Raw genomic sequence first — 273,067 nt, forward strand, 5'->3', positions numbered from 1 at the left:
AACAGGCTGCTTAGTGAGAGATTTTGTCTTTAAAAGAAACAGGGTGAAAGGATGAATGAGCAACAGTAACATCCTAAAGCAGTAAGAGCTGTGTAATTTATTCATGCTTCTCTCTCCTGAGACATGGGTTCCGTGTTAGAAGCAAAGGCTGTCTGCCTGGGACGGAATTTTGAAGAATCAGGGCTTTGGAGAAATAATTCTTTTCCAAGCTCTGCGCACAAACCAAGATCTGCCCTGCCAGCGTATCACAGGTAGACTGGATTATCATGTTGAATGTGTGTTGCTGGCATTTTTAGGTCAATAAGGACCCAGTTAGCAATAATGACACTTTAAATTAGCAATGTACTTCAGTATTAGTACCACACTAACAGCACAATTAACATGGTGCTTTGATCTGGAGCACCAGCCTGTCTGCAGGCTCACCTACGCATTGCAGAGCTATCACCCTTAAAGATTATGGCTGTTCCTTCCTGTGCCGAAGAACTAATGACCCTCTGAAATGAAAGCTTTCCTGTTTACACCTTTTGGATAACTGTGTTGGCTCTGGGAACCTGGTCTTTACAAAGAACACTTCTTGCATGGAGTATGGTAGGTCCTATATGTGTAAAATATATATATTGCCGTAAAGGTCTAGTTAGCAATGAATCATTTGTACTAAAAACCTGTGTTGCCTTAAATGATCTTCCAAGTCGCATTCATGTGTGGATTTGTGCTACCATCTTTTATAAGGCATGTCAGTATACTTCTCCTGGGAGGGAAAGAGAGGAATATGTGCAGTGCCAGAGTGCCCTTAATGACTTGAGTGGCCTAGGTGGGAGGGTGTCCTTAACTCACAGCAAAAAAGCACAAAGATTATTTTGCAAGGGATTTTTTTATATAAACTCTGTGTGTGTATAAGGAGACATGACAGGAAAGCCTCAAGCGATAGTGCAAATTTCACAGTAAACATAGAAGGCTTTAAGGAAAGTAGCTTCTAAAGGGTCACAGAGCAAAATCACTGAGAATGGTATGAAAAATTATCACAATAACTTAATTTCTGCCTTGACAAGCAGGTAAATTTTTATGGAAAGAGCTGCATTTAATAGTAATTATCATACGGGATACTGTACAATATCCTGAATCCTTTATCAAAACTGGGCATCATTCGGGTTACTGCTAGCAGGCAGCTCTTGCTTTTGCTGAAGTAGTGCCAAACTCCTTAGTGCTAATGCTGTACTCATGTTAAGACTCATATGAAAAAGCTGCTTACAGCAGTTAACTCTGAACTTCTTTAGTATTATCTTTATGTTAACCTTAGGTCACAAATACTGAGTCCTGAATGGTTCTGAGTGCCTGTAATACAAATTGATTTAATTTAGGATTTGATTTTTATTTATTTATTTTGCAGTGGAAACTAGATCTGTGTGCTCAGCAGATGCTCAGCTTCTGTCAGGAACTGAACCCTAATTAATTCATGTTCCCTTTTTTGTATGTATGCTCTGAATGTTTTTCCAGTGTGGATGAAGCTCGTGAATTTAAAAACACTTCTAAGATCTGAAAATGTGCTTTTTAAAATTCAGTTGCTGTGTGAATCAGCACTAATCTCTGAAAATAAAATTAGATTTTTCAAGAAAAATGAGTCTGTGATCATTCACCAGATTTATGTTCTTTCACAAAGTCAGACAGAAAGCCAGACATTGATAGATTGGGTATAACACTACCTAAATCTAGTGTGGTGTTAGATAGGCAGTAAACACACATAAACTGTTCATAGAAAGCATGTTACTCTTCTGTTTTGACCTTAGATTAAAAAAATGGCTCGATTGCTTCAAACCTTCAGGCAAACTTATTGGAGAATATTAATACAGGAAACATGCTGGAATATCTCACTGTATTCTGTATAACGTACTTTAAACTGAAAGAGGGGAGATTTAGATTAGATGTAAGGAAGAAATTTTTCACTCAGAGGGTGGTGAGGCACTGGAGCGGGTTGCCCAGAGAAGTTGTGGATGCCCCATCCCTGGAAGTGTCCAAGGCCAGGTTGGATGAGGCTTTGGGCAACCTGGTGTACTGGAGAGTGTCCCTGCCCATGGCAGAGGGGTTGGAACTAGATGATTTTTGAGGTTCCTTCCAACCTTAACCGTTCTGTGATTCTTGGGGCCGAATTCTATCATGCAGCATAGCTGTGTCCTAGCTGTTACCCCTCCGAGATCAGCTGACTATAAATAACTGTAAAGAGTTTTGATCAAGGGCACAGATGCCCTTACCTAAAGCCCAAACAGATCAAAAAGTCTATCCAAGCCCCAAAGCACTCTGCAGTCAAAGGTGCTCAGTGCTACATCAGTGTAGTTTTGAGATCTGCTGTTCCTGTTTTCTTAACAGAGACTGTTCAAAAGAGTGAGATTCGGTTTTGGATTGATCAGTGTGGCCTGGCTAGGTGAAATACAGACTTTGTAAAATATTTAGCCATGGAAAATGTGACACTTGGCACCTCTTCCTAACTAAATGACACATGAAGTCGGATAAAATGAAGAGGTGGAAGGGACTTGTGCTATACTTGTGAATAAAAGCACAAGTGTAGTGGGAATGAACTGAAATTGTGAAAGTGGATCCTCTTAAAAATAGTTGTTTAAATGTCAAAAAAAAAATTGAAGGGTTGCAGCTTTTCTGATGGACTTCATTTGCTATCCTCTACTGGAGGAAAAACAACCAAATGAGGACAGGCTGTGGGGAAAACAGGCTAGCAAAGAGGGTGACGAATCTGCTTGCTGTGGTCTAATAACGTTGTTTCTGTCTTATTAAAGGTAATGAGCTGCTGTGAGAAATGAGCAACTGCCAGAGAAGGTTTTTGGCAGGGGATAGAAAGGAGAGTCCTCAGCCTGCCCTCCCGCTGCAGAGCTGGAGGAAGTACTGAATACTGCTTGCATTCTGAATTCAGAAGTCAACACAAGCCTCATCTTTTTGACTGAAGTGCTAAACAGGTCTCCACCATTTCTTATTTGACAAAGCACATTAATACACTGCTTCATTTCAGATGATGCAAATAGAATAATAAATGGTGGATTCAGTCAACTGACATGCTGATGTGAGAAAGGAGAGTGGCTGTATTATTTTGCAGTGCTGTGCAGTGATTTTCTGTGTTGCTGTAAAACAGGTCCCCTATATAATCCCCTACTAGTAATTAATTTATCTTTTTCACTTGAAAAGCAGATTGAAATAGCAAGAGAAGTGTGTATTCTGGACCATGAAAAATAAGTCAGTCAAAAGCTTTTAAAGCCACCATATTGGCAGTCATATTTTGAAGAGATGCTGCTGTTAGCTGTGGAGCTGTTCTTTTTTACAGGACTTAGCAGTCAACAAACGAAGCCAACTTTCTGTGACTGGCAGTAGTGGGGCCTCTAGAAATTAGTCTGACAAGCAGCTACCTACTGGTACTGGATGGGGGAATGGGGGCAATGCCATTAGGAAAATGGTGACAAAGAGGAAGCAAAATTCCCACCTAATTTCACTCTGTATTCCAATCTTTGCTAAACATATTAGGTACCAGCGCTGCACTTTTGGAAGGGTTAGACTTTGCAAACAATGAGCAGATAAATTCCTTTGACTGACAAATCCAAAGTAGAAAATAAACTGCAAACCACGTTTGCAGCAGTGGTAAATATTAAATTAGATATGGGAGCGTAAAAACATCTGAGCTTCACGTAGACCTTCAAACTGACCTGTTAGCTTAGAAAGCTTACTTATCTCGCTTTGTGTACTGAAATAATGAAAGCAGGAAATGTTTAGTATTCCATAGGAAGTCTGTCCGTTTACTTACAGAGAAAGTGATTTGCTCTAATGATTTCTTAGAGAAGAGCTTCTTACAATATTTCACTAAACTTAGTTTATTTGCAGCAGGCTAAGGAATTAACCTGTTTCTGATACAAATTTGTGTTGGGTTTGTGTGGTGGGGTTTTGGTAGCAGGGGAGGGGCTACAGGGATGGCTGCTGTGAGAAGCTGCTAGAAGCTTCCCTGGCTCCAAGTTGGACCTGCCTCTGGCCAGGGCTGAGCCCATCAGTGATGGTGATAGCACCTCTGGGATAACATATTTATGAAAGAAAAAAACAAACAAACAACAAACCTGTAGGGAGCCTGCCCTGGAGAGAGGGGGGAGGCATGAGCCTTGCCCCCAGCCTCTCGTGCAGGCGGCTGTCTGTGCTGGGCTGCTGCCCCTTGCCTGGCAGCAGGGCGGTGGCTGCAGTGGCATGGCTGGGGTGCCTCGCAGGCCTGTGTGTGGTCCTGGGCTGGGGAGTGATTTCCTGCAGCCTGTCAGCCCTGGGCCTTCATTCCCACTGAATGAAGACTCGGGAAGTGCTCCGAAGCTCCACACTCCTGGAGCAGCTGCTGGGCGCAGCTTGTCCCGCCATGGCCATGAGAGTTTGTTGGGTTGGTCAGGCCCAGTGGTGGTGGGGAGAGAGGTGTGAGATGTGAGAGAAACAACTCTGCAGACACCAAGGTCAGTGAAGGTGGAGGAGGAGGTGCGCTGGAGCAGAGATTCCCCTGCAGCCCATGGTGAGATGGCAGGCTGTCCTCCTGAAGCCTGTGGAGGTCTTTGGTGGAGCAGAGATCCACCTGCAGCCTATGGAGGACTCCACACCAGAGCAGGTGGCTGTGGCCAAAAGAGACTGTGACACTGTGGGAAGCCTGGGCTGGAGCAGGCTGTTCCTGAAGGACTGCAGCCCATCAGAGGGACCCATGCTGGAGCGGTTCATGAAGAACTGCAGCTTGTGAGAAGGACTCATGTCGGACAAGTTAATGGAGAACTGTCTCCTGTGGGAGGGATACCCCACTGGAGCAGGGGAAGAGTGTGAAGAATCCTCCCCCTGAGGAGGAAGGAGCAGCAGAAACAATGTGTGACAAACTGACTGCAACCCCTGTTCCCCGTCCTGCTGTGCCACTGAGGAGGAGGAAGAGAAAATTGGGAGCAAAGTTGAGCCCAGGAGGAAGGGAGGGGTGGGGGGGAAGGTGTTTTTAAGATTTGGTTTTATTTCTCATTACCCTACTCTGATTTGATTGGTAAGAAATTAAATCGATTTTTTCCTGTTTTGCCTGTGACCATAATGGGTGAGTGATACCTCCCTGTCCTTATCTTGACCCACAAGCCTTTTTTTATATTTTCTCCTCCCCATCCCACTGCACAGGGAGGAGTGAGCAAGCAGATGCGTAGTGCTGAGTTGCCAGCTGGGCCTAAACCATGACAAAAATTAAAAGCCTGGGCTCACCCAGCGAAGAAAAGTTTGATCAGTCGGAGAGACATTCTTGAAGTTCATAATTCAATACAGTATAAGCAGGGTTGGGGACAGGGAGGCCAATTACCATCATGGCATTAACTGCACTAAGGATTAAAATCAGAAGAGAGGGTTTAAAGTGATGCAGACATGAATGGACCATTGAAGACCAGCTGTGATCCAGAGCACATCCCAGTTTGGTGGGGTGGTCTGATCAGTAACAGTTACTGCAGGAGTGCAGGTGATGTCCTCCTCTCCCACTTAGTTCCATGTTGGCTGATGACCTGCACTATGATGGTTGGTATCCAGCTGTTGTCAGCAAGGTTTGCATTAAATGCTGAAAAAGAAATTTAAGTCTTAATTTAAAAAGCAAACAGTGTTTAAACTGGCCCCAATTTCCCTGAAATCAGCAGAAGTGTACCCCTCAAACTAAAGGCTTAGGCTAAATCCATAAAGGTACAAACAAGACTAAAATAATGCCTTCCCCCTTTGCCCCCCCCCCCCCCCCCCCCCTTTCAATTTCTCCCAGTGGTGTCTGGAAAGATGCTTTATATGGCAAATGTGTCTGGAAGAAAGGGCATGTTTTGTGTGTCCAGAAAGCAGGGAGATACTGGCATATGAGGAAGATGGTGCCATGGAACTTGTAGTGCTGGAGGTGAGGTGAGGCTCCCCTGCGCCCTGGCAGGACTCTGCGATGTTTGATCCATTGACAAAGTCTCCACTTCACTACAGTGACTGGACTGGTGGCTTGTGTGTTGTTTCCTGGAGTTGTTCTGGGTGTGATGCAAAGCTTGCTGTGAACTTGGCAGGGTGGCAAAACAGCTGTCACCTGCAAGAGTCTGTCAGTCCTAAATAACTAGAGGTATCTTTTGAAATTGCTTTTGTAATTGCCCTGTTGTTGCATTGAACAGATGTGCAGATTACAGCTACTGAGAAGTCTCTTAAATAAGGTCAATAAATGCACAACCAAAGAAATGGGTTTAAAACCACTGGGACACTCTTTAAAAACATGACAAAATTAGTTTTGAGCCTAATTCCTCACTGGTGTAGAGGCAGCGTTTTACTGATTTCAATGGAGCTGACCCAGTTTTCACTCCTACAAAACCAGAACTTGGTGTTTTAATGTAGCTTTGCTCTGAACCTTTCAGTAGCACGTCTGTGTATGCGTTTGCAGTGAGTGACGCGGTGGAGCCGTGCTGGGGACCGTAGCTACACTGGCAATCCAGGCTCTGCGCGTTCAAGCAGGATCAGGTCTATGTGCCTTTGTGGGAGATTTACTTACTTGAGGATTTGGAGTGGAATTTCTGTTGTTCTGAATAGAGACCTCTTACTTTTGAAGTAGAGAAGGAGGTGATTAGTGAAGCATTGAGTAAGGTTGGGTTTTAGGATGGTGTTCTACCTCCACCCTGTGTGGAAATACAGGCCAGGGTAGTGGTGATGGGAGTTAGTCAGCTGTGTTGCATCAGATCATCCAGCTCCTCAGAAAGAGAAAACATGTGAAAAGATTTTATATATTGAGCTTCAGTATATGCTTGCAGCATTGCACATTTTATAGTGTTCTTCCTCTAAACATATCCTCTAAAGATATTTATCTTCTACATGGGAAGACTACCACACAATCTGTTGTAAGACTATACATCTTTAAAGTGTCATAGTGCAATACGGGGTATAATACTATTTTTTTGGAACACCCTTTGCTATCCAAAATAGAAAAGCTAGCAGCTTGACAAAGAGAAGCTTTGAGGTTTCGGTTTTACAAACTCTCTGCCTGACACCTCACATGAAGCTGTTAATTTCTTTGGTCATAAAACAAAGACTGAGGTATAGAATGGTTTCTGGGCAGATGTTGTGTATAATGAAATCTTCGTTTAGGCATTCGTTCTCAGCTCAGTAGGCAAGGCTTGAGTCTGATTCCTTAGATGCGGGAAATGTTTGGTGTTCCTCTTAAGACCAGTGAAGGGGAACTTTCACATGACAGAGAATGCATTGGCTGTCCACTTGTTCCGTTCACAGTTTTGTTATTTTGTAAATGCATTCTTTTTTTCTAATTCCTGTTTCTTTGAAATCTATATCATGAAAATACATGACTTATTGTTTTTGATGCTTACTGTGCTCTGTAAACATTTGTGGGAGGTAGAGTAGATGTGACCTTTTCAGGCTGCTAAATAGCTCTGTATGTCTCAGTATCCTGGAAACTTCAAAATGCTTCTTAATTGTGAAGATCACAGCTCATTCACATCTCTAATGAGAGTGGGAGGTTTTCTGTCTTATTGTAATAGTTTTAGTCCTCAGCCTGCAAGCTGGGTTACAGCCTGTAGCTGAAACACAAGGAAACAGCCTGTGAAAATAAGCAGTGATCAATGATTCTCCTCGTAGATCTTGGCCCATTAGGAAACCACTGGCCCAAGGAATACAGCTCCCCCAAGTCATGCCACGCTGTGTTTGTGTTTTCTTGGGCTGCCCTTAGTTTGAGTGGGCTACAGCACTGCCTTTTCTTGGAGCCTCTAGCACGTTTCTGAATGCAATGCCAGTCTGTTATCACTTCTATGTGGAAGTGGCTCCTAGGATGAATGCCTCTTAGCCTGACTTTTCAGATGCTGCTTCTCCCAGCATCCATTTTCCAGTCCCATTGGGTTTGCAGTTCACCTCTCAAAGAGCAAAAGATGTTCAAATCATGCAGTATTTTTAAGGCATTATCCTAAACGCTCTGTCTGAGCAAACAAGTGGCACCCTTTGCTATCATATCAGCTGCGGTCTTGTCTTCTCATGAGACTTTCATCTTGATGTGGAGACCAAAGGGGACAGCAGACAACCAAACTCCGTATTGTGTCAAAGTGCAAATTCTGTCTTCATAGAGTCCCCACATGTTCACAGGCTACATGGGCAGATCCACAATTGGAAATGTGCCAAAAATATACATTCAAGGCACGCTTGGAGCTTTCAGTGGTCTGGAATTTGCTCTGCATCCAGCATCATAAAGAGAGGGCTTTGGAAGGAAAAGGGGGTAAAATGAAGGTGCCTTCAGAGACCCATTCCTAGGATCTGCTGGCAACTTTTACTTCTACTGACCAGGAGCCTTTTGAGCACAGAAATTGGTGCTGTCCAGAGTTTAGAATCGGTTTCCTTGCCCAGTCCTCCTTATGGCTTTAAATCTTTCATAAATGCAGTGTGCTATCAGAGTCCCAAACCAAGCAAATCCTCTGTGAGGAACTTTGGATCAGCAAGAGTAGTAGTCCCGTGTCTGTGGAGACATCTGAATTTCTGGGTACCTTCCAGTGCATTTCTGCAAATGGCTGATATTCAGCTTCAGAGCACATAAAAAATTTAAAGAATCACTAAACTCTAAGTAAAAAAAATATAATGGCATACTCTGCACTCAGTGAAATTATTGAAGCAATAAAGAATAATGCTTTTGCAGATGAGGCTCCAGACCAAGCAGTGCAGAGCAAATCAATAACGTCATACTTCTTGCCAGAATCAAAATACTTGTGGAAATAGCTGTGGAGTGAAAGGGGAAAAGGTTTGTTTCAATCAATCATTCTTGTTGTATAATGCAATATCACAGACCAAACTAACTCACTTGCTAGGGACTTCAAGAGCTTGAAAAGCATTTAATCAAAAATGTTGAGGCATTGTTTATCCTGAAGGCTCGTTACAAATGGAGTAAGCAGTGGATACAGGGAAGGCAGGTTGAACCAGCAAGGTTGCATCAGGTCCTTTCTTTGCACGTCCTCATGCATAAAGCAGGTTCCTAAAGCTGTGAGCCTGACTTTTTGTTCAGAGCAGCTCACTGCGTGTTCAGCCTGTGACTGCTGGTGAGACGGGGGGTAAAATGCCCTGTCGGGGTGCACTGGCTGGGAGGACCTTGCTTGGTATCTTAATGTTTGTAATTCGGTATTGCACTGGAGTCCAGCTGTGACTCGTTCCCCACTCTCTGCCAGCTGTTACTGGTACGCAGTGTTAGGTGATCCTGCTTTTGAGTAATTTACAGTTTAAGCAGTTAGTGTATGCTTACAGTACGTGAAAGCTCTAATGAAATTAAATTACCTGCTCAGGAAACTTGTAGTGGAACTGAGAGTTGATAACAGATCTCATGAATCCTAGTCCCATACCTTTATAGACAGCACAAGCTTATGCAGGCAAACAAATTTTGGATTAGAACTGCTCCCTGAACCTTGCTACCATTGAGAGCAGCTCAGGTTAATGTGTCCAGTGTCAGAAGAGCGTTACAAAGTGATAATTCAGGATACAATAATCAGAGGGAAATGCCTTGGCCACCCCTGTAGTATTGCCCCGGGTATGGTTCAGGAGAGGCCTTGCAGCTGCGTAGGAGCTCTTCAGATTTAGAGCATCAGACAATGCTCTGAGCTTAGGGGTGGTTTGTTTACATGATGCCTATTTTGAATGTGTCCGTGGGACCTCAGTTCACCAGGTGTGAGGTAAAACTATATTTTTTAGTTTTCCTGTTTAAAAAATTCTTTTTTTTTTTTTTTTTTTTAGAGCAACATGATCTTTGGCTTCTACTGTACAGAATAATGCAACAAAAAATATTGTTTCTGTAGTACATGCACTCTCTGGAACAACCTGTATTGATCAAGAGGAGGTGGAAATTTCCCTCTTTTTTGATGGCAGTATTTCATTGATGAAAGGCAGCAATTCCAATTTCAGCAGCTTTTCACATTTTGAAACATAAGTTAATTCTGCTGTGGAGCAATATGGACCCTTTTTTTTAATATAAATGTGGCATTGCCATAACTTATATTTCCAGGGTGAAAGTCCAGTTTTGTGTGAGACACCAAGATGCATGTGCTCTCTCGCTTGCCCTCTAACTCGCACTCAGAAGTTCATGTGCTTAGGTCATTTTCCATCCCAGATGTCTCTGACTTGGTCAGAACAGGGAATTGAACTGATATCTCCCTTCGTTCTACAAAACAGCCATCTAACTCTATTTTTTTTTAGAAGAAAAGTTTGAATTAATTCATTGCCATAAAATATTTGACAAAATAGCACACTTCTACAAGATCCAATAGAACCAGAAAAATTTTGATGTTGATAGTCAGACTATCTTGCAGTTCTCTTGAAGGTCATCTGAAGGCTTGAAGCACTTTGGGGTTTGGAACAAAAGCTGTTGTCTTCATTCATTTTGAGTAATAGTGGAAGGAACTAGAATTATAAATTGAGATTCAGTTCTTCCTCCTTCAGCTACTGAATCAAAAAAAAAAAAGTTTTATAAAATGAGATCCATCTTCTGATTACTCAGAACAGGATTTTCAGCCTCTCATAAGGCAGGTCAAACAATACCCAGAAAGTTTCCCATCCTTTCCTTAGACCATTAGAGAATTAAATTGATTGCATCATTTTCAGCATCATTTCACAACAGTCAATAGTCCATCTTCCAAATTGTATCAGTGTCTCATACCATAATACCCATCTGGAAAAAGGAGCAGCTGCCCCTTCATGATACACAAGGCATTTAAAATTCTCCTACAGAAAATTATTCAAACAAAACAGTAAAATGGCAGCAATTTACCAGCTCTTTTCTCCTGCAAATAGATTCTTCTGTAAGAATAAAATTATTTGCTGCTGTTCTTTTTTCTTGCCCTATCAAGTAGCCTAAATTCTCTGTTATGTAGAGAAGTTTAGATCAAAAGAGAATACACGTAGTAACTGTGCTGTAACAGGCATAGGCACTAACTGAATAAAGTGAAGTCAGGAAGCCAGCTGGAAGGCTGGGAGGAATCAATTCTGACCGTGCTGCTCTGTCATGTCTTCTTACCTGGAGGCTTATATAATGGTGGAAATGGGAAGGACCGCCAGCCTGGCTGCTCTGTGCCTTGGGAATGAAGCAGGAAAGGCAGTAGGAACTGGAATATAGTTTCATGGTTCTGGAGGGTTTTTTCCTCTCAAGTTACGGTGCATTTTTCATAACTGCTTAATGAAAAATACCCTGTCTCTGGCTGACTCTGTTACAGATGATCCTCCTCCTTAGTGGTGTAAAAAAAGAACTAATTGCAGCCTCCTCAAGACTACCCTGTAGATGTATTCTGCATCAGTAATAGGGTGCAGCTGTGGTCCAGAGCAAATATTAACTTTAACCTTCCTGCCCTTGATTCCCAGGTACGAACCAAAACGATTTATGTGTGTGTTTTTGTTGTTGGATAGGCTTGCACCAAACATAGCCCCGGTCTTCCTTTCAGCTCCCACCTGAGTGTTTTCCCAATCTCGTCAGCCACCGCCTGCGGCCGTAGGAAGCTGCTGCTGATGCCACTGCCTGAGCTAAAAGGGAGAGAAAGCACGTTGTTATGGGCAGCAACGGTTCATCAGTTACCGGCTCAGTGCTACTGCCCATGGGCCAGCAAAGATTGAACATCGAACTCGTAAATTGAATAATTTCTGCTTTTTTCCTGAGGCCCAGAGTTCCCAGAATATTAGAGTGGATTGAAGGCCATGGGATAGAAAGCGCATCTCTCTGCTGGCCTGACCTTTGTGTTAACTGAACAAGCTGGAATCTGGACCACAGGGCATTTCAATTGCTCGGCCCAAACTTCTGCAGCCTTGGAAGTGTTGGGCAACTTGGGGCAAACAGCTCAGAGTGACCCCCTTCTGCTGAGGTTTTTCTGCTTGCTTATGGCTTGAGGGACTCCTGAGCTGGGAATTTTCCTTTCCCAGTAGATCTACAGATCCACAGGATTTTCCAAAGCACTGCAAAAGCCAAATATTTGCTCACCTCTGTTGGCTCAAGACAGAAATGATCCCTATGGTAAGGGGAAGCTGCTAACAGTGTGTTTGTCTGCCGAGATGTGATTGATAGTATTTTAAGAAAAATTGAAAGAAAAATGCAGAAATTCACAATTTGTGGTTCTGCTTTCAGTAAGATATTTGTTCTATGTTTCCCTCTGTCTTGGTAGAGAAAAAGAAACAAACACTAGCGTTTCCGTTTGATTCCTTTCAGTTTGTTGTGTTTTTCCCCCAAACAGAAACGCTAGTGTTTGTTTCTTTTCCTCTAGCAAGACAGAGGGTGATAGTTGCATGAAAGAGCTTGGCAACTGTAGTTTATATTTTACTTTGATTTGCTGTCATGATATTGTTTGGAACAGCTAGGGAGGCATTTAAGAAATGTATTCAACATCACTAGTTTTGCTTGGAAATGTGACTCAGTGGTAGACTGGCTAGTGAGAAACAGTTCTCCTTTCTTTTTCACCCCAGCTGAAGAGGTATTGGAGCACCTGAGGACCATGTGTTTGTTCAGGTCTGAGGTATTCACACCTCCAACCCACCTGAGGCAATGGCTTGATCAGGTTGCTGCCTGAAGGAGAGAGTCTCCTGGTGCCTTGTGGTCAGTGTTCATAATTGCCACGTGGATAGATATTAGGAATGGAGTTCAAGTTCAAAACCAGAGCTGAACTTTTCCCCACTTCCATGCATCTCTCCATCCTCTGTCCTGCAAACCAGTCTCTCTGGAATCCCTCATCTAAAACTTCAGCGTTCTGCTTGTGTTTTGCCACTCTAACACCTTGTTGTCCTCAAGGGCTCTCTAGGAGTTTGCTTCTTGGATATTTATCAAGCTGTAAAGGGACTGCTTCCCCATTTTGCTGTGCTGAGGACAGTTGTTGCAGCTTCTGTAGCATAGACATTACAAGGGTGTCTTTGATCAGTGATCCTAAATGGGAGGAAGGCCATACCAGCAGTAATACCCACTTGCTATGTCCTGGAGACATCAACTCTATGCTGTAAGGATAAAGGCAAGCAAGCATTAATCCTCAGCATGGTCTTGTTGCAGGGAGGTCTTTGACAGGAACAGTTCTTGCATCCTGGTAAGTCTGGTGACCACTGCAGTGCTGCCAAGCAGTCTGGCTTGGAGAAGTGAGGAACCGATCCATCAGTGCTCCCACCTTGCAAACCACTAACTCACAGAGGCTCAAAACATGGGGAGTTAGAGTGTAATCAGCAGGGCTTAATCATTTCAGGCCTAGCACCATGCTAATGCCGTTATTTGGCTTCTGGTTTTGGCCTTTGGGTGGTGGCTGCTTGTTCAGACATCACTGCAGTGTACTTGGTTTGGGGTGTAGGTGCACCCTAAGTGTAACAGAGCTGGAGATAAACTGATGCTAATACTGCTGCTGGCCAGCACTGATCTATAGTGGCTTGTTTTATTTTGTTCTTGATCTCAGCCAATATTACCTCACCTGTATCCTACCCAAAATGCAAAATTTAGGCAGCACAGTAACATTCCCTCCAGTGACAGCAATGTGTAAGTGAAGTCCTCGCACTGCGGATACTGCTGGATATGCTGACTGAAATCCTCCCGCTACACCATCTGGCTGCAGTCATCACATTATTTTGATGCAGACCACTGTTAACAGGCTGGTAACAGAAAATCCCTTTTGGGACTGAGATTTGAATAAGGAAAAATGAAATCTCGATTTAGAAAAGTCCGATAGTTTATTAACCTGCCAGTTTAGGTGGTACCCACCTGACTGTGAATATAAACATCCTCTTAATGAGAGTGGAAGAACTGTCAAGGACCATTTTCTAAGTGAAAACAGCTGCTTCTGCAAGCACTATCACATGTTAAATTGTAGGATTACTCTTTAGGTGATACAGGAAGGGGAGGAGTCCTATGCTTGTCTAAGAAAGTCATCATTTCAGGTATGATGAGAGTTATTTCTGATAAGGCTGCTTGTAACAGTTCAAACCACGTAATTTCAGTCTTCTGGGAGTTAATACACAGCCAGAAAACAGCTCTCTAGGGTTTAAGTGGGAGATACAAAACGAGTGATCACATCCGTTTGCCTACAGCTACTCCACTTGTGCCCTCTCCTTTTCCCAGAGGCACATCTAGGCTCACAGGGAAGAAGTGTCTCTGTATCATCTGACTGAGACAAATCTGTCATTCCAGATTTTCCCTCACCTTAGATCAGTGGATGACATGTCCTCCCAGGAAACATCAGACTCTTTTCCTGCATGTTTGACTGAAGCTGACAGTGGCCATTCCCGTGGCTGTATTACGCATTTACCAGCAAGTGGAATATATCAAAGGCCAGATATGGGAAATGAGAGGTTAAATATAAATCTCTCCTCTCAGAGTCTGCAATAGTCTGATGTATAAGGTGCCTGGGAATGTGCTGTGTGCCTCTGATAACAGAGCTGCTCTGAGTGTCTGATGTTAATAGAACACTTGCATCTATAGAGTTTGCTCCAAAGACCTGCAGACTCCAACACAAGCTTTGCACAGCTGAGAGCAGCTGAGGAGGCAAACAAAACCGGGGTGGCGAGGGGGGCATTTGCTATACTTGTTCAAGGGATGGCTTGGAGGGAGCGTCCTTCGCTCTTAGAAAACCTGGAGATCACAGCTGTATACACTGTCACTGGGTGAAGGGATCAGTTCAGTTCCCTGATGTTCCCCATCCCACAAGTGCGAAGTTGTATATGGCTTGGAGGGATTTGTTTTCTTCTGCCCTGGGTGAGTTGTGGGCCAGAGGCAGGCCATGTTTGGAATGGAATAGCATAGCTGTATCTGTAGGCTTCTGTTTGACGCAACCAGCAGCCTGCATGCCTTGCTGGGCGCTGTTGGTGGTGGGCTGATACCGTGGCCTCCTGCTCCTAGGTCATTGTTTTATGTTTTAGAAGTGATCAGGACTGTATTCTGTGTGTTGCTGAGGTCTGGTTGTGGAGTGAGTCAGAAACAAATTGGAAAGTGCAAATGACTGCAGCTGTGAGGTGACATTCCGCAAAAACTGCTGTGACCACAACAAGGGTCTTCATGGCTCACCAGGTGAATTTATCTACTCCTCCAAAAAACAGTGCAAGATTGTGTCATGCTTAGCTTCCCTAAGAAGCAGGGAGAGGGATTATATTATGTGTCGCTATCAGCTGCATCATGCCCCCCTCATCTTTGCATCTTCTTGCTGTTATTATCAGCCTTTACTTTGGCATTAGAACTACCATTATTTTCCCCAAAATGTATTTGTATTGACCAGCAGAGACATCTACTATCAGCAGACCTACATATTCAAATATCATTTCTTGCATTTTGTTCCTCTACTCCAAACGAAACTTCCCTCTAACAGCGCTCCCACAGTCTCTTTCAGAAATGTAACGGCTGTAGCCTGCGTGCCCCAGGAGGTGATCTCTGTAAATTGGCAGCTTTGCCTCTCTGTAAATCTTCTGCCAACTCGCAGAGTTCATGTGGTTCATCCTTCAGGCTAACAGCTTCTTTATATTTAAGCGCACACATACACTTACCCTTGCAGTGAGTGTTTCATCTGAACTCAGAAAAGCATTGCAGCCTTCTTGCTGTTTCATTATACATTTAAATGGAAATTGGTACTCCCTTTTACAGTATAGCCACATTAGCTGTGCAGCCGCTGTGTTTGATCTTTTAGTGGGGAAAAGGAGGTTCTGGTTTTGGCCTTCTTTATGCTTATGCTGGGCTCTTTAGGAACGACAGTTAATGTAAATGATAGCTGGTGTGAGTAATATATATAATCACTGTTATGACTGTTAAAGAATACATTGTACTCAAGCTATGCCATAATCACATATGTAGCTTGTCTGTGCATCCCGCACCCTGAACTGTTCTTCTGGAAAACTTTACCAACCAAAAGGGGCAAAGCTAATACTGTTAAAGGACCAACAATAGATGCTCTTAATTAGACACAGACCTGTTGTATTCCTTGATCTTAGTGTTTTTCTTCCATGACTGTCGTCATGTATTGCTCTTGCTCCCTGGAGTCAGTTTTGGCAAGGAAATACTGACTGTACAGTGCTTACATTATATGTGTATATATATGCGTATGGCGAATGTTGCCAGTGCTTGGGAAGGTGACATTAAACATTTTGTTTTGGAAAAGGACAGGAATTAGATTTTTAAAAGTTCTTCTGAAACATAATGGATTTATGGATCCACTGCAAAATTCAGTAGCATGAATTTATGCTGAAGACATTGACCTGAACACCAGTTTGAATTTCTTCTTTATTTGCTCAGCTGCTCTTTATCCTTCACCCTTTGCCATAATGTAGCAGCTCCCTGGGGCCAAATGCTGTTTTAACTGTCGTCCTCCACCCCAAAGTCACAAGGGCTGTCACAGCTCGGGATAGAACCAAAGCTGGGTGTTTTGAGTGTGATGAAAAATTCACTTGCTTTCCCAAACCTGGAAAGGTTTCTGTCCCCCGTTGTCATGGTAACACCTCCCATCCACATTCCTTCATCACTGCTCACTATTACCTTGCTCTACTGCTGTCTTGAAGCAATCATTGTCTTTTCCTATAGCTGTGCTGAAGCAAGGAGAGAAATTACATCGAAACTGAAGGAAAGGCCATGAGCACACAAGGGCAGGTTCATTCTGGGTATAAAAACAGCAAAGCGATTAACCCTGAGGACAGGCTAGTCAGAGAATGAAGAACAAATTGTTGATTGGAAAGTGCAGCTCTGGTTCTCGTCAAGTAATTCACTGCATAACTTTTATATTGACAGTCACACTGATCATTCCCTGGCATTGCTGCTTTCACTTGTGCCCCTGAAATTCGGAATTGTTTAGGGAAGTGATTGCCTGGGATTTCTCTGCCTGGGTTATGGTTGGCCACCTGGCCAAGCTAAAGGGCGTGTGGTGAAGGGTTTGTCACAGAAAGCAGGATGGCTCAAGACCATAGAAACTTGTGACGAAGGTTAAGATGAAGGGCCTGCACTGCCAGTTCCCTGAGGCTTTATTTCCCAAAGTGATGCCCAATGAATTTGTTGAAATAGGCTTGACCCATGTGGTTGAAGCTTCAGTTATGTAGCTAGTGATCTTTGTAGAGTTTCTAGATCTTTCTACTAGAAAATGCTTGACAGCAGCCAGCCTGGCAAACTCTCCTTGTAGATACTACTTATGTCACCCAAGTTAACGTATGTGTGCTAGTTCTCTGAGTGAAATAGGTCATACAAGGGGAATGAGCCTCTTTGTATAGGTCTGTAGCTCTGCTTTTGGTATAGCTGGCTAGACGTGAAACGTCTTTGGTATGCTTTGAACCTGCATGGCTAAGCAACACAAAGGAGGAAGTGTGGGCCGTGTCTTATTTTGATGCAAAGGTTATCTCACGTAATTACAAAGTCCTGCACGGTTACCTACCTTTAATTAGAAACACTGATAATTATCTATTGCAAAGTGGATAATTATGGTACTTTAACAAAAATTCACTCGCTGGTGTCTTCTAGAATGTGAATGAGGGCTGTTCTCCCTCTCCTGAAACGGCAAGTGCCGTCATGGGATGTCCTAATCTCTCAGCTGTATCTGGTCTTTTTCCTGATAACACGGTAACTGATGTACTTGGGAAAATAGCCCAGCACAGCCTGGTGTAACACACCCACAGTGCATGCTGCGTGACTTTGATGGAAACCTCATGATCAGAAAATTTTCCGGGAACTGATTTTATATCATGTTGACAGCTTTCACTTTAGGTCTAGCTGGAATGTTCTGCACTGTCTGACACTCTTCTGGGGTTCAATAAAACTGCACTAAAACTGTTTCCTCAAAGTAGATAGAGGCTTTGTAAATCAAACCCAAATAATTCCATAGTGGAATCCAAAGGCTCTTCTTAGAAATGGGACAGGGAGACTTGTACTGATAGTTGGTCTTCTGTGGGTGAGGTGTCTTAGTTACGATATGGCTCTGTGTGTAGGACTGGGTGCAGGAGTAATCAGCAGCAGAGTTTCTCCCCTCTTATAAAACAAGTTCTTTTTTTTTTCTTCTTCAGTTCTTCATGCTTATATGTATCCCCTCTTATGCTCTTGTTTCGGCCTGTCCAACTTAACCATTTTTAGATTTTCTTCCTTAGGGAGTGTCATATTTAGTGGCTTGCTCTCCCACCAGTCCCAGGGTATCTCTTTAATTTCACAAATCTCCCTCACCTTTCTTGCACTCTGCGCTTCCCTATGTATATTTTGTGACACTAGAAGAACAGGGAAGGAAAGGAGGAATACAACATGCTGAAGATGAAAGATGTGTCCTTTGCTATCTACTTGATTATGGTGTAGTATACGTAGAAAAGTAGTATCTGCAGAAGGAATAACGTGCACAGAACACAGGTCTTCCATGTTGTCCTCTAAAAGATTCCTGCTGAGAAGCCATAAGATTGAAAGGATGGCAGAAATTTTAATCAAATTCATTCTCTTTTCTCTATAAGCAAATGGATTGATAGCATTAAGCTTTGAGAAATGCTGGATTCTCTTGAACAAGATGTTCACTGTGTCTTGCTCTGAAGCCTTATCCTACTCCTAATGTTATATTGTCTGCTAAATATAAATAATTTTTCTGATATTCAGACATGAAGAGAAGGTAATTAGTGGTGTTTGTGTACAGAAAAAGCTGATTTGTGCAGGGAAAACACAAACTCTGCCTCTCTCATTTCCATGACAGAGAGTGAGTGTAAAACTGTAACATACCCTTTTTTCCCTCTGGCCTTCTCAGAGAAAGGGAAAAGGAGAAGAAAACTGACTTCTTTAGTTAGAAATGTGCTCGGAGATATTGGAAGAGTTGATCCAACATAGCAACTTGACCAGCTTTTAACTGAGTATGTTTAGTAGCTGGTCATGTAATGACAAATGAAAATTAGGACAATATAAGTCAAATTAACTTTAAATAATGATTTGATCCTCAATGTGTATCAGTCAGCTTAGCTCTGTTAGTTGAAAAGTATGTGTCTGACCCTGTTGCTTTTGTCATCAAAGCTCTTCTGCAACGGGAACGTTAAAATCAGCAAAGCAGTAAGATTGAAAAGAACCAGCAGCAGGAACCCTTGCTGCTTCCAAAAGCTCCAAAAAGTCCAGAGATGTTTCCCATACACAGAGAAAACTGCAATTCTTGCACAAACTGAACCTCAATTTTTTGCATCTGCCTATTTTTCTTGGTAAGTTAACCCTGCCCTAGCACCTCTAGATGCTCCCTGGTGCTAGATGAGTATTCTGACTTTATTATTGCAAGAAGAGGTTGGTATGGAGTTGCATATACTGGTCTGGGAGCATAAGTATCCTGCTCTTCTGTTGTATATGTTGTATTTTCCCAGTGAGCAGCAGTTGGAGATGCTTATGCAGTAGCAGATCCATATTTGTATAACAGAGGTAACTCTGAAATGAGTAAACAAATGATCCAGTAATGTATAGACAGCTCCCAAATCAGTGACTGAAGGTACATAAAGGTACCAGGTACATATAGAAATGTCTTTCAGTGTGAGGAGAATCCATGTCGGGTCTATTGACTTGTGCTGGGAAATAGCCCTCTGTTGACCTTCATCAGGTGTAGACATTGCAGGTATGTGCTGAGGATTGGTGGTGTGGTCAGAGGCAGAAATGTAAATGCAGCCATGAACAGCCAGGCAGTTCAAAGTGTTTACCACCCTGTGGGCTGCGCCACGCTTCGTTCTCTGCCAGCCTCAGTTTTCAGTTCTGACTTTCTGAAGCAGTGAGGAACTCTGGAGGAATTCTTCTTCATGAAAGGTGGGTTGAGATCCACTGGGAAAATCCGTCTTTTGAAGAAGCTGTCTTTAATTCTTGGAACTTCCCTAGCAACATTAGTTACAGGCAAAAAGTTGCTCATAAATAACGAAGCTAATATTGCCAGCCTGCAGAGTGCTGATGCATACCCTTCAAGTAAGAAGTGTTATTCATTTGAGCTTGGTAGAAAGGTACTGCTTCTGCTCAGAGAGTCACTGGAATTATATTTTGTTGAAAATACAGACAAGGAATAGACAGCATTTTGAGTGCATGGCATTTCCCTTATACTTCCAGTCATTATTTGTCATAGCTCATATTTTACTATGTTATATCACCTTTTCATTTGACTGTATTTTTTAGGAGATTTTGAAATTACAAAATGCAGATCTTGTGAAATACAAGACTGAAGACACTTTTCCATGCTTTAAAACTCTCTTGGAATTGATTTAGGAGGGGAATTCCCCACAGTTCTACAGCTGTGGTGGCCAGAAAGTGAAGTGCATGAGAAACTCTGCAAGCTAAGGAAAATACAAACAGTGAGCATACAACAAACTTAATATTGTGTTTACAGAAACTCGTAAAGGTTTTATTTTTAATCAGTTCAAGCAAGTGTTTATTCAAATACTTGTTGAGTTATGCTGAGGGTACAATGGGTGTGTGTCAGCCTCCTTGACAGTTGTGTAAATGCCGTTTGGGTGTGACATTAACATGACAGTGGTGGTGATGGGAAGTCTCCAACCTGATATTGAATGAAGATGACGTTTCAACACTGTCAGTCAATCAGTTAATCAATTGGGAACAAATTCTTATATTTTTGACCTAGCTTTGAAAAGCACAGAGAGATCAAAAAAGTCACAAAAATGTTACTTTGCTGCCTGGACTTGATTTTTTTTCTCCACCTCCAAAGAGTTCCTTTTGTACAGCAGTGATCTTTGATCACCTGTAACATGCTCTACACTTGTGTCAGTACATCACTGTCTCTGAAAATCACCTTTCTGTTAGCACTAGTGCATAGTCCTTCAGAGACAACAGTTTTAGCCCCAGGAAGAAAGGAGAGAATAAAGTCTTGAGTGATCTGCATGAACAGAGAGAATTGAAGAAACTAGAGCCAGGATGCTAAATAAGTATTAGAAGAAATAATTATAATAACTGGGCAGATCTTGGAAATCATCCCAAATAGGAACATCTTGGAGGAATGAGCCAGTGGCATATTAAAAAGAGTGAAAATCAAGGCCGTGTATAATGGCTGGTTTAGTTGGATCAGGAAGCTATCTTGGGATATTACCCTTGCTGTGAATTTTTGTCAGGACCATGGTTCAGTATAGGTGACTGAACTCTATCTTCTCTGTAAACGTCACTAACACAGTTTTTTACATTTCCAGGGAGACATTCTTTAAATTGCAGTCTGGTCTCATGGTAGACGTAGCCATGCTGTGTTTGCAGCTTCTCAGTGCGTATTAACATGGTAGCTCTGTTGTGGTGATGTGTTTTCACATGAGGAGTTCAGTTCAACTAATGTTAGAATCAGTTGGCATATCCCATATAACACATTTTGATGTATTCTGTTTCAGTCAGTTGATTCAAATTTGTAGAATTGGGGAAAATATCTTGATACTCATGAAAAAAGACATTGCTGTGATTTCATGCATTGACATACAGTGATAACTTTGATACAGTAAGGCTTTGCACGGAGGCTGAGATATTTTCATTTTAACTTTCTAGGTTGAGTGTTTTTCTTGGTTTCAGAAATTTTGTACTTTTTTTTTTCTTGATGTTTTGCTTTGCAAAAAACTTCTGATCTGTCAGGCCAATTCCAACAGGCGAAAGTTACTCCTGTTCTGAATAGCTCGATGTCGGTGATAATTAACTTGAAGTCCCTGGTTAATTGCATGTATTTGAAAATGCACCTGCACTTATCTAATCTTTCTAGCAGCCCCAGGGCTTGGTGAGTGTGTTACACACAGGTATGGAGGATCTAGTAGATCTTCGTTCAACCATTATCTTTCATGAGGATGCACGGATCCTTAGGATCCCCATAGGCATTGGCCACGAGGTCTTTTCTCTCCCAAATATGATGTTCTTTGGCCCTGCTGGTGCTCTGTGTTTTGTCCCCGAGGTCAGTAAGTCTCCCAAGGAGCCAACACAGAGAATAAGATCTTTCCATTTACCAGCAGGTGGCAATACCGGAGCAGAGAGAGATGTGCTGTGGGCGTTGCTAATGGAAAAATTACCGGTACTGGCTTCTTGGGAGGCTTGGCTTATTCTTGTTACCTTTTTACTTGCCAGCTCATCGCCTTAGACTGTGCCTGGGTAGCTTTTCTGACACTCAAATCTTGTGCTGAATGATTGCCTTAAGTTTCTGTTGTTTACCACAGTGTGATTTTCCTAAGTCATATGGCCTTATTTCTCAGTGATCACTGAGTGTAGGATTGAAGTATGTTGTTGTACAAGGCTTGGATAAATCACTAGGAACAAGTTGTAGAAAAATAAACATATTTGGAAAAGTATTTTGTGTGCTGCCGATATGAATGAGAATTTATTTACTTCAAAACTGCAGTGGCTGTCAGTTGGAAGAGAGGATTTCGGGTTGCGAAATGATATTAATTTCAAAATGAAGGCATTCGTTTATCCAAATGGAAGATCTTTTCATGTATCGCAAACTATGTTCGCTTTCACCAATGACTGTTCAATAGAAAGCCATCTTCCTTGTCCTGTATGAGGTCTTCTGGTTGCTGCGGAAGCACATCCTTCGCATTTTCACATCAATGTGCTCTCTGAGGAAATCATCCAAAGAATTCTTATGCCAACCAACATCTTAGTGCAAGGGGTTCAAGTGGGAAAATACACAGATGAATTTACAGCAAAGATTGTTGATTAAGTGCACACTAAAAAGTGTCCAGTCTCCTCTTCATGGACACAAACAAGACGCAGTGGTTTACTTCCATCAGATAGAAGGCATGCTGCAATTCCTTGTTCCCAGAAGACTGAGACCAAACACCAAGAAGAAGGAAGAAAGAAAAAAAAAAATTATTAATACACTTTTAAGATGTTTACTATCAGAAATGTCCTGACTTCGCTGCTTAATCCGCCTCCCACTTGCCCGGAGGAGCCAGCCCAGACCTCACCTTGCAGAAGCTGCAGAGCAAAATGCAAAATCGTTTAGTGGAACCAGATTTAGGTTTTTGGCACGAATGAGGTGTCTTGATCCTCTCTGAAAAATTACTGGTTTGCCATCATCAAACTCAGAGCATAACAGAAGAATCTGGTAAGTGGAGTGGTTACGTTGCCGAGATAAGGCAAAGAAGGAGGACTGGAAACTGCAGACCTTGGGAAGCCAACGACTGTGTCTCACCGTCCACTTGACCCTTCACTGTGAGTCCCCGAGACATCTGCCAACATGGCCCTTCCCAAATAAACCTTGGAAGCAGCAGCAGTGGATCGGATGAGGTGAAACCCTGGTGCTGCCCAGCCGATGGTTAGTTCCTCTCTTCCTTCCTCCAAAGAAATCTCTGTGTCTGCTTTGCTTTCCCCATGACCTGCCTCGGGCCTTACCTCAGCTGTAGGACACGGCTGCGGTACAGGTCTGGGCTGGGCGAGTTCCCCTTGACTCAGCTCCTTGGGACTTCGAATCTAAAACAAATACATAAAAATTGATTTCCTGTTTCCATATCACTGGTGTGATAACCAGTCTCCAGTTTTGTCTCCAGAGAAAAGAATGGCCACAAACTTAGAGTTATGGGAGGATGACAGGATCACCATTCTATGAGCCTTCCTCTCAAAAGAAGAAGAAAAAAGAAACAAACACCCACCCTCTCCTCTAGAATGAACTGCTGTCCTGGAACTCGCTCTAAAACCAACAAGTGAGCTGGAACACAGTCTAGAACCAACAAGTGAGCTAGAACATGCTCTGGAACCAAATAGTGAGCTGCAATCCAAAACAAAACAACCGTCTTGACCCAACAAGTGAGCTGAAGTTCAAGACCATCTTCCTGAACATGAAATTGAATACATAACAACCAGGAACCAGTAAGCAAATTGAATCCCAAACTAGTTATATAACAATCAGGAACCAAACCAAACCCCAATCTAGAACCAACAAGCGACCTAGAACCAACAAGTGATCTAGAACCATGATCAGAGTTAGATCCCCGTCTAGGGCCAAAATTAAGCTCTGGAGTCCCAAACACAAGAAGGACATGGAGCTGCTGAAGTGAGTCCAGAGGAGGGCCACGAAGATGATCCGAGGGCTGGAGCACCTCTGCTATGAAGACAGGCTGAGAGAGTTGGGGTGGTTCAGCCTGGAGAAGAGAAAGCTCCAGGGAGACCTTCTAGCAGCCTTCCAGTACCTAAAGGGGCTACAAGAAAGCTGGAGAGAGGCTTCTGACAAGGCCATGTAGTGATAGGACAAGGGACAATGGCTTTAAACTGAAAGAGGGGAGATTTAGATGAGATCTAAGGAAGAAATTTTTTACAATGAGGGTGGTGAGGCACTGGAAGAGTGAGGCAGGCAGAGACCCAAAAGTGTCAAACTAAGTGGAGGGAAATGACACTTAACCAAGATTTACGAACCCTTCCATCCATTAGATGGTCTTAAAGAACTATTTTTTTGTGACAACCATAGATGACGTCACCTGGGATGAGGAGGCTGGAGGGAATGCTTTCCCAGGGTGCGGGTTTAGCTCAGGAGCAGCATCTGAGTCTGTTAGCATGTAGTGTGTGTGCTAAGAAATAACAGCACCTGCTCAAAAATGACAAGGCCAGAGAAGGGAAATTGAGGCAGAATTCCTGAATTATTTCAGTCTATTAAATACATGCTTTGAAAAGCTCAGGCTTCAGCAGTGATGCGTACACTTGTATGGTCCTTAGCCTCTGCTAATTATGATTCTACCTATGTTGTACTTGGCAAGCAGACAGAATTTGTTCAAGGGGGCTGTTGCCAGCTGTGCTGGTGAAAGTGCTTTTCAGTCACATTACAATTAAACGCTTTATTAATATTTATTATTTACTAGTTGCAGTTGTTGGTAACGTGCGTTTGCCAGACAGCTCGAATGAAATGCAGCAAGGTGTCACTTGCCGGGGGAGGAAGAAAATGATTCTTTAGTTGTTTGTGTTCCCTGCATGGTGTGTAAGTGCTGGTACGGATCCAGCGTGCGAATGGTGAGGGTGCCTGTTCGGCAAATTCCGCCCCCAGGATCCGGTGCAGTGTCACTGGCAGGCTCTGCTGAAAAGGCAGCCCCTGAATGTTTGTTCAGCAGCACGAGGGGGGGCAGCAGGGCTGGCACGGCTTGGGTTCTGTCAATGTTTTACATAAAGCAAATATTTCTAAAGGTGATTCTCAGAAACTGGAAACTGAGGGCACACTGGGCAACGCGTGTTCCTCTTGGTCCAGTACTGCACCATGAGAAACAGCAGCCTCCTCTGAGACTGATGAAAAGGCTGAATTTGGCCTGGCCTTTCTGGCATGGAAGTTCCGAAATGTAGTGAACCAAGTATGAAATGTGAGCAGTGAAATCCACCTGGAAGCCCTCTGAATTGGATGTGATCTTGAGTAACTGTCAAGTTTGTGTGGGACTCTTGATGCACAGACACAATAGCATGGCCACAAGCCCAGGGTACAGATGGGTTTAAAGCATTTCCCAAATCAAGGTTTTAAATGAACACAACCTTCTTCCCCCTGTCACAGTTGACTACACCAAGCATGGTTTTCAAACATCTAAGCGGAGTAATTTCCATCAGCCAAACTCCACTTGGGTTAACACAATAGTATGTTTTTATTAAAGTGTGAATTGTTCATTGTCATTAATATTTCTGTAGAAAATCGTTGTGGCCCCGGATCAAACTCCCCTCTTTGCTATCAGGAGTGAGCGTGAAAGAAAGGCAAAACAGAGTTAAAGGCTTCCTAATGTGTGAAGTTTGACAATCTAAGTTTTTGAATTAAATGCCTGAACCTCCCTCTGCCATCCCATCAGTCTTCAAGCATATAGCGCGTGTGTGTGTATATATATATATATGCACACACACCCCCCTCTCTCTACCAAAACCAAACTTCTGACCTGCAAGCCAAACGTTTTGATTTATACCAGTTATGCCCCTTCCGCACATCAGGGTTTCTTGAACAGTCAACGCATTCGTTGTGCATTTGTATTAATCTCTTTTAATGTATTGTGGTTCGGTTTCTGTTATTATGCTGATGCCAGCTGAGAGTAATTCCAGGGGAGTTAAGCTAGGATGAAGCTGCTGTAAAGATGAAAAGAATTATTGCATTTCTCTTTAGGATTGATTATTTTTCCTGTGCATCTGAGCGTTTATGAATGGTTGTCAATTCTGAACTGTGTTTTTCTTCCCCAGGATTTAAGAAAAGAGCTTAATGAGATGAACTGCTATCTGCAAGGTGCTCAAAGCTTGTATTTTAAGGCAGAATAGGCTGTCATTTCGTAAAAACCAAGTCAGCATTTATTGGGGATGGTTTAAGCTTACACCCTTTTTTGTATTAAACTTTGCTACACTTCACATCTTGTTTGTGAGTTCTTTTATAAATAAGATTCCTAGCTGGGCGCGTTTCTTCCACTTCTCCATACAGATAACCAAACCATCTTTACACTGCAGATTAAACCAGCTCCGCAGTTGGTGCACATTGATATCTCTTTACTTAGTCCTGTTGATCTTAATTGATAGGGCTTATTTATATGCTTGGGGAGATTTTTCATATGATTACAACCCAGTGATATTGGTGCATTCAAAATATTGGTATTCATGTACAGGAACAAATTTGACTAAAAACTTTTTTTCACATGGATTTAAATAATTTTTAGAATGTCTGAGCACAGTTACAATGATGTACTCTTTAAAATTAAATTATCCATTTCATGTTTAGACTAAAATAAAAGAAGTAGTGTTTGACTTAGCATAGCTTGAGGAAGTCATTCTGTTTCAGACATTTAGGGCTCAATTCTGCTTGTGGCAGCTGAGGAGCCACTACTGAGAGTGTTACAAGTTTTGTTTATTGAACTGACAGAAGTTGGCACGATAGGGGAAGTGAGTTGGTGGTGGGTTATTTGAATCTGGTTAAAACACTTTTAAATTTTTGTTCCAGGAAACCATTCTGGAACTGACTTCATTCAGAGGAAGAATGAGACGATGTGCAAGGCCAGTTGCCTGGCACAGGGGGCACGTCCTGCCATGGTTGAGGGCTGGAGGAACCCAACCCAACCCAGCCAGTAATGAGGCAGTTTCCACCACAGGAAGACTTGCCTTTCAGGCAGGCTTTACCAGATGCTTTATAAAGTAGATTTGCAACTCTAGTCATGCATCAGGGCATGGCATGTGAGTCTGCACTTGGCCCCTTGTCTTGACACAACATCTGAGAGTGGCTGGAATAGAAATGAGAACATCATTTGCCAAGATGGCACATGTTTTCATTAATATGTAATCTCGCACCTTGTAATAGGACAGATAGCAGTTTCAGCAGTGAGCCTCGTATACAGTGGGTAGGCGCAGTGAAAATTAATTTTTTTTCATTATCTTGAATGGTAAACCTATCTGTCAGATAGAGTGGTGCTGAACATTGCTTGCTCCATTTTTCTGAGGAGAAACTAATTAAAAGATTATAGCTTCTGTGTTTAATAGTTGTTCAAAATATATTGGTGACACTGCTTGCCATTCAAATTTCATCATGTTGTGAGCAGCAAAGGGAAAGCACACCGACACTTCCATCTCTTTGGGATTCAGTTCATCTCATTTGCTTTCTAATCTGATCTCCTGGGATATCAAACGAGGGCTTCTGTTTGTTAATGAATGCCCAATGTTAAATGAAAGTTAAATGAAACCCAACATTCAGCAGTGATCAGGTTTGCTTTGTGCAAGGCCCTTCTGGCAGTGTCTCAGAGAACTTTGTCTGATATCCAAAGGAGAATTGTCTTCTTCAGTTGTGTATAATAGCAACAGTTTTGGCATAACTTAGTGGTTGAATCGACAAGTCATTGTTTCTGTGTGATATTTGCAAATAAAGTCCTCTTAACAAAGGTGCTGAGAAACACCGTTAACTGCATCCCATGCTGTCCATCTGGAGTGGGAGTTTCCACCCACAGCAAACTTAGGCTGATCTCTTGAAAACCAGCACCCCGATATCTGGAATCACATGTTTTTTCCATTTTCCTCATGCCCCTAAGTGAGACTTTGATTTGACTTGCACTGTATTGCAGTTCTATCAAAAATTTGCTCAGTTAAAGAAACATGAGAATTAACTTTACTTGGCATCTTTAAAGAGGAATTCTGTTTTAAATAATAGCTCAGCTGTGGTTCACAATTACAAGTGGAGTGAGCTGCATCTCTCAGATCTGCCATCCTGACTTTTAAGCTACAGTTTCCCCATGTAGCTTTAAGCTCCTTTTCCCTTTGTAGGTGATGTTGCTGGGACAGAGGAGGGAACTGCAGATGGCAGAAACCTGAATATGTGGAGCCCATCTGGTCAGTGTTCTTCACCAATTTCACATAGTTTCTAGAGCAGTTTACTTAGACTAAGTCCAAGACCTACAAAACCCAGGTGGGCTGTATTAGGAATGGTGATATAGCACAGGACATGTGCCACAAGCAGCATATTAAGAGGATTTAATTGCAGTCCCAATGAACATTAGCATTATATGTAACTAAAATGCAAGTCATACCTGTGACTTTGTGTATTAGGTATGATGTTTTTCTTATTGGAATTAAATTATATCTTGATTTCTGCATTTTCTCCTGCTTGATAATTAAAAAAGCTCGAATTGCTCCTTGGTGCCCGTTTGGGCATAGCCTCTAGCTTCAATTACTTCTTTTGAAGATCGCTATAGAAATGCTCTTTGCAATGTTAGTCCCATCCTTCTAGGAGCAGTTAGTCTTTGAAAACAATAGGGCTGGTTTAGGGTAAATTGGAGAGCAACTGGTTGCAAACCTGTTACAGATTTTGTTCAGAAAGAATAGTTTTAGATCTCAATCTGTTTGCCATGGCACATATACCTTTCTAAATGAGAGCAGTTTTATCAATAATAAAGGCATTATTTAAGCAAAATTGACAATATTTTAAGAAGCCATGACAACTGATCCTGGTAAAACTGAGTTACAATGAATTCAGAAGAGAGGTCACCATAATGAGGCATTGATATTGAATTCTTTACTTTTATTTTTTTGATCCAGCTCTGTGTTCACTTGAGATGATTCATTCTTGCAGTGAGTTCCTTCCAGGAATGATTCCCCACAGTCCTCAGAATATTGCTCTTTCTCTATACTATTTAAGTTCTTCTTTCTCTGTTATTACAGTCTCTTTTTGGCTGAAGTTGTCTTTGATTCCTCCTCCTGAATGATCCTTTTAAAAAAGCAAATGCAAGAGCAAAGCTGCTTATTACTGATGTTCACAAAGAGAATTGCTTTAGTAATTCTTTACTTCCAAAAAAAATTTTAAGATTATATGAAATACAGATTTTCATCTTTTCAACTAAGAAACTTGAGGGTGTGTTGATGAGGTCAGAGGAAGTGCAGCTGTTACTAAAACATGTTGTGTTTTCAAACCTTTACACTGGTTTATGGCAAAGCTTAGATGAGGCTTTGTGTGAAGGTGAAGTTTAGTAAGAACTTGGAAAACCATGTTTGGTAAGCTGATGGGCATAAGACAGTCTTTCCTAAGGAATCTCAAAAGAAACTACCTTATTTATCTTGTTTGTGAATGCCCTGAGGTGAGGACCAAGAGTTGCTCCAACAGGGGACTTCACATTGAGCACTGTACTGCAAATGGTCTAAAACTGCAGTCTTCTGGGAAAATTTGGCAGGTGTTAGGTAAGGACAGAATGTGAACAGATGAGCAAATGCCAATTACTTACTTACTCCTTTTGCTACAGAGAGCGGTTTTTTTAATGGTGTTTCCTAAACTGGCTTTTTTACTTACTCTTTAATGTGAAATCAAGCATGAAGACGAGATGACAGAATATACGGTGAAAGACTGTGTGTAGAACTCAACAGATCTGCTTCAAACACATCACTAAAGAACATGCAACAGAGGCAGACATCAAACATAGGCTTTGGGTACTGGAAAACAGAAGTATGCAATGTTTGGGCAGGTGTCTGATCCTTCATTGCAGACTTCTGTGTCCCAATATTACTTAGTCATCTCTCTTCATCTGTAACCACCTATCTGAGTGGTGAACTCAGGGGCAAATCAAAGCCTCTGGTGGAAATAAGTGAAAACTCGCAACTGTTTCTCCACTCACAGACAGTTTCCCTTCTAGTTGAAAAGAGCATTAATTATAACTATTGCCACCCTGTGGATCTACTTCTTCACTTTCAGGCAGAACGGGCCCAGGATTGTTATACTGGATGGACGGTGTTTCCATCTATATGTTAGGTTTCTTCTGTTACTTGGAACTGTTTGTGTGGAGCTTGATCACATTGTTCACTTATAGTATGTCTTTTTGCAGTGAAGCATCTGGGATTAAATAAAAGGCTGATCTGGGACAGCTAATGCTTATCTGATCTGATTTACAGTGAAGGAGAACGGGTTGAGAAATCAGACAATATTCATAACCAGGTTGCCAAGAGAGAGGGCGTCTGCTTTCAGTTGTGCCCTTGCTTTATGAAGAAGAGAAGCCACAGTGAGTGTAGCAGGATGAGGTGGGCAATGGATATTTGAACCATTACAGCAATAGCTGACACTAACTTAGTTGGGACTTCTTTTTTCCAGCTAAAATCCTGACAAAGTTTTGCTTACACCTGTCGAGATGCAGGTTCCTTTCTGCCCTGCAGTACTACCAGAGTATTATCATAGTGACTCAGTGGTAACATGTGCAGTGGGAGAAGTTTTTGTGTGATGAAAACAAGGATGTGAGTGGGCATGTGCCAACCAGGCAGTGGTATATAACTGCAGCTAGTGTAGTCATGCCAAGCTAGGCAGCTGGAAACCAGCTAAAGGCTGGTACAAACTGCCGAAGCATTAATGTGAGCAGTGGCAGAAGCCCATACATGTGGCTGTGCTACAGCCAGTTCAGGTGTGTCTGTACAAGCCATGAACATGCCTCGGGTTGCACAGCAGATCAGTCAGTGTCTGGATCGATGCCTACCTTCTCTCCTGGTTCTGCTTTTGTCTTGCTTTGTGCTTCTGAGAATTCAGAAAATGCCTCCAAGGTATGCTCCCCAGCATAGGCCACCTCCTGAAAAGACTTTTAAGGTTAAGTATTTAACTCTGTACACAAAATGTTGGAAATAACAGCACAATCAGCTGGAGGGTTTCAGGTTTTCAGCCTGACCAAACTCTAGACTTTTGTGCTTAGTTTAGAAAGCGAGAGCAGAGGCACAGGAGGTTCCAATGTCATCCGAAACTCAAGTGTAAAGAAGAAATCAATGTATATCTCTAAGAAGAAAAGGATTTGTATAAAAACTGTAACCATTATTGTATATTATCAGTCTGGGATCCTGCCAACTACTGACATCAATGTCTTTTCTGTGTTTAACAATAAACAATTGCAAGATATTTTGAAGTGTCCAGCCATGATATTCAAAGCTGTCTAAAGATTTTGATGGAAATTCAGATTCTGAAAAAGTTTTAAAATACACAATCCAGAAGTACCAGCTGTTGCACAGCTTGAATGTTCAGTAAGAGCAGGAGGAAGAAGAGCAGTGACATTAATTTTCTTATACTTCACCTTAAGTTGGGGGCTTATAGAGGATTTTCTTTCTCAAAAGTTTAATGGAAGAAGCACTTCCAGTTTGGAGCTTTAAAATTCTTTGAGTAGGTCTAGGCACCATACTGTATTTTATAGATTTCCTCCCCCTCCGTGCCTTTGCTCTCTGGAAGTATAAAAGGATCTTGCATAAGCCTTTTAACAAAAATTTGTAGCTCATGTGCATGACATAGGGAATTGTCTGCTGTATCCGAGTATATTTAGAAGTAGACAGATGCCTATTCTCACTTGAGTTCAGCTGACTTACTCCCACTGAGACCAATAATGCTGCGTTACTTTACGCTAGTTGCTCTTATGGCTGATTTGCATTCAAAGGGCTGTAAACAAAACACCTCGGTTCTCTGCTGAATTCACTAAAAGCAAATGCAGATTTGATATCTCCATTCAGTAACGTATTCTCTTGTGATAAAAAGTGTGGCAACCTTGAAGTTATTTGTTTTAAGTTTGCAAGCTTAAGTTTCTTGAGAAAGATTATTTGATTCCTCTAGAGGCAATTAATATCTCAGATGAGTCTTGGTTTTTATTGACTCTGATGATGGCTGGAACAGCTATTTCTCAGCGCCCAAAAGCCTGTAAAGCCAGAGAAGAAGCTGATCCCTGCACTAGTTACTAAGGATGTATGTCAACACTTGTCGTTACAGTAATCAGTGTGTAAGAGTATGTAAATGTTATTTTTTCTCATTTAATCCATAGAAACAAATAGAATAATCTTAATATCCATCTGAAAGCCTGCATGTTTTTCTCCTAAATTTGGAGTGGATGACACAGTGGATGAGTTGTTCATCAGCTTCACAGATGGAGCTCAGATGATGCCTGGTCACTCCCTCCTCCATGTAATTCATCAGATTCACTCTCTTGTTCCTTCAGCTCTGGCTATAACTGTTACCCAACACAGCAGCATTTGGTGCTTTGGGAAGCTGGGCACATGCCTAAATGCCCAGCTATAGATCTAGGTCTCTTAGCTCATCCAGCTCCACTTAGCTCCAGTTAACCTAAAGTGGCTCCTGATTTTAAAATGTTGTCAGGCATCTAGTTTTTCATCCACTGAAAGTAAGAGGATAACTTGTCATTAACTTCAGGAAAAGCTGAACCTGTTCCTAAACAGTCTAAAGAGTGACAGTCCACTGGAAAGAAGACAGTTCATAGCCTGGAGACCTAGCAGATATTTCTGTTGGAGGGTAGTATCTGATACGATCTCATCAGGTGAGTGTTTGGAAGAGACTGCATAGGAATGTGTTCTGTCCGTGACTTTGCCTTTGAGGAGGTGTAAGGGTGTCTGTGGTGGTCAGAGAACATGATATTCCAGATCTAGAAAACAGCTTTGGGTCATGTTATGTTAGCTGCATTTCCTTTGGTTTATCAGGAGCAGGTTCAGACTTCTTTACATGCGTTTTGATGTGCTTTCTAGAATCTTCTAGTAGTTATTTCATCTTTAGAGTTCCTACTGCTTCTGCACTAGTGTTCAGTTCATCCTTAGTCCTTAAGCAGTGTGAAGGATCAGTAGAAGTAACTGGAAAGCTCATGCGTTTGTGTTTCTAACACTAGCAAAATACTGAAGGCTAGAGAAGATATCTATGTGAAATCAAGGTTGCATCAGGTGTTATTTGTTGGACTGTATGTATTTCCTGTTCCTCTTTTTCTTCATTCTGAACATACCAGTTTCTCTTTGGCTCCAAGTCCCTTCTATCATTCTTTTCATGGCCAGAATAAGGGAGTAGGGATTGTAAGTTTGGGGCAGTGCCCATGCAGTGAAAAACATAGTAGATATTCTGAGCCTTGGTGTGTTGTGATACTACATTTGTATTCTGTGCTCTGACTTCAGTTAACTTCTAGAAAGGAACAAGTATATGTGGGAGAATTCCCGCTGTAACTGCTGGCTGGGTGGGAAATGACGGAGAGCTGTTGCAGCGACTGTGGATTAGCAGTTTAAGTGCGTCTCGGATCATTTATAATGGTCTGTAGTGAGTAAAGGCGCCTGTGGGCAGCTGTTGATATGGTGCCATAAGAAAGAACACTTGGGTCTGTGAGACTGCAGACACCTGTGGGTCACCTGCGCTGGCAGCCGAGTACAAGTTAAAATCTCTAAAGTTGAGGGAGCTGACATAAAACCGTGATGCACAAGGAAGAACTTGAGATTTCAAATACTCTTTAATTTCAGGGCATATCTAAGTATGAAGCAATCCCTTAATAGTTAATGAAAGTTGCTACTGGTATTTTTTGGCAAACTGACATTTATTATGAGCATTTAATGGGTTTCTGCTTTTCTGCATAAAGACTAAACACAGTGTGAGTGTGCAAGACTGCAGCTCAATTCATTAGAAGCTGTGCATGCACATCTGAGAGGAAAATCTCTCCCTAAAAGATTAAATGAGGACATGGGCAAATGTCTTAGAATTTAATTTAAGTTTGAGACTACGAAGAAAAATGAAAAGCTTAGTAATGTCTTAATTATAACAGTATCTTTGAATTTAATTTTTTTTTGCTTCAGAGATATTTTCTTTTTAATTAGATTATCTACATAGATGGAGGAATGTAACTAATATTTTTCTTTGCCTCCTCTTTCAGCAGCGTTTTCTCATTATTGTATAACATAGTTGATGCATTAGGTAGCATATTCTAAAGATCATTGGTCTTGACAACAAATACTTATTCCCAATTGAGGCTCCAATACTGGAATGAAGTAAAATGACTGGCATAAGTGTATAGAAGAAAGTTTTGGGATTTGAGTTTTGTGAAAATGTAGAGGATACAACAAGAGTAGTACCAGCATTTTAGAAGCTATAGTCATACTTGCTCCAGAAACAACTGGCACAGGGTAGTTCGGAGACTGTATATGTCTTGTCATGGTTTGAAGTAAAAGTACTGCAATGATTAGGAGATATCTGTAAATTCGCTCCGAGTTGAGACTGTTGCTAGAACCCAACAGGCAGATTGGAGGTGTTAAAACAGGAGAATGTAAGGCTGTAAGGACTTGTAGGTCCAAGTTGGTAGATGATACATAGTCTCTTACCACAGCCTCGCACATAGGAGAAGATGATAGAAGGGTTTGTCCTCTAATTCAGGTTCTTGACAGCAATGAATCTAATGTTGAGTCAATAAGGACCAAAGCTTTCTCGCATAAAGGACTCCTTTCTTATTGTGACGTGTGTGTACACGCGCGCATGTGCACACACACACTCACACATATCCCCTAAGGTTACACCTCTGTCTCCACATTCTTCCCTGACAGTTTCTCACCTGGTAATCTAGTCCAGCAGGAAAGAGTCTGAAGAACAGATAGCTGTCTAATCCAACGGGCAGGATATCATTTGCTGACACATCTATCTTCGCAATGATTATGTCTTTGTGATTTTCATATTGCTCTCCTAGCTTATCCCAGATTGGCAGGAGTTTTCTGCAGTTGTAGGACCAAGGGGCATCTGCAGATTGAAAAACCAAAGTAGAAGGATACAGTTTTGCAGAAGATCATGGACTGGTGCAATCACTAGGACCCGTTTAGCCCTTAAAGATAACATAGTTTTGGATTTTGGTAATGGTCAGTTTCTACTTGAAACCGTCCGCCCTTCGTGAATTTCATGAGTTTTCATGTGGTGATAACTAGCTATTCCCTACTGCATTTCTGATAGCAGTGATGCTTTAGCTCTGTTTAGCTTTTATGACTACAACAAACATACAACACTTGTCATATGACACTGCTGGAGAGATGTGCCAGATAACCCAATGCAACTCAAGTAAGCCTTGCATCATTCCCATGGTGAAATACTTGCCAAAAGCACAAAATGCTTTCTACATGCTGAAATTAACTGCATTGAAACTTACAACTGAAAGGAGGAGTTTGAGGTATGGTGGTGTTTTGACTCAGACCACTGCATTCATGCAGGTTAGCCAAAAGGCAAACTGCTGAGAAGCCAGTATGTCCTTAAATAGCATACAACATGGTCACAGTCCTTCAGTCATGAGAACAGTGCTCATACTCAGTTTAAATGGAATTAAAATTTCTGGGGCACTTTCCTGAATACACTTCATCCCTTTTATTAGCCTTTCATTTCCAGAGGACTTGGTTCAATTCCTGCTGAGATCAGTTTGTTCATGATACTGAAATGTAGAAGTAACTTGTGTGAATGAAGTGGCTGCAGCCAACAAGGAGGATTGCAGGAGCATACTACCTTTAAAAATTTCTGGAATTCAGGTCAGTACAGCTAGTTGTCTATATTTATGTTAATGCTGCACATTTGCGGTACTGAAGTAACAAAGGCACAAACTAATCTCTGCAGGCTGGTACGGGGATAGGACGGTGGTTTCTTGCTGGGAAGGGTCAAGCAGGAAAGCCACTTCCCTTGCAGACAGAGGAGGAAAAAAGGAGTTACGACTTGCTAAACCACAGCTCCTCTCTGGGATTTAATCCCAGAGCATTATAACCAGGCAACCTCACTTAACTGCCCCTCTGTCCTTGGAAGACAGCTTGACTCATACAGTGCAGCACATTGTAATGTTCCGTTGTACAACATGACGTTCTAGTGTCGTTTTGTCTTTCAACACTGAGATTTGATACAGCCTTGACAAATATTTACTTAAGGGATCTAGTGTTATTCAGAGCAACCCTAAGTCAGCAAAGGTATCACAGTGTTTCCATAGATATGACACAAATTTTTCTTCAATGCTTTCATCAGACAACAAAAATTCATTAAGCTCAGCTTCTGTAAAGTGCAAAGATTAGTTTAGTATGTAAACAGGAGCTTTCATTTTTCACGTTGAAGCAACTTGAAATCTGAATACAACAATAACACTTACAAAACATAACAAACACTGTCATGGTCGTATTGAAGACAATCCTGTTGAAATCCTGTTTCTTCTCTGAAAGGGTTGTCAGCCACTGGAATAGGCTGCCCAGGGAGGTGGTTGAGTCCCCATCCCTGGATGTGTTTAAGAATAGGGTGGATGATCTACTTGGGAATATGGTTTAATAGGGATTAGGGATGGTTGGACTCAATGATCTCTAAGGTCTTTTCCAAACTAGAAATTTATGAATCTATGAAATTCTTCCCAACAAGCACTTTGACAGGCATCTTGTCCCATTCTTCTGGAATTTCTTCGCTAGAGCGATGCGGCTAAACAGAAACAGAAGCACTGCTGTGAAAGTGCAGGGAGCACTGAGAAGCTGTACTCCAGCTCAAGTTAACGTGAGCCAAATGGGATGGTTCTCTACCTAATGTGCACTATTCCTGTATGTTAAATCTCTACATCCTAGCCAGCCTTTGTGTGCTACCACCTTCTCTCCCTTCACTGGGGAGCTGGGGTCTCGCACTCCTGCATAGTTGGTAGTTGGAATTACTTGTCCCTCTCTTCTATACAGACTCCAGACTAGATTGTCCGAAAATGACCCTTTGAAATGCATTGACATTCACTGTCCTGAATTCTTGTTGCCCAGTGTTCAGAAGCTAGACTACTGAAAAGCTGACCTATTGTGGGCTCTCAAAAGTCATGTAAAACACACAAGAAGGTATGTGTTGCTGCTTAAATCTCTGCCTTCACCACCAATCACAGTCCTCACATGACTTCTACAATTTACAGTATATTAGCTGGCAATTTCTGTTCTTTTACACCACAGCACAGTAGTAGAAAGACACACATTCCCCACGGAAGCTGTTTGTGGTGGGAATGTGCCACTCAAGCAGATCTTGGTGGAGAAGAGGAAGCATCTCCACCTCTTCTGTCCTCCTGCCCCCCTCCAACATTGAAATAAGGATCTGCTACTTGAATCTCTTAAATTCTGCCTGCTGTCAGACTACTTTGTCATTTCTTCTCATGATGGAAACAAAAGTAAATCACCCTGAAGAGCACTGAATAAGCAAAACATTTCAATGTATTTTTCACGAGTGTGGAGAATGATGCCTCATTATGACAACAAATACTGTGTTTACCATTGGGAATGATCCTCCTGTGAAAATGCACTTTGCTAAACTCTCTTACAACAAACACCAAATCTTACTCCACTCTGAAACTGACAATTTTCTATTTACTGGACTTCTCTGTAACCTCAGAATCTGTTGCAATCATTGTTTGCATCTCTTCCAGCTAAGGGAGTGAAATATCTCCATTACAGTATTGGAAAGATTGAGACCTAAGGAGTTTTTAAGCCACTAAAATACATCAGCTGAAATCAACTAAAATCAGGCTATAAATGATTTATCCAGTTTTTACGTAGGAGGACTGGAGAACTTTGTAGTCCACCTCAGTTGTTAAATACAGAGGAATGCTCTGTCAACAGCTGTAGATGACTGCGTTAGAGTGAGAGTAAATTAATAAACCGATGATCAGAACAGCACACTGTTTTAATTAAAAAATGGATGTTTTGCAAATTTGTTAGTGTTTTAGCTGGTGTAGTAGAGAAGCGTCTCATTAGTATTGGAAATACCTTTGCTTTTCCATTTAGGTAGCTCTGGCAAAATTCTCTTATGTTCTCCACAGTCACCTCATCTGCAGACATTTTGTACTTTGCATCGCTTGTCAGATTTAGGATTCTCACGGCGGGAAGGTCAACCTCCCTGATGCGAAAATACTCAAAAATTCGTCCGTTCCTTGTTTCATTAGTATCCACCGAGACAAACATTATCTGATAATAAAGACAGAGTCATGCATCTGGTTGAGTCATCCAGCTTTGGTTTAGCCATTTTAGAGAAATGGACCATGGAGCTTGGCAATGAGTGAGGATCTAACCTTAAATGCAAGGAATTGTGTAGATCCATTTTTGGTCTCAGTCCGACAACCAGCAGCTCTCTGGACTGTATCATACCTTGATCCAAGTTAATAACAAATGCTAGAGCAGCCAGAGGGAATGAAGCTTTTCCCTCTGTCCTTTCACAGTGGTTTGCTATCACCTATTTTAGTAACACTTCTAAATTACTCCTCAAAGCTCTTACTGCTCTTCCTAATAAATCTTAACAGGATAAAAGAGCTGAAACACCTGTAATCCATGTGTCTTTACCAATACTAATGTGTGATATTTTATTACAAGATGACTTGCCGTTCTTCAGTATCTCATGTAAGAGCAGTGTCTTGGAGCAGGACTAACGCCACAGTGATTTACAATGGAAAACTGAAATGCTTCTTTGTATGACTGCCTATACCTGTTTGTGTACATGCCAACGTGTGCTGCAAGCAAGGCCATGCAGATGCCTTGCAATATTTCTCAGGTTTTGTAGCCGGTTCCATCTCTTGGTTCAGGCAGTGACATCCTCATGGTGGCAGAAGCTGCCAGAACCTTGCTAAAACTGTCTTTGGTTGGAGGTTGCTCCTGGAAGATAGTATTTGTAAAATCAGAGTTATTAGGAGCAGATGGAATTAGTGTTGATTTGTGTGATATTTGTGTTTTAAAGGATCATTTTCAAGTGAAGTTTATTTTTCAGCTTATGTCTTTAAGAAATTCAAAGAATAGTTACTGAAACTGTTTTTAAATGATTTTGTAGACTTAGAAGATGGACTGACAGCAGTGTACTTTTACCAGTAACATCAATGAGTGTTTTTCCATTGATCCTTTGTCATTCATATTTGGAAAGCAGGATTCGGCATTACAAACCTTTCCTCTAAATTCCATGGCAGCAGACTTGTAGTTTTCATGAATCTCATTGAACATCTCCGAGTTTGTTGGAGTGAACAGCAGGATGTGATTTTCAACAGGGACATCAAAAGTCTTCACAGATGTCTGGGAAACAAAAGACTCAACATCTGTTCCACTCTTTGTAAGCAGAACAGTGAATCAGAGGCTCAGAGTATCATTCAGTTCTGCTACTGCAAATTTTACTTTTAAGACTCAGTTCCCAATCATTTCCATAAGTTTGATTATTTTTTTTTCATTGTTTTAAAGAAAATAGGGAGAAGCATCAGCAGCTGCTGAGTGTTTTCTCTGTTCTAGGGAAAAATCTTCTTGTCTTTCATAGATTTTTAGTCAGAAGGGACTGTTATGATCTTCCAGTCTGACCTCCTGTATAAGACGCACTGAAGAATTAATGCTAAAGGTGTGCTGAAAGTAAAGGGCAGCGTTACCCAGGGAGGCCCAGCGGCAGGAGCTAGGCCTGGTTGAGGAACTTCCTTCACTTCTGGATGGCATCAGCAGCTTACATCTCCTTCCCTGCACAGAGCTGCCCTTTTTCTCATACCATTCCATGATTAGAGGCAATGGAGTGTCTCCCAGGAAAGCAAGTTATTTCCACGTCTTTCCCTTCCTTCCTGCACTACTAGCAGTTTTATTACTGGTTTCTTTCTTCCTTGTCTTGGTCCAGAGTACCCACTGCTGCATGGCAGTGGAACGGTTGGAGTCAGGATAGGGACTGACCTTCCAGCCTCTCATTCTGCCAGGTTGCTGTAGAAGCCTTTGTGTTGGCTCCATAAGAAGGAGGTGTTTGCATGTTCAGGCAAGTTCACTGTTTCGCCAGCTGTTCCCTGTTCCCATCTCCTCTAAGAAACAACATTGCCAGAGGAAAGCATCCTCTGGCCTGGATTAGACCAAGAGCCACCTGTTGGGTTCTGCTGATGTTTCTAGATGTGTTCAGGACTGGCCTAGTCAAACAAGCAAACAGAATTCTCAAATGCTAAGGAGCAGAGTATCTCCCTAGGTCTTTTTCTGCATGGGTTCCTGTCTTTCCTGTCTTTCTCTTGTGGCTTTTGTTAACATAGTGAAATACACATACCTCAAGATTATATTCAGTGACCAAATCCAAGGTAAAGGTTTTCATTAGCCTCGTTAGATCCAGTTTGTTCTGTCTGCCATCTTCAAGCACTTCATTATGCACTGGTTTTCCCTTGGACAGATAGTGAAGTTTGTGAGGTTGTTTGCCTTATCGACTATAAGAGCAGAGACTGTCTTTACTCTAAAATGCTCTTCTCAGCTTTGCTGTTTTATGATCCTCAGTAACTGAAATTCTGTAACTTGTAAAATAAACGTCACAGCTAGATTACAGAACAAGATTATAGCTAAAATTCAAGGTACAGCTGACAGTTTTAATTTGCGCAGTAGTCTTAAAATATTGAAAGGTATTTTCTGTATCTATACACACTGACTGTGACACATGCTCACTCAGAACGTCCTTGGTCTGACTAGTTTATAGCCTACATGTTGGTGCTACTTCTGTGTAGTTTTGTTCTTTTTGTTGGCCACTTCTGTTGTGGACTGGAAGAAAAGAAGATTCCTGGCCAAAAGCAACACAAAGGAAAAGAGATGAAGGTCTGCAAAACTCACTGAACCTGGCAGCATGTGTTGATTAGGACGTGGGCTGAAAAATAAAGACATTTATCCAGATCCTTAAGCATAAATTAGGAGCTTGAATGTAGGCAGCCAGATTGAAAATAGCAGTTGTCCAAAGGTTGCTGTTTGCCTCCTGCTTGTCTCTCTTGTCTGTAAATGTAATATTTTTTTGTGTTAAGCTGTCTGAATTTCAACTAGGAAATTATTCAATCTGAAAAATTCCTAAACTGCCATTTTCTAGCCCAAAGGTGCCATGGTAGCTCACTGCACCTTGCCTGCTAGGCTTGCACTCCTACCTTCTTAAACACAACAAGAGTGTTCTTTTGGATGCTGTAGTTAGCACAGATGTCCTTGCTGGCTGTCATCCCGAAAGACATTTCTGGCACATCTCTTGCTGTCTCACAGAAATCTTCCACACTGTCATTGTGAAGTTCCTAGTCCCAAAAAGAATATTTATTAAGACTGTGTCCTGCATCCTGTGAGGATGTGTAGGAGTGAGAGCTGCAGGTGAGGCAGGCCCCTAAAGGCTTGTGAGGTAGAGAGTGTAATTGTGAAGTGGGTATAGCTTTCTCTGGGAGATCTTCACAATAGAGTTGATCCTAGGAGTGCTGTGACGCCACTAGTGCATTCAACTTTCCAGCTAGTGTCAGCTGGCCTGGGTCAACTTGGATGGTGTATGGTCCCCTATGTCCTTCTTGCGCTCATCTCATCTGCCCTGCACTCCCTGGCATTTCCACACTCTGCAAAGAGTTCTGCAGATGGGGAAGGATCATGCCAAAAGCTGCTCCCCTGCCGCAGCTCATCTGCACAGCTGGCAGGATGTGATGGATTAGAGAGGAGGGCTCTCTGCTTGCAAGAGGACCTGACTGATGGTTTGGTGCTTTGACTGAGTGCTCTTCAAGGCAGGGACATTGACTCCTACATCTGTCAAACAGTCACTGTGCTGTCCACCCTCAAACTAATAGTAAATAAGGATGATGAAAGGCAACAGCACTTCCAGATTTGATTTAATCAGACAATTATTTCATGCTAGTTGAATAGTAATTTATATGCTGAGACTTCCCAGCGCATCCTGGCACTCACATTTGTGAGCAATCTGTGACTAATAAAAGGCCAGATACAGCTCTTTATTTACTTGGACACTGTTTTGTTGGCTCCCACCCATTAAGTTTCTGACCTAGCTCATGCTCATCTATTGTCATTTCAGCCCCTGAGTGAAATCATGGAGTCCAGTCAAACACACCCACAGGCAATATCTGCTATCAGTGTGATTCAGGGAACTCTCCAGCATCTCTGTGATAGCAAGGGCTTCCTAATCTGGCCCAGCACTGGAAAACTGCCTTCTTTCATAAGTGGTTGCAAGCAGATTACTGCAAAGCAAAATTCTGGGCACTGAGCATTTTCACAGTTTGTCCTATTATGCTATATGTGTTTGCCAGCTCTGTTAATATGGGGCGTTTTGGTAATGAATCCTGTTCTCCACATCCATAAAATTTGGACTATCCACTGTAGCCAGCATGTTTGGGACTTTATCGGTTTAGATATGAGTCCAAATGCTGTGCTTTTAACTGGGCAGAGAGATACCAGAATAAAAGTCTCTTTAGGTAGAGAAAATCCTTGACTGAATGTTCCAAATATTCAAGGGCACATTGAAAAAGCAGGGAAAAACTATTCCTGTTTTACTGACTTCTGACTGCATGCCTTGACAGCTAAAACTTATTTTGCACTGTGTGACTATTTTCTGTATCATTCAGCCCCAAATCATAAGAACCTTATTCTGCTCTGGAAACTAGTAGGAATTTGCTTGAGAAAGGACTACATGAGTTGAATCATATGCAGTGTAGTATGTTATGACTTCCCATCCATGCGCATTTCTTAGCTGGCAGGAGCTAAAAACCACAGTTAGCGTGATATTCATGGAGCTGTTCTCTGCCCACCTGAGTTTCACTGAAGTTGTTTAAATCATCAAATGGAAAGATGAAGAAAAGGCACTCCAGTATATTAGTCAATATTTACTGCTTTTTTATGAACTTAAGCAGGAAGGAAACATTCCTTCACCAAAACAGCCTGCAACTATTCATGTCTATGATTTTACACCATGTTTGAATAGAAATGCAGTGATCAAGTACCCCTAGATTTTTTATTCATAGATTCATAGATTTCTAGGTTGGAAAAGACCTTAGAGATCATCGAGTCCAACCATCCCTAATCCCCATTAAACCATATCCTCAAGTAGCTCATCCACCCTATTCTTAAACACATCCAGGGATGGGGACTCAACCACCTCCCTGGGCAGCTTATTCCAGTGGCTGACAACCCTTTCAGAGAAGAAATACTTCCTAACATCCAACCTGAATCTCCCCTGACTAAGCTTATGCCCATTTCCTCTTGTTCTATCTCCCATCACTAATGTAATGAGCCCTTCCCCTACCTCCCCACCATCTTTTCTCAAGTATTTATAGGCCGTAATCAGGTCTCCCCTCAGCCTCCTCTTCTCCAGGCTAAACAGCCCCAACTCCCTCAGCCGCTCCTCATAAGTTTTATTTTCCAGCCCCTTGACCAGTTTGGTCGCCCTTCTTTGGACTCGCTCCAGGAGCTCAATATCTCTCTTAAAGCGAGGGGCCCAAAACTGGACACAATATTCCAGGTGCGGCCTCACCAGTGCCGAGTACAGGGGCAGGATCACTTCCCTGCTCCTGCTGGTCACACTATTCTTGATACACGCCAGTATCCCATTGGCCTTTTTGGCCACCTGGGACACTGCTGGCTCATATCAAGCCGGTAGTCAACCAACACCCCCAGGTCCTTCTCCGCCAGGCAGCTCTCCAGCCACTCCTCCCCGAGCCTATAGCGATGCTTGGGGTTTTTATACCCCAAGTGAAGGACTCTGCACTTGGCCTTATTAAAGCTCATGCCATTGGCCTCAGCCCAACGATCCAGTCTGTTCAAATCCCTCTGAAGGGCCTCCCTACCCTCGAGCAGATCGACACAGCCTCCCAGCTTGGTGTCGTCCGCAAATTTACTGAGGGTACATTCAATCCCCTCATCCAGGTAGATGGATCCGTTTAGATCCGTTACAACTCTGGGCAGGGATTACAACTTTTTGCATTTGGAGACTCCAGTAGCAGTGTAACGCACACTAGCAGTGGGTTAAGTCTCTCCAAAGAAAAGGATGGAGTTAAGTAAGGATAGGTAGGTCAATAGCTCTGCCCTCTTCCCACCAGCCACCAAATTTGGGACGGTTTGGCAGAAGCCCTTTCTTGAGGATACAGGAAACCCTGTGACCGGGGCTGTGCAAACAGTGCTGTAGCATCATGCTCTCAGAAGCTGCTCTCAGAGTGGTAGGTCTCTGTGCCTGGGTACCTGTTCAGGAAAAGTGCTGTGTTGGGAGATGTTCTTATCTCTGCCTGGGTTGCTTATCTAGAAGTGCAAAAACGTAGATAGAAACAATTTAATTAAAAAAAAATAAAAAAAACCTACACAGAGAAAACTGAGGGCCTGGGTTTTTCAGGCAAGTTCTAGGTCTTTTGGATGTGTGGGATTTGGTGGCCATGACAAGCAGTATATCCCAAAGACAGAGTAGAAACCAGCCTTTTGAGTTTTCCAGTGAATTACCTTAAAAAAGCCAATCACTGCCAGATTGTCAGCATGTATGATGGCTTCAGCCTCATCAGTAGAGTTGATTAAAACAGTGCTAGGTCCTGTTCTTCTTTTCACCCATGTAATAAAGGCTGAAGCCTGTCTGACTCCTGAGGAAGGAAAAGAGAGTTAAAATGACCATAAAAATGAATGACAAATTTCTGTGCAATCAAGATAGAGGCAGTGGAGGTGCAGAAGGATGCTGAATACAAATGGACATGGGCTCCTTAGGACTGAGGTCACAGCTGATTCAAAATGGGCTTGGGGCATCCAATTTCAGCCTCAGGTTCTAGTCACCATTTAAACTATTGCTGACTCTAGAAGATCAATGATGAATTGGTACTGTTTTCTGGGACCTCTACAAACGGCTGTATGTCCAATTAACTGCTTAATCACAGATGGAGAACAGAGATGAGGAAATTCAGACAAGTAGAAAACCTGCTCTGCAAGATTTCATGTGTCCCAAAATCACAGTAAGCTATAAAGAGCTATCAGCCTGAGGCTTAATCCAAAATGACTTCAAACCAATTGCAGATTTTATTGAACTATCTGTTCAATTAAATTAGGTGTCAAAATTGTTCCTTTGGTGCTGCAGAAGGGATCTGATAGGCACAGAGACAGGTTAGAATTCCTCTGTGGTGCTGCGTCTTCACTTTTCAGTATAAACACAAGAAACCAAGCTGAAGTGTCGAAGTTGTCCTTTAATTCTGGATTGTTCCAGCTTTTGGGTTCCAATTACTACTGCCAGTTTTACTGAGATTACAGTCAATCTGTGTATTTGTTAAATTCTCTTTAAGCTTTCAGGAGTTTTAGGAATCTTGAGTCTCTTTAAATAATATATTTTCTAGCTATCAGGTTTTCAAAGGAATTGGAGCCACAAATTGAGACTCAGGAGATGAAAAGTAAAGGCTGTAAAGTAGCCCTTTCACTTCTGCAAGTATGTCATCCTTGTTGGACCAGAGGAAGAGTCCAGCAAAGAGTTAATGAAAATTATATATGTAAAAGAAAAACTCTATATGCCGTGAAGTGCCAGAGTCAAGATGTACAGTACAAGTGGATTATCGAAGATGCAAGTCCTGGTACTGTGCATTTTAGCAATATGACAAGATCAAAATTGAGTCAGACCATTTTACTGCCATCAAGTCATTTCGCAGCAGGCTGCGCTGCAACTAGTTTAAAATACTCTTTTCTTCAGGTGAAGCGGGCAGGCATCTGCTCTGGAGTGTACAGGCTGCAGAGCAATGCACAGAGCAGTATCTAGTGGCCACATAGCGCTTGACTTCTGCTGTCTAAATGCAGAATTGAGCTCTGGCAGCTTATTTCAGTGATACAGTCATAGATTCATAGATTTCATAGATTTCTAGGTTGGAAAAGACCTTAGAGATCATCGAGTCCAACCATCCCTAATCCCCATTAAACCATATCCTCAAGTAGCTCATCCACCCTATTCTTAAACACATCCAGGGATGGGGACTCAACCACCTCCCTGGGCAGCCTATCCCTCAGCATATTTTTTATGTGGTTAATCTTTTATTTGGTTGCTTTAAATTGCCTATGTAGCTTGTTTCTACTGGCCAAATTCTGGCCTTGGAGTTGCAAATGATGATTTTACAAAGCCTAGTACTTGGCTTTCATACTAAGTCCATTGCCAGAACAACCATTCAAAAGTCCCCTCTTCCATATTTGAGTTAATTTCTGAATTTAAGTGAGGTCTGCAGTTTCTTTTGTGGTATGAAGTATACCAAGTTCTGTATGAGAAGTCATTGGGTGGTCACTGCACATTTCCAGTTGCCAGTTCTCAATGGTTTTAGTCGTATGCGATAGGAGAGATTTTACTAGTTTTTATACATAAGCATTTACCAGTCAACAAAATGTAATTCGAGTCGTTATTGGTGGTACATGTGCTCTGAGTGGTTGATGCTATTTTGTACAAATCACAGAGCAGAAGCCAGTTTCCTAACATCTCGCTAGTAAGTGTGTCTTAAATAGCAGCTCTCTGCTGAAGGGTGACTACACGCATGTTGTGTTACGATACTCGGCGTTCACCGGTTCTCACAAGCATACCTGTCAAATAGGTTTACCAGTTGAAAAGAGGTTTTCTTGTCTGTGCTATGGATTTAATCAGAAACTGAAGGTAGGTGCTTTCACTCTCGTGTATCAGCACTTCTAATAAAAGTTCAGTGTGGCAAATCACGCTTTCAGTGGCATTTGTGCAGAAGCTGCTGTTTGCACAAGTCTAGATGATAGGAACTTGGTAAGAAATTCAATAGCAAGGAGGAACGAGTTACTAAAAATACTGAAGATCAGCTTTTAGCAGCAGCAGCCACAGGGGGCTCAGCAGTTAAAGACATCAGAGCACTCGCTTGTGTACAGGCTCAGGAGGTAAACTTTAGGTTCCTTTTTTTGTTTGTTTGTATTAAACTTGTGACTCAGCTGTATCTAATCAGAGTATGCTAACAGACACTTGGCCAAGTCATGCAGTTTTTGTCAACTCTGTAAAAGTTCATCATTTTAGGCAAAAAAAGAAGTAAATGTCTGTCTCATATATGCTTTCAGTGAAAGAGGAACTTTAATAAGGCCTGGATTTCCCAGAATTGCTCAAGTCAGTCCTATTCCAATATGTTGTCTTTGCTTAATAACTTTCCGTAAAAGATTTCAAATGATTCCATGTTTTTTTCTGAGCCACATATGAGCTCCCTCTGATGGCTAAATTGCAAATTTTTTTTGCTTGTTTTAGGAAGTATATCTGTATATTAAGCAACTTAGTGAATTCACGGTTCGTTGTTAGATGCACAGAGTATTGCTCCAGTCTGCTTCTGTAGGCATGCTACTCGTGGGAATTGCAGTGAACCAAAAAAAGTACAAATGGAGCAGGCTTGGGACCAAATTTTTGTTTGGTGTAACTTATTTGTGTTTATTGTGGGAAACGGGAGTAAGTCGTCTTGTTAGGGTGATTCTCTGTACTCAGTGGAATTACGCCAGCAATGAATTTGACTGCCTGAGCTAAACACAGAGAAGCACATTCAGTTATACACTTGGGAAATGAATTCCAATCCAAATTCTTGTATTGGAACAGAGGTAATTGTATATTTAAAACCAGTTTGCTACCTCGCATGTTCTTTATCTGAGCATCTATATTTTTCTTCTCAGTGGCATAATAGATAGATCCTGTCATTACATTTCATTACCTTGTCAGTGCATAAGACAGTTTACTTTTGCAGTCTATGGGATCTTTCCTGCTGCCATCCACAAAAAATTTCACAGTAGGAAGCTCTCCAATATTAAATTCTTTTCTCGAATCATATTGGTGTGTGACATCAATTTTGCCAAATAGTATTCTTGGAGCTTCTTTTTTAAGCTGTCGTGCAGCCTTAGCAAATTCTTCAGACAAAGTCTGAGATTGAGATGATTGAGATAAAGAAACATCTGGAAAGGGTCAATCAAAAGAGAACGGGTTACATAGGCTGCAGCTTGAAGCTTTCTAGTGGACGTTGTTGTGTCAGGTAGTAGCTGGAAAGGTTGAATAAGGTCTTTTATGACTCAAATAAATGAGAAATTATCTTTACTTTTTAATTCTTTGTGTTGATGCTGATTGTTCACCACTCCACATGTCCTTGGACCAGTCACAGTGAACAACTAGTAGGATTGCGATAGTCTGCTGTTGGGAAGAAATGACACAGAACTAAAAAGTGGTTTGGCTGAGTGTGGCGGGTATGAGTTAAAGGGAGATCAAGGACAGGCTTAGATATTACTCACATTAGGACTCTCTGATAAGATACCATTTTTGTAAGCACTTCACTGAGGCAAACCTTTGTAATGCAGAAACTACTTTTCCAGATAAGACATGGAGGAGGGAAGAAGAGCCTAACAGAGTATGGTCTTTTAGAGCTTGGAGGCTTGTTTCTGCAGGCCGTGCTGTGTGCCAGCCCTTCTCTGGCTGGAATGGCAGTTGTGTGTTTGGAGGAAGAGAAGGGCCACCCTAGTCTGGGCCCTAGAGCTGTAGGTTATATTAACATGAAAAAAGGGTAAGAGAAACAAACTAGTTAGACATTGGCTGCTCTGTATTCAAAGTCAAATAAGAGGTAAAGGCCTGAAGCTTTACTGTTTTTCAACTTGGATTGAAAAGAAAATGAATTTGTCTCCTTTTGATAAAATTGAGATACTTGATCTTCTTAAATTTATTATAAAGAGCAAAACCTTTTACTTTAGATTCTACACAGAAAATTTTTCCTTTCACCAATACACTTTTCAAATAGGAACAGATGAAAAACATCCAGTTAATCTTGGTTTCATCAATTTATGTGTGGTTTTGTGTGTATATATGTGTGCATGTATATACACACATTCAGATATATACTTACACAAGCAAGCACACGTAAGTGCCAAAGCATAAATCTAACAAAGTAACTGTCCTTTGTTCTTTCACAAAATTACAAATGCACTTCTCTACAGCCTACCTGGTGAGGACATTGCCCAACATAATTATAACCAAAAAGTGAATGCACACTTTTATGTGAGTTCTAATAAATGAAAGATAAAGCCAATAATCTAACTCAGTGCTGAGTTACATTTCTTGCATTATTCGTCATTATCCTGGGTCTGAATCCCAGCCATCAGTCATTTTCTTCCACCAAACTGCTACAGTGAGGAGTGTGAAGAGTAACATTGAATAATGCTATTTTCTCAAACATTAACATGGTAGCGCCTTCCAAATTCTCCCACATATAAACCCATCTTGACTTAGGCTCACAGAAACCCCAGCACTGCAACAGCTGCACCAGCTGCTAACATGCCAAAGGGCGTTCTTGTTAGTAGAACAAAACTTGGTGTCTTTTCAGGGGGCACTCACATACTATGGTGATGAATAGAAGGTGCTTCTTTAATAAAGTAAATGAGCCTTAAGGAGTCAGTCCAAAGCAAATTGTGTTTAATTGCCTGTAAAATTACTGTTTCATCAAATAAATTTATTTTGATTTTACAGAGAGATGTTCAAAGAGATTTTATCCTAACTTCAATTTCCTTTTTCCACATTGTAAAAATGGTCTTACTAAACTTTTTGCAATGAGTTTGTAATGTATTATCTCCTAGCACAAAAAAAAATGGAGTACTATCTCCAGTTGTATCTCAATATACTCTAGAGGTAACTGCAGAAAACCATGATACCTATTAGAAGTTCTGACCTGTCAACATAAGTAGTGTGTCTACCCTATAAAAATACTGCTGCCTCTAGGGATCCTGTGTTGAGCCTGTCTGAAATATCTGCTTAAAATTATTGCAAAGATATGTGGACTTTTGAATAAAACATGAGGTACCTGCTATGCAATTTTAAAGTGCTGATACACAATGATTGCACGCGGCAGGGTTAGCCCAGAACTGTTCGACCGAGTTACTGGGCTTTCCGAGAGGAAGGGTGTCTCACGCTGGACAGAGTGCTGTTGCAATAAGGAGCAGGAAGCCACGTAGCAAGTAGGGATCCAGCACCTTCTAGCTAATTCCGAGGCAATGTTTCACACCAGAGGCAATTTCAATATAATGACTTTTTCCTAATAATCTAAGGTTGCACAGCTATTTTACCACAACTGGAGGAGGGTGAAATGCTTATTGCACAATGAAATGGGACTCTCTTGGGAAGGGGCAGAAAAAATTGTTGAACTCCAGACAGAAGCTGAAGCCACATAGAGGCTTTCCAAATGTACAGGTAATAATAAGCTTTATAGACATAAGACATGTATGTAGATTGTCTGGCATTTTTTAGGATCCCTTTTTCTCTGAAATATTTCCATTCCAAAGTGATAAGACTAATCTCTTATCACTAAATAACCTGAATAGGCAGAGTTGCAGATAACTAGTAGTGTAATGAGCGTGCTTAGGTAATGAGAGTTGGTAGAGTTGTTGGCTCCTGACTGGAGGTGGGAAAAGTGCATGACTCCATCCCATAAAAAGTAATCTCTGCACTCAGAGACCAGGAGAAATCTGAGTGCTATTAACCTGATAACTGCGAGACAGAAGTTCAGCCTTCTTCAGCAGACAGATAAAAACTGTTTCCTTGACTACCCAGAAAACGTGTGGAAACATCCATCACGCACCTTTCCCCTGCTCTCCTGAGTGATTAGACTCCTCTTCAGCTTTCCATCAATTCCTTTTCATTCCACTCATTCTCTGTTTGCCTCCCAGGTGCTTTATTTTTCAAGTTGCTTGAGTGTTGCAGGAAATCATCACTCCTTTTATTTGGAGCCTTTTCTTGAGTTTTGTTTCGCTTCCTCTGTTTTAGATTTTTATTGACATCCATCGCTTCAGGCATTGGGGTGAGGAAGCAGCTGCTGAGGCTAACATGAGCATCACAGGCTTCAGACTCGAGGAGAGTTGAGCGCCAGTAGAGTATGAGGACAGACACAGATGAGAGGTAACAGAGTTGGAGGTAAGGTCACGAGGGAAGACATGCCTGGATGGTGGGACATCCGTGTAAACCAGTGTGCTGTACCGCAGCTGCCAGAAGCGGGAGGCCCTTCAAAGGCTGTCAGCTCAGGAACAGCGTTGTATTAACAATGGGAGAATGTCTTCATTATCAGAAGTTTTAGTGGTATTGTAAATAAAAAGAAGGATAATTCAGGGGTTTGTTGAGATTTTAAAATTTTTTTCCTAGATAGTGGGTTTGACCTCTCTTTTGGAAGTGTTACTGAATTCCCTCCCACCTTGGTCATTGCTGTTTTGTGAAGTGCCCTTTTCCAAAAAGATGTGAACCACCGAAGGAGCATCTTAATAGATTGCCACCATTTGATCATGGGTACAGAAGATCCTGAAAATAAATTATCCAGCATCTGATTTTTTATAGTTCAAACCGCTAGCAGTCTTGTTCTAGGCAATGTAAAACATTTTGTGAGAAATGTCCTGCCTCTCTGAAGAACTACAGCATGACTGTGTAAGGATCAAGAACAAGGTGGGGTATCATCATATGTCATCATCTCTGTCTTAGAAAGTCAGTGTATTTTGCCCAAAGCCACACCGGATGGATATGACAAAAGTGGGAAGAGAACCAGAAAACTTGTACTTTGAGAGATTCTTTCTCTTGAGCACATCAACAACCTGAGTAAGCTGCTACTTTTTTCTCAGAGCAGTCTACTGAACTAAAGTATATTGAAATGTGTACAGAGAAAATTTTTGATACTTGAATGTGTTTAATGACCCTAAAGCATTCCTGAAGTGAGTATACGTGACAGCATGAGTTCCTCCTTCTTTAGGTAATTGCTGGTGGCCTCCAGTTTTATTCTGCAGCCTACAGTCTAGTGATTGCTGCAGTCGTTGTGAATATGCCTGTTGTCCTGCTAAATACTGATTTCCTTGCTGTTAGTTTCTGTCATGGTCAAAAATTATTTTAGCGGTCCTACTTTTTATCTTCTGCGTAGGCTGCTTTTACAGTTTCACTACAGATACATCATTTTCTCTGTAGAAGACTTGAGATGAAGGATGGATTTGCATTTAACAGTCAGAGTGGAAGGATGTGGACCTTGCAGTTGCAAACTTTCGTGTGTGACCTTGGATTCTCTCATTCTCTTCTACAGTGAGATACAGCCCATAATGTCCTGTGTCAACCTCTGTACTTTTAAAAGGAGCTAATTGAATGTTTGCAGTTCACTTGAGATCTTCTGCTATGCAAACTTGGAGGATTATTCTACAATTTGGATCCTTGAGAATTATTCTACAGTTTGGATCCTTGAGAATTATTCTACAATTTGGATGCTTTTTCAAAGCGTTCAATAAAATGAGCTTGTGTAAGGGACACCTTACATAAGGGACCCATGCTAATCAGTAAGTCTCTGCAGCAGGCAACTGGAACATCATCTAGTGACCCTGGTACATGTCCCAACATCTATTTCCACTATCCTGTTCATTTTTATATGCATATTTCGCAAACAATTTAAGTGACTCTTTTCAGAAGATTTGCTCCTAAAAGACTGACACAGATTTCTGATGAAGCCTACAGGAACAAGGCACCCGTGTTCCACTATCTTCCACACCACGCTACGTTTCTGTAGGAAGCTTAGTTGTAAGAAATGCCTGTTCTGAACAGTTTCAAACTGTTTGCGTTCATCTCCTGTGGTGAGGAGACTCCTGCATGCTGAAATCAGTTCTTAGAACGGGAGTGAGTATGCTTTGGATGTTGGCTCCATGAGTGAGCTAACCATCTGATATACATAATTGATTTAAAATCAGTCATGTATTCCCTGCTTCCTAGAAATCCCCCTTTTTATGAACTGTATGTATACATAGGCAGCAATTTCTTGGTTTTTTTCAATAACATCACCTTCAGCTTTTGTGCCTTGGAAAGGAGATATTCGTCTTTAAGAGTAAGCCCCATCTTGCCTGTTAAATGTCATTATCTCAGCACAGATTGTCAGTCACAGGCTGCAGGAATCTTATGACTGACCCAGTGCCTCGCTGGTTATACAAATGCTCTGCTAGAAAAGGTAAACATCACTTCTTCGTAAATGAGATTGCACTTGGCACACAAAGCACCAGCGCAAGGTCAGCACCACTTACGTGCTCATCCTTAGGTTATCCTTGTGTTTCTCTAGGAGCTGAAAACTTTTCACTGGAAAGGACAGGAGCAGGCACTCTCAGAGATCTGGGGAGTCAAACATTCACTGGTGTCTGCGCCTTTTCCTGGATTCTTCTGATAGGTGGGAGAAAGTGATATTAGCATATGCCCTGCACCCGTTTTGTGTTTCCGAAATTATGCCAAAAGCCAAGTTAAAGGATTACAGAACTAGAGCTGTAAGGGACTTGGAGAGGTCATTGGTCTGGCTTAAGGCGAGTTAATCCATATTTGAACCAATCTTGATAGCTATTTGACTAATCTGGCTTTAAATATTGCCACAAAATAAGATACCAGAGCTACCCTAGGCATGTTCCTCCAGTGCATCATTAGCCTTCCAGCTAAACAATGATCCTTATCCCTGACTGTAATATATCTGCTGTGTTTAAACACATTATATTGCCAGTGAAAATAAAGAACAGTTTAACACCTCCTCCTTTGCAGAAACAGTGTAGTTGAGTACATTTAACAGTTGCAAGATGGTCAGTTGCTGATGTGGGCTGATGCACTTTTTTTCACCCCTGGGCTGGAGCATGTTGGGGGCTATTTCTGCCTCTCTGGCCTGAGAAAGCCTTAAATGTGAGTGGTCTTCACCGAGCTGCTTGGGAGATCTGAGGACTATTCTTGCACGGAGAAATATGAGACAGTTGTAAAGTCCTGTGAAAACCATTCTGACGACAGAAAGTTGGAAAGGTTCATGAAAGGCTTTTGAAGAGAAATTAAATAGGAGATGCATTTTACTGTGTTCGGGCAGTTTACTGTCCTTGGGAAAACTAGAGTAAGCTGATACATTACTTCAGCTGGTCACAGTTTGTGGTGGTGTGCAGCAGTGCTTGTAGTGTTTGTGCTTATAAGTGTATAAAGTTGATCCTCTCCATGGTGGGAATTTTTGTCAGAGTGTTTGGGATTTTTTGTTTTGTTTTTTTTTTTTTTTTCCAAAGCAACAATATTCTGCAATGAAAGTCAACACAGAGTCTTATATTCAGCTAACGTATAGTGTAAACAGTAAAACTCTGCCATGTAGGCAACACTGGTGTAAGATCTACCTTCTGCTGGTGGCGAGTGCTCTATATACCCTGTGCTCATAGTGATTTAAGTGATGTTTAGATCAGTTTAACATGGATGGGGAGATGCCACAGACTGCAGCAGAAGAGCCCTTTCATGTGAGCTTTGAGATCAGGTTCTCCTAGCTCATACTGAGCACGTGATTCAGCTGGGCAGGCAGCAGTGCTTGCGTCCATGGGAGAGTAGGCACATTTCTGTGTCCTGCTTAACAATGTTTTTAGACAGTGTTCTCAGTGCTTTTCCCAAAGCTGGAACTTCTCCTGTGTCTTTCCTCACCCTCATTATGCTGCCCCTTCAGTTATTTTCTTGTTGTGCAACACAGTTGGAATGAGGGCAGAAGAGCGCCGGATTTCTGGGTCATTACTCTGTTTGCATGCTGGGTACGTGCTCTGTGTACTTTGCTCAGCTCGCAAGGATAGCCTCATACTGCTTGGCAGAAAATCAACATATGTTTTTATAGTAAACCTTGCCTGAAAGAAAGCAGACCTGGGACATAGTGAGGGTGGAACTGAAGGGCATTAGGAGAATTTGGAAGTCACTGGGCAGAAGACATCAAAGCAGGCCTCTCTAGGTAAATATTGTGGGACTGGTAAGTAGATAATGGTATGCAACGGGGAAAATGTTGGGGTTTTCTCATGATAGATAGGCCTAAGGCAGAACCTAGAGCGTTGAATCAAAGTTTGGAGCTCAAACTTTTCCCCATGTTGGTACAGTAACAGAACAAATCCTGCTTTCTGGGAAGCATGGGATTCCTCCCCATTCTCTCACTTTATCTCATTGGTTGAGAATGGGTGAATAAGTGAAAGGTCTCAGGTCTTGCATTCATTCTGGATTTTTGAAGCTAATTCCTGGCAGCCTCACAGATTTCCGGAGTCATCTAAGGAGTATTGCTTTGTCTTTCGTTATCTAAGTTCCCTTAATAGTTTCATGTTCACATAAATTGTTTATTTAGGTAGCCTGTTTTAAGAAGTAGGACATAAAATATTAGGTTCTTTATGGCCTCTCTATGCAGGTGCATGTACACATCCCGTCTTTAGCCTTTTCGTGCTGTGGCAATGCAAATGATAATGGCAAATAAACCAGCTGTTTCAGCATTGTGGATTCAGGTTTCCTACGACGCGGGGCAGTGCCTCACTGCAGGACAGTTTTTCACTGCCCCAGAGGATGTTTAGTGGCATGTCTCCAAAGGGAGCTATTGGAGATTGAGGCCAGCGATTTCCAGAGAATGTATCTGGGCTGGGGAGCTTGACGCTTTTGTGAGTGATTTCATAATTCTCTGCAGGGACTGTAGATGCCTTTATAGTTTGTTGAGGGGAAAGGCAGTCTGTGAGTTTTCAGTAAGTCTTTCAGATAGATGCAGTGATCAATGAATCCAAACCAGAAGGCAGTGAGGATCATTGGAACAAGATGTGGCTGGGAAGTAGTGTTTTGTCTCTGACTTTTTTGGAAGATGTGACATGGAATAGAAGAGTGTGTTTGTGCTTCCCTTCTGAAGAATGCCAGTTGTGAAGGTGGTGGGATATTGAAGAGAGAGGTCTAAGACTCTGCTCTGAAGTGCAAGGCAGAAATCCTGATTTAGATCTCCCACATCCTTTGAGTGCCCAAGCCCCTGGGCTACTATATTCTGAACAATTCTTTCTTCATCTCTCATTTCTTTATGAAACTTTTCACATGTCTTTTTTCCATTTGGTATTAGGTTAAAGTCCTGAAGTGTGTTGCAATATTCTCATTGTTCATCAGCTCTGCCAGTACTAAGGAGGTTCGACTGCAAACTTTTCTCTGGCCTGGACATTTAGGTTCTATGCTTTGAATCTTACAAAGCTGGGAATAGAGCTTGACTAAAGTTTCTCTGATAATTTTTTGTTTTCATCAAAATAATGCATCCTCAGAGAGATCGAAACAGTTCACAACCGCAGACTGAATTTTGCAAATAGCTTTAGACCCTCCACAATTAAAAAATACAATCTTGCTGACTTTCAATACTTTCAAAAGTGTTTAAAAGTCTTAAACATTAAGTTTTAAAGACATTTTTAACACGATTGTTCTGAAAGTTTTAAAAATATTTAAAGTTTCATAACATTGTTTCAGAATTAATGAAATGTTTGGTATGATCCAAAGATTTTTAGTTTCATTAATCTATTAGTGTATTTTAGGCTTTGTTGTTGGAAAAATATGAGTGTTTTAATTTCAGATTAACCTACACCACTACTGTTACTTATTATTATTATCATCGTCATCATTCAGGTTTGGTAGCAAGGCAAAAGAGCAAATTACATGCACTTCTGCAAAGTTAGGATCTTGCCTTAATTTAAATATCCCTTCCAAATATGAAATATATTGGAGTTTCCAGCTTATGCCTGTTTCTAACGCCTGCCTTCGAAGGAGTGCTAGTTTGCAAGGTGTTTGTGTAATTTAAGGCTAAGTAGATGTGTCCATTGGGCTCAGTGAGTATGGCCCAGTGAAGCAAGGTAAGTATGGCCCCAAGCAACAGAGACAAAGCTTTTGCTGTCTTATCCAGATTGAAGAATTTCTGCTACCAGCAGGCTGCTAGGAAATACAGCTTCATGTTTGTGGAGAGGGAAATTTTGCGGCATTTTGAACCTTTAGATGGGTAACATCACGAGAATATACCATTTTGCTTTTGCAATTTACTTTCTGTAAGGCTCAAATGGCCAGATCTTCTAAAAAAGCTAGTTACTTAAAAGGCCCCACTAGTTTCCTCTCCATGAGGAATGAACATGAACCTAATAGAAAAACCACAAACCGGCCTCCATCTAATCAAGTGCCTATTTCAGGGAAAGAGTCCGATATAGTGCAGTTAGAGACATCAAAATGCAGTAACAAGACATTCCCTGAAGCCCAGACACAGAGGAGAGATGCCATCTGGCATAAACCTCATACAAAGTGCTGATGAAAATGGAAGAGGGAGAAAAAAACCCTCTGATTTTTTTTTTTTTTTTTTTTTTTTATTACCTAGAGTTTCACCCAGTACTGCTGTGAAATACATGCTTGCAAAATCAGGCGGTGGAAGCTGAGAATGACAACTCAGCACTCACTGTGTGTGAGGACCCATCGTACTCTCAGTATCCATCTTTTGTAGCAGACTGGTATTTGACAATGCCGAAAAGGAATACATTAGTGTAGTTATGGTCAGAAATAGATACACAGAACAAATGAGGACTACCAGAGGACAAAGCAACAACAGTAAAACAAACATACCTGAATGCCCCAGCATCAGTCATGCTCTGCAGAGCCATCAGGGTAAGAGAGAGTGGAAATTGATACTCACAGAACTCCACCAGCAGGTACTGAGTTTCCTTCAATGCTCTGTCAAAGTTGCTCTTTTTCAGCGAGAGTACATTTTTCTCCTTTTTTATTTTGGGAAGTTTGGCTTTCTTTGGCTTTTTGTCATTTGGGCTTATACTGTGTGCTGCTGGGAAGCCTGTGGGAAACAATAATGGCAGAAAGAAAAACTTATGTGTCTTCATCTTGCCCTGCCTTTATCCACTTACTGAAAACGAAAGAAGCAAAGGAGCACTAAGCAGCAGGGTTTGCTGCTCAAGTGGCTGCTGTTGTATCAGCCAAACTAAGAGGCTGATAAGGTTGATAACGGAGTCTACCATCAGTGGAGCCAACTGCACCTTTCCACGGGAATATTAATGTACTTAATTACTTCCCCATCTTTATCAGTGTTTGGGGAAAAAAAAAGTGTCTGTGAGGAGGGTGGGTTTTCTGTTTCTGTAAATAATCAGAACCCCGTGGAGAGGGGGAGAGAACACAGGAGGAAACGCCTGCAGAAACATCAGTCGATTCGTAGTGTGCTTCTCTAATTACACAGCCTGCTCTTGGTCACCGTTATCCAGTGCAGAGCTGCAGACAAAACAGTGAGTGAGGTGCCTGGGAAAGTATGTGAGTGCTGCTGCTCTGCTTAGTATTTGATTGTCTGTTGCACTTACAGAGCTACTTATCATGAATCTGATTCAGAACATGCTGAAGTCAGGGAAAAACTCTCACTGCTTTGCATATGTAATTTTAATGTCTGGTTTCTTCAGTGCCTTGTCTGTGAGGCTCCCATCTCTGCTTAAGTGCCACATTGTAGCTCAAGAAAGATAACTACTTTGTGGGTTAAACCAGAAAATTTTGCCATTGGTTTTCAGTGGTAGCACAATTTTGTGCAGGTAATATCTGTACAGTAAACTGAAGGATGAAACATTTGATCCCTTAGGATAGCTGTCAGCCGTGTCTGTGAACTATGAGCCCTCTCTAGCTAGTCTTTTCAGAACATGTTAAGAAATATCTTACAGAAAGATTAAGAAGGCGCCATTTACTAAGAAATGGTTGTTTCTGTAAATAACTGCCAGTCTGTAATTGTAGCAGAAATATCTTTGACCCTTAAACTGTGCTGAAATGCGTGAACCATACATGCAAAGCTGTGGCCTCTCTAGAGGGACCAGATATTCTGGTGGTTGTTTCATTGGCACAGGCAAGGACAGAGCTGACTTGAGGGCAGGTGGGTCTGGATTAGTAGGACCAAACTGACAGTTGAAGAAATTGCCTCCAATAATGCCTATTCTTTCCTCGAGGAACAGTAAGTTCTGCTTCGCTCCTTCATGTCCTTACACTAAAGGATGAAAAATCTGATATCAGAAGGGTGCTGTTAGAAGGAAGGCATGTTTGTAATGGTGGTTGACTTGGTAGCCTCAGTTTTCTTGTGGGTGAAGGATCTTGGGTGGCAGTTTACTTCAATTTAGGTTGTTTTCATGCCTGATGTGAGTGGGGCTGGGTTTCAAGTGAACTCTTCCCTATCAATCTCAAAGGCTTTGGGTTGTAATGCACCTTGAGACGTGTTCTATTAGCACTCAAACAGGGTGCCTAATGAAATCAGAGGGAGCTGTGTATTCAGGCTGCTTGCAAGATAAGATCATACGTAAATACAGATGTAACAATCAGGTACTAAAGGAAAAAAAAAGCAGAAAGATAAGAGTCTCCTGTTTGACTTTGTGATCTTTTCCTCCTCATGACAGGCTCTTTTCCAATGCTGTCTTTCAAGTAACATCCTAGGAGAGTAAAAAACATCTTTCAGAAGAACAGGGAAAAGATAGAAGGCCTGTTTGATCTGAACAGGCCATGTTGTAAGTTCAGAACACAGCCTGGGGCTCCCAGAGCACAGACAGGATGATAAAACCATTTGCCTAGAAAGCTGGTTTTCCCCTATCTGCCACTGAAACAAACAGTCAACTTAAATCCCTCCTGGAAACCTCCTAGTAGGGAATAGGTGCCATTTTGGAAAGGCTTCCAACCTCAATGTCCTGGAAGGAAACTGGAGTAAGAGAAGGATCGTACAGCAGTCAGTCCTGCTAGGATAGGTTTGCAATGGGGAAAAGAGTGAGATTAAGCAGAACTGAAAAAAAAAATTGAAACTGGTGGAGTACAATGTTTTCTCTTAGGCATACAGCAGATGAAGTCACGTTTCTGCACGTTTCTTCATCATCAGTGCTAACTAGTTCTGGCTCTTTCATTTTGCGCTTTACAGTTTAAGAGCTGTGAAAAATCTGCCTTTTGCAGAAATCACAGCCCAGTTAGCAGGAAACACTGGTTGCAGGATAAATACAATCCTTGGGCCTTCTGCTTTGTTACCACTCACACCCTGGAAATTGTTGTGTGGTCGAGAGCCATTGACACATGCCTCACATGTGAGTGCCTTCTGTTTGCATTTCTCTGTTTTGCCCCAGAAATACAGTGATTTTAGAGTGCTGTCAGTTACTATTATTTATTGGCATTGAGTGCTTTAAGCTGTCGCTACACCTATGCTCGCAATACATAATGCAAAGGTGAAAGTAACTGTGCAATACATAATGTAAAGGATCCCTGTGAGATAGGTACATACTGCCAGCAGTATGGAGAAACAAGGAGAAACTTGTGGTACAGAAAGATGTAAAAGCAAAGCTGGCTCTGCTTGATTGAGGGAAAGATTCTCTTAGATTTAATGTGGTAAGTAGGTTCTTAAGGACTTGATTACACTCAATTTTATCAGAAGACTCTGCATCTGTAAGTAAAGATCCAGTTTTCTTGGATTCCAAGGCTGGGCTTTAAATAACTGCAGTGTAATCTGTTCTATCTCTTCCACATCTACCTGCATGTTGTGTAGGAAAGACTAGGAGAAACTGGAAGTGCTGGAATTTTCTTTGCAAGTTTGTTTTACGACATGTATCTTTGTCAACGTTGCACACGTCAACTGAAGTGAAAAGCAAATGGAAGTCTTTGGCATTTCATCTTTGCTTGCCTAGTGTTTATTTTGTGTTTATTCCATGCCCCCAGTGAAAATAGAACTCACAAGGAAATAAATCAGAGATTCATCAGTTTATTGGTGCATAAGTTCAGTGTGAACTGCCATCTAGTGTATATTTAAGACATAGCATAATTACAGAGACTTTTAAATCAAGGTGATAAACAAAGTGTCCTTAAAATACTTTCTGACTAGTGGCATTTTATTTCTGTAAGCAGGCAAAGTAAAATACAAAATTTACAGGAATCAAGAGATAGATATTTATAAAAGGACTGGCAAGTGAAAGTTTAGAGATGAGATATGAGATTCATTCATCAGCTGACAAAGTAGAGGATGAAGATTATAATGAAAAAACAGTGCACAATCTCTTTGTCAGAAAAGGAAGAACACTTACTTTAAGAATTACATAAAATAAAGGGGAAAAACAGGGAGGCACACAACCAACCTATTTGTTTCAGCTGGTTTGCAATAATTTCTCCAACATCACAAACTAGACAGCATCCAATACCTGACTGGTTTTAAATATATTTTCTTTCCTTTTAGATGACTGATTCCTGTAGGCGTGCATCTAATTTTTTCCCAACTGTCTGATAAAACATCATTTATCATGAGAACATTTATTAAATCATGGATCCCTCAGCGTTTGTGGATTCTCAGGTCACCTTGCAGATTATTCCATGGATGCAACAGGCTTCTTACATCTCAAATTATTTCGTATTATGACTCTATAAACCAGTGTAAAAAGGAACTGCCGAAATATTTCAACTTTGCAAATGATGTCTTAGATGAGTGGTCGCAACTGGAAAAGGTAGTATTTTTCTTTTACTTAATAGATTTTGAAACAAATCTCAGATGATGCAAATCAATTTTCCTGATGAATGCTGAATAATACTAGCTGCAGAGTAGAATGCACTGTCTTATTTTCTTAGTCAGAAATTTAGGTATCACTTTAAGAGACTGGTTGCCAGAGTGATTTACTTAGTCTGGAATTATTTTGGATTGAAATTAAACCTTTTAAGGATTGTCTTCTTGTTTTAATATCTTCTGTTGCATTCTAGGATGGAAGACGACCGGCAAATCCAGCTTTTTGGTGGGTAAATGATGAGGGAGAGGAAGTGAAGTGGAGCTTTGAAGAACTGGGATTTCTGTCTAGGAAAGCAGCTAATATACTTTCTGAGGCATGTGGGTTGCAAAGAGGAGACAGAGTTATAGCAATTCTGCCTCGTGTTCCTGAATGGTGGCTACTGAATATAGCCTGTATACGAACAGGTGAGTAACCTTACTGATCTCTTGGCTGCAGAAAGAAAATAAATTGATACAAAAATATACTAAATTAATTTGAAAAAAATGTAAGCAGGAATATGCCGTTGTGCCATGTGCAATTCAGCTTTTGCATAGAGGAGAATTGGCAGCACCCACGCAGGAACCGAAGTGACTTTGTGCTAGGTGCTGAATAGACGTGGTCCTGTTAAACGGTGTCCTCAGTTGAAGCAGTGAAGGTTGAACGGTTACAATCCAAAGCCAAATTTGACCAGATACTGCATTAAAACTGTCTACACTGGTAATGTAAGTTGTATGACTGGACTGGTTAATAATTCAATACAGTATTTTTTTGCTCTATTGTTACAGTTTTGCAAATTCTTAGGAAGAGTTTGACCCATTGCATTTTTAGACTGCTAAACATCCATGATGGAACAATTCAGCATCAACAGGGACATGATCAAGTATTTTTGTCCCACTTTTAAGTTCTGTGATTCTTACAGGTTGTAAATGGGGCTAAGACTCAGGGAATCCAATTCTGTATCCAAGACTTTCTGGATTATGACATGGAAATATCATTCAGTGTCTCAGCACCTCAGTTTCCCCAATTGTAAAATTTGTTAGACACCTCTGAAGAGGCAAGAAGACTGAAATCAATCTGTGGGTCAAGTCTATTGAAATCCTTGGGAAAGGAGATATAGAAATGCACTAAATTAGTGCATAATTAAAATTAATTAAATCTCTATGCCCTAAAAATGTGATTTCAGTCATGTTGTACTCAATATCCAAACTTACACGTTACAAAATGAATCCAAGCTTGAGGGATATGTTGACTGAGCAATGTATGTAAGCTCTCTGACCTCAGTCTACTTATCCTGTATCAGAGGTGTTAATTCCTTATTGAAATGAAAAATGGCTTTATTCCAGATGTAAGTACAATCCAAATGCTGGCTTTATTCATATACTTAAGAGGATGATAATCTTAACACTTCCTTCCTGAGTCACGAATCATAAAGGAAGTTCTCAAAACCACTTTAAATCTAGATCTTAGTCATGATCTGATACCTTTAATATGGATGACACAAAACTCAACAGCAGTGTCGCAGTTTGGTGTTCTTTCAGAGCCAGATGATCCCAGGTTATTCATAGGCCACAAATTCACCCAAGCTTCGTGTTCAAACATGAGTTATACTTGACTGCTGTTTCTCAAAGAATAAGTTTTTGGCAAGTAGCTTAGCTTTTCTATGGCTGGGGTCATGTCCTGTGAAAATAATAAAGAAAAATGGTCAATTTTCTAAATTGCTTGTTGCTTTTTTCCAGGAATTGTCTTTATTCCAGGAACATCCCAATTAACAGCCAAAGACATCTTATACCGACTCCAGGCTTCGAAGGCCAAGTGCGTCATTACCAATGATACACTGGCACCTGCAGTGGAATCTGTCATGCCTGACTGCCAGTTCCTGAAAAGCAAACTAATTGTAGCCAAAGGGAGCAGAGATGGGTGGCTGAACCTCAAAGAACTCTTTGCGTGAGTGTCTAGCTGTTTTACTGTCATCCCTGTGAGGTGAAGGAAGCCATATCAGTCAGGTGACATTGCTGAGTTTTGGGATTAATTTCCAAAATACAAATGAGTTACCTTTTTGCATCCCTCTGCCAACTCACTGTAATCACTGCATTAAGTACAAATTCCTCCAACACACTTTTTGGGAGCTGTATTCAGGGCTTTCAGTTTCTCCTTACTCAGCAGCCTGCCAGCTTTTAAAAACTCTCTGCTTCTGCTGTGATCTCAAGACAAGCACACAGAGTACTAATCTTGCAGTTGTTTTGTGCTTGTCTTCTAGACCCCAACCTAATGCCTCTTGAATCTAATTAGAAGATACCCATTGCCAGCTCCTGGTGCTCAGCTAACATGGCATCAGTTATTTCTTCCCTTGACTGTCTTGGTAGCTCAATTATGAATTATTCATCAGTCTATTGAAGATAAATGGTGTAATACGTGTCTAAGACCACCACCTTACCTGGCATAATAGCCTAGATCTGGCCCCTATTGACTTCAGGCTGGGAGATGGTCTGTGTTCAGGCAGAAGTTGGTTTTGCATCTACCTGCTGTTCTGTAACAAGCACCTTGAGTGCCCTTGCCAAATAGATCTAGAGAAAGTCACTGAAATATACTGTAGGTGGTAACATTGTGAAAGTTATGGCATACAGAGCACACTTGTGACTTGAAAAATATGCTTTCTAACTCTTACCTGGTATCTGATAAAACTATTTATTTATAAATAAATATAGTTTTGAGCTGTTTCCCTGTTTATCACCTAAACCTTAAAAAATACTGCTTTCTATGTGAAAAACTACATGTAGTAACCGTCATATGCTGCTACTTCTGAAGGGTGACATCTGCTGACCATAAATGTGTCAAGACAAGGAGTCAAGACCCAATGCTGATCTATTTTACTAGTGGAAGCACAGGCTCTCCAAAAATGGTGGTGCAGTCCCACAGCAGTTATGGCATCGGATTTGCAACCAGTGGCAGGTATACCTTGCACGTGCTCCCAGTGTCCTGACCCAGTCGCATGATCACAATTAAATTGAAAATGTGACCATAAAAACTCCAGAAAATGTAGGCATTTTGTGAGTGTAGGATCTTGCTTCTTCCTCACCTTTGCCCTCCCATGGTGAATTCTCATTATTAAAAGCTTCTTGAAGACTCAGTTAAAATTGTCAAGCGCAATGTTCTGTCACCCAGAGGGCTGACTGCAGAGTAGCAATAGGGATAGCCTCCTTATAGCAAAACCAGATAAAGTTGAGTGCTTTAGTGTTACATAAACCTTCCTTGAGAACCAAAGCAACCTTGGACCATAGCATTATACCTTTAAAATTACAGTTCAGTTTGAATCTGTGGCTTGGTACTGATTGGTTTGCATTGAACATCTTTTATTGATGCTTCCCAAGGAGGGAGAAATTTCATGAAAATCAAAGGATACATTTCCCAAGGCATTCTGAGATGGAAGTTGGTGGTATAGAGTCCACAGAAGTAATTTGGTTAGTTTCCTAGAGAAATAAGATGTGATTTAGCTGATGTCTCTAATCCACGAGGTGAGGAAAGCCTACTCCAAATGATCTGTTTGTTTTTTGATCTAGATCCAGATTGTGCAACTCAAGCCAAGGATATTTTGCATTGTTCATGAGAAAAGCAAATGCTGGAAATTTAAACAGGAGGGAACAAAGGGAAATAAAAGAATGTTTAAGATTCTCTCCAAGTCTTACAAACTTTCTAAAGAGTCCCACTTACTGAAACTGCATCTTCTAATGAAAGCCCCTTGCCCTTTCCTTTAATTATGCTGTGAGCTGTGCCTGAGTCTCTCATACTCTACAAAGCATTTTTTTTTGTTTCTACTTTATCATCAGGTACTGGATGAACTTGACTCCTTCAGATATAATGTGGAATACCTCTGATACTGGCTGGGTAAAATCAGCTTGGAGCAGTGTTTTTGCACCGTGGATCTGTGGATCATGTGTCTTTGTACACAATATGCCACAGTTTAAACCGGCTGTTATTGCAGAGGTAATCATAACATTTTATACTGTGAGTTTTATGTCATTTTGCATAAATGAAGCAAATAAGCTGGGCTCCAGGGCATAGGTAACCACTGCTCTGTAGCAGCAGGCATAGTACTTCCCACATCCCAAGCAATCATCTCTCCCTTCGGTGCCCAGTAAGCTAGAGGAGCGAGTGTTTTCCCTCCTGGTTAGGCCATGTGACATGACTGCAGGGTAAAGATGTGGTGAAAGATGCAGGATAGAACTGAAGATCACTGCTGTCCTGTCCCATACTTAGCCTAACGCTCCCTTCAGGTATGGACTTCCAGCTACTTTGGGCTCAGGGCGAGCATGGGCCAGTAATCAGAGCATGGCATAGGCCCGAATCAGGGCCCTGTTATCCTCAATTTTCAGTGAGTTGTCAGAATGCCTGTTCCTCCTCTCTGCCACTTACAAAACCAGTTAGCTGGCCTGTTCTCCGCAATGTTGGCCTCTTGTGTAGACAGGAGACCCAGATTTCCCCAAGAATAAACTTGGAAAAGCTTTGGTGTGCTTCACTGTTGTCACTTAGCCTTGAGCCTGGGGCCCAATCGCCTTGGCAAAGAGAAAACAGTCTTAATTGGAACTACTGCTCTCAGTGGTCATTCATGTACATGAGTGATTTTTGTTGGACAGAAAGTACCTTATGCTCTTCAGCAGTGGGACTGACTGTCACAGCCATGTCACAGTCAGGATATCTCACTAATTCATAGTCATTCTCGGTGTTGAATGTTGAATGTATGGTGTGTCTTTATGGGTTTCATTTTGCAAACATTTGAGCACTTAAGTTGTGTTAATCACCTGCACTTTGACAAGATCAGACGCATCATTACATTTTCTTTTCAACAAAATAACTTCCTATTTTTCTAGACTCTTTCAAGATACCCCATCACTGCCTTTTGCACTGCTCCCACTGCCTACTGCATGATGGTCCAACATGATTTGAGCAGGTACTGCACATCTGTCTGTTGCAGGAGTAGCAGAGAGAGCTGGGATATAATGCTGTGACAGCTCTGGCTGTTTAGTTCCTTATGTTGCTCAATTTTTTTCAATTAAAGGAAATCTAATTAGCATAATTTACTCTCAGAAAAGAAGGCTATGTTCTGAAATATAAGAATAACTAGTCACACTTTAGACCCTTCAGGCTTCAGGAAAGAGTCTTTGAAAAGACAGCACAGAGGAAACAAATGAGATTTTTTAAGTTGTCGCTTCCTCTGAACTTATGGTTCACAATCAAATTTAAGTGAAGGTTTCAGGCAGCACTGGATCAGGGAATTACTGGAGTGCAGTGGAGTTGTTCCCATATACCTGAGAATGAAGTGAGCAGTTAGAGGATGTTCACATGCTGAGAGTTGTTTGGCAGCCGTTAGCACCGGTTAGTTACACTGTAAAGCACTCAGCTGATGTGAAGTAGTCAGTGTGATTTGTAAGGAGTTTTCACACCTTCAGTAAGATACTTACTCTTCTCATATAGGTCTTTCATCCTGACAAAAGCCCAGCCCTGGTTTATCAGAGAGCTCAGGCTCCATGTTTTCTATTCAGCTTTCCTTTTGCTTTAGAAAATTCTTAGTGTCTTATTTGATCTTGGATGTCAGCATATAACAGCTTTCAAACATCTGATGTGCTTGTTCAGATTTCTCCTTTCTTGACAGTTCTTCCAAGAAAACACCTTTGCTCTACTCTACTTCCACATTATCCTCAGTGGTAACACAAGCAATCTAGGAGTCCAATCCAGGACTGTGCAACAGGGTGATTATTGTCGTTTCCGAAGTAGCTTGTGAAGTTTTAGGTGTACTTACTTGGAAAGTTGAGGGCAGCTGCCCAGTTAAGACCCTTCACTGCTCTTTCAGAAGGTAAGAAAATTATTTCATTTGCTATTCCTCCTAAGCTACAAGTTCACGAGCCTGAAACACTGTGTATCTGGAGGGGAACCACTCAGTCCTGAAGTGATGGCAAAGTGGAAAATCCAGACAGGGCTGGATATCTATGAAGGTTATGGCCAGACTGAAACAGTACGTTTGCATTAATTCCTGCAGTATGCCTTCTCAAAGGTAAAAGTACTGGAGGCACAATGTGCTTGATAAATCAATAAAAAAGGTGAGAAAGATATAAATGAACTTTTTTAAAAAGAGGCTATATATAATTATGATTATAGAGTTCCAAAATCAACTAGCTGCATAATTTATAGGAAATACAATGACTACAGAGTTCAGCCACCTGCGAAAACCATGCCAGAGATTACCTCAGATCAAATAACTTGTAGTAGATCCCTCATCATCTTTACTTAAAGGGCAAATCTAAAAAAAAAAAAAAGGCTCTGGTATCAATGTGGCCTGTCCGAGGTTTTAATGAAAAATATTAAATCAGTTCACATCCCAGACTTCTCTGTAAGTGAAAATTAATGAAGCTATTATGAGTCAGATTTCAGGCATTCTCTCCTCTTACCCTTGATATGGTCCCAAATTAATTGCCCCATTATTAAAATTAGATCTGTAATAATTTCACATCTGCTGTCTTGCAAATTCAAGTGTTTGCAGAAGAACCCACTGGCTCAAACTGAGCACAACCAACCTCATTCCACAGAGCTGACATAAAATGACTCTCAACCCCTCTCCGATGTGCTGGAGAACTACAGCGCTTTAGTCCTGATTCAGTCCTTGTCATGACAAAGTCATGAAGAGGTGTCGTGTCTAATGCAAGCCAGTAATAAAGTCTACAAGATGTTGCACAATTTCTATTTTTTATTTTTAAATCTATTACACAGGTAACAATATGTGCCAATATGAAAGGAATGAAGATTAAACCTGGCTCTTTGGGAAAAGCTGTTCCCCCTTATGATGTGCAGGTATGTTGATACGTTACATCTGAGCTTAGCGGCAGTTGTGAGCACATGAGTAAGGGAACACTGTCTGTGTCTCTCTCTGTCTTTCGCTGCGCTATAACACAGAGATTTCACTGAGCCAATGAAACCAATAGTGCTAAGTCCTTTCTGCAGATCATAGATGACCACGGGGCTATTCTGCCTGCAAGAGAAGAAGGCAACATTGCTGTCCGAGTTCAACCTACGCGACCATTCTGTCTGTTCTCCGAGTACTTGGTAAGTTTGAGTTGCCCTGTCTGTGCATGCTGAGAAGCTCAAGACCCCGGGCAGAGTACTGTTGACATACTGAGGAGCATAATTTCATCCAGCATCTTTACAAGGTCCCTCTAGTTTGCTCGAGGGCTTTGAGCTTGAGCAGTACATTGTTCTGCTATTCCAGGAATAGACTGACAGGGTGTAACTTGTTCCAGACCTATACCTGGCAGTCAGCATGCGTTTTATGTTTAGTATATCACCCCTTCCATTCAATTCCTATCCTTGGTCACAGATCAATGATGGAAACCAATAAAGGCTGCTGTAATATACCATGAGCTCAAGGAGGCTTCCCAAAGAGCACGAGTATCTTATTCCCTCTTACCGCTGTCAGAGGTACCCACAAATTGAACCTTTCAATCTTTAAAAATCACACATTGCAGCATCCATGTATCACTGGTGTCAGAGAAGCCTTTTATACAGTTGCCTGTCACACAGACGATGTGCATGTGATCGACAGCATAAAAAACAAGCTACAGCACAAACCCCTAAAGTGTAGATGATCATATGGCTTTGTGGCAGTGCCATATGTAATCTAACATTCAAATGGGAATGCTCTACCCAATGAAAGCAGAATGGGCTTAAAAAACGTTTCAGAAGAATGGCCATTTTGGTTCACGTCAAAGGTCCATCTAAGCTAATATTCCATCTGTGGTAGTGCAGAGCTGTAGCACATACTTAAAACACTAGAATCAGGCAAATATATTCTCCACGGCATTTGAACAGTCATGTTGAAAAAGCTTTGGGGAACCTATCTGTGTGTTTAATTCTTTTCTGAATCCCCATAATATTTGGATATTTGTAGCATCCCCAAACTTGCACAAAGTAATTGCTCATGTGATAAAAAACTTCTTTTGTTCAGTACTGTTACTTGAGTTTTTCATTATGTCTTCTATTGTAAAGGTGTTTTTTCTGTGTGATCTAGACCCAACAGATCAATGTAGATAATGAAGTTTTTTCTGTAGGTCACCTCATTTATGTTTTTGGTCTTGAAAGTTAGGAGTGAAAAGTTTCCATTGACAGGAGGTTATTGTGGTCACCCCGTGCAATGATAAATCGTTTCTCTGAAAAGAGTGGGTTATACGTTTTAGTAATTTGCTGTGATGGATGAGCATTTTGATAGAGCACACCGTTTTTTCCCCTAGAACATGAATCCATATATACACCGATGCTCTTTTACACCTCTCTCATGTTTCCGCCACAAACCTGCTAATTAACGCAGCTCTGTTTTTTTTTTTTTAATTGAAGACATAAAATAGTATTGAACGTACTCCTTTTGAGAACAACTTAAAAAATTGCCTTGATCATTTTTAGCACTACTGCAAAGTAAATGCATTACATTTCACTAACAATCAGATATATTTTCTGTTTGATTGTTGTCAGAATAATCCAGAGAAAACTGCTGCCTCTGTATGTGGAAATTTTTATGTCACTGGGGACAGAGGGATTATGGATGAAGAAGGATATGTTTGGTTTGTTGGAAGAGCTGATGATATAATTAATTCTTCTGGGTAAGTCAGTTGCTTTTAGATTTGCCCACTTGCCTGTTAGTGATGCTCTGTTTTATTGCAAAATTCAATCTGGGAAAACCAATTGAATGGCTACCTTGCTACTGCTGTCATATTTGCATTTTCTCCTAGGTATCGTATTGGCCCATTTGAAGTCGAAAGTGCATTAATAGAACATCCTGCAGTCTCAGAGTCAGCTGTTGTCAGCAGTCCTGATCCAATTCGAGGGGAGGTAAAAAGAAAAAGAACAGATACAGAAAGAAACACATTTTATTCTAAGCATCAAGTTCCCTATATATACTAGGCTTCCTTGGAATTAAATGTGTTGCAGATTTTTTAAATTAAAATGGGATAATTTTTAAAAAAAAACATGTACTTTGACAGATCTTAGAATTTCAGAATTATTTCCCTGTTTACAGAGTTTGATGTGGAAAAAAGTTTGGCTCTTCAGATTTATTGTGGCACCTTTTTGTCTAAAAAATAGAATTTGGATTATTTCTCTTTTTGTCACATGGTGGCAATGATATCCAGAGTTTTTAATTTTTCTTTTTGTATTTTTCAACTTTGCAACATGTCTTTGAGCCCCAGGGTGAGATTTTCAGCTGTCTTGTTTTCTGTTCTGCAACTTTTTGAAAGTTTAGTAGCATTAAGAAGAAAAAGAAGTGGAAAAATAGCAAAAAGTCCTATGCTGCAGAATATATCCTTCATAACATTGCATTTTGTAACAAAATGCCAACGAAAAGGGAAATTAAAGAAAAAACTCAAATTTTTGCATTTCTGCATTTTTATACTCCGTTTTGGCAACAAATGTATCCCTTTATTCCCACAACTAGAAGTTCATGGAGGCCCTTAACTTTTGCCGCACAGGTAGTCAAAGCCTTCATTGTTTTGGCTCCTGCTTTTGTGTCACATGATCCAGAAAAATTAACTCATGAGCTGCAGCAACATGTCAAGAAGGTGACTGCACCTTACAAGTATCCAAGGAAGGTAAGTACACCAAAAAAAGACAAGTCTTCTAATCATTTCAAAAATTGAACACTTTTTGTCCTGCCTCAGCTTCTTTTCAACTGCATTCTGACCAACTCTCCAACCATAGTTAAATAAAATAAATGTAAATTGCAGGGTCTGTTGCAGCTATAGCCTTGGGTTCACATATGTGCTAGAAAGGACCTAAAGGGAGGAAGTATTAATGTCACTTATCTTTATCAGGGTCAAGTCTTCCTTTCATGAAATGCTAGGGTTTTCACAGCGACTCAAATGGACAAGGCGTTCAGCTCTTACCAGTTCCTCCCTTGAGCACTGTTCAGACTCTCAGCCAAAGCAAAGGGAGAATTCTTGCCAGCAACAAAGGAGTTGAAATCCATCCCTTAAATCCAGGAAGGACACCAGTAACTCTCTGTCCTGACAGCTGAAGCACTCATCTCTTCAGGATTGCAGTACTTACCTCTGCAAATACTGCCTGTGCAGTCAGCTAAGATGTATAGTAAAGAATTTCACTGTCCGGGCCCCAAGCTGGGCGGCTTCCTATCTTTTACCCCAACCATAATAAAAGCGTGTCTGTCTTTGCATCTGGAAGATTAATCAGAATGTATTTGGCTAAAAGTGAGCATTTTTGCCTTTCAGGTGGAGTTTGTTCAGGCTCTGCCAAAGACAGCTACTGGGAAAATCCAGAGAAAGGTTCTGAGGAACAAAGAGTGGGGAAGAGCATAACATGATCTGGAAACTGAGAAGAGAAAATTTTCATTATCCATACAAGCCATAGCACATCACACTTGGCATGTGATCATGACCCAGAGCACTAGGACAATATAGAGAAGAACAAGCTATGAAAAAAAAAAAAGATGATAACACTCATATGTCTTGAGGATATGTGGTATTTAGAACCACTTTTGCCGTTGAACTAAAATTTTCTGAAGGAAGAAGATGCAAGTAATTAAGAATGAGGAATGGAAGACAGAAGGGACAGATCTGATTTTTTCTTTTTTTTTTTTCTTTTTTTTTTAGTTTTTTTACTGGAATTGGTATAAACAGCAGCTTCCTTAAAAAAAAAAAAAAAAAAAAAAAAAAAAAAAAACAGCAAACAACAAAAGTCTTAACTACAACATTTTGATAATTACAAATAAATGAGAAACTAATAAAAATAATCTTTATCCTGTAGTGAGTATCAGCAGTGGAGTGATATTCTCTCTTCAAAAACTATCACTGTAACATTTCCAAATTCTTTCTGGGTAGAAGGAGAAAGATATATTCTAACTACTCTTTGTCTTGATGAATTTGCGTTCTACTTAAATGGTTAAAGTGGGAGAAAGGAGAAGATACAAAGTGCTTTAGGTTAAGGTGCAAATTATACACAATTAACAACAATGTAAATGATTACAAGAAAAAAGTTACTTCATAGAAAGAATTGTGCTGCCTGGTCTATTTTCTATGACATTCTGTTCTCATTACTTCAAAAGAAGCAAATGGTAAAGTAGAAAGGGCTTCACTTCGAATACTTTTGGATAGCATGTCCAGGTTTCACATCTCCAGATAAAAGCTAATCTTTACAGTGCCTTGTTTGGGAAACACGTGTTGTGAAAGCCGAATGAACCAGTGAAGAGGATCTACCTCAGCCAGCTCTCAATCTATACTGTCCACAGCAAACAGGTCAGGAAAACGTTGTTGTTTGTCTGAATTCCTAGTGTTGTTAATCATAGAGAAGAGGCAGGTGGCACTAAATCAGGAAAAATAATTTCTGATTCTTGCAGCACTTTAGAAGACTTTGCCATTACTGAGTCTTTTCTTCAATTTTCTTACTTTGTTTTCAGCTCTAAGTTTGCAGGTGAAAAAGTGCTAAAAACTGTCAAAGGCTCTCACAGCAAAACGTTGCAGACATTTTTGTAGACCACTAGGGAATCCTGGATTTAAAATGTTTTTCGTCTTGCCAGTCTTGAATACCCTTTCCAATCTTGAACACTGTTTCTGCATGTTCTTAGTCTGCTCTTTTCTTTTCAGGCTATTGTGTGGATTTTGTCATTGCAATGCTCTAGAATCTGTAGATTACAGCTAAATCATAGAATTAGAGCAGACTAAGAAATTAGAAATATCTTACTATGTTATTAAAAAGAATAATCAAAATGGGTAGGCTTTTCTGTTAAAGGAATGAAAGTGGATCCATTGTTTTTTAATATTAACAGTGGAGGTCACAACCTCAAAGAAAGGTTACATATAATGAAAAGCTTTGTATTTTTACTGACAATTGTTTCCTTGAGTAAGAAAAAACAATAAAAATGAATGTCTATCTCAGAATATGACTTAAAAACCCCTTTATTAACGTTGATTTTTAAGGTAGTGTTTAGGGAATGTTTAAAAGACCATTTTTCACCACTAAAACCTTTTTAGATTAATTTTTTCCACCAGATTCTGTTAATAGAGTTTCGATTTAAAATGTAAGTATCATCTATATAAGTTTCTGCTGTATAATCCTGGTACTGAAGTGGGTGGCATTTCAGGACATAATAACAATTTTATATCCATGTCCTATGATTCTTTCTCAGGAGCAAATGATATCCTATAGGATTATTTACAGCTGGTCAATATTTCTCTACTGCAATCTCCATGTAGCATGGCGAATACTGTGAATTACTGTTGTTTTTGACAAAGTATCTGTTCTGGGGGGAAAATCTGCATCCAGATTTTTTATGCTATCAGATAGCACTGAAAAATTTAAGTTGTGCAGGTTCTAGGTATTTGAGTTCATTCACCTGATAGGCAGATTAAATATGACCATAATAGCTCCTGTTAAGGAATAAGGAGATCATTCCACTGTTAAATAAGTTACTTTTTCTGGGGCAATAAAATTTGATCAAAACTGAGATCCGTGCATCAGAGATATAAGGATGTTATGGTTGAAGACATGGGAGAAGAGGTAAATGAATACAAAATGGACGTAGAAACCTGGGACAAAGGGCAAAACTTTGCAGCTTTGCTCAGGCCACAGAAATTCCACATGGAAAAGAACTTCAATTAATAATTCATCTATTCATAACTGAGTTGTCTTTGGATAATCTCAATATTATTTTCTTTGTTGTTGTTCTTGCAGGATTCATAACAATTCTGCTAATTTTCTTATACAGTCTACAGCGTCTACATACATCATCTTCTGCCATGAAGTTGTTTAAATTATGGACTCTAAAATCCTTGTGGACTCTGAAGCCTCCTAATAGGATTTTCCATGGACACCCCAGGCTGCTTGCCTCTGATGTATACTCACAGTATGAGTCCATCAGGCGGGGCGAACAGAAAATACCAAAGTACTTTAACTTTGCAAGTGATGTACTGGACAAATGGTCTGAGATTGAAAAGGTAGATGATCTTTTGTTGGGCAGATGAGATACTTTAATTCCTTTCAAGGAAGGGCTTTTTTTCTTTATTAAAAAAAATCAGTTGCCAAAACCAATTTGCAGTAGGAAATTATGCAGAACCTCATTCTTTCTTGCTTTATTTTCAAAGTGTCACTGATCCTTGGTGTTCCCTATGTAGGTAGAAAAAGTAATGATAAGTCCCTTTGACTTTGAAACCTCGGAATGTCTGTGCTTATTCCTTCTGCATACTAGAATATTAGATAGTCACATCAGAAAAATACAGATAACATAACAATAACATTGTGTGCCAGAGAAAATTCTCTCACAAACGTTTAATTGCCTTGCTCCAAAGTGGATTCTACATTTGTCCACATGCCCTGTAGTTAGAGACCACTGAACTCCCCTCTTCCTGAGCAATCAGACTAGGAGTCCTGGAATACCGCACTGTCGTGTTGTTTTATTTTGTCTTCTGCCTGTGCTGCTTCTGTTTAATAGTATTCCACAGCTCCATCCAGAGTATCAGGTGTATTATGTGACATATTTCACATTATCTGTTATTCTGTAGGAGCATTAATGCTCAGCATAAAGCTTAAACTGAAATAGGATCCAGACGAGGAGCTGAGTCTGGAGACATTTGGGCTGGTAAACGTTTCAGGTTCAGAAAAGGAGAATTTATTGGGAATATCTGAGCTTGATCCATTAAGCACAAGTGAAAAACAATAGTTTATGTGCCAGTTGTGAAATACTCAAATCTTCCATAACTTGCAGATATTTGTGCATTATAATTTCATGGTCTTTCAGAAGAACATGGTTTTGAATACGTATGTTTTGTAGGCTGGAAAGAGACCATCAAATCCTGCCTTTTGGTGGATAAATGGAAAAGGAAAAGAAGTGAAGTGGAGCTTTGAGGAGCTGGGGTTCCTGTCTCGGAAAGTGGCCAATGTGCTGACTAAAGTATGTGGACTGCAAAAGGGGGACAGAATTGTTGTGATCCTGCCACGAGTACCAGAATGGTGGCTGGTGAATGTGGCTTGCATGCGAGCAGGTCAGTGAGCGTATCTGATATTGGTAAAACTGCCTAATGCAAATCTGTTGAGAGGATCAAGAATTTATATGGTTTATAAAGGAAAAGTAGTGTAATAATCTAGTGAATGGCCTAGCTACCAATTACGCAGGCAGTCCTGAAGGATTTGCACTAGAGGCCTGTACGGCAGGCATGGAGATGACAGAAGGCAGAGAAGAGCCATGGATGTCACCAGACAGGTCCACGTTTCATTCCTTACAGGAGAGTGCAAGCATCTGCTGTATTCCACTATGACTGTTTGGCTTGGGAATGCCAGGGCAAATTCATCTCAGAGGTCATTTTGGGTATAGTTAATAGTTTAAGTTCTTAGAAAAGAATCAGATGTAAAAAGTGCCATCCCAAACTAACTTTATTGGTCTTCCAGGAATTGTCTTAATTCCAGGAACATCCCAGTTATCAGCCAAAGACATATTATATCGACTTCAGGCATCAAAGGCCGCGTGCATCATTACCGATGACACACTGGCTCCTGCCGTGGACGCAATAGCATCTGAGTGTCAATTTCTGAAAACCAAGGTCATCGTGTCCGAAGGCAGTAGGGAGGGATGGCTGAACTTCACTGACATGTACAAGTGAGTATGAGTTAGTGACACAGTGGTCATGGTGCAGAAAGCAGACTTGTTGTCCACAAGTGCTCATTTACAAGTATTCATTGACTACAAATACTCATCAGGTGCCAACATTAAGGTGTTAGTCCTGGCTGCTTGATTGCTGATCCACATCAGAGTTGTTTAGCAGCAATGATCTTGTTCTAGGAGGTTTCTATCCTGTTCTTCATAAGGAGAAGTCTGTCTTTGAGGAGGGTGTAGCTCCACAGTATTTTAGTCTAATTTGGTGAAAAGCTTCTGTGAAGCTTATTTGGAGTGGGAGTTCTGCAATATGCAATACTTCATTACATCCTGAAGCCTGTGTAAAGTCACAATTACATTCTCTGTTTTAAAGAAACCAATCTGCTGACCATTCCTGTGTCAAAACAAGGATTCAAGACTCAATGTGTATCTTCTTTACCAGTGGAACCACAGGTTCTCCAAAGATGGCTGAACATTCCCAGGGTAGTCTTGGTTTCAGACCCCTTTTAAGTGAAAGGTATGAAAGGTTTTGATCCTGTTTGAACGTGGGATAATTGAAGCTGCGTAGTAGAACTGATGAAAAATTACTAAATAAGAAATGTGAATATATGGCCCCAGTCCTTCTCCCTCTGAAATCAGATTAGAAACTCCAGCAGATTTCTAGGGGAGTAGGATCACCCCCAGTGTTTCCTTTTACAATAAATATCTCTTACGCTTTCTTTAGAGTGGTTCAAAGGACAGCCATCAGCTGGGAATACTTTAGCACAACGAACGAAGAGATACCATGCTTTTGAACTGCAGAAACCTTTGACACGTGTAGATAAGCGGAGGCAGAGTTTATGCTGGTTGCACAGATCATCCTGGTCCCTCAGCAGCCTTAGAACTGAAATACCTGGTGTCCAACACAGCATCCATGAATGCTGCTGTTTCGGCTCTGTCTTCCAACCTAGTGGAAAGTTAACTTTATTGAAATTCAGGCTTCTCTTTCCCTTACTCTATCCTATGTTATGACTGACATCATACATGTACGATATATATGTGTGTATATATATATATTTACGTAAACATAGGTGCCTTTTTATCTGAGAGCTAGCTTATAAAATAAACATATTCAGAGTGCCCAGCACCCATGTATCTTGTTAGAAATGGTGGGCTTGTTAGGGTTTTTTTGTTTTCTTTGTTTGTGGTTGTTTTTTTTAAGCAAAACTTTTTCATTATCTTTTCATTCATTTTTTTCTGCTCTGTCAGGTACTGGTTGGATTTGACTCCCTCAGACACGATATGGAACACATCAGACACAGGATGGATACTAGCTTCAGTGGCATCTGTTTTAGATCCCTGGGTGTTTGGATCATGCGTCTTTATACATAAGCTCCCACAGATTGAATCAGCAGCCATCCTAAATGTAAAGAAAAACTCAGAGATGTGTTAATCTGTAGAAAGGGCATAAAAATTCTCAACGGCATCCATAGATTTCATGAGGGTTGTGTTCAAGATGCTGTATCCATTGCGTAAAGCCCCTCTTTGCATTTTTAATGTACGCAGAAGGAGCCAAACCTACAGTTCATTAATGCCTTTTGCTCATAGCTGGTGAGCACGTGAATGAAAATCATCCAAAAGCAACACTAATTGCTTTCCTTTTGTTCTAGTGACTGTGAAAGTAATATCAGCCGGTATTAATGCAGACTGAAACCGAAGTGTTTTTCTGCCCACACTGGCCAAGATGAAAGTGAAAACCTCCCTAGAATGTAGAGACGGGCTCATTCTGCCCATACTCCAAGCTGCGTGGTCTAGGTGTTGTGTAGACATGTTAGCATAGGATTTTGTCCGATCAAATATATTGTGAATCTCTGTGTGTTACACCAACTGCAGGAGGGTTTCTTACCCAATAGAGAGTGTATGGTGCTTTCACACAGAAAGGAGAGCTACATTTGCCTCGTATATCACCTGTTTACTGTACATCCACAGGGCATTTTTATATCTGAGCTTCGTATGTCCATCTTGTTGTTTAACTAGACTCTCTGCAAATACCCCATTGACGCGCTGGTTGGTGTTCCAACAATGTTCCGCATGCTGGTACAAAATGATCTCTCCAGGTACATCAAGAAATTATTTACTAATGTTTAATTTACCTAACTAAACTTTAGTGATCTCCTAGATCTAGCTGCTTGACCCAAAATAAGATAGTAATTTAAAATATCCTTCGTGAAAAGACCATTATACAAAATCTGTGAGTTTTGCTGAGTTTTATGATCAAACATAAAGAAACTTTATTTTTTCCCTCAGAAATTTGAGACTTTCACTACTGAACTTGTGAGCAAATCACTGAGGATATGAAATGTCTGTTAAATTCTTTATCATAATTTTCAATTCCTACATTAATTGTCTGTGCTTTAGGAAGGACTGTCATTCTAGAAAGTCAGTGTCAACATAACTGTGAGGAAGTGACTTGTTGTGGCAGTTGTACATCATCCCGTGCTCCAGTTCTCACTGCCATCGCTCCTTCCTCCTCTCTTGCACTTTCTTACTTGGCTGTTGCAGAGGGTCAGCAATCAGGGCCTTGGCTCAACAAATTGCTCTGTGGTTAGTTATAGGCATGTCCTTAAATCCCAGCTGACTTCAGCAAAATTTTAACTTTGTTTTTCAAGTGTGTTTAACTCTGACTACTCCTATTCATATGCAGTGTTGAGCACAGACTGATATCCTTGCTTATCAGGAGCCAAAGGATCAGGAATCCTCTTGCCCAATAAATTTAAGTGCTGCCTCTCTTGTTTTTTAACTCCCTGTGAAGCTACAAATTCATGAAGCTGAAGCACTGCATGAGTGGAGGGGAGCCACTCAACCCAGAAGTCATGGAGCAGTGGAAAAGCAATACTGGGCTTGACATCCATGAAGTATATGGCCAGACTGAAACGGTACATCCGTAGGGTCAATATTCTATTAAATCATTGTAATTCCTTTTGCTTTATGATGTTTTTCTGTTTGTTTTCAAAGAACACAGCCTGTTTCTTCCTCCATGTTTCTGTGAGTGTTTCGGTAATCTCCCCTGATAACATCTGAAGGAACGCCCTTTCATGGCTCTCCTCACAGAACCTGCCAGAAAACATGGATTGTTGGGAGGAGATGTGTTCTAGTATTTCCATAATGTCCTTAAGCAAATTCTACCTGACAGTGACAGACAGGAGAGCAGAGTTTGAATCTAAGGAAGAAGACTGGTTAGCAGAGGGCATGAATTCTTCGCAGATAGCAGAACAGGATTCTTTCAGGGAGTTTATTGATTTTGCTTATCTGTACTATACAGCACTGACACATAAGATCCTATGAATCTTAATTCCTTTGGAATTATTCTAGAAAATGCATTTAATGAATTGAATGTGAATGTAGCAGTTTTCTATTGCAAGACTTTGTTTTGATTTTGATTTTTACAGGGAATAATCTGCTCTGTTTTTAAAGGAATGAAAATTAAACCTGGAGCAATGGGGAAGGCAGCTCCGCTTTTTGATGTTCAGGTTTGTTGGACGCTCTTTAGATTCTTTCATAGGGATTTTTTGTTTGGTTGATTTGGGCTTTGTTTTTTTTCTTTCCCTTTGGACTAAAATATGTGGTGTTTTTCATTCTAGATCGTAGACAAAAGTGCTAATGTTCTGCCTCCAGGACAACAGGGGGAAATTGCTGTCAGAACCAAACCTATAAGACCACTTGGTTTATTCTCTGAATATGTAGTAAGGACTTTATTTTATTCCTCACCACCACCAGTCTTCCCAAAATCTCTCCAGTTGCATAGTGATTCAAAAGGCTATATATTTTTCACCAGTTTATTAGTTATTACCAGAGTAATTTGTTTGGATTGGTGGAAAAGGGAAGAGAAGAATTTGCTCAAGACTGAGTTTGAATTTTTTTTAAAGAATCCAAAGATTTTTGGTTTTTAAACCTATTTTATTGTATTTATAGCAACGTCAGTACAATTCTTGAACATCCTTGACTGAAAAATTAAGTTCTAGTGCGTTTTAACATTATATGCGTTATAGCATAACATATAGCTAATGCATTTTCAAAATCTAAACTACTGTTTATAAACCACTTTGAGGATAACCCTAAGAAAACCGCAGAAAGTGAACGTGGAGATTTTTATGTCACGGGAGACAGAGGGACTATGGATGAAGATGGATATTTTCAGTTCATTGGAAGAGACGATGACATCATCATTTCTTCAGGGTAAGTTTGCATGCTTCCTTTCTAAATCTGCCATTGTATAGTCTTGTTGTGTTCCTGGTGAGCTTCTGACATGATAGTCCTGTCATGAATGTATTGACTTCTTGACTTAAGAATACTTGCTTTGATTACTAGCTTTTCATAGACCTGGTGTATCATCTTGGTGATGTCAGTGGCATCTCTGTATCCATTTCCCCTGCAACACCTCATCTGTTTCAACAGTGTGAAGACTTCCATTGGCAGAAGAGAGATTTTAGTCTAGGGTTTTTTTTGACTAAAATTGAAAGACATATCTATCGGAGTCAGAGCATTGAAACATTTTATTTTTAACATGTTGAAATGAAACAATTTGGTATTGTATGATGTGATACCATAACATGGCATCAGCTGGTACTGCTGACCCCATCTATCAGGGTGGGATGGAGCCACAAAGAAAGGGGAGAAATGGAGAGGTATCCACAGACCCAGCAGTCCTCTGCCACATGACTACCATGAAATGCTCCTACCTTCTAACACAGCCAGCTTTCACATTCTGCCTAAAGTTTCTATAACTGGTTGTTGATTTGTTTTCGTGTTTGTGTTTTTTTCTTCAATATGATAATTCAAAAACATTTTGTACTGGTTTTCCAGCTCATAAAACCAAATCCAGAATTTTTCTTTCGTTACCTAGATATCGCATTGGGCCATTTGAAGTAGAGAGTGCCTTGATAGAGCACCCAGCAGTAGCAGAAACAGCTGTTGTCAGCAGTCCAGATCCGCTCAGAGGAGAGGTAATGATGCTGAACAGTGGTGGGGGAAGCAACATATTTGTTTAAATATATAAATATCTAAAGCAGTTCCTGTTTTACTGAATAATGTACAGCCCTAATGCAGTCATATCATAATGGATAATCCTACTTGGGGTGACAGGCAAAATCCCTTCCCATTTACATGTCTTTGCTCTTCTTAGTTTCTTTTCATCTCAAGAGGATCTCCTCTGTGCAGAACATTACAGTGTTTATTTTCCCCTTGTCAGACCGTATTGTTGTTAAGCACTTGTCTATACAATGAAATTGTATTTTCTGGCTGTTGTGGTGTAGCCAAAGTTCTACTATAACTGCCCTAGCACTAGACTTGGGCTACACATATAGAGAAAGCACAGTCCTGTGCTGGGATTATATGGACCTACTGTCCTCAGCGTGAACTTCAGAGAGAAACAAAATGTCCCACAGCTTCAGGGAGAACTCTGCAGAGACACCTCTTATTATTGAAATGCTCTTGCTTTGTAATAGGGGCAGGAAAACTGTGCTTCCAACTTTTCCTTCTGCACATGCATATGCAGAAGCTGGGCACAACCGTTTCATATATTGCACTGGTTTCTCTGTTCCTTTCTTTTGCATGTCATGACTCTGAGCAGTACTGCTCACTGGTAACCTGTGTATCTACTCTTAAAAATGATGGTGTCAGATCACTTTTGTTGACCTTACCTTACAGGTTGTGAAAGCATTTGTGATCCTGTCCCCCACCTTTTCATCCAGTGACCTGGAGAGCTTAGCCCGTGACTTGCAGGAGCATGTCAAGAAAACTACTGCTCCATATAAATACCCTAGAAAGGTAAATGCTTTTGAGGAGAAACTTAAAACCAGAGCACCCTTCCATAAATCTCACAAGAATTACTATTTGGATTTTCATGATTAACCTGAAAGAGACAGTGGTAAAGATTCAGCTAGAGCACTGGTTCCAGAAAATCTTTCCTAAATAACATTAGTTTACATTGTTTTTCATGTATTTGAGTAAAGTGCTTGTTTAAATATTTCAAAAATTTCTAGGCTGTGTATGATATCCTAGTTAGATCTGCATGTTCTAAGTCAGGCTCACAATCATAATTTTCAATGTTTTATTTCATCTTCAACCAAGCACTCTCTGGTGACTTTAGGGTAGACCTGAGGGAATCTGAAAAAGTTTTTACCTACTGGTCCTCACAGTTAATGAGGAAAGCCCAGGAGGATATACTAGGTGTTTCTCAGTAATCCCAGCACTACAGGAAAAGAGGTATTAGTGCTTTAGTTCACTTGCGCAGAACTCATAGGAACTAAAGACCATTAAAGCCTTTGTGCCAATAACATCCTTTTTCTCTTCTTTTTGTCATTCATCTCTGACCTCTGATACCATTTCAGTATTCATCCTTCTGCTACAGTACTCGTGTTACACTACTCAGTTTGATTAGCTGGGAGGCAGCTACACAGATATTTAGCCATCTAGGCAGCCAAAGAAATTGTTTCGCAAGTGGCACAATGTGCTGCCTTGATTTGGCTTGAACTTGATCCTTTAGGCAAGCAGTTCTTGCTGATGGAAGTCCTCTTAGTTTTCCACGTATGCTGAGAGCCAGTCTTGGAAAACCAGCTCTGTAGAACATGCTACATTGTTTTCTGTCTTTTTTTATTTAGGTGGAATTTGTCCAAGAGCTGCCAAAGACAGTCACTGGGAAGATCAAGAGGAACGAATTAAGAAACAAAGAGTGGGGACGGATGTAGCATTGTTTGGAATTTAACAGAACTTCTTTCATTCCATTAACACTATATAAATTTGTCTCATATAACTCTTCTCCTTCTGATCTATTTTTGCTAAATGCCTGAGCATCAAAAACTATAGATAGCACCAAGATGTGATGTTCACACCTGCTTGCAAAGCTTCTAATATCAGTACCAGAATTTCTGTTCCTGAAACACTGCTGGGAAAGGCAACAAACCATACAACTCCGTTATAGTCCTAAATGTCTACAAGTTCACTAGAATTTGGCTGATGACCCATCTCTTTTAGATAGCATCCAAGATCAGTGAAGAGATACTGCTGATACCAATTGTCTAGCTCCAGGTGGCAGAAAAGGCAGCTATGGATTTGAGTGGTTCAAATGCTCTGTCCTTAAATGCAGGGTGTTTAAACTGAATGCAGCCCTCCTATAATTTATTGAAGATGGAAAGACTCCTCTCTATTGATCCCACCATATGACCTTCATAAACCTTTCTTGTGTAATGCGTGTGTTGATGACAAGCAATGCCAGCTTCTCCCGTGCTTTGTCCACGAATGATCTCATACAGTATAGCCCTCTGTTCTGATCTTCACACACAATCAACAAAACTCTTGTACCATTTCTGATCGTCTTTAAAATGAAGGTCGCTGTTGGGCAGGTGACCCACTTTGTAGAGCAGACCGTGGTTCTTTGCCATAGTACACTGGCCACACGACCAGTCTATTTCTGCATCCACTTAGAGGTGAAACCAATGAAAAACCTCCCTTGATCTGGTTTGGATGATCACACCTCCGTTTAACATTTGGCTCTTGGCTGTATGAAGAAGCATGTAGTATAGTTTACCCACCCTTACTCCTTACAGTTGTAGATGCAACAGTGGGCCAGACTTTAAGGCTATATCAGTTCTTAGCTGTTCATCCTCAGGTTTTTTTTTAATTTTGTGTACTCAAAGTTTAAGATTTCATTTTCTGGCATGAATTTTCATTAGTTGACAAAAACATCCCCAGCCTTGGGGGCCTCTTCTGTTTATTAACTAAGAAGAAATTACTGGAGAGCAATAGCATCTTTAGGCAAGAAAGAAGGTCTTTTGCAGCTGTGTCTCACTACCTGCAGCTATAAAGTGAGATTTGGAGAATTTTTATTTTGAGAAAGTAAAATATTTTATTTCTTGAAAGTGAACACTTTGTGTCAGTGAAACAATTTCTGTACTAGCAACTGCTGAAATGAAAGCAATTCTCAATAAATACATTTATTTCATTCTTTTCTGACAGTAGCTTATTTTTTGTAGTGCTCCTTAGTATTTCATAGAGATTTCAGAACACTTTTCACTGTTTCACTCCTAACGTTTCTAGGAGCATTAGATTACATGATTATAAAACTAATGATTAGTTTCTTGAATGCAGTTTTTTGGGCATGTCACTTGTCACTGCCTCAAGTTCTTTTCTGTACCCAGTTGAGTCCCTTTAAAAGCCATGTACTCCTGGTCCTTCCAGGAACTCTACATCTTCTAGATCTTTCTGCTTAGTTTCAAGCAAACAAGTGTTTAAAAACAACAAAAAGTGGAAAAAACAACAAAAAGTGGAATGATAAACAAGTGTACAAACTGGAGTTCAGAGCCCCTGGAAGCTAATCCTTGTCTCTGCAGTTAGCTGTTTGCGCAGTTAAACTCCAGTAATGTCTGAGGACTGGGAGGTTGATTCCTGCCCGCCCCACCCCCCTCCACCAAGTTTAAGGACCTAAAATGAAACAACTAAATTCAGAGTTGGGAAAGTTCAGAGCCTAAAATAACAAAAGGTCCAAATGAAACTACGACACTGAAGACAAGAGTTTTACCACTGATTTTAGTGTCCCCTTCTTTTGATGGCATGTCTCTGTCTTCCAGCCACTAGCAAGGAATGGAATTCTCAGTGCAAAGTTGGGAGTATTTGGTGTGTTTTTAACTGTGAGGAATGCTATTATGCATAGTATAAGACTCCTAAATTGCACAAGCAACGTGTATTTATACTGAAGACTACTTTGAAATAGTAAGGACTATGTTGAAATAGGCATGAACATAAGACTCCATCTGTTGCTTTAACAACCCCTCTGAGATAAATGAAATGAGAATTGAGATTATATTCAGTATGTGAGATATAATAGTTTCATCTATGGTACCATCACATATCATGAGAAACTAGTAAGTTGTAGAAATTCATAGTACATGCTTAATGTTGCATGTATACATATATACTCTGTGTGTGTATATATATATTATGTGTATGTATTTTGGCACATAAAATTGCTCTGCTTGCATTAGTAAGAAAGTTAATATTTAGTTTTATGTCTAGAAATCCTTAGTACATATCCAGAATGTGTTTGGAACTTGCCCTTGCAAATTTGCTGGATGGTGATTTTTGTGACACTGTGTGCGTTATTTTAGCCAGTCCATTGAGCAGGAGCATTTTATAAGTGATCTACAAATTCATCTCATTTCCCACAATGCAAAAAGTTGGAATAAAGCTGTACCAAAAGACAGGGCAGCCATTAGGTGAGTTTGGTTTTAGTTATTCATAAGGCTTTTCAGATTGTTGATATAAAACCAGTTATTATGCTAATTCTTGATCTAAGCTAATGCTTAATAGCCCCCTGTAAGAATAAAAAAGAACACAATTTATAAATGAAATGGATGTAAGCATATCTATGTAGGAAGGATTCATTATTGAAAGGATCTATTAGAGAAGGGGTAATCTGCCATGTTTGGACATCGCATTCAAGTATTGGCTGAAACAGCTACTGTCAGCAGCTCAGACCCCATCAGAGGAGACGTAAGGACATTGAAATTAGGAGCTACCTTAAAACATCTAATGTATGTGTATATAGAGAAATAGCTACACCTGTGAGGGAAATCTTGGCCTGTATTAACATTGTAAAGATGTAGGCTGGTGTTCCCAAATATATTTGAGGAGACAAAGAGGCATCTAACTTCCTTTTGATTTCAGAAAAATTAGGGGCACCTAGGCTAGTTTGGAACTCTGTCAATGGCTTCTCTGAATCCCAGTGAGATCCTATACCTTGAAGAAATGTCCCCTAGCTATTCTTCTTGGGAAGGTCATTAAGCAAATGTGGCCTACCTAAGTCACCTCTCTTCCTGAACACTGTGAGGACATGGCATGGCTGCCCAGACACCAAGGAAGAATTCCCGCCTACTGGGAACTCCACTATGCTTACTGTAAAACAGTTTTAAGGCCCCTTTGTGGAGCTCAGTAGGTGATAAAAACCAAAAAGTTGTCTGGCATCTGGCTCAAAAACTTGTATTTCCACTGGTTTGAAAGAAATTTGATTGTAGAAAATTGCATTATTCATCTTAGTTTTTCTATTGAACATTATTCATCAAGTTAGTGATTGCTGAGTGTTGCCTTACTGTAACTCTCTCTTTTAGGTGGTATAAAAGCTTTTATTGTTCTGTCTCCTGAATTTACATCTCATGATCCTGAAAAATTAATTCTTTAGCTGCAAGAGCATGTGAAGAAAAGCTTACTGCACCTTACAAATACCAGAGAAAGACAAGTATCACTGAGTCTGAATATACAAGTAGTTCTTGGTAATGTATCCTAAAATTAAAACTCCTCTAATCAAACCTAATAATCCGTTTAGAAATACAGTTGGGTTATGTTTTGGAATAGTAGAATTTTGCTTTTTTTCTCCTGGAACCTCTTTTAATCAGGTTTTGAAATGTAATATGGAAAATTTGACCTCATCCTTGCTACATAAGTAAACGCTGCTTTGCTGAACATCGTAGGCCTATCCTGATAGGATCTGATGATGTCTTCTTACATGGAGACTGCAGATGAATCTATATTAGATTTCACTGATTATGTACAGGGAAATGAAATGTTCCTTCACCTAATCAAATTGTGTCTATGAGCATAAATTTATCCTAATTATTTTAAACAAAAGAATCAAATACAGTTATAAAATATTAAATGTATTTCTAGACATTTTGAATCACTAACTGAACAGAGAAAGGTAGTGCTTGGATGTTACACTAACAGGGGATTTGAATACTATAGCATGGGCGAAAGCCTCAGCTGGCAGCAATCAATAGCCTGTCAAGTTCCTCAGCAGAGTTACACTTTGCACTGGTCGCAGATTATCAGGCTTAAAGTGTATGGCAGGTTTCAGGGAATCTCAACATGATTTTCACAGCTCATTACTGGTGGCAGTGGGCCATGCAGAAGTAAAGAGTCAAACAGCCTTTCTGGGTGAGGCAGGAGTCAAACTCCCCTAGCACAGTATCTAGAATGGTTGAAAAGAACCCCAGGGCATCCATGCTCAGAGTTAAACATGGATAGTTTGTCGGGAGTAGCAGGATAGGCCCCACCTGGCTAAGCAATGATGCACCAGCTCCCACCCACTGTCTGTCTCTGGCTTCCCTCAGTTTCTGCACAGGGTTCCAACAACAGCGATGCAGGAGTTTTCCCTTCTCTTTTCCCGAGTGACAGCTTTGTTCTGGGAGAACAATTTTTCTCTCTTTGATTCAGTCGGAAGAGAGGGAAAACGTTGGATATTTTAAATGTAATCCCATTTTTGGAGCAAAATAAGTAGAAATAGCATTAGATGTTTAAGTGCAATCATAAAAACATGTTGAAAAATGTAATCTGGTCACAGAGTAATCTGTGTGTAATGTGGTTGACAGAGTCCCTTGGGAGGCAGTCCTGAAGAGCAAAGGAGTCCAGGAAGGCTGGATGTCCTTCAGGAAGGAAATCCGAAAGGCGCAGGAGCAGACTGTCCCCACGTGCTGAAAGATGAGCCAATGGGGAAGTAGACTGCCCTGACGGAACAATACTAGTTTGGCTGGAACTCAGGAAAAAAAGGAGAATTTATGATTTCTGGAAGGAGGGCAGGCCACTCAGGAGGACTACAAGGATGTGGTGAGGTTATGCAGGGAGAAAATTAGAAGCTGAACTTGGCAAGGAAAAAAAAAACAAAGAAACAAACAGGTGAATCAAAACATTTCTGTTCAGTGTGTAGGCAGGAGTCCTACCTCTGCCTCATCAGCCAGGGTTTCATGCAACCAAATAAAGTCCCTTAGTTGCTCCCTTTGAAGTCCAAGTTGTGCTCAGATTCAGTGGCATGTGATTGTCCCGTGCTACTGATTTGAGGAATTACTGAGTCACCCAACTATGAGCTCTGCTTCTCTAAAACATAACTCGTTCTTTTTGTTGGGCAGAGGGATGATGTGCTGCCAGCCTGCTTCATACTCCGAAGAGCCTGTAGCTTCTACAATTGCAGGCTTGCCACAGAAAAGGAACACAGCTTGAAATCAAGCTGTGTCCGAGTGCTGAGTATTGTTATTATTTCTTTTTACGGATGAGTTGGAGTTCAACAACTACCAAAGATGATCTCTGGGAAAATCCAAAGGAGGAAACTAAGGAACAAAAAATGGGGAAGCGCTTAGCTTTGCTGCTGGGCTCCTGATCAGAAGATGTTCATCCTGGCCTGCTTTTCTGCCTTCTGGCATCCTGTTCCTTATCTGCCTTAAGAGGTGCTGAACAAGAGCAGAAAATACCAGTTTTTGTTCTGGTGCTTTGAGGTGTTTCTAAAGCAATATATTGCCTATAATTTAAAATGTATGTGGGAGAAACTGTTTTGAAAACAATTATAAAAAAGGGGAAATCGGACTTGCCTTTAGCTTTTACCTTGATTTTTGTATTTGGGTCGTTATCACTGAAAGCCACAAAGTATGCAACTGTGTCAAATGTTATTTTGTGATACTGTTTTAAGTAATTGTTAACGTTGATTGACTTCCAGCTTTAGCCAGTGCTGGGTCACATACAGTTTCAGGATTAAATGTAATCAAGGATTTCCTGGACTGAGTCGTCAGTTCAGACTGTGAGGTATTTCCATAACAGTCACGCACAGTTACGTGGGTGTGGGTGCAGCAGAGGTTTAGCTCATCCCTGTTAGGTCACATCTCACATTTCTCGTTACCCCTCTGTAGCACTTGCATCTCACATAGTGCTGCTACAGCACAGCTTGTGTACTTTTTATTCTTACTTCAGAAGATATAAGTAGTAGTTGAACATCATGACCAAGGCTGTATTTACTGAGAGCACAAAAACACCAGTGAACCAAAAAAACCCCAGGGTTATTTATCTCACAATTTCCTGGTTCTGCTGTAAACCCACTATGCAGTACCCATGAGCACATCTGCTGTTGTACCAAGAGCCTGAGAAAATAGCAAACGTGCTGTGTAGTAAAGCTGTTGATGACCTTTCAGGACAACTAATTGAATTATGAACTGCCAAACACACAAAAGTCCCAGGAGAGGCTGTGCCAGGAGGGTTCTGCAGGTGGATCTTGCCTCTTTCATACCCTTAAGCTCTGAAATGGATATTGCTTTGCTCTCCAGCTGCAAAGCACGTAATTGCCTGAGGTCAAAAGCAAAGAGAAAACAAATGCACAAAATGCTGCATCTGTGTAGATTACATCAATCGAAATGGATCTGAGTTTGCACTACCGAAACCAGGGATAATTGAAAATTTCTTTCTTTAGGAGCAGAATTAGACTTCAAATGAAAAATAAACCCCATTGTCTGGAGTATTTGCATGCTAAGAGTATTACATTTTTTAATGAATTACAAAAGTGACTGAAAGGAGGTGGTTATGGGTTTTTTTATTAATCAGTCCTTTGGAGACTCATTCCACAGAGGAGGTCTCTAGGCTGCCTCCTGTCCAAAGTATTGTACTTGAAGCAAGCAACAGACATGCCAGAGAGGAACGGCATCGTCTGCCTTGGGTGGTTCTCTGCTGCATTTGCATCAACACCTGCTCTGAATTCTACTTTCTGGGAGCAGGTAGTTACATTTTGGAGAGCAAATGAGAAACTTCTCTGGATTTCATTACTACTACCATGAAAATCACTGGTCAGCTGTTTTCCTCTGTGTGTGCTGGTGGAAGGCTGCTATAGTACACTGAGTGTTCGGGGGTTGTCATGCTTCTTATTTGTTTGTTCTAGGACTTTGGGGACAAGTTAGGCTGACCCATCTGCGTACACATCCCATCATTATTGCACTGAATAATGGTTAATGACATTTCCAAACAGTAGCAGCTGTGTTTTGTGTCTCAAAGTGTATTTACATGGCACAGGCAGCCAGGGGGATGTTGCTAGAGTTGCTGCTGTAAACCTCCAAGTGCTCTTAGGAATTTACCCTGTTTTACCCTGGAAAAGGGCCAAATGTCTCTCCACATAGTGTCAAAGACAGGCTTAGTCCCCCCTCATGTATGTATGCTAGAAACACCTTGAGTTCAGAATGGCACTTTGTGCGTGCGTATTACACAGCCTGAAAGCCACTTAACAGCCACAGTAAAGTGAAGAATGGAAGAAGTCATTTGCAACATGGGGAGAGCAGATGGAAGATTCTATGCCCTTTTACAGGGGCGTGAAGTTCTTCAAACCTGGACCCAAATGTTTTTGCTCATTATATGAGTAAAGTGTAAATTCAAAGAACTGAGCACTGCACTGTGTTTTTCACCAAGTTTCATTGGGAATTTCATGTGGTTATCATTGCCCTGTTCATTTTAATTTGTCTGAGTATATGGGCTTTCAGGCACCTTAAGACATAGTTATCCCTGCTCCCAATCTTGATCGAAAAATGGTAAGAGGAGAAATGGAACCAGTTAAATAGCAGTCGGATCAGAAAAATTGGATAATTCTCTTTTCAAATCACCTTAACATCAGTAAACAGTGTCACTTCAGACCATCTGCCATATGCCCTTTTTAAAAAGTGTTAAAATGAGAGACAGGTGGCCTATAATTACCTTAGCTTTGAGTGTCTGCTTTTTCAGAATATCATATGTGCTTTACCAAGCTGGGTAGGATCATCTTCTAACAATGAACTCTACAGCAGTAGATTGGGAGAGTTGTCTCTGAGTCCACGAGACACAAAAGACGGGGAGAGAGAGGTTATACATGACTTTTGCAAAGACACTGATGCCAAATTGGATAATTTCCAAGTAATTTCAAAGCTTGCATTGAGTTTGCAAAAGTCACTTGAAAGCTTTCAGATACCTCTAACACACAGCAATTCAGCAGTTTTCGTGGAAGATTAGCCATGCATTGATGCCTGGAGAGATTCCACACGTGGGCTCTAACAGCCTGGTTGTGCCTCTCCATAGTCTATTACTTCCATGGCTGCTCTCTGTGCTTGTTGTTTCTAGCAGCATCTCTGACTGTTTCCCGACTCTGATCCTTAATTATGCCCTTTTTTGCCTCTGTATAGAATCATTTAGGCTGGAAAAGACCTTTAAGATCATTGAGTCCAACCATAAGCCTTACACTGCCAAGTCCGCCACTAAACAGTGTCCCTAAGTGCCACATCTACATGTCTTTTAAATACCTACATTTATGTACAGTCTATATATATTATATAGTCTATGTGTATGCTTATGTATAGCCTTTATTTATCTAGGTCTTAGTTTAAAAATACTTTCCCCTTGCAGGGCTTGTTCCCTGCAGTAGCAATACTAGCAGACTGTACTGTGACTGTTGTAGATTCACCTAAACCAAGTGTCTCATAATTGAATAGCTGAAGCTCCTGCATCATGTTGCTGCCTTCCAGAGCATGGATTTTGTGTCTCATTCCTTTGTCGCTCTCTTTCATAGCAATGACTCTGTAGTTTGAGTTTTCATTGTTCTCCTCAGAGCTGATGGCCCATGTCTGGACTGCACGCGTTTTCTCCACAAAAGCATCCATCAGATATTACAGGTGATATTTGTTGGCACCAGGCTTATGAAAATCTTTGTGTCTTTATCATACCAATTCTCATAGTATGTTTAACTCCAAGATCTGAAAATAAAGCCCCACGGTTGCTATTTCCAAAGTCATTGGTGCTATAGCGTAGAGTTGTATATTAACGTATGGTGGATTATCCATTCTCCACAGGCAGTGAACCAGAAATGCAGTCATTCATACTCGGTGTTCTTTCCATCTTCTCTCAGCTTTTTCAGTGACTGTGCCTTTCTTCAGAAAGTAATTGGAGAAATGAAATCTATGCTTTCAGGAGGCAATAATCCCCACCATGGAATGTGATGTGTGATACTAATGAAGGGCTGCAATCGCTCAGAGAACTAGAGTGAGCAAGGAGGCGGCAATACTTGCCAGTAAGTACTAAGAAAGATACATGAGGAAGAGTTGAAAGAAGTCTCACCTGATCACGAATAACATCTCCAGGTAAGCACAACCTATTTAAACACCCTGATAAAAAATCAGTTTTTGTTTAGTAGTTGTTCAAATACTTAGTCTTCTCAAAAATGAAAGATGCTATCTGCTAGTTTTTTTTTCTAAAAGCTCTAATGCCATTTTATTCCTCTTTCTTCACATGATTCTCACTTTTATGAAGGAGAGTGGATTACCAGAGAGCAGTTATACTTTTCTGTTTTGTAGCAAGCAGACTCAAAAAGTAGCTTCTCTCTGCAAGAACATCTTCTAGGTCTGAGTCTGCAATCGCTGGCTCAGATCTAAGGGAAAAATAAACCAGCAGCCAATTCTACAAAGATTTCACTGATTAACCATGCGTTCTGGAATCAGAATTTAGAGTGACCTGTTAAGGACAGGGGTAAGAAGCAATATGTTATAAGTAGACTGTGAAAAAAGAAAAAGCCTCCATCTGTATCTTTTGGTCTCTGAAACTGAATGTATCCTGAGCACCATGTTCCCATACATATGGCTCTAATTCACCTCACTCTCTTGCATAGTGTTTTCAGGGTAATACAGAACTAGAAATAGCATTTTGTGAAACCAAATGCAGCTCTGTATATTTAAGGACAAATGCAGATGTGGCAAAAGCATTAGTCCAGTAAACAAATCAATAATAGAATGTGGAAAACCACCTCCGAGTCACTCATGATACTTTCCTGTCCAACTAATACAAGAAAAATGCCAGGAGGAGGAGGGGCCACAATCTTTTCTTTGGACAAAAAGAAGGCAGAGCAAATAGTGCAATGTGGAACATACTTCTCCTTTAGCAACAAAAGCAACAGTAAGGACATTTATCACATCTCTTCCATATTGGCTAAAGGCGCAGATCCCTTACCCCTGCTTGCTAGCGATTACCCTGGTCTTTGAGTAGTTGTGTGTGACGGTTATATTGTATATTCTGGGGCAAAAACCAGGAACAGAAGATGGAATCCACCCTGCAACCAAATCTGTGTTTGCCATTAGTAGCCTTGTAGGGCTGTAGGGCTGGGTGAGGCTGCTGTGGTGCTTAAAACATGGGAATAGTGGGTACAAGTCCTGACAAGTTCTTGGGGTTTTGTTTGTTTGTTTTTGAAACACCTAGCTGTTCACAGTTTCAGGCTCCTGCTTTGGTTGGGCAGAATAGGAATTGCAGCTCCACGGGGAGTTCTCTGAGAAACCTGTAGACAGATGAAAAAGCAGGACACTTAAAAGGGTTACCAGAGCTCTAGCTTACCCATAAGGAAAGATGGGATAAAATGTCATAAAGAGGTGGACTTGCTGCTCTGTATTCATCTGTTCCATTTGGAGGCAACAGCTCATCTGGGAATGTGCACATCATAATACCATTATTGATTTTTCTGTCTATTGTAGGAGGGACATAATCATTAAAAAGTAGTTCTGATGGTTATTGTCTCCAAAAGCCCCCATAGATCTTCTTTTGTGCCATGAAGATTTTACTTGAATTTCAAGTGTTGCGGTCCTCATGGAGTATCCAGACTCTCCATAGATTATTCCACCAGTATCACAAGACTTTTGCACCTTTGAATTTCTCAGATTATGAAGCTATCAGTCGTTGTCAACAGGAAGTACCCGAGTACCTTAATTTTGCAAGTGATGTGCTGGACAAATGGTCTCAAATAGAAAAGGTACCATTTCTGACCCTGTAGATTCACTGTTTTTAGTGAAACTGCCCCTACCCCTGAAGCCAAGTCCAAAACTGTCACTGGCTTCAGTGGGACCAGAATTTCCTTCCCTATTTGTGTTTTAACATAATGTTACATTGCAGAGAAAGGAGAGACAATTTGCTTTAGCATCAGAGGGACGTGGTGCTTTGTCCCTGTGAGTGATGCAGCAATGTGTGCAGTGCTGGGTTTGCAAATGCCTCAAGTAATTTATGAGCATTGCAAATCAGGTAGGTGTACACACCAGCTTATACGTGCCTTGGAAAAGGGCTCTTTTATACAAAACATGCTTAATATCCCTGACCTAGAATATGTTACACTATGAGATTCCACTGCCTGGAGCATCCCAACTTTGCAAGGAACTACAGGAGTCTCATAAGTAACCAGCATGCTATTTACCCTTGTGTTGTGGATAGGAAAAAAAAGGACCATCAAACCCAGCTCTTTGGTGGATAAATGGGAAAGGAGATGAAATGAAATGGAGCTTTGAAGAGCTGGGCTTCCTGTCCCCAAAAGTGGCCAATGTGCTCTCTGGCCCATGTGATCTGCAAAGAGGAGACAGAGTTTTGGTGATTCTATCCCAAATCCCAGAGCGGTGGCTGCTGAACGTGGCTTGTATGCGAACAGGTGAATTGTATCATTCCTAATGGTCTGTAGACCATTTGACTTTCTGTGCCAAAAGTTGATAAACAATTCATTTAACAATTAAATTTCTTTGTAGCTTCAGCGTTTGACAGTGGAAGGTGCTGACAGGGAATGATGGAATTACCTTCATATGGAATTACCTTCATAATTTTTCTTTCACTTTCTGTGGCTTGTGTCGATTGTGTTAAATCAATTTGATTTACCTTCAACAGACTTAAGTTAAAGCTGCTAGCCTTTACTGCCCCCAAGTTATACTTTCTACTTACATTGTGCCTGGAGCAAAGGTTCTCATAGAAACAGAAGATATTTTGTACTTCAGATCTGCACATCTGTATTCAAGTTCCGGAGTATAGGACTTCTTTTACCTTCTCCTCATTTCTGGATTGAACGATGCTGGTATGCAACAAATCAGGAGAAGCCACAAAGTGATAAGGACTGAGTGAAAAATACCAAATAAATTTTCCATTTTATTGCACTTGCAGGTGTTATCATCATCCCAGGGACAACACAACTGACAGCAGAAGACGTGCTATAGATTGCTGGCTTCCAAAGCTAAGTGCATTATTACGACTGATGTGCTTGCTCCTGCCGCGGACTCAGTTGCATCCAAGTGCCAGTTTCTGAAGACGAAGCTAATTGTATCTAAAAGCAGCAGAGCCAAGTGGCTGAACTTCAGTGATTTGCTCAAGTAAGTGCCTTCTACCTCAGCTCCATCATAGTTATCTCTAGTGGAAAAATTTTTAAATTTCCACTAATTTAAATTTAATTTTAAACTTGTGCACTTGTGTCTCATTAATGAACTAGATAGCTTTGAGGGGGTGGGAAAGAAGGCAATGAAGTCCCTTTTCTATGAAGAAAGGGAATATTTGGGAATAGCCAAATTGTTAATTAAAAAATACGTACAGTTTTTTGATCATACAATCATAGAATGGTTTGGGTTGGAAGGAACCTTAAAGATCATCCGAAATCTAGGTTTGTTATGTATGACTATGAAATAATATGGAAAAATGGATAGGAAAGGTTCTTTTATTGACAGCTGTGGCCTATTTGCCCTCTAAAGCTCGAACAAAAGTATTTTATACAAATTATTCCAATCCATATTCCTAAAACTTGATGATAATAAGACTAATGTGAATAACTTTTTACTGTGAAAGGCTGAAAAAGCACACTGTAAAATGAACCTAATGTGCTTAGGAATCAACCTGCCTCACTACTGAAAAGCTGCTACTAAAATGTCACCCAGCAGACAGCTCTGCCCTGCAGTGCATGGGACTGTAGGAGGGGTGGAGCAGCAGAGTAGGGAACTGAAGCAGTTCCTCTGCTGCAATCTGCTCAAGGCCCTACGCGTGATTTTACCAGCTGATACTCTGTTCAAAGCATCTGTGTAGCTAAAACCATTCTTTCAAGGTAGAATCCAAGCTCTTTGGTGACTTTAAGAGCTTTATAAGATGTACCATGTGTTCTCACAACCACAGGTGTCGGAACTAGCATTACCTGTGCAGCTCGCTGTACCGTCTCACTTTCCATCTGCTCCTTTGAACAATTGCTCACTTCAGTGTCACTAAATCAGCGGACAGAAGAAGCAGTAACACTGCATTCTCAAACCTCCTAGAGCCACTAAAGCATTGTCAAGTCAATTTGATGAATACTCTTTCATTCTATGGCCCTGTTCCATGGCAGAGGGTAAAATTGATTTGTAAAACCTAAATGTTGTCTGGAACTGCGTCAGTCATGCAGAGGCTGTCGCTGGCAGGCAGGCAGGTAGGCTGTCTGGTTTCCCCGGATGGCTCCCTTGCAAAGTGCTGGCTGTCTGGCTCCAGGGCTGCTCAGCTGTCAGGCTCCCAGTCTTCCCAGAGTGTTGGGCTGCTGTCCTGCCTGGCTCGTTGTCTCGCCAGATCACTGGCTGCCTGCCTACCTAGTGGGCTATTCGCCCAGCCTCCCCAGCTCCCCACGTCCCCCGCTGCCTCAGCTGGCTGCTAAACTGGCCAGGAGGCTGTGGGGCTCTGGACAGAGGGCTCCCGGGCAGCCTGCCTGCCTGCCAGCCAGCACAGGGAGACGGCTGGGCGGCCAGGCAGACTTCCCACACTCAGCCTTGCAGGCATGGGCAATGTTTATGTGCCAAGCCAAACATTTTTCAACATGAGTCCTGGCAGAGAAAAAGGAGTGGTTTTGCTTTCTCATCCTAATATGAGATGAGAAATATTTTCATCCCATGTGCCAGACGACCTAGAGTTTGAGCCTCCCCACGCTTCCCAAACATGGCAAGGATAATTAACTGGTGGGACCACCTATCAAAAGAAATGGTGGGTCCTCCCTCAGCTAATCACACTAAGGCTGGAAGATGTGCTTTCTGGAGGGCACTTTGGTCAAACGCAAGATGCTAGACCTCTTGGTGGTTGTTAAGGGAGGCAAATAAAAGCTAGCTGGTGTTTTTACTCTGAAGAAGGTGGATATGGAGAACAGTTAAACAGCAAGATCAGCAACACTTTAATACAGAACTAGCAGTGCAAGAGTGAGGAGATCTCAATAGTTTCTTAGCCCTCACTATACAATCAATCCTGCATGTGCTGGGCACAAAGGATCCAAGATAAGTACGCTGAATAACACCAGCCACTGTTTCATATAACCTTTCATTTTTATTAAAGTCTGCCCCTGCTGTCCATAACTGTGTGAAGACAAAAAGCCGGGATCCCATGGCAATCTATTTTACCAGTGGTGCCACAGGCTCCCCCAAAATGGTTGAACATTCCTATGGACGCTTTGGTCTGGGTTTTTTTCTCTGTGGAAGGTAAAGTATTCAGATTATTATGCCTTTACAGCTCTGAAATGTAAAGCAAATGGAAGAAATTTTGTATGTGATAAAATTATGATAGATTATGAGGCTCTCACAATACTGTACGTGTCATCTCTTTTGGTCTTCTCAGCTGTACCCAGGAAGCAAGGATCTTGTTCAATGTGGTATATGGCTCCATTTAGAAACTATTTCCCTGTTAATCCAGGCTAAATAACATATTTAAGTAGATGAGTTAGGATACCATTTGATTTTCTGTATCTTTGCCATCAATATAAAGGCTAGGCAAAAAGCATTTATTTGAGCTCTTGAGTTTTGGATCAAATCTACCTTGCCTTTCTAAGAAAAAAAAAAAAAACAAAACCAACAACCCTCACATATTTTAATATCCACCTGCAGACTCCCTTATATTGGCCACCTTTGTCTTCAACAGATACTCGATGAATTTGACTCCCTCAGATATCGTGTGGAACATGTCAGACACTGCTTGGGTAAAGGCAGCTATTGGGAGCATTTTTGGTCCGTGGTTCCAGGGCACGTGTGTTTTTGTACATGCCATGCCACAGTTTGATCCAAGAGCAAGCTTAAATGTAAGAACACCATGCTCACAATGAATGGTTACTCATATTTCATGTTGTTTTCCAGGCAGGCCACAAACTAAGCCTCTTAGGTTTATGGGATTAGTTGTTTTAAGATGGCATAACCACAAGGTGATTGTTCTTTGAATAGGAATATAACACAGGAAGGATTTTGCAGCATGACTCTCTTGGGTGCCGCATATTACCAGCTGCTTCCGATCAGTAGCAGTTACTGGTATTACTTAAACCTCTCCCCTACTGTATTTCACTATTGAAATGATAAATGGTCTGAATTACATGTAAATTAGTATTTTAGTTACGCTGCTGTGTGGCTGCACTGCCATCAGTCCTGCGCGTCTTTGCAGCTCACCACTTGGCAGCCCCTTTCCAGCCCCACTCCAGCGGGAGCTCTAGGCTTTCTCTCAACCCGAACCCTAACTCTGAGACCAGTGTGTCCTGAAGACATGGGGTTGGACATACGGATGTCAGGGAGAGCAGAATTTGTCCCTTTCTGTTCTCTGATGCTCAGCAATGTCCTCTGTCTATGAAGGTACGCATTCAAGACACTGAAGCACTGTTTGTCTGGAGGGGAACTACTCAACCCAGAAGTGATGGCACAGTGGAAAAAACAAACAGGACTGACAATCTATGACGGCTATGGCCAAACCGAAATTGTATGGTCAGCTTTTTTGTAAAGGGTTACAACTCAGCTATTAGTTAGAGGACTTAGATATCTTATTCCTCTTGATAAATATGGAACTTGGCCATATATATTTATTTGAGTTAAAAGATGGCATTAGAATACATGGCAATTGCCTACAAGAGGGTTTATTGTGTTGCTTAGAATTATGGCTTGGTTGTGATACTGCTTCCAAGACTACTTAAGCTGTAAAATATCTTGAACTTCTTGTCCAAGACTCTCAGTGAAGATCACAAATGTTTTGGCTTGCACAGATGGAAGATTTAGATCTTACACTAGCACAATAGTAGGCATAGTGCAAGAACAAGCGTAGCCTCAGGAATGACAGTGAAAAATGCCTGGGTTGGTTGGTTGTCTTTTCTAACAGAGAATGATACGTGCAAACATGAAAGGAATGAAAATTAAGCCAGACTCCTTGGGAAAGCCAGCTCCCCACTACGATGTTCAGGTATGGTGATCTCCTTTTCTGTTTGCTGTTGATTTCATGGGAAGTAAAACACAAGAGAGTACCACATACCGTACGCGTTTCGGTACCATACAGTGGTATTCAGGGCTGGCTGACTTTTTTGTTTGAGCTGTTGGCTGCTGGTTAGTTTTAGAACATGGCTCTCTTAAAATGGGAAGTTATCATCACCCATTTGCCTTACCTATTGCAGATTATAGATGAAGATGGCAGTGTTCCGCCTCCTGGGAAAGAAGGAGACATTGCTATCAAAATGGATGCCCAGTGGCCATTTTCTATTTTCACTCGATACCTGGTAAGCGAAAAGTGGATTTCTGGAGAGCCAGTTCAGGCCTGCAGCATGCTATGTATTTATACCAACAGAAGCAGGTGCAACACCAAAGAGCTGTGGCTCTTCTTGACCTGACTTGACAGTGTTCTGACTTAGAAAACTTCCATTCTCTCCTACTCTTCTGCAGACCTGCTGTGTGATCTTCAGTTCTCTGTCTGCCCTTCTGATCTGATTTCCCTTCTGGAAAAAGCAAGCACAAGCTCTTACATTCTTGAAACAGAAAACAAGCCATGGAAGATGCTATGGGTAGTGTCCAAAGAGGCAAAACTCATCTCCTAGCTTAAGACTTCTCAATGTTTAGAATATTTAATTGTTGCTTGTTCAACAGGATGATCCAGTGAAAACTGTTTCCACAATCCATGGGAGTTTCTCTATCACTGGAGACAGAGGGAGCACAGATGAAGATGGATACGTATGGTTTATGGGGAGATCTGATGATGTCATGATCTCTTCCGGGTTTGTAGATTTCAACTGAAATGCCAAGAAACGTCTGAAAAATAACCATATACCTTTCACTTACTAAGCATTTCATTTCTTTCTCCAAGGTACTGTATTGGACCATTTGACGTAGAGAGTGCCCTGATACAGCACCCAGCTGTCGTTGAGGCAGCTGTTGTCAGCAGCCCAGATCCCATCAGAGGAGAGGTGATTAGGTACAACTAGAAGTAAGTGGTTACCAGGTGAAGAAGCAGTGTCTTCACTCTTTGGGAACAGCTATTTAAGAAGCTTATTAATGAGGAATTCATGGTAGTATGTAATGAAGTTCCCAGAAATTACCATAGATCTTGCATGTATCCTAATTAAGCACCTTTCTTGTATCAATCTTGAAAGCCTCAAGATTTAGAAATTAATGTGTTAACAATGAATGTTCAATGAATGTGCAAATTATGAAAAATCAGAAGTAAAAGAACGCGGACATCTTTAAGACTGCCACATAGGCAGCATCTAAATGTCAAACATAGGCTTGACAAATGGATGGTAGCTATTCAGCAGTTCCTTCTGAAGACCTATAGGTCCTGTAGACACACAGATGAGTGAGAGATAGAAGGAAAAAAAAAAAACAACAAAAACAAAACAAACAAAACCACAAACTATCCACGAGTCTATCTTTGTCTTTAGTAAAATAAGTAGTCTGTCTTTAATCGTGATCATTGACATCAGCCACCAATAAACATTCACTGTTGGCCTTTGTGTCTGGTCCCAAATGGTTCTTTCCTGTGTGTGACCTAGACATTCCTGGTTTTAATCCACACACAGAAAGCTTTAAAATTTAAAGAAAACACCGATGGAGGTAAGAAAACAGAGTTTTAATAAATGGGTGGAAAGGGAGACAGGACTAGGGAAAAAAATCATCTTAATTTTCCAACTTCTAAACCAATTTTGAGAGAAGAGGAAAATATAAATTAAACACTGTTAGACACTTGAACACATGCTTTTCACTGAAACAAGACAAGTAACAAGTGGTGTTCTTCAAGATGAGTCTTTTCCCATTAGCAACCCACAGGCTTTTATGCTAGAAATGACATACTAAAGCTAGACAGTTGTACAGGAAGCATGCTCAAAACCCTACTGGAAAGCAGGTTATAGCTGCACTGGTTTTGGTTGTTTTAATTAAAAGTTGCTGGGATATCAAAAAAAGCTCCTGTAACAAAGGGACAACAGAAAGACTCACTAACATTACTTTCAATCTGAAACAAAATTAATACTGTAAAACTAAAACTGTACCAAAAATTAACTTCATTCCCCTTATCCAGTATGGTAGAATGGAGAGCTTCTTTCCTAAGTTTCTAAGCAGTATTTAAATTCAAATTTTGAGACCTAAGAAAAAAATAAAAACACAAAAGGCTTTATAAAACTCCCCATGGATTAAGTCTTTGGAAAGAGCAGCAAAAGGTTATTTGCAGGAAATTACTCAAAAAGATTCTGTTCAGTGGCTACAGCATTTCGTATAATCTAGTAACTGCTGTAAACACAGATAATGTAAACACACATGTAGTTTTGGCTAAAACCATCTGCAATGTCTGCACTGTACTTTCTACTGTTCCAGAACAGTCAAATCCATTACTCTAAATAATCTCAAAATATTCAAGTATTTTGCCCGTAGCAGTTCTTCCCATTCACTTTCAAGACTTAGCATATCCTTGAAGAGCAATATATATATATATATAAACCTCCATCATACAGGACATGATTGGTTTTAGCTTATTCTGTTGTTCACACAGAAAAACGTATGAGTTCTGCAGTCACACGAGTTGTCAGATCACTTCCTTAAAAACCCTCTGCAAGCAACTGTCTTTTTCAGATCTCTCACTTCTGTCAAAACTTCCTGATAGAGCTAATTCTGCACTGCCTTTTGATTTCTATAGCCATCAGATACAACAGAGGAGAGTCGATATATGTCAGGATGGCCACGTTTACATATGCATGCACACACCCCTGCTTTTTGTGCTAGGTAAAGGCAATGCAGAACAAAGCTGTAGAAGAATGACAGCAAGCTTCACCAGGAAGGTGATGAACTCTTGAGCACTCTTACATCTGCTGTAATGTCAGCTCCACCTGCAACAGGCATTAAAATTCTTACACGTGTGGATTTTAAAAACAAGATTTCAAAACAAAACCCACTCTCCTGTTTAAAATGCCCTTTCAGAACTCTAGGGCAACTTTTTTTAATTGCGATTGTGTTTATCTTTCCCTTCTACCACATTTTCTATACTGTCAGCGCATCACTCCCCTTGGGCTCAGCTTCTGTTTCACCTTGATTCCTGTTCTCTTGTTTCACTTCTTTTGAGCTCTTCTCCTCAGTTTCTGGTTTCACTATCTTCGAGTTCTGGTCTTCTATCAGACTTGATGGGTTTTTTTGTGTGTCGTCTTTGTTGCTCTTCACCACCTCCTGTAGATTGTATTTTCTGAACAGAACATAGTCTCTCACCACACTCAAGCAACAGACGTTTTTTATTATTTCCACCACAATTGTGTATTGTGGGTTATTAAGATCGACTTTGTTTTCTGGATTGAGGCTACCCACAATTCCTGTAAAACAAGACGTAGTTTAAAAGATGCTGGAAAAGCTGTTTTAGACATAAGCATACCCTATTGAAAGGGTAAGAGTTAAGAGAAAGAAGGCAACATCCCCCCTTAGTTGTAACCAATTACTCATTTTTGTAATTGCTTAAAGTAGCAGAACTCAGCGGTACTCTCGTAAGACAGTCCTACCACCAGTAGGACTGAAGTAATTGAAAAACTATTACACCAAGAAACAAAATACTCGAGTCAGGTGGAGCTATTTTCTGAGTCATCTACTCAATGGAAATAGTAACACGTTATTTCAGTGTAGCACCCAGAGAGAAAGCCTGACAGCAGTCGCTTCAAAGCACATATAACTGACACTCCAAATTACATTCAACACTGCACTCTTCTGTGCTTGTGGTCTCTTAAGACACCAACAAGGAATATTGATGTCAAGCTTTAAGTCTTAGAGAAGCTTTTGTAATTCAGCATACAGATTTTAAGCAACAAATACATATGCCCATTAAGGCCACTTTTAATAATCTGACCTACATTATGCATGCAGTTGTGGGCTGCTTATATACTTGTTCTTAGTTCTGTGTGAAATCCATACATACCTGCCAATTCCTTAATTACTTCTTCCCTACTCATATGACTGTTATTACGAGCTTTGTAAACAATCTGAAAAGTACCCTTATTAGGGGCCTTAAACCAGGGCTCAAAAAACGTTTCTGTGTATTTTTTCATATCCTCCATAAAAGCCTTGCAAGTTCCAGAAATGGGCAGCATACGCAGAATGACTCTCGTCTTCTTTTTTTTAGTGGCGTGCATGTCCTGTAATATATGGTGCACCAGGTTCTCAGGCTCTACAAGAAAAACAGCTAAGTATGAGAAACAAATTGAAGGCATTTTCTCCCTTCTTTTCCCCTCTAAATAATAAGCTGGGGAAACGCGTGCTTGGCTGCACTGCTGTCAGCCTCAAATCCTTTCCTATAAAGAGCTGGTTCACTATACCAAAACTGGATTATCACAGATTATTTTGGCAAAGCAGATTCCTCTACCTTTAGCGACTCCGCGACAAAATTCAGTGGCAATTCCAAAGGTAAGGGGAAACCCTGTATTTGTTTGGTATACGCGAGTTTCTTGGAAGTCCCGCTCTGCAGCCTGTCACTGACACCGTCAGAGCAGTTTATCCCCACAGCATTACAGAGCCTTGGCTGATGTCCCACCTATGCCCCGCGTTCTGATGAAGACCACATTGTTGGCACCGCTCTCCACCGACTGGAACCGCCGCAGCTTCTGCTCTGTGGAGGCACGGATCTGGCCAACCTCCTTCTTCAGGGCAGCCTCAACGTCGTCCTCATCCTCCTCCCTCTCGCTTCCAGACAGCTGCTCCTCGGGATCTGAAAACTTCACACAAGGTACGTCCCACAACTGAAAATCCGGCAGCAGCGCACCACCGCGCCCGGGGGCCGGAGGCGACGGGCAAAGGCTGTTTCTCCAGCCAACCCGCGGGGCTGCGCTGGGCTCTGCGGACTGAAACCAGCATTTTCGTGCGCGAGGCGAACACAAACACGTTGTTTTTACCTACAGAAAGGGCGAGGAGGCCTCAGGGCGCCGCTCTCCCCGCCTCGCCAGCGTCAGCGCTGCCCGGCTGCGGGCAAAGGGAGGCGGGAGCTGCGGGGGGCCGCCGATACCGCGCAGGGCCGCGCTCCCCGGCCTGAGGGCCGCCTCCCGCCCAGCTCCGACCGACAGGCCGGCCCGCACGCACCTGCTCGGGCCCGTAGAGCAGGTCCCCGTACTCGCCCAGGAGGCTGTAGGCCTCCCCCACGCACTTGCGCTCGTTCATGTTGCAGGTGATGAGGATGCCGCGCATGCCGGCCTCCAGCTGCCGCCCGCCGCCGCGGGGCCGCTTGGCCCGCCCCGCCGCGAAGTGCCCCTTGGGCCGCCGCTTCCGCGCCGCCGGCTCCGCCGCGGCCATCGACCGCCTCCCCCTGCCGCCGCCGCCGCGCACCGCGATGGCGTCAGCCCCGCGCCGCCCGCCGCGCCCCGCACAGCGCCGCCCCGCGGCCCGGCGCGGAGCCGCGCCCGGGCCCTCCCGGGAGCGCGCAGGGAACCGGCGGGCACCGGGCGCGGGCAGCGGCCGCCGCGCCCGGGCTCTGCTCGACTGCTCCGGCGAGGCCGAGCCCCAGCACCAGGTGGGGTCCCCAGCGAGACCCTTCGCCGGCTCCCAGGCTGCTCTCGTGGCCGGTGCTCCTGTAGGCAGAGCAGGGCCCTCGGAGGTAAAAAAATCACCAAAACAATGGAAAATTACAGTTCGCCTCAGACTTCAGACGCGCCGGGGGGAGGTCGAACATTCCCCCAGGCACAGTACTTTGGACTCGGCACGCTCGGCTGTGGCCAAACTCAGTCACTCGTGGCGTTTGGTGCTTTCTCTTCCCTCAAAATTGAATTCCAGCATTACGAGTTTGCATTAATGATTCCAGAATTCAGAGGAGCGCTGGGCCGGGAGAGGGCAGGGCTGACACTGGCTGAAGCGGGACAGGCAGACTCCAGCCCCGCTCCGCACCGATGCCCGGAACACACCAGGGCCGGGCTCCGGCTGCTTCCCCGGCTCCCTGTCCGCTCCCGAAGGTGTCGTGGCACAGAGGGACCAGCTGAAATAGAAACGCTTTATAGAGGTAATTTTGGGCCTGAGATAATAGAGGGCATGTGTCACAGAAAAAACATGGCCCATAGTGTAGTTTCTGAAAGAAGATGTCTCTGTCCGTAAGAGCCTCCTCTCCCTGCAGTAACTCTTGTGCTGCTTGGACAATTAAGGGCAGAAGAATTAAGTTCCTCAACATTTTGTGAAAATAGGTGGAGGAGACAGCTAAGGGGGCCTCACTAAGTGCAGGACTATCATATTATTTACATCCAGAGAATGCAATTGAGCTAAAGTAGGAAAAAAGGAAACGTCATGAATTGATGGAAGTATTGATCAGTTACAGCCACAGCAGGAGGGGGCGTTTACATCTTATCCGAAGCTTTGTTCCTGCAAAGCCTTTGAGACTCATACAATTCTATAGCAGTTGTTAGACATCGGTGGGATTATTGACCACACATAAATTAAAAGTCACTACATCTTTGCAGAGCTGGGGTTGTGTGAAAGACTCAAGAGTTCTGGTGAATTATAGTGGTAGTCTCTGGAAATGGGCATGTCAGGACATGTCTGAAACACCAGGAAGAATTTCTACAGGCAGCTGTGAGTGGTGCAGAGGATATGCAATTAACCACTGAGGATGTGACAAGGATACTTCGGTAGTGAAAAGGGCTGGTGACTTGGAAATACCCATCGGTGCTCTGGAAATGAGTTACGTGCCCTACCAAAAGAGAAGGTTACAAGTTAAGTCATTGTGGAAGATACAGTTTTCTTCCTAAACTGAAAACCTTCTTCCCCATATATTCCTAGCACACTCACTGACTTTATCACAAGCCATTCCTGTCGTTTTCTCTTAGCATTCATGCCTCCTCTGGGGTGATGTGATTTTCCTGGGTAGGGAATCCCTTTCAGGCTGTTCCTGCCTTTGCTCTGAGAGGATTTCATCACATGCATTTGAAAGAACTACTTAAAATGTCACTACCGAAGAGTGACTGTAGGTCTCCTTTTACCACTAGGCAGAGAGCAGCTTTGTTGTTTGGGGGAATCTGTTTTGGATCAGTTTCTGCTGCAGTGAACATTTCAGGGAGCTGGTTAACATCTCCTTTGAGTGTGCTGTTTACAGACGTGGCGAGAACCCGAGGAGGGAGTTCAGGCAAAACTACAGAACCTACATGCCAGGAAAGGCCGCAGCATCACCCTCACTGATCAGCACCCAGAGGACTGTTCTGCTCCTAAGATGTAGATGTGTGTTAGCAATCTCTCTGCTGTCCTCAGAGCCGTGATTTGAGGATAGAGATACAGCAGGAGCAATTCAGGGCTCTGACAGCCAAACTCTTATGCATCTTGATGCCTCGATGTAAGCTAAGACTGTCACTCGCTCCCCAGTGAGTGAAATCCTCCCAGGAGAGGGTGAAGGGAGAGGCACATGTCAATGGCACAGTCGTGCCCACAGTGATGCTGGGCTGTGGCCTGGATGGCAGAGGGGGTAGCACACATTCCCTCCACCCTCTCCCATAGAAGCAGAGCAGAGAAGGCGCCAATGTTGGAGCACCACATAACTGTATGTTCTCTGAACATGAGGCGGAGCTCTTACAAAAACCTCACAAGTTCCCAGGGATTAAGAAACCTGGTCTAGGCACCAGCTGCAGCATCCCAGGAATTGGTGCTCACTGTTGTTGTGGCTGAACTGCTGTGGTTACCTGAGGAGCCCCAAGCTACCTGCTGAGCGGTGTAGTTGCAAAGCCAGTCGCAAGACTGTTGCTCCTGTGTTGCTCCAGCCAGAGTGTAACAAATGTGATTTGGCTGTAGCAAGGTCTTATGACTGTGTTCCTTCAGGGGCTGGTCGGTGGGAAGAGAGGAGGAGAAGGAAACAGGAGAAATTTGAGACTCAAACTTTCTACCTCCACTCTGAGCTCTGCAGAAACCTGTCAGCAATTCTCACTGTGCTGGACTCAGCTGCCCTGTGTGTGAGTCCAAAGTACACGTAAGGAACACAGGAGTTGGTTGCTGGTCACAGTAATGGTGCAAGAGCAGGCGTGCGGCCAGGAGTCCGAGGTCTGTGTAAGGAGTCAAAGCCGTGGCACATCGCAGCACTGAGAGGGCTCCGCTTCGGTGCAAGGCGGAGCGGCAGTAAGTTGGGACTGTCAGCCTTCTGACCAGGTAGCTGACCCTCCACCCACCCCTGCAAACCGCTGGCCAGGATGCTGTCTGGCACTGGAGTAGTGCTGATTTGGCTCTTGTCTGTCCACATTCCCTCTTCTCCCTGTCCCTCTCTGTCTTTCATTTGGCTTGGTTTCTCTCCTGTGTTTGTCGTACACAGACTGAATGTTACAGATCTAAAAAACGTCCCTTTGCTTCACTGAATCACTAAAATCACATGATTTTACAGCTGGATAGTTATTAATTCCATGAGGAACTACCAGTGTTTATAGTATTTTGTAAATAAAGGACAGTTGACAATGCATGAAAATAATGACTTTGGAGCTTTCAGACCTCCCGCTAAGTTAACTCTTTTTGAGAAGTAAAGCTTTGCATTTTGGATCCTTTTTCAGGGAATCTTTTAAAGTTTCCCTGTCGCATAAAGTGGCACTTTTTGCTGACTACACATCAAAATAATGTTTAAAAAAATCAATACTTAGAATCTTTTCAGAGCTTTGCTATGTTCATTTCATTCCTGGCAACCAATATATCCCCAGTGCTGATAAACTAGAAAACCTGTCAATATCTTTGTACCAAGTGACACTGTGGTCAGCCAGTAATTAATGCATGATTGCTAGATTATCTGTGCAACATATTGGTCCACGCTGTTACTTCTATGTTGTGAGTCAGCAGCAAACATCGCATTTGCAGAAGTCAGGGTTGAAGTGCTTGGGTAGCATTCAGTGCCTCTCTGCTGAACCAGGCAACTAAAACATGATCTACAAGGTTAGTGGGGCTTGTGGGAAGGAAAGGAACGTGAATTACGGAAAACTGCCACAGTGACAGGGCTGAACGCTGCTGGTTGAATGCAGGGTCAGGATCTCAGCTGCATGATGGTCACTGGAGAAGAGGGGCCAGGCAATGGCCCAACTGGAACTGTCCTCAGCAGTTACTGCAATTAACAGTTGACATTGTTGTGCCAGTGTGTTCCACTGTGTAGTAGTAAAAGCTGTTCTGAAACTGCATGGCTAATACCAAGTTTGTATCTGTATCACTGTAGCATTTCTTGGAGAAATAATCAGTAAGGAATAACCTTGAAGAGACTGTTACGTCTCTTGCGGCTGCGCATTTTTTACTGAAGATCCCAAGTGCTATGTCCCTGCGGGCTCCCCTGAGAAGATCTCTCCAGCTTTGCAGCCGTTGCTACCCAGCTCATGCCACTTTGAGTTACGAAGCCATAAAACAACAGTATAGACCAGAGGTGCCAGAGTACTTCAACTTTGCAAGAGATGTGCTGGACAGATGGACCGAAGTGGAAAAGGTAAGAGTTACTTGGCTTCTCTGATGCTGAAGTATTTAATGCTGGTTGTTAATGCTGAGTATGTGACAAATCCAATAACCAAGACACTGAGATTATGTTCTGATTATAATCTGGTGATCATCTCATGCAGGTTGGACATGTAAATCCCTTAAACCACACGCTGTCCTGTCCATGAGTCTGAATTGTTCTTTCCTTTAATCAGTAACTCGAGTGAGATTGAGTGTGAGTAAATAGGTGCCTCATAAACAAGACTGTGAACTGAACCACTCTAAACCTTGCATCAATTCCCCTATCAGCCGTGACACGCAGCCTACCGGGATGTGCCAGGAAGTCACTTGGTCTCTGTGGGTTTCATTACCTGCCTGTAAAATGAATAATAAATACAATGTAATGTCAAACCTCACTCACCTATCCCAAATGTGAAAGCTTTTGCACCCAGGGACTTAGAATCTACAAAACTGAACAATTTTGAACCCCAAACCAGACATAAGCTCTTTGCAAGGAAAGGGAGTATAGAAAAAACATATGGAGTATAGGTCTGTCACCTCTCTTACTACATAGGTCTGATCTCTGTGGATGTAGGACTGGTTTTGCAGGCTCAGGTTGTTCATGACAAGAGGCTAAAGGCAGTTACGTTCAGCCTGGCAGCAAGGACAGAGCAGAGGTATCACTTGTCTGACACAATCGTTCCTTTTGCAGGAAAAACAGGTTTCAGCAGGCTGTAAGCAGAGCAAGGAACAGCCTCTGGAGAAGACGTTTTGCCCTCTGAAGTGCACAGATAAAATCTACTTCCCTGAAAATGAACCTTAGTGTTCTTGTACCTTCAAAAGATAATAAGGTGTTATATTCTTGCTGCCCCAGTGAATTTTTTCTCAGGAAGTGACTTACTACACTGCTACTGCTTAGCACACATTGTATACATACATTTCAAATCACACTTCACACATCAGTTAGGTGAGACATTGATTAAAGGTCCCACTGTGTGAGCTTACGCTTTTGAAACTTTGATTTAATTTTCAGAAGTACCAAAGAGGCCTAATTCCAGATGAAGTTGAAAATGAGCTCTGAGGGCTCAGGAAACTCTGCGGCACAACCCAGAAGTACCGACATTCATCAGCTGCTTTGTTGGTGTGACCTGAACCAAAAAGATTCTTCTTTCTCTGTGCTGATTACTGTAAACCTGTTCAGAATGTCAAATGAAGAGCTTAGGAAAGGAATTCAAGTTTAGTTTCCTAAATGATGTTTATAGGCTGTTCTTTCTAAGAGAGCGTTCTCTGCCTCATTTGGAATCAGCAGCAAATTTCTATTGCATCTCAGGTTTCTCCAGTGCTGAATAGGTGATGAACGCGTTTCTTCCTCAGACTTAAAGGCAATGTGTTTCTAAAATGAAGCATTTATACTGTACCCTGTTGTTCTATAGCAGGGAAAAAAGTCTAAAAACCCAGCATTTTGGTGGGTAGATGGTGCCGGAGAAGAGGTGAGGTGGAGCTTTGAGGAGCTGGGAGTGCTGTCCAGGAAAATGGCAAATGTACTCTCGGATGCCTGCGGTCTGCAACAGGGAGACAGAGTTATTCTGATTCTGCCCCGGATCCCGGAGTGGTGGCTGGTGAATGTGGCTTGCATGAGAACAGGTTAGTAAAAGCACAGAAATGGTATATAGGTACAGAAATTGTGGCTTAAACCAATCCTTGCTGTTTAATGCACTCAGAACTACCAACATATTAATGAGGATGAACTAGTGTCATGCTGGTCGAAAACATTCTTCATGCCAAGTTTTTTCTTCATGTTGCTTTTAAGACTTTTGCACATGCTCTAGCTGTTAGGGAAACCTTCTGTGATTCCATGTGCCTCTGTCATTCTCCTATTTCCAGCACTTGTGATCACAAGCGCACCTTCTTGCTAACTAGCGGTGAAATTAGCCCATGCTTAACTGTTTCACGTATTCCCCAGCGCAATCTGTTAAGTACTCAGCTTCCCAGTATTTACAACCCAGAATATCTTGGTGCCTCACAAGCACTATCAGTGTTCCTTGTGAGGCAACAGCTATGTTTACCAGTAAAGAAGTCAAGTCCAGAGAGATGGCATGCTCCAGGGCCAGTGTTTTCAGAAGGAAAGTTATTCTGGTGATTTTTTTTTTTGCTGTCCCATGATCAATGTGGTATTTGCTAACTAATAGCTGCAGTATTTCCATCAAAGAAATCAGTATATTTACAAATGTAGGGCCAAGTCTTGCTTTTAGTACAGTTCTGTCCACTCAAAAGAACAAAGTAAAGACAAAGTCTGCTTGTAGGCACAGGTGTTATTCGTAAACATTGAGACTGTTCTTCCATTCTGCTTCCTTCCCATTAGGAACTGTCTTGATTCCTGGCACACAGCAGTTGACAGCAAAAGACATTATTCATCGACTACAGAAATCCAAGGCAAAGTGTATCATCACTGATGATTCTGTGGCACCAGCTGTAGACTCAGTTGAGGCTGAATGCCAGTCCCTGAAATTGAAGTTGCTTGTGTCAGAGGGACACAGAGAAGGATGGCTGAACGTTAAAGATCTCCTGAAGTGAGTAACCACCACTATGAAAGTGCCACAGCAATAATGAAAGAAAGGCACCGTGGTTTGTTTTGAATAGGAAATGTTGACATACGCCGAAACATTTTCAGCTTTTAGAACTGTCCAGTGGAAAAATATCACTGTTTGTGACACTTTTGATTGCTACAGTTATTTTTGTTAAATATTTTCAAAAATGTGTAAGTCATACTTTAAAATCACTTTATTCATCGTTTTGCTTATTTTAAGAAATGCTTCTTCTGATCACCAATGTGTGACCACAAAGCGTCAAGATCCAATGGCCATCTATTTTACCAGTGGAACTACAGGATCTCCAAAAATGGCTGAACTTTCCCACTGTAGCTATGGTATTGGCCTCACAGTAAGTGGAAGGTACAGATCTCACTTTAAATCAGACATGCTTCTGTAGCTGATCACATAGCAGAAGGAAGAGAAACACAAGATTTTTACCTGAAACTTTTGTTTCGATAGTTTAAAAACAGCTGTTGTTTTACATCCCCAAAAGTGGGGCTTTTTTTCCATAAAACAAGGCAGTTTCAGACCAGCTGCCTTAGTGTATACAGAATGTAGCAGTCATATAGTCACTAGCTTATTTTTAACATTTTGTTTAACTTTTGGTGAGTTCTTCATTGTGTGTAGTTAGTAGATTGCCGGTGAACTGAACATCAGCACAAGTTTATGAAGTCTGTACCATAAAAAGGAAAAAAAACGTGGGTCTGTTAGGGATCTGAATTTATGTGTCTGGATTAGACACAGCTCCTGCAGGAACAAAGTGCTGATGGCTCAGAATCTTTGAACTTATAAAGCAATGTTGTTTATAAAATCGATAATGGCAATGCACTTCACTCTAACAGGCAAAGAATAACAAATCAGAAAATACCAAACTAGAAGTAAGTAAACAAGAGAAATATCCTCATGCCTAAAAATGAGTTCAGCAATCTCATACCTATTCATACAACATCATCTTCTGAGGTGGGGTTAGCTTGTCCATCAGTAAAATTTTGACCTTAGAAAAATGCAACATCAGTCTATCCTGATGACATCCTCACTATGCTGTGACTTACTCCTGCTGAGAAATTCAGCTATTTCTAATTGCCATTTACCCAAGACAACCAGTGATGGATTTGCTTCACTGGCGCATCTCTTGTTGATATTTTAATATTTGCCTTATTCCTGCCAAATAGAGACTGTGGACCGTTTCCTTGTGTTACCAGGTACTGGCTGGACTTGACCTCCTCAGATATATTTTGGAATACATCAGATACGGGCTGGGCAAAGTCAGCTTGGAGCAGTATTTTTTCACCATGGATTCAAGGGGCATGTGTGTTTGTACATAAGATGCCACACTTCGACCCAAGCATTGTCTTTGAGGTAGGTGAGGAAAGCCCAGCAACAAACAGCACTGTTCTCCCTGGCTGGTCTTTCCTGGGTTTTCCTTTCCCGTGGCGCTGCACAGGGGCAGCACCACAGCACAGTTAGAACTTTCACCAGGCAGTAAGCAACCAATTAATTAAGTAGTGAGTGCTGCAAATACATACCCCAAAACAAAAGCATATTGGATATCCGGAGAGTTTCATTTGGATTTGACTGCACAAATCTGCAAACATCCATTATTAGGCCTAAAAGCGAAGTACACAAGGAATTGTTCTGGGATTTGTGGAGCGCTTTGATGTTGTTATTAAAATAAGTGACAATAACAGATGAATGAGAATGTCAGTTGCCTGCACCATGTAATTCAAAGTTGAGGAGCGAAGAGGCAGCAAGGTTGAATTTCTTTAACAAAAGGCACAAACATTATATTCTCTTACATCTCCCACACACACCTCTTCATCATTTGAAAAAGACAACGATGTTTCCTTTTGCATTAAATTACTTTATCGTCATATCCATGTTAATTAGATGACTGGAAATTGCTGGTTAATATTAGGATATATTGAAGAATGCTATCAGTTGTACACTTACAGAGCATCTACAAAAGTAGCCTTATGGTTTCACTTGTTTTCTACTTAAAATGCAATTATTAAGACATTCTGCAGCAGAAACTGTAGAACTTTCAAGAGAAAAAAAACTTTGGTGTGTTGAACTAATTGTAAAATGGTGTAGATTCTGTTTTGAAGAAGAAACTAGTTAAGTGTAACTGCTGTACATTGGCAAGCACGGAACTAACTGCTTTTAGGACACTTCATGTTCTGTTTGAGTGTTTCGTGAGCTGGATGCAGAGATCGTTACGTTATCCCTTACAATGAAGATGGGACCTCACAGGTTTCAGTGTATTGGCAAAATTTACTTTTTCTTTGTTCTAAATTCTCTAGAGCCTGTCAAGATTTCCCATAACTGTCTTCTGTTCTCCTCCCACTGCCTATCGAATGTTTGTGCAACATAAACTGTCCAGGTAAGCAAAAGCAGAGTATCCTTGTCGGTGTATTTGATCAAAACAGTGGACCAAATGCTCGTATTTTATTCCAAATTTACAAAGGCGTAACAGTAACTCAGATCATGTATTTCTCAACATTTTGAAACTTACGTATTAGGAACAACATCAGAATAAAGATTTAGGGGTAGCTTAACCATTTTTTTTTTCAGGTTTGTTTTTGTTCAACACAATACAATTCAAATTGAATGAATAGGACCCAGTAAAAATTTTGTTCTCACGTAGAAAGGACCCCACAATACAGGAATACAGTAGTGAAATGGGCCTTAGCAGATAGATGACTGCCAATTATTTGTTTTCTCTTTCCCACTAAGTTCTACATTCAAAAGCCTGCGGCACTGCGTGAGTGCTGGTGAGCCAATCAACCCTGACGTGATGGAAGAATGGAAAGCTCAGACTGGGCTGGATATTCATGAAGGCTATGGACAGACAGAAACAGTATGTTCTGCTTTACAAATGTAGAAATGTATGCTTTACAGGTACAGCAATAAATTCTATTCAGATTGCCAAGAAAAAGTGATTCAAATTATTAAAATGATTATATGCAGTTAGGACTTGCAGGCAAAAAGTCAATTGCAGTAAGCAACACTGGAAAAACACAGTTTTTGTTAGTCAGGGAACAATCTTAACAGCTTCATCCAAAATCCAAGGACTGTTTTTCATCCCTGTGGGCTTTGGATCGGGCACTAACACAAAAGGGGTATATTCCTCATTACTGCATTCCAAATTCTGCTTTAAAATCTATCTTTAGACCAGTCACTGACATTATTTGGTACTGTGGGCATGATTCTGGGGGCATAGTTTATTTCTGGAAGTTTAATCATTGAATATATGATTATTATGAGGACAATTAGTGTTTCTCAGAAACACGATATTAGCTGAGTATTTTAAATCTAAGCTGAAGACTGAATATACCAGCTACGGTTTAATTTTTAAAAAACCCAAACCCAACACTTTTACAGGTGCTGATCTGTGGAAATTTTAAGGGAATGAAAATCAAACCTGGCTCTATGGGAAAGCCATCTCCAGGGTATGATGTCAAGGTATTGTACCTCTGGTGACTCAATCTCTCTCTCTTGCATAATCACTTCCCATTAAAGAGGTTTGAAAGCTCTAACACGGAGTTGTACCATGTACCATCGTTCAGCAGTGCATGAAAGAGTGAAGAAATGCATGCTACAGCCCCAAACTGAGCGTGCAAAATAAGCAATATGACTTCCCTGTTGCACCGTCTTCACCACCATAGATGACAACTGACTGCTGACTGACAGTCAGTCAAACGTTAAGGCAGGGATAGAAATTAAATTGCTGAGTTAAGGACGAGTGGAAGTGAATGTTGTTTCCTGGAGATAACAAAACTGCTGGAGCAGAGTCTAGCAACAGATCAATTTGCAATATGGGTTGATATTTTTAGTATCTTTCTTTCCGTTCTTAAGTTTTCCCACTCCGTTACGTGTGATCCTCCCTGGGGTCCTACTGACTTCATTACATGTTTGCGTAGTACTTGGCGTTCCTCAGATAAAAGACATAAAGCAAAGTACCGTGGATTAGTAATAATCTTCCACTTCAGTTGTCAGAGTAAGACCCCCTACTGCTCCAAATCATTTCCCAATAAAACAAGTACTTTGATTATGTGTTTTAAATGCGCACCAAGATTCTCTAATCTTAACTTAATGCTTTTTCATTTTGCTCCAAATTAATAAAACTGTGGTTTCTTATTTTTAGATTATAGATGAAAACAGTAATATTCTGCCTCCTGGAAAAGAAGGAGATATTGCCATCAGAGTAAAACCTACAAGATCGTTTTTTCTTTTCACTGGCTATGCTGTAAGAATATTTCTACATTTAAAGTAGATATTCTGTTAAATCTCTGTCACAAGGAATCTAATGCCCCATTTCATTTACATATACTCTGTTTACCAGTCTGAAAACCTATGGGGAGGAAAGAGGAATTTCCTTTTTTTTTTTTTTCTGCAGATGCTTGGTCTGCTTATACAAACAATTATGTGTTGGATGAGATTGTCCTGCCTAGCAAGTTAAAAACCACTTTCTTTTGGTTGCCATTTCCTTGATAGAAAGGGAAATGTTTGACAGACCCCCCAATCCCAAAATACTCTTTGGCCTAAGTGCTGGAACTCCCATCTGAGAAGTAGGACACTGTTCAAATAAATCCCTTCCCTCCAGATTTGAACTTCATGGAGTGTTTCACGCATGGCAAAGTTTTTCAACTTTTTTCAATGTTGGTTGGAATTTTCAGTCCCACAACCAGTAAAACAAACGCATAGTGCTTTCAGTTCTGACACCAGGAAACCGTATTTAATTTTATGGATAATTTCAGCCTAGAGTCAAGTCTTCTGAGTAGTACTGAGCATGTGGGAAAGGAACACCATGCATACTGCATAGAAAAATTCTTGCAGAAGTCAGTTGCATTTACTGGAGAAAGAGTACTTGTTAATCGTGCTGTGCTGAGCCAAAACTTTTCTGGGGTGAAAAAAAGATATCTCAGGTTAGATGCTAGAAATACAAAGGAAAAAGTCATTAAAGGATAATCACCTAAAAGCAAATTCTCAGTTCCATAAGCCTATATGTTTCTGCGACCTTCAGTGTTTCCTAAAGCCATGAGGCATAATATATTACAATTTCAAGTCAGTCACAAGTAGTGAAACTTCATTAATTTATTGCAAATTATGAATTTTATACCTAGTTTTGTATCTCAGTAATGAATTAGTAATTCTCTGTTATTAATATCCCACTTGAATCTGATGGACATGACCACAGTATGGACCAGTGTGAAAAGCTGAAATTTTTGAATATTTGACTGTACTATAATGTATATGATAAATAAGTTAGAATGCAATTTCATGTATTTTTCAGGTAGTTTTCATGTAAAATGCAATTCAATATTTCCTAGGATGATCCAGAGAAAACAGAGGCAACAATACGTGGGGATTTTTATGTCACTGGAGACAGGGGGATTATGGATGAGGATGGATACTTCTGGTTTGTTGGAAGAGCTGATGATGTCATTAATTCTGCTGGGTAATTTAAGACTGATTAACATAGATATAGAATAACACAGATCATTCCGATGTGGTTATGTTCAGGTGTTATCAAATACTACTAAAAGCCTTTTCCTCCATTTTAAAGATACCGTATTGGACCATTTGAAGTAGAAAGTGCCCTCGTAGAGCATCCTGCAGTGCTGGAATCAGCAGTTGTCAGCAGTCCAGACCCCATCAGAGGAGAGGTAAACAAGTTAAGCTTATATATTTAAATGGCTTTGTGCATACCAGAGCTAGTAAAGCCCAACTTCCAAGGGATTTATCTATCCAGGGATTTTTTTTTTTTTCTTCTTAAAATTAAAACTAAATAAATTCATGATGCCATTTCTACTCTATCAGACACCAGAGGATCCACACTGGAAAAAAAAAAAAAAACGACCAAGGCAATTGCCCCAGATCCAATATAACAAAAGCACCATTTGAAGCTTTCCCTGTCATTCAGATACTTACAGTTTTTCATCTTTATTAAATGTATGTAAACTGCCTGCACAGTCCAGACCAATAGCGAGTGCACACAGACCTTGGCAAAGCTTTCTGTACCTGCCCTATACATTGTTCTGCAGTTTGTCAACAAATGTTTGGTTAAAGTTTCAGACCTTAACTGTTGTGTAATGCTGTTTCATTGGCATTTAAACCATTGCTTCTGTCACTTCTTTAGGTCGTAAAAGCCTTTGTTGTTTTAACATCTGACTATGCTTCACATGATCCAGAAAAAATTATGAAAGAGCTGCAAGACCATGTTAAGAAAGTTACTGCTCCGTACAAGTATCCTCGGAAGGCGAGTGCTCACATACCCAAATACTTTTCACTACCATAACAGTGTTAACTGTTATGTGGCTTATAAGCCTATGCCGCCGAGGTTAAGAAAAAGGAAGAATTTAGGTAAACTGTATCTTACTTTGTATTGCAATTTCCTCCCTTTCCCAACAGATGGAGTTTGTTCAACAGTTGCCAAAAACTATTAGCGGGAAGATCAGAAGAAACGAACTGCGCCAGAAGGAGTGGAGAAAATATTAGAAGTACTTGTTGCTTTCTTACAGGATTTTTTACAAAGTAAGATATTTCAAATTTACACAGTAGAATATTGTCTTTTACTCTATGTTATGTCCTTCTTAGTTTAGGTTTGAATATGTTCTTACCTGATTCCCAGCATTTGACTGTCACAGGTGTGACACTAATAGCTAATAGTACAAAAGCAGGAAGACTGATACAAATGAAATGGGAAACTCATGTAGTCAAGAGTGCAATAGGTGATGTGTGTTAAATAAAAGTATTTAATGAAGTGTCACCAGCGTTTCGTCTTTATTGTTATTCAAAGTACAGAAAAACAGTAGGAGTTTAAGAGAGCACTGTTGCTTCAAGAATCACTTTTGATAAGGGTGACAACTTCAAAATACATTTTAAAAGTTAGTTATAATCATTATTATTTAGAAATAATAATAGAAAGTCTATTTAGGAAAAAAAAGTAAATAAAATCCATATCATTAAAATGTTCTTTAAGGACTAGACTAGTAAAGAATTTAAAGTACATGATAAAGCAGAAATTTAAGATTTGTAGCAACGGCTACTCATACTTTAATTTTAGCGCTTAATAGTTTGGTCTCTCACACTTCATTAACGAGATACTTTATGATATATTTATGTTTTTGTATGCTTGAGCAATTTCCATTTCTATCTATGTTAACCAAGCAGTGTCATTTTTGTCCAATTCTCAGAACATGTATCTGACATCATTTGACTGTCTTGATTATATTAAGCATGATCCAACTTACTGAGTTTAAGATTCAGACGTAAAAAATTATCAATTTTCAAGTTCTCATAGAGGGTCTAAGACACAAATATTTTTTGTTGGAAGAATTTCCTAAATTACTAGTGTAAGTTCCAAGAGAGGACAAAGCATCTGCATTCAGGGTGAGACCACTAGATTTCTCTTTTACAAGCACATGTTCCCACTTGAAGTATCCACAACCTTTCTTATTACCTTCGTGCTTGCCAACAGGACAGCAAAAAAATGCTTTGCCATGATTTGGACCAGTATTTGACACATACAGTTTTTTAGCTCTTCGACCACAGTTACACAGAGGGGGAGTTGGTTGTTTTCCATTTCTCACAGCTCTTACAGACTGATTCAAATTGACTGTGGAGTTCAGAATGGCAGGAGACACTTTGGGCAAATTTGAACTTCTTAAAGGTAAGGAATGATCAAAAGACGCAGTTTTCTCTTGATATACAGCAAAAGACTGTTTTTTTGCTGGTGGGAATGTTTTTGGACTAGTTGGTTTTCTTTTAGAAGCCTCTGAATGAGTAGAATAATTTCCAGGTAATGCTGATTGTGCTGAAATGGCATTTACCTTTGCAGATGGTAACTTAAAAGCTGAAAAATTTGAAGTCTGCCTTTGTACTGTTCCTACATTATAGATAGTAGTATCAGGACTTTTGTAAATGATAGATTTCAGAGGTTCCATGGGCACTACAGTTTTCTCCAAACTTTGATTATCTGAACTCATCACAGCCAACTGTTTTGAACTTGTTTTCTCTTCAAACACTGTTAAAATATCTGTATTTGAGTCATCTTTGAATTGAACGCCGTCTGAATTTTGTTCATACTGAGATTCTGGTATTAAAGCGACATCTTCCCAGTCAGTCAGCAGAGACAAGCAATCGGAACTAGTAGTGATATCCTCATTGGAGACGTTCACTGAGGAGATGGTAGTGGAGACAAGCACTAGTCCTGAGCTGTGTGCTGGGGGTCCATACCTGGCTGTACTCAGAGGCTGCCCGTTGGTCAGTCCTTGCTGAATGCCTGTTGACACAGTGCTGCGGGATTGCTGGTTCTGCTCAAGAGGAACAGGAAATCTGTCAGTGGATGCTCTTAAAGAGCTTTGGGCTTGAGCATGTAACTCAGTCCTTGAGCTGCTGCTAGGTACAATGTGGACATCTGCAGAAGAATCAGTGCAAGTTGTCTGTTGTTCTTTAGTTTGTACATTAGAATTTATCTTAACTCCAGCAATACTGTTGTGGTTTTTCTCAGCCAGAAAGTTTGTTTTGCGAGTTTCATCTCTAGATGTTTCAGGTCTGCTGTTACTTCCCAGTGGAGTTTTGTCAGTGAAGTTTATAGTCGGAGTTCTGGAAATTAAATTAGTCTTTGGTTGTGCCTAGGGAGTCCATAAACAAAAGAAAGTTTTATAAACTGAATACCCAGAAATTTTAGGAATCAATGCACAAAATTAATAAGCGCATCAGCCTAGGGATGTTCTGTTCAATTCATAGTCAAGATGATGGGTTTATTATTTGAATAGCTCACCTTTCATCTGCATTCCAGGCTACAGAGAAGTAGAAGAGAAGATACGAAGTAGTTACTAACCTTATCCAAAGATTTAGTAACCTTCAGCACACATCCGTCACAAATCAGCCTCCAAGCAAGCCGAGCAGTATTCCGAGAATCATCCAACCCTTCAAAAGTATGGTTATATTAATGTCTTTTTTTTTTTAAGCTACTACTGGGGATAGTTCTTATTAGAGGAAAAATGTAATCTTGGTAAGCTTTACACAAATGACAGGGATTCACAGAACCCTGACACATAGTTATCTAGTTCAAAAAAGGGAAGTGGAAGTGAAAAATTTAAAAAATTCCCTGTGCTGAAACATCTGAAGGACCAATCCATAGAACTGAATATATACCCACAGTTTTTAAAATCCTTGCTCTGTTTTATTAGTCCTAAAATAATCATACTGTGCTGGTATTCTCTTACACTATTATGCTCTTCAGAGGTATCAGGTAAAATCAAGGGGTTTTATGCTTCCTCCACCTCTTCTTTTGCACCCAAGCGATTCAGAGGTGGATCTTGTTGAACATGCACTCAGTAGCACTGGGAGAGATTTCAGAAATAAAGCGTGAGGTTCAAAATAACAAGCTCTGATTTTGAAGCATTTCTTGTTTTGATGTTTTTGTTGGAAAGAACATTGCATAACCTGAAAATAATAGTTATTATTTAAATTACTGACTAGCCATTAGTAGCTAGTTTAGTTTCGCTAGCTAAAGCTGAATAGTAGCTATTTAGCTTTGTAAAAATATATATATTAAAATGAGGATCATCATATCCCACTTACCAGAATGTTCCCGTCCTGCAAAAGCTATCCCCAAATCTTGCAAAGCACCACTTAGCCCATTAGGCTTCCTATTGTAGAAGGCCTAAGGAAAAAAACACGGGTGCTTAACATAAAGCATTTCAAAACCTCTTCATAGAGAAGTGAAAACCATTTCAGAAATACCACCTTATGAATAATAAATCTTACAAGACAATTGTGCAAGTCAGGTATCTTCATTTTACAGTTGGGATAAATAAGTGTAAGCAAACTACTTCCCCTGTAACAAATTGGAATGGAAAACACCATGAATCCCTTCTCTCGGTCTTAAATTAATCCATTCCATCCTCGCTCAGGAGTCATTCATTTGCACTTTCTGGCTTACATTGATGCAGGCCTTAACAGCGCAGCATGGAATACAATAACTATACATAATACCTCGAGATATTTAAACTGTTGCATATTGCAAAGGCATGGGCATTAATATTTTTGGCATAGATATAATAAATTATTTTTTAAATGAGAAAAAGTAAGTATTGCTACTCACTCCCAGTGTCTCATTTGATCACAAGAAAGGGGAAATATTCACACTGTGTGTCTTTAGAGAGCTAATTCTGGTCCCTAGGTTAAGACCCTAAACTCTTAAGTGTCAGGACAGGTAGACTCCTGGATCACCCTTTGAAAGTTTCCATGACTACGCAGGGTGCTGTTAGCCCCATAAGTTAAAACTCTACTGCAGTGTAAACTGTAATAAAAGACACATTCATTTTTTCAGTATTATTCATGCTGTTCAGAATACACTTTCTGGTCCAAGTACATCTCACGTGCTAGACCTTCAAGTACCTCTAAACAGATGGTGGTGACTATTTTCTACGCAGTGATGTAAGGCAGCAGTAAGAGCACACAAAACCAGGGAAGTTAGGGAGCAAGCAGAGCAAAAGATGTCAGGAAATGAAAGGAAAGGAAAGAGGAAAGGAAAGGAAAGAGGAAAGGAAAGGAAAGAGGAAAGGAAAGGAAAGAGGAAAGGAAAGGAAAGAGGAAAGGAAAGGAAAGAGGAAAGGAAAGGAAAGAGGAAAGGAAAGGAAAGAGGAAGGAAGGAAAGAGGAAAGGAAGGAAAGAGGAAAGGAAAGGAAAGAGGAAAGGAAAGGAAAGAGGAAAGGAAAGGAAAAAGGAGGAAAGGAAAGGAAAGAGGAAAGGAAAGGAAAGAGGAAGGAAAGGAAAGAGGAAGGAAAGGAAAGAGGAAAGGAAAGGAAAGAGGAAAAGGAAAGGAAAGAGGAAAGGAAAGGAAAGAGGAAAGGAAAGGAAGAGGAAAGGAAAGGAAAGAGGAAAGGAAAGGAAAGAGGAAAGGAAAGGAAAGAGGAAAGGAAAGGAAAGAGGAAAGGAAAGGAAAGAGGAAAGGAAGGAAAGAGGAAAGGAAAGGAAAAGAGGAAAGGAAAGGAAAGAGGAAAGGAAAGGAAAGAGGAAAGGAAAGGAAAGAGGAAAGGAAAGGAAAGAGGAAAGGAAAGGAAAGAGGAAAGGAAAGGAAAGAGGAAGGACAAGAAAAGAGGAAAGGAAAGGAAAGAGGAAAAGGAAAGGAAGAGGAAAGGAAAGGAAAGAGGAAAGGAAAGGAAAGAGGAAGGAAGGAAAGAGGAAAGGGAAAGGAAAGAGGAAGGAAAGGAAAGAGGAAAGGAAAGGAAAGAGGAAAGGAAGGAAAGAGGAAAGGAAAGGGGAAAGGAAAGAGGGAAAGGAAAGGAAAGGAAGAGGAAAGGAAAGGAAAGAGGAAAGGAAAGGAAAGAGGAAAGGAAAGGAAACGAGGAAAGGAAAGGAAAGAGGAAGGAAGGAAAGGAAAGAGGAAAGGAAAGGAAAGAGGAAAGGAAAGGGGAAAGGAAAGAGGAAAGGAAAGGAAAGGAAAGAGGAAAGGAAAGGAAAGAGGAAAGGAAAGGAAAGGAAAGAGGAAAGGAAAGGAAACGAAAGAGGAAAGGAAAGGAAACGAAAGAGGAAAGGAAAGGAAACGAAAGAGGAAAGGAAAGGAAACTAAAGAGGAAAGGAAAGGAAACTAAAGAGGAAAGGAAAGGAAACTAAAGAGGAAAGGAAAGGAAACTAAAGAGGAAAGGAAAGGAAACTAAAGAGGAAAGGAAAGGAAACTAAAGAGGAAAGGAAAGGAAACTAAAGAGGAAAGGAAAGGAAACTCGAAAAATACTCCTGGGATTATCATTCATTTATCAACAATAACACCGGGTTGTTTTCCTAGCATTCACGCAGTTCTAGGGCATGCAATTTGTTAATGAGCAATAACAACATGGAAAGAGAACAAATGGGTTGCTCTAGTCACTGGAACATACAATATTGTCTTGTAACCTCAGACACAGTTAGCCTTTGAGATAATGTGGGTATAAATTTTCACAGTCTATCTATCTTACCCTGTATGTTGCTTTGAGATCAATCCAGGAATTTAAAATGTCAGGTTTTCGCAGCTGCTTCCTTTTACACTCATACTGCAAACACACACCCAGGTCCCAGTCTGCAGAAAAAAAATACCACAAATAATCCATCACTGAAGAACTGTTCTAAAATCTACATAAACATGGCTTAAAATCTGCATAAAGGGACATACCATCAACATACAAGTAGTTTCCTGTACTGCTGGACAGGAAGCAGAGGCTAACAGGCTTCGTTAGCACAGGCTAATGAAGTCTTTCTACATGAAAAGCACTAGAGATGCTGCAACGGGACATCACGATACGTGAATGCCTGTTGGTAGTAAAGAATGACTTCACGACTGGTTGAGATCTTAATGACCTCATTAAATCATTGAGACTCATCAAGAATGGCGATGAAGTTCACTGTATGTAAAGCAGAAACATGTAATGATGTCAGACCCTGGAGACAAAGATGTAGTGAACACATCAGGATTCCATGGATTTCGTATTTTCAGTCTTATCCCATTTTTAATACCTAATAACAGGATTTTGGCTCTGTAGAAATGAAGACGCAATCCCACTAGCACCACCAAGTGTTTGGTTTTTATGTGTATTATTCCGCAGAACAGCAAATGAACGTTTTATTTACCTGTCCAGGTAACAAAGGTACATGGTTTTGCCTCTGAAGTAGAACAACTTCGAATATCTGAACCAAATATAATTTTCTTCTCCTTTTGTATCTTTTGAATCCATTTCAAAAACTGTGATAAACAAATGTTTAGAGGGACCCCTTCATCAACTTGAGCCTTTATGAAACAGAACAGTTTGTATTAGTATGTGCTGAAATTCTTTTGAGATGTGTTTCTCTTTAGCTCTTTAAAGGCATGTTTAAAAAAAAAAACACTGCTAAATAGCAATTATACCTGTGTTATGCCAGTCAGTTCTGTGCAAAATTCAGAGAGAATAGGATGTTCCTGGGGCTGGACATACGTGTGGAATTCCGATTCAATCTCTCCCGTCGAAGTGTTTAACAGGACTGCTGGAAATTCGACTGTGACAGAACAAACAAAAAAACCCCAAACGCAAAGCCAGGAAGGTTAAAGCTGTTCACGGAAATCATTCCGTTTGCCTCGAACCGGGGTTGAAACATCAGGAATTAGAAGGAACACAACGCAACGAAGACACAACGTTCAAAGCCGCCTCCCGTGACCGCCAGCCCGCCGGGCGCCCCGCCGCAGCCGCGCCCCCGCTGCCGCCCTCCCCGCCGCCGGCTCCGCGCCCGCGCAGCCGCGTCCCGCCGCGCTCACCGATCTCGGGGCCGCGCCGCCGCGCGTCCCGCCAGCACGTGGCCTCGAAGTCGACGACGATCAGGTACGCGAAGCGCTGCCCCGCCGCCGCCCGCGCGCTGCTCCGTGCCCGCGCGCTGCTCCGCGCCAGCCCCAGCTGCCTGCGGAAGGCAGCGGCACCGGCACTGCCTCAGCGTCCCCCGCGCTGAGCGGGCCGCCCTCCCCCTGCCCCTCCGCGCCTGGGCCGGGCGGACGCCCCCGCCCCGCAGCCGGTGCCCCCCGCCGGCGCCCCGGCCTCGCGCGGAGCCCCGCTCGCCCGGACACCCCCACCCCTCGGGGCCCTCAGTGGGAGGGACACCCCGCCCCCAGTGCCCGCCCCGCGGCCCGCACCTGGCCAGGCGCTTGGTAGCCATCTCCGCCCTCAGCCCCGGGCGGGCGGGCAGCCACCACCCCGGAGCGGCCTTGGCCCCGCGGCGGCCATTTCAAACCTCCCGCCGGCGGCGGCGGTAGCGGCAGCGGCCCCGCCCACATCCGCTCTCTCGGCGGATCGGCTGCTCTGGCCTTGCCCGCAGGCAGGCGCAGGCAGCCGCGTGCCGAGGCGGCGCGCTCGCCGGTGTGCGGACAGCCCGGCGCGGCTGAGGTACGATTCCGCGGCCAAGGTCCGTCCGCGGGGGACCAGGGGAGGCGGGGCGGCCGGGGCGCGGCCCCACGGTGTCGGGGCTGCGGGCGAACCCCCGCTGCCGATGGTGCCGGGGGAGCCCCGGCGGTGGGGCCTGGCCCGGAGGCGCCGCCGCCTGACCCCGGGGCTCTCGCCTAGGCCATGGCACAGGCGCTCTGCGTGAACGGACACAAACGGCCCGCCGCGGCCGAGGAGGGCGCCGGGGAAGGGCGCGCAGCTCGGAAGCGGAGGAAGACGGGTGGCGGCGGCCAGGCCCGGCAGGTGAGCAGCGGGGCGGGGGTCGTGAGGAGAACGCCGCGGGCTGTGGCCGCGCCTCGCTTACAGCTCCCTTTCGGCGGGTTCCGTTTGTCGCGCGTTAGGGTGCTGGCAACGCGGCAAAACCGTGTTTGGCTGGCAGTCTTGCTACAGGGCTGGCTAACGGTAATACCGACAGAAAACGGCTTCGTTTCTGCTCCAAGAAATACGGAAATGAACTCATTTGGAGTGTTAGGTGTTTACGTTTTAGGAATTTTGCTAGAAATGCGCTTTCCAGTATCATTGTTGCCTAAAGAAAGTAGATCTTGAAAGGAACGTTGTGTCTGCTCAGCACGTTCACTCCTGAAGGATGAGAATCAACCCAAAGTGTCACCCTCACGGTAACACCTTGCCCACCCAGCTTACAACTTAGGTAGTGCCCGGCGTGGGACACGAGTAAGCGTGTCTGACCTGTGAGATCAGCCTTGTTCGTACCCGATCAGAGGCTGCAGTTCCTGCGGCTGGCAGGTGGCCTTTGCTCGGTGAAATTAAACTTCTGCTGCTTGGTTGTGTTTTGTTTTGCAAAGCTCTAATGAGGCTGAATTGAAAGCAACAGTGTCATTACTCATTTGTCTAACTTAGCATGAGAGGTGAGGGACCAGCAATTACACCACCCGATGTTGTTATTACCAGATGTTTCTTAACCACTTGAACCTCAAAGGTGGTCACCTCTGTTTAGCTTGCTTACCCATGCACCAGCTCAATCCCATGTGGGCAGGCTCAGTCAAAGTTAATGAGCGCAAGGCTTGTTAGCATGGTGGGGGAAACACGACTTCTGGTAGTTGATTATCCTGTGGGATTTTATGCTTTGTAGTGTGCTGTGGAGTTTTTTCCCCCGTATGCTGTGACGTCTTTTCATCACATCAAAAAAAGAGTATCTTTCAGATTTTTACAGATCAAAGACGCTCCATTGGAACAGGCCACATGGTCAGTGGAGGTCTCCAAAATCCTGTGTTTACTTGCTGGCTTTTAGGAGGATTTGTGCATTTAGGCTTAAAGAACTGTTGTGTGAATGCATGGTATGGTCTCCACTGCATCTCATCTACTCGATGCTTTCTTCCTGCAGTTTCCTTGGATTTTACTGAAACATTTTCTTTTCCTGCAGGGGTCAGCAAACCCATCTGCCAAAACAAGATCACTTAACGTAAATGAAGTAAATGGGTTTCAGCAAACCCTTACATGAAGTGGCTGCATATAACACTTATAAAATTGCCCAAAGCTTTACAGCAGCAAGTGAGTGAATGGGTTGAGAGAGCAGAACGTTGTGTTTGGAAATCAAATATCTTTAAGTCTCCTTACTACATACATCTACTTACGTTAATCTTTTATTTAATAAATCTTTGACATTAGAGTACCTGGGTTACTGAAATGTCGATGGTAAATTTAATATTAAAGTGTGATCTGAAAGGAAACTTTTGCCTGTAATGAGTGGAAGAGTTATTTTAAATGCAATTGATTGTATCCAGATAGTAAATAGTTTCCTTTTACCATATAATTCACTTAATTTTCCGTGAACTTGTGTGATTACTTAAAACCTTTCTTCACCAGCGTTTCCCTTTTTACAGGAAAAGTCATCTCACTTGTCAGCAGATTTATTTGGTGAGGACTGCGAAATCAGCCATGATCAGCTATATGAGCTGTTAAAGTATGCAGCTTTGGGAAAATGCCACAATGCAGCACAACCCAGGTAGAACACACTCATATTTGAGAATCAGCTCTGCCTCATGTCCTCAAGTGTTGTGAAAACGTACCTAAAGGCGTATTGGCCATGCTGGTTTTGGAATTCCTGCACCGCAGTTACCCTAATGACAGCCTGTAGTATGTAGATACAGTTGTTGTTAGGCTTGGCCAGAGACCGGAATTCCTCTTCTGACAAAAATCCTACCATTTCATAGTTTTGTTTCATGCAGTTATCAAAAACTGAGGAATTTTGTGGAACAGAAGAAGCTTCACACACTGAGAAATGAAATACCATGTTGAAAATATTAAGACAACACAAAAAATATTAGCATGTTTCTTGTCAGATATAATTGAAGCAGGATATTCTAGAGTCTTTTGGGAACAACATTTTAATCACACTGCCCTTTTCCAGGGCAATTTCTCAGCAATGGAAGGGAAAGACTGAGGAGGGTATATAACCTTGGATGGCAAAAATATAATGAAATGTAATGAATCTTGACACGAAACTCAAGGCAAAAATGATCCCACTTGAGATTTTTAGTAGTGAATAGAAAATGATTTTGTGAAACTTTTTTTTGATGCATTAATTCACTAGGCTGCATCACTGCAGCTGAAGTTATTTGTGTATTCACATTTGGATGCATATAAATGAGATACAAATGTCTCGAAATGGTACTGCAGCAGAATTTTGCTATAACTCATTCTTTCTCTGTCACCCACGTTGTGTTGCTTCCAAGAATATGTGGCTTTTTGAGATAAACTAGAAAGTCTCTTCTCATTGAAATAATTTGGCACTTTGCCATTCACTGACTTAAAAGCTGGGCTGGTTCCAAGTTTGTTTTTAAGAGTGCTTGATAATTCTTTTGCTTTGATTTTTTTTTTTTTTTTTTTTTAAAAAAAACTGCAGCTGGTGCCGTATTTATCACCAAAGCCACCTGGCTGGGGTTCTGGTTGTTGTTCTACATGAAATGAGCCAACTCCATTTCTACAAATTCTATTTGCAGTTCAAACACCTCAGAAAAGTGTTCCGGCATGTAAGTCCCCAGACTGTATTGCTGTCTTCTAAACTTCTTCTAGTCCTGAAACCATCTTCCAAGGATTGATGGCTGCAGTGAAATTGTTGCCTTTTCCGATAGGAAGTGGCCATCTTTGACTCGCAGAACAAGCTAATGAGAAGATCTATTTGTAGCCTTTGTCAGCTCAGAACAAAGGCCAAGGCTTTGATATTAGAAACAGGTTTTCAAGACTTACGTCTTTGAAGCCTTACCAGGTGAAACGTGTATTGATGTTTCAGTCCGCTGACTGTTACGCTTCCCCCATCTTCAGGATGCCAGTGAGATTAAAAATATCTCAGTTCATCTGGAATTTACTCTGAGTGAAGAGACTCTAAATAGCGTTATGCTATTCCCACTCGTTGAAAAATCTCACTATTTGCACTTTATGTCAAGTTTCTCCTATTTCCCAAAGATACTATTAAAAGAATTATTTTAATTTTCTGAGTCACAAGCAGTATGTTTGAATATTGCTTTCTTTTGAAGAAAGAAAGAAGCACTTCGATTCAGACTTCTAGAGAATTCTCCCTGAACTGCAGCAAATGCAAATCACAACTTAACTGGAAAGTCTGGAACTTGTTTTAGTTTCTGTCAAAGAAAGTCTTGAGATTCTTGATCGTATCAGGCAAGGCAAAATCTGTCCTTTAGTGCAAAGAATCCTGTGTCATCTGACATTAAAACAGATTTGATTTGCATTGGGGTTTTTTCCCTTCCTTGGGAAAACACCAAACTCATTTCCACTACTTCTTTATCCATCCTCCTCTAAATTTGGCTAGTTTGGGGATCAAGAAACATCTTATTTGCTTGATATTACTGCTCCTGTTTCAAAGTCTCTAACACATCTCTCTTTTCAGAGATTCACATTAACGCCTTCCGCTACCTTCCTAGCCAGCCTGTATGGAGAAGGAGCAAACCTGAAACCTCGAAACACTGCACAAGGTATCTTGCCTGGTTTTGCGTCATCTTTCACACACAGTGATTCACTTTCAATAGAATTTTATGACTTTTCATCCTGAGCAATCCCAGCGTGCTGCTATGGTAAACTTGTTTACAAAGGAAAACACGCAGTGGCTTAAACCATGAGACTGGTTGCCTTGACTAGTTCAGTAACTCGCCGTTTGGCTTATTGTCACAAGTAAATGCAAAAAGCAGAGAGAAAGTTTTTAACATGTTTAATCCAAAATGCTGATGCTTTGTTACTCGTTTTGTGAGTATTTTATTCTAAGATGTATCTAATAAAAGATACAGAGATATAAATTCAAGCTAAGTAGTGATTCATTTCTTCTGACAAAGACCTGGTGTATTGACAACTGATTTCCTATTTTTGCGCTCTTTATAGAGGTGATTGTAATCCAACAGGCTTGTACAAAACCTGCAACCTGTGAACTTCTCTGAAATTGTTAGAAGTGTAACAGAGAATCTTGAATTCAAGTCTTAAACGGGAGAATGAACAGCCGTTACTTTCAGTGTATTGACAAAGTCCTCTAGCACCCTGAGTGTAAACCTACCGCAAAGTCACAGATCTGAGATGTCAGGTACATTTTGCTTTTAAGTGCAATCTGGAGAGAATCTCCTACGGGATAATTTAACTTTATATAGCTGTGGATTCTGGTATCAGTTCGGTGCCTGCTTCTTTGTGAGCCACACTTGGAGCACGTTTTCTCCTGATGACACTTACAGGAAAGAATTTCACAGAGAAGGGAGAAAAGAACTTCTTTTACAGATTACAGGAAGTAACAGATGATTACGTCGTCATGCTTGTGAGGCAAGTTTGTTCTCTACTTCTGAAAGGAATGTGCGACAGAGACTTGTGATGTGTGTACAGCAGTGTCAGTATCTGAACTGGGAGTAAGATTCAAGTATCCTGAATATCAAGTATATTGTAATATAGAGAGAGTATATACACTATATGTGTTATACATAGTATTGTGTGTATATAATTATGTATACATAATGTGTATATAGTGTGTATATGAATACACTATATGAGATACAAACTGGAGAGTGGGATATAAAAAAATAAACTGGAGATAGACAGATGGAGATACCTGTCTGTTTGTCTGTCTATCTGTATCTCCAGCTTATTGTTCCAGGTGGTTTTTTCCTTTGAAATGGTGTAGCCTCTTAGTGCGTATGCTAATGCAGAAAACTGACTGCAAGTAGAGAGTGCTACCTGAGCTCGACAGATGCTTCTGTATTTTACAGGTTTGACTTCTGCTACCAGTGAATGTATTCCTAAAAGCTCAGACTTGCAATGTGATCCCATCATTCGGAAATACGGAGAAAAAAAACGAGGCCTTACTAGCTATACTCTAACTTTAGAAGAGCAGAAAAAAAATGACTATCCCATAAAAGGTCAGTTTTTGAGGGCTTTTGTTTGGTTGTTTTGTTGTGGTGGTTTTGGTTGGTTTTTTAATGTTGACAGTTAGGGATATGTTTCATTATGTAAGATGTACGAGGAGTTTTAGAAGAGAGACGTCTGTTTCTTACTTGTGAGTATCTTTTCATTCTAGGCTCCCCTGGCTGTAAGGGCTACGTATATACAGAGTGTGATCAGCAAAGGACGGACAGCAGCCCCCTCTTTGGTCTGGATTGTGAAATGGTAAAAATAAATGTGTGTGGCCTTACAAAATAGTCAAGCAACCAAACTCCTACCAGCTATTCTAAAGTGACCCAAGCACCCTGTGTATTTGCTAAACCAGTTCTGATATATGAATATCTGCTGCCAGTCCCTTCATTGATGGTACCAGTGCTACTGCAGCCATGGGAAGGACTCGGGAAGTGGTTCTGGCATCGAGACAGAAATGTCATCTTGAGCAGCGCAGCAGAGAGCTCAGTCCTACATTGGCTGTCAGAGCAGCAGCTGAATCTGCCAGGCCCATCAGCAATGCTGCAGTAACCTCTGAGACTGCTGTGGAATTCCTCTTCTCAGCCCTCCCCAAGGTTTGGGAGAGGAAAGATACTTCCCTATCAGGCATCTTTCCTTTAGCCATCGCAGTTCTAGCAGTGTGCTGTGGTGAAGATTCCTCCTTTAGTGCAGTGTTGACCTTGCAGAGATGCCTCTTTGGCATCAGCATTGAGTAACTAACGAGACAACCTGTGCTCTGCTTTTAAATCTTTTCTGGTGAAGATGGTCTCAGTGACAGCTCTGCAGTGCAGAGCACAGACTGGATTCTGTGAAATTAGCACTTCTTTATAATGGTTTTCTTTGTGTTGTGCTTGCCTGTGTGTTTGCTGTACTCATGGAGGGCATTTAACAATTAAAATGGAGCATGCTACAGTATAAAACAACTAGCTAGGAGTGGTAGATCTCCAAGTTGAGTAACTCCTTAGTAGTGATGCTGGCTGCAGCCAAAGCACATGTGAGCTAAGGTTTTTGAGTGGCAGCATCATGCGGATTCAACAACTGCCTCTGCTTCTTCCTGACAGTGCCTGACTGCAAAAGGGAATGAAGTCACTCGTGTCTCCTTGGTGGATGCACAGGGTCAATGCCTCTTGAATGAACTAGTCAAACCTGAAAGCACTGTAGTGAACTACCGCACCAGGTGACTTGCACAGAAGTTTCTTACCTCTTTAGGGCTGCAACCCTTTCAAATTAAACCTGTTACACAGGACCTTTTAGAACACTTTGGTTTGCACAGATGTCTGCTGTATTTTACTCAGTATTAAGAACACAGTTCTTGCTACGTGATTAGAGTAACTGACATCTTCATGTGTACACTCTCTGCTCCATAGTGCCCATGTGGCTAGGCAGACGCATTATCATTCTGCAGCGTTCTAGGAAAAGTCCTGTTACAGATTAATGATACACACTACAAGTTACTCTACTGCTGGCTAGCTACAGGATAAGAGTAGAGGACTGCAGTCTGCTCTATAGCTAAGTTTGCTCGCCTGTAAAAGATGAATAGAGCAGTTCATCAGCTTTCGCACGCCTCTAGGGCTGGGCTCAGGATTTTAACAAAAGCAGGCAAAAGTCCTGTCTTTTCCAAAACTTTGCCCAGCTTTGTCCAGGAGGTGACATGCCAGTCCCCTCAGGTTACTTGGAAGCATCTCTTTCCACCATCAGTCTTGCAGTGTTTCCTTACCTGTGCTATCTGATGCTAACAACTGCATCACTGAAGAATAAGTTATAGTTGAGAGAGAGAAACTTTTGAAACAGATGTGGTAGAACTCGTAGCAGTTTAATTTACCTGCAGTATATCCTCTTATGCTGGAACAGAAAGCAGTAATAGCATTCTGTCATTAGTTACACTGAGTTCATTGTTCAGATGCCCTGCTTGTAATATTCTGCAGTAGGTGCTGTTGCTAATGTGTTGCTTTTACCTCATCCAACTTTTTTTTTTTAAGATTCTCAGGAATCACAAAGAAAATGCTTCTTCCAGTGAAAACAAGACTGCGAGACATCCAAACCAGACTGAAAAAAATGCTTCCCCGTGATGCAGTATTGGTGGGTCATTCTTTAAATGGTGATCTTCAGGCTTTGGAAGTGAGTATGCCTTTAAGAGTATTTTTCCCACTCCATTGATACTCATTTCAGATCTGATAACTCCAAAGAAGTCTTTTTTTTATTAGTGAACACTTGTTAATTGTTTTTTACTATCAATAGCTTTATGTCTGTAAGGATTTAAAAGAGAAAGACTCTCCTTATATCTATAAAAGAGAACCGAAAGGAAGGGAGGAGTCTGTCCATAGATATGGTTGCAACAGAAGGTTTACCTCTGCTTCAGCCAGGTGCTTTTGACAGCTGTGTCATGGGAAGAACTGAATCCTCTATTTAATTTAACCAACCTAAAATGCTTGAATCATAATTAATCTTTCTTAACCCAATCTAGGTCTCCCAGTAGACTGTTAGAAAGGAGAGTTGGGCTTGTGTCGTGAGTCCACCTTCTCTCTTGCTGTGGACCAGTTCTATCCATGAGAAACTGGCAACTGAAATGAAAAGACAGAGGCACAGATAACAATGGAGTTATTGCCCAATTCTATATGACTGCTGTTCTTAAATTAAACTGGTGATGTTTTCTCTCCTACAGATGATCCACCCCAGTGTTATTGATACTTCATTGCTTTTTGCCAGAAATGAAGGTCGAAGATTTAAGCTAAAATTCCTAGCTAAAGCTGTTTTAGGGTAAGATTATTAATGTACTGTCATGGGAAATATTAGAACCTGTCGGGCAAGGGGTCAGTGTCTTGCTCTTCCACTAGTAGCATCACTAAAATTCAAAAGAAAGGAGCACGCTGTGCAAAGAGACATGGTAGAGAAGAATTTACTGCCTGCTTGAAACATCAGGCAGCATAATAAATTGGCTTGCCTTTGAGCAAGCAGGGACGCAGTGACACAACCAGATTTGAGTCCTGGCAAAACTAACCTTTCTGCAGGTCTGTGGCAGTACCAACGTATTGAATTGTAGAGCAACAAAGACACTGGCTCACACAAATGAGATATGTTGCAGTTGGCAAGAAAGAAAGGCTAATGTATGGAAGTATGATTTGCTGACTTACATCATATTCCCCAGGGTGCTACTGGGGTAGTATCTCTTAGCGATACAGTTCTCACCATTCGCATACTGAACATTAATACTCTGCAGTGACAAACTTCACTGAGTTGGAGGTTGCCTCCCTGTCTGTGTGCAAATTGTGAGTTGGGTCATTGGTCAAGGAAGAAGTGAAATTAAAAACAGTCATGCCTCAGCGTACCAAGTACTAGCACTGCTTCTGTCAAACCTGGTAAACAGTGTTTCGCTCAACATTGCAAAAACATTTCTTGCAGTAACTTTTCGGAATATTTCACAAGAATGCTGCTGCACAGAACTGAAATCCCTTTTGGAGAGGGGAAAGCTATTTTGCCCGAAAAGGACCCAGTTTAGAAAAGACAGGATGTTGGTCAGTGTGGAAAAACAGATAACCTGCCTGTACACCTAATTTTGATGCCCTAGGAAGGAGATTCAGTGTGAAGAGAAGCTTGGGCATGATCCCGCAGAAGATGCTAGAGCTGCATTGGAATTGGCTCAATTCTTTATTGAGCAAGGACCAGCAAAGGTAGCTGTATCTATTTAATATTTCTGCCCTTAATCACAGTACCAGTTGTGCTTATGAAGGAAAAAACCCACATTCCTGCCCATCCTCTTGTTGATTTAAAAGAGAAAATGGAGCTATGATAGAGGCCTCAGTTTTGACAGCTTGTTACTTTCAGCATATATCCAGGTATCTTAATAACCTGGAGCATGACCAGTGTTTCAGTACTCAGACACTGATGTGAATCAGCATTGCTGCTGATTTTGAAGAGAGGCATTGGGTAAAAAAGGATTCAGACACTTCCAGGCCTGCAGGGCTGCCTGTCATTTTTCCAGATGAAAGAAGTGAGAGACCTTGTATGTTGTGGCAGTGATTCACCTGGTTTTATGTGTCTTTCGCTTGCGTTGTTGATTTCTGAGAGAAGTTTTTGGAGATGATTGCTGGTTGATGGTGTGAATGCTGTGTGCTTGAAAATGGCAACAGAAAATAATAAGGCAAGAAATCAATGCCTGTGTTTCTTCACTACTGTGGAGTGTGCCTGGGTGACTCATAGAGAAAGCACATGCTTTTTGTTAGTTACAATTAGCTGAGATGAAAGCCTTCTTCCTTCCCCAAGGTAGCAGAACTAAACTTGGAGATGCTTCTGACAACTGAAAAACTGGCTGAGGTCTCACAGAACAAAGCTGCGTTACAGCCACAAGGATTTAGGGTCCAGAAACAGCTGAATGAGACGTCACATTTATTCAAACCATGGTAATAAGATTCTCAAATATGCATGTTTTTCCTTCAGCTGAATCCTCAGTAAAATCAAAGTGTGTTATGTTTTTTCAAAAGCCATCAGGATCTTCAGAGAGACACAAATAATTGTAGGATAGCACTGAAGAACTTTCAGAAGTTGCATCTTAAATTTCACAAAGCGTTTTCTAGGCTTCTTTTGATGTTGAGGACAAGAATATTCTTTCAAATTTCTTTAATTAACTGTATTGTTTTTCTCTGACAAGCATTTCTTGAAAGCTTTTAATTCACCATATTGATAAGTGCTGTGATTCACAGCTTGCTTCTCTCTGCTAGTTTTTTAGACTACCTGCAGGTGATGGGCCAAAAACCCCTCCTTTTGGGCAGACAGGAACTAGACTCTTCTGGCCCGTGTCAGAGTAACACGAGCACTTCAAACAAACAGGTGAATGGACTTAGAGTGGGTCGGTCTAAGCAAGCATCAAAGTAGTTCAAAGTTGTTCTTGTTCTGGGGGTGGGTAGTGAGTCCTATTTTAAACAGCTGACTGACAGTACTGTTAGCAATAGTGTTAATACCAGGTCAGCTAAAATCCATTTTAACATTTCGGAAATAAGCTTTGATCCTCTACATCCTCTCATGACTCACTAAAGAAGAATTTCTGCCTGAAGGCTTCCTTGGACAATAATGAAAATTAAAGTTGGGAATTAAGTTCAATAGCTTTGTTTCTCCTTTGCAGTGCAATTGTCTTGTACTTTTTCGAGCCTGGTATACTCTTTTCCCTCCAGATTCTTCAGAGAGCCTTAGAAGATGTTCCCCTGTCCACATTCAGTATCATTCAGTTCAGTTTGGGTCCAGAGTACATTGCATCTCTCCTTCATGCTGGATTTTGTGAAAAGGTACTGTTTTTTTTATTTAGAAGTCTTCATTGCTCAGCTTGGAAAGAGATGATTTTTATCTAGTGGCACCAAGTAGTTAGTTCCTTTGCTTTGTGAAGTTCCTTCTGTAATCTGTGTTCCTACAGGTGAGAAGCAAGCTGACTGACATGCTGACAATTTACGCAGGTCCTTTCGAAGAAAGCTTTTGCCTCAAGTCTGTTAAAAAAGAATTTGGGAGGTGTGGACCAATCCAGTCTCTTACAGTGGTAAATGAAACATACCAGGTGAGGAGCACTCAAAGCATTAAGCTTCCTGACAGGCATGGAAGGCCTGAGTAATCTCTTGGAAAGATATGGATTAGAGCCACTGAAATACCAGTTATTCTGTTTGTTCTTTTTTTCCTGGTGATTTAGTCACTGGCTACAACAATTCAAGATATCTAAAAGCTGTTTCACACAATGACAAAAATAAACATAGCTCAGGTGGCTTAACTGCGCTGTTCAAGACTTTGAGCATTGGAGAAGCTGAAAGAACTGATATGCTAAGGCCTTTAATGGCAAAAAAAAATAGTTGTTATTAATTGACGAGCTAATTGAAGGTTGTTGTTTTTAACTGCTATGGTATATGGAGTGTTATATGTATTACCCTCTAAACCTTTTTATATTCTATTTTTAAAAGAAAACACAAGTTTATAGAGACCTGACTTTTAAAAAGGGAGAGCTAATATGTCATATTGATAAGCCTGAAGTCTCTTATCATTCTGTTTCAAGCCCTATGTCTGTATCCAATACGAAATGCTGGAAGCTGCCCAGCTTGCTGTGGAAAGCCTGAACGGAGCTGAGGTGGCAGGATCCTGCATTAAGGTAAACAATGCAAACAGCAAAAGCCTGAGTTATGATGTTGAGCACAGAAACAGCATCCAGTATGTCTCTTTTAACATCTACTCACAGCATAGTGTCTGGGCAAATACTGGCTGGTTGTGCTGTTACCATCTCCCTGTCCTTGCACAATTTAGGGCCACTGGCAGAAAGGAAATGGTTGTAGCCCTCTTTCTTCCTTTCTGCCTGTCAGCAGAAGGGGGTTAGAAAGCATTCTGACCTTCAACTGCAGCTTTAAAAGGAAGAGCCAAGTAACAGAGCATAAAAATGCCATATGCAAGTGTGGGGTTCTTAATTTTATAGTGTTTCTGCATTACAAACATGATCTCGCTTCCTTTTTCATAATTAAGTTAGCCTTCATTAGTCTTTATTTTTTTTTCAAGGGAGGGGAAAATAGCTTGTCAACTTTTGGTAATGGGAGAAAATAATTTAAAGTGGAAGCTCAGAACACCAAGCTGCTTGGGTTGATGTGCTGTGTTTGTTCCTGCTGAATCCACCCCAGGTTCAGAGACCTGTCACTGCAGCAATGCTGGACTGTGATGTTTTGATAAAGGAACTAGAGCTGGATGTAGAAAACGAAGGCATGATTTACGTGGCAGGTATAAAGAAGTCATTAACAGAGACAGACTTGCAAGAAGAATTCAGCCAGTTGAAAGACCTGGAAACACTGTTCCTGCCAAAGGATCTCCAGAGTGGAAAGCACAGGAACTGCTGTTTCCTTAGTAAGTAGCTTCACACACAGCCTACTTCTTTCCTTCAAATAAGCTCACTCAGCAGCCCTTGGGACTTTGCACAGACACAGCAAGAGCTACTGCAACTCATATGCTCAAAGTGATAGTATTTAAAATACTCCAGTGAAAGCAGGTATTGTTTGGACAAACAGTTTACAGCTAAATATTTAAAAGGGAAAAAAAAAAACCAAACCCATGCTTAAAAAAAAAAAAAGATCTTTACTTAGAATAAGTTCCAGGATAGTTCATTGGCTCTGGTACTTTGACATGAGGGCTGGCTACTGTGCAGCTTCACACAGACAAGTAATCACCTCTAAAAGGTGGAGAGAACAACTGGCTGAGTGCTGCTGCATTTCTGGCATTTCTGTAGTCTGATGTTTACCTGTAACAAGATGAGGATCTGCTTGCTGTAGTGATTTCAGTTTCTCATCTCCCTCCTGCTCCACACCTTTATCGCATCCCTCCAGGTACCAAGGAACAGAGCAGCAACATCACTGTCAAAGCGTGTTCCCTTTCTCTTTGTGTTTCAGAATTCCAGACATCACAGAGCGCGGTGGACGCTCTCGAAGTTATAAACGGATGGATTGTGAAGGGTAGCAAACTAAGAAGTAGGAATGCTCTTGCTTCAGGTCACCTCTGGAGATGGATTTGGCAGATGAATCACAGCAATGGGAAGCAAGGAGGAAACATCTTATACGAGAAAGTGGAGCAGCTGTCTGACTGTGTGAGTTTAAGGCTATGCTGGTGGTGGTGCAGTTGGTGAGGATGTTAGCCCTGGGAAGCAGGAGTGCTGATGTTGAGCAGACTGAGGTGTAGAGCTGCATCTAACAGAAGGGTCTCCTTGTGCTGGAGCAGAGACGCTGCCAACAATCAGTTCCCACAAGGCAGTTTGGAGAGGTAATACTACGTGAGATCATGTGATGTTTGCAGGATACTGTATAACCTTAAAAAAAACCCAACAACACAGCTGCTCAGGGCAGTGAGTGGTGCTACACAGGAACTGAAGCCTACCACTTGGGAGCACACAGAGCAGTGTACAAGTGTAGCAAGCAGTACCGGCATCTGGGAGAGAAGTGACTAGCTGTGTAGCCCTACAGGAAAGAACAGCTCTAGTTGCAGCTCTCATTTTTACTGGAGGAAGCTGTAATTTGAGTAGAGCATGTGGTTCTCCCTGCTGCTGAGCCGTTGCACTGCCAAATGCCAGCCAGTAACAGAATCACTTCTGTCCTCACCCTGACACTGCCCGAGGGTCAGTCTTGCCACATGCACTTTTAAGTGTGATTGCTACAGATGTGCAGATGAATTGAGGATTTTAATACTTCTATTCTGTTATGCAGGAGCAGGATCTAAGGAAAAAGGTGAAGAAGTTAGATCAGCATATCAAAAAGCTTTATAGAAGTCTGCAGAATAACACCCTGTGCATTGTCCTCTTTCCTGGAGTGAACAGGTAACTTGCCACCTATTTCGCGTAGAGCCAAGGAAAATACATAGTCAAGTATTGGTATCTTAACCTGTTAAAAATTAAAACCCTGCACAAGGAAGTTAAAGCCTGAGAGAAGGCCTGATGACGCTGTTGTACTTAGCCTGACTTTCATGCTAGTCCAGTAAAACCTAAACAGTAAGTTCTGCCCATAAGCTATGCCTGATCCAGAACAAGCACAAGTGCTGAAACCTCTGATGCACCTCATGGTCCAGATTAGCAAGGCTGAAGTACACAGTGTTGCTTAATTATACAGGTATTCTCAGTTCACTTACCTTCCCCTGTTGGATGTTTCATCCCTACTGACAGTAAGGTAAGTTTTATGTGCCCAGGAGAGAATCAAGCAGAGTTTCCACAGCAGCCAGTTTTTTGGGTGGTTTTGTTCATTTTTTTTTAAAACCACCTACCTGCTGCAGCCAAGGCACCACCTATCAGCTGTCTTGTGGTACCCTGATGTATGTGCTTCAGCCATAGATGATCAAAGAGGTGGTTCATACCTTCATTCTTATGTGGGGAAACGGTTGGAAAAAAAGAACACTTTCACCAAATCTTTAAGTTTTCATAGGAAAAGGCAAGTCCCAGAGGTGAGTTGGGCTTCAGCGCTAATATCAGAGATGCTTCCAGTTCGGGTGGGCTTCCTGCATTTCAGACCCTGGGGCCTGAACTGCCACAGTCATTCACTGCTTAATTATTAACCAGAAAGGTGAAATCTTTCCCAGGCAGGGCCCTAGTTACTGAGTACATATTTCAACAGTCTTCTTTCTGTTCTCTCACTGTGTCACTGTTCAGACAGTGAAATAGAGTCACATCTACCCTTGCTTTTCTTCACTTTCCCTTCAAGTGGAGGAGTACCATTCCTTGTGGAGACAGAAGGCATGCCCTGAAATAGAGGCAGGGAGAGAGCGCTGCTCGGCAGCATCTCTTCTGCCTGGCTAGGCAGCCAGGCCAGGTTCCCTGCTCTTACTTGCAAAGCTTCCTGAGAACAATCATGCTGCTGTATTATCCTCTGCAGCAAACAGCGTCTCTAGAAGGGAGATGCATCCTGAGCCAAGAGTATATGTAGGCTTAATGCCAGTGACAAACCATTTCAGCAAGGTTGCATGCCAAGGGCTGCTCTTGGCATGATCTGCTGTAATTGTTCAGTTCCTAGTAACTTTTTTTAAAAATAGTATTTTTAGAGCATTGTGTTTGGGGTTTTTTTAATAATTTGTTGTCTTAAGTAAAGCTCATTAAGCTGTTTTCCCTACATGCCAAAGAACAGCATAAAAAGTGAGACAGGTGCATTCAGGCATTTGGCTCCACAAGGTGCCTGTAGAAGCCCATAGAGTCTGGGCTCGTGTGTCAGGCTGCTGAATGGATTGGCAGGGAGCTCCATCCCAGGCTTGGAAGAGGTTTCTTGCCAAGTGAGGTTCCTGTATTAGCTTCCCAGAGGACTGACAGTCCAGAGGCGGCTTCCTGGTTAAAAAGAATGTCAAATAATTGTTGTGTGGAAAAAAAATTACAGTTTTTCCATCTACTGAGCCTGAGGGTTGCAGGCATCTCACTACTAGACCAGCAAGCTTATGTGCATCGTGGCTACCCTGAGCAGAAGTAACATACCTCCTGTTTGTGTTGCAGCATGCATGGATCACAGTCTGGCCTTGGTCTGATGGGAATAAAAGATGACGGAGGGAGGAGTGCTTGTTAAACTGCCAAGTTTTTAAGCGAAGTCTTTTGTTAAGATATTTTTAATTACTTTAAATATTGATGTCTTTGTAAAGATCTCTTACCGTAAGAACAATAGGTTTTCACTCTGTATCTTTTACAAAGTCTAAAAATAAAAGCTATTCAAAACATCTTAAAGCACAAAACCTTTTCCATTAACACTTCTTGCTCTGGCAGTTTTCCTGAGCCATGGGAAGTAGGCAAGTGCTTAGAAAGAGCTGGGGGCAAACCCAGGGGGCGTTGCATAAACGCTGATCAGTATTGGCCTGTAAGATGTAACTCAGCGAGTCGTTCCTGGCCAGAGACTGACATGCCAGCTGCGTTGCCTTCACTGAAACATTGCAGGCTGTAAACCACCAAGCCAAGTTCATGTAGTACCTGCAGCAGCTGCTCAGCAGTTAAAAGCTATTCTCAGGAATTGTGTGGATTTCTGGAAGCGTGTTGTGCCAGCTCTGAAGCAGAGTCCCTGCCTCCTTTCTGGGAAAGTACTGTACTTAGTCCATGGAAAGGAGGAATTGGTGATTCACACTTCTTGGACAATCTCCACTTTCTCCTCCCTCCCTGACCATCCTCCCCCCACACCCCTCACACACAAAAAAAGAAGAAAAAAAAGTGAAGTTACAGTGTGGCTGTGGGAGGGACAAGGGCCATTTTAAGGAAAGCACATGTCTGTGCAAGCTTCACACATGGCCTTCAGTAGGGAGCTGGAAGTGCAGAGTTGCAGTAACTCAGTGCACTACCAGCAGCAGGACGAGGTGATTTGCAACCTGACAACTTCCGTCCTGTGCTTCGCAGCCATTGCCACCGAATGTAAAGACTGCTTGAGCATCTCGTGTTAACACTGAACTTCCAGGCATCAGGATGCCTAGGAGAGCTTTTGGCACTCAAAAAAAAAAGAAAAGGAAACATTTGTTACAATGTTTGAACATGAGACTAAGGGTTTCTTCATATGAATTATATAAGGTGAGAGAAAGATGAGTTATTCTAGACATTATTAAACATAGCTGATAGAATATTTACATTCTCTTGCTTTTCAACCCCAAGGTCATTTCTCTGGTCTCTTGAGCAAACGGCAGCTTATGGAATAGAATTTGGGAGCTGCTGCATGGAGCAGCAGGCAGAAATAAAGGCAAGGAAGCGAAAGGCAAATGCAGCACTAGCCCAGAGGCAGCACTAATGAGCAGGTGGTAGATGCTCAAGTCACTGTCGTTTATACCTAAATTGAAAGCCTCCAAAACTCCTGAAATGAAATCTATTATTAAGCAAAATGGACGCAGCCTTTCTTTTAAAAAGTTACTTTATCCACTCCAAGTGAGCTTGGCATCCTTTGGCTGTAGCTATTGCAAACTTGGGTAAGCATCAACGTCAGTGCTAGTACAAAATGTGAAAGGGAGTCAGTCCCTCTGCCCAGTGCTGCCAGTTCCCTCTGCTGAGCCCAGCCCAGCAGAGACCACCACGGCGTCGGGCAGCTCAGTGGAAGGGGATGAATGACAGACTGACCTCAGCACTCGTCCCTCGGTACCAATACGCTCCTGTTAACACTGTTCACATCCAGCATCTCCTTGACACTTGCACTGCAAAGTTGAAAAAAAAAAAAACAGCTAGTTTTCATTCCCTGCACTTAAAAATTATGTGGTCGCCTCCCTGCAAGGACTGGGCAGGACTTAGTAAGCATCCAGGATTCCTGCTGAGAAACTCTGGAGATGACAAATAAAACTAGCAAGAGTCCTATTTATAGACATGAAAAAATAATTAATTTGTCCCTTTTTAATTGAAAAATGTAAAAAGGACTTAGGCTTTAAATAAGACATTTTGTACAAAGCTTGAGCACAAAAAAGTGAACACCGTGTCATCATGTAAACACCACAAATGTTACTCATTTGTTCAGTAATGCACAGAATAGTGTGCAAGTTCCCTTTCCAGTGGATTAGATTTCTGTAGCTGTTCCCCTCCCTCCCCTCAGACCTTACTGGAATACAGGAAACCCAGAAGCTTTGGAACATTTACAAAGCTACAGTAGTCAGGATACATTGTGACTAAAGGATTTTTTTTTTTTTCTTTAAGGAATTGGTCATTTAAATATACAGAAGTACAATAATCTCACAGGTAAATGAACGGCAGCTTGGATTAGAAAAAGCACCAAAATATTTAATATACATCTGGCACAAATTCCACAAGAAGTCAGTAATGGACAAACCAATGCTTTGCTTATAAGAAAAGTCTCAGACTGCACTTAATGCTCTTCTTCCAAAAGGGACACGACAAAAACATTGCACTCAGGATTGCTATCAAGTAAAGACAACCTTCTTATTACAACCTATTTGCATTGTGCCTTAGATTGCACATTCTGTAAGATGCTGTTTCCATTCTGTTCCAGACAACATCGGTGAGCAAAATTTGATATAAGAAAAGTAATTGTAGAAGTACAAACCAAAATGGGACTCAGTGATGCATCATCTTGAACTTCTCCCACTTTTCCTCTAGATCATTGTTTCAAATTTGGCCACATCCCTTTAAAAAAAAAACTACATGAAACAGAATTTACTCCAGCCATTTTCAAGCATTACATTTACACAGCACTTCTGATACTGCTGTCTGAAAAAAGGAAGCACGGGTCTGCTCCACAACACACAATACATTCATCTTTTCCCAGAGTGAGAAAATTGGATCATACATGGTTCTCTCTTGGGTAGGTCTGAAAAGGCAAAAAGCACTCCCGACACGAAGCATGGCAGGTTTGATCCCATCCACCCTTGCTGGTGTACTGAGGAACGGAGAGATTGAGCAGCTCGTTGTGTTCACCTGCGATTCAGTGAAAGCTGCACGAAGGTGCGCCCTCGTTATTTCCTTACTTCTCTGGGAGCAAACATACTACCAAAAATGCATTCCTTCCATAAAGGGCGGCTTGAAGCTAAATTGGGGCCGAGATCCACAAGCAAGTACTCCAAGAAATCCAGCTGCATCAACTAGCTCTCCCAGGCTGACCCTTCTCCTCCACGCAGCCTGTCAAGGACTTGCTGTTGCTTCATGCCCTCAAGACCAGCCAGTACAAACCCCAGTAGCGCTGGGTCAGGACCTAATCCTGCCAGTTGCATCCACGTCTCTTGGAACTCGAGTTACTCAACAACTAACAGCACGAGGCCCTCCAACCACTCCTGCCAGCCCATCTCCTTTTCAAAAACTGTTCTAAACTTACAGATAAGAAAGCAAGCATATTTTTAAGGTAACTGTTTAGCGTGACTTAAAAAGTCACACCTTCAAAACATTAAGCAGTGTTCTGTGAAGTCCTCTAACTGTAACACATATGGGAGCATAGAAACAGCAGCCAGCCTTCAGCTCCACTGATCCTCTGTGCAGGTTTGCCACCTCTGGTCACACAATCTCCCCTCTCATGGGCCCAGAGAAGAGCAAGAGTCAGCAGTTGTAACTGCATAAAATGGCAACATTCAAGTAAACACACTGATTCAACAGTAGGCAACCTTTAGTCCAAATATAATTTACAGGGACAAAAAAAACCCCAACCAAAATACATCTTTACAGCAAGAACATCAGAGACAGATTTTTTTTCTGCGTGTGAAATGACGCTACCCAAAAAGGGCTTATCTGAAGAGTGCAATTACACAAAGATAGAAGCTTTTTGAAAATAAAAAAAAAGTTGTATAACCTCCAGAACCTGTTGGATTTTAAAACCTAACTACAGAAAGACTGAGGATTGCAATAGTAGCAAGGAACCGCTGTAACGTCAGTGATTTAAGGCAAGCTGTTAGCAGGACTAGTACTTTCATGCTCCTTTTACTTATCATCTCACCCCCACCCTGTTCTCTTGAAATATGTGCCCATACAGATAGTGCAAGAGGTCACACCCCAAAAGCTGCCCTCGAACTGGAAGAATCATCTTGTAGCAACAGTTGCTTCAGCATAGCATCTATTTGGGATTTGCAACGACAGTAATCCTGTTGTAGTTTTTTTGGAGAGGAAAGCAAGGGACAGAGATGTGTTGCATGAAAACCAGACACCACCTAAATGCATTAATGAACACAACTGAGCACCAAAGCCACTCTGGCATCTGCGATACACTTAAGAATGCTCCAGTTTTGCTCAAGCATGAGAGTTTTATCCTGAGCAAGATTCTGACCTCAGGGAAGAAAAGGATGTGTGTAACCTTTACAGTTTGGCAGCTCCCATCTTTGCTGGGTATTACAGGTCCCATCCACCAAGGAACAAATCAGTATTTTTCATCAAAACTAAAATACACTCATGGCACTGCATCAGGTGGGTTCCTAAAGTTTTTTGAGGATAAATGAAAGGCTGATCGCTCCCTCTTGGGGAACAGCTGCTCCATCTCCAATTTATCGCCAGTACAGGCAGCCCAACTGCAGAAGGGGATGCGTGATGACAAAAGCCTCTGAGCCACATGTGATGTAGCTCCAGTCAGTCACTCTATTGCACTCCAAAACTAGCACCCAGGAGGACCGACACTTGCGTTTGCAGCTTGACTTGGCTCCCTTTCAAAGGGTCGACTGCATGCAGATTAAAAGCAGTATACCAAAAAGTATGGCAAATAGATAATACTTTGCTTGAGTCAATTAAAAAAAAATAGATTATTCATCCAGGCATAAAATCCTGGGAGAACAGGATGGTAACCTTAAACTATTCAAGTCTAAGAACAAGAGGTAGAGATACCTATGTACTTCATGGTGAAGGAGTTACAGGCCTCTGTCTTACAATCTCTTGTATTTCAATTCAGTTGACAATGTAAAACCAAAGATTCAATCTTCAATAGTCCAGAGAGAAAATTTTAACACTGGTGGTTTTGTTTGCACACTACAAAACTTAAGCAGACACTTCACTTTCAATACTTATTTGAAAATTTATGTTTTGCTGTATATTGAAACGCTGCCCTGAAGAACTTTGAGTTCCAGGTTAAACATCTTTCTTTTTAATACGAAAGGCTAAATTCACACGTACGCGTTTTGAGCAGAGTGAGCTCAGGGGAAGAACTGTGTGCCCAATTCACTGAGGATCTTCTAAAAAAGGATCACACTGCAGAACACAAGGCTGCAAGACCCAGAAACACAATGACTATTATTTTCCAATGAATGGGGATGATGTAACCTCAGCCAACGAATTACATCACGACTGAGGTGGCTATTAACTATGTGGTGTTTCTTCAACTTTGCTGGGATGTTTTTTTGAAAGAAAAAACTTGGAACTGTATGGAAGATACTTATTTTGACAGTGCCATGAGAATACTAAGGTCACTAGTCAGTGCATAGCCATGTCTGGGAACCACAGGTGACAGGCTAGTACCTGTCTGTCCCGGGATCCATGGGTTCTTCAGGCTCTGACGGACATGCAAGGAGTGAAATAAGTCACAGAGGCGAAGCTGCTGCCCCCCACAGCACTCGGAACCCCCTACCTGACAGCCATGCTGCCCTCAGGAAGAGGGGCCGCATCTGTTTGCAGCCAACTCTGAGTCACTCGCTCATCAGCAGAGCAGGGTGGACTCGTCTCATGCTCTTAAGCATGCCTGGCTGAAAAGCTGCAGTGGCTCAGAGGCTGATTCATGAGCAGATCTGCTGTGCCAGCCCGGGGAAGCCAGTGCTCGTCCTGGGGTGGACCGAACTGCCACAGGCTTCAGCCATCTGATTTTATGTCATCTGCCACACCTTCATTTGTTTTTCCTGTGGTTCTTTCATTATGATTGCACAGTATTAAAAAGCTATAATTCTCCATATAGAATAGCACCAGCAGCAAGTAAACTCACAATTCTGCGTTCAATTGCAATTAATTTCCTTAGTCATGTTTTATGGCCAGCTATGGGCAGAATCTTTCAAATCCTTACTTGAATCAATAGTCTTCAACCTCAGAAACGTGCCCACATAAGTAAGAATTAGCACAAGTGAGCCTCCAGCTGATCTGGGAGCCAAATTTTAAAGGTATTGCAAACTATAATATGGTGCAGGTGATCAGTGTTTCATTACTCAGGAGTAAAGTTTACAGGAGTTGTACTTCTTTGCATAAGGGAAGGCAATAAAATGCCACAGAGCGTGGATGTCAGATCAGTTTTCCAGTATATTACTAAAACTATCTATATAGTTATCTGTAGTTATTTATCCCAAGTTGCAGCAGACTGACTACATGCATCAAGTTTTCTAATGCATACTCTAATTAAAAAAAAAATTAAATAGTTGCAATGGTTTCAAAGATCACATCAGCATCACTGCTTACTACAGTCCTGTGCTCTACACAATAAAAATTAAAATTATATAAAAAATGCAGAGTGAATGTATTTGGCCTGTTCCACAGATATTCACAGTTTAACCATTAAACAAGCACATTTTGAGAGGCTCCAATATTGTTAAAGACTTCTCAGAAACATGTACAAAACCCCACTCCCCCACAGGTACCCCAGCATTACAGAGTACGGTCTATTCTCGTTCAGGATCATAAAAATCACCAGGCAATCCCAGGGAAGGTCTGACACCCTCTCTCACTTTCAGCACTGCCAAAGAGTTGCACCTTCAGCTGCTGGTTCAGGAGTTTAAAACTGATACAGGTCTGGCTTGCATTCTGTAAATGGTAATTAAAAAATTGAAGTTAGGCTAAAAATAAATGGTACTTTGCTAGATAGATCATTTGGCTACTTTTGCAAGTATTCTACCCAAGGGGTAGAGTTGCTTCTGCTAGGCTGGAAGCAGAACAAGAGCAAGGCTGTCCTCTCGTACTGAAAGCAAGGGACTTAAGCCACTGAGAATTTTATGTCCTTTCCCCAACAGGAACTAAGAATTCTCCCTTCCTGTATTTTCACCACCACCATCTTTAAAGAGAAGTTGTATTACATTTGATGCACTAAAATTGCTAAGCCTTGATGTGCCACGGATTGATTTCCTTACTGCAATCCACATTCAGACCTTAAAGAGCTCTATCCCCTCATCCTTCAGAGCTGCTGCAGTTTAGCATGTAAATCAGTAGCAGCAGCTGTCATGATTTTGCGTGCACGTGCATGCATGGGCTGTCCATTTCAAGAGTTAGTTTTCAGACTCTGGACATTTTAAATTCCCTTCAGGAAAAAAAAAAATGAAGTGATGAACAAAGCATTTAATAGCAGAATGAATGAGTAGTCCCAAACTTATAAAAACCGTCTTCATTTACTATCAAATCAGTCTCCCTTTGGAACTTTTGCTATCAAAGGAGCCTCTGTTGGCAAATTTTTTTTCTTTTTAAAAAAAAAAAAAATAACAGCACCAGCAAAAGTCTCACCATAAATTCAATTATACAAGCACAAGTGCTTTGGCCTGCTTTGCGCACCAAATCAGAATAAGGTTTTGCTGCCAAACAGTGCTTGTGCCATGGTAGCTTGGAAGGTTACAGTAGCAAGGACGAAGCTTGGGGTGTATTTACCTATAATACAGCAAGTTCAGGGCTCCCCTCCTCAGCTGCATCTGGAACAACTGCATTTGTTTTCCACAGCTTAACACGTCTCCCAGCAAGAGCTTGCAGAAGCAGCATGGACCAAACTCTTTATTAGATGAAAGAGATGCTATCTGTGGCTTGTGGGTTTGTTTTTAAACAGTGTTCAATACCCACATTTTGTTAGTGATTTATGAGCTCAGATCCTAGCTATTGCATAGGCTGCACACCAGCAAAGCCAGTGACAGAATTCAGGCAGATCCTCCTCCTCCTCTCTGCTAACCCCTCTGAGGCACAGCAGCTGTGCAAAGCATGCCATCCTGGATCCAGTGACAAGCTCGCCACTTAAGATCTGTTTCCCTTTAGCTTTAAAACCCTTATATCGCAAAAGTCATTCGATGCTATGGATGACTGTCCAGGTTTTTTTGGTTTGGTTTGTTTGTTTTTAATAGAAGCTGGTTTATGATCCTTAAATGCAGCTCTGAAAAATTAAAAGGTGTGTAATGCAAGTGTATCAAATTCAATAAGCCAGTACTTAGCTCTATAGAAGGCCTTGGCAATCATCCCTTTTACCAAAAGGCGTAAAAAGTTGACATACTAAAATTAAAAAAGGTAGCATCAATAACCAAAAAAAGTTTCAACCAGTGTTAATAAAACTCCCTTTAAGTCACAACAGTTTCAACAGGCAAATAGTCCCAATACAGGCATTGTAAAATAATAAATTGACTCCTATCCAAATATTATCAAACCAGTCTAAAAATGACTCATCTACACTGTTGTCATTAAGAACACATTAAGAATTCACTTTGTCATCAGATGCCGATATTGTTGCTCCAGAAAGTGTGGAGTACTAACTGCAATTTAGCAATTAAACAGAGGTCTTAAAAAATTGGTTCGTCAATATTAATGCAAAAGATAGTTCCTTACATAGAAGTACTGTGCTTGCCAGACAAGTAAGATAATACTCTAGGTATAAATCAAACAAATTAAAGCAGAATTATACCACAGTTTTCCTTGAAGACTTAGGGTTTGTGTGTTGCTTCTGTCAATGTTTAGCAAACTTAAGAAGCAGAACCTTTGGTTCTTTTAGTCAAGTAAAAATATTCTCATGTAACCACAAAAATACAACTTCCAGAGAAAAATGGAAGTCCATGAAGAAGTCCACTTTCAATAAAACTGAGGTAGTACTGCTCTTTTATTACGTGATGTGTAAGAGATTTAGATACAAATCGTCATCTACCACTCAGTTGACTGACAGGTACAGTAATTTTATAAAACAATCCCAACATTTAGTTTGAAACTCCAAAAAAAAGGAATGATCTGGATTCATTCGCTAAGAGTTAGCTTAAAATGGGAATTAGCCATATTACAAAAAGCTGTTGCTTACGTTGTTTTTTAGAGCCTTATTACCAGGGGGGATTAATGCATTTATAATTAACAGTTAACACTGCTGTTCATCTTGGTATAAAACCTTAAAATTATTACAGCCTAAAATTTCAACAATGTAAACAGCACTACACACAGTACAGACCTGCCCTGACAGATGTAGTATGAAAAACTTAATCTGGCACTGTATAATTTAGCAATGTTAATTTAACCTAACTAAAAAGATCTACATTGTGCAAGAAATATCAGACTTACTTATACTAATCTGAAGTCTTAAAAAAAAACAACCCCAAAATGCTTAACTTGTAGCCAGGGTCAAATATTTCAGGGCAAGAGTAAAAGGAATAACCAAAATTAAGAAAGTGCCTAAAACATGATACAGCATTTTAGAGCCCTTTCGAAGACAAGGCAGAAAAAGGTGTAAAGTAGAAAAATCTGGAGCCTCGGTAATTTCCAGAAACATCCAGAGTTTACATTTCATGAAGGGCAACAGGTTGCTTTCCTCACTGCTGCTTCGACGCCGCTAAGTCTGTTCCTCCGCACACAGGCTCTCTGTGTCCGAAGACGTAATACATTTGGTTTCCTCTTCCTTTTTCCTTCGCTCCATCTCCCACTCCACAAAGGTATCGAAGAGACTCGGCCACGCCTCGTCCTCGCTGTAGTTGCTAAGGTCCGGTCCGATCACCTGAGTAAAATTTAGAAACATGTTCCACGTGTCCCGGGAGATTCCCTTGATTCCTGAGGGGTTCTCGATTAGGAAGTGTAACCACTGGTCCAAAATGGGGGGCTTGTTTTGGGTAAAGACTAATTTCCAAAGGGCAATGGCTATTTCCCGATGTAGCGACCTCTGTCCTTCTTCAGAGTCCAGGCCGAACTGGAAGGTGAAACGATAGAGATCCTTGAATTTATCTTCTTGCTTGGCTTCATGTAAGAGGCTGGGGAACCTTGCACAAATGCCATCAATGCTGTCCGCGTTTATTGCTCTGCAGCCTTCAAAAAACTCCTTCCTATTAAGCAAGAGAAGAGAAATTAGCGCGACCGCTTCCCACTAACCTCAGGTGCTGAACGCTTCCCATCTCAGCAGAATCGGAAAAGGGGTATCTGGACAAGACAAGGCGTGCTTTCAGCCCAGGTGGCACAAAATCTTGGCAATGGGAGCTACTGGAAGGGGAGAAGTTTCCAAGAAATTTCTCATGGCTTGGGGAACCACAGACACTGCTCAGGTCTGCTGGGGCACTGCTAGCATTCGACAGATTTTGCTGTCTGACTTTATGGCTACTTGATAATACCACATCAGGTGCCTTTCGCAATAAAAAGTGAATAAAATTTACCACAGAAGAAATGTCAAACGTTTGAAAACACCACATGTACACACTGAAGCGCCATATATAACCAGCTCGAGTCACTATTGCTCGTATCTAAACACCCATGCTTTGGGCAAGCTGTTCTCAAGGGACAGAGCAGGTCACTGAAGGCTTTCCTGCGTTTTTTGGTTGCTCTTCCAGCCTGCAAAATAAAAAGGGTGCCAACAGTGACAGTCAGCAAGGCACCTGCTGAGAGAGTGGAAGAGAGCACGGCATCACACGGCACAGCCTACAATGCAACGTGGAAACACCGCTTGAAGCACCAGCCTAATTAGCCTGCTAATAATCTGGGCAAGTGGGCAGATCGTTAGCTCTGATTTCTCTAACACTCATGAGCAAGTGTTATAAGCAGCCAATATTAACCAAAGCCAGCAGACTCGGATGTGGGATGGGCTGGAGGGAAGACAGGAGACAGGGCAGCGCTCTGGAGAAGACCACATTGCTTTCCTTGATGGAAGAAATCAATCAGCACTTGTATCATCGAGCGAGACATTAAACAAAGGTAACCTCTCACTGCTAGATTTGCCCTCTTTCCAAGAAAATCAAAACAATGTTAATAAAACTCATGGTGGTTGTGCAAAATCACAGATGCTACTTGCAATTCCTTTACCACGTTAACAAACACCTGCACCGTCAGCCTCTAGTAAATCCACATTTGCATTCCAGAGTAACTCATCCATTTGACACACACCCACAGAGACTCTGAAGATGCTGGAAAAGCTATCTGTGTTCAGTGCACAGCAGAGGCTTGGTTCAAGGCTCAGAACACTAATTTTGAAAGTTATTAGCTGAGTAAAAATAGGTAGTATTACTCCTAATAAACCAATCTAGTCAGACTGAAAATAAAAAATTCATTCTCTCTGAGCAAGTCCTTGTAGGAAGTCTTTACTTGCTCTTACGAGGACATTGAGAATAAAGTTGGGGGGGCGGGGGGGGGGGGAGTGTGTTGTGGTTTTGTTGTGGTGTTTGGGGTTTTTTTCTGGTAAGTTTTAGTCATTCTATTACTTCCCGTAGCATCACACATGCCATAAGCCTGCTGACTGACTCCCTTGTCCAGAAGGACAGACAGCACTTCAAATACCAATCACTTGTCAGCCAGTATGAAACAGCTACCAGTGTCAAAAACCTTGTGTTTCCTTCCCTCTCTATGCTTTAGCAGGATTATTCTTGGAAAAACACATTAAGTGTAACACTGGTTAGGCAGGAACAATTTTTAGGAAGCAGCCTGTCATTTTTTCACAGAATAATAAACAGATTTGGCAGCAATTACTAAGGAATCTCACATTATTTTGAAGCAAAACTTAATTTCAGCATCCAGTCTCATCACCAAGATAATGCTGGGTACAGTAAAACCACTTTTGGTAAATGAAGAATAAGTGAATGTCTACAGAATCTCACTACACTGTTCATCATTAGCAGCATAATACCCAAAAAGGCATTTTCGGTTCTGAAACCCACTGTGAGGGGAAGGGGAAAAGAGGACAATACAGAGCTTACCTTCTGCAGTGGTAGGAATTAATTTGATCAAAATGCAAGTGTTAGAAGAAATAAGTGAAGCTAATGAGGCTCTCTCCAACATACAGACGACAGGATATACTTTAACAAATGAAAATAATTACAAGTTCTACAAGAACTAACCTTGTAAATTTGCACATGGTAGCAGCCTGGAATTTCCAAGCCAAAACTAGCACTTTAAATTCAGTGGGATCAACACAGAGGTCATTGCAAAATCGTTCCATTCCTTCTTCCAGTATGGCATCTTCCCGTTCATCCTTATACCTCCTAAATAACTCTCCGATCCTTTGGAGTGAAGATTCTTCTGCGCTGGAAACACAGTCTTTTTTGTATCTCCAGAAAACATTGGAGGCTGACTGGACTCTACAGCAGCATCTGTTTTCTTTGTCCCATTCACAAGTATATCTCCTGAAGACTTCCCGCAAGCTGAACCATGGTTGTCTTTGTGGACTGCACTTCTCTTACTATGTGATTTGCTGCCGGATTCCCTTTCCCCATTTTTGCTGCCAAGGGTAGAAGAAGGATTCTTGCACTTGGTGACACACTGGCCCATGATGTTGCAAGCCCAGCTTCTAGAGCAGTCCCCTTGCCGTCAGACACCCTCGCAGCTGCTCTTCAACACATCTCACCATGCCATTAGCGGCAGTCAGCTAACCTGAAAAACAGTTTGAGAGTCAAATTGCTGCTTTTCCACAAAGAATATCCTAACTAGTAAACGTGGGATAACATTCGCCAGCAAGAGACTGACTTCAAGACATTTAAGTTTTGTGTACTGAAAAGGAGTAGTGTACAGAAGCTTGGCATATGCCGTAAATTTCAGGCAATTTCAGGCTGTTTTACCTAGAAATCAATGCAGCTCACTCAGTGGCTGCAGTATACTAACGGGTCCTAATAAAGGAAATTCCTGGAATTCTTACTGTAACATAGGTTACAAAGAGGTTGATTCATGTACAGACTTCATCAAGACAGACTACTCTAACCCAGAAATATTTTAAAGGAAATGGTTTTTAAAAGTATACCCACATTTTTTATATAGAATATAAAACACTGAAACAAAGCAGGGGGCACAGGGGGGATGGACAGGACGGGACACTGATGGGACAACCTGGCAAAGACTTAAGCATTAGATTTAGACTGTACCTTCAGCAAATGGGCAAAAGGGTTTTGGTTTGGGTTTTGGTTGTGGTTTTTTTTTTTTCTTTTTTTTCTTTGAGAGGAGTATGTGTGTTTTGGTTTTGTTTTTTTTTTCAGGGGGGTTGGTTGGTTGGGTTTCATTTCTTTGGGGGGAGAGTTGTGGATTTGTTTTTAAACAGAGTTTGGAATCTAGAGTTTTGTTCTTAAAACATACACAGAGTGTGTTTGGAGAAAGGAGGAAGCATTCACTTTTCATGCAAGATTAGGAATTATTCATTGTTTCAAGTGGGCTCCTCCCTTCAGGTAACAAGACAGAGGGAGGGGCCCTTTTTAATGAACTTTTTCAGACACACACACATGCAGATAAGAAGTAGTAACTCCAGTAAAAAAAAAATCAAAATTAAAATGCCAAAATTATTTCATCATACTCTGTTTTCATATATCACAACGTTAAAGCCTTGCATGTTTATAAAGGATATTTTACCTACAGAAAAGGGTTCTTAAGTTTTCCCTATTAAAACCAGACTAACACTCTGACACTATCCTATCAGCATGCAGCCATGCTGTGGACAGTCTATTTCTCAGAAACATCAACTCCAAGAAAGTAATTGCTTATCATATTCCTCTTTTACCTACTTTTTTGCATGTAAACTCCGCTGTCAGTTAGGCAAAAGCCTCAAATATAAAAATTGGGTTTGCCTTGTCTTAGCTTACTGCTTCCAAGTTACAGAATTAGAACAAGAAAGAAAAGAGATAAAAATTAAAAATTAAGAAATAAAATAGATGTCATGTCAGTTTTCCTGTATTCTTTCTTGGGTAAAGCTCTTCTGAGACCGAATCCCTATTTTAAGCTGTAAACCAACTTGGAACAGCAGCACCAAGTGCAGATGAGTTCTCCAGAAATTAGGATTACAAACATAAAACTTCTCTCAGCCATTATATCTGTTTTGGCAAAACAGCACACATGCAGTTTCACGAGCAAAAAAATTCTTTTTGCCAGTACAACAACAGTCAAGATGCTGGTTCCAACTACCTGGCTTCTCTTCCCTTCCCCAATCCCTTTTCTTAAACCCATAACCCACAAGCAGAACTAACAAAACCTATTTTTAAGCAGAAGGAGGAACAAACATCTGGTACATGCTTTCATCAAACTGCTCTAAAGATTAACTTTGTAGCATCATTTCTGTAGGCAAGTAAAGTTCAGTTTCATGTATTCGAGAATAATTTCTTATTCATTTGTATTTAAAAGGATTCATTAAAATATGCATTTCCACATAAACAACCGAAAAGACAATTTCACTGGTCCTTAGTCCTTCACAGCCCTTTGTGAATTGCAGAGTACAGCCCGACACTGGCTCCTGTGCTGCCACACATCTGAGCAACATCACCTTCCCTAGTCTGCACCAGTCATTTTTTCATTACCCCAAAGCAAACAGGATATTATTAGGCAGTATAAATTACTGCTTAGTGATTAACTCCCAGATACCAGCCTTACTTTTCACCCCATGCTCCCTTTAAATTAATCAGAATTCAAATGCTGCATCTACACTAATTCTTATTCTTCTATCAGTTTCTCAAAGGCAGCTAGCACTACTTTGGCTAAGATTTTATTTAGAGACAAGCATGCAAGTAAAGGAACAGAATAAAAAAATCCTGAGTAAAAACTAGTATTAGAGTTTAAGGTAGAGCTTAGCTAGTTTATAAAACTTTCTGCTCAAACACATAACAGCAATTATTAGCTGTGAGGGATTCGAAACAGCTTTTCCCTATGGGCAGGTTAAAGAATAGCTGCCTATTAGTGAACGGTACTTTCCTCTGGAGTAGCTGGTAGCAGTCAAATCACACACAGCCAGAGATGAATCCAATTCACTTTAGGAATCCCAATTTAAAGTTTGGTTTGTTTTTTTTAAAAAAAAGATAGTTTGCAAGACTTACATACTCTGTCCGTAAATTTTCCTAACAGAAAGCAATTCATGCTGTCATGTTTCCTAAGCAACAGCTTGTACTAATGACAATAACAATCTAATATTCGAGTCTACAAAGTGACATCACCAGTACGATGAAACAGACGCAGTTTATTGTCATTTGCTGTCATGAAAAGACAGCATTACAACCCGTAGAAGGAAGGCCAGCCAGCATTACTAAACACCTGTATGTGAGGAAGTGTCCTGACAGACGTTTCTGAACACTGCTGAAGAGCACAGGAACATCACCCACAAAGCGCAAGTTACCCGTGTCCCCCGCAGCGTCCCCCTCTAACAGCCACGTTTTCTGTGTTCCAACCAACTTGCCTTACACAGAGCTGATGCTGCTCCTGAACAGCCACTGCCTGGGCTCTGCGAGCACCGCTCTTCCCTGCAGTACGAGTTCTTCCTTCCTCCTCCTTGCCAAGGTGGGTTTCAGAGCACAATCCTACTCCTTATGAACAAACACTAGAAGATACAGAAATACAGTTGCTGCAATTCCTCACTTTTCTACTACCTGAAACTTGATGCCACATGCCAGATACTTTGAAGCATTCTACCCCAAAAATAGCAAAATGAGCTTGGGAAAAAAAAAAAAAAAAGACTGCATCCGCTGGCAGTTTGTGCATGTATCTGGTTTTGTAAGAGACAAGTCTTTTGGCGCTCCATCAGTTACCCTCTTACAAAACGCCTTCACTGAGCTGGATCCACTTCACTTACTAGTCACCTCCGCTTCCTACATGACTCAGGTTTCAAGGCATGAAAGGAACAAGAGCCTCGGAAGGAGATAGAAACAAGTGGGAGAACTCAGCCCTTTTGTTAAGGGAGGCTGGAGAGAGGATCCAATTGCAGCATCAGGAGCTGCACTGAACTCAGTGTTCAAGGAGTATGAGAAAGCACTCTCGGGAAAGCAACCAGAGCTACTCATTTAACTAGAGAGCAAAGCAAGTGTCACGTCTAGGTCATGCTGGTTACAGTTAAGTGAGCACAAGGATATACAGAGATATTTCTCCCAGCTGGATCGGGAACAACAGGCATAAAGTTCTTGCATATCCAAAGGTTATACATGGCAAATCACCAGTTCCCAAAAGGATCAGTTCCCAAGAGCAAAATTACCGTCGCAGGCTTGTACAACACAACAGCGAGACACAAAAGGCAGCGCTGCCCGCGGGTTTTGCCCTTCTACTACGATCAAAATTCTGGGCTGAAGTGGGACCGTACTCAGCACTACAAGATCCAGTACTCCCAGAGACGTCTGATTACTCAGGCAAGAACTGAGCAATAACCTACAGTAACTATGAATCACCAAGATGCCCACGAGGCCATCTTCCACATAACAGGAACTGCAAAGCAGAGATCAACAATGATGCTCTGTGGTCCTTTCTAGAAAGGAGTAAGCAACTGGAAACACAAGAAGACTAGTGTGGTGACTACAGCCAGTTAAAGGAAAGGCATCCTCCGAGAACAAAGGATGTCTAGAACCATATTGCCCAACGCACTAAATGGAAAACCTAGAGAGGACTGGAAAACTTGCTATCGCTTGGTGGGGCTTTATGTTTTGTTTTGGGGTTTTTTGGTGGTGTTTTGTTGTTGGTTTGTTGTTTGGGTTTTTTTTTAGTGCTGTTGTAAGGGATTTAGTTTTTCTCCATTTTCAAGTGGCCAGATCACATTAACTCAAGATTTGAAAGGAACAAAACAAAGTGACTCAGTAATAATTCTCTGTCATAAAGCACACCATGGCACAACTGAAAACAGTAGCACTGAAGTCGGGGAGAGCTGGCAGGAGGAGAGAAGATGCAAAGGAGATACTTAAGTAACCCTGTATTTTTCTTTAATGACCCACGTTGTTGTAGTAATAGAAATTATTTGATACATCCAGAGAATAACAAAACACAGCCAAGCATTATGTCGTTTAAAGTGTTGCATCAGAAAGTATTTACAATGAGTTTCAAAACGCAGAAAGTATCCAGAGAGAAGAGGAAGAAACATTCTACGCATTCAAGAACACCTCGATGACAAATTTAGGAAATCTTGTAACAAAAGGGGACCCAGCTCGGCCAACCATTAAATCCTTCCTCAAGTAGTAGTTCACTAGCTAAGGCAAAGACAACATCGCTAGAGCTTAACTAAGCCTCAACTTTTTGCAAACACTTGAGCATAGTCTGTAAGAATTTTACAGAATTTCACTATGCATTATTTACCTTTCTGTGGACAGGGATATATAGCTTCTAAAATAGTTATTTTAGAGAGAGCAGGGAACAGTATCATGGGTGCCCCATCATTTTTCCAGCTCTGAACAGACACACACAGCTTTCCATCGGGGAGGCAGGAGGGGATCATTGCAAGTGCTGAACCAGAAGCAATCGCTGCTCTAACAACTGATGCTGGGCAAGTGATCTTGTAAGCAAACATCTAATACTTACATAGTTTCAGCTACACAGGGAATCATTCCACTAGCTTTCACAGCCTCCTTCAGGCTCTCTGGGTTCCACATGGAACGCTGTAAAACAAAAGACCACACAAGTCTTTACTTTTAGAAGAGGCTATGAAAAGCATAAAATGCACCACATCTCTCAGAAGTGACTATGCATTTAACAAAGCCCTTCGGAGCCAAAATCCATTTGTTGAAAGAGTCATTTTATAAAACTACTTCACTTTTTTTACTTACTAAGTAGCATTAACACCACTCACTCTGCATTGTCATATAAAGCATAGATCAGGTACTGAATACAACAGACCAGTTCAAATGTTTGTTAGGAGTAAACACACACTTCCGGATGATTTTATGGCTTTCAGCAGGGGAGAGTTAATTCCTCATTTCATGCACTGGAAGCAAAACAGAGGACATGCTATCATTGTCAATGCATGTTAGTTAAGCGGCTGTTTAATCTGTGAATGCCAGACAGCTGCTACCTAGCAAAGCGTAATTTCAGTCTAGAAAGTAATTCTCTTTTTTCATTCTCTAGCACATTCTTTTCCATGTTTGTTTTCCCATGTTCAGTTGAGCTGGCTCAACTTCACTTCTTTTAAATTCCCAGCTCTGCTGTATAACTACGAAGCTCTGAAGAGATGACGACAGACAAAGGTATGTCTGGTTTCTGTAGCAAGAGCTACAACTCTAGCACCTAGTCAACACCTCTGTATCTGATCTAGAAAAAAAAAACACAACAAGAAAACTCCGGCAAAGCTCCTCTGTTCCACCACACTAACAGAAACACTAAAACGTCTTGTTTTTACAGCTCTCAGTACATCTAGGGAGCAGACAGGTGATCAAAAGTTACCTTTCTGCATGCTTACTTTTTACATGAGACTTACTTCTTAGGAAACAAGTGGGAACATTAGCTTGTTCCGTGCTTTCTTCATTAGAAAGTAGGGAAGGGATGTAGAAAGACAACCATAAAACAAGTTCTTATCGCACATGCCAATCTCCACATAAATTGAGTTTTCCCCAAACTTGAGTCCTATACCTGGATTAAGACAAATAAAGCCTAGTTCAGATCAAAGTTTTCAAGGTGTTAGCCCAGGGAAACAGGCACCCGAAACACTTCAAAACTCCTAGAAACTGTGGAGTGATACTTTCACCCGCAATATACACATGGAGCAAAAACATATCTCCATTCCATCATTTTTAGACATTTACTTTTGAGATGGATAGTCCAAAAAGCCTCCTTCACTCTGGATCTATATCCTCCACTTCCAAAACTCATCTTCCACAGGAACAACCACCCTTTTGCCCCCACAACCACCTCACAGCCCTTTCAGCATACACTGAAAGGGCTGCCCCGTGCGGGGCACGGCCACCAGCGAGCTCAAACATGCACAGAACAGAGCAGCTCCTGCCTCTCGCAGTAGAAGCACTAACTTGGATTTCTTTGTATTTGACTATAGCGACCCGTGAATTTGAATAATTTAAGAAAGTGTAACATCTGGCACTTCTATGTTAATTTCTTTTGGCCCCCTGCAACTAAATAATTCCTTTTATAAATCATTGGGGGAGGAAAGAAGAGACGGGAGGGAGGGCACTGTGCTGCCTCATTCCCACAGGAGCCTGCTTAAATAGAGGAGAAGCAACATCTTAAGCTTCACATTTTAAAAACCATTGTCATGGCAACTTTATGCAACAAACTAACTACTTTTCAAACAGATTCGTATTTCTTTGGAAGAAATCTATGATCCACCAAATCTATATTTCCAGTTGACTACAGCATATACTGGAAACAAACACTTACTTCAAGTTCAAAATAAGCTGAATCTGATGGAGTTTGGCCCTACCTGGCAAGAGCCAAATGTTTTCAGGTTTTGAAGTAGTTTCCACCTTTTTTTAATTGTTAATGTAGTAGCAGGTCTAACCTTCTGTGACAACATAATTATGGGATGTAAAATAAAAAGTTAGTGTGGGTTAGCAGTTAAAAAACCAGGTTCCTCGAGTCTTCATTTAAAGGCTATCATAACGCAGCAACGCGCTGTGGCTGACTTCATCCTCAATCACGCAAGGTGACTGCGGCACGGGTGGAAAGAAGCATCGATGCTTTCATGGCACAGGTTTTAATTCGGTCCTTGGGTCAGGCTGGCAAGGTACAGGTGCAAGGTACTGCGGGCACCAAGCATGCCCCCTCGCTGGAGGAGTGTCACGCAACAGTAAGTCAGAAAACAGCCTGCATCACTCGTTAGCAATCCCACTCAGTGGCCCACTGGGAAAATAAGGAAGCAAATGGCGTACACCCTCAGGATTATGGAGACCTTTGTTTTGCTCACCTGCCTCTTTCTGCACTTGTGTCTGACTCCCCCCTGTGACTTTGGCTCTCCTGAGCACTGGTGCACAGAGGATCACACTGCAGAAACACTGCAGCACCAAAGCCACTATCGCCCTCGACACTTGTCCTCAGCTGCTCTTCTAGGGGTAAGAGCTGACAGTATTCCCGCAGAAAGCAACTTTCTTTGCTTTTCTGTGGGGAATCACTGAAGAATTACTGATATCGTTTCCCTTTTCACCTGGCAGAAATCAAGACAATCAACTCTGCATGTGGAAGATTTTACTGTGCAGTTAAGAGTTTTATACCACAGCACCAAAACACTTGGTGCATAAATGTTAAAGTGTAAATGAAGCTATGGAAACAGCTTATTTCAAGTCATAACCTGCAATGAAACTTTCTCAGCAAAAGCATTCCGACTCCAGCACAGTGGGCACAAAGACACCTGACCACATCCCTAACCAAGCACTGTGACAGCACCAGGCTGTCAGACAGATCTGCTCCGCACCCCTGCTGCAGAAATACATTTATGCAAAGTTACCTAAGAGGAAGTCTAAAAGCAGGAAAGTCCTGCTGCAATTAGTTAAAAATGAATTATTAGTTTGTCAGGCTTCCTGCATTTCAAGCACCTTCCAACGGACTAGAGCCAAGTTACGATTTTAGGGACGTACAGATGGGAACTTTGTCGATCTGTTCCACGTCAGGATAAGAAACTATTTCTGATTAACCTCACTTTGAGCTTTGGAAACAAACTGGAGCATTTAGAAATCTGATCAAACTGGGTAAAGTTTGTCTCTGCAGAACACACCTGTATCAGAGTAGAAGCTAGTTACACAGATGCAGGGGGGCTGGAACTAGATGATCTTTAAGGTCCCTTCCAACCCAAACCATTCTATGATTCTATGAAGAGGGACCCTGCAGACTTTTGGCTGCCACTTGGCAGAATGCTAAATGGCAATGGGAAAACCAAGGGGTTACTAGCCCAACAAAGTGTATGTCAGAAGCCTGAATACTTTGTCTCAAATGAGAGGTGGACTTGTTTGAGAAAGACCATACTGGGAAGGCTTAACTTGTTTTGAAGGGAAGAGAGGGGCAGGTACAAAAATATCTAAAAAAAAATCCAAGTAACAATAGATTCATGAACTGCTTCACCATGCCTACAGTCCATAATGTTGGGCCAGCTCTCAGTGCCAAGAACCAGAGCTATCACCAAAACTCTTCCTAGAAGCAGCCCCACAGTCGCCAGGAAGCAGGCAAAAATCTCTTAACAAACAACTGCATCTTGACGCGGTGTGCTGTCACTTCAAGCCCAAGGCTGGGACGTCAAAGAAGACTTTTTCATTCAAGACTCGGGCAGAAGAAACCAGCTTTCTGCACTCTTGAATAGCACCCTGCTAAGACACAGGGCATGACACCATGTTTTATGTTCAAACTGCAACAAGCAGTCTTTAAAAAAAAAAATGGAATAAACATTTTGGATCTGTAGTTCACTGTGTGCAGCTAATTATAAAAGGTTAGCTTAAGAAAAAATGAACAATAATGTGAAAAATGGTAGGGAAAGAGAGAGTAAAGGCACCGTACTACTATTTCCTCAAGGAAAACATTCCTCAAACAGCTTTTCCAGCAGACACACACACATCACCCTTGAATCCTTCCCTTTCTTTTACACTCTCTAACCACACAATACCTTATTTACCAATTACTTCTCATTGGTTTTCCACTTGGCCCCATTAAAGAGTTTTAAATCCTTTCCTATTATGTGCTTCATCCTACTTTATTAGGTGGGTGGAATGATTTGTTAGTATTATTGTATTTTCACAGAGCAAAACCAAGTCCAGTTAGCTAAATAACATACAATCTTAGAAGAGTGCCCGCAGGTGCTTCTGTAATGCAAATAAATTAATGAACTAATCACACAGCAGCAGTACTTGTTTTGAGAATCTATTTAGGCTCTGAGCAAGGCAACGGACAGAGGGGAAATCACAACAGCCAAATGACGTGGCTGTTCAAGATCACATCATCAATTTTCAGTAAAGCTGAAATCAGAACCCCAACCAGATTCCATCCAATTCCGTACCTCGTACATACTTAGACATGAACAAACTCGTTTACTTCACTGCACGTAACTCAAACCCTGGCTGAGTTTGAATCTACCACCTACAAAAAACAAGGATTCAGTCACTGAGCAATTCACCTCCACCTATTAAAAAACTACCAGTCTCACTCCTCTTCCCCAAGATCCTTGTCAAAGGCCATACAACCCAACGTCCACCATTTATAAAAAAAAAAGAAAATCATCATCTAACAAGAGTTTGTGAGTTTCTCCCCCCTTTAATGTGCAAAGGATTGTAAAAGAATAATCCTTCAGTGTTTTTCCAGGGTACACTGTAACTTTTGCACAGCATGATAGACCTTTAGCACCTTGGTTTGTATCATGAATAATTAAAAGCAGCACATGCCAGAGCCACTCTGTGCTCAGACACACGGTTCGCATCTCTACAGCAAAGCTACAGTTTATGGGACCAACAGAACCCAGGATCCTCACATATTTGACACAGACACAGCCTGCCGTAAGCATATGAAAGTAGCTGTGCTACAAATATTTATCTTACTCTGTCTCAGTCAATTCCGTAAATTAATCTACGGAAAACTGCAACTATCCTGGAGCCAAACCAGAATAACTTTGAAAAACCACCTTGGTCTACAATCCGCTCTGCAATGGAAAAAAACATTTACTTTTAAACTGAGCTAAGTGTGCACAGATTTTCTTTTCCACTGAGCTCAGTTAGCAGACTCCACCTTGAAGTGGCCCAGGCACCTTCACACACTATGTTCAGCTGAATAGAATTCAGGTAGATATCAAGTGATTCCTGTAACAATAAGTTATGCTTTAAAGTAATTGCAATAAGCGAATAACTTTATATTTCTCACTGCTCCCAACAACAGAGAACACCACTCAAATCACACAAAAGAAGAAAGTCCTCGCAGCAGCTCTAGTTAACAGCATCTCATCCCCAGCACGTTTCAAAGCAGCTGTGAGAACTGTGACCCACACCACTGCCTAACAGGGCAGCAAGGGGACAAGTCGAAAGACAAGAACCAGACCACCTCCTAAGATCACTTCTGGCAGCAGATGCTCCTAAGGAGTTTCCAGCAGGCCCGCGAGCCATCTCCACAGGTGTAACACAGTTCACAGGCTGCCAGCCTAAGGAATCACTCATTTCATGCAGTTGTGTAGCAACTTCATTACGAGCTGACCACGTGAATACTGGAATCATATTTATGCACCAAGAATTGGTTTAAGTGAAAGGACTGACATCTGAATGTGCTTTAAGAGCATATCCTTGGATTTTTAAACTGACTACGGATTTTAAAGCAGAAACTACACAAAGCCACCTGCAGAAACCCTAGTTCTGTCTACCGATTTAAGTCTCAACCTCCCTATGACAACAAACGACACCAACACTTTAACGCTGTGCAAAGGATGCTGCAGGATTTAGATGTCAACTGTATCAACAGCTTCAAAGGAGCTCCTCTGAGTACTTGAACTTAGGTCACCAGTTATAACAAAAACTCTCAGCTCTCCTTGAGAAATCTGCTGGCAGCTTCAATCAACGCACACATTTTGTTAGCAGGTTTTCATATAGCCTTGATTTCACTTGATGTCCTGTATCTCACAAGAGCCACAAGATGTGTAGGCATCGATCCTGTGCTTCATGAGACATAATCACTAACTCCAAGCACAGGTAACCATGCTTGAAGTTGGTACACATCAGACCTTCGGCATTTCCAGACCGCCCATTTATGTGCTGATCCAGAGTACTCGAGGCTTTCTGTGCAGACTCATCTGTAATGAAAATACTGAACAGTCAGCATATGACCAAAACCAAGTTCTAGGACATTTGTGTTTGTGAGTCTATTACTAAGCTACACACACCTCCCATAATCATAGGCATTAAGACTATTTTTCTCCTTCCTTTTTAATTTTAAAACAAAAGGATAAGACTGACTGCATTAGAAGTTTCAAAGTTGCAGAAGGAAAAGTATTACGCTAAAAAACTTCAGAGTAAGAACTAAAAACTGTCACTTTCTGCTACTATGTGGATGCACAAGTAAGACTGGTGTTTTTCAGGAACACATAATCCTTTTGGTTTTAAAAAAACACTTATGTTCACTAAACAGGAAAAGCAAGACAACAAATAACTGTGACTGTCATACTGTCTTTGGCAATCTGACTTTCTGGGAATAACGCACTGTGACAGGAGGTCAGTAACAGCATTCTCACATTTTGCTAAGGAAGTTTTGTCTTTCACAAAACAGATGTCACAGACAGAGCAGCATTTATAACTATTCTTTCTGAGACACCAGAAGATTATAGTAGCTCATTCTCTTTATTGGAACCCTGCCTCACCACCTATGCTTTTGTTGGTTTTTCTACAGTATTCTTGCTCCTATGAAAGAGTTCTTTAATACTTACAACTAAGTAGTCTCCTTGCCATCACTCTTCCAGTATCAAAACACTGCAATTGAACAACCTTTACCTAAAATCCACATTTTCTGCTTCCTTCAAGATGCAGACCATTGGACTGGAGAGCTGCCCCCCCAAGGCATACATAAAATGCAGGTGTAACAGTCTACATGGGTTAATTCTCAGATTATCTTTTAGGCAAGAAGTTTTCATTCATTTTCTCTTCCCGTATTTGCTCTGTTCTGGCTAACACTGAGATCAGAATGTAAAAGCATCACCAAACTGTCACACGAAAGCCACATGTCACAGGGGGGGCCTCCTTATGTCAACCACAAAGAATACTGGGACTTGTGCAAGGGAAAGCAGAGCTCTCCTTCAGTTTGCCAACCACCATTGCCTCTAGGGCTCTTGGACATGTTCACCTATGGCCAGTTACCGACAGCGGAGCAGTTCCACGAAACCTTTCCATGCAAGGGTGAAGACAAGGTATAACAGAACAATGGGATCATGTCTGCAAGGCTTGGCTTTTCTGATCACGCTCTGGGAAGGCTCCAACCCAGATCTGTAATTATTTGACTCAAACTAGAGTCAAAAGAAAAGGGGGGAGAGCAGGGGAGGGGGAATAAAAAAGAGATAGCTGAGTGTTTGAAACGACGCACTTCAGACTACTTACTGCATAGAAGACACCAACAAAACTAGCACAGACAGTTTACTTGTGTCATATGTTTACAGGGGGTAAATTGCAGGTGCCTTTTTACCAGAAGGCAACATTTGCCTTGAACATTTGCCACGAAATCACCATTGTTTCAAGTCAAGCTACTCTGTCATTACTGCTGAATAACTGAGTCAAGCATACAATTAATCCATGTCACGAACACAGACAATCTGCAAAACATTATAGCCATTTAATCTAGTATTTTTAAAAGGAGGAAGGGGAAAGAGACAAAAGAAATTATTAGACTTCCAGTAACCAGAAGACAAAGCCTATTAGTCAGAGGCAAATAAAGGAAAGGAAGCCAGCGAGATAAGATGCAGACCCCTAGGGAGAAGCAGCCAGAGCGAAGGAGCCCAGTCAGGGAATTCTGGTGAACACTGTTAAGGGGGTTCCCTCTTATCTTCTTGCGACTACCAAGTCCCTCAAGTGTTTACAGATTGTTCTTTCAGCCTCCAAGAATTCTGGCTACCAATCTTCAGCTCCTTTATTTTTAAGAACGAGGATGAAAGGACAGACTGTTTTTCTGACATCCCATGCCTTCACTTTTACAATGTCTTCTTACTCAGAGCACAGTTTTCCCCAGCACCAATAAAGAAAAGAGACTGCTGTAGTGTGAGACAGTTCTGAGCAGTACTGGAGTACTCACACTCCTGCCGACTTGCAGCTGTGCATCTCGATATCCAAACCACCTTTTTTCTGTCATGAGGAAACACAAGTTTAGAAAAGTCATCTCTATCCCCCATTCTTCCACCTCCTTTCCATCTACTTCATATTCCCCTGCCCCAGTACGCATACACACAACATACAGGACTTTTTTCCTGTTCCTTAAGCTGAACCAAAGAAAGCAGCAGAAGCAAGCCTCTTCCTCATCCACACACAAATTTGTCAGAACAAGTCCTTTTGTCTTAGAAGTCTGTAAAAAGGTCTGGCAGCCCCTCTTACTCAATATATACTTCTTTAATTTCAGTGACAGTCTTCCAAAAGAGCTGTTCTTGGTTTTCTTTCAAAGCCATCCCTTCAGTTCATCTGTTCACCTTTTTAAAATATAATTCGTGCTAAATAGAAGCAAGATGCAATCATCAATGAATTTCCAAGATCAACAAATTGTCAGCACTACTGACACAAATCAGTTAGAATTTGCTGTGAACACGACAATGTTCAACTCCAAAATACAGCAAGAAACTGCGCAGAGAAGTCACCTGAGCCAGACTTAAAAACCCAGGAGCAGATTACAGATCGTACTGCAGGCTATCAGTCTCAAGATGAAAGCAATTTCACAAGTATCACGCTGAGCAGCCAAGTGGTATCAAAGCTGTAGGTTCCTCCATTAATAGCTTTGTAAAATTACTTAAGGATTATGATCATTCATGTCTGCACATAAATTGCTATTAGGAAATAATCAGAATTTTAGAAACCATTACAAGAGCCGATATTTGCACTAAGTTTGAAAAGCCAGTTGTACTTTGTGAATCTGAACTAATTCAACACAGATCACAAGCTCTCCTTTTTCTGCTGATGTGCAGAAAATCTGTGCTTTAGCCTGCATGCTGCCTCTCATGTAAAACCTCTCTGAGGTTTTACACAGACCACTAATACACACCTGTGCAGAGCCAGTACGAGATTTTAAAGACAAACTACAGAACTGACAAGCACATGAAGTCAGATTTCTCTACTTCCACATGCAGCCTTAACCAAGGGACTATGTCTCCTTTTCTGAGGATTACCTTTTACCAGGGAAATACGCATAGACGTTCAGATGTGCTTCAGAAACATCAGTACTCAGACATTCTCTCTTCCCATTGCTTGGCCAAATAAAACACTAATACTATAGTTATACCTTAACTGTTTAATAAAGAGACTTTTAAACAATAAGAATGTATTTAGAAGCCTTTCGATCAACTGTTCTCCCAAAAAAAGACAGAACACAGAAAAACTGCAACTGCCAGCAAGGCCTGTTTGTAATTTTCAGAAAGGTAAGGCAGTTCCGTGCTTATTTGTACAGATATACCTCTTTTTTTCACAGCACTTAACCTATTACCCCTTTAAATTATGCGGCAGACATTACTATTCACAAAAAAGTTGCCAGCTGTGGATCAATGCTGTATTCCAATACTTGGCATCACTGTGCAGTTATCATGTAACATTTTGAAGGACAGCATATAAGCAGTGTTAACTATTTAAAAGATAATCAATGATTCTTTCCAGCAACCATAGTACTAATGGGAAAGGTGCATTCTGTCAACCAGCATTTGCTTGAAACACTAATTATGCAAGTTACAATTTAAGTTGTTACGAGCGGCTTATTAGCATCACCACAGCCCCAAAGAGTGAGTGATTAACGCAGACTGCAGCTTTCTAGGACGGGTAAACATACTCCGGAGAGGGAGAGAAAGCTAAAGCAGGAAGAAAACTGGCTGTGCAAAGGTGGCACAGTCAGATTACGAGAACTATCTTGGAAATAAACTGCTCTACGTTTTATCTCTCCGTCTTTTTCCTGAAAACGCTACGAACAGCCACCTTCCGGCACTACGAGCGCGAACGGTGGGCACGAAGAGTGTTCGAACAAAGCAGCTCATCTCAGCCCCGGAGGGGATGCGGTGCTGCGCGCAGGGAGGTGGCTCGTCAAGGAGCGTTTCAGGATCCTGCAGATGGCACACACCGAAATTCACATAATGGGGAAAAAATACCCGAAGCAGGGAGCCACCACCGTGACTCGGGGCACACCAGTCCGTGACGGACGGCTCTGCTCGGCGGCACGCAGCGCTGCCCCGGCCTGCGCGGAGCGACACGCAACAAACACCCACCGGACCCGCGCCCCGGACGGGACCGCCCCGCGCCGCCGCACCGGGGGAGGCTCCGGCTCCCGGCCGCGCACGCCGGGTCCGGCGGGGCCGCCAGCCCCGGGGGGCCGGGCGGGTTACCGCTCCCGGGGGGCCCCGCCGTGAGGGGGAAGCGCCAGCGGCGCGGGGCGCCCAGCGCCTCGCCGGCCCTGGCGGGGCTGAGGGGCAGAGCGGCGGCCACCACCGGGGCTGCCGGCCGAGCCCCGCAACCCGCGCCGCCGGCCGGGCCGAGCCGGGCCGGACCGAGCCCCGCGCCGCTCCCGCCGCCGCCGCCCTCCCCGCCCGCGGCTCCCGCAGCCCGGCGCGGACGGGAAGAGACGCGGTCCAATTCACTCACCGCCGCGGCTCCCTGCGAGACTGCCTCCCCCTCCCTGCATCACTTCCGGGGGTGAGCCGTCAGCTGGCGGCGGCGCTGTGACGCAGCGTGACGCAAGACGACGTGCCCGACGCCGCACGCACGGGGAGAGCGGCGGGTCGCCGCCTCCTTCGCCCACCGAAGCGGGGAGAGGGGCTCGGCGGGGCGGAGCCGCCGCACGGAGGCGGGAAGCGGCGTCCCGAAGGTAAAGCGAGGGAGCAGCGGCCGGACAGGCCGACCCGCGGGGAAGCGGGAGGGGAGAGAGGGGGCGGCGGTTTGGGGATTGGCCCTTCCCCCTCCCGCTCCGCTCATTGGTGCCGCCCGGCTGCGGGGGCAGAGTGGCGCCCGCGCCTGCAGCGCCCCCCGGCGGCCGGGCGGCTCCGAGCACGGGCGGGGGTCGGCGCCGCGCAGCCGTCCCGCCCGCCCCCGGTGCCACAGCCCGCCCCGTGCGGCGTTTGAGTCCCGTTCACATCCGGGCCTTTGCTGAAGGCTCGCACAGCATCTGCCCCAGACTCTCCCGAATGGCGTGCGGATCAGGTTTTGGGGCCAAAAAATGAACCTTTTTTTCAAAATGCGTCCAGCCGTAGTTCTCAAATTGGGACTAAAAATCGTATCTGTCAATGTCCTGGGAATGAACGAAGCATTTAGAAACTGAAGCAGAGGGTTCATGGGAGGACTTTTATGAAACGACCCCCAGAACGAAGTAAGAAAGAGCGCAGGGAGGATGGTTTCTCTGCTAGCATTAACGTTTACACCTCTTGTTGAGTTCGGGAGGGGTTCCAGTGCTGGGAAATACGTCTGTTCGTGCCTTCAGTTGCATTTGGCTTGAAGCCAAGGTGTGAATAAGGTGCATAAATCCATACTGGGTTTTGTGTCCATGTTGCGATATTTCTGTATGCTTTTATATTATATAAGTAAGGCCATCCAAGGACAGCTGAGACTTCGTTTTCCCTGCTAAATTGGCTGCACTGCATTAAAACCTCTTGTGACTAACAGACAACTAAACACAGTGGAGGAGAAAATGGTTCTAAATGTATGACAGCATGAGCGACACGGTTGCACAAGACTAGAGAGAAGTTCATATTGCTTTAGAGTCTACCTGGACACAGCGTGCTTTCCAGGAGAAAGCTAAGAAATATGTAAAGCAATTTTTTTGTTCCTTTCCTCCTCTCCCTCTCCACTGTGTAAGTCAGCATTTCTGTTCTTCCTGAGGCTACTATGGCACAGGAGGCACTCCCAGAGCAAGAGTCTGTGTGTCCTACTAAAACCAGGTAATGCCTTGACCACCTCAGACTAAGAAAATAAAAAATCTGTGATCAAAAAAGACTAGTTAAAGGTTTCCACGTACATTTAAATTGAGAGTGTTGTAGAATCATAATTTTCTGCAATTTCACTTATTTGAAATTACATAGCAAAACATAAAACCCAAGTCCTTGCTTTTACTACTTTATTATATTCTCTTTGCATGCAGTTTCCTTTTTCTGATCAAAAGACCACTCCATATGTAAGAGAAAGCTTAAAAGAGATCCAAGTTCAGTCAGAAATCTGAGGTGCGACTAGAATGGCAGAGTTCTCATCCCAGCTGATGAACAGTTTAAGTACAAAGACTTAGAGAGGCTGGTTCAGAGGTGTCGATCGGTGTTTCAGATGAGGGTTTCAGATCACTTCAATTTGCCAGCAGAAAGATACTGGCATGACAAAATATAAAACCAAGTGAAAGTCACCTTACTTTCAGATATCGTTACTGAATAACTTGGTTGAGTAACTTGGTTCTTTTTCACCAAATCTGCATGGATTTATGATTGCAGTGTGTAGAGGGAAACAGTGAGAAATACTTGGAGTCAAATTAATCCTTGATGGAAATGTCTTGAAGTGTACAGGCTTGCGTCATAGGTAGAAATGAGGATGTAACACCGTCATGGAAGAATACAATCTTTCCTTTTAGTTTGTTTTTCACCATGTGGAGATGGAATATTTTAGCTGTGATTGAAGTTTTGCTATGATTTGGTTTTGGATGAATCTTAAGGGAAAAAAAGGTACGGATGGTCAATCAAGAACAAAAACCAAACAAAGTTTCCACTTTGTTAGGCACATACTGCAGCCACATGTGGTCGAGGTTCGCAGGGTACTGGCTGTCACAGGCCACAAAGTCATTGATTTGAGTAACAGAAGATAAAATTACTTTTGTGGAAACTGGATTTTGACATTTAGTATCACTGGAAGGCATGTGACCTGCCCAGCTTTCACAGGAATCTTCTCTTCTCCCGGTGCTACAGGAACTCATTGTTTCAGTTGTTGTCCCTCAAGGCAATGATAGGCCAAATTCCTTGCTGCTTTAAGAACCACAGACTCATTTTGGCAGACTTGCACGAAAGATGAATATGGATTACTGACCTCTAGTTGCTGTGGACAGCTGTGAAAGGAATGATTGATTATCTGCTGCATTAGCAGCAGGAAAGAGACTGCAGGTCACTCTTTAGCTAAGTAGTACAATTTAGCTCTTAAAAAAAAACAAGCCAGATATGTGCAGTTTTTTACATCTCTTTAAAGAAGCGTTAGCCAAAGAGTGCATTTGAAAATACGAGATACAGGTTGTCACACAGGCTGAAGCTGGTGGTGTTCCTTACTATAATGTTGATACGCTACGCTTTTGAATTATATAATTTATTTCCATAACAGAAATGTGATCGTAGCTTGATTTGGAAGGCAATCAGCCCAGCAGTTTGTCACTGCGTCTTTAGGACTCCTTGCCAGTAGCAAACCAGCTGTCAAATCAAAGTTGTGTTTCTCCTAAATAAAACATTTTACATCTGAGAAGTTCAAAGCTGCTTTTTCAAATTATTTCACACAGAGTTCCATTCCTCACCATCTCTTCCCCTGAGCAAATACGGTTTCAACATTAGCAGTAAGTGTGTGTTACTAATGTGTGCCCTAGTTAGCTGGGATGTAAAAGAAGAGATCTATTGTTTTAAAATATCTTTTTTTTTTTTCCCCAAGGGGTATTACTTTCACCCTTTGTATCCTAAAATCCTCTGTGTACTCGCTGCTGGCAGATTTTATGTTTAAAGTGAGTAGCTAATGCCTAACTTGAAAATAAAGGATGAAATAAAATAGACTTGCAACTTCAGCAAAGGAGCTATGCAGATAGGAGGAGAGTGCTGGACACGCGTTCTTAGCCAAGCATCCTGTGCTGGGAAGCTGCTGTAATTTAGATGCTCATACGTAAGTAGTCAGTCTCCGGGCAGCTTGTCCTCTGTCCTAACTTCGCTTTGACTGCACTATTGGGGTCACTTTACAGTGCAGTTGACTGATTTCGTTCCTTATTTTTATATAAACTTTAAATTTAAATTCTAAACAAATCTGCAAATAGCAAAAGACGACTGGTGTTTCACCAGTTATTCAGATTATTGAACTTTTGGGTCAACCATCTAAAAATCCAAAGGAATGTGTATTTGTTTCCTGAAAGAAAAACTTGTTATTACATTTTATAGTCTAAAAGATTATTTGTTTTAATTAACAATGAAAAAAGTTTATGTCTTCATCATGCAGTAACTTGTTAACTACTCGAGCCTCCTTTGCAAGTTTGGATACAATGGGATGTTTCATGGTCTCGATCTGCATGTCGATAACAGGGGTTTGCATGTAGATCAAAAGAACGATACAGCCCTGCGTTGTCAGAACTCCGCCACAGCATCCAGCAAACGCTTATTTGGAAGGCAACGCTTGGCTTCCCTCCAAAGGCTTAATTCTAACAATCAGCTCAAAACCAGCCTACCACCTACCACTTTTCCCATTAATACGTTTGCGCGAACAGAGCTACCTTTGACCTCTCCCAATTTGTTTTGTTGCAGTAAACACCTGAAATTTGCTCAGCTAATACAATAGCCCTGTACTTTTTGACAAAAACGCCTGTGGTTAACCTCTGTGGGCTGCATTCTGCAATGAAATGAAGGGTAGTAGAAGTTAAACAATGGGTGTGACTACCACAAGATGAGTGTTAGTGGGAAAGTGGTGTAACATCCACTTAGCATTCCAGAGATGTGAAATGTAATTATGATTTAAATGCCAAAGATGTAAGTTGCAAGATGAGTAACTACAAGGACATGAAAGCCTCCCTTATCTTCCTTTCTGTCCCACTCAGAATCATTTTGCACACCCACAAAACTAATACAAGTAGTGTCACTTGATGAAATCGCACCTGATACGTGACTTGTACTGTCACTTACATTTCTGTTGGTGTGGGCTCTGTTTATACCAAAGAAAAAAATTCCAATCTCATTTACAACATTGTAAGTTAGAAGTAATTTTGCTCTCTGTGGAATTATTCCCTATTTACACTCCCACTGAGATGAGAATCTGACCCAGGCTTTGATTTTTGTCCTACTTGCTGTCATCTTTTCCCGTGATAGAGGGGGGGTCCTCTATTTGTGAAGGGCTCCTCGCACCTTCATTACCTATCTTGCCAAAATTGTTTATGAGCAGGTCTGTAATGTTAGAAATAATTGACTAAAATGAGCCACGGGACCAGCTGGTTGCTGAGTATATATGAAAAGCTGCTTAATGCCTTTTACATCATCTAGCATATGTGGGAAGGAGAGCAAAAAGTGCAGCCCGTACCTAGATGAGAGGCTACACAGTTCTGTATCAATTCCAACGCTAAGAAATTAAAGAAAAAATAAGTTCTAGGTGGGGAAAAATAATTGTTGGTTCTAAACTTTTAAACAAAATCTTTATAAACAGATTCTTAGTATGTTTCAAATCCAGAAGCTACAGGTGTGATTACAGCTCTGAGCGAAGGGCGTGCATTGTCCCACATTGTGGCCTTGGAAATTGTCTGATGCATAGATCAAATTTTAAAGCTGTATTTCAAAGATTTTTTCCTCCAACATTATTCCTCTTATTTTCTTTATGGATTACCTGAAAACCCAAGTTGAAAGTTTCTAGTGCAGTACTACCTTTTATTAGCTGTCAGCAGGGAACAGAGAGCATTACCAGCTCCACCCAAGGTGACACCTTCAAATAAAAGCCGAGGGGTGAGGCCAGGAGGGGCTCTAGGTGAGGACGTGATTTGGAACTCAGCTTGTGCTAGGTCAGCCCTTGTAATTGAACTGTTTATTTTCTGTACAAAATACGCACTCGACAGAGGGAAGCAGTGATTTTTCAGAGACACATACATGCGTAGCTTTGTGTATGACTGATTTTCTTGCCTGAAATGGAGCTGTAGAGTGGATGAAGTGAAGCATTTATTCCAAAGTGTTTAACGAGCTGCAACTACCTAGCTGTTTTATGGTGGATATTTGTTTCCTAGAAATACCATAAACCTTTACTAGAAATATTTTCTGCTAGGTAGGACGAATCATTTTCCTATCTGGGGGAGAAATATATGATTGGTTAAACGTTTTAAAATACAAATAGCAAAATAAAAATGTACTCTCAAGGATCAAAGAAAAAACGTTGTATGTGTACTTCTTAAGATCCCTGAGTTTATGAAAGAACAAAAAGTCTTTAGATCATAGCGACGCTTAAGACAAAAAAGGTTTCGGACTTTTTAGCAAAAAGAACTATGGGCCAAACGCTGTCTTGAGGTTAGCATCTGTAACTGACTTTGGAGAGGAAGAAACGCTGTGACTGAAGCCACGGGAGGACCCTACTGAAACATTAGTGGAGGTCAGCTGCTGTGGTTGAGGCAGCCACTTGAGAACTGGATGGCCTGAGAAGACTTTGGTTCAAAACCCTCTTCTACTCTCCACAATAACAGGAATTGCCACAGACAGCAAGGAGATGAGCCACACTGCCAAACATTCCGCAGTAATTTGGGTGCGTGTGTTAGGAAGCAGCTTTTCCTCTGCACCGAGGGAAAGAGTGCTCCCTCCCGAGGGCACTTCGGGCTGCCTGCATTACCCTGCTCCAAATTGTCCTCCGGAGGAGCTATTCCCAGCGCACAGGTCTGATTTCAGGGCAGATTCAGCCACAGTAACTAGAGCTCCAGGTTGGCAAGCGGAGCCTGAGACAGATGATGTCCTGACCCTGACACTTGTTCCTCACTGCATCCATGTACTTCACAGTGCTGCTGCAGCTTCCCTTCGGACAATAAGGTACCTTTGACAGTTGGGGCGTCCCTAAAGCAGAAGTCATTTCTGCATATCTAATCCATGTCAGAAATGATGTAATTCCAGCAGTGGATTTGTCTGAGGGATATTTGTGGTCTTGGATGAAAATACTCATTTACACAGAATAAGAATAGGATTTCATTCTTGATTTCTGACAAAGCTGGGGGCTGAGTCAGTGGGCTCAGCAGGTACACAGCGCTCTGAAATATCAAGACATTCAAGACTTTCCTAAATCCACAGTTAGTCTGCCTCTCCTGCAGTGCTCAGATAAAATAGCTTTCATCACCTCTTCATCACCTCAAATCCAGCCGAATCATTACTACATACTGTAGTGATATCACAAATAAGCTTCTCAGCCTCTGAAACCTACACTGGTTTTCAGCAAGATCGCAGTGGTTTTATCATGTATTTTATTCACAGATTTCAAGATGCTTTGCAAAGATAGGGTCAGCATTAGTACAACAATTTCACAGGAAGGGGGATGCTCACAGTTTCGGTGTCTTGCCTAATGTCTGTTGCAAAATAGCAGCAAAACACAACCTGGGCATTCTTGTACCAGGCTTGTGATTCAGCAAAGCACTAAAACAGGTGCTTAACTTCGAGCAAGAGCTCAAGCTGTTTGAATGGAGACGGATTTAAGTATCAGTTTCATTACTTCGCTGGACTGAGTCTTCAGCTTTCAACAGCTAATTATTGTTTACAGCTATTTCAGTTCTTTTCGTATAGCTCAGCATATCTTTAGATGGTGGAAATATTTTAAAACTAATTCAATTGTGTGAAAAACTGTACCGCTTGCTGGCCTTTTAGCAACTCAAATGTTCATGCGTATGTCTGGGGTTTGTGTTGGTTTTTTAGATGACACCAGTTACTCGACAAGAAGTTCTTGGCCTTTACCGCAAGATATTCCGAATAGCCAAAAAATGGCAATCGGCATCAGGACAGATAGAAGAAACTATTAAAGAGAAAGAGTACATTAAAAATGAGGCCAAAACATTATTCCGAAAAAACAAAAACGTAAGTGGGTGTCCTTACAGTTTTGAATTTCTGAATGATTCTCCTCTTGCTCTTTGCATTGTCACAGTGATTGGATGCTAAGATATGAGAGTTGATTTCCCAGAATTTCATTCACCTTAAATGCTAGTGTATTCGGGTTATAGTTTAATTTTTGCCTCTGAAATAGTAAGGAAAACTCAAACCATTTCAGCTTATCATTAACTAGCGTAGAAGTCTAAAAGGTCTAGAGCTTTCACTAAAAAAATGCCAAGAAAAAATTAAATTCCAAAGATACCGCCTATGTAATTGAAGCAGCTTTTGATCTTTTAGAAAGCTCGCTAAGTGTATCATTACCCATGCAATGCCAAAGAGCTACTTTTTTTTTTTTTCTTTTCAAAGCAACACTTTGGCACTTCTTTTAAAAGAAACACTTTAATTTTTTTCTTAAGGAGGAAATTTCAAACCCCTTTTGAAAGGAATGATACAGACCCCACAGTAATCAAAGGTCCTTCTTGTAATTGAAGATCACAGTACTTACTTATATCCCTTTTTGGTCTGGGACTAAATTCAGGTAATGCAAAAATAAAAAAAATAATTTAAATCAAAATTTGCACCACATTTCTGACTTCAAAGGAAGTTTCTGGATAAGATGATAACAGAATGTAGACCAAAGAGTCTCTTCTCTTTTCCTCTAGCTACCTTGAAGAGTGATGAATGGGTGAGCATGTTTTTTTCGTGGATATTAGTAGTTTACACATGTATTGTCTTTTTACAGAGAAAATACCATATTTGGGTAAAAACCTCCTTGTATAGCCTCCGTCATGACAGTCTCTGGGCCTTAATATCCAGCGCCATCAAGCCCAGAACTCTTGAGTCAAGGCAACTACCAATGTTACCTTTTATGGATGTGAAAAATACAATCATTGTATCCTTGGGATTGCGAAAAAAAACCCCGAAAGTCATGTGGTTGTGCATCATTTATGCTTGAGCTTCCAATTGCTAACTGCTGTACTTGCACAAAACATTTGTTTTTATAACCATAGGTAATGGATCCAAAGTTGATTAAGCAGTGTATAGAAGAATGTGAGGCAAGAATAGAAATTGGACTTCACTATAACATCCCCTACCCAAGACCTGTGAGTGTAAATCTAGTCACAAAGTTTTCAGCTGTATCCACTTAGCTCTCACTGGACAATAAAACCATGAATTCATATCACTGTCACCTTACTGCATTTTTAGATAAGCCAATAGTATTTAATTGCTATGCTAAATCAGAGCCAAATAAGCCAAATGTATATTGAAATGTTCTCCATCTATCTTACTTCACTGTAAATTGGCTAATTTCTTCTTAAAATAAGGAGTAAAAGCCTAAATGGAGTTGCATGAGCTAAAGTCTCAAGGCCTATGAATATTTAGGCAGTCTTGACTGACCAATGAATCATACTATGTAGAAAAAGACAGTCATGGAATCAAATCTATTAATCTTTTCACATAATAAAAGAGAAAGAGAGAATAAAAATACTTAATTACATCTGTCATAGATAATAAAATTTTCTTAGCCTACATTACTGTGACTGTTCTCCCGGTCATAAATCAGGTCTTACAAAACATCTGCCCATGCTGCTGCTTCTTTTCCCCTGTTCCTAGAGAAATAAATGCCCAAGATTACTGAAGTGCTGGAGTTCGCAGCAATGTCTTCTGTTGCACCATTCAATACAGTTTCCTCACTGCCCAGTCACTTCTGTCTGTAGTACTTTATGCTGCCTCCCATAGGGACTTCCTCTTGACTACTATTGATTAGTTTACATTTTCACATCTATAGTTTCCTTATCAAGGCAGTCATGGTCAAAATTAAATTGTATATTCATCACATGCTTGCCTAGAATATAGTCACTGTTAGCATCTGTTTCACACATAGCTTTTTCTTTTCCTCCCGTATACAGAATAAAAATGCACATCTGGCAAACAACGTTCCTAGAAATGAGCTTAAAAATGTATGCTCTGCAGTGGCTTCGAAATCCCAAAGGATCAGTCCTAGATCAGCTCTCTCTCACAAACTGGATGATCGTTATTTTTCAGATTCTAGAAATCTCTACTGCTGCTTTAATCAGTGCTTATACTACTATTTGCACCTAAACAGCTATGTCACAGGATGACAGCCTCAGCAACAATAACATCTGACTGCTAACACCTACATTTTTCAGTCACTTAGGGGGGATATAGCTACATGACTCCCGCTAACAGTCTTATGAAATATAAAGACTTTGTCAAGAGCTTGTCACCTACTGCTCCTTCTTCTTGTGGAGTCAATTACATTGATTGTGCATTTTAATAGGGTATGTATAATCATGACAATAAGAAGGCAGTCTTTCAGTACATACAGTTTGAAATTATTTTGCGACTTGCTAGCTAGGTTAAGCACACAATGTTTTAAGACATCTACTCAGGAATTTTAGGGTTTTCTAGGTCTCACTGTTCTGGAACATTGTCAGCAGTCCTATTTCAACAAGTATTTTCTCATTACAGTCTGATATCAAGCTACAAAATAAGGTTCCTAAAGCCTGAAATACACAGGATTTTAATAAACACAACATTTAGGGCCTGAAAGTTACACCACTAATCACTCCACAGACAGCACTCCTCCTAGAAACCTAATACCACTCCAAAGTGTGAAGAAATTGTTAAAACTCAGTGAAACCTATTCTGTATATATGCCTTCTTTTTCTTGTAGCTTCTCCCTTTGCATCTAACTGGTGGGATTTTCTTTTCCAGATCCATCTGCCTCCTATGGGTCTTGCCCATAAACAAGGCCGTATGTTGCGACACCAAGAAAAGCTAAGGAAGATTTCTAAGCCAATATACTTGAAATCCCATGATGAAGTTTCATAACCTGTCATTTAAGCTGTGGACTGTCATCCAGGTGATTTGTGTGCACAACTGTGAATGAAGCTGGTTTGGTCACTAGCTCACACATTTCATGAGGCCAGAAAGCTGATTGATACATTGCAGATGATGGATAAGGTTGGTCTACTATTTATTACATTTGAACCACTGAGTCATCAATAAAAGTAACACTTTTCAAGGAGTGAGGTGTGATATGAAGATTAATTTGACATCAGGACAAATTACAGCAGGTTTTCAAACTCTGTACATCTATAGCAGGGTTCTCCAGTGGTTTGAGGATTATATATACTCAGTTGTGACACAAGGCAGTGCCTTGTGTAAGGGTCAGCAAAAAAATCAAGGAAGTCCAGGAAAATCAAGCAGATACAGTACCTCCAGAGCTTCTGAATGCAAGTAGGAATACAGTGACTGCATCATGCAGCTGCACTCCTTCCTCTCTTGTCCCTGCTCTGCCTGTTGTTCCTGAAAAAACAATCGTTTCATAGTATCCTTATGGTGAAGTATTGTTTCTAAACGGACAGTAGCAAAGAGAGAGCAGAAATGCCACCACCCCTGCTTTTTCCTTTTTCCAGACTGCAGAGGAGTGGCCTACAGCCTCTATGTCAGCTTTTTTTCCCCTTCCTTTGGAAAGGGTGTGGATGTGAAATGCAAAGTTTGGAATTCCATTACAACTCAGGGTAAAACATTCCAGTGTTGGTTCCTCAGGTTCTCAAGCATGGACTGACTGAAAACTGCCCCTTCAGGGTATCATTATGGGAGCAAGCTTAGGATGCTTTGAGTGTCTTCACCCATTTTTACATAATCATTACATGTGCATTTTTACATAATCAGCACACTGGCTTTCTCAGGAATTATTTTAGTGTTAGGTTTTAACTTGTACATTATGGACAGAATCCCAACTTTATTAAAAAATAGTATCTACAACTGTCTCTTCAGTCTCTTAAGTTCAAGGGGTATTTCTGTTTTGCAGGTGCCTCATGAATAGAAGTGAAATTAAATCAGTTTCCCCTCACTGGCCACCAAATCTTTTAGTTTCTTTTGAGTCCTCTGGCCTTACCAGGCTGGTCACAAAATGTCTTCAGGAAAGTTAGTGGAGTCTTCTGTCTTTCAAGGTAGAAGTACCATTGAGACCAAGCTGTCAACAAGAGCCACACCGTACTGGGAGACTACCTAAGTATAGCTCACAGCTGCTTTAGGTACAGAGTGTGTAAGCAGTGACCTATTCCAGCCAAAGGTTACTGGTGACAAAAAAGCAAATTTGAAAAATGCAGTGTACGTTACTTCCTATTAAAGTGGGCAAAACCAATGAAATCTCATTTTCCGAGCTCTTCCACTCATCCTAAACTCATCCTCTAAGCCCATAGACAATGGCAAAGAAATATTCTCATCTACCTTAAAAATAAGTTAAAACTGGTCATGTTCAGAACAGAATGACAGTTCCTCCTCCAAGAATGTACTTGTAAAAGTGAAAAAAATACAAGTGGATGAGAAAGTACAAGGAAATAATGAGATAAGCGAGTCAGCATGACAGGTGCTGGCTAGCCCATTTTCTCACTACCCTTTATGGCTCCAGTCCACAAAGGTATCTATTCCCATATAATTATTTCCTGGGAATGCCTCATGTGGGAAGTAACATCTAAAATGCCATTGTTCTGCCTGTCAGTGGGAGCTTTGCACATGTACTGCTGCGAGAAAGACACAAAACAAAACTCCTTTAGCCTAGGAAAAGGAGGATGGAATAAAGACAGTGAAAAATAACATGATTATACACACTGCTTATCCTTCATTGAAAGAAGTCCAAATTCAGTCTTTTCTATCCTCATTCAGATACAGCAGTGTAGAGATGTGTCAACTGAGCCAAACCAAAATGTGCAGAGACCAGGGTTTTGAAGGGAAGCTTAGGCTTATTCTTCATCACTAAACTATCATTTGAAGATTTTTAATTGTTAAAATTCATGCGGCTAATGAAGGTACTGATGCTGTGACTCAACTGGTGAATAAACAGCTATGTAAATGAGCAGTCTAAATTTATTGTCTTTATTATAGTCATAACTCTTTCTTGAGTACGTACCGTAAGATGTATATTATTTCAGAAGAACATCCCTAAAATTCCAGATTTACACAAATTGAAATAGCCATGAATGTGAGTTTATTTCTGAAGGAAAATAAAAATATGCAGTTTTAAAAAGGCTCAAGTAGCCTTAAGTAACTAACTCAGATAAGTATCCACCTACTTAACTGAAAAGTCAGTGCGTTGAACTGCAGTAACAGCATCATATTATTTGAGATGCTTTAAACGCCCATTAATTTTTCAAAATAAGTGTTTGAGAAATTATTAACTACTGCCTGATGATTACTTTCTAGCACCAGAAGGCAAATACTAACGTTTGTTAAAACCTCTGGCTGTTCAGCTAAAGAAAGGATTAGATCAGTTTGTTTGTCAAGTCTGGAGAGCAAAACCCTTTCACAAGTTAAATTCTGTATGGAAAAGAGAATCTACCTTAAATAGTGTCCTTTGTTTTTGGAGGTCAAACTGGCAAACTACCATTCTGAGGGAGTTTCATAAAAAAATTTCATCTGCAACTCAGTCCAGCGGGTAGGCAGATGTCTCAACTGGTACTCATTGTATTAAATTCCAAGGACCGTATAACTTCCATCAAGGAGTATCCCAATGATGGTGCAGTATGTCATTCCTACACATTAATTTTACTTGAAAAAAGATGTTGTCCTAAAATGCTTCTGAGTTCTCAAGAGTTTGTAATACACTGGATTCAACCAGTCGGTGTACACTCTGTCCTGTACTTCCTTAACTTTCTTTTACTCCCCTTCCAGTAAATACTGTCTCTTTCCAATTTATCACACTAGTCAGGGGATTCTTAGAATAAATTAGAATAAAAAGATTACATTAATTTTATATTCTTTAGAAATAAAAATCCTGAGTCAGTTGCACGAACTCTCCTGCAAGCTAACCAGTAGGCAAAGCAGTAGTAATTTGTTGACATGATACCTGGCTTTGAGTATCTAAATAACACCTCCTGTCTGGAAATTCTGTCCCTAACTCCATCATTAGTAAGGTTGTAATATATGAAGCCATGCGCTTGTCAAACCAAATTTAACACTACCATTAGCGAGCACGCAATCATTTAAGAAGATGGACTCAGCTCCTGCTTACTGAGTGTACCCCCCCAAAGTACTGTCTCAATGTCAGTAACATCCGTCTTTTATCTATAGACAGAAAGGTCACTTATTTGATCATACCTATAAATTCATTTTCAAGAATGCTAATTACAGGAGAGACCTGAACCTTTTGCTAATTTTTCTAATCCTATTAGGCAAAACATTCTAGCTTATAGGAACTCATAAATAGAAGAACGCGGGGCCTTTGTATTATCTTTTGGTTTTCATTGTGTATTTTTCCCTTTAACAGCCCAATAATGTTAAAATCAGAGGTAGTACCTTCTGCTTCTGAAATTGATTTTTGTACACATGAGATAAGAGAAAGGTTTCACTCTCCTAAGAAAATGTACTAACCCTGTGTCTCTTACAGTATCCCTAGCTAAAAATCTGTCTCTGCTATTTCTAAGGCAAAAATATCTCTTGCTCTGTAATGTCTGTATGCTGCATTTTTTTTCCCCATCTGCTTTGAGTTATTGGCAAGGCTGTGAATCTATAATTTGCAGTAATTACAGATGCTTTTTGTTGTTTGTTTAATGAGATCTTCTAATTAAGAAATGGAAATAGCCTGTAAAGCCAAGAATTCTAATACTACTATTACAAGGCACTTGATTTGTCAAAAATTTCTTCACATTTTTATCATGTCCAATTAACAGCTGAGTTGCCTTTTTCTTTTTTTTTAATGTGTCTCAGCCTAGACAGTTGGTGAATTCTAATGTTTAGCCAGCTTATCATTCTTCGGGAAGGTCTAGAGAACGCTCAGGAAATAAGGTTGGGAAGCTCATTTCAAAGAACCACAGAAAAATATCTCAGAGACGGATATCCCTCAACAGTAAATCCCATTACTTTTTCTCGTACAGTAAGGGCAGCCCAGGAAATCACATACCTCAGTAATCATCAACTAAAGCAACTCAGCCATACCTGATCCCTGGGGAAGGGAGACATAGCAACTGGCAGGTGCACAACCTCTCTTTTATAGATTTTTCTCTTATCCATATATTTTGGTCACATCTACAAAAGCTTGAAATACATCTTTAATTACATTTTAAGAGATGCCTTCATGTCAAATCTAAATATTAACATAAAAGTATACAAAATCACCACAGTGACAAGGACATTGCACACAATGTAGTAGCAAAGCCACTATATATTCACCAGAACCACAACTCTGTCATTTAATAAACTATCCATTAGTGTTTTTGCACAAGAAGGCATTAACAAGAAACCCACACATGCTATCCCACAGTATTTTCCACAGTATTTAAAAGTAATGTATCTCCATAAAATGTAATTTAGCTAGCATATACTAGTGAATCTGGCTTTTAATTTAAAATGGCTTAATTTAGAGGACTGTGTTTGCAAGACTAGCATTATCTGAAGAAGGATGGAGAAACTCAATCCTCAAATTTCAACTTCTCTTCATTTTAGCGTTTTAAGAATTATTACTCTATTGTTGCTCCAGCTTCCCTTTCAGCAGTGCCTCAGCAGCAACAGGTAAGCTGTCACCAGCCACTTAAATGCAGACGCTCAAATCTAAATAGAAAGATCCTTTTGAGAGCAGTGACTGAACCCATCAATCCGTAGGGAAGGATCTGATAGCCAGGTCCAGCCTCTGTGGCCTGCATGCAAAGCGCCTGTAAGAGGAGGCTCATGACTGGTTTGTTATCTCTGATGCCACAGTGACCTAATTAGACCTGAACTGTTGATATGATAAACCACAATAATTAGACGCAGCCATTCAAAAATGGTAATTACCGCAATGGTTTTTTAAATATGTACTAAATTTCAGTTAATTTTAATGATATGAAAAGTAGACATTATCTGTGTTACTCTTAGGAAGCCTAAGAAAAGTGTTTTTAAAGGACCAATTTTAATTACTCTTTATTTATTTATTTATAGATCTTCTCAAACATGATTCTCTTCTCAAAAATTGTTGTCAATTTGGGTGACTGTGCTGTAACATTCATAAACGAGTTTATTTTTGCTATAAGTGCCAAATATAATTTAGTCTAAATTGTTAAGAGTAGTTTCTTCCTATCGATAAGTCGAAATACCCACACACTTCTGTCCTCTTAATTAAAACAAATATCCATTAAGTGTCCTGGCCTGACGTCTTTGCCCTAGTCACCACATAACAATAATGACACACCAAATGCCTGCATACTGTACTGTCTGAGGCACTGAATATGGTACATGAAGATACTGTACTAATTACCTAGAAGTATCTTTGTGCAGAGCTGCACTGTACAACATACCTGTAACGCTTCTTGCTTACCATTCTTAAAAGTCACTATTTTATGAACATCTGTATAAAACAAACTAGTGGTTAGTAAAACAATAATGAACACTGTTTTCATCCGTAACAGCTAAGCACAACACAACAGATGAATTCCTATGACAAGAACCATATCTTTTAATGAGCTACAGCAGCATCACTTAATGACTGCAGCAGGATACTGAGAACTGGTGAATTATAGCTGCATCTCTGACTTTGTGAGGCCTCAAGCAAGTCATTAAAATGCTGCAATTTAGGCAATGAAAAAAAAAATACAGGACCCCAAATTGGTGGATGTTTATGCAGTGGGGGGAGGTTAAATGTTCACCTTGATCTTTGTGCTTCTCTTGTACTGTGTACACAAGTCTAATGATCCATCTTTAGTACCTTCTTGGCATGCTGTAGGGATTACTTCATGACTGCACAGCTCTTTGAAGATGTTCAGGCTTTTTTATTTTTAATTGATGTTTGCAAGCTACTTTGAGCTTCTCTGATGAAAGGGCTTAAACAAATACAAAATTTCAGGTGGTTATTAGTCCAACATGGAAGAGGGCAAGACAAGGAAGTAAAATGAGACTATGGGAGAAGAGAAACAGCTCCATTTATCAGGCACCTGGGATATGTAGGTAAATAATACTGAAACAAAAAGAGTTAAAAAATTACAGGACAAGCATACTGCTCTGAGAAATGGCAGGCACCCAAAGCATGTGTTGTCTAGAAGCTTTCCACAGAAATTCTGAGGGACATATTCAAGGAGCATCAGTTACTACAGTTTTATAATACAGCTCTGGCCGTTCATTCTAACTGAGGATTGGTTTTACGTGTTGACAACAGACTATTGTCACCTCCTCCCTCCCTCCTTGCCCTACATACCCATGGGACACAGAAGTGGTAGGCAAACCCAGAGAGTCTTATTTGCAAGAGTTGTGGATTAGATTTCCATTAAAATCAGCAGCAAAACTCTTTGGGCCCAATTTCATTTAAAAAGGAAAAAAAAAGCCTTATGATAGCAGCTAGGTGGTTATATTAGGATTTCACGAGATTTGTGATGATGTGGGTGGCACACAGTTTGATGGGAGTTCATGCTGATCTATTGCAAGATAAAGCTCAGGCCTTTGTTTGTAGTGTTCTATTTTCACTCACTCTTGCTCAGTGGTTGATAATGGCTATAAACCAAAGGAAACTGGGAGCTGCTTTGAAGTCGGCAGGAAATCCTGATATAAAAAAAAAAAAAAAAGCAGCCATTGGGGTGTAAAGTATATCTTTTAATAACAAAATGTGAGTGTTTTGACTTGCATATTCTCAGTCATCTAACTGACATAGTGCTGCCACACCTCGATTTATCCAGTGTTTCTGGGGCTTGTCTGAAGGGAGTTCAATGGAGAGAACATAGTTGGTTGAGTGGCCAGTAGTGGATAAGACACCTCTTCTTGCAGTTGTCTTGTACACAGGGCACGCATAGATGTTCGTATGAAGAAATCTGGAACTTTCTCCAGGTTTTAGCCAAATTATGGGCAAAGAATCATAAAGGATTTTTGGAAGTGATTCTCCAATTACCAAGGATTCTCTATCCCACCGTGCACCTTCCAAAAAAAGGCCTCTCACATAAGCCCCATCTTCTGGCATTTTCTCCATCGTGTGCTCCTGTTTCATCACCTAGAATGATTAAATCATTGCTTGATTTTATTTGGAGTATATTAAATCCTGTAAGTGAGAGTCTGAAATTACTTCTTTAAATAAAATTTCTTTCCATTTGAAAGCTCTATTCCTTACTGCCCCAAAACATGTTTCAAGCTGTTCAAGAAAAACAAAATTCCTCTGCATTTTCTTACCTCAAATTCAAATCCAATATGGTCAATCGGGATGGTGTATTTTCTGGCATAGTTTTGTAAAACACCGGTCAAAAAAGACTGAGTGAAGAAGAATCCTGAGAGCCAAAAGACTGTGGGTGGCCCATTGATGACCCAATCCTGAATATGGAGAGAAAAAGCAAATGTAAGAAAAAAATCCACATTTTATGGCTTTACTGTGCCAATTCACCAGAAAAGGGACATCTTTTCAGATACACTTGAACAGCACAATGAAATCTAAACTTTGATCCTCTGGATACTACCATTAGTTCTATATTTTTCAGAGATGCAGAAGTCAGTTATTGACAACAAAAATAATCATGCATTCTCAAACAACCAGAACTTAGTGCTACTGAGAAGGAAATTTCAGAAAGTAGCACACGCATATTTTGGTAAGTGCAGATACTAGCCAGCAAAAAAAAAAAAAAAAAAAAAAAAAAAAAAATTAGACACTTTTATCAATATACCCTCTTTTACAGTCTTGTAAACACCAATCACCTAACATGAAAAAAATTTTCTTACATAGTATCTTCACTGATCACTGTGAGGGCAGTCACTACAGCCAACACATCAGATCCTAGTAGAGGAAACCATTCCAGTACAAAGATGCCAGACAAGGAGATCTTGGGCCAGTATCTTTGTTGGATATCACAAAGGCAGTAAGAAGAACAAAGCAAGGGCAGAATGTCCTCACACTACTTTAAGCCATTTGGAGTCAAAAGAAGCCCATATGGTACTCTGATACAGAAAACAGGAAACTGCCACTTAATACAAATCTTTCAGATACAACTTAGGCCAGGTTGGATGAGGTGTTGAACAACCTGGTGTAGTGAAGGGTGTCCCTGCCCATGGCAGGGGGGTGGGTACTAGATGATCTTTGAGGTTCCTTCCAACCCTAACCATTCTGTGATTCTACGATTCTTTCTAGCTTTCTCCTCCTCTGACTTGTATAGGGTTTCAGTACCTCAGCTATTTAAGGTACATCTGAAATTTTAATTTAAAGAGAATGTTAAGAATGTAAGGGAAATACTGGAAGGGTGAGTAAAGAATAAAACAGCTTGTTCAAAAAATGTGTGGAAGTAAACTTGAAAAAGAGTTGCAGTCACATATACAAAATTTAATAGTGCCTGCTATCCACTGTTTCTAAAACATTCTCACAGCTGGTTCAGTGTCCTTTGAGCAGGGAAGTCATTAAGACATCAATGCAAGTAAAAATGCATCTTCTAGAAATAGAAAAATGGAAACTACCAAATGCAGCACCAGATTAGCACCAAAGGATTATACTCCCAACTCACCCTGCTGAGCAATTGCCCATCTAATTCCAATGCTGTTAATGCAGCATATATTTGGTCATGAGTATGCACAAGTAGTTTACAATCTGGAGCTATAAGGGTACTGCTCAGTGAGGCCAGTACTGATACACATTCTACCCATTCAGCTTTCAACTACCGAATCCTTAGACAGTCTCAGTTAAGAATACCTGGAAGAAGACCAAACGACAAAGGAGATCGGACACATAACTTCCCAGAGGCTTCAGTGATGGATAGGATTTAGCAGCCCACATCGATGGTACTTTTCCCATTAGCATGCTGTTGAAAACATCTTCAAGTTCAGATGACATCAACACTTGGCCTTTAATGGCTTTGCCTAAATTAATGAGGCTGCTCCTAACAACTTCAGTGAGCCTTAGGATAAAAAAAGAAATTGTCATCTCATTATATACTTCTTACCTGGCTAAAGACCTCTGAGTCCAATGTGAATGAAGGGCTCATCAAAGCTAGTAAATGTCCTGTCAGAAATTCCTTATCTCATCTGTAGTTATCAAAATTCTTATTTCAGAAAAGAAAACAAAGAAAAACACACACAGAGAAATGAAAGATAGTGAAAATTCCCATTCTAGACAAGGAAAATAAGTGACAGGAGCTTTAAAGATTGTAACACAAATTAGCATAGTGTGCTGTGAATACTGGGGCCTGGCTATGACTTAAAAAGAATAAAGTAGGCTGCCCTACCTCAATACGACAAACTCAAATCTTATTTAAGTTCATACTCCAAGAATATAGGTACTATTTCTATGTTCAGGTAGTCAGCTGCAGCTTTCAAGTCTTTTTAAAAGGTTCACCCAAAGCAGAATCTATCACGGTAAGAATAGTGTATTGAAAAAGGCTTATAACTGTTTAAGGCTTGCGAGTGGCTGGCACTGATGAACACAGGCATATTTCAGTATTAGTAGTGCTACACAAAACACTGAGCCATACCTGTTAAATCGAATTAGTTCTTGCCTAAGAACTGTATTCATGGACTCTTCATAAAGTACTGGGTATACCTTCATAACCTCTTCAATATCAAAGCCACTTGGTAATTTGGTTAGGATGTCCTGCGCCAAATCTTCAACAGTTCCCTGAAATCACAAGTTTGCAGTGAATGAGCAATTTCCCTTTTTTCCACCTATTTTTATTTAATAAATTCCACAAAACAGTATAGATTTTATATTTTTTCTGTATAACCACATAAGTATTTTAGTTTATTTTCCTAAATAACTAATGCTTACATGCTCTTACTCTGTTTGTGCATCATCCTGTCTCTGCATGTGCCTGCTTGCTCCTTTTCCCTTCTCAATAATTTTAAATTTGTTAGTAATTTTAGTTTAATTTGCAAAAAGGTTTTAGGCAGCTTCTAAGGAAACAGGCAGCAGAGCAGTCAAACATAATCTTACTACTACCACAATGACAGAAAATACAAAGTATGGGGCAAATGATGGGCAGACCATATGAATATTCCAGCAACAAGAGCAGCTTTCCTCACAGAGTTAGACATCAGAGAATACAATCACTAGGCAACCCTGCAGGAAATGAGGCTCCATCGATTCCACTTTTCAAGAATCCAATTGTGTATAAAATACAGGATGTCAAACCTGAGGGGCTTGAAAGGTCATTTATTTATGCCTCAAACGGGGATGGATTTGGCCTGAGTAACCTGAGCTGCTAGGACAGCATGAAGGACAGAAATTCCCAGCATCTTCACAACCAGGTCCCATGGAGGAGCAGATGAGAGCGAGGTCCATGTCCAAGTGATTCCATTCTGCCAAACTGCCTCCTTTCTTTGTGTTCACAAGTCACAAACATAGTTACACGTTTGGGACTGTAGAAATCGAAGCAGCCAAGTGGAAGCAAAAAATTGTATCTCAAACCCCAAGTATTCAATAAGTAGTAACATAGACCGGAAGTGCGATTATAGCACAGAATTCACCAGGCAGACTTTTGCCTCTAATGGGCTTATATTGCTTGCCTGATGGTTGAATGACTTGAAATCATTTCCTGACACTTTGGAGTCTATGCCCTAGTAAGAATGGCAGGAATGGTCATACAACCACTGCTGAATTAAGTCAGACCAGTGCATGAACCTCCATCATTGGAATTTGTGGACTGGAATTGAATGTCATACTTTAAGATTGCCTAGAGATGTTAACTGTGGTCTAACTACAATTCATGATCAAAGTGAAGCACTTCACCGTTATTTTAAAACATGAAATATGAAAGAAACATTCCTATTCAAACTGCATGTTCTACTCAAACAGGTGGGGTTGTGTGGTATTGATCTATTTGAATTCAGAGTCATTAGGGTATCTTCCATCTTCAAAGGTTCTTCTACGCCAAATCTGTCTGCTTCTCTACAGGGATGTTCAAATCTACTTCCAACACCATATGATGAAAGGTGTTGGATTACTCTGAGACTTAGGGCATGACAGGAAAGGTCACCTTTCCAAAGTGTAAGTTGATCTTTCTTCCCCAGTTACCTGAGGGGACTTGCCACCTCCCCCTGCTTCTCTAGGCAAAGTCAGGAGCACTCCACTGAAAAGCTGGTTAGTCTCCTGGTTATCCTTGGTGATGTCTGCATTTTCATGAAGTCCAAACACTTCAGGATGTGTTGTAATTGGTAAACTTTGTAGGTATTCAATGTAAGACTGTAAAACAAACATTTAGATATCACAAATCATGCAATGATATATTCATAAATGATCAGTAAACTCAACTTGGACAGAACCTTCCCATTTACAAACACATAAGTTCCCAGTTAAAAGCATCCAGGAATTGACTTATTCACTCCACAAAGATAAATACAAAAGTTTTGAATGGTTCTAAGACTCACTGAGGAGCTGTTCTTACCACCCTCATGTAAGGAGAAAGCAAGAGCAAGCAAGAGCAAGCAAGAGAAAGCAATGTACGTTAGAAATACATACAGAGCACTGGCAAGAGTCACAGGAGAGGGTAGGATGCCGTATCTATCACCCCTATAACTGCAGGCTACACAAATAGGTGGGATTTGACCACATTCGTTATCTCTGTTTAGCTGGTAGAAGGGAAAAAGGGAATGAAGATTTATATACCTGCCACTCCACCTCCTCATCCTGATCACTGCTTTCAAGAAAAAAGTGGTTGCAAGAAGGTGCAGAATCCTGTAAATTCCTGAAGCCTGACTCCTATTAGCTTTTTAGAACTGTACTGGAAACCTGCATGGGGTGGCTCTTTGCATCAACAAACATCAGAATATTGGATGGTCACTATATCTCCATTGGGGTGTGTTAAAGTACCAGATTCTTATTTCACACATAAGATATATGCTGCCATGGCTTTGTGATCTTACCTTTTTTACTTTCTATTTGTTGTATTCAGCATTATCAGAGTACAGCGCAGATAAAGTTTTTCCTAATAACTCAGAGAGAATTTACATCTGTTATCTTCTCACCTCGTATGGACCATGTGGTGGTATGTAGTAGTCATCTCCAGGTGCAAGCATATACTTGTTCTGCTCTATATCCTTGCTATAGACTATGGAAATAAGGGACAGGAGAAGACGCCTGTCTTTATCATCTGTTACTCTGCCTCCATAGTTACATTCCCCTGGGAAAGAACAAAGAAAACCAGGATGAAAAACTGAAAGTTAATGAACAACTGAAAATTGTTTTGCAGTAACGTATAGCTCCAGGAAGCTGATGTTCCAAAGCTCCATATCCTCAAAAGTTTTTAGGCCCTATACTTCAGTTGATTCAATGGAATTAGGAACTTTAACACCTTTGGAACTATGGGCCCAATTTGTGTGTCTTGATGATGAAAGCTTTAAGGAACACTATGAGTTGGTCTGAGAAACTGCTACTCATGCCACAACAGTAAATAATCTCATGTTTTAAATGACAGCTCTTTTGCTTGAAACTCTCATTAGTAAGAGTTTTTAGAACTGTCAAAATCTGAATGGTGCTATATAGCTGATCTTTGTCTTGTTCCTTTCATGCAGACTTAACCTGATTATGTATGTATTCAGTAGAAAACAAGGGATCACAAACATGCAATACCCCTGTACAGAAGGGGTTTGAGAGATTTAAGTAATAGGCAAGCAGTGAGGAGAGGTTTACACTGATATAAAGTACAAAACCAGCTAAAAGCTCACAGTTACTACTGTAATCTTGACTCCTGAAATTCTTTTCATAAAGCTAATCATAATATTAGCAAAAATCAGGAATGATCTTTATAAGGTTGACAAAGGAGTTGCCAAAAAGCAGCTATCTGAGAAAGAGAACTGAATAGCCACAGCAACCGGGTTATTTACACAGGTCAACATCTCCTGCTTTAAACTGCTGAGTATTATCACATCCTCTGGTAAACTGCCAACGCTTCCTGTGTCAGGATCATATTGATCAGCTAAAGTGAAACAGAGGCCATTGACATTTTTATTTTACATATATGAAACAAAGACCAGCAGTTCTGCTGGATCATTAGTACTTCTAGCTACATATGAGCCAATAGAGCAACGACATCTGAGGGTTTGGGATCCAACTTGTCTGTACGTGGAAGGCCAAGAATGTAAAGCTGAATTGAATCCACTTAATTTGTCAAGAACTCATCAGTTTACCATCATACCAGCTGAAAGTGCCTAGTAAAGTCAACACACGTTAGAGAGTGCAATACCTGTACCTGTTAGGTATGTCAGAGCTTCAAATGGGATTTCCTCATATTCGTTCAGAAACATCTGGATCTGTCGTATACTGATTCTGAGGTCAGATTCATTGAACTCATACGGAATATTCCAACCTATTCAATTTAGAAAAGATATACAGGGCAATGGTGCACTGCACTAATAACCATGCTCAGGAAATGATGGTATGGGTACTATACTGCTACTACAGAGCTTAAGATAACAGCTGCCAGACAGCACCTAGAAGGAGCCCTGGCATTTACCAGGCTGTTCATTGCACAAAGCAGAATATGACTCCGTAACAATATTGTATCCTAAGGCACTATTACCATCATTCTCTTTAATTAAAACATAAGCACAGACAGTTTGGCATCACACACTCCTGAAAAATTATATTTTACCTCAAGCAGAACACAGATCTGCTCCGTACTTTCAGCTAATCTGTTGCTATCTGGAGATGATGAGAACGGGAGTTTTAATTCATTGACCAATTTTAATTTTTAATCAATTTACCCATCTATTAATGCTGTTTGTATCTGACATTCAACAGTACAATAAAAAAAAAAAACACACAAAACAAAATGCATAGAAGTATATTCCAAATAAGGGAATTCTTCAGAAAACCTATCCTCCTAGCACAAACCAAGAAATAGCACTATTGCTGCAACTATCCTTCTTCCTCCAGACAGCTGGCCACATTAAGCAGTAGATGATGCTTTTGAAAATGACCTCTTTGTCACTTACTTACAAAAATTTTATTTTTACTTCAAAGGAATAAATGAATCTCTTCACACTGGCAGTCTAGTGTTTATTTAAACAACTACCTATCAAAATAAGGACAGTGGTTTTCAGTGAAAATACAACTTTTCATAACAGTAACCTGCCATGATTAAGACAGACTCAGCCAGAATGGAAGGCTGAGAACTTCATGTACACCAGTGGAGAGTGTAAGCTTTATATAGCTATAAAAATGTAATCTATAATTCCATACATTTGTACATTTTATGTATAAATTCTATATAGTTTTCTAAATATTTCAGGATTATAGAAAAAGCTGAAGCATAAATCTTACTAATACATATCTTTTCATAGCTGTGTTATGAACAACACACTGCAGCTACATAAATTTCACACCAAGTAAATACATGCTCTAGCTTTGATAAAACAAAATATACACATAAACAGCAAAAGCAGAATTGAAGAAGACACATCTTAAATTACTAGAATTTAAAATGGATCTGGATTTGATGGTTAGTTAATAAGAATTACAGTAATAAATTCATAATTTAGTAAGCTGTGTTTTAATGTAACTACTATACATTTACTTGAAAAAATGGTACTTTCTAGTCCTCCTCCAGGATAATACTTTTAGTAGCTTCAGAAGTAGCTTTGCCTGAGTAAGAATCTCTGCAAATAACAGCTTTTAAACTCTATTCTGTGCAATATGGATTGCATTTTTGTAATACTGATAACGATACTGCCTTTTTACAGAGAGGCTCCAATAATGCATTTGAAAACTCATCTTTTTGAAACAACCTGCAAAATAATTTAAACCTTACCCAGCGGGCCAAAGTTTCTCCTTTCCTGCACAATAGCATGAAAAAAGCAAAGGCCAAACAGCAGTTTTTGCCACATTTCTGGCTTTTGGCAACTGCTAAAGAACACAGGGTCGGAGACAGGGTCATTAAGGTATGATCGAAGAAGGTTTGCTTTAAGTCCTTTTGGAGGCTCATTCGTCATTTTGATGCCATTCTGGAGGATACTAACAGGAAACTTTTCTGATGGGTAACTAGTTAACCACAACCTGAAAAGAATTTTTAAAAGCACATTATCAAAAAATCATCAATATGGACAAATCCTCAATATTGATCTGCAGAAGACTAAGTTTTATTACTTGCTTAACTCTAATGTTAACATCTAAATTTGTCTTAAAATACAGGCCTAAAGGAGATTATATTGGTAAGGTAGAAAAATTACATCGTAATTGGGTATCTTTATCACTGCACATAAATGAGATGAATGTTATGCTTAGTTGTTCACACAAAACAAGTTTAATTTATTTTTACCAGTGAGCAAACAAGAAATACTCCCACTAAAAAGAGCAAAATATTAAAACTCTTACCTGAACTTATCGTTGGTATTCTCAGGCACTATAACTTCCTCACAGATTTTTTCCAAAGTAGGCATCCAGCTACTTGCAAGGTGGCAGTTCTGTAACACGACCCAGGTTCCATCAGAAATAGCCTGATAAATCACTTTTGCTGCTATTGGGCCCTGGCCCTGTCCAAGCGAAATAGTTTGAATGCTTGCGCCTCCCATGCCAACGTCTTCAGCAAATTTTAGCAAACCTGGGATGGCAAACGTCACACATGCGAAGACAAAGTCTATTAGAACATAGCATGTTATATTTATTATTTTTAAAACATTAAAAGAAGTAATTAAAGGGGCAAAAGTCAACAAATATTTTACTCAATTGAAAAAAAAAACAACGTCTCAATAACTCAGAAGGAGTATCAAATGCTGTATCAGTTATCGTGTTTCTGAGGCATATGCTAAAACTTAGGTGTATAAAGTAACACAAAGAAATAAAAAATACTAGAGAGGTTAAATGCCTGTTCTCTCCTTTAGCCCCGAGTGCTCAGTTCCAGCCTGCACTACAGCTCTCTACTCTCTGTTGTATGGGTACAATAGTTTATGGAGGTTGAGCTGTAAATTGGATCTTTAGATCTGGTTAAAAATAACCCTCCAGCTTTGTGATCAAGACCAGTACCTCCTGGCAATACATCCTTATGGTACGGCTCCATATGACAATTCTTTTGGCAGAAAACCAGGTTTAAAAATAATCTGGGTAGTTATTTTTTAAAGGACATTTAACAGATGTGTTTTTAAGTGTGGTCATATACATCATTTGATTAGTAACTGAGAGGGAGGAAACTTTCTGGAGGAGAGGTTGTAACAAAGACTAGGACAACTCCCAAACACCCACTGAAGGAATTGTAATGCAATTATAAATTATAAACTGGTCTGGATGTTACAAGCTGGTAGATCCTTAAATTGCTGCTCAGACCTAGACATTTCATCACCACTACCTTCACTCCATCCTCTAGCAATTTTACTATCATTGTATATATATGGGCAGATGCAAATGTTTGAGATTCCATCATTGCTATATTGTACTGTAAAGCTATTTTGAAGATCAAATGAAAGGGCCTATACTATTATCAGTTTCGTCACACTCAGTGACATTTAACCAGATACAAAAATATTTTTAATACCAATCTCACCTGCCATAGGATCAGCACCTGGTGATAATACAAAAATCAAAGGGGCGCAACAATTTGAATCACTGTAGCTTCTTCCAAGATCAAAAGTGGGTGGTTCAATAAATGGTCTTCCCATATTTTCCACAATGAACTCCTGCACTGCCGGAATAATTTTGTCAGGTCTCAAACATCTGAGAACAACCATGCGATCTAACCCCATCAGTGTGCTCCACGCATCTGGAAAGGCTTCTTCATGGGGTCTTACAGAGTCATATATTAGTTTCCACTTTGAAAGATTCTCTCTTACGTGTTCCATTAGTCCGTGGAGGTTTGTCAGGCTAGATGCACGTACAAGTTCAGCCCATGATTTGTCAGATAGCCAATCTGGAGCTGGATTGAGGTGAGGATTATCAAGAGCAACACCTCCTGTCAGTAGGAAACGCCAAACCTCATCATCTATTTGGTCTTTTCCCTTCATAATGCCTACTGTCAGAAGGAAGGAGAATAACAGCTTATCCTTTTCAAACAGTGAACGACAGACATTATTATAGATGCTTACTGTGAAATGCTCGATTATATTTTTAATTCTCTCTTCTAGATCTTCACTCTTTTTGCTCTTAGCAATAGATTGAACATACAAGTTAACAAACCAAACCAACGAATACTGGTACATAGGTTCAATGTTTGCCATATCAGAGATGCAGAAGAAGACAATAGCTGAATGAACAGCAACTGGCTTATACCCCATTCGAGTAGAATCTATTTGCATCTCAGTTACAGAGGCAACTTTTTGCTTTTCAGAGATTTCTTCAGATAATTCTTTGGATGAAGACAAAACATTAATTGCTGTTTCATCTTCCAAGATGTTTCCTTCTGAACTGGAAAGGATCTCCAGGATTTTATCTTCTATGTCCTTTAGTTGTTTCTTGTTGGCTGCACTTTCTATAATCAGTTTATTTTTCTTTTCTTCTAGCTCAGGCTTTTCCTCTGCAGCTACAATTCCAAGAAGTTGGTCCTGAAGACCCAAAGGTGTAATCATGAAGTTGACTAGACAAACTTTCACAGCCACTTCAGGAAGATAATGAGGATTTCTTAAGCGGGTTGTTATGTAAAACCTGAAGTCTCTTGAATATTCAATTACGTTTTCCCCTAATTTCATGTATTCCACTCCTTGTTGTTTGAATGTTAGTTTTAATAAAATAGGTTCTATGACAGCATCTAGTTCCTCACCAATATTTTCTAGCAAGACTGGTGTTCCAAGCTGAATAGCATTTTCTAATGTCCTCACATAATGTGCATCAGATAATTTGATAACTGACAACCTGTTAGTTTTCTCCATATTTTTTACCCACTTGTTAGCTTGCCTTTGAGGATCTATCATTAAAGCCCATCTTCTCGAGTTAGAAACAATTATGCCATTGTCAGTGGAAAAAGAATCAACTGGCAATCCAGAAACCTGCCATGCACGGATTTTGACTGGATCCCCTAACGTATTATTTAAGCTAAAATCACGGGAGCACGGTATGTTCTTTTCATCACACAGGACCTGCCATTGCTTTTGACATTTTAGACGATAATCTACAGTAAAGGCTCCCAAATAAGCCACAGTTCCTGACGATAACAACACATCTCCTATAAGGTCTATGTATCGGATTCCTAATAATCGTGCAGCTTCTGTCCACCTATCTTTCTCTCCACCAAGACCATTAATGAGCTGTTCAGCTCTCACAAGCTTTTGTGAACAGAGTTCAATATTAGTTTCCAATTCTCTCTTTCGGTCATTCATTTTGTCAAACTCATCATTCAAAGCTTGGAGGCGATCAACTACCTCTTTAAGTTCTGCTTGTTTTGTTTTTAGCTTCTGCATTTGAGTGTCCAGTAATCCTTCTGCAGCTCTCAAACGTTCGCGCTTTGGGGCAACCACTTTTGCAACACGGTCGTATACCTCCATGGCTCGCACCCACTTGCATAGTCCTTCACAGGCAGAGGAGACATTTTTTATGACAGCTGGCTGAAAATCTGGGTGATCAATAAACCTCTCTCTAATTCTTTTCATTATAGCAGGAGGAATATTATCCTTGTCATATGTCTTTAAGCTCTCAAGGAATTTCAGATCTCCAAGGATTCTTCTAGATGGCCCCCAGTAGTCTTCTATCATTTTACCTATAGTGCAAATAATACTACAATCAGACTTAAAACATGCCTGTTCAAACTGAAAAAAATACTTGAAACATAATATGAGGAATTAATATAAATGATTTTGCAATAGAACTTTACTATGCAACCACTGTTAACTAGTTTGAGAAAATCATTACCTAAAGACAGGAACTTTAACATCACTAACCTATGTCATACTTATTAATTACACATTAATTACAAATCAATCAAGCAAAATAAGGGAAACAAATTACTGTACAGTCTTTCTTGGCATAATTTATTAGATAAATCAGAAACTATGTGAAAGCATTCCTTCTTAATCTAGGTAAGACAGTTTTAGATGAAAGACATTTATAGAATTCTTATTTTCAATTATGAAGGGTTGAACTGTGGGGGCATAAGGTAGAAGAAAAGTGAAAGGAAAAAGGTATCTTTCCTTTCCTACCTTGCAAGTCCTGTGCAATCCCACAATAACAACACAATCCACACAGAAAGAGCTTGACAGAGTAATCACCTATGTCAGGAGTATAGATAGAATTCTGTCTCCCATTATAACTGATAAGAGTTTGGTTGCAATGATTAGAGTGGAAAATACAGGTGAATGGTGCACAGCACATCTCTGGCTCCCAGAGTTCCTCAAGGCAATGCAAATCTCAAGACTGGGTTAAAGCAAGTTGAAGAGATGACTTTGTGCTGATGACTGGGATCATATTTACAAAGCTTGTACAACAGTGTCAAGCAAGTGCAATATGTTACAATGGCAAAAGCAGCTCTTGGCTATTCAGTGTAGTTACAAGTCATTGCTAGCAAAATGCACTTTTAGTGCACATGGCTACATTCACGCCAGAAGCACTTCACTAGTACAACACAGCAGTACCCCGAGCATTCCTAGGGCAGGGATAACAAATACTGCATCATTACCACTGCCACTTGGATCAGGCTTTCTGTCTGGTTTCGTTCCCTTCATGACACACATACTCTCCATGACAAGCTTAACAGGACCAGGTGGATTCTGCATGGATTTCACAAGAGAGATGTCTGAAGGATTCAGGGTATCAAGCGCTGCAAGTGCTGCCTCCAAAGCTGGCATGGCCTCAGCAAGGTCTCCTTCACATTCATCCTGTTAAGACATTGGGCAGAAGCCTGTAAACCTTCACACAACATCAGGTCTGCAACCTGATTACCCCACTCCAGCAGAGCCTCAGAGAACCCACTCTGCTCGTCAGTGCCTAACAAAAACTCTGCACAACATTGTGTTTCTTGAAGAGAAAGCTACTTTCACCGTTTGTCTGTGCAGTTTAAAGAGGGAAGGTTTGTAGAGAAATCATTAACTTCCATAAGCTGAACTGACAGCTGAAAAAGGCAGACAAGCTTTCAAGCTCAAAGTCTCTCTGGTCTGACAAGAAGAATTAAAGTACAGGTTAGATACAGTTGTTCTTAGTTAAATCTTACAGTGCTGATCAGGTAAAAATATTTACTGTGTAGCTTAAATTCTTTATCACGTACTCAGATCGCAGTAATTATCTATCACTGACATTTCCAACTAGTTACAAAAAAAAATATTGAGGAACTCTGCAGCTTCCCATGGGAAATTCTGTGCTACAGACATCTGTCTACTGCAATATCTCTTAGGTTATGCCTAACAGGGCTCCATGCAGCGCTATGCCAAATTACCTCAGCTAACTCTAAACGAGCTGTCTTTGGGCCTGGAAGCAATATCATCCCATTACTCAATCTGTTGAAAAGGAGAATGTATTAGCACAGAAATAAGAGCTGTACAGCTTTTGGGATGTGAACTAGAAAGGGAAGCTATGCAGTACTGTGACATACGGTCATACTCCAAACAGCCAAAATTTACCTTGTTTATATTAGGAACATCTCATTCATCATCTCTTGCAACTTTGTTACTTTAAGAGCTTGGATCATACCATTAACGCATCATCACAACTCCCATTTACTTGGAAGACTTGGAACCCATCATGCTCCAGGCTCAAGCCCTTGTACACTACCTTAATAGCTTTAGCAACAGCTGCTGCTTCATTAGCCTCTTTTTCATCTGCTGACACTAATTCCTTCTTTGCATCTACTTCAGTTGTTTCCTTTTCAATCTGGATCATCATTTTGTCCGTTTCTGCGGAAGTTTGAATCAGCTCAGGCTGAAGGGCAGTCAGTTCCTTCTGCATCTCTGCAACCTGATGAACACAACAAGAAATCAAGAAGAAATTTGTGTAAACATGCATGCGTTTCACATCTCCATGTCTTAGGAAGAAAGATCAGCATTATATTAGTACAATTATATATTAATACAATCTAAAAAGGGACATTTGATCTAAAAAATTATTAAAATAGTTCTCTAGCCTATTTTTACTAAAAGCTGTTTTATTGAACTGATTTTTAAAAAGGATTTTTTTTATCATCCATGTAATATGCTTGCTTTTTTATGATCCAATTAATTTCAATAATGAGAAATAAATTGATTAACTGTATTTTCCTCACAGTCAGTTTCAGTTTATGGACCACAAATAATCCTTTATTGCACATGTGGAAAACAAAATCCAAAAGAAACAGAAGGAAACACAGAATTAGTGACAGCAACAGCTGCAAACTGCATGTTCTTCTTCACTTTGCATCTTGGAAAGATCAATCCTTGGATCACATGGGTTGAAAAGGAGGGGTTATTTACCTGGAACTTGATCAATATCCTACTGGGAATCTACTCAGGAACTAACGTTTATTATTGTCTCACAGCATTCTTCAACTTCTGCCCTATTTTGAAAATGGCAATAGGTACTAGGATGCTGAGGTATGGATTCTCCATATAAGGTTTTGAGAAAATAATTAAATTTGTAAGGTTTATTCTTTCAACATTTAATGAGTATCATCAACTCAATTTAGCTTTCTATTAAGTGCTATAATCTGAATTTACATACTACAACTTCTTAAAATGGCTAAGCAGTAATCTAATTTTTCATCATTAGTATCATGAATACAGTGAAGAAGGAATTTAATAAGTTTTATTTTTATAACTTTCAATCAGCTTATACAGACCCCATACTAAAGTATGCACATGACACATATTCAGTGTTTTCATTTGAAACTTACTTGTGAAGATGCGAAGTCAAGTTTTTGAAGTCCCATAAGATAACGAGTTCTCATCATGTCCACTTCTTGCCTTTTGCTATTCAGCAGAGTCTTAAAGGTAAGAATCAATTCTAAGTATGAAGTTGGTGTCACATAGTTGTGTCTTCGCAGTGTAGTGTAATAGCTGACGGAGAGCTCTCTCACACTTTCTTGGAAATATTTGCACATTGACACAACCCTAGAGAAAATTTTTCCACGTTACTATGAAAGTAAAATCTGTCTCTATGTTAATCATGAGGAAATTACTCTGAGCTTATGAAATTATTTTAGTGTTAGTGAAGGCAGAACTGTTTTTTCCCCCATTATAAGAAATACTTTAGACTCCCTTCAAAGAGTGGCCTGATTTTCAGAAACATCAGACACATAAATCTAGGTATCTTTGACTTGCACTGAAATCCCAGAGTTGACTTAGCTTTGTCCATTTATAAAGACAGTTTTCTGATCAAGTATGTTGGAGGCGCGAGGGGGAGGAAAATGAACATTTGCTTCATATATTTCTTGACAGATAAACTCATACTCTTTTCTAATGTCATCTTCAAGTTCAACATCCTCTAAAAACTTGTTAGCAACCATTTCCAAAGCATCTGTAGGCCAGGTTTGGAACCAATCAATGGTGCAACAGTTTATCAGTGAAGGGAACATCCGTAATCGATTCCGAAATGCATCTCCAATTGGACTCATGGCTAGAAAAAAACCAAAACAAAACCACGATTGTTACCTAAGTTTGTTTGCAGTTAGCAAGTAGAAAAAACTAAGCCTAAGAAAAAACATTCTAACAAATAACACATTGTATACAGACCTAAGACAATATGCAAATTTTTCTTCACCCTTTCAGTAAAGAAGTTGTACATAGCAAAGGGAGTGGCTTCAGTTTTCCTGTTTTCCATTCTTGCTGCACTTTGCATTTTCTCAACAATTTCAGCTTTCTCATCTGTTGCAAAGATATTAGGCACATCACCCGTATTTAAAAGCATGTTGATATCTTCTACAAATGCTTCATCCTTTATTTGATTATCACAGAACAAAAAGGACACGCTCTTGTTACCAACACCTGCTTTCAGCATGACTCGTTTAACATCTTCTTTCCATTCATTGATTCCATAGGACTTCGTAATTTCTATTTGAAACAGTTCAAAGTTATTCATGTAGGTGGCTAGCTTGGTAGCGCTTTGTCGGCCACTCCCACCAACCCCGACCAACAGTAGATGTCCATTATGTTGTTTCAATACCCTGCATATCCTTGAGATATGCTCAATAGCAAACTTGAACATGACTAAGGACATTGGTGTTTTGCTGATATTGTTGTATTCCTCAAGGTAGTATTCCATCACAGTTGTCAGTTGCTTTAAGTCTGTGATTTCATCATAAGCTTTTACATTACTGTCCAGCTTCAAATAGTCTCCAAAGAACAGGTTGCGAATATTATCATCAGAGATTTTTCCAGTAGGTGAGAGATGACTCAGTACCTAGAGAAAAGACAAAAATCAACAGAAAATTCAAACTATTAAAGAATTATTTTCCTTAAAGTCATAATCATTCTTATCTACATAGTAATAATACTGTGGGAAGCACTGTTTTCCAGCTATTCTAGTTATTAGTCTGGGAAAAAAAAAAAAAAAAAAACACAAACCAACACAAAAAAACCCACCTAAATGTGGAATATGCTGTAGGTTGACATGCAAGTTTCCACATATGCATACCTCACAGGGAGATTTTGCTGTTGTGCTGTCAAACATAGGACAAGTTCACAAAAGGCTTCTTAGAAAAGTACCCAGTACTCCCATTGGCTCATCCAAATATTAACTTAAGCAAAAGCACCAATAAATATTGTGTAAGACATTTATTCCAGATAGCCCTTTGTACCAACACAGAATCATTTAGAAGTTATGAATCCTTCTGATACGAAGTAATGTGTATTAACCTAAGAATATGTATAATACTCAATACTGAAGAGAACATCCATACTTTTTAAATGCACTGATCGAAATAATTCAGAATGTGTCCAATACTAATGTAAGCTCAATGTCTAAGTATTTCTGAAAATGCATCAGTCTCATTCTTAGCCCCAGCCCGTTACCCAAAATACCTTATTTAAGCTCTGCTTGAAGCTATTTGATGTTGTCTCTTGTACCATCTGAAAGAATACCTTCCTGTCCTCCTCATCAACTAAGCGATCATAGAAAACTCGGTAAACTTCATGAATCCAAAGTCTGATCAGTTTATCTCCATCCTGAAAATTAAATACAAGAAAACAGGTAAATAAAGCTCGGGCAAGATTTGTTCAAAATCAAAAGGATAGAAATGTCCATCTGGACCCTGCTATATCTTGTACCAAACTCAGTGGGAGTCTTTCAACTCCAAGCCATTCAGCGCATGGCTCAGCATCTGCTAACTTAACTGGCTTCCTCACCTAGTTACCCATCTTGTCCTTCCTGCCAATACAAACTGGGACTCTTCTATCAAAGCATATTTCTCTACTGTATCAAATATTCCCACCCTTCCAACACAAAGTAAAGAATAAATCTTTCAAAGATATGGCTCATGGGCTCTAACCCAAGCCCTGCCCAAAACTGTTGCTGGCTATTCCACTGAATAGCTTGTAGCTGTTTTGTTCTGTTTCTGCACCAAAAATATTAATCCAACAGAAACAGAACTTTTAATATTCCTTTATCATGACATTTTCCTGACAATGGGTGAAAAAAGGAGGATGAAAATCATATACATCTATCAGTGTTCATTTGTAGTTTGTGACAACAGGCAAACTTGGGGCTAAATTATTCTGTCTTGTTCACTGACGAGCTTGCCATTTGTAAAAGAGAGATAACGAGTCTTTTCCCATGTTTGTTTCTTTTGTAAATTTAGTTCGCAAATTCAAGAGAAGGGACTGTCTGACTTGATGCACAGGCCTTAACTGATGGGCCCACCTGTAACACATGTAAAAAACATTAACAAAAATGACAACTGCCTCCTTCAGAGACAGACAGAAAATATATAGCAAGGTATTCAGGGACTATTCTGATTTTAAACCTTGTAAATCTATTGAAGTCACAGTTCATGTACTTTGAGATGTTTACTTACTGATATTATAAAAATAATTTACTTTTTCCATTGCTCTTTCTTACAGTATATAATTAAACTACAGCTTACTTGCAAATGAGTGTGTGGACAGAGCAGCACTCCTTTAATAACCCTGGAAAAATCCCGTAGATTAAAGACATAGTGGGATTTTGAAGGAGTTGGGAGAAAATTATCAACCGCCATCTTATAAATCACCATTGTTGCTTGGACCATCATCTTACCCAGCCTTAAGAAGGAAAAGAGATACAATTTTAATTTCTGCAGGCAAATCACAGTAGAAAAGACAACACAGGTGTTACAAGAAATATATCACATTATAGAATCATAGAATGTTAAATTCTATGATTTATTGATTTATTCCATTTATATTTTTCACTCTGAGGGTGATGAGGGTTTCCCTGCCCATGGCAGGGGGGTTGGAACTAGATGATCTTTGAAGTCTCTTCCAACCTAAACTATTCCATGATTCTATGTTTTAGGTTGGAAGGGACCTCAAAGATCATCTAGTTTCAATCCCCCTGCCATAAACAGGGACATCTTCCACTAGATCAGGTTGCTCAAAGCCTCATCCAACCTGGTCTTGAACACTTTCAGGGATGGAGCAGCCACAACTTCTCTGGGCAACCTGTTCCAGTGCCTCACCACCCTCAATGTAAAAAATTTCTTCCTTGGATCTAATCTAAATCTCCCCTCTTTCAGTTTAAAGCCATTGCCCCGTGTCCTATCACTACGCTCCCTTGCAAAAAGTTCCTCTCCAGCTTTCCTGTAGGCCCCTTTAGGTACTGGAAGGCTGCTGTAAGATCTCCCTGGAGCCTTCTCTTCTCCAGGCTGAACAACCCCAACTCTCTCAGCCTGTCTGCACAGGAGAGGTGCTCCAGCCCTCGGATCATCTTTGTGGCCCTCCTCTGGACCCGCTCCAACAGATCCATGTCCTTCTTATGCTGGGGACCCCAGAACTGAACATAGTATTCTAGGTGGGGTTTCACAAGAGCAGAGCAGAGGGGCAGAATCACCTCCTTGGACACGTTGGCCACACTTCTTTGGAGGCAGCCCAGGATACAGTTAGCTTTCTGGGCTGCCAGCGCACCTTGCTGGCTCATGTTGAGCTTCTCATCAATCAACACCCCCAAGCCCTTCTCCTCAGGGCTGCTCTCAACTCATTCTCTGCCCAGCCTGTACTTGTGCTTGGGATTGCCCCAACCCATCTGCAGGACCTTGCACTTGGCCTTGTTGAACTTCATGAGGTTCGCACAGGCCCACCTCTCCAGCCTGTCCAGGTCCCTCTGGATGGCACCCCTTCCCTCCAGCTTGCTGACCACATGACACAGCTTGGTGTCATCAACAAACATGCTGAGGGTGCACTCGACCCCACTGTCCATGTCGCCAAAGATGTTCAAGGTAAGATTACCTTAGAAACACAGGCTCAAAGCCTTTGCTGAAGTGCCAATCAGCAACTGCAGTAAAAATCTTGGTTAATATGTCATCATCAAAAGAACGTATAGATACAATATTTAAGTGTCGTGTGAACCGTCCTGTAATACACACAAAAAGATGCAGAAAGATTTAGGAATGTCCAAACACTTTTCCACCTTTCAGCTAGCATATTCTGGGATTGATTGTCACTCAAACAACAATATGTGAATCTGGCTCCAGCTCCATGATTTTGTTACTGGCAACTTTCTGCCCAGCAATGGTGCAAAAGAAATTTAAACTGGTTTACATTTCATATCAGTATTTCACTTAGAATAACTGGTTTTAATTTGAAAATCATGAATCTCCATTACAACAAGGTCACTATTACCCAGATTTAAATTTCAGCTCACATTAGCTCTCTTGATTGTGGTATGACAACAAAACTTTACAAAATCAAGTATCTTATTATCAGGTTTCATCTAAAAAAATTGGTCTATACACTAGTAAATTTTACAAGTTTAGCTGTTATAGTTATTCTAATAAAACCTCCTCAGAACATACACAGTTATATCTGTATTAGAGCATTTATATGAAGCGAAGTAGCATGAAGTGCCTTATAACGGTGCAACTGTAGCTACATTAGGGCTTTTACTGACATAACTTTTTAATGAGAAAATATAACCTCCCTTATGGTGATATGACAGGAATAATGGACTTGCAGGCAATGTGCTTTTAAGTAAATGCAGGCAGCCTATCTTAGCAGCAGAAGATACAATTTCAGAAGACAATTGCCAGAAAGACTGAGCAAGAAGATGCATTCCCTCCCTTTTCCAAAGAATGGAAAATTGAAAAAGTGTCTAATTCTCTAATTTTAGAATTATTTCCATCATTCATAGTTTAATCAACATTAAAAACGTTGTTTCTAATGTTGATTAAACTCCCCCTGGAAACGGTACAGATTTGACCTCGAGCATACAGCCTTCTATTTGGAATGACCCAGTCAGAGAACGTATTTGTAGGTTTACAAGTAATAGATAAATGCAGAATTTGTCACCAGCAAAACTGAACCTGCCTCAGTCAGTTAGATAACTACTTGCCATAGTAACATATTTCCTACCTGTAATATCATTCCTGCCTCCTCCAGGTGGACCCATAGCTGAAACAAGCAGCACATCTATGATACTAATCTTGGATGTATCTTTCTTGTCATACCAGTGACCATGATCAATCCACTGTCTGAGAAGCTCAATGGGTGGCTGAGCTCCATACACTTCCTTGGCAGGCATGTTTAGGTCATCTATGGTGAACGTAGACATTGAATAAAAAGAACCTCAGTGTTTAGGAATTATAGTTTTCTTTCAAAGCTAAGAAGAAAAATAACTGAATTGGAGGTAGAAAAAGGTTGTGTCTTGTTATTTTTTGCTTCCCATTAAACTAACCAGAATCAAATGACATTCTACTTCGCAGGCACACTTAGAGGTGATGATTTAACTTAGTGTGGTTGGTGACTTTGGTTTATTTTATTTCGTGTCACACTGCAACACTATGAACTATTCTGAAGACAAACATCTCTTAAACAGTCGGAAACCTTTCAGCAGGGGGCAGTGCTAATCCTTCTTCGAACGCTTGTAAAAAGCCAAAGAGCACTAAGGCAGTCCAAAATTACTAGTCTCAGTGAATCACTTCCTTTGCCTAAAGCCAGAATTAAAATGACATGAAAACCCCGAAAAAATTGTCTTACCCACAAATATTATAGCTTTTTTCCCCGAAGGAGGTCCAAATAATCCTTTTCTTCTTCTATCCAGCTTGGACATAATAATATCCTGGGTTTGGTTAGCAGAGGTTCTTGCAGAGAAGTTGATGAAGCTTGGGATGTATTTTTGCTTTGGAAGCTGTAGCAGAAAATTGCTTGTTACAGCTGATTTTCCAGTGCCCGTGGGGCCCACAAAAAGCAAAGGGACTTCATGTTCCACATATGTTTTAAGAAAAAACATTTGTCTGGCAGTTTCCATTGTTGGAATGATCAGCTCAGATACCTGTTACAGAGGAAAGTAAAATAGCACATGAAAATCAAACATCTAACACCTTAATGAACATGAATATTTGCAAGCAACTACAGGAAGCCTGTAGCACAAATGCATCTTAAAAACATTCTTTTCTCTGAAAACCTAGGCTATAACAAGGTTCTGGTAGATAGTATGGCCCCACTTCTTGTTCAGTGTTTATACAGTAAACAGCACAATGAGTATTATTTATGTTGTGGTTCATAGACACTATATAAAGCCTGGAAGGAGAACTGCAGGGTTAAGTATCGTTTAATTCTGTTCCTCTACTGTGCAAGGAGAAAGGAACAGCACTATGGAAATTTTTTTCTCTTCGTCATCTTCCACTTATCATTAGCAGCTGTGGACTAGATCTTAAGAAAAGATTTTAGACAGCAGAATTTTGAAATGTAATCTTACATCTCTCAGGCACTTAATGGACAAGACAGTTGCAACTACAATGAAATGAGAAGCTGAACAAATATCACTTAAGTTATCTTGAAATTTCATCTGCAGAATAGGTACTTTTTGCAGACCTCTCCTGTGCTACACTTCCCTTGAGTTCACAGCTGCCACTCAAAAGGTGAGTGCCCCTGTTTGAAAACGGAGGGGATCCAGGACTCTCAGTACTGCTTTTCATATCCCAAAGAAGTAGTAAGTCTCTTTGCTTGCTTTCTCTGATTGACTCGTACTGTAATATCATGATATCAACACAGAAAACAAAAATGAAGGAACAGAAATTCAGGCTTTGGCTTTTTCCTACCATGATTTTCTCAACATCAGATGCTATTACAGAGACAAAAGCAGAACCAAAAATCTTAACCATCAGCCAACCTCAGGGCTCCATGTTCACCTGCAGTGCTGAACTTTCAATATTGATTGCACCAGAATTAAGATATAAGCATGAAAAGGACCCTACAGAGATTAATGAAGTGTTGCTGATCAAACATTAAACAGCCTTATATAGTAGAATCAAAGCTAGCTAAGGTAGTTGATTTACACCTCTAAATCATTTAATCAAATAATTATTTTCTGTAATGAAAGATATCAATGTGAACCTTAGCTTCTGGGGCGATAACTTGCTCTTCTTTTGGGACGTACTCTGTCCACATGTTCCACTGCCCACTGCCATGCTTGTAAAAATAGAAGTCATAAACACTCCCTGTTAATTGAAAAACACAACATAGAAAAACCCACTGATTAAAGAATAAAAATAAACTTTAATCATTTTAGGGTTAGACATCCAACACAGAGATAATGAAGGCTTTCTAGTACACAAGAGATTGTCCCGTCCCCTCATGCCATTATCATCACCAAAACATTTTCGGTCAGATTCAGCTACATTGTTTGAGTACAACATGAGGCATATGCTACTCATGGTTAAAAGAGCCAGGAAAGAGCACCCAACTGTGCAGCCCAAGGCTTGGCAGATGGTGGCTCTGCTGCAGACTTAACATCTGCCAGGCACTCTATTCTCCCTTAAAGTGCCAAGTTTTCCTATTGCTTCATAAAAGGCCAGGCAAGTACAGTTATGAAGAACCACCTTTTTCTGGGAAGATATTGTTTCTGGTAAGCTTCACACTTTTAGGGCGTGGGTTTTCATCATTCATTCCCATTAGCAAATTGCGGTAAAACAAATCAAATTTCTTTCTGCTGTCTGCATCGATGATCCCACCAACTGTCCAAACCAAAGAAAAAAGGAAGAGCCCCTGCAGCCACAAGATGATCTGCTGACTAGACATGCTTTCCTTCTCCTCTTCCTCAGATTGCTTTATTTCATCTAAAACACATATTTCAAATTTTAGTTAAGAGGCAGTAATAACCCTAAATCGCAATTCAAAATGCGTTTTTGCAAAAGCATTCTGAAACAAACTTAGAGCATTGTCTTCAGTGGAACAAAGCCAAACTACAGAGTGTAGATCTTGTCTGTGTAAAATACTGTTTACAAAAAAAATAAATGAGAAGAAAAGATATTTACAAAGGGTCCAAATTCTTTTCTTCAGATGCTAGCAAACAGAACATATGGAATACACTCATAAGATCATGTTTAGTTTTGTAATGACACTAGTGTCCAAACGTGGAAGCTCTGTATGCTAGTCATAGACTATTATTAATACTGATCAGTGAGAAAGGACTTGTGCTGTATGATCTCAACAGTAAGGAATTCCTTTGGTATTTCCTTGCATCTGATAACCTGCATCTTTTCACGGGACACAGCAACTAAAAAAGAAAAATTGAAATAAAAAGAATAAGGCTTAGGGTACTTACCAAGCAGACAAGTATAGAGTTTCATCAAGCTATAACTCAGATGAATAGAGGACGTTTGCACAATGGCTTTGCAATGAAGGTTAATAAACTCTAGACAGGGCTGGACTAGCCACATAAACAAGTCATTGATCTAACAGGAGAAAAGGAAATGACTTTAAAACAACGCAGGAGTTGCCACATTTCTCACTGTCCCTCAATTCTCTCTCAATAAAATATAAGACATCAGAAATTCTCCAAGCTGGCAGAGGGAAAAGTCAGGAAAGGATCTGTTTGAGACAGTACTTAAGTGATCACATCACAATCTGATGGTGAAAACAAGTTGCTTCTAACACAGAGAAGTCTTCAGCAGGAATTTTGTTACCTAGTTACTAACCCAGACAACAGAGCAGTAGCTCAGCCTAGGGAGACTGCTGCTTTGCTTAGGCAACAACAAAATTATTTCAACAGAAACAAAGATAAGGGCTTCATCCTCCCTTAAAAAGGACAGGCCCCTACTGAGGACCCAGCACAGATACTATGCCACAGCAGAAATTCCAGAAAGCTAGAACTGACTGGTACCTGCAGGAGTGCCACAGGGACCTTCTAAATCATGAAAGTGCTTCAAAAAGTTTTGATTTTGCGTGCCTGCCTTCAAGTGGGAAAACTGTGAACATCACCTTAAAGATAATCTTCTATTTGAGATCTGCTTAAAAAAATTAAGTCTCGCACCAGCTCTCGGTGTTCCTCCTGCAGGTTTGGAGGCAGTGTTTTCATGTAAGAATCCTTCAGTGGCTTCCAACCTAACTGTTGTGGGTCCATATAGATCATACCACACCTGGGAAGAACAAACAACGATGGTACAGGAACAGATGTGCAAGGTGGGACAGTTCAAGTTTGAATGCTTTCATGTTACCTGCTGACAGTTGCTGGAGATGCCTCCTCTAAGTCTGCTGGCTCAAAGATTAAACTCATTTTTGAATTCATCTGAATTATTTCACCACTCATTAAGCATAGCTAGAAGAAGAGCATCATGTAAACATGATCTAGTCATGTCAGTGCTGATCATCCAGTCAAAGCAATGCCTGTCATAAAATCACTGAATGTTCTACTTAGCGTCACTCCTCATTCACTCATCCGTATTCTCACAACACATGATATTTTCTGACCTTGTCTCAACTTTTCCACATGTTACTGTAATGGCTTGCAGAGACAGAGAACAATGCTATATCTTTAAATAACTCTGCAAGGAAGAGCATTTATGACCTGCAGTTTTTTTTTAGTTAATTTATTCACTAAGTAATTTAAGCAAGTTCAGTTTTCAGTTGCAGAACTGAGTTTATGTATTTCAGTTTCCTAAGAAGGGTCAATAAAAAAGCCTCAGGGAGTAACCTCATTTCAATAAAGTAGAAGCAAGACAAGGCTTCTAGGGAGAAGTAACAGCTTAATATCATCTACTAAACCCATTCATATAATTGGGGAAAAAAGCAATGCTTTCAAGCACATCGGCCTTTCTTGAGTCTCACACCTCTTTTGACTAACATGGTAACAATACTACTACTAAGATAAAATACGTATATTCAAGGACGAGGCTACTAGCAAAAATTAGGCTACCTTTTTATTATCATCCAGCACAGTGTTCATATTCTCTATCCAAACTGCATCCACTGGGCCATCAAAAATAATCCACTTCCGATCATCTGTGGTAGAAGCTGCTTGCTCCCTGAAGGCATTTGCAAGAACTCCATCTGTCCACTCATGGCTTACAGGATCAAAACTGCCATACAACTGTCCCATAGTAATTGCTTTGGGATTAATAACTTTGTATTCAACAGCAAATTCGTCCATGGATTTTGCTGTGTAAAAAGACAGATAGATGACCTTGAGAATTTGGTAGGTTAGTTTCATTCAACAATTGAAGGACAGAACAAGAAGATTCCTGAGGATCCTACTTTTACGGCCCAAAGGAAAAGAAAACCAGATATTTGGCAGCTAGGTAGCAGTAAATAAGAAAATCCATTACTTGTACAAGGAAAGTACAAAGTCCTATGTGCAAAAGCACATGAAAAAAAGAAAAAGCAGAGCAGAACAGTTTTATCTGTTTATGAGAGCTTTCGATCTTCCTTGCAGAGCTAGTTTTTACAAGAGTATTACGCACAAATACAACGCTTAACAAAATGCATAAAAGCATAAACATATTAGTATGTTTTAATATTCCAGTAAATGCGGACAAAAATACTTCCAGACAAAAATAGTTCAATGAATACCAACTTTCCAGCGGAGAAAGCTGAATATAGGACAATTAACAACCTGTGTATATCTCTGCAAAGGGAAAACATTAGTCATAGAATTAACTTCATTAAATCAGAAATTTGCAGCTGAACAATGTTACCTGCACACAAATCACCAAGGGCTCCAGCTAGCACTTTGTACGCACAGGTCTTCCCACTCAAAGGATCTCCAACAATCATGAAACCATGGCGAACCAGCATCATTTCGTATATCTGTATCAATGACAAGAGATTTAATCTTTAACATAGCACAAAAGCAAGCATTATATGTGTAAAATCAAAGGTATCTCTCCTGCACCTAGACAGGACAGGACGAAATTCTCACTGATATAATTTAAGAAATCATTGCCCCTGACATCCTCCCTTTTTCCTAGCTAAATGTCATCCCTCAGCTGTCATAGCATCATTGTACACGGTGTGAGTGCACTAACCAGACGCTGCAGATCACAGCCCAGTGTAAAAGCCTAAACTGAAATCAATGATTACCAAAGAAGCTGACAAAAAGGGATTGAAACCACAGTTGTGAGGATCTGTCATATTACTGGTCCCACAGAGGATGACTTTGGACCTCAAGAGTGGTAACTTCTTCAGTCACCCCACGAAACCTTGCCAAACGCAGCACAGATTCTGTTGAATTTTCTATCCTGAACCATAAGACCTATGCTGTGGCTGCACACATTAGCTTTTTCACAGGCTGACTGAATTTAAAAAATCACTATGAGCAAAGCAGGCTTTTACTCCATAATTTTTTCTCAGTAAAAATATGCTGTTTGCAATAATTTATTAATTGATGATTTATTAGCTATTAATTCATGACACAGACACTGGATGTAGAGTGTTTCTCTTCTCCCAGTTTTCTTCCCCAGAGGTATCTGAAAATAAACCTGAATAATTTTTCCAATGAACCATGTTACTGGTTGAAGATTCATTTTTTTTATATTTTCAGTTAGTGCCTTGACAAACAGGTCATAGTCTGGTGTAGGAAGAATCACTCCAGGAAACAGGTCAGATATGATGCCCTGTTAAGAAAAGACAGAATAGAACACTATCTAAACACAGATTACAATAAAGGAAAATTTCCAAAGCATAAAAATCTGCAAGTAAAACAATATTCATACAGATAACAGGAGCTTAAGAGGAAATGTCCTCAGCTGGACAAAACTAACTTCTAGACAAACTGTAGACACGAAAGTATTCTGTATGTATGAGACAGAAATGAGTGCCTGCATTTTTCACACACACACACTTGTATTGTAAAAGGAAGCTCAACCTTCTGCAAATTTGGCCCAAATAGTATTACAGAAAAGGATGTGAAAGTGGTTGAAAGAATTTCAGTGATTAAATAGAAGGGTATGTGGTCTGAAATTTCAGAGCAATGACTCTGTGCTGGCACCCTAGCTTTTAGGTCTTTAATACTGAGTGCTTTGCAGCTTAACATAGTCTTTATCTTCTATTAAAGCAGCATGCAAATAGAAATTTCATCGTTTTCACTCTGACTTCAAATTTCTAATTGACTTTAATTCAGTTGTCCGCATCTCTTTTGCGGCACAAAGCCAGAATGTAAACTTCAAACAATGGTTTCCACGAATGAAACAGCACAAAGGGACTTTTAGCAAGACCTCTTATAAAACGTTTCATAGAATAACTTAAAAGGCAGCGCTGAAAGTTTGCTTTTCAAAATAATACTAACAGAACCAACAAGAGCATCCAGATCAGCGGACTGAAGTAACTGTACACTAATATGGCAGCATCTAGATCAAACTGTTCTAAATTAAGGTAATGACCTGTTTCTGTAGGTTCTTATAATGGACCTCATCATCACAACACTTAAACACACTGGCCTGATAGCTTACCTGAAACAACGGCACATCCTGTGCCAAGAATTTGGCCAAGTTAACATCCAGCAAAGCCCGAAGTAACAACACGCTTTCATTTTCAGTTGGGTACTTCAGTTTTAAGTTTCCTGCTGCTGTCAGGACAGATTTAACAGCACGCATTCCATAATCATAGTGATGCTGAGATGACAGCTGCTCAGAGCACAAACGGTAAGTGGCAACAATTTTCTGGGCAAGACTGTGGATATTAAAATATCACATGTAGATTGAAAATATCTGACCATGCAAGGAAAATAATTTAAGTACCTATATACACAAAGTAACTGCAGTGATTACCAGACATATCAGCTGACAAGATGGCCCAAAACACCTAGGAAGCAAAACTGTCGATTGTGCCAGAGAATGTGTGTACCATTTAGGAAGTCTTTTAATATTATGATACATTTTCCAAATGATCCTGTGTAGGGGTGCATATCCGTCAACATGAGGTGGTGAGAATTCATGACAAAGCAGGAGACTAAAAAGTACTTTCTGGAGAAACAAAACATGGGCAGCCTTCCAGAATTATATGCCTCAAACACACATATATGCCTTATAGAGGAATGAGGTATATCAGAATCAACTGAGGTGGAAAATTCAGCATGTCTTACCTCCGAGAGTCCAGAAATCCCATTGAATAAAGTGAAATTTCTCCAATCAAAGCATAATCTGGAACCATCATGGCAACTGTTCGGAACAGTGCCTGTAAGAAAAAGTAAAATATAAGCTCAGACTATGGAATATGGTAATAACTTGTGCCTGTTTTGGAAGAATAGTATCTCTCCATAAATCCATGAACTTCTATACTCTGTATTCTATTTTCATGACTTCAGGAATCATCTGAAATCTGTGAGATTGCATTAGAATTCTATTCTATTCTATTCTGATATTATCAAGAGGTTCAAGGGGGTCTGTGCTAAGTACTGTAGGAAGAAATGTTTAGAAACAGTCACAATCCTAAAGAACTATTAACAGACAAAAAGGGAGGTGTCATTCATATCCTTCTTATAATAGACGACCTAGCACATGGCATGGTTAATATCTTGTACAAGGTCATGCAAAAAATTGTGGCAAAGCTAGGAAAAGAACTAGGACCATATCAGTCTCTGCATTGTCTCAGCAACTTGCAAAGTTATGATAAATTTAAATTGGGATTTGGATTACTAAGTCATTGTAAACTAGGAGAATTTCCACTTAGAGAAAGCACAGTTAAAGCTGTGAACCGGTATCAGTATGATTGGACTGAGACCTTTCACCTGTGCATTTTGCACAATCCTAAACACTTACTAAAGCTTAGCAAAAAGCATAGCAGAATACACTTGAATTGGTTATCAGTGCATTACTCGATTGCTGCCTCCCTTTTCTTATTACAATAGACGAGAAGTTGCAAGTTCTGTTTAATTGCTACAAGAAATCAGGATTCCAGATTTACCTTCAGGTTATCAGGCAGCTCTGCCCGCCCAGCATACCCAGGATTCATCGTGATAAACACAGCACATGCAGGATTAAGAGAGATCTCTGTCCCTTCAAAGATGAATGTTTTGAGTTCATGAATAATAGCTTGCTGGATGCTAAGTATTTGTTGGGCAACTACAGATAATACTTCAACCTAATACAGACAGTACAGATTGGAAAACATAAGACACTTGGAGACAATATAAAATGTTTTTATTTATATATTTTGATGTCTATATTTGCATTTCTCTAGGTGAAAATCACTCTGTGTCTGGTAAACAAGCCTAAGTATTAGCTGTCTGTTGAAGGGATACTCTGAAAGCCGGTGCCACCATGCCCTACTCAGCCAATGTAGACAGATCAGCAGAGGCTTCTAAAAGCCTCCAAAAGGGAAATACCATCTGTCTGAATGTAGACATCTAAATTAGGTGGACAGGAACTCCCTCTGGAAGCCTCCAAAAGCACTTTCCTTTCACCTCAGATAATTCAGGCTCTTCAGAAAAACTGATTCAGTCAATGCCCCAAATTGAGGTAAATGTAAAGAATGCATAAGGCAGCCGAGGGCTGATCCTAAGTGCTTTAAAGTATCAAGGTAACAGAATATTGGAAAATGAGAATGCTAACACTTAAATTCATTAAAAAATAAGTTGCAGCAGACAAATGGAAAAATTAAAGTGTTAAGGATACTAAAACATACACAATAGATCTTCATGGAATTTCCACATTTACTAGTATTTACTTAAATCTAACTCCACCAAAGTAACAATAAAATTTATCCAAAGTCAGTGAACAATTTTAAAAAATAAAAATAAAAAAAATCAGAGTAAGACCAAGGAGGAGATTAGATGTGCCTGGTTACTCAGCTAGTTAACCAGGTCACTCAGTGACACTCGGCTAGTCATCACAGGAATCCCTCCACTGGGATTTGTCTGCCTTGTGCTGAACATAGATAAAGGCAACGTCACAGCGGTAGCTTGGTTTCTCAAGGAGAAGAGAAGGACAGTTCTTTCCCAACAAACGAATGTTGCATATAATAGAGGAAATTGCACAGGAGCACTTTTTCCAGCCAAAATAACCCAGGATACAAGACTTCTGCAACACGGTACAGGTAGGCATGTGCTCCTACAGCAGGCAGCTGAGTGCCTATTTCTGTGTCAGTGATTACTGAAACAAAGAGGCTATATCACAAATAAAAGTAGAAAATTGGCAACAATGCTGTCATGTCTAAATCTAAAGCTTCTTGTGTCTTAAATTAAAGCTTTATTATTTCATTTATCTGAGCTAAAGCATTACCTCAATTCTATTGAACTCGTCAAAGCAGGACCATGCACCAGATTGTGCCAGCCCCTTAAAGAACTTGCCCATTGCCTTGTAATCAAGACCATCGGAGCAATTGAAGACCACACACTACAAAACAACAAAAACATGCAGAGAACATCTCTCAGTATTAACACAAAGTCCACTATCAAATTCTTAGCATCTAAAATGAGAAGGGATTATTATCACTAATTGCAGGTTACACCACCAGGATGCCATATAAACACAGTCCTAAATTTGTGCTTCTCACTATTTCTGTAAATAAAGAATAGGCACAGAACAAGCAGTACTTGCTTAAGAATGGCATTTCAAGAAATATGTACATAAACAATGGAAAGAAAAAAGTTTGTATTTTGGTACCTGCTTAGCTAGTGCTTTTGCTAGATCTTTTACTGTTTCTGTTTTGCCAGTCCCAGCAGGTCCTTCTGGAGCACCACCAAGATTTAATTTTAAGGCACTCATTAATGTCCTACATAAACAAGAACATAGGCATTAGAAACCATAATCTCTAATGACAGATTGTTTCTGGAGAGATGGATAAGTATTTCCTATACAGGTTCCCCTGGAAACAATTTACTTTTTCCCTACTGACTTCACAGCTTGCCCTGTATAAAAACAGTATTGTCTCATAACTGATTCCCAGTTGTGGAAGTTTACATTCACCCACTTGGCCTACAACAAATGTCAAGGCTTTTTATTACATGCATCTACCCTGTATATCCTCAATTACACAAACAAATGCACAGTGTCGTAAACAAAATGACAGAGTTTGCAAAAACACACATTTTCATCAAGTGGCACTCCTCATGACGAGAACTTGAAGCTGGCTTTACGAATCATTAGAAATGGCTGAGAAAGCATAGAGGATGTTTCATAAACCTGGGAATCATATTCCTCTCCAAGTAATTTTCATACTAAAGATGAGATCCCTGTTAACACTGGAGTGATCTGATTATTTTACAAAAACCTCATTCAAAGGCTTTGCCACCAAAAGTAGCTTTTAAGTTGTGCTGAATGGAGTCTGCTTGCTCACGTCTTGCACTGAAACTACATCTGGCATAGCTGCCTGCTATGTTTAGACTTAGTTTAGACTGAGCTAATCATAATGACAACAACCCCAGTTTACAGCTAATGCACTAGGCACATGGCTCTTTCAACACTACTGGGAATGCCAAAAGATTAAGCATTTGCCAGCATAGGCACTAACACAGGCACTTTACTACAAGTGCCTTCTACATGATGTTGAGTTCACAGCTCAGTGCTGAAGTAAAATCTTTACATCCTCACCATGTATTTGCCTGGAGATACCATACAGAAAGTTCTTTAAACCTTCAACCTAAAATTACCTGCTGAGATGATCTGTATCTCCAGGGCTCACCAGAAGGGAAACACTAAATGCCCTTGAATATTTCAACCTTGGGGGATGAAGTATTTCCAGTTCAACCTCTTGCAAGCAAGCAGAGGAACAGGAAGCTAACTGCATTCAAACAGCTGTGAAGGGCTCTATAATTACCTCATTTATTTTACAAGCAGGCATGATCTACCTATATGTCTTATTTCAAATAAATTAATTGACCAGTGCTGCTGTAGAATTCTTTACAGTTCCAGTATCATGAGCTGCCAGCTATTCTCAGAAGCACATTCTTGGATACAACAGAGACTATTACTCTACTGGTGTAGAAACCTATACACTGTAAATATTTTACCATATTTGGGCAAAGAAGATATGTATGATTTGCCTCCAAAACCTACAGGAATATCTTAGCTGCTAAGGTTCTTGCTATTAACTATAATAAAAATAAATATATATCAATCGAAAAAAAAGAAGATATTATTCATAGACAACATGGCTTTACCTGTAACATCGATCTGTTAGTGGAGTTATAACCAGACGTAGAGAATTACCCAAGTACTCATAACCATATTTGGCTTCTGTTGTAATCATTCGCACTACTACATCCTTCTCTTCCCAGTAGTATCTCAGCTGAGAAATCCACTGGAAGTCATTCAGATCTGTGATTCTGTCTTCAACCAATTTTGCAACCACATCACGAGCTGCAGAGTAACAGATAGATTGTTCGAAAAATCTAAACACTCCTACTATTTACTTCTACATTTACTTACAGCTATGTAAGAGTAAATCAACATTCACAGTAGTAGGTTGGTTTTCATGTTAGAAAGGAATCTGCATGTGTTTTGCATAGGGAATCAGCTTAATTTCATCTAGATTCCGGTGCCAGTTCTAAGTAGATGGGAGATAGTTGTGCAGGACTGAGCCATTTCCATCTGCCCACAGACAGTGTGCAGTAACTCTGTAAAGGTTGTTTAACATTAAAGAAAGCCTTTTAGCTGCCTCTTTCAAATAATTCACCCAACTAACGACAGCAGCACTGCCCCAGATGTAACAAGAGTACAAAACTGCACATTTACCATGCACGTCAATGACAGTGAGAGCTCCAAGTGTCAGCCGGGCTCCACTGGACAGCTTTCCTCTCACTAACTCAACAATGTCACCAATTTGTAGATTGCTCTTCTCCAAGAAATCCTGATACAGAAACAGAACACAGGCATTAACGTAATGCTGCAGCTAGCAGTTTCTGCAACCCCATGGATGCAGTCACTGGAGACAGTCCTTTCAAAAAAACAGTCATGGAAGTCTTGGAACTACACAAACGTTTAACATTATTTTGATATACTGGCATTTTATTTTACTATGACCACTTCAACAAAGTTTATGGCCTGAAAATAGTGTAAGCAGAAGTCTTATCTTTTCTTCTAATAGAAATGCCAAAATTCTATGATAGGAGATGAGCAGATTCTCTCTGTTGAGTAAATTGGGATTAGATTTCATCTGTAAATTAGTAGTAAGTAGTAAATTAATAAAATTAACAGAAATCTAAGATTCTCCTAACTTTATAGTAAACATTTTAAATTATTTTCTCATTATTGAATGAGAAAGTTTAATGAAATGAAAGATTATTCAAGTTTTCATTAGTGACCTAGACAACAGGACAGCATGTCTGCAAATGGTACGAAACTGGGAGGAGCGGCTGGTAAACCAGATGGGTATGCTGCCATTCAGAGAGGTCTCAACAGACTGGAGAAATAGGCAGACAGGAACCTTGTGAAGTTCATTAAAGGGGAAAGTCCTGTATCTGGAAGGAATAATCCCAGGTACCAGTACACGCTTGTGGCCAAACAGCTGAAAACCAGCTCTGCAAAACAGGATCTGGATGCTGGTGGACACTAAGTCGAAGATCAGTCATCAATGTGCCCTTGAGGGAAAGAAGAGCAGCAGCGTCCTTGGCTGCATTAGGAAGAACATTACCAGCAGGTCAAGGGAGGTGATCTTTCCCCTCTAGTCAGCACTGCTGACACTACATTTGGAGTGCTCTGTCAGTTTGCAGCTTCCCCACAGAAGACTGGCACGGGCACACTGGAGCAAGTCCACTAGCAACCTGGTTTTGTTGGCCCTGTTTTAAAGAGGGGTTGGACTACATGATGCCCAAAGGTCCCTTATATTCTGTGGTTCACTGTTCTGTTATTCCTTCTCATTTTTCTCAGCCTATGAATTGTTCAGGGTATTTTCTTTAAAAGCAATATGTATTTTCAGTTCTGACTGCTCTGACTGGATATGTGGAATAAGATCTTCAACTGGTATTAAACAACATAGGCAAGTAAGGATACAGAAACAGAGCCAACATGAAAATTTAATATTTGTTGTAAAGTTTTAATAAACCTTACTATTTCCACATTTAAAAAGCAGCCCAAACACTCTGTTGACAGAATTAACCCCCAAATAAATCCTCATCCACCTACAAAACAAAAGGAAGCTACAAACACGTAAGGAAAGTCTCTTGTATGAAATAACAAAATCGGCTGCTGCACCTTTATCACCAGGAGAATCTAACAATAACCAGACAATATAACTTCACCATTCTGTAAAGAGAGATTTCTGTCTGCATGTTTCCCTGGGGCTTCACATGTAAGGATAGGAGTTAGAGATGAAAATACATAGTGTTTTAACAACAGCCTATCACTTTTTTTTTTTTCACTAATATCACCTGTAAAAAAAAAAAAGTAATAAAATTTCCTTCAGTGGGACTTCTCCTGATATTTTACATCAAAGTAAAGGAGAACAAGCCCCTGCTAAGACTCAAGAAAAAAGGAAACAGAAAATAAAGCATACTGCATAAGTAAACCACAGTGTGCTGTTAACTGTGGATCTTCTTTGCTAGAAGATTTTTATTACTAAGAACTAAATTCTGATTAATTAAGAGAAAGGTAGAAGAAAATCTTACTAGTAAAGTTCCTTTCCTTATAGCCTCACAGACTTCTTCTGTCCAGTAAATGGATGAAACGCAAATAACCACCTGTCCAGGCCATTGAAGTACCCACGTTTTTCGAGGAACCTTAAACAAAAAGATCCATTCCAGACACAGAAAGTCATATAAACACATTAGATTATGGCACTGATAACAATTACTTTCCCCAGATTTCTTTTGTCTCATGCTGTAAATAAATGAACACACCAGCATGGAAAGCTTTGATATTTTTTCTTCAAGAAATTCAGAGTTAAAAATTCAGACTGGTACTACTGGACAAGGAGAGTTGGATTCCACTTAGCCTCAAACATGTTCTCCTGGTTAAGAATTTGAGCAACCTGTTCACGTACAGTTGCTTGTGAAATCTATTTTGCACTACAATTCAGGAACAATCACCTTGATATATCCTCTTATGCCGTCTTGAAGAACTTGTCTTACACTGGCCAGCATCATTTCCTCTACTTGCAAAAGCCATTTTTCTACCATGCCCTTCAAAAAAGAAAAAGTTAAGAGTCAATACGTATTTCCTGATTATATTCCTGTTAAAGGACAAATTCTTTGAAACGTGTTAGGATTCAATATGCTTTCTTCTGATCCGAGTGTGGTATATAGGAGGAAGAAAGGTTGAAATTTCTCAAATTCTGACAGGCAATATTGCAGTTTAACTATCTGAAGGCAGGTAAATCAAACTAACTCTAAAGACAATTCAGCTGAAGAAACAGCTGGATGTGTTTCATACAAGTATAAACAAAAAACACAGATCACAGCTTGCTTGGTGAGTTAAGCTTGGTCATTTTAACGCCGGGCATGTTTTGTTCCTGGAGGATTAAGGGGAAAAGGGTAACTCACATGCCCTATCTTTCATCTCTTTTTGGTTACCATACAGCAATTCAGCTCCATATTGCCACATTGAGGACAGCAGAAAAAGCTGGAACTGATGTACTTTTCAAAACTTATAATGCTATTATTTCTATTCACATCCCTTTTGAACTAATGCTCTGATTCTTCACTGTCAGCCATTCACCATTTCCTTTATTCCTCTCTGTTTCAGCCATGCTGGGCAATGTTACATACATATGTATATTGAGAGCTCGGTTTATTTTTATATATATATATATAAATAAATAAAATCTATCTACTTATCTACATTTTAAAAGTAGTAAGTGCGTAAAGCTGCAGAAAAGCGCCTAGTGGAATTTACCCCAAAACTGGTATGTCTTACTCCTTTATGCAGGAAATCCTTTTTGTTCTAGAATATCAGTCTGCACTCATTTCCTAAACACCTTTCATGATCTGATCCTAAATGCTTTAAAGCTCATTTCCCTCAAAACATACAGTTTAGGCAAAGTATTAATTTAATATCATATAGTGAAAAAAAAATTACTTTTGATTTCACTGGACAGATTTTATCTACAAAAGGAACGACTTCTTTCTCTGAACTGATCATGCCTAAGACCTCCAGATCTTCTGTGAAATCCAGTTTAGCAATTCCTTCAAAACACTTCTTTAAATGTGGTTGTACTCGAAGGGGATCCTTTGTTTCAGACAATATTTCAAGCAGCTCTTCATTAGACAGGAAAAAGAACCTGTCAGAAAAATACGATTAATGAACAGCACTTTCCAATAATGAAAATTGTAATTAATAATCTATTAATTCAAGATAGATGGAATTGGTTTTATTGTTGCTTAGGTCACTAGTGTAATAGAGAGGAAATTATTATCTCAAATCCTTTTTCTTAAGAAATTTTTAACGTTCTAAAACTCATCACACCTGTTTTTTTTCAGAATTTAAATATGATCATCCGTTTATGTAGAGGAAGAAACAAAGGTTCTCAAACTCACATAGGAAATACCAGATATATCTATGCAGCCAACAAATACCTTGTAAAAATAGAGGATCCTGTTCCTCATAATCATACATAACTCCTACGTATCACACAGCTCTGCACAACTAAAGAGGGCAGGGCAGAGACATAACTGCAAACCAAACATGAGAAGGCAGCAAGCTCTTTCAAAAACGCCCTGTAAGTAATAATGTCTTTCTGATCATAAGTTTACGCTGTGCTAGACAGATTTTGCCTCCCCACCTCTGCTTGTTCCTGGCATTGCAAATTTAACTGGAGCTGAGGAAAATGAACAATGTCTGGAGAAAAGAACAGGTTTTCATTTTTTGTTGCATGTGACTGTGTCCCACGTGTTTATAAAATGAGACTTTTCAGTTCAGTAGAATTGGTTTGAAAGAGATTATGGCTTTTTGTCTTTTAACTTCGGCCTGTTTATTTAACTTACCTTGGGAAAAATAATCTTTTCTTCTCCAAGTAAGTATTCAATCGCTTTTGAATGTCTTCTAAGAGAGTATTTGCTTCCTGAAGTCTGTCTAACATCATGGGTTGTTCAGTTGCTACAAGTACCTTTGTGTCTTTTGCCTTTGTAAAAACAAATACACAGCAGAAACAGCTAAAAGTCGCAATAAGTTTGTACATTAAAATTGTTATCATCAATCACATACGTTGCAGAGGGCTAAAAAGCTATATATTCTTCTCTGTAGTGTGCCTTTATGTTATTAAATATGTATGCACTATTTGACAGTTTTGCTTTTCAGACTGTCAGTTTTACCACCAATCTGAACTTTACAGACAATAATGCAAGAAGGAAACATCCACAGGAATTAAAATCTTTGGCACTTGCTCCTGTGCCTTGAGCTCACTACATTTTCTTCCATTCACAAATAAGTTCTGTCAAACAGAGCCAGAGTACATGGCAATTATTCTCGGTTCTTGCCATCTAGGTCGCGTTTTCCTGTCTAATAACACTCCTCTTAACTTGAAAGGATAGACCTATTTCAGAACAGGCTTCATCGTCCATAGAGGCTGAGCTGTTAGACAGGTCTCAACTTCTATTTAGTTATCCTGATTATTTCAACACCTTTATCACACAATCACACACTCCCAATGTTTTTGACAAACATCTCAGCTCACATTACCACTAAATATCTGGCCTCTTACCCAACTTCTTAGTTACAAGGAACTGAACAGGATACTCAATTGCACTTGTTATCTCCATTATCTTACCCTGCACACTACCATCTCCGTACGTATTCATCAAAGTTTTGAGTAACCATGCCATCACATATTAGACAACAATTATATGCAAAAAAAATCCATTTAGTTGCTCTGATAATGTGTACTCCTTAAAAGCCTAATGCAAAAATCTAATTATATCCAGAGAAGACTTTGTACGGATTGTCAGTGAACTCTGAAGCAGATACTGAAAGCACAAATCATTCATCTTTTTACCTAATTCCAATCATTTAACCATACAAAAGTCGGAAAATTTAGAATTAAATTGTTACTTGAACTCTAATTCATCTTGCAATATTCAGACTTTATAGAAAACTCAATGCAATAATGATATAATCTACCACTTTTATTGCAAGACTAGGTTTTGGTGGACTTTAGTAAAGGATTTTCCACTCTTTATTATACCTTCTTGTGACTTAAATACAAATATCTAACTCCAGAAAAGCTAGTATATCTTCATTATAGTAATAATCATGTTACCAGACGTGCATAAAAATACATGACTTATTAAATGCAAGCACTTACCACTTGTGCCATAATGTCCTTCCAGTATGAATCCACAATCCCAAACTTTCTGCCCTCTTCAGGCATTTGAGCTACAATGTCTTCTGAACTAAAAATTGGTTCCAAATACAACCATGTTGCCTGGCATTTTAACCAGCTATCTAGAATATCTTGCATTAAACACAGCTTATCTTCCCAAGCCTGTAATGAAAGCATTTAATATTTAAGCAAAATTATATCAAGAACTAATCTACACTGAGGAATGAAAGAGCATGAGTTGCTCGGCTATAAAGAAAAAATATCACAAACAATTGAACAATTTTAAAAGAGGGATAAAATTTATTTTAAAAAAAACACACACTAATAAACACCTGAATGTTTCTTATAAACAATAGACACATTCTTTCACTAGCATTTTCTACAGCAAGTTGTGAGACAACTGCCTTAGAAGCTGAACAAGGTATTCAGCAGACTGAGTAAATTCACAGGCCCTATATACAGTGGGTTCAATCTTTGACCCCAAAAAAACCCTATTTTATGCAATTCTAGTGGTACAAATCAGTTTTCAAACCAGACAGATACTCTTTTGGAATAAAGAATTTTAGATAGTATTCGTTTTGTGACTTCAACAGTCTACAGTGTAAGGGATATGCAAGGGAATGCATTGCAAGGAGAAAACACAGACAGGCTGTATTTTTCATTATTCTGCAAGAAGTACAAGACGATTGTTAAGATAGCTCTATATTAATGGTTCCCTTTCATTTCACCAGCTCTACTGGAAAGCAGAACTGAGCTTTACCTATGATTTGGCTAAAGTTCACAGGAAAGGATAGAATTTAGGTCTTAAAATTGCTTACAAATCATCACTATTAGGCCAGAAAAAGTGATAATAAATACAGAGGAGAAAGAAGTCTCTGCTTTCTCCATAATCTTCCTATTACGAATTCATCACCTTTAACAAAGATCACATCTTTACAAAACAGTAGGACAGTTAACAAAAAACTTTTGAAAACCTTTTGTATCATGCCAATATCAGAGGATTACAAATAAATTATGGCTCACAACTGACAGATCTATGTCTTTTTGCACAATGCAGCAGAATTTGTTTAAATCAGCTGACCCATTCCCAAGACGTTCAACTAAAACCCCATGCTTATGATTACTAGATTAGCAATGCAATTACAATTTCTTCAGCTGTAAAACAAGCTTTGCATGCTTTTGTCTGGAAACCATTAATTCAAAGCTCTTGAAGAAAAAGATGAATGTGTATTGTTAGAAATAGTTAAAAACTATTTAACTTCTTATTATGCCAAAATACCTTAAAGCACTTAAAGAAGGCAAATTACAAGACATGCAAGCTCAGTCAAACCAGCTTTTCCTTACCCGGCATTCAGCTTCTATCGGTTTGATGAAGGGAGAGCCACACATTGTCTGCGTCTTAACAATGTGATCATCCAGCAAAAGCTGGATGTCATCAACTGCTGACAGGATGCTGGTGTTCTGTGAATACATCATATTTTGATAAGACAAATTGCAGTTGCTTTATTTCACCACTCTTCAAGCTCACCCTTGTTCAGCTGCCTGTTTCCCCCTTCTCTATGATACTTGAAGGTAAAGTAGCAAGGCATTGAGGAAGCCTGCAACATGTTTGAAGATATGAAATGGTACCTCCACTGTACATCTCTGTTTCAAAGGTCAAGAGATAGATTGGTTTGTGAACGGGAAGCTAGCCAGGGATGCTAGTGACTTCAGACTCCATGTTTCAGACTGCCTGTGATTTCTTGTTTCTTCTGGGCAAGTTAAAATCGCATTACTGTCCAGCTTTCCATATAAAACTGCAGAAGCTCTCAGGCTTACAGATTTGTTAGGATGAATATGTTGAGATCACAAGTTATCCAGATCCTAAGGTCCAAATATAAGGATGTATAGTAATGGAGACACCTGCCCAGGCTCTATGATATGATACCACTTTCAATCACGCCATAATGAATCAGCAGTAGCTTCCCTGTAATATTTCTTAACTATTATTCAGAATCAAAGTAATTCTTTTCAACAATTTATATATTGATTTGGTGTTTACTCACAGTATCCCTGTATTTCACCAGACTGAACTGCATGTTGACCCATTCTAATTTCATTTTCTCTATTGATTTCTCTAAGGAATACTCCTTACTTGCAATTGCTCCAACAGGTTCCAACCTAAATTGAAATGAAACATATCTTTGAAGTGTTTTTGCAACATAGCTGAAGAGTTTAAAAAAAAAAAAAAGTTGTAGGTAGAGTTGTGTATCAGACTACCTTTCATATGGATTTGTTAATAATATCATAGACTTTTCTTTCAGGGAATATTTTTGCAATTTCAGGCTCACCAAGTTAGAGATACTAACATTAATTTGGACATAAATACAGACAGAAAATTCTGAATGTGCAAATTAAGTGGTTTAGGAATATGACTTTTTTTGGTGCCTTTGTGCTACAAGAACAACTGACAGTTCCATCTGTAGCTTGATGAAATGCAGCTGATTTTACAGCAGGGTCTAACAGCACACAAAAACCCTCAAACAAACTAATAGTTGGTATCTGACATATGAAATACAGTGATTGTCCGAAAAAAAAGAGAATAGAGTCAGCTTCTTACTGATCAATATATTTTGAGAGTCCAAATTCCACTATCTCTTTAAGAGTAGTAGTTTCATCAGGTCTGATCTCACATCCTACAATTTCACTAATCTGAAAATAAAGTAAGAAATAAAATCTATTGTCAAGATGTAAGGTTTTAACAGACTTCTCAAACAACAAGAAATAAATGCTAAAGAAGTATTAATGCAACCCCCCAATTTGCTTTTCTGCCATAAAGTATTAATTCAAAGAAGCTCCTGCTTGTACTACTAGAAATTTCAAAACTGGATCTATCCCGTGACAGGATAAAGGATCATCTTATTTCTTCTTATTGTGAAATACAGAATTATTACTGTATTTCACAGTATGTAATATATAGAGTAGTATATTGAACTGTCAGTTTCTGTGGTAGAATACTCCCACAGCTAAAGCAGAATTTAAAGTACCTGCTCCCAATGTCTCTTCTTCATTCCATGATTGCAGGCAATTGACAGGACAGGAAGATGCTGTTTAAATTTATCAAGCTTATATTTCATACGTTCTGCTAAGCGCCTAGGTCCAGCCAAATCTGGAAAACTCTTACTGATCTTGTACATAGTCCTCCACATACTTCCAATTTCTTCAGTAATTTCATCAGCATTCAACTTCTGGAGAGATCCTGAATGCAACAGTATAAAAAATGCAAAGCAGGCACATCAGCATTAGGAGATTGCCAGGATGGTTTATTTACAGGTATTTATAATCATTCTCCTTTAACTGAACATCTATTCTGTTAATAAAGAGTATCTTAATGCAAAATCCAAGTCAATAACTGTATTTCACACTGCTTAACAGAATTTTTTTCTTCAAATTATTTTTCTTACAACTAATCAACACTTTCAGCTTCTAGTTAAATAACCGAACATGAAACATTTCACCAAAAGAACACCAAAGCCTCACCATTCATCCACTCCTCAGATTTGGTATGGAAATTATATGCTGTTACCCAAAGTTGCTCAAAGCGTTGTTTGTTTGCAGTTATAGTTTGCAGTAGAGGAAACTGACTCTTCTCCCGCTCAAGTAACTCCTCTTCTTTATTAATAGACTTTAAGGAAAAAAAAAAAAAAAAAATCTTATTTCCATCCAAAATTCCTATTGTTGTTTAAACTTTTAATATTGGATACAATTTTTTTACATGCCATAAAGCCAGTCAGATTTGCAGATTTAGGCCTGTAGATTTTAATAAATAAGGTAACTGTGTTCTTGAAAATTCCCCTAGTTGTTTGTTGGTATCTTTAACTATGCAAATAATTTTAAAAATCTGTTATCTATTTTAGAAATAGATAACACGCCATGACATTCAGTGAAACCAAGGCTCACAAGTTACCAATCCACTTTGAAACCTGAATGTAAGCTTCTCAGTCTCATAGGCTTATTGGATTTTTTTTCACTTGTGATCACTTTTTTTTATTACAGAAATATCTGGAAGCTCCAGCCAAAATAGATATTAATTGCTGTGCTTATTCATGGTAAGATATTGTCTTTTTCCAAAAGACCTTACACTATAAACCAATGTGCAAAGATTTAGATTTCAAAAAAGTATTGCCTTCTTCATTTTACAGGTAGGGAGGTGAAGCACAGAGAAATGCTGTCTGAAGTGCAGACACTGAATTCAGACTGAGTCCCAAGCCTGTACTTTTACAATGCTGACAGACCTTTCATAAAACTTTTAATCTTTCTATGTGAGATGCAGGCAGACAAACTTTAAGATCCACATTCCAAGATAATTTTTAACTTCATGTATTCACTAAACTGATTGTCACATCATTTAAATTGTGTGGATACACCCCTGATTGTGATCATGTATTAAGAAACTTAAGCTTAATTACTATTCTGATCTACCTAAAACATACCAGTGCTGTTAACTCACACTAAGTGTACTAGATGCCTTTGAATTAGAGTAAGAGTGTTCATACGTAGGACTAGTGATATATCTAAATCCTAAACTCATTTAATTGGTTCAATTTTATCTTTTGAGTGGGACTTAATTAAAATCTTTATCCTTAAGGCCCCATAAATGCAGAAATCTCATCGTCTCGCTGTGACTTAGAAGATTAATTAAGCCTCACAATGCCTGTGAGATCTCTCAAAGGTAACCATGCTCATTTCCCAGCAAAGGCCTGATGAAGACAAACTATTCAACCTAAAACACGTAGTACACTGGACAGAGAGCCCTGAATAGAATCTACGAATCTCAGCCTTCAGTTTCCTTGTAGTATCTAAAACTTCCCTTTCTGTGATATAACACATATTTAATGCCTATAGGCAACTTCTGGAAATGATATAAAACTAAATGTTTTTCAACTATTTGATTAGAGGACAAGCAGAGGGACCGAAAACACAGCTCCAGCAGAAGAAACCACAGTTCAGGGAAAGTGCCACCTCCCTATTATTTTGCTCCTGCCAACTCTGCCAGAATAACTGTTTTCTGTGGATAGCATCCTGCTACTACTGACTGCTTGGAAACACTGAAATGCAGTATCTCAATTTAAAAACCTCCCTAAACTTTTTTCAAAAAAAAAGAGATGCTCTTCAACTCAGTAGTAGGGACAACTCAGCGTACAAGGACAAGAAGATATTTGACACATGTTTGTAAAATTTGAAAACTTTAAAGCCATCTTGACAATACAGGGCCAAAACCCTGAAAAAACAGGGACAGGAATCAAACTTTTGCTCATCCAGCACACTGCAACCCACTCCCTCCTTGACTAATAAATACTAACCTCCAATTCTGTTAGTGCATTATCTAGATTCTTATTTAACTCTTTAAATTTCTCAGCGTTGTTCTTCATTTCTTCCATGGTCATGACATCCCGTTTTTTGTAGCTTTCTACTTCTCTATTATAACCTTCAAGAGTTTCCTCAAACTGAGAACACCTGAGGTAAAGATAACTAAGGTAATATGATGTTCTGTTTCATTCCTTTTCAGGTTTCAATTATTTTATTAATTATAACAGGCACTGTCAAATGAAATCTGATCTCAACAGTAGTGTAAAGGAAACACAGATGTCAGTGTAAACCCATTTATCAGTCACATCTAACTATGGAGTTCACAGGATTAGAATTCAAGGTTCATTTTCAAACCTCCTAATTGATTTAGTTCACTTACATTTGCTACCTTTACTACCTGAAGGAAAAAAATAAAGAGCAAAAACAATGTAACGAAAGTATGTGTAATGCTGTACTAAGCAAAATAACAAGATAAAATTATGAATATTCTAGCACTATCCTTCATTCCTCCTTTCAGATCCATTTAAGCATAGAAATATTCTAATCCACCCTCATCAACAGTATTTTTTTCTGAAATCTCTATAATACTAAACTAAGTTGCTTCCTTACTTTCTCAGCTCCCTTCCAAGTTTTCCTTCTTTGAAATTATCTCCTTCTTACTGATAATGAGATTTTTCTTTTCTTTAAAAATACTCAGTGATAGAAAATGTCTTAACATCATACCTTTCAAGCAAAACCATCTCTGCGTGATTCCTCCTGCTACACAACTGATCTCTACTGTTTTCAAAGATTACCTCAATCTGACCAGGCCAATGGAAAACTGTGCTATTCAGGTTTATGTCATCATCTGAAATAAAAAAATATATAGACATCGTTAAGAAAATAGCTTTCAACCAATGATCTAACAGAATGGCTGCTGTGAAGAGTAAGCAAAATAGTTAAAACTACATTTAGGAATAAGCTGTCTAAGAAGCTATGTATTTCAAGCTGCTGGCTGAATTGTCTTCACTACAAAGAGAACTGTTCCCTAAAACAAGTTAGATTGATAGCAAAACTCTAAGATCAAGTTAAGAATGTGAAATTCTCTGAAGAAGAACTTGGCTAGGCAGAGAAAACTAGTAACAACAGCTATTCCAGAATATCAGTTCCATTCAACTACACACAGAGACGGACCACTGCTAACTAAATATATATAACATACTTACGTAAGGTGGATAAAAGTAAAGTTTAAACTATTTTTAGTCCACAACGTATAAATGCCGAATTATTCGCAAAAACTTGAGCACAGTAACTACAATGAGCAGACATCTCCATCTTCATAGTTGTCTATTTGTTCAGTGCACTTGGCTCATTACAATTAACTGCAGGACAGATGCTTATAAACCCAGCTACAAAGAATGTGTAATTATGAAATACTGTGCATGCAAACACTCCATTCCAAAACGTAACAGAAAAATGTCCTGGCTTCCATAGGCATCCTAATTTTTATCAGAAATAAATTCTAATAAACATGGCATATCCTAGTTATTTCTATCACTGTCTGATCTGAGAGTGTATTCTGCTTAAGGAGAAAGGATCATCCTGCCACCAAAATGCGTATGCATTCATAAAACTGCTCTTTCTTTATATGGAGGCAAATAACATAGTTTCTGTGAATGGCATGTTTTTGCTCTGAATAGAAGTGCAAACTAAAATCAACTTCTACAGATGTTTCTTCCATTGTGGAGAACAGCCTTTATATTAACTAAGAAGAACAAAAAATAAAAAGCCTCCACTGATCTAATACTCAACTGCAGAGATGCAAGTTCTCACACTTTTCAAAAGCTGTCATAGAGCCTGTGAGACATTGCTTTTTAGATGGTTTTTCATTGAATAACATAGAAGTGTAACACCATTTGGCTAGATTACATGATGTTAATCTGATAATACCTAAGACATTCTCTAAAGCACAGAAAAAAGCACTGTCTGGGCTGTATGTCATTTCTCTAACCATTCCTTCCTGCATTGGTACCTCTTGGCCTCTACTAAATTATTTTTATTTCCTTTCTGTCTCTTTTAGAGCTTTCTATTAGCATTCTAGAAGATATAACATTTATGCATGCAAAGCCCAATATTTATATATAAATATTTTCATATAGAGACTTCTATATTCTGTAATTGAGACATACCAGAAAGATCAGCATAGTCCATGAGGAATTCCAGTCTGTGTGCTGCTTCAGTGACCTCCTGTCTCAGTTTAAAAACAGTAACTTCACTGGATTCCTTTAAGTATGCCTCAAATTCCACTAGCTCTTCAGTGTTCAGAGGCAGCTCACTCAATCTCTTTGCAATTAAGTTATATTCATTGCAAATTCTACAACAAAAAGAAAACAGACATATCACTGGGATCATAAATGAAGAGAGATGCAAGATCTTGTTAATGAAGTTTGTCTATTAAACAAGAATATTAAATTTCTATATAAGAAGGAAAAAAAGAAAAAAGGAAAAAAGAACAAAATGGGAGGAAAAAAAGAAGGGAAAAAGAAGAAAAAAGAAAAAAAAAGAAAAAGAAAAAAAAGTACATTCTTCATTTTGCTTTAGCTGGACATCAGCAGAGGAAGCAAGGACTTCAACCCAAATCCTAGAAGGTCAGTAAAGGAGGAAATAAAAATGGCGTATTTACAGTCTAATCTTTATGTACACCCTATACAGACTAAGTTAGATATTTATTTACAAATATTTCTGTTCCTGTTTACTTTAAATACCCACTTTGGTGTCCTGGCACGTATCTGGTCAGCACTAGAAAACCCAGCAAATTAATAAAGTTCTCTCATCCACAGATACACAGCATCAGTCCATGCAGACAGCAAGAACTACACATGCTAACAGCATGTACCTTTTATTTAACTCTCTGTTTTCCATCACTTCAAATACAATCAATCTATCTTTAAGATTTTGGGTCCGATTGCAGAGTTCCTCGTTCAGTTGTACAGCATCCAGACAGAACATGGCCAGAGGGACAGTGACATGCATGGAAGCAATCTCTGTTTTCAGTTTTGTTAACCTGTCAATCTTCTACAAATGGAAAACAATACATATGTTATTTTTATTTAAAGTCCGTAGATGAAAAATCATAGAATCATAGAATGGTTTGGGTTGGAAAGCCCCTTAAAAACCATCTAGTTCCAACCCCTCTGCCAAGGGCAGTGACATCTTCCACTAGATCAGGTTGCTCTCAAAGCCTCATCCAACTTGGCCTTGAACACTAAACAACAACTAATTAGTTCCCATCAGCAAATGGATAATATATTCCAAATAGAAGAAGGAACAATTATTTTTAATCTTTCCAGAGCTCAACTCCTATCCACAGATTCCAGAGTTGAAAGCTGTGCACAGTTATATGCCATACTAAGGAACATCATAAGTTGCCTAAAGTATATAGCTATAGGCTAACTCAGGAATGCAGAGGGAAAAGTAGACGGGGCTGGCTAAGGACAAGACAGTCAAAAGACCAGCAAGCTGCAGATTCACCAAATACTCTGGGCAGCCTTCCACTGGACTTCTACTAAGACCCAACAAAACTCAGAGAAGGCAGCCTACCATTTGCACAGCAGCCCTACAGTAAGGGGCGACATAAATTGAGATGGCTTCCCGAGTATTCCCAAGGCTAAAACAAGGGATTTGAATGGGAGTTCTTTAGGCAATATGTTAGGAAGTCACATGTGATGTGTTAGTTGCTGTATGAACATGTAGCAGTTGTTAGTTACATATTACCTCTCTTAAAGCTTCTAAAGAATGATCTTCCTTCAAGAAATCTGTGACATCTTGCTGAGCATTGGTGTTCAAAAGATTGCTGTATTTCCTGTATGCGTCTAAATACCTTAAACACAGAGGATCACAAAAACAAACATAAGATTACAATGTGAAGATTCTCTCTAATAAGAAATAAATCAACTCAAACTGTTTGTTTGAGTAAAATGGATAGGATGGGCAACGGAGTTAACAGCCAAAACTTACTTCTGTGGACCAAGTATGTTGCTCTCAAATATCTTTTCAAGTTTGTTCACATACTCTGAAAACAATGATTCATCTGGTTTGACTGTACTGAGAGTGAGATCATCTCTCTTTAATTCTGGAAATAGAAATCTTTCTACCTAAAGGGAACCATTGTAAATACTATATTAAAACATACATTAGAGCAAATAAGGTATTCTATTACCGATTCACCCACCATTTAAAAAAAAAGTATTATTTGGTAAAAACACTGCAATGTAAAAAGGCTCTGAATCGTAATTAACACTTGGTTACACACAGTTACCTTGCAAAAACTGTATGAAAATCAAACTAGGGCTTTAATATAACTTGAATCTGCAAAAGAAAAATTCCTGTGATATCTTCTCTAGCCACCAAAGTTGACACAGTTTGTGATACACAACCCTTTATCTTCTATTTGTCAGTTTTCTGCCTCATTCATAACTTTTTATATCATAGATAGTTTTTATTCATATTGTATTTCATATGCAGCTAGAATCTATCCAGTACCTTTGGAAGTTCTTCAGCACTTTGCAAGATCTCCCTGAAGCAACGACTGATTAAATTCCAACAGTCTTTCAAAGGTGGCTCAAAGACAATCTTGGGTTCTTCCACACTGAGTTTGACTGTTAGTATCTGAGGTACAAAGAACTCCATTTCTTGATAGGGTTCTGTAAAATCACTTCCATCCTTAGGGAAAAGAATGCAAATTGATCATGCCAAAGAAATCAGCCATAACAATAATAATTTTTAAAAGATTCAGACTTCCCCGAATCTCTTAACCACACAACACCAATGGGATCTTCATCCCTGATTTTTAGTCAAAACACTGGTGCTCCAATACACGAGATTTTAAGGTGCCAACTCCTAACTGAATCTATAAAAGCTGGAATTAAGAAACTGGATTTAAGCCTAATTGCCTTGATTATCCCTTAAGTAACAGAAGTAAAGCACTAATTACCATACAGAACAAAAGCTCTGAAGAAAATATCCATAAAGTCTATCACAAATAAAATCTAGAATCAAATACAATATCCTGGATTTTTTTAATTGCCTTGTATGGTTAGTGAGAGCTGCCCTACCCTCAAATTGCCTTTACAGTAATGGAGTCCTAATCCAGACTCGTAATGTAGATGCTATAAAGATTTAAAAAAAAAAAAAAAAAAAACAAACCACATAAAAAAACCACAAGAACAAACACACAAAAACCCCTCAAACCCAAACAAACCAACAAGACAAAATCAACCTAAAAAAAAACCCCAGCCATCAGCAACATCATCACCACCCAGATGCAAGGCTTAAGTTTGACAGCATATTGTATTAAGCGTGATCCTCGGGCTGAAATGCAGTATTTAATCTGCCACATTTATTCTGTTTAAATACGTTTCATTTTGTCTTATCATGGTAAATCCTGGGTGATCTGATATTTAACAAACTCATTTCCACTAAGAGGCAACTTGATCATAGCCAAAACAGGGGTAAAAACTCTCGCAGTGTAATGCTTATTATAATTATGTGTATTACATGAAACAATCCAGGGCACTCATATGGTATACACAGGGATCCAGCATACATAAATTGCCTCTGCAAAGGATTACATGCATGACTATGCACACTTTTGACTTCAGAGGGAATTATTCATATGCTTTCAGAAAAAACACATTTAAGTGTTTTGCCTGGTTAAGGCCAAGAAAAATAAAACTAACAAAAAAATAAATAAAAACGCACACTCACTCAAGACGGAGTTGAAAACTCCTATAAACTGCTAGTTGTAACCCTAGGCCTGCAAAATGATTATTCAAGTGAGTAGTTCTTGACCATGCAAAGAAAATTCCACTGAGTATGCACAACTGCTTGAAGGATCCAGTCATGTTTTATGGATGCAGGAAATATCTGGGATATTTTAGCCTTCAAAGAGCATTACGTTTTATGGCTATATGAATCTCTATGTGACACTGAAAACTATAGATATAATTCAGAGCATGTACCTTGTGGATCATAAAAAATGCAAGAAGATCTTCTAAGGAGTTAACAACCATCTCACGTAATTGTAATGACATTAGAGTTGCCACCGAACGAAAATAGCTTTCAACTCGCTGAGAGGAATCACAGTCCTTTTCAGGAGCAAAATGAAGCCATTTCCTTTTTTGTTCAAGGAAAATGGATGCACAAGTTGGGATCCACCTACAATGAAATAATATGGAGACAAAGTCTTTAAGAGCTTATTAGTATTATTTTGCTCATTGCAATGAAATCTGTGCTCAGAAGTTACCCAAAGAATGAGCAAAATTCAAAGGGCTAGCAGACAATTGTTAACTAGATGTCAAACAAAACTGTACCTACCAGGCCTCAGAGGAAACCAGAGCTTTTAAGCTAAGGATTCTTTTTATAATCGGCTCCTACTATTAGTTTAAATTAATAGACAAATATACTAGTGACAATATTAAGTTATTAGCATTAAATGGGAAACTTGAGACTGGAAGAGATCTCGGGTGGCAGAACGCAGTCACCTAATCTCATGGGCTATTACCTTACATAATCTCTTTCTTAAATTGATCAATTTCCATTACTTAAAAAGTTAGGATTTCTGTCATCATTTTTATAGATTTAGACTCCATTCCTCTCATGGTTAGAAACCTTCTAATTTCCAGTCTACACTTATTCACAGTCAGTTTATTCCCATTTGCTCTTGTACAAGCATTCATGCAGTTTCAATAGCTCTTTCAGCATCCCGATGTTTATGCCTCTCCTCTCCACGATTTTCCCCTTTGTTTTGGCAGCCTTGTGGTTGGGACTAGAGTCATCTCAGTCTAAGATCTGTTTTAAAAAGGGAGCTTCATGTAAATCAGACCCTAAGATACTCTATTTATCTACTGTTACTACAGTTGGCACTGACTTGTTCTGCAGAATATCATGAGCTTCCACACAGTGTCTTCGAATAACCTCCTCAAATTCAGTAGGCAACAGTGGCAGGTCTCTACAAAGCATTTCTTCGGTGCGAACAAACCTCAGATGACTATAACTATGGAAGTAAAACAAACAGTAGATATTTTATGCAATTCTCCTTAAAAAAAGCCAAACATGAAACACAGACAGGAAGTTCTCATAGGTAGTTATAAACACTATCATTGATGCATATCGCTTCATTGCTAAGCTGTCCAACAAGTGCACTTCTAATGTTTTTTTTTTTTGCTATTAGCAAACATAAAAAGCTTCACAAATTTCACTTTGTACTTGGTATATTTAAAATTGTGGGTTTTTTTGCTAAAATGGTCAGAATAATTTCTTGTCCTTTTCCTAGATACATTAGTGTATCCAGACATAGTTAACATACAGAATGACACCTACTGCTTCTATTCTGTATTAATAGTAATAAGTACCTATCCTGGCTACTCTGTGGGGAAAAAAAAACAAAATTTCATCAGCATGGCATATATCACAGTCTGTAACATACAAGAGCTTAAATTCCGGCAAACATTACTTAAATGTAAAAACATATTACTACTATATTTAACTTCATAAGAAAACATATCTCAATTTTCAAAAGTCTCCACAACAACTTCAAACTACAGACATTTGAAAAAGACTCAATTTTAACAGTTCATTTTGTTAATTTCAGGAATCAAGATGAGAATTCCAAATCACTATTTACTTGAGCATTGAATCTTAATTTATGGATAACATCTTTTAACAAAGGGGATGATCTTTTCATATCAAGGTTATCCATTCTTGTCAAACACATTTGTGATTGCATTCAGAGTCTGTGGGAAACAATCATTTTATGTTGAGATTCTTCTAAAAATTCTTTAGAAAACAACAGATCTTGCCACTTTCTCTCTACTGGCTCTCCCAGCATCTCCACAGCATATGCAGAGAAGTCAGCAGAGGCACCTTCTGAACAAGCCATAAAATAAAAACATTCTGAATTGAATTAAGATCCTATGAACAAGACATCTTACTCAGAAAGCCAGAGCTGTTGCAAAGTGGGCATCAATGGATTCACTATGAATAGATTCCTTTCATTCCAGCTTTTCACTTCTTTGTAAGAGCTATGCCATGGGACTGGTGCACGGATAACTCTCTGGGGAAAAGGGCGTGGAATACTTCCAATAAACAGTCTCTCTCGCTCAGCTGGATCCATCAAGATGTAATCAACTAGAACAAACCACATATATCATGGTGAGACTGCGTATATGGTCAAAACCTACATATGAGAAAACAGTACCTCCATAGTTTAGGAAGTCATAGAATTCTGCACGTTTAAAACTTATACACTGTCATATAGGTACTCACATTTTTAGGATGAAATACAGCACAATAATCATACTACCAATATAATTATAAAATTATTTCAGAAAAGAAGACAAGAATTGGTCCTGGTTCTAAAAATGGGAGGCAGGAGAAACAGCTTTTTGTTCTGTCTTTCCAGTTGAAGCACATTTATTTCGTGCTTCAATTCCTCAGCCATAAACCAGGGGTGGAAGTATCCCCCTTTCAAGGATGATTTTCAGAAGGTTTATTAAATGTTTGTGAAACACAGAAGTCTCATGAATCATATGTTGCATGTAGGAAGGACATGACCTTCAAAGGGCTGATCTGTGATCTGCTAAGTGCCAAAACTCATGTGCTACCACTTCCAATCGATGGCCTGTTACATTGATCCTGTCTCCTGTTACAAGAGATTAACAAAAGCTGGGAAACAGACTCACTATCCCTTCTTGATATCAGCATTACCACAAAAAGGAACCACAAACGCTAAAATTGTGATATTGATAAAGGCAAATTAAAAGGTACTTAGAAAGATACCAGAGAGTATAGAAGGCAGAGTGAAAAGTGTTCAACCTCTCCTTTTTATGCTGTCATGAATGAGAAGCCACACCTACTTACTGGTCAAGATATTTAAGAAAATTGAAAGGAATTATTTAAAGTGTGGAAAACCCAAGAAAACTGTAAGACTACTGGAAAGCAATAAAAAAATCTCATGTTCTACAGAACTGTCTCTTTCTCATGATGAGCATTCTGAATTTCAAGGATTATGACATTCTTTTGTTTTTAAATGATGACCTTCTATTTGTTTGAACATGAGCAGTGTAGTCATGCACATCAATGTATCATCTAATTTTCCTTAATCCTGTAATGTCTTAAATGAAATTCTTTGAACTTGTGGAATGATCTCAGTGTAACATCTGACTTCACCAGAGTTACAAGACAGATGAATTTGGCTGTTAATGGGTATCACTCACTCATTGCAGAATAACAAAAGCATTAGTCTGGGAAATATCTGTTAAAATAGACTAGTTTACCCTCCCCCCACATCAGGATCAAATATACTTAGACTGCTGTTGACAGATACATGTGTCTATCATGCACTTCAAAGCCTCCATCAATAAATAATCTGCTGCAGTGTGAATGTGATTTGGATTTGAATTAGGAATGGGAAACTGTAAGTACAGACAAAACAATTCTATGCTTTCAAAGTGCAATAAATGTCTACATACTCTGAATTGCTAAAAGATTTTGAGTCTTACCAATGGCTTTCATGAGGCTGATACAATAGTCTGCCTTAATCTCTTCTTTTAAACTTGCAAGCAAATTCTCCAGGTGTGGGTTAGCAAGAATGTGAGTTGGAATGTGCTTTAAAATTACATTCATCACTTCCTTATCCTGGGGTGCCAGCATGTCTTCTTGCACTCCATTATAAATGTAGTAACAGTACCGCTAAAAAATAATGTTAAAAATATTATGCTTATTGTATAAATATTCTGACAGATAATGAACCACTACAAAATATTTTTAGCTTTTCTATCACTTGAATCTTTCCCGCAACTGAAGGGTGCTTGAATATAATGGATTTTGGCTATCTATCTCTTGATTCTTTTTAAAGCACTGCCAATGCCTCACATTTTTACACCATCTCCATCTGTTTTGATGCAAGCATGTATACCAATAGAGTTGAGTGCAGCATATTAAATTACTGATCTCTGAAGTACTAGCCAACAATGTGAGAGATTGAGAATTTGGGAAGATAATTCTACTTGCAAAACCATTAGAACAAAAATTAGACTGAGTAGCTAGAAAGAGAAACAAAAAGGAAAGGAGTTGACAATATTTAACAGCAGTTTGCTATATGGAATATTAATATCTTCTAAACCTCATGTACTACCTTTTTTTCTCAACTACTTTTAAGTAAATAGTTTACAGACTATATTGCAGATGATTACTGCTTCTACATTTATCTTAAAAAGAAATTATATAAATACCTCTATATCACTTCTTGAAGGTGGCTTTTCTTGCTTGCTTATCTCCTGCTCATGTAAGTGCATGATGACAAATTGTTCTTCTGGGGTTAATGGTTGGTTGTCTGTATAATGTATGACACGTAATTCTGGCACCGGAGCAGGTGCAGACAGTGAAATGGGATCCAAACTGTTTAACAAAGTTGGTGCACTTCTGAAGAAAAAGAATACAAGTTTAGTGAATAAAGAAGCAACAATGAATTCTTAAATCATAATGGACAATTCTACAATCTGCATCTCTATTAACTAAACTCTGGATTCTCAAGTCAGTAATCATGAAAGGAAGACCTTTTTTTTAAAACGAAATCTGTCCTGACACAAAGCAGCAGTTAAATGTACTCACTTAGCACACCATGGAATTTCAGTCTTGATGCACACACATTTTTTTGTAGAGAATTAACACTTCATGCTTGGATGCTTAACATAGCTCCAAGTAAAAAGAAATATTAAATCACAACTCAAATATCTAGACTGATTGTAATAAACTGCATCTTTATATCATTACTGTACATTACCTATCAGAATTCCATTGACTTCTTTGTGTAAGTTTGAGCATTTTCCTAGAAGGATCAAATTCTTTTGAAGCTTTAAGCATCAGTTAAGAGAAATCACACAGAGGAACATTTCTCAAATAAGATATTATTCCAGATTGGTGAAAAACAGAGCTAAGTCAATTAATCAGATAATGAAACAACAGAAAACTACAACATCACAAAAAAAGCCTTTAGTTTTGACTTAGCATTTAGCAAGACCTTAAAATCATATGTTAAATAATCCTGCTGATTCTGGCACTATAAACTGGCTTCAGGAAAGCATTCAGCTCATGCTTAAGACTTCAGTGCTTATCTCCCTGCGCAAACCATATTTTCTGCACTAGGACTTTCTATTTTGAATATAAAAGCACTCCTATAAGAAGTTTATTATGGAGAAGTTATTTTTCCAGGGATGATGCTTTAACAGATAAGCCATTAGAGATAAAAATGTATAGAACAAGCAAGGCTAAACTTATAAACACATTCAAATATGGATACACGGTGAGGCTGTTCTCTGCTCTGTTGAACCCAATGATGTCCTTGTCATTGAAGAGGACTTTAATTTGTGCAAATTTTTCAATTTTAAATCCTGTGCAGTAAAAGTATAGTTATTGGCTATGGAGTCACTTAGGCTTCGGTAGGAACTCTGTTCTTTGAACGGAGCTGCCAAAGTCCATGATGCTCGTTGCATCAAAGGAGGATAACGGTTGCTCTTAAGAACATGCTGAAATTGGAAAAAAAAAGCAATAGTTTTACACAGCACAGTAATTTAAAGAGTCTTCTTATAGCTAGAACAGGGTTAAAGACCAATTAGTATAAAGAGAAAACACGTCTGATAGTCACTTGACCACCAATCTAATTTTAGATCCTGATGTTCCACATACATATAATAATAATCTTAAACAACGCTTCAGTAGGAGCACTTGTGCATTTTTTTCATAATCAAGGTCTTTTTATAAATAAGAGAAGCCATTAGTACATTACCTAGTACTCTCTACTCCCCCACATCTCCATCTTGCTTCTTTTCTTCTTCTCCTTACATTTGCTTGAATTCAGAAATTTCTAATTCCTCAAGCCTTTGTTAACAACCTGTCTACTTTTAACACTCAATCCTTGTAATAGCTGCACAATAATACAAGTTAATATATGCAGCTCTCATCTTTCTCCCTCTCCCACATCAATACAGGATTTGTAATAGGTTTCTTCTATCTGTTCATTCCATGTTTTCTCAGGTCACTTGCTATCTATTGATTGGCTTGTCATCAGTTCTGGTGTCTAAGCATTAATGAGATAGCTCACAGGGACATGGGATTAAGAAGTATATTTCTTATCAAGATATTGTACATAAGATAGAATCATGAAGGTACTTCATACCATGGTTCCTAAAGCTCTGAGTCTAAATTCATATTGAGCTTGTTTCCATATTACATCTTGTTTAATGATTTTTTACTTCATTGGAGTAACACAACCATATCCCTGTTACCCATTTCTTCCTCTTTACAATGCAGCATTACCATCATCAGTTTTAGATCATTCTTAAAAAAAGCTTCTAAATATGTTCATGACATCCCATCTTTGGTTCCTTCATTTCTCTTGCCTTTCCCTCACGAGCTGCAGTTAAGCTCATCTTCTCAGCATTTTATGACCTCTGAGAGGACAGCATACTAAAGCATAAAACAGCTTCTTTTAATTTAACCTATAGATGCAGCCATGAGTTTTTTTTTTTAGTCTCTCATGAGCTTTAGTGAGAACAACAATACAATTTGTCAATTTGAAAAACACGTTAAGGCAAGACTATTACATCTGCCTTGCATTTTTCTTTTGATTGACAGGACCAATCTTATCGGCAAAGAAAAAGGCATTCACACTACTGCTGCAATCATACTCCTTAAATTACCTTCTGAAAGTTCATAGAGTCTTTTCAGTTCAATTTCTTCCACTGCACAGCCTAGACAGGTGCGTAGGTCCTTGAATTACAGTTTTGGGAGATGAACTGATATATGTGTATATCAGTATATATGATTTAATGTATGCCCTGATACAAGATGACAGAGCACATACCTGATACAATTCCGAAGGTGCAGCTGACACAGAAGCAGGTAGGGGTGGTGACTCCGGTAACTGTTCTGCATGACTCTAGGGAGAAATTAAAACCAACTTCAAAGACATTTATGAAATACACTGTTTCAAAAAAGATTATTTCAGAAAGAACAGAGACTTCCAGTTTTCATTGCAAATGATGTATTGCAACTTTTCTAATTTCAAGGAAATGGACGTTCTGTGGAGTAGAATCCTCAGCAAAACAGGTTTTCACTGTTCTTTGTCGTCATTTGATAAAGCTTCTAATCACCAATAAATATCAGATAAAAAAAACACAACATTTTTATGTCACTGAAAACAAATTGTTTTAAATCTTTTTAGTTATACTAAACACTCCACGTTGTGTGAAGTTTGTAATTGTATAAACACTGGATGTTAAAATATTAAAGCCTACCAAACTGCCAAATTAGCACTAAAACAGTCCAAGTTGTGTCAATTGCAGAACAGAAATGCACAGCATTACTGGGGAGAAAAAAAAACATTAGATTTTTTCATGTTTATAATGACTCAGTTCCAGAAGAAGCTGTATTGCCAGGATGCCCCTGGAAGAACAGATTGCTCACAAGCACTCTGCAAAGTGTTTTAATACAAATGTCAGAATACCTAATATGTCTTAGGACAACGTTCCACCTCCTCAAGGCGACAATACTTTGAGGTGGCCTTCCAGGACTCCATACGAAGTTCTCTGAGGATATTTTCTCAGAATTATATAGTGTCACAGTGTTTTTGAACGACAGCTTTCCTTAGTATAGGCCAAAACCTCACCCCTAATCTGGTCTGAGTTTCCTAAACCAAATTTGCTTAGGAGATTCATGAGGAACAAATTCCCAAATACATAGTGACACTATCAGAAAAACGAGGTGGAAGTATGTGGTATCTGAAGGCCAGTGAATTAAATTATCATGAAAGAGGAAGTTATTACCCAATACAATTATATTTGAATAATGTATAATAATTTTTACATAATTTTTAATACCTTTTTAGCAAGTGGTTATTGCTTTCTAATATATGACTGGAAAACTAGGCTGCTCAAACCTAGTTTTCCAGCAGACAAAGCTATGCCCTCCTCAGTATCAAAGTAGAGCCCATTTAGAAATAAAATTTGTGAAAGGATGATCTGATTTACCTCCTTAGTATTCCCCAGTGTATCTGCACACAGATACATAGAAATCAAGACATTATCACTGCCAGGCGTATTTCACTAAAGACAGCATGAATTGTTCTTGACTAATGACTAAAAGACTGGGCCTTAGGGTACTTTAAAAATGAATAAACCATGCCATTTATTAGGAGATTTGGTGATTCTTAAAGGTACAGAGTTATTAAGAAAGTCATTGTTCATTCTAAAGCAACTCTTGTTTAACTCTTAAGTGGTTAAGCAACCACTTAATCTTTCAAAAAGTTAAATACTTGAGCAAAGGAATTCTTAATACAAAGTATATTATAAAGGCTTAGGTCCAAAGAGTGTTCTACAAGAACACATGCCTTCAAGTAAGAGTTCTTCCAATGACAAACCACTAACCACCAGTAATGGCCAATGTCATCCAGAGCTTTGAAAAAGTTATCCATCTTTCACAGTCACTGCAGAAAGAACTTACCCCAGGAAGTCGCGGGCTCTGTGTTGGCTTCATTTCGCTTGGTTTTTTGTTTGGTTAGAAGTTTTTGGTCCTCCCCCTCAATACAAGCACCCTTGTCATTACATGCTCTGGAAAAGAATTAGAGACTCATTTCAGGTACTAGACAAGGTGCCAAAACAATCAGTTTCCCATCCCAACTGCCAGAAAGAAGAAAAATTTTTCCCGCAGCTCTCTTCTTCCTTGTTTACAACACTAAGCTTTCCGCTCCTCCAAACCGCACACTCTTTTTCTCCATCCCTCTTCAAGCTCGCTTTTCACCCGAATCTTTCTAACTCTTTCCAGACATCTTTCAAGCAAGATTTTTTCTACCCTGCTCTTTACACTTTCTCCAAAACCAGCTTCCTCCCCACTGCCTGTTCTCTTCTAATGCCCCAGAGACTCTGGGTTCTTAATTGTGGTTTACAGCCGATGCAGCCACAAATTAATTGCCATGAGAAAGAAGCACACGTCAAAAGGAATGGGAAAAGAGAAAGAGAGAGAGATGACCAGCATGCCTTACACATCCAGAGTGTACAAGTGAGCAGGGTAAGAGCAGGTACTACCTGCAGACGCCCTTGTTACCAGTCTTCTCTGCCTGTTCTGGCTTGGTGAAATTCTCCGACACTCTGTCTTTCAGTCCTCAGCTTCGTTGCCCCAGTTACAGCATAGCTGGTGCTTGGAGACAGGAATTCCCTCCTCCCTCCCTACCCCAAGCAGAGAGAAAAGAGCCCCTTTCAGTGCAGTGTTGTGCCAAGCTGTGGCCAGGGAGATACAGTTCCAGAACAAATCAACAACTGTACAGGTTCATTTTACCTCCAAAAGCTACTATAAACGTAGTCCTAAGACATCTGAGATATTCTGACATTTGTACGTGTCCTGGTTTCAGCTGAGATAGAGCTAATTTTCTTCTTAGTAGCTAGAAAAGTGCTGTGTTCTGGATTTAGTATGAGAAGAATGTTGATAATATACTGCTGGGTTTAGCTGTTGCTAAGAAATCAAGGACTTTTCAACTTCCCATGCTTTGCTAGTGTGCAGGTGCACAAGAAGCTGGAAGGCAGCATAGCTGACCCAAACTGGCCAAAGGGATATTCCATACCATATGACGTTATGCTCAGCATATAAAGCTGGAGGAAGAAGAAGGAAGAGGGAGACATTGAGTTATGGCATTTTGTCTTCCCAACTGTTACGTGTGAAGGAGCCCTGCTTTCCTGGAGACAGCTGAACATCTGCCTGCCGATGGGAAGTAGCAAATGAAATCCTTGTTGTGCTTTGCTTGCATGTGCAGCTTTTGCTTTATCTATTAAATTGTCTTTATCTCAACCCACGAGTTTTCTCACTTTTACTCTTCTGATTCTCTTCTCCAACCCATCACGGGGGGAGTGAGCAAGTGGCTGGGTGGGGCTCAGTTGCCAGCTGGAGTTAAACCACAACAGTATGAAAAGACTGCACACAGCATGGGAACTCCCAGAACAATAAAAGCAACATAAGCCCAAATTCTCTTATGAAGAACTGGGAAAAAAATAATTACAGATTCAAAATCTTGAACCCAAATGTCTCCACCACTTTTCCACCATTCAGAATCAAACTGTCTGAAGATCTGAAGACAGCAGGTGGGATGCTTGTACTCTGAATTCCTGTAAGTCTGCTTGTAGGCGTTTGCCTTCCAGTCACAGTTGTCACTATGCCCTGAGAGAGTCCTCCTTCAAATTTCTTCACAAATGAGAGTTGTTACTATCCAACATGAAATCTAGCGGCCTCCTTATACTGACCCTCAAGAGAGGCCTTGTACATGTTCTGCCAACACAGCAAGCCTTCCATTTTAACTTAAACTCTTTCCCAACATCTTTGGATGCTACTTTTCATCCTGTTTTCTCTAAACTGTAAGAATGGTTGATATTCCTGATTTAACAGCACTGTTTTCCTTATATCTTGACCTAATACCAATAAAAATAGAATACTGTTCTTGTCTGGCCACACGTAGAAGTTCCTACCATAAACTAAGCTGCTCTTTAAACACAAGCCAGCAGCATGGGGTACAGAACTAGCGCTGCTCATGCTGGAGCTGGCAATTGCTCAGCTAGCACGTGCAGTAATTCGCCAAATACTTCAGTGTGGGTTTGCAACATGAGTATTTTCTTGTGAATTCAAGCTGACACTGGCACGAAGACAAGGTCAATTAAGCAACAGTTACAGTAATTATTGTTACTCGGCACACAACAACTTGGATGCACATATATGCATGCCCTTTGAAGTTAAATAAGTTACTTGTGCTGCTTGAGAAACATTAAAAAGTTGTTTTATATAGAAAGAGATTATATGTGAATTTTTAGCAGAAGAAATAATAATGCAAAGCAAGAAAAAAAATTTCTAAGATGTACAAGACTATCTCCAAAACCACAGCTATGGCATGTTTCGAAAACAGCCAGAAATTTAAAATCTCCAATATACTTCTAGACTCGGTAGAGGCATTAAACTTTATAGTGCCATTATCACTGGATTATGTCACACTATAATTCTACCAGTTATTTTTTCCTGTGCTCCTTTTTAAAAAAAATATATAAAAGCAACAAACTGAAACTTAATTTTATATGCAGTAGTCTACTAGGAATACCAAAACGCTATGCACGTCAATAATACGAGATATAAACACTTTAACAGTTGAAGCAAAATAAACTTGCCCTCACCATCCTCTCCTTGCAGGTATTTTGTGTTGGCCTTTAGAGCCCATGGCCTAAGTTTGCATTGATATGCAAATCTCTCCTACATCCTCCATCTGCACAGATCCTTGTATTTGCAGAGCTCACTGAAACCGGCACCTCAAAGACAGAGCTCTGACAGCCTGATACATTAAAACCCCCACATTTTATAAAACCTCTCTTTGCATTATAAGGTCAGCATGCTCTAAATTACGAAACCATTAATGTTAAGTTTTGCAATACTTTCATGGGTGGTACCAATCAAAAAAAAAACTATTAAAGCAGTCATGAGAAACAAACATTTTACTAATTTCTGACTGTAATTCACAGTATGAAAAATTCTATATAGCAAAAGCTGGGCATTCACTGAAGCTTCATGCTTACATGTAACGCCACCATGGCTGCTCAGGAAAGCAGCCAGGCCAAACCATCATGCAACACACCTCGCTGAGCATCGTTTCTAAGGTGAACTGTCCCAACCACCTGCCACCCCACCACCACCTCCTCTCGTGCAGCACAGGCCTTCCTACTCTCAGCACAAGTGCCGGGATGCCGTCGGATGCACAGATCTTGCTGAAAATCCAGGTTAATTTTTAATTATCCCTCCCACGGAGCACCTCCTCAAGCAGGTTTGCCACGTGGCCACCCAAACACCTGTGGAGGCAGCAGGGCTGGATGGAAACGTGTGGGAACAAGCAACCAGAGACAGGGGAAGGTGGTTATGCCGAAGTGTTTTGCAGCCGCCGTTCCACTACACTGTGCAGCGTGGCTCCCGAACGCACAATTCCCCGCAAGCTGCCTTCGTGGCCTCCTACTCCAACGGCGGCAAGCCCTTCAGACGGGCGGTGGGATGATAAACACCTGTCTGAGCAATTCAGAAAAAGCTCAAGGCTGCGTGCCCTCAAGCCACCAAAACCCTGGGACGCTCCCTGAGGGTGCCCGCGCCCGAGCAGCTGAGGCAGCGCCCGGGGGGTGAAAGGCAGAACAAGAAGGGGGACATGAAAGGGCACAAAAGGGAGAAAACAGCCCCTGAAGCCCTGGGCGGTCTGTGGAAACCCTCCTCCGCTGAACGCCCTGCTGCCGTGCCTGCCTCACGCCACAGGCATCCCTGCCCCCGCCACGGCCCTCTCCCCGCTCCAGCCTTCCCGGGAGCCCGGCCCTGCCCGCCGCGCCGCCGGCCCCCGCGGGGAGGAGACAGCGGCGGGCGGGCGGCGGCGCTTCCCTCAGCCGCGGCAGGCCCAGCCCGGCCGCGCCGGGCACCGCATCTGCAGGGCGGGAGGGCGAGCCGCCGAGAGGGGCTGCGGCCCCGGTGGGCAGCAGCCGCAGGTGAGAGGGACGGCCCCGGCTCGGCGGAGGGCGGGCGGGGAGCAGCGGCGCCGCCTCGCCCCGCCTGGCCGGAGCCTGCGGGGCGGCCTGCAGCCCTGGCGGCTGTTCGGTCGCAGTGGGAGGGCCGGCGCCCCCAACGCCGGCGGCAGCGGGAGCCTTCCCGCCTTACCTCCCTCGGCGTGGGCGGGCAGCGCCCTCCAGCCTAGCGGGACGGGGCCTCCGAGCTGCCAGCGCTGAGGCCCGCGGCGGGGCGGCGCGGCCTCCGCCCACGCCGCCTTGTGTCCGCACCGCGGCGGGGTGCGGAGCCTGGCGGGGAGCCCCGCGCTATGCCTCGGCGCCGCAGGTCGGGGGAGGCCGAGGTGGCGGCCCAGTTGCTGCCTTTGAGCTGCCGTTGCCCGGGGACCCGCTTTAAGGGACGCGGCCACCGGTGGCGGCGGCGCGGTGGTGTGACAGCAGCGGCGTGCAGGGCTGTGATTAACCGGCTCCTGCCCTCGGGTTCTAAGCGTCCTGTGGAGGCCGCGGGCGGTGGCGAAGGTATCGGTAACGGCAACGCTTCGGGCTCGGGGCGCTGCCCGGCTCGGGGCGAGGCCGTTCTCGGTGCGGCGGGTTCCTCCGGCGGGATCGCCCCTCGGTCGGTCTGCTCGGCGCTGCTGCCGGGAGCAGGGAGTCAGTGCCGCCGTATGAAAACGCTGTGAAAACAAAGGGAGCGGCCGTGTGTGTAGGCAGAGTATAAAACAGTAATATTGGCACGGTGACTGCTTCGATTTACAAACACGAAACTTCATCTTTTAATCTTGCCCTGGTAAGGGGCTCTCTAGCAGCAGCAGATCAAATTTTCGTGGAGGAAGGGACGTTCAGAGCGTTTGAAAGCATTTTGCGTTCACATGCAGCGTTTTGAAGCTGTACAGGGTATAGTTTCAATTCTGAACATAAGGCTACTCACAAAAACAAGCCTTACTGATGTGTTACAAGTTTCCAGCACTAGTAGCAATAAATGGTCCATGAGGATAGTTAGAATTTACCTTTTTACTGGTAATTCAGCACTCTCATGGTTAAATACGGGGTTAATGTTATAAAGGGAAGAGGTGAGAGTCACCTTGTGACTTGCATCAAGTATCTTGATACTTGGCTTTGGGAGTTTCAGAAGAGCTTTCAGGGACAAGCCCCCTCCGTTAGATGTACTTTTGTAAAAGTAATGTTATAGGCTCTCTGGATCACATTAACGTCTGAAATCTATATTCTCAGTTTTTGCAAAAGAAATACTTAATTTTCACAAAACATCTGCATGAGCCTGTTACTAATTGTACCTTAATTTTAAGGAAAATTGGATGGCTGAGTGAGAACTGGTGGTTCAGAAGATTCACGATCGTGGCTGAGGATTACAACATGTCTAAAGAAATGCAAGAGCTGCAGAAGCGATGGCACTCCATAGTGCAGTCCATCCACAGCAACTCAAATGTGGGTCTGGAGTAGAGTTTTATAGAATATATTTGTAAAGATACTCCTTTCATAACTCTTCGTATGTCACACGCCAATTTATTTAAATGCAATTTCAATTTTTTTTAATTTTTTTTTATTTTGAGAAAATTGGCACTACCTTTTTAAAGTGAACACTGAGCAGCCTATGGGAGGGGCTGTCCTCCCACACCTTCAGCAATCAAGTAAAAAGGAAGCCTCTTCTGCATTTCTGTGTTTTACTGGTGTAACTGTTAGAGTAGAGTGGCATTTTAGTAATTTGGTTGTGCTGCTATAAAAAGAACTAATACTACAATACATATTTCCTTAAGGGAAGGGAAATGTCTCTACTACAGTAAAATTTCAGTGTATAGGTATGACTGCGTCTGTAAAAAGGACTTTTTTTTTCTACTGGTAACATTATAATTAAATTCCTAACAACTTTGTGATACAGACATGCCTGCACTGTACTTGTGCTCAGTAAATGAGCAGGTTGCAGATACTACTGAGGCATGGAAAAAGAAAATTCATCATTTTTAAATGTTACAGTGTTTATTTCTTAACAGATACAGTTCTCTAGGTCAAAATCACAGCTGTTGAGACTCCACTGAAATCTGTGCAGCTAAACTATTATTTGTTTTTTTTAATGGTTTTCAGCTTTGGAGTTGTGGGATTTTTTTTTTTAAATTGTGCAACAATGGAACTGGAAAGTACAAGCGACATCTGTTATTGGCAGAATTACATTTGCTATGCAGTTATCTGAATTTGCAGTAAGTCCTCATGCTTTTGAAATATAGAGGCAATAGTTACCCTCTCTTCAAGCTGCAGACAATCTTTAAAAGTTATCTATGATGAGATAAAAACAGAATCTGAAATGTCTTTCTTTTCATCCACAGGTTGTTGCATTTATGAATTCTCGTGTTGGCCAATATTTAGATGACCATCCTTTTGTTGCCTTATCACTCCTGATGTTTATTGCAGTGTCTGCTATTCCTGTTACATTTTTCCTGATGTTTGTTGTTACGACAGTTATAATGGCCTGTATCGGTGTGATAGTTATGGAAGGTATTGTATGCATGCATGTACTTACTTATTCCCTTTTAAGGCATGATGTCTTTTTTTTCTTCTTCCTTCAGAGTTCCCAGTGCAAGCAATTGAGGATTTCTGTATGTAGTCCTCATGTCTCAGCAGCAGTGAAACTCTTAATACAAGAATAGTAATCTGATTAACTGAAGTCTATACAAGGGAAATCCTATTTCCTTTTGTAATCTCAGCCACCAGGATATGGTTAAACCCATTATCTTGACCATGTGTAGCTTTTATAGCCGCTAACTAGTTGATTGCGGACTATTTTCACAAATGGTTTGAATTTGAGGTTGTAGTAGAATGTCAGTTCTTCTAATTTACTTGTATATAAACGTGAATAACAAACTGGTTTTCTTTTATCAGGTGTTGTAATAGCCATAGGTGGCATAGCCCTCCTGTGTGTGCTGTGTGGCCTGGGTGCACTTTCACTGGGAGTTTCTGGAGTACTGAGTGTTTGTTATGTTGCTCTTTCAACTCTGGTCAACTACTGGTATGCTTCAAGGTGAATATTAATGTCTTGATCCGTGCTTGGATTTCAAACTCTGCAGCTGTACTTTTCATTGATAGTGAGCCACTGTTGCTTAGTTTAACAAATATTTCTTGAATGCCAGAGCATCTTTGGCTACCCTGGTGGCTTAATATGCAGCACATAAATGTCTTGTCATCAGTATATTCTTTAATGAGAGTTAACACATGCTCTCTTTTCTATTTAGAAAAGAGGCAATATAAATGGCCTTTAAAATGTGCATGTGCTCACATAACATCAAGCAATAAAATACAACTTTGTCTCACTCAGAGTCTTTGTTGCCTTAAATGTCATTAAAACCCAATTTCAAATTGTGCTTTGCCTAGAGAATGAACCTTTTGCAGTTCTTTCAGCATGATGACTCATCTATCTCTGCTTACTTGCATTTGTAGATTAGTGGACCAAAATCAGTTGTAGATTTGGGATAGGCAGAGGAGTACTTAAAAGGGGATAGTGTCAAATAGAAATTACAGGTTTTGCTGGATGTTGCACATGTGCTGCTTGCCAGTCATGTCTCCCAGTACTTCAGACTTGGAAGCCTGTTTCAGTCAGCATTGTGCTTTTACCAAGCATCTGGCTAGGAGTAAGAGGCACTAGCAGGTTGTGCTGGAGTGCCACCTGTTGCCTGCTTAAATATCTACCAGGGAATGAATAATGGTAATTACTTAAACATAGGGAAGAGCAAGGAGAAAAATTACAGCTGCTCTCTCCTAGACTTTCTCAGTTTGCTCCTTCATCACAGTTGTGCTTCTTGCACAGCTCTGAAGGACACACAAAACTACCTGTGGAGACCATGATATCATCAGGATGACAAGACCATGATGCAAGGCCCAGTGTGCTTTCACTTGTTCCAGGGCTCCGTACCACTCCTCCAGGGCATGCACCAGGTCCTAACATTGCCCACCAATTCCGGAAAAGACTTCATACTGACTTACAGCTTTGATGTTAAAACACATAGTATCTGCTCTTTTTATGTTTCTGTGTCTTTTGGGAGAAGCTTTTGTAGACCAGCAGTAGGTGTTCCAGGAGTCTCAGACAGGTTTACGTCTCATGTTGCTCAGCTATTTTTAAGCAAAAAGGTAAAAGACAGTAGTGGAAGAACGGGCTGTAAAACCATTCTTTTCTCCTGTATACAGAGATCAGATAAGGAAGCAAGAAGTTAATGGAAGTTTGCCACAGAAGAGTCCTCCTGTTGTGGATCTTTCTGCCAATAATGAAAAGAACGAGTAAGTGGGTTTCTCCCCACTTCCTTCATAGGCATCTAACTGCACTGCTGTGACCTTTGCAATGTAATTGTTTACTCGTTGGGCGTTCAGCCTTTGTGTGCTCCTTATGGAGACTGAAAACAAAAACGTGTCTTACATTGTCACTGTAAAACTAACATTAAGAATAACCATTAAGCAGCAGTGCATTGTGATATTGTCTATGTGTACGGTGGAATGTTCCACAGAATTTGGTAAAGGGATGTAGTAATAACTGCTACTGTTAAGTCAGTGACAATTAGGCAAAAGAAAGGACAAGTAGGTATTTGACTTCCCATTTGTTGTTGGAGTTCTGGATGGACTCTCTTTTGAAATTTGTACGCAGCAGTAGGTCACTTTGATACATGAGTGTCAAAGCTCATAATACCAGAAACGTCTTTTGAATGTTAAAAAATATTTCTAAGCCTTAACAGCCTTTGTTAAAATAGTATGAGTACACCATGCTAATGCTTTGTATTTATTATACAAGGAAAATTGGCTTTTCTCATATGTTAAGTCATGGTATAAGCTTTTATATACCTCTAGATGTTGCATTACTCAAGGGATATTTTCCTCATTCTCATTGCCTCATCATGTCAATGGTATGCAGTTAGGTCTTGCATTTTGTTGTATTTGTTTAGGTATTTAAATTGCCTTTTTTGCTTCTCAGTTTTAACTTCTTGTATGTTATTTAAACTTTTTTCATTTTTTGCAGATGCTATATTTTTAAGCATTAAGTAACTATATTAGTTTAATAAAGTGCTGTTTGTTTAACTAGATTGTCTTGTTATTCTGTTTATTCTACAGTAAAAAGAACTTTCCCAGACCTGCTTCTAGGAAGGCTACATTTAGAGCTGAATTTTTCTCCTCAGTTAATGTTAAAAGCGTTTTGACTGGCCAATATTGCTGATTACTCCCCTTCTCATGCCTGTAAAGGAAATGCAGAATCCTAAGGACTCAATTAGAGTAATACTCCAGTTTTGCATGAGCCAACAGGCTGTTTGACTCCGACGTGGAGTCAAAGTTTATCTGGGGGCTCTTGGATGTAACTGGGAGGGTGTAGAATATGTCTGGGAGGATCTAGGAGTCTCTAGGATAGGTATGGGGGCTCTAGAAGAGGTCTGAGGCTTCTAGGAGGGGTCTGGGGGTACGCAGAATAAGTCTAGGGGATCTGGGAGTCTGTAGGATGGATCCGGGGGCTCTAGGATGCACCTGGGAGGTGTAGAATGAATCTGAAGAGATCTAGGGGTCTCTAAGATGAGTCTGGGGGCTGGAAGAGGGGTCTCGGGTTGTGTAGAATTTGTTTGAGTGGATCTGGGGGTCTCTAAAATAAGTCTGGTGTCTCAAGGCAGGGTCTGGGTACTCTAGGATAAGCCTAGAAGGGTGTAGAATAAGTCTGGGGGGATCTCTGGGTTTCTAGGATGAGTCTGGGGGCTCTAGGATAGGTCTGGGGTGGTATAGAATGGGTCTGGAATTATCTGTGGGTCTCTAGGATGGGTCTGAGGACTCTGTGAAGAGTCTGGTGGCTGTAAGAGGGATCTGGGAGTATGTGGAATGGGTCCAAGGAGGTCTGAGGGCTCTAGGAGGGGTCTGGGGTGTGTAGAATGCAGCTGGAAATATCTGAGGGTCTCTATGATGGGTCTGGGGGCTCTAAAATGGGCCTGGAGGGGGTGTAGAATGGGTCTAGGGGAACGTGGGGGTCTCTAGGATGGGTCAGGGAGAACTAGGAGGGGTCTGGAGGGGTTGTAGAATGGTTCTGGTGGGATGTGGGGGGTCTCTAGGATCCATCTGGGAGCTCTAAGAGGGATCTGGGGGCTCTAGGATATGCCGGGGAGGGGTATAGAATGGGTCTGGGGATCTCTGGGATGGGTCTGGTACTCTAGGATAGGCCTAGGGGGATCTAGAATAGGTCTGGTGGGACCTGGAGGTCTCTAGGATCGGTCAGGTGGGCTCAAGGATAGGCCTAGGGGTGTGTGGAAGTGGTCTGGGTGTCTCTAGGATGGGTCTGGCAGCTGCAGGAGGGTTCTGGGGGCTCAAGGATAGGTCTGAAGGGGTGTAGAATAAGTCTGAGGGGATCTGGCAATGTCCAGGATGGGTCTGGGGACAGTAAGAGGAGTCTGGGGCTGTGTAGAATGTGTCCAGGGCGAGAATCTGGGGGTCTCTAGATGAGTCAAAAGGATCTAGGAGGGCTCTGGTGAAGTGTAGAATGGGTCTGGGGGGATCTGGGGTTCTTAAGAATTGGTCAGGGGTCTGTAGGATGGGTCTGGTGACTCTAGGATAGCCATGGGGGGTGTAATATGGGTCCATAAGAGGAGTCTGGGGGCTCTAGGATTGGCCTGGGAGGGTGTAGAATGGGGCTGGAAAGATCTGGGACTCTCTACGATGGCTCTGGGGGATCTCAGATACAACTGGGAGCATGTAGAATGTGTCTGGGGAGATTTGGGGGTCTCTACGATGGGACTGGAGGCTCTAGAATCGGCCTGGGGGGTGTAGAATAGGTCTAAGGGATCTGAGAGTCTCTAGGATGGTTCTGGGGGCTGTAACAGGGGTCTGAGGGCTCTAAGATAGGTCTGGGAGGGTTTAGAATGGGTCTGGGGGGATCTGGGGGTCCATAAAATAGGTCTGGGGGGTCTAGGTTTTACATTTGGTGGTGTAGAATGGGTCTGGGGTGATCCAGGGGTCCGTAGGATAGGTCTGGGGTATCTAGAAGGGACCTAAAGGCTCTAGGAGGCGTCTGGGAAAGCGTAGAATCGCTCTTGGGGGATCTGGGGGTCTTAAGAATTGGTCTGGGGGCTGTAGGATGGGTCTGGGGGCTCTAAGATAGACCTGAAAGGGTCTATCTTAGAGAAGGGGTCGGGGGGGATCTAGAAGACTCCAGGATGGGTCTGAGGGCTGTAAGAAGGGTCTAGAGGCTCTAGGATAGGCCTGGAAAGCAGCATTTTAAAGTTTAAAATACTCCTCGTCCACAACCGTTCCTCAATACGCAGCAGCTCACCTACATAGGCAGCGGAGACTCCCAGCTCCCAGTGCTGTGTCCGCTCTGTCAGGGACGGCTTGGAGGATTCTTCCTGGCTGCAGGGACTGGCTGTTCCTGGCTGGAGGCACCTGCCTGTTGGACCCTCTAGGATTCACTCCTCAGCCAGTTCCTCTCCATCAGCACCCACAGAGAGCTGTGCCCAGGCAGCCCCTTTCATAGCCACAGCCCCATCCTCAGTCTCACTGGCCACACCTGGGGCACTCCCAGCCCCAGCTGGAGCCCATTGGGAAAAGGGGCCATGGTCAAAGCCCCACAGCACATGGCCCCCCTCCCCTGGACCCGGCCACGGCCACCAACTCCACATCTGGGAGCTGCAAACACATCCAGGGGCTGCAAACACACCCATCCAGGGGCACAGAGGAGGCAGGAACAGTTTCTTCCTTAATATGCAGAAGAAATCCGGGAAGCAAGTCGGCTACGAGGCTCAGAGCCCAAACGCAGCAGGACAGAGGGAGAAAAAGGGAAGAGAAAGGCAGGAGGAGGACACTGTGATCCAGAGAGGGAAGGGGACTGGGACAACAGTGTGGAGAGCTTGAGCTACAAATCAGGGCCAGAGAGATGGAGGAATGAAGAAAAGAGGGAGCAGGAGAGAGAGGCAGGAGGGACCATCAGGAAAAGGAGATGGAACCGAGACAGGGAAAATCCCGACAGTGTTGCAGGAAAAGAAACAGAGAGAGGAAATAAAAAGTAGAAACGAGGAGCCTGGAAAAAGTAAAGGGAGAATGAAAGTTTGGAAAAGCAACGGGGTAGGAGAAAGACGGGCAGGAATGGAAATGAGGTCAGGAAGAGGGAGGGAAAGGCAGCGGGAGAATGTGAAAGGGTTCGAGAAATACACGCAGGAATTTAAAAACCCTATAGAGCCCTCTAGAGCCCTCTAGACCATTACAGAACCCTACAGAAGCCCTATACAGCCCCATAAAGCCCTATAAACACGTACAGAAGCCTTATAGAGCCCTATAGACCCTTATCTAGCCATCTAGAGTACTATAAAAAATCTGTAGAAGCCCTATAGAGCTCCATAAAGCTCTACAGAAGCCCCACAAAGCACTATACACCCCTACAGAGCCTTACAGAACACGAAAAGTCTACCAGTCCGTCCCTTTTTCTGTCCCCCGCCGCCCCCGCACCCCGGAACTTTGGTTCCGCGTCACAAAGGTTCCGGTCCGTCACTTTCTGCAGCCCCCCCGGGACCCGCACCCCGGAACTTTGGTTCCGCGTCACAAAGGTTCCGGTCCGTCACTTTCTGCAGCCCCCCCGGGACCCGCACCCTGGAATTTTGGTTCCGCGTCACAAAGGTTCCGGTCCGTCATTTTCTGCAGCCCCTCCGGAAACCGCACCCCGGAACTTTGGTTCCGCGTCACAAAGGTTCCGGTCCTTCACTTTTTTTATCCCCCCCCCCTCGCCCCTTCGCTTTGCCCTATAGAAGCCCCACAGACAGCTACAGAACACGCCCAGAACCACCCTTCACCCTTTATTTCCTCCTTTCCCGCTTTTTACCGACCCGCTCTGCATTTTTTCCACTTTCCTGCTTTTTACCGACCCGCCCATCTTTTTTTTCTCCTCCTCGCCTGCTTTTTACCGACCCGCCCTGCATTTTTTCCCCTTTCCCGCTTTTTACCGACCCGTTCGTCTTTTTTTTTCTCCTCTCCTACTTTTTACCGACCCGTCCGCCTTTTTCGTGCCTACTCGCCTGCTTTTTACCGACCCGCCCTGCATTTTTTTCCTTTTTCCCGCTTTTTACCGACCCGCCCTGCTTTTTTTTCCCCTTTCCTGCTTTTTACCGACCCGCCCTGCTTTTTTTTCCCCCCTTTCCTGCTTTTTACCGACCCGTCCGCCTTTTTCGTTTCTGCTCGCCTGCTTTTTACCGACCCGCCCTGCATTTTTTCCCCTTTCCCCCTTTTTACCGACCTGCCCGTCTTTTTTTTCTCCTCGCCTGCTTTTTACCGGCCTGCCCTGCTTTTTTTTCTCTTCGCCTGCTGTTTACCAACCCGCCCGTCTTTTTCGTTCATCCTCGCCTGCTTTTTACCAACCCGCCCGTCTTTTTTTCCTCCTTGCCTGCTTTTTATCGACCCACCCTGCTTTCTTTTTTTTTTTTCCTCCTGTAAGATGGTTCTTGGGGCTCTAGGATATGCCTGGGTGGATGTAGAATGGGTCTGGGGGGATCTGGAGCTCTCTAGGATGAGTCTGGGGGCTCTAGGATCGGCCTTTACAAGGTGTTGAATGGGTGTGGGGGGATCTGGGGGTCTCTAGGATGCATGTGAAGACTGTAGAAGTGGTCTGGAGTCTTTAGGAAGGATCTGAGGGCTCTGGGATTTGCCTGGGAAGATCTAGAATAGGTCAGGTAGGATCTGGAAGTCTCTAGGATGAGTCTGAGGGCTGTCAGAAATCTCTGGGCACTCTAGGATTGACAGTGGGGGGGGGTAGAATGGGGGGGGGGGGATCTGTGGGTCTGTAAAATGGGTCTGGGGGCTGTAGGTTAGGTCTAAGATCTCTAAGAGAGGTCTGGGGGCTCTAGGATAGGCCTGGGGAAGTGTAGAATGAGTCCAGAGGGATCTAGAAATCTCTAGGATGGGTCTGAAAGCTATAGGATAGGCTGGGGGGGTGTAGAATGGGTCTAGGGGGATGTGGTGGTCTCTACAATGAATCTGAGACTCTAGGAGGGGGTCTGGAGGCTCTAGGATAGGCCTAGAGGGGTGTAGAATGGGTCTGAGGGGATTTAGGGCTCTCTAGGATGGGTCTGGGGGCTTTTTTTCAAATTGACTGTTACATCTACAGATATTGCTGTCTGTCTTTGTCTATACTGAAAGCTGCAGTGAACAATACAGTGACATTTCAAAAACATACACTGACCTTTAACAAACCACTCATTACTATATTTCTTGCACTACTGAAGTTCTGAGTGCAACCACCATGAAGGCTCCATTTAGAGGGCAGTAAAACCAAAGATCCAAGATATTTGTACACCTCAAGCATGCAGCAAGTCTTTAGTTACTCAGTGCTTTTGCTCTGCTACTACTTTAAGATGAAGAGTTTCTAACACATTTGCTTTGGATGCAATTCCAAACCTTTACGTGAATTAAAAGGGAAGCACTGTTGAACCTTGCTAATCCCAGCACTTTAGGACTCTGTCACTATTTGGTTTAGTGCAGAAGAGTAACTGGTATGACAAGTCATATTCATCATATATGGCTACAGCAGTGGAGTTTCCCCTGAAAAAACAGTATTTTGGTATAACATAAAAGCAAAGGAAACTACACTACACAAGCAAAGGCACTAAGGACAGAAACTCTGATACTGGTGATGACAAAACCCAGAGTTTGACTTTTTGATAGGCAAGAACATTAATAACATCAGAAGGTGACATGGGAAATCTTTACAGCATCTTCTAGCACACTAAATTGGAAAAGCTTTCTGATTTTTGTACAGATTAGGAAGACTTGTGTGTAAAGAAAACTTATTAGAAACCAAATTGTTTGTTGTTACACACTTCCTTTTTCTTTATAGTCTAAATGCTTCTTAAGGAAGGGGAAAGGGAAAATAACAGGTGTAATGATGCTTGGAAGAAAAGCTACTCAACACAAGTATTTTGCTTCTGCAATTAAGTATTAGAGACAACACAGCTTTATCTGTTACACAATCCTTTTTTTCCCTTTCAAAAGACACCCCCTTTTCCTCCTCAGTGTTCAAAGACCCCAAAAATACATAATGCTCGTGTTCCTGTTAAATGGCCATAGGACTTCTGGCTACCAGAACATCAGCTGTCATGGTAGGAAGAGTCCATACTGATTTGTGGTGTTCCTAATATCCTTCTGGCCTGCTGTTTTGAGAAAAGGCAGGCTCAAGCTTCACTGTAAATACTCCTCCAAAGAACTTTTCAATTATCTGAATGAGATAGTAAGGAAAATGTTGTTTGTTGTTTTTTTTTTTTTTACAATAACATTTCAAGATAAATGCTGGGTGTTGCTAACCAATTTAAACAAAGTCAGGTCTTAATCCCCAGCTGCAGCATAGAGCTCAAATTTACAAGAGCAGCTGGAAGAGCTGCACATAATGCAAATGTTGGCACAACATGGATTTTCTTATAAACAATTGAATGGAATCACAATTGTGAACAAAAGCATTTAATAAGCATTTAAAAAAAAAAATGGCTGCAAGCCCAACAGGCATGTAACACAGCAATGGGAGATTTCAGAATAAAGACACTCAGGAAATTCAGTATTAATCATCATTAATATCTCCTCATTGAAGATTTGGCTTTAAGAGGACTAGCAGTATTCAGTTTCATAAGTAGATGGAGGAAAGGGAATACATGATAGACAAACAATTAGCAGAGTAAGAGTGCTGCACTGAACACCCTCTATCCTGACAGGTAGTGGAAAGCCACAAGTAAAAGCAACAAACCTGAAATGGATCCAGTAAACAAATAAGCATTATTTAACAGAAATATTATTTTCTTACAGTCCATAATTGGCCTGAAGTATTTATCATGTAAGATAGGAGAGGCTAAGTGGTAGAACCAGAAATAATTTGTTAGTAATGAACAAACCCATTCATGAGTCTCTTAAATAGGCTCTTGGTTTCAAGCTGTTGTTTTTCAAAGCACTGCATTATCCCTGGCTGAACACTACTGCAATACAGTATAACCGAGCAGAATAAAAAGCATGAAAGACTCAAGAAGTCTGAGTTTTAACCTCCAAACTCAGAGTCTAAAATGCATCCAGTTTGCCTATCAATAATCATGAACAGGCTCCCTCTGTACCTGTTTCCCTACGATCACTAGTAATTGTATTGCCTTTCTCTGCAGGGAAGCTTTGAGGCTTACAGAGAGCAAGGTGATACTGGGCATTGTTCTTGCTCCTTTTAACTGGGCCAGTTGAGAAAGCTTTGTCTATTATCCAGAGAGTTACAACACAGATACCTCAGTTATAAGCTGTTTCAGTGACAGCAGAACACAAAATTTGTTCTGCTTGAGGGTGAGATTTTTCTACTTCAGAAGTGTTCTTTGGTTTAGTTCTCAACTGCTTGAATCTCCAAAATAAGCCACTAATTGGCCTACAGGGACTAGAACAAGCAGATAAGGCATAAAGACTCTTAGAAGATACATTACTAACAGCAATATATCTGAAAATGAGGAGCAGGCCTACGAAGGAAGAGAGGGCCAAACAGAAGCTACTGCTAACTGCAGAGAAGGTCACAATCAGCTCGCACATTTGCAGCATGAAGCGATTCCTTTCAAGATGCCAAGTGCCTTCTGGTTAGTGAGATGACTAGAAATCCTGAAGCTGATGTTCAGTATGAGAGGACTGGATGAGGCTATCACTAGTTACAAGTCTACCTCCTTCAGGTGCTCATGTCCCCATGCTACAGGTGGGCTGTTTGCTGCCTTAGGGGTAACTACGATGTAACCGCAGCAGCTTAATGCAAAGGAAGCGTGGCCAGGAGAAGGGACAGCTGTGGTCAGCAGCAGCACACTGATACTAGAGCAAAGGATAACAGAGCTTTTAATCCAGGGGTGCAGAAGAGCAGCCCCAGATCACAGCTGAACAGCCAAGGGTTTAACATGCCACTGCTGAGCTCCACTCAGCCTCAAGCAGCTTGTGATCTTTGACTCATGTAGTTAGAAGTCAGCCAGTGAACTTAGAAGCTATATTACACAGTCTTCAGCTCCTCAGGAATACAGAGCTGGAGCACTGAAACCAATTTAAAGGGCACATAAACAGATTAAGGGACTACTTCTACACAGTCACTTTCTAGTCCTAGAGTTACAAGTACAGAAAGTTAAACTATTCTAGGACAGCTTACTCCATCACATTTAGTCCTCCCTGCCTGCAGCAGTGAGGCTTGAAATCAAATTGAAAAATATCACTGCTTCAAAAGTTTTTAGGGATGCTGTGTCCAAAAATAGCAAGGCCATACAGATAAGCAGCATATTCACTACCTCTATCAGCCAAGTCCTCTGTAACCACCTTAGTGTTGCCCTCAAGTTTTCCTTATGTGGAAGTTCATTGTATACATTGAAACTGAGCTTGAGTTTCAGGCAACTAAACATCTCCAAGCCTCTGTGGGGTACAGCACATCAGCCTGTGCCGGAGGGCACTTCCTGAACAGGTTTTAAGCTGAAAAGCAGAGCTACACGCATGTGCAGTTTTTCACTCCAGAAACCTTGACAAATTGACGCCCATTAACACAGCAGCTGTCTTAGTCTTTAAAAGTCTCAGAAAGATTCGCTTGTCTGCTAAAGCCAGTTGATTCAGTTCCACCCTCACTAGCAGTAAGGTCAAGGCTGGTTACAGGCTATAGCCTACACATTGCACTCCCCAGCCCTGCAGAGACTTGACTATGACAAGCCAGAACCAAGTGAAGTTGTGACTGACTTTACTTTTACTTTGAAGAGCAATGTGGCACTGAGTACTGCTGCACAGACTGATCTGTAGCCATCAGTGAACTACAACCTGGAACATGTACCTCAATGTGCTTTTACTTACATGCCACAAAACATTCACTGAGCAGCCACTATTTGCCCCTATTAAAGCCTTATGCCCACCGAAGACTGAATCTAGAGTTTTTGTAATCTAGGTGACAAGCATGAAGTACAATTCACAGCTGGGCTTGGATTCTGCAGAGTAGGTGCCATGAAGCACTGCTTGTTTTCATACTCCCCTAGCTAAACTAGTAGATTTATACTTGAATATTTGGTTACTGCTGTGAAGGGTCTAGATGATGCTAAATTACCAACGTCAGGCCTAAACACCACAAGTTGACTGCACAGTTGCTAAGGAGCACTACTTTGCTTTAAACTAATATTTTCTTTCAGTTAAATCATCTTCTACAGTCCTAGGAAAGAGTAGGAGAACACTGAAGTCTTCTAGTAAGAAGCCGGTTCTCACAGTATTAGAAGCAATTAATTAGTACCATGTCAGTCACCCATAGTTTGAGCTAAGGAGGGTGAAGAAACCTCCCCCAGCATAGGGGAAGCTGCCATTGTCACTTGAGTCTCACCCAAAAACCCTGAGCTTTCAAAAGCTTCAGCTAGAACACTCTAGCCAGAAACATTGTGCTCAGCAAGACAGACATCCATCTCTGCCCAGTCCTGTTCCTTGAATGCTATACAAACACAACTCATCCAGAAGATTTTTGCAGTCACATTCCTACTTCAAGTTTATTTGTAAAAAATACACTAACATACCACATTGAACATGGATGCTCTTCTCTTTACACATTCAAGAAAAGCCAAAAGTAGTAGCACTACAGCCACCAGAGAGAAGATACCAACAGCAGTCGTCGTAATGATAGCCCATGCCTCCTTGCTCAAGAGAGTGCTCCCTACAAAGCAAGAAGAAAGATAGTTAGAGGAGCTAGCTCTTCACTAAACCTAAGCAACATACATTAGCACCATGCTGGATTGGTACCTTGAGTTGCAGACCATCCTTCTGGCACAAGGAGGACAGGACCCCGCAAGCTTACCACTGCAGAGTTTACACCTGGCATCCCACTCTCTGCAACAGGAAAGTAGTAGAGATGAACCCAGTGGTACAGTGGGTTAATCCTGGATCAGTACAACTTCACATCTGCTTTAGACATTACCTCGCTTGCTTCTAGATGGCCTAGGGCATCTTGTCACACACAAAGGGGAGTCTGGTTTAAAACGGTCACAGATCAGAACACTACAATGGAAGTACACCTAGGACAGAACAAGAGGTCCATTCACTTGGAGACAACAACTGTTTCTTTTTACTGCTTTAAGTAGAAGGAAAAGTGTCACCTACAAGGCCAGGGAGGGCTTTGTCACCGGAGACAAAGGCAAAAGTCTTTACTTCCAGCCTTTGGCGATAGTTAGCATAGCTGACACCATGACCCACAGGATGAAACACAGTCTTGTAGCTGTCCAGGTCATACTCACACCTGCCAATAGGTAAGCAGCAAGTCAGAACAGCAGGTTTTTGTTGTTTTTTTTTTTTTAAACAGCAGGCTAAAGTTCAAAATAGATGTGCTGCCATCTTCCTACAAGTTCTAGCATACCAGAGCAGTACCTGGAAGGCCACCTCAAATGAAACCCTTGTACCTGGGGATCTGTTCCTAAAGCAGGGGGCACAGGGGAGAATTAAGGAATACTCCCACTCACTGCCAACAGCACATCCATTTCTCTAGCAGGGCACTCACCCATCAACAACAATATTCCACTGGGGAAGTGAGCTTGGATCTTGTGAAGCTGTTGCCCAACAGTCATCCAAAACCAGATGGAGGTTGGGATCATTGCGGTTCAGGACCTGAACTTCCAGGAAGATGGGCTGCCGTAGGTACCTTACTATTGGGTACTGATCATCACGGTATGGCTGCCTGTAGGAGTCCTCTGCAAGAACAAAGCCTGGTTAGATAAGTCAGTGTGCAAAGAGAGACTCCTGAAGAAACTCTGGTCTGGAGCTCTTCAACAGCAGCTGAGGGACCAGCTGCTCTTTGTACTGCAGTCACAGATTTAAGGTATCTGCCTCAAGTAGCATAGACAGGAGGGAATGAAGCACATCAGGTCATTAGAAGCCCATGCACCAGAACAGCTTACTCATACATCCTCCCCACCACAAGCTCCAGTTTCTTCCCAGCCACCTGAGGCCAGAGTCAGCTTTACCTGGGTAGCTTAGAAGAACTAAGGAGAGAGGACCTTGGTTCATTGAGGAAGCCAGAGGAGGAAGGTTGTCTACCCTTATAGTGAGGGAGGCATCACCATTGCTGAAGGAGCATAGGACTGTTAGCCTGTAACAAGGAAGGAGCAGGTAAGTCATATTCATATATAGAATATCCAGGACAAAAGTATTAGCCAAAGAGGTTTCCAGACACACCTGAGTTCACTGTCTCTTGAGATCCTGCCCAGTGGAACATCTGCCCGTAATGCCCTCACCTCATTCTCATAAACAATCTTTTCCCCATCAAGCTGCAGATAAATAACAGCATTAGTGAGAGCATTCCCAATGCATGAAGCCCTCCCCATCAATCCCAGCTACACACTTACCCAATACCTGGTCCCACATCCATTCAGTGGAACATGAAACCAAACCCTGTCATTCAAAGACGACTTGAAGGCTGGCCGGCACGCAGGATCTCTGAGCCTAAGTGTATCCAAGTCTAGCAGTGGTGTAGTGCTCTCAGCAAGGATTTCAAAATCCATGTACCCATCCTGGGTACATACAGCAGCTGTAACAGAGGTTCACGTAAGTTGTCATGCATCAGTGACAACTCAGTCTGCCACAAGCTGTTGTGTTCTGGCTAGAGACACTTTCCTGTGAGACTAGTTCAAGAACAAGCCATGCTGAAGGATTACCACATGGGCCAAGTCCATTGCGGAAGTTGGTCACTTACCTATTGGTGTGTGCTGGTCACAGGGGCACTCCGGATGCATCACCATTACTACTGTCTCCCCATGGAAGCGAAAAGCCAGTGTCAAAGAAGACATGTAGGACTGAAGTCCTGAGCAGCTCTCCCCATGTAGCTGAAAGACAAGGGTTACTCTCCTGGAGCATAACTACAAGAGCTTGTTTTAAACACATGCATTAGAGCCATCTCATTTGCCCTGAGGCCATGGTGTTCTTCACACTCAGCTGGTTTGTTAACTTGCACTGCTCCAGGCATGCCAAATACCAACCCACTCTAAGAGGAATGTTTTCACCTCCAGCTGTTTTTGCCAAGACACTTCGCAAAACCCAAGTGACCTTTGAGCAATGCCTATCTATTATAAAGTCTGTTTACATTTATCTTAATCACAACCACCCTCAGCCAGCCACAGGGCACACAGCTGACTTGACAGGTGCTTGGTCAAGGTTAAAGCTACTGTGCTCTAGTTCTCAGTAAGCACCAAGGAGTTCCAATCCTCAGAGTTACAGGAGTTGGTGTGATCACAACTCACCCTGGACTTCAGGACTCTCTTGCTAATGTGCAGCTTGACCCCTCTCTTTGTGTCCAGAGCAATCTCATTTTTGGGAAGCTGGTCCATGGGGATGGCCTTATCCTCTACATCCACAGCCATAAGGGTCCCTGGGAAGGCTGGGATGGCAACGGTCATGTGTGTTGCATTACAGATTGCTGGACCTGCAACAACATCTTTGTTAAATATAACACCAGTTTCCTCAGGGCAGAACCAGGCCAGGTTCTGACTTTCTTCATGCATTACCTGGTGCACAAAGCATTCTTGACTCCACAGTCAGTCTACGTTCAGGAGGGCCATACATGAGCTTGAATGCCACAGTGTAGAGCACCTTATCATTGTGCTGACAAAGAAGATAAAGTTCTATTAGAGTGCTCAGCTGACAACCCATCATAAGACCAACCCCACAGGTCCATACACTACATCCGTTTCAGGGCTGCTGCTAATTGTGTTTGCAACAACAGTTTCTTCCCATCTCAACATCCTTTCAAAAAGGATCTGCTCATGACACTGCCAGTCAGATGTTCACAGGACAGGCTACAGCTATAACTTATGTAGATGCCCATCAGCTGAGCTGCTGAGGTGCACACTGTGCTTCCCCATTTTATAGGGCTGGGCAGCTCAATGACAGCTATGCAAAAAAAAAAGCTTTGCACACACCAGCTAGGCACAGCACTGCATCAGGTTGACATCAGCTCTGACCATGACCTGTAAGTGCTTTCCACATATCTACAGGAGTGAGATATGTAGCTTCTGTTAAAGCAGCACCATCTCCTCAGTGCCAACTCTTTGTTCACCTACCTTGTAGGAGACAACTCCAGTGGCAGTAAAAGCCACTTGAAAGATCAGGTTGTGGCCATCAGCTAGTAAGTTATAGCCTTGTTGCATGGCTTGCCCAAGGCTCAGCTGATGTATTCTTGTTCCATCATCAATTGACAGAGTCCACATCATTGGGGTCACTGGAAGCTGCAAAGCAGGAAATCATTGCTTAGGAAGGAAAGGCACAACCACACAGAAGCTGCAAGGCATTACACAGTTCTTCACCCTGCAGGGCTGCCACCTCACAGGTTTCACATTCAAGTTCCCTATATAGATAGCATAGAGTCAAGCTTCCAACAAGATGCCAGTACCCCAGAGAAGTTACTACTTCAGCTTGGAGACATCAGGTTCAGTTTATGTCCAGAACCCAGGCACTGCCCCAGGCTCCCTTTGCAAAACAAAAGGTACATACCATATGCTCCTCACTGAAGCCTGGAATGAGTCTTGGGAAAGTAACCTAAAACATAGCACAAGAGTTAGACCACAGGAACAGACAGCAGTCGCAGCCCTATAACTTTCTAAGAATTCCTACCATAGTTTTCCAAAGCAGACAGCTGGCACCAGCATCCCAGTTTCCCCCCACAATAGGGCTGAAGTCAGACCATATGCATCATTAATGGCCATTTGCAAACTAGCTCTTCAAAGACCTAGTGGTCACACCAAGATGGACATGCAGCCAGTAGACCTCCCTGAAGCTGTCTGGAACTCTCCCCAGCTCCCAGGGATACAGTCAGAGGAAACAGCCATCCTGCCTTGCAAGCCTCTAAGCAGGATCTACAGCATTCTCATTCCTCTACTTACTGCCATGAAGTCTTTTGTACAGTTTGTTGCACCAACAAAGAAAGGAGTAATGATTTCATCTGCATGAATGCTATTGCAGTGAGTGCTGTAGGTTACATTCTTCTCCTCTCCCATTGTGTCATTCACCATAAGCCTCAGTCTTAGCTGGTGCTGACCATGCTGTAGACAAGAGACATTAATTAGGAGGCAGCAGTACTCACTGAAGCATGACGACAACTAAAAGCCATTGATACTAAACTCAAGCTTCAGAGTTGTTTTAGGTGTTTAGAAGCCCTTTGGAAAAGAATGGGTCATCCAGGAAAGCATGGAGTCACTAGGTTAGATTGAAGAGCAGAAGATACAGAGAACTGCAGGAGTCAAGAAGAAAGCTCCAAAGACTAGCAAGTTGCATTGCCAGAGAGTCAGCTGTTCAAGAAAAAAGTTAATAAATGCCAAAGTCAAGAGCCTTGTGGTATTTTAAATGTCTAAGAGCAACAGATACCAGGAGAGCCCCTGGTTTTGAGTCTAGTTTGAGTTGTCCTCCCACTTATTTCTCTACTTCAACAGTTATGCATAGCATATGTTAATTGCTCTATCAGTATACATATACATAAACAGAGTGATGCTCTGAAACTCTTGAACCTGCTCCATTTTCCTACAAGATATCCTTTAAAGTAGTTCAACTCCTTTACAGGAGAACACATTATTTATGGCAGTGTCAGAGAGCTTAATCCACAGTTGAAAGAACAAGTATTTCAGTAATTTTTCCAACTTCTGGCATAAACTGCTCTTCTAGAAGAATTTTAAATTATCTGAAGCATTATTTCTACTCTTGAACAGAGTTAGAACTATAAACTCCATTAAAACCACTCCTGGCCAGGAAAAAAAAATATCCCACACTCCATCACAGCATCTTCCCAGAACAAACACCTCTTTACCTCCAGGCTAGTGCAGTTGACAAAAAGGACACTGAGCAACAGCCTCTCATAATCCACAGTGTAGTTACAGGACACAATCTCCTCACCATTAGCATCTAGAGAGAACATGGTAGATCAGCTCTGCAGGCAGGCACCTGCTTTTAGGCTACAGCAGAAAGGGCCAGGGCAGTAGCAATACATACCAACAACACACATGTGCCAGGAGTAGTTGCCAAGCTCTCTGGAAAGCTCAACTTCCATTCCATCCCTATGACAAGTCACATTCTCTGCAGAGGAAAGACCACCATCAGCTCCACCATCACCCTCCTGGAGGCATGCACCCTGTGAGCCCTCCAGCTAGCCAGCTCTGCTTCAGAGTCCCCTTCCATACTAAGGCAGAGGGGAAGGAGCTCCAAGCAAACCTAAAACCCACATCACTACCAGCCCAGAGAGGCCTCATTACCCAAGAGATCCTGATCCTCCAGACCTTCAGCACAAGAGGCTAAGGGCAGCAAAAAGCCAAACAGGAGCAGCAACCTGCAAGCAAAAGAGACCAAATGAGAGAGCAGCAAGAAAAGGACCCAGCTACCCCATCTCACCCCAAACCCACTGACCACATCCTTGAGGTGCTCAAGCACTGCTGCTCCACAAAGAACCCCATCTTCTCACTGCAACCACAGGCTTACTCCTTGGCTGCCCAGGGAGGATTATATAGGACCTGGCTGAGGCTCTACACAGGTGCAGCCTTTCTGCTGCCTGGGGGACAGGCAGCTTGCACCTGCCTCTCGTTGAGATGCAGTCTCCTTGCCGAGAAGAGCAGGGCTCGCAGAAGACTTTAAGTGATAAGTCGTCTTTGGCAAGGGTAGTTATTTCCTTCTCTTTTGACGGCATTTTTTTCTTGCTCTCATAGTGTACACCCCTTATTCCCTTGCCAGATGTTGCGTAGAAAAATGTACATCTTTTTGACAGTTTTTTTTTAAAAAGGAGATTTCTGTGCCACTTTAATTTTCTGATAATTCAAAACAATTCCATTGCTAGATTTGGATGTATTTTGTTCCTCTGTATGGGCAAAGCTGCAATGTTGATATAGATCTAAACAGGAGAAAAACATTAGTGGCAGGCTAAGAGGAGTCCTAGATCAGATCTTTAGACTGGAAGACCTCTGGAGGCTTTGGTTGGACTGTCATTGTTCAAAGCTGTGGGAAAGAGGCCTGGAAAGAAAAAAAGCTCAGATTTATGTTATTTTTCAGCTTCCCTAAGGCTTTTGATTTCAGACAGATTGTTAAAAAATCCCAAATACTTACATTTTTTAAAGTAATTCAATTCTTGAGATATGAGAAAGCAAAAAGATAGACCATAGGAAGAGAGGAAAATGAACAGTATGGATGGTAATTTATGAATGGAATGTTAAATTGGGCTTCAGGGAGTAACAAATTTTGCATTAATATACCATGTATTCATGTAAAATATATTAATTTATATTTCTTTTTACAGCTATAGACCTATGCCTAGAGCAGATTTTAGAGTTTCCCAGCCCAAGTGACAGTAGCTTAATTTCTCTTAAAGATAGAAGAGCGATGAGAGCGAGCTTGTCTGTGAACTGCTGGTTGGTACCAAAGTGCTGGTAACTTGGATGGGACAGCAGCATGAGCGGAGGCAGGTAGCTGCAGACCATGTGACTGCCATCAGTGCACTGTGTAGGAAAGCAATATGATCCTTACAGGCAGAGCAGATGACTAGTGTAAGTAATTTGAAAGTTTATATTCTTTAGAAGCATCTCTTTAACTCTCACCCTTGTGAGAACATGGCAAATGCACAGTTAAAGTTGTTATGCAAATGGGGATGCCAAGTGTGCACCATGCCACTCATAGCAATAAGCAGGCGTTAGCTCAGATCCATAACTACATCAGAGTAAAGAGCACCTGATATTAGTAGCACAAAAATAAATTGCACTTCTGCTTTTTCCATCAATTGGATTAGCATGTGGCTAACCTTTGGCAAGAAATTAACTTCCCAGAGACTCCTGAATTCACAAAGACACATCAGGTACCTTTTTTTTCTCTCTTCTTTTTTTTTTAAATAATGAGATTCATTGTTTTCAAAAGCAATGATTATACAGAAAACTAATAAAACAAACTCTGAAGCCATACGCAAGTTTATTGTATTATGTGTCTATTATTGTTTAGCTTGGGTTTAACTAACACAGTAGGGGAAAAAAAGTGTTTCAAGTGTACATCCTTTAAAGAATTACACAAATGTGGTACTTTTAGGCAATCAAATCTAATTTGAATTCCCTGCCTTGTAATTTGTGATTTCCCTGCCCCTGATTCTCAGCTCCATTAAGTTGGTGGAAAACCTGTAAGTCCCAGGGAGCTTTGGCTCATGTTCCTGAAGGTTGGCCAACTCTGGACTGGTAAAAGCTTGATCTTGCCTCACGCCAGAGTGATGCTGCTAGTGCAGGGGACATCTGCGGAGGCCTGAGCAGCAGCAATGCACAGTCTCTCTGCAGAAGGACAGCCTGTCCTCACCTGCTGCAGTTACTCAGGGTTTTGCCAACTCCCAAATACCTCCTAACAGGTTGTGGTTTGTGTAGCTGAAAGGTAATGTTGGGTCAGACAACATTTAACAGTCAGAGCAACACTATTGCCACAGTCAACAAAACTGGGTTTGCCCTGCGGTGCGTGTTAGCAGCTCCTAATATCAATCTTTGAGTACGTAGGTTTGTAGGATGTAATTTGTCAGGATGTGCTAAAACAATTAGTTTTCGCTTCACTTAACATATCTGAATTTGCAGCTTAAGCTACAGAGAAAGCTTGGCCATTCCCCTGTTCGAGTTGTTGAACCTGTAACAATAACTATGGCCTGAGTTATAAGTAAACAGCTAATTCATGCCCTGAAACACAAAACTATCTCCATGGCTTGCTTTTTTTTTTTCTGCTGAAAAAACCTGCAAGGTCTCCTCTTCCAATTCTCTGCTTCTCTCTTCTACCTGTTTGATTTTCTAACTTTTGGAAAAAAAGTCTTAGAGCAGTGCTGAACACCCTGGAGCATCAGGGTGTTGCGTACTGTCTCCAGAGAGCACAGATCACCTCAGCATAGATACACTTTCCTATGGGCTTTGGCTGTCCCTGTCCCTCGCACACTGGCAGCAGAACAGCATTTGAGACACCAATGAGCTCAACATAGCTTTCCTTGGGACTATTTGTAGCATTGCTGCTGATATCGTGGGGAAAAAAAACCTACCCAAAACCAAGAAAAAAGCTTTAGCAATCCAAAGAGCCCAAATGCTAGATCAGGACTTCTACTTTTGAGAGCTCCCAGCAAGAACACTTATTGCAAATGTCACTATGATACAACAGATAATGTCACTGTTCCTAGCCCTACGGAAGCCCCTAAGTCAACTTTTATGTGCCCAGCATGGCTGGGCATGGTGGCGTGCAGGCGAGGAGAGCCAGGGCTTTGGTAGGGTTGTCTATAAGCTTCTCTCTTTGGGTAGGGTTGTCCTCTCAATTTTAAGTATCTTTCCCTACAGACTAGGGCCTTGCTCCTGAAACGACACGTGCAGGCAGACTGTGAGGGCTGCCCACGGAGCCGCCGACTCAGGCATGGATACACCCAAACAATGATCCCGTCAGGATGGGTCTTGGGCAGCACCAGGGTGGGTCACACTCAACCCTGCTGTGGGAACGGGACTGTTCAAGAGGACATCCAGCAACGGTGTCCCTGGGCACAACAGTTTTGCCTCTTTGAAGACCAAAGAAATAAGCTTTTATTGTTGTTTAAATGTCGTCATCTCTGGATTGTGTAGCCACAATTACCCTGTGTGACTGATTTCATTCTTCTCTAAGCCCATTAGTTCCAAGGATCTAATTAGGCAAGCAGAGACTCACTTGCCTCCCCTCATATGGCCTTTACCATACCACAGTCGGGGCTTATAAAAGTTGCAATGAGGCAATGTTGTGCTGGATAATACCTCATGCAAAACAGATGGCTCAACAACATCGTTGTTCATACCAGGCTCTGAGTTATCTAGAGCAACGTAACTAATGATGTTGCAGGCTTTCAATCTAAATGATTTGTTTAACTGGTAATATTCTATTTAAAATAATTCTCAAAAAAAATAGAGCAATAATCATAGACATAGCAAAATCCAATAACAAATCAAAGCTGCTAGTTAAATAATTAATTAGCTTACAACACCAAGTACCATCACAACAGAGATCCTCCTGAGCCTGGTAAGACATTTCAATTGGAAGTGGCATGGTTTTGAAGTTCTTTTCAAATCCAAAAAGAAAAGCTTCATTCTAATCTCCCAGGGAGTTTAAAAAGTTCACAATTTTGAGCTTTAGTCTCAAAAGAAAAATCTCCATTCAGGCTGAGAAATTTAGCTCATTTGATGTTGAAGCATTTATTGCATTTTAAATTGAGGTTTCTGGATGGGACAAAGATGAACAAATACCAGGAGTTTAGAAACAGATGGAGATTTTGTTTAGTCTTTTCTTTTTTCTTTCTTTTTTGTGATGCCCACTTTTGTGACATAAATAATAATAAAGCTTGCAAAGTCCCGGAACTTCTTTCCAATTGATGTGGGTTTTGCTTCACCTCTAATTAAAACTTGGAACAATAGTTTCCCACTTAGCATGACACAGAGTAACTTTCTTCTAAAATCAATATTTTCAGATGTTAGACGATAAAAATCACTCTGAGATCAACACTTTGTGTGGTGAATTAATTAGCAGAAAAGCAAATGAATGTACTTCTGTAGTAGAAATCAATATTCTTGAGAATGAAAAGGTCTCTCTTGCCACCAACTCACTTTCATGGGTGTAGCTAACAATGTGAAATATCAACACACAAGAAAAATACCATCTCCTCTCTTCTACTAGGCACTGGTGGTATATCCAGTACCTGCCTTGGTGCTCATTGTACACTCTTGAGAGTAAAACAGCTTACATTACCCAGTAAAGGAAATAAAATGCAATGGCATCAAGAAACAGCTAATCTAATACCTAAATACTCACACAAATACATATATATCTGTATTATTTGTCTTTGCTCTGCAACAGCTATTTTTTTCTAGCAGCTGTAAATTTAACTTGGCACTGGGACTGGTTAAATAGAAAATGGAATAAATGACCATATTTTTTATCAGAAAAGTATTAATGGCAGTGCAGGGAACTTGAAAAAGGGCTGAGGGTAAAACTATCTTCTCACACAGGAATGGACATTGGCCTGGGTGAAGCACAGCCCTTCCTCACTGCCCTGGGCTGGTGGGACAGCACTGGGGATGGTTGTGGCTGCAGATGGCATGAAGGAAGAGCAGGGCTTTGGTTTACTCCTACCTAGACTTGCTTATTCAAAGATTCAAACTTGTGACAGGATCTTACTGACTCTCCTTGTCCTCATGTAAGAAAAATGTTGGTACAAGTCTGTTCCTGAAGAGCTCTTCAGTCCCTCTCTGAGAAAATAATTAAGAGCGAAAGCCCATTTGGAGAGGTCTCCACTGAGTTTCATGGGTGACATTATGGGCAGTAAATGAGGTGGCACTCCATTCAGTACTTGCACCTACTCTGGTCAATGAGTTGGTCTGCAATGGCTACTGCTTCTGTAACAGGGGCATAATAAGCAACAAAGCCTCACTGCTAATTGCTGAGGGTAGATTCTCCAAGATACAGGTTAATTTAGTTAGTCAGAGCAAACACCTTGACAAAAAAGTAACATTTACCTGGCCGCTGTTGTGAATGTGACCAGAATAACAGACAGCCTGCTGCATTTTATCCGGCTGCAGGTAGTCTCTTACTGATTCCTCCTCAGCTACTGTTTTAAAATTGACCTTGTACATGGTTTTCCCTTCGTAACTCTTTTGAACCTAAACATTAGAATTACACTCTAATTCTATAAGCCCCTACTCGTAGAGGTGGCCCTTAACACCACTGAAACCAGGGGAAATAATTTCTAAAGCAAGAAGTCATTATGTGAGATGGGGACTGGACCCATCTGTTCCCGGCAGGGACTATGGTGCCCAGGCTGGGGCAGCGGGTGCAGCCCATCACA

At 40.9% G+C, this 273,067-nt stretch overlaps 12 protein-coding genes and 1 pseudogene across 21 annotated transcripts; 7 read left to right on the top strand and 6 right to left on the bottom strand.

Annotated features, from left to right (window-relative positions):
• Window positions 1-28,979: 28,979 nt before the first annotated feature.
• On the bottom strand, window positions 28,980-57,448 carry PDILT (protein disulfide isomerase like, testis expressed). The gene is made up of 12 exons (XM_086622480.1): window positions 57,250-57,448; window positions 47,516-47,728; window positions 44,279-44,412; window positions 40,960-41,097; window positions 40,110-40,220; window positions 38,999-39,124; window positions 37,838-38,035; window positions 36,461-36,530; window positions 36,214-36,264; window positions 34,660-34,841; window positions 30,802-30,891; window positions 28,980-29,057 (listed from the first exon to the last, which is right to left on the bottom strand). Exons 1-12 carry the CDS (start codon window positions 57,446-57,448, stop codon window positions 28,980-28,982), a joined length of 1,590 nt encoding a protein of 529 aa, XP_086478606.1.
• Window positions 57,449-60,853: 3,405 nt separating this feature from the next.
• On the top strand, window positions 60,854-71,436 carry LOC104373389 (acyl-coenzyme A synthetase ACSM4, mitochondrial). The gene is made up of 13 exons (XM_009979280.2): window positions 60,854-61,054; window positions 61,305-61,515; window positions 62,827-63,034; window positions 63,896-64,039; window positions 64,915-65,071; window positions 65,956-66,035; window positions 66,974-67,097; window positions 67,850-67,930; window positions 68,081-68,182; window positions 69,602-69,729; window positions 69,859-69,958; window positions 70,594-70,713; window positions 71,350-71,436. The coding sequence occupies exons 1-13, from the start codon at window positions 60,854-60,856 to the stop codon at window positions 71,434-71,436; spliced, it is 1,743 nt and encodes a 580-aa protein (XP_009977582.2).
• Window positions 71,437-73,872: 2,436 nt separating this feature from the next.
• On the top strand, window positions 73,873-82,447 carry LOC104373388 (acyl-coenzyme A synthetase ACSM3, mitochondrial). The gene is made up of 13 exons (XM_009979279.1): window positions 73,873-74,070; window positions 74,904-75,114; window positions 75,518-75,725; window positions 76,096-76,239; window positions 76,971-77,127; window positions 77,739-77,818; window positions 78,514-78,637; window positions 79,151-79,231; window positions 79,343-79,444; window positions 79,810-79,937; window positions 80,605-80,704; window positions 81,408-81,527; window positions 82,361-82,447. The coding sequence occupies exons 1-13, from the start codon at window positions 73,873-73,875 to the stop codon at window positions 82,445-82,447; spliced, it is 1,740 nt and encodes a 579-aa protein (XP_009977581.1).
• A 10,658-nt stretch (window positions 82,448-93,105) lies between these two features.
• On the top strand, window positions 93,106-99,513 carry LOC104373391 (acyl-coenzyme A synthetase ACSM4, mitochondrial-like; annotated as a pseudogene).
• Window positions 99,514-100,142: 629 nt separating this feature from the next.
• THUMPD1 (THUMP domain 1 NAT10 acetyltransferase adaptor) lies at window positions 100,143-103,837 on the bottom strand. 2 transcript variants are annotated; one of them, XM_086622177.1, is made up of 4 exons: window positions 103,628-103,837; window positions 103,086-103,266; window positions 102,474-102,722; window positions 100,143-101,880 (listed from the first exon to the last, which is right to left on the bottom strand). In XM_086622177.1, exons 1-4 carry the CDS (start codon window positions 103,835-103,837, stop codon window positions 101,558-101,560), a joined length of 963 nt encoding a protein of 320 aa, XP_086478303.1. In that variant the 3' UTR covers window positions 100,143-101,557. The 2 variants fall into 2 exon arrangements, with proteins under 2 accessions (XP_086478303.1, XP_086478304.1); XM_086622178.1 differs by having other exon boundaries at window positions 102,549-102,722; window positions 103,628-103,758.
• A 3,952-nt stretch (window positions 103,838-107,789) lies between these two features.
• Window positions 107,790-117,033, top strand: LOC104377947 (acyl-coenzyme A synthetase ACSM3, mitochondrial-like). Its single transcript, XM_009984841.2, has 13 exons — window positions 107,790-107,957; window positions 109,378-109,588; window positions 110,307-110,514; window positions 110,752-110,895; window positions 111,738-111,894; window positions 112,836-112,915; window positions 113,269-113,392; window positions 113,917-113,997; window positions 114,680-114,781; window positions 115,866-115,993; window positions 116,102-116,201; window positions 116,675-116,794; window positions 116,947-117,033. Exons 1-13 carry the CDS (start codon window positions 107,790-107,792, stop codon window positions 117,031-117,033), a joined length of 1,710 nt encoding a protein of 569 aa, XP_009983143.1.
• Window positions 117,034-117,824: 791 nt separating this feature from the next.
• ERI2 (ERI1 exoribonuclease family member 2) lies at window positions 117,825-124,200 on the bottom strand. Of its 2 annotated transcripts, none has more exons than XM_086622385.1 (8): window positions 124,178-124,200; window positions 123,809-123,948; window positions 123,425-123,552; window positions 123,151-123,307; window positions 122,502-122,602; window positions 120,127-120,208; window positions 119,381-119,469; window positions 117,825-119,171 (listed from the first exon to the last, which is right to left on the bottom strand). In XM_086622385.1, the coding sequence occupies exons 1-8, from the start codon at window positions 124,198-124,200 to the stop codon at window positions 117,825-117,827; spliced, it is 2,067 nt and encodes a 688-aa protein (XP_086478511.1). The 2 variants fall into 2 exon arrangements, with proteins under 2 accessions (XP_086478511.1, XP_086478510.1); XM_086622384.1 differs by having other exon boundaries at window positions 123,425-123,585; window positions 123,761-123,948.
• A 407-nt stretch (window positions 124,201-124,607) lies between these two features.
• Window positions 124,608-146,944, top strand: REXO5 (RNA exonuclease 5). 7 transcript variants are annotated; one of them, XM_086622191.1, is made up of 20 exons: window positions 124,696-124,727; window positions 125,866-125,993; window positions 126,326-126,447; window positions 127,348-127,474; window positions 128,347-128,431; window positions 129,698-129,847; window positions 130,006-130,094; window positions 130,922-131,037; window positions 131,840-131,978; window positions 132,523-132,617; window positions 133,426-133,528; window positions 134,121-134,257; window positions 134,576-134,684; window positions 135,026-135,136; window positions 135,262-135,399; window positions 135,886-135,978; window positions 136,496-136,715; window positions 137,255-137,448; window positions 138,062-138,171; window positions 139,822-140,063. In XM_086622191.1, exons 2-20 carry the CDS (start codon window positions 125,940-125,942, stop codon window positions 139,889-139,891), a joined length of 2,262 nt encoding a protein of 753 aa, XP_086478317.1. In that variant the 5' UTR covers window positions 124,696-124,727; window positions 125,866-125,939; the 3' UTR covers window positions 139,892-140,063. The 7 variants fall into 7 exon arrangements, 6 of the variants coding, with proteins under 6 accessions (XP_086478315.1, XP_086478317.1, XP_086478318.1 ...); XM_086622189.1 differs by lacking the exon at window positions 125,866-125,993 and having other exon boundaries at window positions 124,608-124,727; window positions 139,822-140,064; XM_086622192.1 differs by lacking the exons at window positions 124,696-124,727; window positions 139,822-140,063 and adding an exon at window positions 141,973-146,944 and having other exon boundaries at window positions 125,254-125,993.
• A 1,554-nt stretch (window positions 146,945-148,498) lies between these two features.
• Window positions 148,499-167,858, bottom strand: DCUN1D3 (defective in cullin neddylation 1 domain containing 3). The gene is given in 5 exon segments (XM_086622196.1): window positions 148,499-149,714; window positions 151,710-151,917; window positions 151,920-152,241; window positions 157,108-157,184; window positions 167,796-167,858. Coding segments are annotated over 3 exon segments (912 nt in total). The 5' UTR covers window positions 152,140-152,241; window positions 157,108-157,184; window positions 167,796-167,858; the 3' UTR covers window positions 148,499-149,230.
• A 74-nt stretch (window positions 167,859-167,932) lies between these two features.
• Window positions 167,933-178,431, top strand: LYRM1 (LYR motif containing 1). Of its 2 annotated transcripts, XM_086622333.1 has the most exons (5): window positions 167,933-168,018; window positions 174,779-174,941; window positions 175,612-175,634; window positions 175,960-176,052; window positions 177,689-178,431. In XM_086622333.1, exons 2-5 carry the CDS (start codon window positions 174,779-174,781, stop codon window positions 177,803-177,805), a joined length of 396 nt encoding a protein of 131 aa, XP_086478459.1. In that variant the 5' UTR covers window positions 167,933-168,018; the 3' UTR covers window positions 177,806-178,431. The 2 variants fall into 2 exon arrangements, with proteins under 2 accessions (XP_086478459.1, XP_086478460.1); XM_086622334.1 differs by lacking the exon at window positions 175,612-175,634 and having other exon boundaries at window positions 174,779-174,937; window positions 177,689-178,205.
• A 6,132-nt stretch (window positions 178,432-184,563) lies between these two features.
• On the bottom strand, window positions 184,564-243,232 carry DNAH3 (dynein axonemal heavy chain 3). The gene is made up of 61 exons (XM_086622481.1): window positions 243,200-243,232; window positions 241,563-241,637; window positions 240,000-240,225; window positions 239,484-239,553; window positions 238,933-239,122; window positions 238,201-238,390; window positions 236,632-236,827; window positions 235,569-235,694; window positions 234,661-234,856; window positions 233,183-233,362; window positions 232,658-232,794; window positions 232,415-232,520; window positions 231,537-231,715; window positions 230,830-231,014; window positions 229,385-229,508; window positions 228,655-228,808; window positions 226,832-226,976; window positions 226,339-226,550; window positions 225,912-226,003; window positions 225,358-225,472; window positions 224,657-224,773; window positions 223,295-223,474; window positions 221,979-222,115; window positions 221,074-221,275; window positions 220,086-220,178; window positions 219,666-219,776; window positions 217,795-217,909; window positions 217,221-217,419; window positions 215,725-215,833; window positions 215,341-215,454; window positions 214,025-214,201; window positions 213,204-213,295; window positions 212,572-212,791; window positions 211,603-211,737; window positions 210,820-210,931; window positions 210,042-210,283; window positions 209,344-209,444; window positions 209,160-209,265; window positions 208,452-208,581; window positions 207,727-207,963; window positions 207,242-207,345; window positions 205,883-206,177; window positions 205,259-205,438; window positions 204,137-204,260; window positions 202,798-202,954; window positions 201,737-201,880; window positions 200,450-201,116; window positions 200,168-200,333; window positions 199,612-199,828; window positions 198,519-198,701; window positions 197,431-197,629; window positions 194,374-196,515; window positions 193,212-193,437; window positions 192,649-192,893; window positions 191,089-191,205; window positions 189,866-190,020; window positions 188,916-189,083; window positions 187,378-187,520; window positions 186,600-186,804; window positions 185,102-185,239; window positions 184,564-184,925 (listed from the first exon to the last, which is right to left on the bottom strand). Exons 1-61 carry the CDS (start codon window positions 243,230-243,232, stop codon window positions 184,572-184,574), a joined length of 12,189 nt encoding a protein of 4,062 aa, XP_086478607.1. The 3' UTR covers window positions 184,564-184,571.
• Window positions 243,233-248,562: 5,330 nt separating this feature from the next.
• LDAF1 (lipid droplet assembly factor 1) lies at window positions 248,563-252,164 on the top strand. The gene is made up of 4 exons (XM_009983859.2): window positions 248,563-248,697; window positions 249,591-249,759; window positions 250,144-250,282; window positions 251,443-252,164. Exons 1-4 carry the CDS (start codon window positions 248,626-248,628, stop codon window positions 251,534-251,536), a joined length of 474 nt encoding a protein of 157 aa, XP_009982161.1. The 5' UTR covers window positions 248,563-248,625; the 3' UTR covers window positions 251,537-252,164.
• Window positions 252,165-261,761: 9,597 nt separating this feature from the next.
• On the bottom strand, window positions 261,762-267,543 carry ZP2 (zona pellucida glycoprotein 2). The gene is made up of 17 exons (XM_009985576.2): window positions 267,477-267,543; window positions 267,217-267,300; window positions 267,035-267,129; window positions 266,118-266,276; window positions 265,729-265,773; window positions 265,299-265,463; window positions 264,744-264,840; window positions 264,480-264,661; window positions 263,936-264,065; window positions 263,589-263,770; window positions 263,419-263,510; window positions 263,208-263,332; window positions 262,745-262,934; window positions 262,351-262,486; window positions 262,169-262,265; window positions 261,994-262,080; window positions 261,762-261,907 (listed from the first exon to the last, which is right to left on the bottom strand). Exons 2-17 carry the CDS (start codon window positions 267,272-267,274, stop codon window positions 261,762-261,764), a joined length of 1,986 nt encoding a protein of 661 aa, XP_009983878.2. The 5' UTR covers window positions 267,275-267,300; window positions 267,477-267,543.
• Window positions 267,544-273,067: the final 5,524 nt, after the last annotated feature.

Source organism: Tauraco erythrolophus, chromosome 17 (genome assembly GCF_009769465.1).
Source record: "Tauraco erythrolophus isolate bTauEry1 chromosome 17, bTauEry1.pri, whole genome shotgun sequence".
Classification (NCBI taxonomy): domain Eukaryota; kingdom Metazoa; phylum Chordata; class Aves; order Musophagiformes; family Musophagidae; genus Tauraco; species Tauraco erythrolophus.

What these genes read in the sequence shown, in the direction of transcription:
- LOC104373389 (XM_009979280.2), top strand. Translation starts at nt 60,854, where the DNA reads ATGAGAACATTTATTAAATCATGGATCCCTCAGCGTTTGTGGATTCTC. An exon ending in GATATAATTAATTCTTCTGG is followed by an intron (nt 69,730 to 69,858) that starts GTAAGTCAGTTG and finishes ATTTTCTCCTAG; the next exon opens with GTATCGTATTGGCCCATTTG. An exon ending in CTTACAAGTATCCAAGGAAG is followed by an intron (nt 70,714 to 71,349) that starts GTAAGTACACCA and finishes TTTGCCTTTCAG; the next exon opens with GTGGAGTTTGTTCAGGCTCT.
- THUMPD1 (XM_086622177.1), bottom strand. Translation starts at nt 103,837, where the DNA reads ATGGCCGCGGCGGAGCCGGCGGCGCGGAAGCGGCGGCCCAAGGGGCAC. An exon ending in TGCTCTACGGGCCCGAGCAG is followed by an intron (nt 103,267 to 103,627) that starts GTGCGTGCGGGC and finishes CCTTGTGTGAAG; the next exon opens with TTTTCAGATCCCGAGGAGCA. An exon ending in CATCAGAACGCGGGGCATAG is followed by an intron (nt 102,723 to 103,085) that starts GTGGGACATCAG and finishes TTTTTCTTGTAG; the next exon opens with AGCCTGAGAACCTGGTGCAC.
- LOC104377947 (XM_009984841.2), top strand. Translation starts at nt 107,790, where the DNA reads ATGTCCCTGCGGGCTCCCCTGAGAAGATCTCTCCAGCTTTGCAGCCGT. An exon ending in GTGCAACATAAACTGTCCAG is followed by an intron (nt 112,916 to 113,268) that starts GTAAGCAAAAGC and finishes TTTCCCACTAAG; the next exon opens with TTCTACATTCAAAAGCCTGC. An exon ending in TTCTTTTCACTGGCTATGCT is followed by an intron (nt 114,782 to 115,865) that starts GTAAGAATATTT and finishes AATATTTCCTAG; the next exon opens with GATGATCCAGAGAAAACAGA.
- LOC104373388 (XM_009979279.1), top strand. Translation starts at nt 73,873, where the DNA reads ATGAAGTTGTTTAAATTATGGACTCTAAAATCCTTGTGGACTCTGAAG. An exon ending in GTACAAAATGATCTCTCCAG is followed by an intron (nt 77,819 to 78,513) that starts GTACATCAAGAA and finishes CTCCCTGTGAAG; the next exon opens with CTACAAATTCATGAAGCTGA. An exon ending in TATATGGCCAGACTGAAACG is followed by an intron (nt 78,638 to 79,150) that starts GTACATCCGTAG and finishes TGATTTTTACAG; the next exon opens with GGAATAATCTGCTCTGTTTT.
- LDAF1 (XM_009983859.2), top strand. Translation starts at nt 248,626, where the DNA reads ATGTCTAAAGAAATGCAAGAGCTGCAGAAGCGATGGCACTCCATAGTG. An exon ending in CCATCCACAGCAACTCAAAT is followed by an intron (nt 248,698 to 249,590) that starts GTGGGTCTGGAG and finishes TTTCATCCACAG; the next exon opens with GTTGTTGCATTTATGAATTC. An exon ending in CGGTGTGATAGTTATGGAAG is followed by an intron (nt 249,760 to 250,143) that starts GTATTGTATGCA and finishes TTCTTTTATCAG; the next exon opens with GTGTTGTAATAGCCATAGGT.
- DNAH3 (XM_086622481.1), bottom strand. Translation starts at nt 243,232, where the DNA reads ATGAAGCCAACACAGAGCCCGCGACTTCCTGGG. An exon ending in GTGCTGAAGAACTTCCAAAG is followed by an intron (nt 232,795 to 233,182) that starts GTACTGGATAGA and finishes GGTTCCCTTTAG; the next exon opens with GTAGAAAGATTTCTATTTCC. An exon ending in CTTTAGAAGCTTTAAGAGAG is followed by an intron (nt 231,716 to 232,414) that starts GTAATATGTAAC and finishes TTCCATTTGTAG; the next exon opens with AAGATTGACAGGTTAACAAA.
- LYRM1 (XM_086622333.1), top strand. Translation starts at nt 174,779, where the DNA reads ATGACACCAGTTACTCGACAAGAAGTTCTTGGCCTTTACCGCAAGATA. An exon ending in CCGAAAAAACAAAAACGTAA is followed by an intron (nt 174,942 to 175,611) that starts GTGGGTGTCCTT and finishes CTTTTCCTCTAG; the next exon opens with CTACCTTGAAGAGTGATGAA. An exon ending in ACATCCCCTACCCAAGACCT is followed by an intron (nt 176,053 to 177,688) that starts GTGAGTGTAAAT and finishes TTTCTTTTCCAG; the next exon opens with ATCCATCTGCCTCCTATGGG.
- ZP2 (XM_009985576.2), bottom strand. Translation starts at nt 267,274, where the DNA reads ATGGAAGTTGAGCTTTCCAGAGAGCTTGGCAACTACTCCTGGCACATG. An exon ending in AGAGAGTCCTGAAGTCCAGG is followed by an intron (nt 264,066 to 264,479) that starts GTGAGTTGTGAT and finishes CTTGTCTTTCAG; the next exon opens with CTACATGGGGAGAGCTGCTC. An exon ending in TCAAGAGACAGTGAACTCAG is followed by an intron (nt 263,333 to 263,418) that starts GTGTGTCTGGAA and finishes TCCTTGTTACAG; the next exon opens with GCTAACAGTCCTATGCTCCT.
- REXO5 (XM_086622189.1), top strand. Translation starts at nt 124,608, where the DNA reads ATGGCACAGGCGCTCTGCGTGAACGGACACAAACGGCCCGCCGCGGCC. An exon ending in TGGTAAATGAAACATACCAG is followed by an intron (nt 135,400 to 135,885) that starts GTGAGGAGCACT and finishes TTCTGTTTCAAG; the next exon opens with CCCTATGTCTGTATCCAATA. An exon ending in TGGAGCAGCTGTCTGACTGT is followed by an intron (nt 137,449 to 138,061) that starts GTGAGTTTAAGG and finishes TCTGTTATGCAG; the next exon opens with GAGCAGGATCTAAGGAAAAA.
- PDILT (XM_086622480.1), bottom strand. Translation starts at nt 57,448, where the DNA reads ATGAAGACACATAAGTTTTTCTTTCTGCCATTATTGTTTCCCACAGGC. An exon ending in CAGTGATTGGCTTTTTTAAG is followed by an intron (nt 41,098 to 44,278) that starts GTAATTCACTGG and finishes TTTTGGGACTAG; the next exon opens with GAACTTCACAATGACAGTGT. An exon ending in CCATGGAATTTAGAGGAAAG is followed by an intron (nt 38,036 to 38,998) that starts GTTTGTAATGCC and finishes CTTTATTATCAG; the next exon opens with ATAATGTTTGTCTCGGTGGA.
- ERI2 (XM_086622384.1), bottom strand. Translation starts at nt 124,200, where the DNA reads ATGGCTACCAAGCGCCTGGCCAG. An exon ending in AACTGACTGGCATAACACAG is followed by an intron (nt 123,308 to 123,424) that starts GTATAATTGCTA and finishes TGTTTCATAAAG; the next exon opens with GCTCAAGTTGATGAAGGGGT. An exon ending in TGCAGGACGGGAACATTCTG is followed by an intron (nt 119,470 to 120,126) that starts GTAAGTGGGATA and finishes ATACTTTTGAAG; the next exon opens with GGTTGGATGATTCTCGGAAT.